The sequence below is a fragment of the Strix aluco genome, chromosome Z (assembly GCF_031877795.1).
Source record: "Strix aluco isolate bStrAlu1 chromosome Z, bStrAlu1.hap1, whole genome shotgun sequence".
NCBI classification, from domain to species: Eukaryota; Metazoa; Chordata; class Aves; order Strigiformes; family Strigidae; genus Strix; species Strix aluco.
The window spans coordinates 36,969,378-37,190,221 of record NC_133971.1 but is presented as its reverse complement, the minus strand read 5'-3'; the positions used below and the strand labels follow the sequence as shown (position 1 = coordinate 37,190,221).

The 220,844-nt window shown below is 40.7% G+C and overlaps 5 protein-coding genes and 1 non-coding gene across 26 annotated transcripts; 4 read left to right on the top strand and 2 right to left on the bottom strand.

Annotated features, from left to right (window-relative positions):
* Nucleotides 1-25,898: 25,898 nt before the first annotated feature.
* Nucleotides 25,899-47,355, bottom strand: ACER2 (alkaline ceramidase 2). 5 transcript variants are annotated; one of them, XM_074813782.1, is made up of 6 exons: nt 46,974-47,355; nt 40,638-40,752; nt 39,616-39,757; nt 36,932-37,069; nt 29,854-29,991; nt 25,899-29,203 (listed from the first exon to the last, which is right to left on the bottom strand). In XM_074813782.1, exons 1-6 carry the CDS (start codon nt 47,325-47,327, stop codon nt 29,017-29,019), a joined length of 1,074 nt encoding a protein of 357 aa, XP_074669883.1. In that variant the 5' UTR covers nt 47,328-47,355; the 3' UTR covers nt 25,899-29,016. The 5 variants fall into 5 exon arrangements, with proteins under 5 accessions (XP_074669883.1, XP_074669886.1, XP_074669887.1 ...); XM_074813785.1 differs by having other exon boundaries at nt 46,942-47,104; XM_074813786.1 differs by lacking the exon at nt 46,974-47,355 and adding an exon at nt 46,092-46,341.
* Nucleotides 47,246-53,045, top strand: RPS6 (ribosomal protein S6). The gene is made up of 6 exons (XM_074813787.1): nt 47,246-47,451; nt 48,266-48,397; nt 49,324-49,534; nt 49,955-50,101; nt 51,943-52,100; nt 52,903-53,045. Exons 1-6 carry the CDS (start codon nt 47,446-47,448, stop codon nt 52,996-52,998), a joined length of 750 nt encoding a protein of 249 aa, XP_074669888.1. The 5' UTR covers nt 47,246-47,445; the 3' UTR covers nt 52,999-53,045.
* Nucleotides 53,046-74,667: 21,622 nt separating this feature from the next.
* Nucleotides 74,668-146,736, bottom strand: DENND4C (DENN domain containing 4C). Of its 10 annotated transcripts, none has more exons than XM_074811639.1 (34): nt 146,025-146,079; nt 144,595-144,685; nt 127,372-127,400; nt 122,509-122,836; nt 115,937-116,189; nt 114,906-114,975; nt 113,528-113,697; nt 111,752-111,993; nt 110,848-110,914; nt 110,120-110,178; nt 108,563-108,707; nt 107,938-108,113; nt 102,645-102,745; nt 100,978-101,196; nt 99,880-100,025; nt 98,303-98,433; nt 97,344-97,476; nt 96,694-96,900; nt 95,906-96,034; nt 95,054-95,198; nt 94,583-94,729; nt 92,196-92,321; nt 91,256-91,396; nt 88,796-89,943; nt 87,019-87,268; nt 85,230-85,339; nt 84,204-84,379; nt 82,999-83,181; nt 81,242-81,431; nt 80,131-80,376; nt 78,793-78,910; nt 76,995-77,148; nt 75,840-75,904; nt 74,668-75,151 (listed from the first exon to the last, which is right to left on the bottom strand). In XM_074811639.1, the coding sequence occupies exons 4-34, from the start codon at nt 122,817-122,819 to the stop codon at nt 75,015-75,017; spliced, it is 5,895 nt and encodes a 1,964-aa protein (XP_074667740.1). In that variant the 5' UTR covers nt 122,820-122,836; nt 127,372-127,400; nt 144,595-144,685; nt 146,025-146,079; the 3' UTR covers nt 74,668-75,014. The 10 variants fall into 10 exon arrangements, with proteins under 10 accessions (XP_074667740.1, XP_074667736.1, XP_074667738.1 ...); XM_074811635.1 differs by lacking the exon at nt 144,595-144,685 and adding an exon at nt 145,165-145,287 and having other exon boundaries at nt 146,025-146,074; XM_074811637.1 differs by lacking the exons at nt 144,595-144,685; nt 146,025-146,079 and adding an exon at nt 146,496-146,736.
* Nucleotides 146,737-148,422: 1,686 nt separating this feature from the next.
* PLIN2 (perilipin 2) lies at nt 148,423-191,562 on the top strand. 5 transcript variants are annotated; one of them, XM_074811692.1, is made up of 12 exons: nt 148,423-148,512; nt 149,692-149,758; nt 173,580-173,656; nt 176,015-176,084; nt 179,614-179,670; nt 179,752-179,947; nt 180,621-180,703; nt 181,173-181,458; nt 181,778-181,962; nt 182,685-182,819; nt 183,524-183,814; nt 190,306-191,562. In XM_074811692.1, exons 5-12 carry the CDS (start codon nt 179,641-179,643, stop codon nt 190,438-190,440), a joined length of 1,341 nt encoding a protein of 446 aa, XP_074667793.1. In that variant the 5' UTR covers nt 148,423-148,512; nt 149,692-149,758; nt 173,580-173,656; nt 176,015-176,084; nt 179,614-179,640; the 3' UTR covers nt 190,441-191,562. The 5 variants fall into 5 exon arrangements, with proteins under 5 accessions (XP_074667793.1, XP_074667794.1, XP_074667796.1 ...); XM_074811693.1 differs by lacking the exons at nt 148,423-148,512; nt 149,692-149,758; nt 173,580-173,656; nt 176,015-176,084 and adding an exon at nt 176,770-176,788; XM_074811691.1 differs by lacking the exons at nt 148,423-148,512; nt 149,692-149,758; nt 173,580-173,656; nt 176,015-176,084 and adding an exon at nt 177,268-177,394.
* A 363-nt stretch (nt 191,563-191,925) lies between these two features.
* On the top strand, nt 191,926-216,488 carry HAUS6 (HAUS augmin like complex subunit 6). 4 transcript variants are annotated; one of them, XM_074812283.1, is made up of 17 exons: nt 191,926-192,189; nt 192,745-192,837; nt 193,556-193,634; nt 194,675-194,774; nt 195,342-195,489; nt 204,510-204,575; nt 204,691-204,751; nt 204,948-205,130; nt 205,761-205,942; nt 206,548-206,674; nt 207,267-207,360; nt 209,008-209,098; nt 210,482-210,545; nt 211,129-211,314; nt 212,129-212,264; nt 212,652-213,653; nt 215,551-216,488. In XM_074812283.1, exons 1-17 carry the CDS (start codon nt 192,095-192,097, stop codon nt 215,610-215,612), a joined length of 2,769 nt encoding a protein of 922 aa, XP_074668384.1. In that variant the 5' UTR covers nt 191,926-192,094; the 3' UTR covers nt 215,613-216,488. The 4 variants fall into 4 exon arrangements, with proteins under 4 accessions (XP_074668384.1, XP_074668383.1, XP_074668387.1 ...); XM_074812282.1 differs by having other exon boundaries at nt 191,927-192,189; nt 194,654-194,774; XM_074812286.1 differs by lacking the exons at nt 191,926-192,189; nt 194,675-194,774 and having other exon boundaries at nt 192,784-192,837.
* LOC141918913 (small Cajal body-specific RNA 8) lies at nt 210,243-210,372 on the top strand. Its single transcript, XR_012621830.1, has one exon.
* Nucleotides 216,489-220,844: the final 4,356 nt, after the last annotated feature.

Below are 220,844 nucleotides of genomic sequence, written 5' to 3'. Positions count from 1 at the left end.
AAAATTGCCAATAATGAACCAAACTTTACATCTTCACAAGTTATAAAAGGTTAGAATAGCTGTTATTACTTACTGTTTCTCCTGTAGTAGCCCCAGGAAGTCACCTTCCACAGTGAATCAAGACATTTTTTATGATGCATTGTGCCAACCCTAAAGGTGCGAGCTCAGGACAGAGATTCTTCATTTATCTTTAACCATACTAGAGCTTTAAAATTTTAGATTGGAAACAACAAAAGAACTTTGTAAATAGACTAAGAGTTGAGAACAGTGATTGTCCTGAAACATTCATGCCTGCCAAATGGGAAAAACAACAAGGTCAAGCAGATTCTACAAAAAGCAAAATTGGTGTATGCTGCAAGGCACATGGGGGATGCTTTGAAATTTAGGTTGGAGATAGAGAGTTTTAAAGAAAGACTGTGTTAGGCTTTATCTGAGAAGTGAACATTCATACACACACACATACACACACACACACACAGGCATTCACAGCTGTTTACTGATTGTGTGTTTTCTTACCCCACTGCTTGGTAACTTTTGAGCCCTGCCTCAACTTCAGTCACTTTTGAAAGTGAGTAGAGGATTTAAAAACCTTCATTACCACAGCAGGCCTTGATGGTATATGACTGGTGTGAGCAGGGGAAGGAGAAAAATATATTAAATATCCTCCTCAATTCTGTTTGGGAGAATGATGGCAAATTTCCTTGCCAACTGTTTCCCCTTCCACGAGCAAGTACTTTACTGCCTTGTCTGTAGTGTCTAAAAAACACAAACCTCTGTTCATTTACTATTACTTTTTCATTTACAAGTAGTTATATCTGGGGTGTTTATTGGCAGGAGGAAAGTGATGTGCGTTGTTAAAACTGAGTATTTAATCCCTCTCCTGGAAAGACTTCAGAGCTTCCCTTTAAAACAGGGAATTCCCTTTCTGTGAACACATCTGTCAGAGAAATAAATATTTGCGCCAGATACCTGCAAAGAATACAGAGAGATAGACTACAGATTATAGCCCTAAAGAGATGTTTTAATCATCCCTTCATCTCCTATTTGTGCAAATTTCCTCATCACAGTTTGGATAACATACATGTGTTCTGGGCAACGTTTTTTTGGGGCAGGGTGATGAGGTATCAGTGACTAGTCTGTACACCTACAGTATTGCCTCTGAGGCCTCAAACTCAAACCAAACCATTTGTTGCATGCTGAATACAAGGGTCATATGCAGAGAAATTACCAGCGTCCCCTAAATTGAAAAGCACCACATTGAATGTTTAAGCAACAGATTGACAGGGATCTTTGAATGAACAAGAGATGCCCTGCAAAGCATTGAGTTACCTGCAACCACTTTTCACCTGTCCACCAGCAATGAAGAGTAAATAACAGCCCTCCACTACAACTTTCCCCTAACTGCTGCCATAAATGTGTGAAACTGCAGGTGCTGGTTCTGTGTAATGAAGGATTGTCTGCAGCAGTGCTGGATGAGAGCCAAAGAGGAGGTCTGGCTTGCTGTCTAAGGCAGAGGAGGAAGTGGGTGTGAGGGTATGTTTCTGTGTACTGTCTTGCTAGGGAAAATATGCCACATCACTGGACCTTGAGTTTGATGTTGTATTCCAGAGAGAAGGGCAGGAAGGGAAGGCTTTGAAGAAAACTGATAAAAAAATTATCAGTTACAATTTCTGTCCAAAAGGACACATAATAGACTGCTTTCCTTCCTTTCTGTCTGCAGCCCAGCTTAACTGTATTGTAAAATGAAGGAATGGTTTTGTGCGCTGTTTCAATTCAGTGACAATGAAGAAAACACTGATTATCTCCCCCTTCCCCCCCTCCTTTTTTCCTATTATTGGCTAACTAGGATGAAGGAAAAGGGAAACTACTCCCACAATTTTCTAAGCCCCTGTGAAGACCTAGACCTACTCTCATCATCATGTACCGCCTGCCTGCCTTGATATTGCTGGTCAGAATTTTCCTCCCACAGCAATGACCAACTCTTGCTAATTTGGTACCTGCATTTTCCTAACTAAGAGATTGTAGCCTAATCCTTTGTAATTATGAAATACTGCTAGCCAAAACTAGCTCTAAAGAGCTTGACTTATGTATCTCACAACATGCAAGACGAAAGAAGAAAAATTAGTTTGGGTATTTGAAACATTCGCTCCTTCCAGGCTAACATACTGTATTGTTCAACATTTGTTCTTCTGTCAAAGGGTCAGTAAACCCATTTTCTCTTATATTTTATAGTCTATTTTTAAAAAATTATTTCCGAAAATCCAGTTTATTCCCCACTCAGAACAATGATTTTCAGCACAGTTCTTAACAAAAATTGACTGAAAAGCAGAAATTCCTTAAAGTTCATTATTGTTAATAAAGAGTTTTCCCTTCAAAAGAAGGTTCCTGGACAACTTCTCCCCACCACATCACCTGTCCTGCTAAAAACCTGTTTAAAACCTGCCAGGGTGTTGTCCTGAGAAGCATAGGAGCAAGCACGGCGGAGCCAAACCTGTCCTGTCCTCAGCCCTGTTTTTACTGCCCTGGGTCTCTCCACACTGCTGTCCTTTCTGCTCCCCACTCTGCCCAGCATCCAAAATAAATGTTGTCACAAGGGGTGCCCCAGCAAGTGGAGGCAGTCGATACCCAGAGTATGGAGAACTCACGCCTTTTTTACCCCTGTCACAAGCTGTTTGTAAACAAGAAACTGTTTGTAAAGAGGATGTCTCAAACAACTCAAGTGGGATGTCCTGTGGGGAAGAAGCAGAGCGAGCTCTGTGGAGGTGGGGCGGTGGGCCGTTTCTCTCCCCCTCCCTCCTGTGGTTGCCCAGAGACAGAACTTGCCTAACTGCACAGGTACAAGCCACAGAAAATTAGAACCTTCTGGAACAACCTATTGCATATGCGAAAGAAAGACTATATAAAGGCAATACCCCATGTGTGTCTTGGTCAACCCCCCACCTACAGACATGGACCAAGCTGGCTACTCTCTGGGATCCAAGGGTGGTGATTCTCCTTTTTCTATCCCCTCCTCCTCTCCTTTTCCTCTTTCTGCTCTCTCTCTTTCTTACATATATTCATGTGTATAAGTTCTGTAGGAATTGAATTGCCATTGGTTGATCATTGGTGAGTTATTAGTCATCGCCAAAGTGCCTTTATTCATTGTCCGGAGGGTCATCAGTTGATTGGTGCCCAATGGTCTCCATTAACTCACTGAAGTGGTCAGTTAATAAAGTGACCAGCACAATTGTTCCTCTGAGTCATTGTGGTGACTCAGCCCACCCTGTGGCTCTGCCAAGCAGAGATCTGCTCTTCCACCTGCACGCAGGCTCTCAGGGAATTCTGAAGGTTCACCCTCCTCGTAACCCACCATGTGGGATGAGACAACCCCTCATAAGGCTCAGGCTGTGGGAAGGACCCCCCATCTAGAAGTAAATCCATAGTCTTCGCTAAACGGTCTGAAACAGTCTTGGCATAACTCGGGTTCCCTGCAGTTTTGTTTTATTTATACCAGGGATTTTCACCCTTCTTCATCTTAATTAATATCTCAGTAGGCCACTTGTGCTTTTGTAATCTATCACACCCCTGAGAGAAATGTGGGTTTTGCTTACAGAAAAGAGCAGCATAAGGGACGGATGCTAAAGCAGTGTACCTTCAGGTATGTTGCAGGCACTGCCATCTTCCAGGTGAGGACGATTTGCCCCAGCTGGCAGCACAATTGGTGATACTTTTAGCTGTCTTTGGTATCACTTGGCAGCTGAAAGTACAGTGGTGAGGGTCAGCTCTTCAGGCACCACCAGGCATCATGGAAGGACCAGGGAACAACTGGCATAAGCAGGGCATCATCAGTTGTTTCTCAGCTGATGGAGCAGCTCATCCTGAGTACCATCACACAACACCTGCGGGACAACCAGATGATCAGGCCCAGTCAGCATGGGTTTATGAAAGGCAGGTCCTGCTTGACAAACACGATCTCCTTCTACGACAGGGCGACCTGCTTATTGGATGAGGGAAAGGCTGTGGGTGCTGTTTACCTTGACTTCAGTAAGGCCTTTGACACCATTTCCCACAGCATTCTCCTGGTGAAACTGCCTGCTTGTGGCTTGGATGGGCACACGCTTCGCTGGGTAAAAAACTGGCTGGATGGCCAGGCCCAAAGAGTTGTGGTGAATGGAGTTAAATCCAGTTGGCAGCCGATCATGAGTGGTGTCCCCCAGGGCTCAGTTTTGGGGCCACTCCTGTTTAACATCTTTATTGATGATCTAGACCAGGGGATCAAGTGCACCCTGTCCCAATCCAATGTCAGGGGAGGTTTCGATATGATCCCAAGTGCGAGATTAAGACACAAAGGAGGTCAAATGCCGTATACCCAAAACAGGTTATTATTATTAAAGAAAGTGAAGAGGGGTAGCGATAGGACAGAATGGAAGGAAATGATACAGAGAAATGATTACTTGTTTGAGACTTATTTACTTATAGCAAATTGCTTAGCAACTTATTTGCTTACTTATAGCAACTTATAGTATTACTTACAGTATTTTTGAATATTGCTAAGAATCCTGCTTGCCCAGACTGTTCTGTGGAATTTTACCAAGGACTACTGTGTCCATCAAAACAAAGCAGTTACTGTGAAAATCTACCAAGAACTGTAGTGTTCAGCGAAATATCATGTTTTTGTCCTTGAGGAACAGATGTGCTCTAACTAGTTGGGTCTTGGTAATGAGTAAAGATAGCCATATACGGATGGTAGAAGTTCCATTGGTTCTCTTAGATAAGGTAGAATGAATAAACTGGCTGAAAAACACTCTTGTTATTCAAGAAATTGGCCAAGAGAATCTGTGCATGCTCTGGGGAAAAGCACAAGGTGAGAAAGACTACAAGCCTTCCTCCCAAAGACCCTCAAAGACACCCCCCAGGAGGCAATGCGCAGGTGCAAAGAGAACATAAACTGCTGACACCAGCCTCTGGAACTAACCCAGCCTCACTCATGCATATGCATGTTTGTGTTATGTAATCCAATTAATATGTATATCCACACTCTATAAGTTTTTGGTAAAATGTGTGGTGGGTGTGCAAGCTTTGTGAAGAAACCCCCTTGCACCCCAGCGCCAGAGTAAACCTACCTGCTGTATAACTCAATTTGAGTTGTAGAGTCTGTTTCTGCAAGTCAGAAAAGACAGACATAAAGCAAGGATGCGGGATAGGGCTGCAAGAATAGTCACCACCATAGATCCAGCGGCGTCCCGTTGGTCCTCAGTCTTCAGTTCTTCGGTGGTGGGTGCACACGTATCTGGCTTGAATGGTAGATGCACACTGAGCAAAATTTTCTGCTGCCTTTTTAAGTTTATCGTATCCTCTGATTAGCATATCTGCCCACCTTTAGTTTTTTTTCTCTGGTCCCACAGGTGTTGTTGCATCTGGCTTCAGGGCAGGAACGTTTGCCTCTTGTCAGTTCATTTAGCAATGCAGGCATGGGGCCTGGCCTACACAGTAGAGCCACAGATGGCTACAGGATGGGGCCAACTCAGTACACCTCTGCCCCTTTGACTCTAAAGAGTCCGGACAATGCAACCACAAGGAAGTGGGGGGGTGCATCCTTCAATACACTCTTCCTTCTCTGGGAGACTTTCCACAGACCAGTTCACAGGCTGCAGCAGCTTCTCTTGGAGGTTTGCACAGACACAAGCAAGCTTTGAGACTGTCAAAGGACATTTCAGTCTCTCACACACCCTCAGTAAGTTTGCAGATGACACCAAGTTGGGTGGGAGTGTTGATCTGCTCGAGGGTAGGGAGGCTCTGCAGAGAGATCTGGACAGGCTGGAGCGATGGGCTAAGGCCAACTGTAGGAGTTTCACTAAGGCCAAATGCCGGGTGCTGCACTTGGGCCACAACAACCCCCAGCAACACTACAGGCTTGGGGAGGAGTGGCTGGAGAGCTGCCAATCAGAGAGGGACCTGGGGGTGTTGATTGACAGCCGGCTGAACATGAGCCAGCAGTGTGCCCAGGTGGCCAAGAAGGCCAATGGCATCCTGGCCAGTATCAGTAATAGCATGGCCAGCAGGGACAGGGAAGGGATCTTACGCCTGTACTTGGCACTGGTGAGGCCACACCTCAATTCCTGTGTTCAGTTTTGGGCCCCTCACTACAAAAAGGACATTGAATTACTCGAGCGTGTCTGGAGAAGGGCAACGAAGCTGGTGAAGGGTCTGGAGCACATGTCGTACGAGGAGCGGCTGAGGGAACTGGGGTTGTTTAGTCTGGAGAAGAGGAGGCTGAGGGGAGACCTCATCGCCCTCTACAGCTACCTGAAAGGAGGTTGCAGAGAGCTGGGGCTGAGTCTCTTTAACCAAGTAACAAGCGATAGAACAAGAGGGAATGGCCTCAAGTTGCACCAGGGAAGGTTTAGACTGGATATTAGGAAGTATTTCTTTCCAGAACGGGTTGTTAGGCGTTGGAATGGACTGCCCAGGGCAGTGGTGGTGTCCCCATCCCTGGAGGTGTTCAAGAGTCGGGTTGACATAGCGCTGAGGGATATGGTGTAGTTGAGAACGGTCAGTGTTAAGTTAATAGACTAGATAATCTTCAAGGTCTTTTCCAACCTAGATGATTCTGTGATTCTGTGATTCAGCGGGTTTGTGCCAAAGTCTGGATACCAACAGAAACGTTATTCACACGCATCTACTGCTTCACTTGCCCTGGTGATCTCTACCATTCCTGGCTTATAGAAAAAATTTTCTGGCACAAGGGTGCTTTAGCACCTTCTCCAGCTTGTCCAGAGCAGCTAATGTCACAGACCCCAACATGCAGGCCTTGTGAGGAGCCACTTCTGGGAAGAGGTAAAAAAATTAAAATCTGTCAGCCACCAGCTTTGCCACAAACTGCATCAGGAAGAGGTGGGCTCAGTGATCTCCCAGAGAGGCACTAGGCTTGGGAAGTGCCAAGGGAGGTAGGTGTACTGCAACACAAACAGGTTATGTCCTTAGTGAACAGAAGGCGGCTTATCTGGATTAATAACTGGTGCCAGCATGATTGCTGAAGCTCTCATTTTCTTGAAATTACATTGATACCAAAGTGTGGGGCAGCAAGTGTATTTGCAGACATTTAGAGGCAATCATCCCCGCTAACAAGGAGATAATAATAAAACCCCTAATGTAAGAGAGAGCAACGTACAGCCAAGGCAAGCACAGTAAGCAGGGTGGTACACCTCCTCATGTCCTTGTTCCAAATATATACTTCTCCTAGTGTTATGAAGGGAAGTTGCTACAAGTATACTTGAAATTGCTAATGTACAGGGACCTGTAAAACAAGACATTTAGTTTTAATGTTAGACATCACTTACGTTTTACTAGCTTTTATTTTTTCCTGTATTTTTTCCTGTATTTTACTGTAATGTATATAATTCCATTTATACTTTTTCCTAACTACCTTCTGTAGTCGTTACCCAGTTACCCACTTATAAGATGTTTTAAAACCTTTAACTCCTTGCCTAGTAAAGATAAGACAGACCTTGGACAGTCTGAAAAAATCCCCGGGTACATCCCTAATAGCAGGAACCTAAAGAAAACAAATGCCTAAGAAGACGCCAGTATCAAGATACGTGACTGAAAACTGGTCTAAACTAACGTCCTTAGAACAAACAGAAGCTGAAGGATGGATGAAGTAACTCTGTGACCATATATGGACACGAGAAACCTAAAGTTCACTAATGGACAGTGTGAGAAAGGCTGTGTGGACCCCTAAGGAGGGGAGAAGACCCTCACTCTATTTTTACTCCGCATGCTCAGACTATGTAAATGAATTCTGAGAATCCATTAGCATAAGACTGCCTTTTCTAAGAAATCCAATGCATATGTATGCTTTTTGTGTATATTAGTCAGAGAGTTTTGTTAGTAAGTGCGGCACTTGCGGTGGAGCATCCCCAGTGCTGCCCAGCACTTGGATAAAGAATACCTGCTTAATAGCTGTACTCAATTTTGACTGTTGATTGAAGCTCTTTGTTTCAGTTACAGCAGCTGTTCTCCCCAGTCAAAATCCCTGATGGCCTTCCCTGTGACAAAAGCATCATCCTCTGGGCTGATCTAAATTCTGCATGTTGCAGAATAAGTAAATAGAGTGCAGTAAATAATAAGTAAATAAGAGTGCAGTAAATACTGACTGCATCTGCCAATACAGGGTAGGTGCCTAAAAGCTTTAGGTTTCTCTAGGCTCCTGCAACTAGTCCCAGGCAAGTCAGTATCTGGTTTTACATGGATAGTGCCTTTCTTCATCAAGCACATAGGGAGTGGATTCTCACTTAGACTCACACAGGGTGAATTTCCTCAATCCCACCACACGTCTGTGAAGAGCTGTGAATGGTGTTTTCTTTCTACCCTGAGAATTCAACAGATTTCCTTGTCCTGTTCACTATGTGTCCTGATTGCATGACAAGTTATGGAGCATAGCCATCATTTCCTGAGGAAGAGATGATGAAGGTCTCTATGCACCAGGAGGACTCTGTGTGAAAGCACACATCTGCTCAGCATCCAGACCTACACAACCTGGCATGAGGCTGCATGAAGCCATTTGTCCAGACAGGTTGCATCTGAAGGCAGAGGCCATTCTGATTTTTCTCTGTGAACCACCAATGAGTCAGCAGCAGAGTGAAAAGGGCTTTTTTTGAGAATCTGAGAAGGGGATTATGTCTGCCTACACAGAGGTAGAAACAGCAAAGGGAGGAGGCTTAATGAACCTCTCTCTTTCCCCTGGGTTGGAGTCTTGTTTTAATATCAGTTAATATGCAGCTAATTTGAATGAACTAGTAATCAGTCAAATGAAGTCAAATCATATGAAGTCATCATCAATGTAGTCAAATTCATATAGGACAGGTCAATTTTCTAGCCAAAACTTTACTTCTTCCTGGACTTCTCTTTTGCTATGGGCAGAGTTTGTCTGGGAAGATAATATCTTTATTTGGCTCTGGAAAATTCTGTCTGACCAGAACTAGGAAAAATCGAGTGAGTGTAATTGAACTGGAATTTCCATTAAATTGGGAGACACCATATGGGCATGTTTGTTGCTAGGAAGGTATTCTCCGCATGCTAATGTGGAGGTATTTGCTGTGGGATAAGGTAAATGCAATCTACTTTGTGATAATAAAATTGCAAACAAAACTAGTGCCAAGGATCTTGGCTATTTGGAATATTTTAAATAGTGAAAATGTGTGTTTGTTTCTACCAAAATTACAAAATGGGTATTAAAAATATTTCTGTGCTTTATTGTATTTAGTGTCCTTCACTTGGAGTAAGCCTTGTCCTCATGTGATATAGGTATATTAAGAAAGTTAAGCATAACTGTAAAATAGTTAGCTATAGTAAACTTAAATTGTACTTTAAACTAAAATTCCTTTAAGCTGTAAAAGCAAGGCATCTCTGAGCTGTAAAAGCAAGTCATTTCTGAATTGTAAAACAAGGACAAAGGACTGGGGCCTCTGACACCTGGAGATGGAGGACACCTGCACCCCACCCCCCCGCCCCCGCAGACGAGGGACACCTGTGATTTGCAACCCAAAGGATGACTCCCCATTCAAGGATATGCATCACACATCAAACCGAGAACCAAGGAAGATGGCACCGATCAAGGATGCGCATCATATCACGTTTTGATAAGATGGAGGAAAGCATGACAATGTTGATAAGCGGATGACATCAATCTCAAGGATACACATCACGTCTCAGACAAGATGGAAGAGACTGTTAATACAGAAAATTCTAAGACTAATTACACATCATTATGAATATGTATGTTTGTATTGTAAGACCTCGTGGATATGTATGAGATACCTGCATTTAAGTCGGGGTTTCACTGGCTTAAGGTGTGCATATGTGGTGGAGAGATCCCCCATGCACCCAGTGCTGAAATAAAGAATGCCTGCTTTCTAACACTCTGACTTCTGAGTTTTAGAGAGTTCTTCTCCGACTGACTTTTACGGTATCACATGTAACAGTGTCCCTTTAATTTACTTCCTCTCCTATCCCTGTCTCCCATCATATAAATGAAATAGAACACCTGCAGTTATGGAATGTATGACAACTTGTTTCACACGCACTGCTGGTGACTTGCGGAAACACGACCCCACAACCTATAAGGTTATAAAGTAGGTATGTTTATTCAGCTCTGAGGCGCATGGGGGATCGCTCCACCACAAACGTGCGCACCTCTCATGGCACCTTGTCTTGGCTTTATGCTACAAAGCATCACATACTCATAATACGCCTATACATATGCATGACCTATCCCCGCTTCGTATTATAATGAGCCTGAAAGTCATTTTCATATGTTCCGCCCCGGTCTCCTCCTAGTCGAGTCTGCGCAGTGTGTCCTGGTGGTCGTGGGCTGGGGTCGCAGAGATGAAGTAGCTCCTCTTCCTCACTGTTGAACTTTTTACCTCCATTCCTTGCGCAGTCTCTATAGCCTCCTGGACTCAGGCCAGACCATAGGGTTGGTGTTGACCAGTTTTTAGGGCTGTCTTCCTATTCCATCAGGAAGCATTTCCTCACAGCTTCTATTAATCAAGATTTCTATATTGTTCTGCTCTCTGGCCCATCAACTATGATCTATTATCCTATTTAATCTTAGTTATCTTTTAATTAATGGGCCTCTAGCCCCTAGCCTGATCTCTAAGTCTTCCATCTTTATCTCTAAACTAAGTTATATCTTCATTTCTTAAGTGCCTAATTTCTATACCCTATTTTAATTTCCTAGCTCCCCATCTCACTGGAATACCCCTTGTGCTGCAGTTTTCAGGCATTCGGTGTTTATGCATTGCTTCTGAAAGGGCTCAAACCAGGGAATTTCTGATTAAGTCTAAATTGTGATGCATGAGAGTTTTGCTTCTTTTTGTTTCCCAAAAACTCCTCAACTGTTTTTCCTAGGACTCTTTGTCTGTCTAGACAAAAGTAAAACCCTCCCTATATAACTCACTGATAGCAGCCTTCAATGAGCACTTGGGCAAACTAAGATAAGGGGGAACTTGAACAAAAGGACACAGAGATACAGTCTAGGGAGGGTCATCTCGCCGATTTAGGAAGAAGACACCTGGACTTTACCTCACAGCACATGCTCCGGAAAGAGCAGACACCGTGAAGAAAACCACGTACTTCTTCCCTTGACCACCGAAGACCCTCATTCTATTTTTACTGCATGCTCAGACTATGTAAATGAATTCTGGGAACTCATTATCATAAGATGCCCCTTTCCAGGAAATCTAATGAATATGTATGATTTGTGTGTATGTAAACTGATGTCCCTTGCTAGTTTGTGGGAGCCCTTATGGTGGAGAATCCCCAGGGCGACACCAGCGCTGCTAAGAAAGAATACCTGCTTAACAGTTATATTGGATTCTGACTGTTGAGTGAATTTCGTCATTTCACTTCCCACGTATTACCTTCATCAGACTGCTGTAGACCTAAATGTTTTCCTGGTGTAACTGTATTGCTTACCTGTTTTTTTTTTAACTTGTGAGTAGTAGCACAGTGAATTCCCGAGGTTACAACTCCTCATCTGCTTTTGTCCTCCAGCCTGTGAAATGGGTAATCACTTGGTTTGTTCTACTGAAAGTCATCCTGCACAGGTGCTCATCTTTATGACTTGTGAGCATGTGCTTTAGGACAAAACCCTCATCTGGCATAAGATGTCCACTCTCTCTGGACTATGACAAGAAGATATACAGAAACCTGTGGGAGAGGAAAACTTAGTTCCCTTGCACTGGCAGGCTCTTACACCCTGCTAAGTGGGGTGTGGTAGCTAACACAGAAAGAAAATCTAGTAGAACCAACACATGTGTTTCCCATGTGCATTAGTAGGCTAAGGTAGTTTTTACACCTTAAAAATCAAATGCTGCTGGAAACCAGTGCATTTTCAGTGCAACGTATGCTAAATACCAGAGCTTCCTTTGTTAAAATGGGTTTGAGGTAGGTGATACCTCTTGACTACAGCATTCCTGCTTCTGACTTCTCTTTAATCTGATACCACACACTAGCATGCATTTCAGCTTTCTATTTACAGTAGCATGGGTGAGAACTCATGAGGAATTATGATCTCTCATCCCTGAGACACTACCCAAAGCAATACATTGTGCATTTCCATAACTGCCAGTCTTTTTACATGACTGTGTCTGAAGGAAGGTATTTCCGTTGTGAATAAACAATGTTTAGATGTTGAAGCTGAAAACGGCCTGTGAGTTCCCCTGACTGTGGGATGTTATCTGGGTCAAGGGCAATAGTGGGAATCATAGGATTCACAGCAGGGGGTAAAAAATGCCCCCTGATTAGCTGTATTTGCTTTACCTTCAGTGCCTTTGTCTGGAGGACAATGGGGGAAAGTTCAGACAGGAGACTTCAATGACAGGGTTTTCCAAAGTCCTCAGATCAAAGCCACAGACAGCACAGCTCTGCTGCTTGAGTGAAGATCACCCCTTAGTTACAGATGGAAGACTCAGGGAAAGAATACAAACGGGACAGAGATGTACAACAGGAAAGGAAGGAGAGACAGGGGACATTTCCATTTCTGCATGACACAGTCTCTTGTTCCCATCAGGTCTATAGTTTTTTATCCTCCTAAGCTGGTCTGCATTACTCCTACTGGACCCTGTATTCTCTTTAACTCTGTAGTGCAGCCTGAGTTAACTATCAAGTTAGCTTGTTTCACAGTCTAAACAGCCTCTAAAGGCCTGGTCTTGACCTCGGTGGTAGCAAAATCCGCGCTGGCTTCATATTGGTAGATGTAGTAGGTGCACGAAGAGTGAGTCTAAAGGAGTGATCTTGTGTCTTAGTTGTTGGACTGCTGCTTTCAGAGATTGGTTCAAGAGAACTGAAAGAAAGATAAATCCATTAGTGAAGACAAAAGATTAAAAACACACACAGATGACTACAATTTGTGCAGTAGTTCTTCATGAGCCAAAGGGCTGGGTAGACAGTACACTGAGTTCAAATTCATTATATTGTTGTAGGAAAAAAAAAAAAAGTGTGTTATGTGGAATGGTAATTGTTGATTTTAGACAACTACCTCAGTCTTGCAAGGTGTAGTGAAGAAACATCCTGATAATATGAAGTCTATTGCAGTCAAAATAATAGAAGATCGATAGCAAACATATTACCCAAATATCTCAGCTGTTCTTGTTGTCTTTAAAAATCTGACATGATTTCCATAGGAAACTGAAGGGAAGTTGCTACCAGTATACTTGAAATTGCTAATATAGGGACCTGTAAAATAAGACATTTAGTTTTAATGTTAGACATCACTTACGTTTTACTAGCTTTTATTTTTTCCTGTATTTTTTCCTGTATTTTACTGTAATGTATATAATTCCATTTATACTTTTTCCTAACTACCTTCTGTAGTCGTTACCCAGTTACCCACTTATAAGATGTTTTAAAACCTTTAACTCCTTGCCTAGTAAAGATAAGACAGACCTTGGACAGTCTGAAAAAATCCCCGGGTACATCCCTAATAGCAGGAACCTAGAGAAAACAAATGCCTAAGAAGATGCCAGTGTCAAGATACGTGACTGAAAACTGGTCTAAACTAACGTCCTTAGAACAAACAGAAGCTGAAGGATGGATGAAGTAACTCTGTGACCATATATGGACACGAGAAACCTAAAGTTCACTAATGGACAGTGTGAGAAAGGCTGTGTGGACCCCTAAGGAGGGGAGAAGACCCTCACTCTATTTTTACTCCGCATGCTCAGACTATGTAAATGAATTCTGAGAATCCATTAGCATAAGACTGCCTTTTCTAAGAAATCCAATGCATATGTATGCTTTTTGTGTATATTAGTCAGAGAGTTTTGTTAGTAAGTGCGGCACTTGCGGTGGAGTGATCCCCAGTGCTGCCCAGCGCTGCAAAAAAGAACACCTGCTTAACAGTTATACTCAATTCTGACTGTTGAGTGAAGCTCTTTGTTTCAAAACATGACAGGATGCCTGCCCCTGTACCTCTTCCTGTCAGGACTTTTTCTTGTATTTTACTCATTGGCTAGTGTCACTCAGATTTGACAGAAAGGCAAAGATCTCAAAGGCAATTAATTACCCCTGAGTTTCATTGAAGCAGCCACTTTAGTGCAGCAGAAATAGTTGCTATCAAGTGCCTCTGTTTAAAAAGAGGTGAATGACCTTCTGCACTATTAGGCATAGAGAAGCCGTGGGAGGGAGAGCCGGAGACCTTAGAAATACCTCAGTGACATTAAGTCTCTCAACTGCATGTAAGGCAGAGAACTGTAGTAAGCCCAACTTCATCAGTTTGTGGAGCTCTACATGTCCTTTGCTTTCCCTGGCTGGCTGGCTGGCTTTTATAGTGACTAAAGTCTCTTCTGTAGCAGCAGTCCTTCAAGTAGTGTGGGGGTTAGGAAAACTGTGGAGCATTGGAGGGTATGGGTCTGAAGACACAGGTTGCCCACTACAAGCTCCTGCCCAGAGTCGCCAGGCTGGGGCTGAGGCAAGCATTACCCCAGCGGCAGTGCCAGTCATGGGCAGACAGCACAGGGAGGAGGAGGACTGCTAGTTATACCAGGTGATCGTTCCCAGCAGGGCTAACAGTTTGGCAGTGCTAAGCATAAAATCAGTCTCCTGCGAGGAAGAACTATAAGAACTTCTGAACAACAAGAAAAAACTGAAAGGGCTCAAACCAATGAATTTCTGGTTAAGACTAAACTGTGATGCATGAAAGTTTTGCTTCTTTTTGTTTCCCAAGGACTCAACTGTTTTCCCTAGGCCTCTTTGTCTGTCTAAACAAAAGTAAAACGCTCCCTATATAACTCACTGATAGCAGACTCAAAGCCTTCAATGGACAGTTAGGCAAACTAAGATAAGGGGAACTCGAACAAAAGGACACAGAGATACAACAATCTAGGGAGGATGATCTCGCTGATTTAGGAAGAAGACACCTGGACTTTATTTCACAGGGCATGCTCTGGACACCGTGAAGAGAACCACGTATTTCTTCCCTCGACCAACTCTCACTCCATTTTTACTATACATGCTCAGACTATGTAAATGAATTTTGCGAACTCATTAGCATAAGACACCCCTTTCCAGGAAATCTAATGCATCAGAAATAGCATGGCCAGCAGGGACAGGGAAGGGATCTTGCCCCTGTACTTGGCACTGGTGAGGCCGCACCTCGATTCCTGTGTTCAGTTTTGGGCCCCTCACTACAAAAAGGACATTGAATGACTCAAGCATGTCCAGAGAAGGGCACAAAGCTGGTGAAGGGTCTGGAGCACATGTCGTACGAGGAGCGACCGAGGGAACTGGGGTTGTTTAGTCTGGAGAAGAGGAGGCTGAAGGGAGACCTCATCACCCTCTACAGCTGCCTGAAAGGAGGTTGCAGAGAGCTGGGGATGAGTCTCTTTAACGAAGTAACAAGCGATAGGACAAGAGGGAATGGCCTCAAGCTGCGCCAGGGAAGGTTTAGGCTAGATATTAGGAAGCATTTCTTTACAGAACGGATTGTTAGGTGTTGGAATGGGCTGCCCAGGGAGGTGGTGAAGTCTCCATCGTTGGAGGTGTTCAAGAGTCGGGTTGACATAGCGCTGAGGGATATGGTGTAGTTGGGAACTGTCAGTGCTAGGTTATCGGTTGGACTAGAGGATCTTCAAGGTCCTTTCCAACCTAGGTGATTCTGTGATTCTGAGATCACTTTCCATTAGGATGTGCATTCTTTCCTGTTAGTGTGGTTATTGCTACGTACAGTTTAAAGGTCAATCACACATTCCATCATGCCAGATCTGCATAAAAAAGGAACAAAGAGATGGCTCCTCACAGAGAGAGCCAGATGTGATCTCTCATGGAGCACCTAAGATGGCATTCAGCTGCAAACCTGTTTCCACAGTCCAGGGATTTTTGTCTATGTATTTTTTCACACTCTCAAGATGCTATCACCCACCCATTCAAGCTAAATGATAACAAAAAATGACAGTTCTTACTGCATTTCTGTCCCTTCCATTTTTGAAGGTGAGGTGAGGTACTAAATGGGCTGAAATTCTCAAGGTTGCATGTACTTCTTAAAGGCTGTTTAGGTCCAAGAAATAATATCACTAATGCAGCATATGGAGCCTTTTCTATGATATAATACTTTAATCTGCCACAAATTCCAGTCAGGGCTGGCAGGTGGAAGACTTTTGTGATTTTCCCCAGTCTGTCTTCCACTTTATGTTACATTCGCCATTGTCCTGCCTGTGCTATAGCCTTGATTGCTGCAGTGACCAGAAAGATACACAATTAATTGTATTACAAGTGCCATATCTAAGCTTCCCAAAAGGAAGTAGTAGTATTAACAGATAATACACTTCTCTAGTGGTAAATAAGCAAGAAATAAGATGTGGTTAATTAAAATTGTAAAAATTATTTGCTTATCTAAATGCTGAGGTTTATTAGAAAAAAATCTATAGAGCCTTACAGCAAAACCTAATCCTTGCATCTAATTACTGACCAGAACAAAACTTTCAGTTTTAAGTTATCTTAATTATTTTTCATTATTGTAGATAATTACCAGGTATAAAACAGCATGTTACAGTCTGAGGACTGACAGATCTTGAGTTGTATTCCTCCTTTCCCTTCCCTGCCCTCCCCCCTCCCCCCCTTATAAAAACAATGAATCCAAAGATTTAGCACTTGTAAAAAGGAACAAACCCTCACACTTTACAATTAAACACTGATGATCATAGCTGCAAGGTATATTTAAAGCCAGGCATTCATCACCGTCCAATGGAGGACTGGCCCTTCGTATAAATAACAGCAATGCATAGCATTAAGATAACATAGTCCTTAAGCAGAAGCTGATCCTTCTTGCAAGACATGTGACACCTTTCACTTCAGGCACAAGCAGAGCAATTCTTCTAGATAGGTCTTTATATTATGGCTTACAGTATAATTTCTATGCTTTGGATACTCAGGTCAGTATGTTAGTGTATATAGGTATTTCTACGCTGCTGAACACTGCAGCTACAAACTGCCACCAGTATTAGCAGGTTAGAAGGTATAGTGTAGCTCTCCTGTCTGTATTAGTTTTCAGTGCTGCAATCACCGGCAGTGGTTGCACAGACAGAAAATTAAAGATTGAATAACTGCTAACATAGGTACTAGCTTGAAAGCCAGGACACAGCAGTTTTATTTGCTGCAGAGAGCAAGAAAGAGAGGAAAAGAGGAGAAATTCAAAGAAATGTCGAATAGGACAACCCCACATCAGGGTAACAAACAAGCTAGATGACCAGCACGGGAAGATTTGAGAAAAAAACACCGAGCAACCAGGCCAAAGTACAAGCTTGTTGGGCCACAGGGTCTGATACAGAGAAATGATTACTTGTTTTGAGACTTATTTACTTATTTACTGAGAGAAACGCTCAGTTGCCAATTATCAACAGCTCAGACAGGATGCGGTGTGAAGCACTCTTTACTACAGACCGGGCGCCCCATCAGGTGGACGCACCTAACAGCCATCGTGCAATGGTTTATATCCCTTTTCCCCGACCGCGAGTTCCCTCCCCTGATTCCTCATTGGCTGAGTACTACAGGGTGTACAGACTTCCCGAACCGCCTACCGATACGCCCCTTCATGTATGTGTTCATACATCGCATGTTCATGGAAATGAACCTTGGCTTTCTCCAGGGCAGAGAAGTTAATATGCATGAGCTCATCACGCAAGTGTACTAAGACGGAAAAGTTCGAAGTTCTTTCGGTATCTGCATCCATCTAAAGCCAGTTCCAAGTACTGGGTCCTCACAGTTGACAAAAAGACCACTTGTCTTCTAGCCCTAGGCCAGGGATTTCAGTGGTTGTGAATTGCTCTCGTTGATTGCTTTGGTGAATCACTCCTGCCATTCCCATCAGGCTTATTATGCGAAAACAACATTCTTTCCCTTACATTTACTTATAGCAACTTATAGTATTACTTATAGTATTTTTGAATATTGCTAAGAATCTTGCTTGCCCAGACTGTTCTGTGGAATTTTACCAAGGACTACTGTGTCCATCAAAACAAAGCAGTTACTGTGAAAATCTACCAAGAACTGCAGTGTTCAGCGAAATATCATGTTTTTGTCCTTGAGGAACAGATGTGCTCTAACTAGTTGGGCCTCAGTAATGAGTAAAGATAGCCATATACGGATGGTAGAAGTTCCATTGGTTCCCTTAAATAAGATAGGATGAGTAAACTGGCTGAAAAACATTTTTGTTGTTCAAGAAATTGGCCAAGAGAGTCTGTGCATGCTCTGGGGAAAAAACAAGGTGAGGAGGACTGTGAGCCTTCCTCACCTCGCTGACCCCCAAAGATGACCCCCAGGAGGCAATGCACAGGTGCAAAGAGAACATAAACTGCTGACACCAGCCTCTAGAACTAACCCAGCCTCACTCATGCATATGTGTTTGTGTTATATAATCCAATTAATATGTATATCCACACTCTATAAGTTTTTGGTAAAATGTGCGGTGGGTGTGCAAGCTTTGTGGAGAAATCCCCTTGCACCCCGGCACCGGCATAAACATACCTGCTGTATAACTCAGTTCAAGTTGTAGAGTCTGTTTTCCGCAGGTCATGTCTCTGACTGCAAAACACTACAAGCACTCTCACCATCAGTTACAATACTGTAGAGTTTTTTCATTTCTTATGTATTTTCCTCCTTGCAGCACTTCTCCCTCTGCAGACAAGCTAAAACTTGGTACTGGCAACACACATCACAGTTCTTTTCCAGCACACTAACTTTCTTCCCTCCTGAGGCTAATTACTCCTTTCCCTCAGCGGAAATACACAGTGCTGTCCATCACAGTTCGGGAAGTCACACGAACACAGAGCATGAAGTAAGAAGCGAGCGTTTGTTAAACAGACAGCAGACGTAGCCTTCCTTTTGCTGGATGCCTCACATTGTGCTCTATAAGGCATTGCTCTGTGTTATTAAACCTCTTCCTCTCCCTTGTACCTGTGGAGAACACACATGCCACTTACCCAGTCTGCTCCTCATGATCTCAGCTGAGCAGACTTCCTGTGGTGGAAACCTGGTGCGAGGATCTTTACTTATATTTAAACCTTTTATAAATGCACCTTATTTTGACAAAGGCAGAACCCTACAGCGCGAAAAGAAACATGTATTTTCTGGGAATTGTCATCATGCTGCAGTTCAGAGACCTGGAGACCCTGGCCAGAGAGGACTTAATTCTCCTGAATGGATGAAGTACAGGTCACTCAAACTTCTTGAGGATCTGCCACAGTTCTGTGTATGGATCGTAGTATCTGGTTCCATAGAAATAACATGGACTGTTGACTTCTGGCTCAGAGGCGTAGCTCTTATTTCAAAGCAACGAATGGAGACATTGCATGTGTGTGTGAGCTAACACCAGAATGAAGTGTCACTTTTGTACAGTTTAAAATAGTTTGACACAAACTTTTTCACAATCTTGTGGAAAGACTCACAGTAACATATCTAGAGCCTGCGTGTCTTGCCTTCATACCTGGTCCTCAGATTTCTAATGCACAGGACAGTATCACAGAATTTGATGGGGATTTCCCTAATCACCTGTGAGCAGTGAGCCAGAGCCTTATTTGCAGGTAGCATATCAGCAAGACCCTGCAGGTATGGGATATGGTTAGAGTGGCATTTCAGGGAGTTTTCACAAACACATACATGAATTTGTCAGAGCAGTCCCATTGGTGATGCTTTTAAAGGCACTGGAGCCCTCTGCCTGATTACATGCCACCAGAGGCAGGATTTACATTGACCTTCAAAGGTGGAACAGTAGTTTAGCACGGACACAAAAATCAATTCAGCATATCTTCATAAGACTTCTGCTTCATGAAGAACCTTCAGCTTCAGAAAAACCGCAAGTTATGGTATTTGGAGATAGAGAGACTGGGACACAGTGTACTACCATTGCAAACAGATGCTGCAGATTTCTGACAGAATGCAGAAGTATTAAATCCAGAGCAAAGGGACAAAAAGCAGGTCAGGGCGGGTTATGATCCTGCTCATGGGTTTAACATTTCATTCTTCCAGTGGCCCTAATAACTGCCAAGAGTTTACAGAAACCAAGATAAACCATCCCATTTTATAAAACTGTCAAGGGCAGGTTCTGGAAATGAATTGCTTCAGTTTAAGTTTTGAATTAATCTACTCTTTACACCACTACCTCTTAATTTATTCCAAATACCATAAAGGGACTTCAAAGATAGTTGCCATTATGTCCTCCCTTTTTCTGGATCATGGCTCATTTAGATTACAAAAGTGGATTAGTAAAAGTCATGTTGTGATTGGACCTATCTGTTTTTACAGGAAGATGTAATAGGCATCACTAATTTAGTGAGTCCCTTCTGCCATATTTTTTGTTTTGTTTGGGGTTTGGTGTTTTTTAATGGCTTAATTCACCAGGTAAGGCTAAATTAGAATCTTCCCACACTTTGCCTGACCCATCCCTCTCACTGCAATTCATCGAGGTGGCAAATTACCCAACACATTACTCAGGGTGCTTCTGCACTGTTAAAGCTCTGGCCCAGCCAGAGGTGGGTGAGTGCAGGACCGGCAGGGAGGCCTTCCCCTACTGAATCTTTCTTCTTCATGCTGTACAAGTGTGCTGATACTGAAAGGCTTGCAGCCTGTTTGTTCACTGGACCCTTCTGCATGTGTGACTAGAACCAAGGGAATATGTAGATATTGGAGCGCTGGAAGTTTTGAAGAACAGGCTAGACAAAAATTTTCCAGGAATATTTTTGAAGGGCTGAGCCTGCTTTTGAGCTGCTGGTGGTTTAGATGACTTCTGAGAACCTCTCTAGCCCTATTTTGCTATGAATTCTTGAGAGCGGACTTTATACACTGCTTTTACTGTCTCGATCAACTTCCTTCCTTTTAGCAAAAGAGATTAACAATTAACAAAGATAGTCCAGGCACTGTGGTAAGCAAGATAGACCACATGACACCTCTGTGGAGATATTGCAGGTGTGCTGGTACAACATTGAAACATAGGCTTATCTGTTTGCTTAGGACACTGTGATCATGGCTCTGTGCACTGTCAGCTGAGGAGCAGACCACATCCCTGTAGACAGAAGTGAAAGGAGTGCATCACTCCAAAATGTTCATGTGGAGAATCACACTGCAGTGCTGGATGGCTTTCCACAACAACATAGGTCATCTTCCCTTCTCTGCAGTCCTCTTAGAATTTCCACTTTTCCCTTGAGGTTTTTCCCTTCACAGTTTCTCCCTAAGCAGCTGGCTGCTTATGACTTTTTCCCTCTTACCTACTAGTAAGGCTATCATTCATGGTCTGCTTCCCACTTCTCTCACGGACAGCTTAGCAGTTTCCTCTTGTCAGTGGAACATCTCCCCTGAACTGACAGTCACCTCCTCCACAACCTTTTTTTTTTTCCCTACAGATGTCTAGCAAGGCACTTGTTTTGCATCCCAGCTTTAAAGTCATTTCTTCAAGTAGTCACTAGTGTTAATAATGGGTATCACTTCTGTGCAAACACAGTATCCAGCTTTGTGCAGATTTTGCCCTCTTGTTCAGAGTTTAAATATGCACTTTTTTTTTTTCTTCTCAGAAAACAATTTCCTCCAGGCCATGTCACTCACTTGTCACTGTAAACTAGCATCTGCAAGGGCTTGTAGCTTCCTTTTTGTGGAGAATGAGCACCTGACACAATATGGATACAAATGATATATTTCAAAGTGAAGTCCTACAGCCAATAATGTAAATACTGAATCTATATAGTGTTTTAGAATAACCTTCATCTTTTTACATTAAATGTCCACTTTTTTTATCCTTTTCTTTTTGCTTTCATTTTGCACTTTTATAGTTACTGATTATGTGTATTTTAACACTTTAATTTTCCATGCCCTAACTGTATTGCACTGCTCTTTCTTGACCAAAATATGTTTTACATTTTATCCAGTCCCATGAAAGTAATTCAAAAAGAACTTCCAGACTCCTTAGATTCCTTGAACTCTTCATGTTCCCCGCCAATACCAAGGTTATACAGAACATGAGCATCAAAACTTGCTTAGAATTTTGTTCTCGTCTTTTTGAGTTGCAGATATTTTCCTCCTTTTTTAGTATTTATTAAGTTGATCACTTTGTAATTGTAAGAATGTTTAATATAGTCAACAAGACCAATTGAATATAAATTTTACAGGATTAACTGACTTAACAAAACAAAGGTGCTATATTTACTTTGGCATTGAGGTAGGAACCCTGACATAAACAAAGATATCTGGGATAACGGGAATATAGAACCACGGTACTTCTCAATGTTTTATAAGAAACTATGGAGGAGAATTAGAGTAACTCCTTGGATAAATTTTCAAAGGTAATTAGGACTGTTTCAGTAGACCATTCCAGACTTTGACAGAAGTAGGTGTAAAAGCCAACAAACTCAAAGAATGCTGTATGGACTCTTTGCTCACTGGTTATCTCTTTTTGTTTTGGTCAAGCATATGAAGAAGAAATGTGAATAGTTAATAGTGATGTAGAGAAATTGCAAATTTCAGAACTTTTTTTTCAAATTATAAAAACAATGCAGAGAAGTAAGATAGATACTTTAGAAATGAGTTTGCATTTTGACACTTTGAGTGCTTCAGAAGGATAAATCCTGTAACTCTAGTAGTCACAGACTGAATGAATTAATGCATGTGATAACATGACACATGCAGTTTGGTTTCTAAATTGGCATTCAAGTACACTGTGGTCAGTGACAAGCTGTTTCACATAGCATACTTTCTCTTACTGCTGAGTCTCTTGGGGCAAATTTTCACAAATTAAATTGTGATCCAGGGACCTGGGAAGCTTTGAGACTCCTGAAATGATTAGAATATTGAACAAAGGACTGTCATGTGTCCTCAGTAGGGGAAAGCCCCCTCAGTATGAGCACGTCCTGGCAGCTAATAAAAATGGTGACTAGGGACTAACTTCTTGCCAAAGCTAAGGTTCAGATACTACAGGGTCTGATACTACAGCAGTCATGTCACTCTTGGGCTTCTTAAGACAAATACATTCTATGTCAGCCCTACATCTGACAAATCAGCTACTGAAAGCTTAAAAGACATGGTATGCTTGAGGGTGACCAAAGGCAAGAAGATGTCAGTTTTTTTCTGCCTGTGCTTTGAGAAAGACAAGCTTTCGGCTGTCTCTATGTAGGCCTTTGCTTTGTTTTAACTAATTATTGCATCAGAAATTAAATGGTAAACTTTTAAAAGAAAGGTACTTATGTTGAAGAAAGTTGGACACAGTGTCTCTATAGGCAACTTTCTGCATGCTGACGGTAATAAAAGCAGCATGGAGAGAGTGAGTAGTCAGGATATGGGTTGGTATGGTGATTAAATATGTGTGCTCCACAGTATACACATCACTGAATTTTCTCTGGGTTCCATCTTTCTCCCCTCCCAGAGGTCAGCATTGTGGGTATTACTGGAAACTAATTTCCATTGTGATTTGCGAGAACTCTTAAGTTAGGAGAGTCCAGGAACACAAAGGTTTAGCCATGATAATGTTTATGGGAAATAAGCTGGGACACTGATAATTTACAAAGCCCAGTGTCTTTTGAGAGCACAGATGCTCCTATTTACAGTTGGTACTTCCCTGCCAGGGCAATCAGGCCAAGTCCTCATCTACAGCTCTGTTCACAATCCATTCTGTGTCCAGCCTGTGTGTGGAAGCATAGAGAGGAAAAAAATTCAGTGTCTGCGTCACCAGACTGCCACCAACTACCCCATGTCCCTGTCCCAAGGCAGGATCAGTTATGCCCATGACTTGTATAAATGCCTATAGCTTCTCCAACTGCTCCTTAAATACCTATCTCCATGAAGACATGGAGGTTCTAAGCCTCCATATTCACTCTACTCCTGAGCCCCCTGCACCTCATTTCTCCTCATGCCCTGTTTGAATCTGCACACTTCCTTCTACATACTTATATTCTGTTAATGCCTACCTCACACTGCTTTTTAAGGATGACTAAGCCTATCTCACCACAAGACCGATTTTTTTCCCAACTTCTGGTAATCCTCATTACTATCCTTCTCTGAAGGAAAGGATATCTTCCTGTCCTGCAGATCTTTTTTTTTTTTTTTTTTCAGTATAATGTTGTCTTTTTTCTTTTTAATGTGGTGATGTCTTATCCTACTATATTTGGTTATTGATCCACACTAACCCTTCAGTGCCTTGTATGAAGAACAGGTCCTTTCCTAGTTATTCTACATTCAGTATTGCAAATGATGCCTATATATGTGTAATACCTTGCTGTTACTCAATTTTGTTATTTTTTTCTACAATTCAGCAAGCTACCTTTGGGGTTTAGATTTGGTTTTCAACGTATTTGTGAACCTTCCCAGACTTTAGTTTATCAATACCTTCCATGGAGGCACTGCTGAACAATTAAAACAGGTGACCCAGGAGAGACTCCCGGCTGAACTCCACTTGACACCTTCTTCTGGTTTCATGATGTACCACCTAGAACAGCTCAGAAGCAGCTATCCAAACAACTTCACACTAATTCACAGAATTTTTATCAAACCCAGGTTTTCTAGCACTTTTATAATAATGTTCTCTTAGACAGTACTAGAAATCTTACCAGTGTCAAAATCTAACAGTATACTGTTTTCTCTATAGCCACAGGGACAGCAAATACCCTACTGTAGAAATTAGGTAGACACAACTCGCTCTTGACAAACTCCTACTCACCTCCTCATTATATGCTGAAAGTTTCAGGTTTTTATGGTTCCTGAGAGCGTGGGCAGAGAAGTCACCTCCTTCGAACTTCAGGCTTTCTCAGCTTGCACTGTGTTTAACTGAGAGCCAGGTGTGCATGGCAATACAAAATTTCTGACTGCCCCTCTTGGGGAAGTTTCTGCCTCATATGTCTGGAGAAAAAGGAAGGTTTGTGTTTTTTATAGCAAAGTAATTCCTCCATCTCTGGAACAGAAGCCTGTGAAATTCTTTCCATGTGTAACTGGCTCCTGATGCTGCAAGCTGGTACAAGCCACAATCAAGAACTTAAGCATTGCTTTGGTTTCCTTCCTGAGTAAGTTCTCTGTTGTTTTAACAGCATGATTCTTGAAACAGCTTGTCTCAGAGGCCTGGCTTCTCTACCTGACCATCTGTCTTGCACGGCTTCTGGGAAATTATCACTAAAGCTCTTGCCTCTGTCAGATGTGGTCAAAATAAGCCAGGAACTCTGAAGATATCAGAGAAATGAAGTGGTACAATGATGTTCCCCTTGTTTCCATGGGGAATGATGTCAATAATCTCCAGATAGAGCAGACTGAGTGACAGGATGATATATAAGCCAATCCACCAGCTGTTTCTGACATCTTGCCAACTACAGACATTAACTCCAAGTGAGTAACATTCTTGAATTATAGCTATGCTTTCACACAACAGTTATTTCAAGCCAAATCACATTGACTTATGGGGATCAGGAATGTCTCAAAGAAGGTCTTTTACATGGAGCAAGAGGAACTGTGGTCAAAGGGAAGTAGGAGAGGAGGAGCAGGTGCAAGACCACTATACAGCCATTATCTCCCTCCCTAATTTGGGAACATAGTCTTGGGTAATGAATACTGAAGATTCACACTGTTCTCCCAGAGGTACTCACTCTGACCCACTTTTATGGATTTGTGAACATACAGGCCACTCATTTTTAGCCATTTCTTGCTACTTGTCCTTGTTGATTCATGGCCTTGCAGTTTTCCAAGTATTTGCTCTACTTGCAAAAAATCAATTTGCTCAGCAAAGCAATCTCTATCTCATTAATTAATGGTCTTCTATCTAATGCAGTCTCCCTCCTGCTCTAAGAGTCAGAACTGCTGTTACCTGTGTGAGGGAGAAGTTATCCTTACTATACTTTAAGGCATTATACTGGCAGCTGCATTCTTCTTCACAAACACAATGTATGAAAAGGCAAACAATATTTATTCCAAATGCAATTTAATGTCGCAAAGTATTACATGCTTTCCACAAACATTCAGTATACAGACTTCAACAGAGATGGAAAAAAAAGCCCCAACACCACTCCTTACATACTATTTATTACTTAGTGACTGTGAATTGGGCAAGTGTTTGCCATCACTGAGAGCTAAACATTCTTTCTTAAATAACCTAAAGTTTAACATTCAAGGAATAATGGGTATCACACACCAATATACAGAATCTACATTATGTTCAACACACTATTGCATCCCACTAATTAAACTAAAATACTAATTGAACCTAAGGCTAGGAACCCACTCACTCCCTGCTGGCAAGGGAAGAAAGCATTCTGGGGCTTTAAAACCTGGGCGTGTATACATCACTTCATACTCCAACATAATACAGCCACTTGTGTGCATGTCTACTGATCTGTATGGTCAGGCCAGTGCACAAACCTCTCTGTATACCAATCACATACTTCTCTGGGTACTAATGTTACTGTGAACTGGAGCCTTAGTCCAAACAGCACTGTGGAAAGTTGTGAATCTGGTCAAAACTGCATGTTTCTACTTTTTCAAATAATTGCAGCTTTTGTGAGAAATTGTAAGTTAATGTTAACTTTATGTAAAGTGCAATAACTACATCTAAAAGTGGTGGGCTGCTGTTACAGTGGAATACTCCCAAACAGTTCTACAGTGGAGCTTTGAATATCACATAGTGATCTTTGTTCTCAGAATCTCCTATAAATAGTACAAAGGCTAGAGGTCAGTTAATAAAAATACAGATGATTCTTGACCTGTACCTGCATTCATTCACCTCTGCAACAGCTAAATGCACTACTGCCATTTTTTGAATTATAAAATTAATTCTTTGTGAGCAGACAGACTCTGCAGAACAGAAGACAGCAGTTGACAACAGGTTGATTAGATCCCTTTGAGTCTGAGGCTGCTTTCATACAAAATAGTAAGTAGGAAGGCTCCAGTCATTTTGAATAGTACATTAGGTCTGCAGTTACTAATTTCCCAAGCAATACTGAAAATAACTTATTTACTATAACATATAATTTAGAAAAAAAAAATACCAAAAATCTTACTCAAAATAGGGCCATGTCAGGCATCAGTAACCTTAGCTGGGTTCCAGCCAGCAAATCTATCTATATAAGGACCTAATCATATGACTTTTAATACCTGAGAAGTGTATGAAACTCAGCATTTCATAATTAGGGATAGAAGAAGGGAAAGAAAAAAGCAGCTGTGTTTCAAAGAGTAATGAACATTACTGTATGAATTTTTACAATCAAGTTTCATACAAAAATTTTATGACTGTGTGTCCAAAAAACACCTTTCTCTCAGACAAATCTACCAGCAAGTGGTATAAATCTGCATTGTTCCACTGGACAGATTTTGCTGCTTTTATGATCTGTCAGTCAATCCAACAGTAGGCTACTTATCTGCTTTGAAGTTGTCAAGAAGAAAGTCATATCTCCCACTTATAACTTTAAGTGTAACAGCATACACCTTAGCTCTTGTTTTCTAAGCATAAATTGGAATACAAAAGTTATCATCTGAATAGTTTTACTATGCTTGAAAGTTATTTCACCCCAAAGTTCTTGTTAAAACCCACTTTCCTAAAGGCAATATTGTATAGAGTACATTTTCACATTGATAAAAAACAAGTACAAGATAAGACTTCTTAGGAAAGCACAGAGGAAGTGGTATTTCCTGGTCTAATATTCAAAAAGGAAATATCACTTACGAATAAAGGTGTACATCCAAAGCCTTAATTCACTTACAGTTCTGATATTAGATGGAATGTAAGCAGACCCTATTTTCTCCAAGTCTGCAGGTACTGGCAGCTATAAATGCTAATATTTGAAAAACATGCCTGCACTCTGCATCATTTTTTAAATAGACCTAGCTAGCATAAATTGCTTGCAAGAACCATAGACATTCCTGAACCTCAGCCCCAAAGTACAACCTTAAAACTAAATGGATCTAGACATCCCTTATCTTTACAAAACAGCCTGAAAACAAACAGAAAATGTGAATCTACTGTTCTTTTGTACGAATGCAAGACTCACAGTCACATTTCATTGCTCACTGTCTTCAGCTTGGTTTTTCAGTGGTTATTTTTTTTTTTATGTATAACTAGCAGAGCACTGGACTATTGTTCGAGTCACTTTGCAATACATTGGTGAGAAAGTAACACTCAAATTACACGTACAGCTAGGCACATACAAGTTTCTACAGTTTAATCACACTGTCAATCCATGCTGACCTGAGGTCTTACTGAAGTTAATGCCTGCACTTCTGTGTGAGCTACAACACCAAATTCAAGACCAAACACATCTACAGAGGTAGAGAGAGATTTCTATGACATTTCTGTAAGAGGGAAATATGCAGCACACAAATGTCCACAGGTCAGTGGAAATACACAAAAATTCAAAACCCTTGAACTCCTATTTACTTTTAGGGACTGAATCTTCTATCAGCTATTCCCACATTTACACTAACTGCACTGATCCAGCTACCCGCTCACAAACACTTTGCACTGTCTCCTGTTGTTCTTGGGGAAGCAACCACATATCCCGTGATCCAGTGTGATGCACAGCCGGACTCCCTGTATTACACACCAGGCTGGGAGGAGCATGTACTTCGAGCACACTCTTGTGGCCACATGCAGCCACATCAACATGAGAGCTGAGAAGGCCATAGGATGGCACGTAGGCATCTTGGCCTGGCTTCTTTTGCAAAGGCCTTAAGCCAGAAGTTACAAAAGAAGTGAATCAAGCACCAGAGGTGACCTACTGCAGAAACATCATTCCTTGACACTGGTATTTGGAAAGAGCTTTTATCAAGAGAAATGCTACATTGAAAACACAGTGCACAACAGAGCCAACTAGAGAAGCTAGACCTTAGTGTTCCAGGGACTCCATCTTCCTGCTTTTTCTCTCCTCTCCAGAGAGGAGAAAAAACATACTTGCTTCCTCTTTCTATGATACCCGAAGTGCTGCATATCTTAGGAAAAAGATAAAATACAACCCTGTTCATTTATCATTATTTAAATACTGCCTGTGCTGAAATGTAAGTTGAAGCTCCATCCCCATTCCATGGCCAGCTTCATGTGATCTTCACAGGTGATTTCTTGTGTGCGCAGAGGAGGGTGACGTAGGGAACCCCAATGAACGCCCATCTTTCACTGGGCCAGAACTTTATGACAGGGCCCTGCTCAGGGATCTCAGATGCAGCATCAAAGTAAGCAAAGCAGACACAGCCCAGGTATGCCGCAAGGCAAATCAAAATGTGCCTGAGAACAGACCCCCGTCCCCACAAAAAAAGAAAAAATTAGTAACATGACTTCAGTAAAGCAATCAAATATATCACCATGCTTTAAAATCAGTCTGTCCTTCACCTTCTTCCCTTGAGTCCCCCAAGGGGTTGCTGTCTGCCCTTTGCATACAGGCAAAGAATACATAGAATAAGGAAAACTACAAAACCATAGCTTATTCTTGGTCTAAATTGGCTGCAGCTTTTTGGCCTCTCTGCACCTGACAGATTTGGCACCTCGAATAAGAGAGCGCAATTTTCTGGGTGATGAAAGAGAAAAGGCATCAATGACCTTCACTGCGCCCCCACTGCACCCTCAGTTATTAACAGTGGAAGTTTAAGCTTTCACAGTCACTGCTTCAAGTTGAGCAGTGTTGCGGGATTTTTAGTAACCAGTAGGGCAAAGAATTCAGTTACAATTAATGAATTTAGTGTCTGAAGAATCTCATCAGGCCAAAGAGACTCCTAAATCTGCCACTTTGGATAGCATGAGACTTGCTTTGGTCTTATAATCTTACAGTAATTCTATCTAGCAGTAACTAGAAATAGCCACCAAGCAGCACAGAAGGGCAATGTGGTGAAGATGTATCACATTTGAATCAAACTGTGGAGTTTACAGACAACACTTACCATACACAGTGCAAATAGGGGAAGTTAAATGAGGACCAGATCTCACAAAATGCTTTGTCACTGATCCAGCAGAAAAGTGCTAGCATCCACCAAAGACCTGAAAAGAGACCCAGTTTGTACACACGCAAGTTTTCACACCTGTGGAGGAAAACACAAAGAAATGGTTATAAAACAAAACAAAACGAAAAAATCTGCTTTGTAGTGGCAGCTTGATGCTTTTTGGCTGTATGTATTTTAAGGTAGGATTCATAGTGACAGGCACACATCTTTAAAATGGTTCCACCATAAACGTCTTTAACAGAGGAACTTTACTTACAGTAAATACGGCTCTGATGCAAGGCAGCAGTGAGGTGACAGAACAAGCCTTACAATCTGTAGCTGTATTTTGGGTATTGTCTTAAATACCAATGTGCAAATGGTGAGCAAACATCAAAGCATTCCTGTATCCATGGAAGGGTATCTCAGACAACGAGTGATTAGTTACTGGCTTGTAACAACCAGTCACACAGCAACTGCTCAGATTTGTTCGCATTTGTCACTATATAAAGACTGGTAGAAAAATGGAACTGGATGAAGTTTTTTTTAATTGGTTTGTTGATTTTTTTCCCCCCTACAAATTACTGTTACAATGTAAGAGTTCTAGAGAAATTCTAAGGTAGGAGCCTCTACCCAGAGGGCCCAAAGAAGCATGCTTTAGCAGGTGGCGTAGGCATCTACATCTCAGAATTCCTCATGCTGACTAAGCTGCAGTTCTCTCCCTCCACAAGAAATCTGACTTGTTCATATAGAGGTACACCAGAGAGAAAGAGAACACAAAACAGTTGCTGTGGTCACATGCAATGTGGTCTGCAGTTGACCATCACTGAATACAACAGCAGATGCCAGGATACTTGCAAAGCAATACCGGTGCTGCAGGTCTACTCAAAAGCTTACAATTTTATTTCTCTATATGATGCTTTGTTCTTTTCCACATCTTGGAACTATCCTAACAACTGTGCAGGTTTGTTCAGAACAGTAAAATCAGGAAAAAGGAGGCATCAATATAATCTTCAGGTCCCAAAATGCTATTAAAGTCAATTATCTGCTGTCTATCTACACTTGTTATTTTGGGGTTAGGCTTCTTGGTGCCAGTAGATGCAGCTCTGCTGTTACTGGAATCTATAAATCGAAGATAGACCGGGACGTGACCAGCCCTGTGTGGCCAAGGGAACATATGGCTCAGATGCCCTGCCTTCTGCAGGAACAAAGCTATGATTTGGGATTTCCCCCCATGTCTTTTTTTTGTTCTTGTTGTTGTTAAACTTTTGATGAACTTCCTAGGGATCTGAGAACTCTTCAGTGCTGTTGGACAATTCTTGTTTCAATGAACTGCTCTTCTTGGGTCAGTGATATGACCTCCCAAAGCATTTCCAAACGTACTAATCAGATGACAGAATAATTTGTTTAAAGTGACTTGTTTGAGCTACATCTCAAGAGTAAACCAATAAGCCAAATCTCTAGCCAGTATAACAAGCAATATTCAGCCTTCATCAGGGTTACCAGCCCCTGTTTTCTCCTTCTACATCCTTGAAGGTAACATGTCAATGCCAAGTGCCCCACAATCATTTTCTCTGTCCCAATGTCTTCAAGAGAGCCTCCTCTAATTCACACTCATCTTCTATGTCTTACACCTCTGTGAAAAAGTTGGAAAAATGCCTCCAGTTGAAAAAAATGCCTCCATTCCTCCTTCTCTCCAGCAGATCACCAGCCAGACTTTCTCTCTGCTCCAATCCAGCCACCCCAGTAGACTTGACACTGAATCACCAGTCATCTTCTACACAATTCTTGGGCTCATTCACTGCATCCGGAAGGTGAGCAATGCCTGGCAAACAGGTTCTTTAAAGGGGCACTTCACCCTGTGACACTCAGAAGAAATTAAAATGTGTATTCCTGGAGGAGGGAGCTAGAATAGGCAAACACATCTTTACTCTGTGCACTGCAGTAGTATTTACGGTCCCTGATCTTCTTTATATATGACTGTCCTTGACAACTAGCACAGTGCAGCACAGACCAAAAAAACTCATTGGTCCTTTCTGTCTTCCACACAAAATACCTGTCAGCCTAAAACCTGTTGTTCTCATCTGATACATTTACAGAGTTCTAATTTTTCCAACATTTACCTCTACTTGTCTCCATGGCCACACACAGCCTACAAGCCACAGGCTACCCTGCATTCACTGTCAGGGAAGTAGTAATGCCAGCTCTGCTCCCAAACTAAAATTTGTCACTCCCGCACGTGTGAGATGATCTCCAACCACTCGACAGAGGATGACTCCTGACTCTCTGTGGTAGAAAAGTAGAACTGCCACTGGTACTGGTGCTTTTGCTAAGGGAGCCTGGCTAAGCATTCAGAAGAATTAAAAACACAGAGTGCTCTCTCCAGGAACACTTTTCTGAATGAATTGCAGGAGTAGCAGTATACCTAGCTCTGGTGTATTGCAAACTAAAGAATTAATACAGTTTCCCTTGTAGGATTTTTTTTCACTCTTGAAATGCTATTTCAGTTGATATTTTAACAGACATTTGGGATTAAGAAACTCCTAAGGCTGAGCAGAAGGCACCTTTATAGCTACTGGATTAATGACAGAAAAGCTACCAACCGGCTAATCTTACTGACAGAGGATTTTCTCCAGTGTCCTTTGCACAAGTTGGCTTTAGGATCTGTCATTTCTTTTTTAAGACATCTATAAATAATGTTGCATTCAAAATCATCACACCTATCTTTATTATTCAAAAAAGTGCTTCAACTACCAGCTAAACTGTACTCTGCTCTACAGGAAAGGTATCACAATAGTAGTTTTCATAACAAAAACACCTACATGACTGCCACAAAAATTAATACTCCACATAGCATATAAACCAAAATGGCTTTTTTCCTTAGGCCTTATTCCTCCAATCCATTTGGCAAACCACCAACACAGAGTCAGAGGAGACAGGGCTTGCCCAAGGTGGCTGGCTTCACAATTGTCTGTGCTGCATACTGCAAAAAAACGCTTGTTTCTCTGAAATGGTGTCTTTACGTTTAAAGACACTACAAGGAAAAAAAAAAAAAAAAAAGAAAAGAAAGCGTAAGGAGATTTTTGAGTTGCCTATCAAGTTCCAGAGCCCAGCTACACAAATTCTTCCTTACACTCTTTTATGAGACACCCCAGTATGAAATACACTTAAGATTTGGCACAGTTTTATCAGTAAAACTATACTGGTAAATCCTCCTCATTTTGGAGGATTCATGCTTCTACCAAATGGCTAGACAGCATGCACCCCTTCATAAAAGAAGTGGGAAAATAATTATTGGTCAAAAACCACTGTTGTATTAAGCATACCAGTCTTAATTCTCTCCCACTAATGGTAAGGCAGATTTACAGTCTTCAGTGAGACACACAACTGTTCGTAAGAGCAACCTGCTAAACCATATACGTAAGCAGATACACGCATAGATCAATTTTGTACATTTGACAGATAAAACTAGACTGCGCAATGGGTACTTGTGCGTTCTGACAGAGGAAAGGGGGGCTGTGTTGAGCACATAGAGGCCTTCCTGGAAGGACATAAACAAACATACGCAACTGCATCCCATTTAAGGTAAGAGGCTTGGCCTCAAACACCCAGCACCTTCAGTCAGTGACCATGCCTGTCAATATCTGACTAGTTTAAATACCAAGAGGAGAGGACAATTAACATGCATGGTTCAGTGAGTTCAAGGTTGCAAAGTAAAACTGAAAGTTTATTTGAAGAAACTTTCCCCGTGCAAGATTAGCCATAGAAACGGTACAGATTGTAATGACAGGTTTGCTCAGTACCACTACTAGGTGCTGCAATTTATTTTTATAAACTTAAGACTAGATGCTGCAGGGTGTGCTGCAAAAAACTACTCTAAGGCAGAAAGAGTCAAGCACAATGAGGAGAGCACAGCCTACTGATCTGTAGCAATACTCCTGAGTTTTCTGTGATTGCCTGCAACAGAATCTTCAGTTCCTACAGTGACTGTGCTTCAGATGGGCTGAGGACACTCTTGCCTAGGAGACAGGAGACTGCAAAGTTTCCTACCTGCCACTGCCTTCACCATGATGAGATGTAGTGCAAATACCTCCTGGACACTGGTCATGGACATACATGGACCAACCCATTTATTTTATTTCTCAATAGACACGGGCACTGATCATTCAAACCACCACTAAAACAGAAGCTGTCAGCTGAGGGTCTAAAAGAGCTGTTCACGCTGCTATGTGCAGATTTGTTACATGCTCCTACCCTGCTCTAGTCTGAAAGAAATTGGACCCCACAAAGCTTGTACTTTCATTTTCACCTTTTGCCTATACAATGCCCAGTGTTCTCGGTTTAACGCAAACAGCAGTTACTTAAATATCAGAGTTTCTGCAAAGACTGGTGTGCCCCAGCCACTTGCTATCCAAGGGGCAGGACTGGTACACACTTCCAGCAGCTTTATCTTCCAATGTCATGGTACCCTCAACAAAACACACCAGCTTTTCTTCAAACCAGTACAAGTTGCTGGATGTTGATTAACTGCTTGATTCATTTTAACACAGGTATCTCCCTTTATACCCTAAGGAGTATTTAAAAATTCTAACTAGTTTAACCTTTTAGTCAAGGGAATAAGGGAACTGTGAGCAACCTGTGACAATGAAGCAGGGCTCACCCACAGCCAGATTTCTAGTAGGAGAATAAAATATGAACAGACAGACCTGAAGTTAGGGTAAGACTTCACTGCTCAAGGCTCAGATGTCAGCTGAGCAACAATATTCTAGCATCTAACTGCACATGAAGATAGTTACCTGCCTGATGACATCTCACTGAATCATACTAATTTGGTGATGTTATGATCTCAACAGTTATCTACCTTGGATCAGCAAACCAAAGGATTCACATCCACTTTCCTCCTGATACCATTCCCTAGAAGAGCTTTTTTTGTTTGTTTGTTTTAATAAAACACATGAAGGGATTTTTTTGGACAGAAATGAGAATAAAGTTTTATAATTTATTTCTCTTTTAAGGACAAGTATGCACTTAACTACCTTTTGCTCTTTTGATCATCTTCCATGCACAACACTTCCTAGCATACACTCTACCCTACCAGCTCCACATTTGAGAACATAATGATCTTTTGTGACAATATTATCTCCTCACCAAGGACAAATGAGAGGCAGAAAATTCTCATTTGAATACATGGTGGTTCTGATTCACCAGAATTCTGTACAAGATTGACATCAGCCTAGAACAGAAAAAACAACAGGGAGTTTTGGTCTAACACATTGCAAACTTCAGCACAGAACAAAAGAAACTACTCTGGAGGCTTTTCTCCTTCCTCCACCAAATACCTGTTTCACAGACAAATTTCCACTGCAGACCACCAGGACTGGGATGCATAGCTCCCTACTGACTGTGGTAGTAGAGAATTGGAGAATTGCAGGCATTTTAAAAAATGCTTAGATTATTTTTTCTCCTGCAAAAAGCAATGAGACTCCTCTCCTCTGGGTTTACAAGAATATATCTCATTTAAATATGCTAGGGATCAGCAAATAAAACCTTTGATTATTTGCCTTTTACACTTAGGAATTCATCAAAAAATGTCACAGGTATTACATCATCACAATGCACAATTAAGAGGGCCATATGTCACTTTAGGTTCCTTTTTAATCAGCAATTCAAAAGAAGGTTTATCGTGTCCTTAATTCTCTCAAAAAAAAAACCAGACAGGGAGACTCCACACATCTTAGTAAGATACAACCCTTCAGAAGGAGTTTTAAAAAGCAAGTATCTGTAGGCATACCAGTTCCTAGATTTGATGCAGTAGTATTCAAGCTTATGAGATACTAACTATTTGTCCTTTTGAGTTTCTCAGTAGCTCATGCCTGGAAAACTGATATGTAGAGAGTTCACATAAATTATTTAGTGCCACAACCAGATCTCCATTTGCCCTGTCAGTAGTTCCTTGGTGTTTTCATCAAAATGAGACACCTCCATCAACATTCTTCAACCACTGACCTACTTGTCTACAATTAATTTGTGTGCTGTTTCCTGCATTTCTTTGACCATAGAAATAAATGCTGCTAGCAGGATGTCTAATGAGAAGAGACTCATGAACACCTTTACAAAACATTTTTAGCAGGACCTTCCACTGTATGGAGAAGCAGTAGCAGAATAGGGTAAGGCAGCAAACAGGAGAATCTCTGTTCTATTACAGGAGCAGTCAGAATGCAGACATTTGGTCCTACTCTTGTTTCTGTCAATGGACGTTTACATATACAATATGTAAGAGCCATCATAAGCTGTAAAATCCTTCTCAGACGCTGGAGAAGAAGCAGTAAAGGACAAGTTTGCATGCTGGTACTCATCTGGTCCTTTTTGCAGCAAGTGAACAGATGCAGAAAAAAAAGTTCCCGGACAGCTGCTGGTATTGCTATCATGTTAGGACTCTTTAAAATGTTAAGGTCAGTGTCAAGTTCTTCTCTATTTGCATTCTGGTTTTATAGTTTCTAAGGTCCTGACTGATAGCTATCCTCCACAACCTAGTGATTAACCTTATCTTTGTCAACCTGACTCCATCATATTACCTATGTCAGAAGACAAAGTGGTGTAAGGCTCACAGTACAACTCGGAGAGCTGGAACATCTTCCACGCATGCTTGGGCCTTGCTTCACATTCCCTCTAGTACCCAGACTGTGATCATGCGATTACCTCACCCTTATGCAGACTACACAGCAGAAACGCTGTTAGTAGAGTGAAACCCTTGCCCTGATTCCACAATAAACAAACAAATTTGAGTTGGATCAGGTTGCAGCAAGAGATATGCTACAAGAAGACAGACAATATCTGACATAGTATAATGGCCTAGGAAAAAAAAAATCCTTGCCAAAAATGTATGAACAAGCAGAGCAAGTTTACACCAGACCTGTGCTTACATGCGGGAGTAGCATTGCTGATCTGCTGTCACAAGCACTGAAGCCAGATCTAGTGTATCGTCACATGGTGGCCTAAGGATCTCAGAAGGGAACGCTGCATTCAGGAGAAATGTACTCACCTCTTCAACTCAGCGATGAGCAAAGCTGTGCAGGGAACACCCAGAGTCATTAGTGAGATGTTGTTGATGGCAGGCTTAACAAAGGCGAGGCAGGTAGTAACTCCAGACAGGACACCCACAGCAGCTTTAAATCGGCTCCTGAATAGGTTTTTTGGAGGAGAGAAAAACTGCTTTTAATTCAAAACTTTTAATTACTAAAATGAGAAATCTTAAAATTATTTTAATAATGTAACAAAATTTAGGTTTCTCTAGGTGTGTTCAGGAAGTGCAATGACAATGTGTGTAAAATGGGTGTGGATCTTGCAGATTTGCGTATGCACACAGTTAATCATAAAAACACAAATCTTTGCTGGACTGTGGTCTTCTGAAGCAGCCATGTGGACATGTCCGTGCAGTCATGTATGTGTGTGCACACACACACTATTGACTGCTTGCAAAATCCAAAGGCCATACTCTGATCTTCTTCCTCTCACAATAAGTCCATCTCTGCACACAGCACTCTACTTCCTCAAAGCAGTGTTGTGTCATCATTCTTCATGCTTTTGACATGGGTTTTTAGGATATTTTGTTACTGTTAATGCCCCAACTTCTAGAGTCATGTTACAGGTCTGGTTTATTTTCCTTTAGCTCTTTTAAGCCGTTGATAGATACTGAAAACTATGAGGTAAGTAAGTACATTTCTTTTAACCAAATTCAACAGCACATGAGGGATTCCCACACTTTTTAAAGATTACAGTTTGGTATATTCTTATCTTAAATGAAATCACAGTTGGGCCCTATACAGACAGCCTGACAACTTTTGAATTAAAAATATGTTAGCTGTTGTTTAAACTTCAAGTTTGGACTTCAAACAACCCATTTCCAGTCTGTGGCAGGACTATGGAAGACAGAGAATCATCACATTGCCCATCAACTACTGGCCCATAGCTTTATAAAACTAGTTGCTCTCCAAAGATGGCTTTTCTGTCCTTAATTCTATGTCTGAAGTAGGGTCTCAGTATACTTGTGCAGCACCATTCCCTAGCCACAAGTGTCATCACCTTCACCTAGATCATTTCATCTGCTTTTTGTTTTAAAGTTTTTCTTTCTGCTGGAAGGCAACAAGTTACTTAAGTAGGAAGTTCTGATCTGATGCGATTTCCTTAATGTCTAAAGACACAACAAATCCAGAGTGCGATGCAGATGAAGAAAGTCAAGACCACAGCAGTGAGCATAGGATAGATATAATACTAGAGGATTAGCTAGGCAAAGCAAAAAAACAAAAATATAAACCAAACCTGTTCTGGGTTAGGGTTTGTTGCCCAGTATGTCTGTCTTCTGTACACTTCAGAAAGGCATCAAGACCTTAACACATAACTGCCCTGACAGATTCTCAGGAAGAAGTGTTCTGAGAAATTGAGGATAAGGGACATGCTTCACTTCATCTCAGTATTTTTATGAATCAGTTATAACCTGGGAGACTCTTATGTATTGTTTTAACACCAACTTCAGTAGAAACAGGATTTCTCCCCCCAAAAAGTGTTACAATTCCTTTTAAAAAGGATACAGTTTAACCTCTTGGCTCATAGTATGAACCTACCCAGCACCCTATCAGAAGATAGTGATAGATGATACGTAACAATTCCCTCAGTCTTCTGAGGAATAATTTACATGCAGTCACAGAAATTCTTCAAGACTCTGAACAATTCCTCATTGAATTAAAGGTCTAAAAGTCATGTCATTGACCAAAACACCCCAGTAAAACCTGTGTGCTTGTTAAGTTGACAGTGTCCTGTAATTGCAGTATGCAGAAGGGCTAAACTCACACCAACATGACAAAGCCATTAGACTGCATAGACTGTACAAGTAATTCAAGATACACTTTTCTCAGTGCAAGCTAGTGGTCGATCTAGGCACCAACCTTCTCTCCCCTCCCCCCACAGCAACTTCTACTCAGACACGTTAAAGAAAAAAAACCCAAAACCACAAAACCCAGATAGTAACAGTATAAAGCGGCAAGAGGCAGCAGCCTCAGCAATTTTCAGAGAGAAGAGCTTTGTGCTGCAATTCAAACCTCTCCATTATCTCAACTTTTTTGCTGCATAAAAGAGCAATATGTACAAAGATTACAGCACAATTTTTTTTAGGGGGGGACAAACCACAACCAGATTCTTTAAACCGGCTACAACACGCTTTTTTTAATCTTGCAAGTAAAAGAAAAAAAATCCTATTACAACAATAGGCTTCTAAAGAAACACTTTGCTTTTGAATACTCAAACACCATTCTTAACCACTACCTTAAATATTCAGATGAAAATTCAGCTGACTTTCATAGGTCCACTTGTATGTACCCTTTGGGATATACAAAAGGAAGAGGGAAAGAGGGTTTCTCTTACTTTAATTTAGCCCTAACTTACATAAACTACTCATGTAAAGGTCTCTCTAGAATCAACAAGAACAGGCACTTTCAGAAGCAAATCACCTCATCCTAAGATCTGAAGTTACAGGGCATAAACCCCATTATCAGCAACTGCAGACACAGGAATTCTGAGCAAAATGGGCTGAAATACAAGCAAGAAGAATGGAGTGAGAAAAGACAGCAGTGGAAGTGGTAAGGTTGGATGACTACTCAGTTTCATTATGTGCAGGTTTAGGTGTTAGCATAAGAAGTTTCAAGAAACATGAAAGTGTACATGTATGATTACCTGTCATTCCGAAAAATTCGGGGCAGGTATCTCCTAGGGAACCACATGGCAAGAGCACACATCAGGACCCAGAGAATAGCCAGCTCATCCAGCATCTGGCCCAAGAAACTGAGGGTGGCATGAAAGTAGACAGATCCAATTCCTGGAAGAATCAGTCAAAAGGCAACATGAATAGTTAGAGTACTGTATAGACCAAAACACACTGCTCAAGTTCACAACTTCATAGCATTTGGTCCTGAAAAGGTTTAAAAAAAACCCCCAGAAAACAAACTGTCAACTTTTCTAAGAAGGCAATCCAAATCATCAGTACCTCAATTATGAAGCAAACACACTGCAAAAGCAGCAGCTAAAGATGCCAGCTCCTACTAGAAAAGTAGATGTATGTGAAAAAACATCAGGTGGTAAAGGTAAATTCAAAACCAATTAAGAAATAAAAGCCAAATGCTGCTTCCAAATTTTCTCAGTAGCACAATGGGTAAGACAAAGATGAAAAGCAGCATCTGATGATGACTCCATGATACAGGTTTACAGATGGAAAGTGTCACACTGCTGCATAGGCCTCTGCCACACAGGGATCTGATTATTCATTTAAAAGTTCTCACTGCCTCCAGAAATGAAAAAGCTTAAGAATCCCATATCTATGAAATAGCTAAGCCTTTGGGCCTTATCACTACAATGCAAAACCTGCTATCCTCTTCAGCTCTGCTTTCAGCTCTCATTTAAGCAAAAACAACAGAGGAAGAAGGATCAGCACTGCTGTAGAGTAAGCTCAGACACAAACAAATTAAGTTATGCAAAGGAAAGATAAGAAGGGAACAGAACTAAGGTCAAAGTTCCCACCAACCTCTGCAAAACGCATTTTCCTTTCAGAAACTATGGTCACTTCAGCTTCAGGCAAGTACAAGCAAACCCCTCTGTAGACGTCAGGATTGCTTTATTTTGCAAAACAATCAAGAACAAGCAGGAAAAACTGATTTCCTCTCTCAGTTCATGCACGAGCAGGCAGAGACTAACCAACTTACCAACCACAACTAGCAGAGTCCATATTAAATATATTCCACTATTGAAGCAGGTTGCATATTGACGGAATAAGCACATACATATGGGTGGTAAAACAAAAAACAAGACGTTGCTTATCTAGGGAAAAAAAAAAAAAAAACAACACAGTATCACAAGGACAGAAAAGAAACAAACTTTAAATATTCATAGGCTGCCTAAGATATCTATAAAAACATTGCGTCATCCAGTGAAACCCCAATTCAACAAATTATGGCCCTCAGTTTCTGACAAAGCTGAGCTGCTTTTGCAAAGCATCAACTTGTTTTAACGTCATTAAACTAATAACAGCATAAAAACTTTAAGCAATGTCACATCTTTAAATTACCTTTCAAGTCTATTCCCAGAGGAATTTTATTGAGATTCTACAAATACTCAAGACGGTTGCAATTCAGTAAGTCTACAAGAGCAAGCAGCTGAGGAACAGGACACCCTGACAAGTGACCTGTCCTCTCAATGGCTGTCAAGCCTAGCATGGAAAAAGCACTCAAAGGGGTAGTCAAGCTTTGTGGAAGTCAAGTCACCGAGCAATAGCTATTGTCTGTGTCCTGGTTTCAGCTGGGATAGAGTTAATTTTTCTTCTTAGTAGCTTGAACAGTGCTGTGTTTTGGATTCAGTAAGGAATTTGGTATCAGAATGCTGATAACGCACTGATGTTTTCAGTTGTTGCTAAGAGATCAAGGACATTCCAACTCCTCACATCCTGCCCATGTGCAGGTGTACAAGAAGCTGGGAGAGGAGCATGGCCAGAGCACCGGACCCAAATTGGCCAATGAAATTTTTCATATCATGTAACATCATACTCAGTATATAGAGGAGGGTCAGCCAGGAAGGAGGGGTTTCTCTCTTGCTTCCGGGATCGCGTGTTCAGGATCTTGGCTTCTCCAGGATCGCCGGCCCGGAACAGGCTGGGGATCAGTCAGCAGGCGGTGAGCAATCACATTATGCATTACCCATTTCTACTTTCTATTAGTGTTATTATTGTTTTCTTTTATTTCTATTATTAAACTGTTTTTATCTCAACCTCTGAGTGTCTCTACCTTTACCCATCCAATTCTCCTCCTGATCCCCTTGGTTCAAGGTGGGTGAGTGAGCAGCTGCGTAGTGTTTGGCTGCCAGCCAGGTTTAACGGCGATAGCCCTTTTTGGCACACAACATGGGGCATGAAGGGTTGAGATAACGACAGAGCTGGTCAGTGTATTACAACATATTTGCTATAATCACTCATTATATTAGTTTAATAGTTGCTGGTCATAATGTTGGTTTGTTGTCTCTTAAAGTTGTGCTGCTCATTCTTAGTGTTGTGCTATGCAGAACCTCACTTGCCATATATAGTACATATGCTGCTGCTTATCACCCGTGGGAGGCAGATCAAGATTTTTGCTTTGCTGTACTATTTATGGCACAGTAAAGTTATCCGTCCTGAGACTAGTCCGGTATCTGTACTCAGCGCTGTTGTCACCTCTGTACTTTGAGGGTCATCCAGTGGAAAGGGTTAACAATTACACTCTTTAGGTTTTCTCCTCAGAGAGCCATTCCATGGGGGAGACACCTTCCTTCACCTTCCCCGTCTCCTCCAGGCTACTTAAAATAGCATTTGAGAATTTCAGAAATTTTGAATGTGCTTGGAACATTGACACTGGTTATCTTATTGCTAGGAGCCACCATGTTCCTGCATATGGTTCAGGCTTTGTTCAAGGTTAAGCAACTATTTAAGAGAATCACTCAGAGATCTATCCCAAGGCTGGAGAACTGCGAGTGGCAGGGGGTGTGGGATAGCATGGGCAAGTACTTAGGACAGTGAGCACCCCCAATATTTTGGAACTTCACCCCTAAACAAGTATAGAATCCTGAAAAACTAGTAAAATATTTGGAAAAAGTATGCTGTCACCCTGGCAATTTCAGACAGACCACACTCTTAGATGTATTGCAATTATTAACACTGCCCTTTCCATGCAAGTGAGGCACATATCCATTTGGTTCTGGTTTCAGAAAGTATGTTGCATGTGCAATTTTTTACATAATACACAACTGGCCTGCATGGTTTGATAATGTACAATTCAAATGCTGATACAGTTAAGATTAGTGCAAAAATTAATAACAGGAGTATAGAGAATTTCCTTTTGGATCTGCAAAAGGCAATGATTAAAAGTTATGGTTCTGGAAAGAAGGTAAGCAGCCCCTCAATAACAGTCCACCCTGTGGCTTCATACAATTCTGGACCTTTAGTTTTAAATTCCAGCTACTTAATTGTATGGAGGGAATATAAGAAATGGGCCACAGAGGGAATGCCAGAGGCTTGCTCAGGTCATGACCACATAACTTCACTCACATCTGGCCACAGTCCTGACAGGGGGTTTCCTGCAGTCCTACCAAAGCTCAAGTATTCTTTACTATCTGGTACACCTCCCAGACAGCAGCTGTAGTATTCAACCACCACAGCAACACTTACTGCACTACCTCTTCGTGAGGAGAAAGCAAATTTGGACTAGGTAGCTCTCAGTGAGTTCAGAGGGTTTGTGTCTTCTATATCCTGATCTGTGAGCATGCCACTCACATACACTAAAAGACTTCTGTAGTAAAAAATACATAGAGAGAGTACGAGCATTCTCTCACACTCTTAAGACTATTTGATAGCTTTTTAAAACTTTTATCTCCATGCCACTAGGGAACAAAAGAAGAGGAATAAAAACGTGGCAATTCCCTTTTTAAACTGAAATTTGACAAGAAATATGTATTATATGTACAATCGGATGTAACATACTGAACTTCAAAGTACTGACTTTACTAGCAACAGTAAAAAAAAGTTAATCTTTTCAGGTGTTTAAAACACAAGCAACAGGGGTTTTTGTAAGTATCTCTACACAGGGTAAATTCTTTTGGTGATGTGGAGGCATTTGTTTATGTTCTGGAGTAGTGTTACACTGCATTAGGACACATTATTTATTCATTTCAGAAGGAAAAAAAAAATAACCAAAACCAAACCCCCTGGTTTTCCTATAAGTATTCTTCCAATTTGCGTTACAAAGTGTTTTGTGGCCTCTTTACTGAAAGAGTGTAAGACTTGAACACAAAAATCACATCAGTCTAGCTCATGTATGTTTTAAAAAATTAGCCTGATCAATTTGTACAAAACCTCTGAACAGATATTCTCTTACTGATTGAATCCTGTTAAGCACTTCAGTTTGCTTTTTAACTAAACCATGTTAAATTTATGCATAACAGACAAAGATTAAGTCCCACCAGAATAAATACACAGTGTTTTAAAAACACGTTTCAGATAAGCTGTTCCAGTTTTGTGCTTACATGAATATTGCGTGAGATCTCAGCTACAACTCTGACCTCTGCTGTGACAGTTTAAAATACAGATTAGCAAGGTTTTAACCTACAGCTTAAAGACTTAGATGCCAGATTCAGGTCTGCTGAGGAGCCCTTCCTCAAATTTCAAGAGGGTTTGAGTCAGAGCCAGAGCTGAAGCATCTTAGAAGGAATAAAATTTAGACTCCACTTAAGGTGCCTGTTAGAGTAGGGTCAAATTACCCAGCTGTCCTGTGAGCATCTGGCTTTTTGGGGTCACAGTTGCACAACCCCGTCAATTCACTGCGAGTCACTGTCTTAATTTTCAGAAGTTGCTAACACAGAAGACAAACCCTTGCAATGACTTGTTACTGAAGAGAGGCTAAACATGACTACCCTCAATGTAGCCTCTTTCCTCCTCCCGTTTTGGTGTACAGCTGATTTGTACACAGCTGCCACAACACAGGGGGCTTCAGGGCAAACTTTTTGCTATGTCTCTCTGTTAACCTGCCTGGAACCTCAGTTATTCACCCAGACATAGCTGCAGCTCCTAGTATTTTGCAAGCTTCTGTATCACTGCTAATCAGCTCAGTACAGTCAGAAGGAACCCCTTGCATAGCTGGCTCCAGAACACACTTGCTGTCTTCAAGAAACTTGTTTATCCTGACCTTTTCCTCCCTTTGTTTTTGGTTCTTGCACAGTGACATCAGACACAAAGAAAGCAGTTTCCCACATACACCCTCAAAGTTCTCCAATGGCACAGACCAGCCACCACCCAGACGACTTTGGCAGCAAACTACAAGAAAAAACAACAGGTTAGCAATGTGCACCATGCACCATGGAATTACTTGCTCCATGTGTGCAGCACCCCCCGCAATACACACTCCAGTGAGTGAAGCCAGACACCTATTCCTTTCTTCCACTGAATCTTAGCACAGCTTGAAAGGGAAAGACAGCTCAGACAAGGAAGGAATTGGGGGGGGGCGGAGGGGGGGGGGGAAGACTACTTTTAAAGTACAAAAGAGGCAAAACGGAAGCCCCAGCTCCTCATTTGTGCACACACTACTTTCTACAGAACGGAAAATAGGGCATCCTGCAAGGTTCGCTCCTAGACACGTGTTTCTCCACGGAAAGGCAAACTACCAGAAAGCCTGATGCATTATCTCACCCTGGTGGATATATCTGTCACTGCAATTCTTTAAATCAACAGGATGTAAGGAGCACTGCTCCCCTTCCAAGATGCATGGTACAGGGCAGTCTGGCTCTGTTGCTGGGGCTATGTTTTCACAAGTGCTCTCCAGCAGCTGAGAGGTATTGGGATGGCGTGAGAAGTCTCGGGGTGAACCACGACTTACTGGACGGAAGCAGTAAGTACGTTAGTCCTCTTTCATCTCCTTCCTTTCTTCAGCTACTTTCTTAAACAGACATCTCTCCTCCCAAAAGTACATTGCTGACTTCACCCTGCAACCTCCAGGCAAATTGTCTGTGAAAGCTTTGCCTTCTTGGAGCCAAACCTATCTGGATGAAACTCAGTTCTGCCTCCAAACATTAAGATTTTTTTTTTGTTGATCTGTCACCGCCTCGCACGCTGTCAAGGGGCTGGCACCTGTGTAAAGGGGTACCGGACGCTGACAATCCAGCACCAAAAGTTCTGCACTCAGCCGCCACAAGGCTCGACGCGGGCAAGGAGGGGTCTGCTGCACACTGCTTACCGAACAGTTTGTCATCAGCCCTCTCTAAACCCTCTCTAAACGTTTTCTACCTACAGCACCAAACCGCTCATTTTCCCTTAATTTTAGGCGTACCAGGGACTGGAGAAGGAAGGAGTGGGCAGCGACAGAAAGGCATTCTACAATCCCACAACAACCTTGTACGAGAAGCCTCGGCAGGCAGCAGGCGCCCCCAGGGCTGCGGCGGGACCAGCCGCCCGCCGGCCGGCCGCCTCAGGCTCGTCCACCCGCCGCTCCGCAGCCCGGGCGGCCGCCGCGCACGGCCGCCGCCGGTCCCGACGCACGGAGAGCGCCCCGCCGAGCCCCTCGTCGGGACCGCGCCTCTTCACCGCCCCCCTGGCGCCGAGGCGGACGCCGCTCCGGCACCGCCGGGCAGCCGCCACCGCCACGCACCGTGTTGTAGAACTCGGCGATGGCGGGCATGATGGTGTAGTTGTCCTCGCACCAGTCCACCTCCGAGCTGCCGGCCCGCAGCTGGTCCCACCACAGCGGCGCGCCCATGTCGCCCGTCCGCCACTCCGGCCCGGCGGCGGCGGCGCTGCGGGGCGACCGTCCCGCCCTCCCCCGGCCGCCCGCCTCCCGCTGCGCCTCGGGCCTGCGTGAGGCGCGGAGCGGCTCTCCTGGCCCGGCGGGGGCGGCAGATGGCAGTGGCCGCATGTCCGCACAGCCCGGGCTGTCTTGCCCGGAGGGACCTCCGCCAGCCGGGCCGACCGATGCTCTTCTTCCCTGTTCCCCCGGCGGCTTTGAGGGCCGGCTCCCGCACACAGGTGGCCCACCTGCCACCCGCCCCCTCCCTCTTTCGTACACCTTAAAGGTTGTTACTCAAACAGTTTAATGGAAACAAGCGGCAGCTGATTACGTTCTGCTGTATGGAAGGCGACACGGACAGGGGAGTGCCGCCATCACCACCCCTGTGCCGAGCGACCAAGGTGTTTTCCCATAGGCAGGAAACAGATGTATCGGCGAAGAAGGCAGATGGGCCGGCATTCCACGCCCTGTGAAATGCAAGAGGCTAATGTGGGCTGCATTTTCACTTTGCTAAGCTTCTCCGGGGGCTTTCTCTCTCGAGAAGGGGTGCTTCCTGGCGACCTGCGCTCTCCACCCACCAGCCTAGCACCCCACAGGGTGCACCTCCTGTCCCACCCGTCCTGCCGCCGTCACGGGAAGCGCGTCCGGGCAGGAGCCGCTTGGGCTGCACCAACACCCGGTCTCCCCCAAAAACCATTGTGAGTACTGCACACACCGGTGACGTTTCCTGTTTCTACTTGTTCATACTTCCAGTTCCAGGGCAGACACACCAGCCCGGTCAGTCTCTGCGACTCTACTGTTGTCAGACCTTAAACCGAAGATCACTTTCTTATTGTCGGAGAAACTGGAAGGAACCGTTTTCCTGCCAGCGGCCGCCCTCGGCCTGACCCTCTGCGCGGGCGCCCGGCTCGTACGAGCAGAAAAGGCGTCCGGGCTGGCCACGGCTGCTACGTCAGCAGCAGCTGACACGCGGAGCAGCTGACAGCCTCGCGAGGCCGCTCTCCCCGGCCGCCCCGCAGGCGGCGAAGGGCGAAGCGCCCTGACGACGACCGTCAGGGCCGGTTCCGCCCCGCCCCCGGCCAGGGGAGTCCCGCTCGCCATTGGGCGGCCCCCGCCAGGCGGGGCGCGGGCCAGGCTGTTCTCGCGAGAGTTGGCGGGTGTATGTGTGGGCTCCGGGCGGAAGTGCGGCCCTTTCTCGCGGCGGTGCGGCTCAGTGAGGATGAAGGTCAGGCTGCGTGGGGCGCCGCGCTTGGGAGGGCTCGGGTACCCCCGCCTCAGATGGCTCCGGGGCCACTGGCGGGGCGCGATGGTCCCTGGTGGCGGGGCTGGAGCGCCGCTGTGGGGCGGATGGGAGCGGATTGTTAGCGAGGCGACATGGCGGCCGCGTGGGCCCCTTTTCCTTAGTGCGGCCTCTCTTGCCACTGGGCCGCGGAGCTCCGCGTTCCGGTAGCTTAGAAAGGGTCGCGTCTAAGCTTAGAAAGCTTCGCAGTGGGAGGTGTGTACTGTCGGTAGGGGGTCCTAGCAGGGAGGCACCGTGTAGGCTGGGGCTGGGCCAGAGCTGACATCAGGCTCTCGTCGAGGGGGAAGTGCTGGGAGGTGTCCCCGAGGCTCAGGGCTTTCCACCGGCCCCCAAGAAGCACGAGTAATCACCAGTGGCAGGTGTCACTCCCCTTAGGTTGCTTATGCAGTCTGTTAGTACAAGGTATGCTACGAAAAGCAGGGAACAGGTTTCTGGCGCCCTCACCTTGACTTGCCTGATTGCAGTCTGTCTGAAGATGATCAAGCACCCGCTGTAGTAAAGCCAGTTTTTTGTGTAACTGAATGAATAACACAGCCTGGTGTGGCCAAGGATGGACCTGCTGGCGTCTCTGAGCATGGTACTGACAAGTTATGGCTAGGAAGCATTCATGTAAGCAGATGAGGAATTTTAGCTTTGAAATTCTAAGATGAAACCAGCAGATAAATGATAATTTTCTGTCAAAATATCTCATGTGAAGTTGCAGCCAAATCTAATACTTCTTTTAAAAAAATCCTGTTAGCTGAACATCTCTTTCCCAGCCACTGGCTGCCAGAAACTCATTGAAGTGGATGATGAGCGCAAGCTGAGAACATTCTATGAGAAACGGATGGCCACAGAGGTCGCGGCTGATTCTCTTGGTGAGGAGTGGAAGGTAAGTGTAGAAGGATGTGTCAGAGCTGTATTCGAGGAGCTTAAATGACAAAATTTCTCCAGTATGCAGTCGTCACGTGAGTGCTTGTACGGTGTACATTTGGTGTGTATGTTGAAAGCTGCTCTTGCTGTGTATACTGAATGTGGTGATCAGACTAGCCTGTTCTGCTTTGATCTAAGTGCCTTTTTTTTCAAAGCCTTGTGTTCAGAGTTTCTTGTTGCTCTTTGCAGTAGTTTTTTGTTCTTCATTTGAGTGCCGTCTTGGTATTCAGGACAAGTTAAATCTGTACCATAAAGCTGCTGATCCCTTCTTTGCTGAACAAGTTCAAAATTGCCTTCCTTGTGTTTAAACTGCTGCCAGTGCATGAGGAAAAAGCATGTTGGGCCTGGTAGATGGACTTGGAATAGTTGTGTGTTATTAATACAGACAGCCCAGCTGTATTAGGGTAAGTTGATCTCTTCTGTTGTGACCACCACAAGGAAGGTAATAAGAACTTTACTGTTCTCTTCCTTTTTACCCTTGTATCCCTACTCCAAATGCTTTTGTGTTGTATGCAGATTCCAGTGTGTGATGATAACAGACTTTGGTTAGGTTTAGGTTTAAAGAAAAGCGAGACAAAAATGGACAAGATTGAGTCTGGTGTAGCTTAAAACTTCAAATGGATAGGCATTTTTGAATGTATATTTGAAGATAAGCAGAATAAATTCTGGTACGCAGAGATATTTTTCACATCTGTTAAGTAAAATTCCTGAACCATTGGAGTGGTGTTGGTTGAAGAAGTTGCTTGCATTGGCAGCAACAGTGACTTTTCCTGAGTCATGGCCACAGTGCCTGTTCTTTTGAATACTATGTTGTGATATCCGCCACTTGTCCTTGAAGTAATAGAGGCATGTGAGCAGCTAAAAAGTGTACTTCTCTCTTCGCAGGGCTATGTTGTCCGGATCAGTGGTGGCAATGACAAACAAGGTTTCCCCATGAAGCAAGGTGTCCTGACTCATGGACGTGTCCGCCTTCTGCTCAGCAAGGGCCACTCCTGCTATCGCCCCAGAAGAACTGGGGAGAGAAAACGCAAATCCGTTCGTGGTTGCATTGTTGATGCCAACTTGAGTGTTCTGAACTTGGTCATAGTCAAAAAGGGTAAGAGTCTGGATGAAGCAAGCAACAGAAGTAGGCACCTGGAAGGAGCCTGCTTGCTAGTGGCTGAGAAGTTCTGTAGAATGCAGATGGCGTCCCAGTTTAGAATGTGAATGTGTGTTGAAATTCCGTCTGAGCGTTACGTTCTTGTAACTTTAAAACTGGTCACTGAAACATTTCTGATCCTGACAGTAATCTGATCACATTCTGCATACACAGTATCATACACAAATGTATCAGTAATCTGATACACAGTCTGCAAAGTGTAGCTGGGGGTGGTGCTATTGACAGGTGAACCCCAAGGATTATCTAGTATTATCTTGAATTCTTACGCATTTTAAACTTATAATTGAAATTCACTAACAAAGCAGGTGTTCAGCAGATGCGCGATTAATTGGCATGTTTAAACTTATATTCTCAAAGGTGAAAAGGATATTCCTGGGCTGACGGACACAACTGTGCCACGTCGTCTTGGTCCCAAGAGGGCTAGCAGAATCCGCAAGCTGTTCAACCTGTCCAAGGAGGATGATGTTCGCCAGTACGTTGTGAGGAAACCCCTGAACAAAGAGGGTGAGAACCCAAATATAACAACTCTTTGGTTTCATGTAATTATCAGCAAACAGGTGTCAGCCTACCGCAGTGGATGAAGCATGCTATAGTAGCAGATCCAGGAGTTGGCTGTCATGGCATTTAAGCTTTGTCATCTATAACTTACAGATCAGAAGGAGAGGTTCTTGGTTGCCCCATTTCTTTTCCTCTCTGTTGCATTTAAGTTAATGAATTATCCGGTAAGAGATGAATCCCCTTGCGTTCTAGCCCGTCTTCAGAGATTAGAGGGGCTAGGGGTGGCTGGACTTACCTCTTAATAGGTATGCCAATTACGGCCGTGACTCCAGGCCTGACACCAGGTGCACAAACAGCCCGTATGCTGCAGGTCCGGTTGCATTCAAGAGAAGCAGTCAGGTTCATGAATAGTACCGTTTATTCTTATGCAACATCTACAGGTTCTCTGAGCTTGCCTACGATAAATGCACAAACTGCAGGTTGGCTACATGGCACGACACACAAAAAATGATTGCAGTCATGCACACTTAGCCGAGGGCCCAAATCTTACCAAAAGGCGTCCCTTCTGGGAGGGGTGAGGAGCACAGACCCATTGATCTGTCCCTCTGATTTGGTATCAGATTATCATCCCTCCAAGTTAGATACAAACTCGGGGTAGTGTATCGAAGTGTGTATGTGTGAGTGAGTGGGAGTGTGGTCAAGCCATTGTTTCTTGAGTAGTGACACAGCACATTCCTTGGTGCAAGATGGTTTTGTGGGAAAAGAGGAAGAATGAGAGATAAGGTCCACAGAGTTCTGCAAAACAGTCCTTGAGAGAAGGGGAAGAGAAGGAGATAAATCTGCGTAGTTGTGTCAGATGTTCCTTGAGAAAAGTAGAACGGGACTTGCTTTGCATTCCTCCTTGGTGCCATGGCAACACAAATCACTGGATCTCCATCCCGTGCTGTGTTTGTTCTGGGCACCACGTCTTAAGGAAATGTGTGTTGTGCAGTCTTCACTGTTTTGCTTTTCCCACACTTCGCACACCCTCTCTTCCCTTTCTATCTACTTTGGCACAGTTTGGTTTTAGATGTTTGATAGAATCTGAAGTAGTATTTACTAGTGGTTCTAAGAATAATCCAAAATAATTGTTAATAAAGTTAAATATGAGGTGGAGGAAAAAAGCAATATATAGAGAAGATACTAAGATTTTTTTCCCTATTGCTTATGGCAGTCCTTAAAATGAGCTTTTATTTGGAGGGCACTGTTTTGCAATTTTAGGTTCTTTGCATTTGATCAGGGAACAGAAAGGGTGAGGATTTTTAGCAAAAAGGACATGATAAAGTTTGGGCACGGTGAAAGCTTGTTGGGTAAAAGACCGCTATTTTCTGCATCGTAGGAACTATTCTGTCCGTTAGAGAACGTGATCCTGGTGGACATCAGACTGTTGCTTGTGACTGCTGAAGTAGAGTAGGATTGAGTAGCAGAATTTTACAGATGTATGTGGTGGTGTGTTTTGTTTGCTCGTTATGGGTCATGTAGATCTGTTTCTGTTTAAGACAGGCCTGCTGAGAAGCTAGGAATTTTCACAAGAATGTAGGGAGTTAGAGATGCATTACTTGCATTGCATTGCTGATAACAAATTGTGAGCAGTAAGACTATTGTGTTAATGGTACATCTCACAGTAATTGGTCCTTTTTTTTCCACAAAATCTCTCAAGACGTTGAACTTTGTAGGAGTTGCTGTAATGTGTAGTACACTAACGTTACTTTTAACAGTAAATGAAACTTACTCTTAAGTTTGCTAGATGAGCCTGAGCCTCTTTGGAAGATAACTGCTGCTTTTGCTGATTCATAATGCTTTTTTAGGCAAGAAACCCAGAACGAAGGCTCCTAAGATCCAGCGACTAGTGACTCCTCGAGTTCTGCAACATAAGCGCAGACGTATTGCTCTGAAGAAGCAGCGCACTCAAAAGAATAAGGAGGAAGCAGCAGAATATGCAAAGCTCTTGGCCAAGAGAATGAAGGTTTGTTTGCATTTATAGCTTGGCGGTATGGAACACCTCATACCGCAGAATCAAGGGATCTGATAAACATGACTGATACACTTAGAGCTGCTCTGTACTTAGCTCATTTTGAATAGAAATGTCTGAATGCAAGTATAAACATTGCCGGTTAAATATTTTTGTGAGCATATCTGTCCATTTTTGCCAGTCCTACAATAGTGGAACTTAACCAGACCAATTAATTTAACCGGGATCTGATCTTGAAGGAAGCAATGGTTACGGCCTGTAAAGCTTTGCAGTAACAATTTTAGTTCATATGAATTTTAGTTTAACTCAGATGGCCAAGTATTGAGTGACTATGTGGAGAAACAGGATCCAGCAGTTGACCTGGATGGAAGATAACTTGGCGAGAAGTTGTTTGAATGAGTTTGCTCTTGCAGCTAAAACAGCAGTGACTGCCAAAGCAATACTGTTGGAATATTTGGCACAATACTTGAGTGTTTCATGACTTCGAGGCAGAAACTGAGAGTAGATAGACTTCCAGGACGTTTTGAACTCTGCATTAGTATTTTTACTGTAATTTTGGAAGCTAGTCCGTATTGTTTAAAGACATGGGTCTGTACAGGTTTGGATACTTGTAGAATTCTTCTGATCTGTGAAGAAGGGAAACTGAGTTTTTCCTTTATTGACTTAAGGAATCAATTTTTTCTAGTAGCTTCCTTCAAGTTGCATTCTCCCTAGTTGGTTCCTTTGTAGATTTTTTTGAAGTGATTGATTTTTGTGTAACATCTCAGTACTCACTTCACACTGCTTTGCTTTTCAGGAAGCCAAGGAGAAACGCCAAGAGCAGATTGCAAAGAGACGCCGTCTTTCTTCATTGAGAGCTTCTACATCTAAGTCAGAGTCAAGTCAGAAGTAAAGATGTACGTCATACTAAAAATAAACCCTTTTTGTGGTTACCTTTCAGTATGAGACATTCCAGTGCATATTGTTGCTGGCCATCTCTTAAATAGTAGTCTAGACTAACTGCATCACGCAGACCAAACTGGAACCACAACCCTTGGTCTTGATTCGGTTCTCTTTTGAGAACTTGTAATACATGTAAATTGGAACTTAAGTTACAGGATAGTGTTTCCAGATGAGGAATCATGTCACTTGTGTTTGATACTGAGTGTAAGATTGGTAAAAGGTAAAACCTTCAGCTGATTCTGGGCAGAAGTGCAATTAAGTCAGTCACTGAAACAGGCTCCCCAGGGAAGTGGTCATAGCACCAAGCCTGTCATAGTTCAAGGAGTGCCTGGACGATGCTCTTAGTCACACGCCTTAGTTTTAGGTAGTCCTGTGAGGAGCAGGGAGTTGGGCTCAGTGATCCTTATCAGTCCTTTCCAACTTGAGACATTCTATGATTCTGTATTTCAGCATTCTGTTCTTGAAATTGGTACTGAATACTGAGCATGAGTAAGCCAGCATTAAAAGGTTTCACTTAGAAATTTCACTCAAGGATAAAAAAAAAAGTAATCAGGATCCACCTCGGTTTTTATTGAGATAGGTGCTTCTATTTGCAGTATAAAAACTTAAATACATGAAGCTTTCTCACAACCTTAGAAGTTATGAAGCTTTTTTTTCTCTTTCCTGTGTGCGTGGCAAGGCTCTTTAAGTCAGGGCCCCACCTGACTGTCTAGAAGGAGTTTTTTAATAGATCAAATGTGAAATCTGGCCTGTAGAAACTAATTGGCTGTAGAACACATGAATTGCTGGCAGTAGATTATGGGCACAGAAGGATCAAATTGCCATCCTTGGAACTTTTGGTTTGTATTAGGGTGAAGGGATAGTGATCTCTGACAATAGTAGAATTTGCCATGAAGCATGTGTGTGTGGCAGAAGCCTCAGAGCAAGAGGATTGGCTGAAGCAGTTACTCCAAGCTGTTCTTCGCAGCTTGACTGTTCAGGTAGAATAATAATAATAGACTATTGTTGAATAACAACTATATAATTAGAAAAGGCAAAGAGTAGTTAAGCATGAGTTAAATAAGAATGCTCACTAGTTTTACAAAATTTTAAGAGGGTACCATTTTTATATGATGAACTACGTACATTGGTGTAATTTTTTTTAATGGAGGCCATATTCGAGATACACAGTTTCAATTTAAACGAGGTTCTTTTAGTAGTGAGATTAGTCATAGTCGTATAGGCCCTGTAAAGCTTGAGCTTTGCTAAAATAAGAGTACCTTTCACAAATCCACTTGGAATGTAATGGTAGTCTCTGAGCTGTAACACCCTATAGGCAGAAAATAGGGATAAATCTGTATATTGTCTAGCAGTCAAACATGTGAAGGCTGTTGATCACCACCCTCTTGAGTGCAGTCTGAGAGACAATTTCCTGCCCATCTTGCAGACCACCCATCCAGTCTGTTGGCAGTTTGTCTAGGAGGAGGCTGTGGGAAAAGAGAAGGCAGAAGCCCAGGGAAGAGGGAGAGCCTCAAGTCGCCTCCCCCCTGAGCGGGAAAAGTGAGCTGCTGCGAACGAGGGCAGCAGGGATTCAGAGTGGGCACAGACTGGAGTGACGACACCCCACGCCCTCATGTACAAGAGCAGCCCCCAGGGAGCGCGAGCGACCAGGGGGGGTGAACAGGGCGTGGCGCGTCAGGAGGGTGAGTTTGCGTGGCAGTTTGCACAGGCAGGGCAAGCGGACGGGGCATGGTCCATCTCCAGGGTCTAGAACTTCTCAGAGCTAGTTTCATCTTATCGTCCTCCACCAGTGGACTGAACCATGGTCTCATGTCAAAACCACCACCAGAAAGAACGTGGCAACCCAGACGGAGCTGCCATGCAAACATGCAGCGGTCCAGGTCCCGGGCTGCAGGGCGTGCCTGAGCCCATCAATCCTGTGGGAGGGCAGCAGTGACAGCACCTGTGTGCACTGCGATCAGCTGGGTGACCTGCTCAGCCTGGTGGAAGAACCCAGAGAAGAGGTCGAGAGATTAAGAAGTATTAGGGAGTGTGAAAGGGAAATTGATTGGTGGAGTAGCACCTTAGCACCCCTAAAGCAACAGGAGCAAATGGAGGCTACAAACAAGGCAGGCGATCCCTCATCCTCTTGCTACCAGGCAGAAGGAGGGGACCTAAGAGATGGGGGAGGCTGGAAACAGGTCCCTGCTCAGGGAGGCAGGAAAATCCTCTCCCAACCTCCCTCACCCTCCATGGTGTCCCTTCACAATAGATTTGGGGCCCTGGAACTTTTGAATAAAGAAGAGAAGGAGGAAGAAAATGAGACAAACAAGGAGGAAGACCAAGGTCTCCAAGGCTGGGTCGTTCTACACCGGGTATTAAAACCAGTTGTAGTGGGTGACTCCATTCTGAGGGGTACTGAAGGCCCCATGCGCAGACCAGACCCCCTTCATAGGGAAGTCTGCTGCCTCCCTGGGGCCGTGTCAAGGACCACATGGCAAAACTCTCCGCTCTAGTGAGACCCAAGGACTACTACCCTCTCTTGGTTTTTCAGGTAGGTAGCGATGATATTACTAGGAGAAGTCCTAAAGCAATGAAGAGAGATTTCAGGGCCTTGGGGAAACTGATTAAGGGGTCGGGGGCACAAATTGTGTTCTCCTCCATCCCTTCAGTTGCGGGGATGTGTGGTGGTTTAGCCCTTGCCGGGGTCTGAGACCACGCGGCCACTACCCCTCCCCCACAAAGGGAGTGAAATACAAAGCCCCAAGACTGAGATAAGGAAAGGTTTAATACAACAGAGCAACAGCAACACAACAAACAGCAACAATAACAGTGATAACAATGAACAGAGCAAAGTATATCTACCAATACAGCAGTGAGAGGACCAGATGTATAAAACCATGCGCCCCATGCTCCCGTGCCAGGATGTGATGTCTGCATGGTATCTGAATAACCTGGCTAGAGCTCCCCCCGCCACTGCTGGGGAAACTTAACCCTATCCTGGTTAAACCAGGACATAATCCACCCCTTTATTCTATACCATGTGCGTCACATCCAGCTGCCACTTAGCAATTAGCACTGACAAAGAAAAAAATAACAAAAGCACAGTATAACGGTGTGTTTTCACCCACAATCAAGTCCCCTTGTGGCACGCATCAGACCTCTCCATCCTTCTGCATCACCCACCAGGTGCACCCAGGTCCTTGAGCAAAAAAAATCCCGTGGATGGGTTTGCCTTTGCCCGGCGCAGGACTAACCCAGACCATTTTCCCCAGCAGGTCCCTCCTGCGCACCACAGGGACTTTATCCCCATCTACAACACGTGGAAGTTTTGACTGAGCCGGGCCAGCTCGATTGGCAGATCCTCTTGTGTTCACTAACCAAGTGGCCTTTGTCAGATGTGTGTCCCAGTGTTTGAAGGTTCCACCCCCCCATTGCTCTCAATGTAGTTTTTAACAGTCCATTGTAGCGCTCGATCTTCCCAGAGGCTGGTGTGTGGTAGGGGATGTGGTAGACCCACTCGATGCCGTGTTCTTCTGCCCAGGCATCTATGAGGTTATTTCAGAAATGAGTCCCATTGTCCGACTCAATTCTCTCTGGGGTGCCGTGTTGCCACAGGACTCGGTCTTCAAGGCCCAGGATGGTATTTCGGGCGGTGGCGTGGGACACTGGATAAGTTTCGAGCCACCCAGTGGTTGCTTCCACCATTGTGAGCACGTGGCGCTTGCCTCGGCGGGTCTGTGGCAGTGTGATGTAGTCGATCTGCCAGGCCTCTCCATATCTGTATTTCATTCATTGATCTCCATTCCGCTGGGGCTTCACCCATTTGGCTTGTTTGATTGCAGCACACGTCTCACATCCTTGGATGATCTCTGCGATGGTGTCAATGGTGAGGTCCACCCCTCGATCTTGAGCCCACCTGTATGTTGCATCCCTGCCTTGGTGGCCCAAGGTCTCATGAGCCCACCGGGCTATGAACAGTTCACCTTTACACTGCCAGTCCAAGTCCACCCAAGCCACTTCGATCTTAGCAGCCTGGTCCGCCTGCTGGTTGTGTTGATGTTCATCAGTGGCCCGACTCTTGCGCACCTTCACAACGAGGTTCTCCACCTGGGCTGCAATGTCCTGCCATACTTCAGCGGCCCGGACTGGTCTGCCCTTGCATTGCCAGTTGCTCTATTTCCATTGCTGCAACCACATCCACAGGGCACTTGCCATCACCCACGAGTCAGTGTAGGTATAGAGCCTCGGCCACTTTTCTTGCTCAGCAATCTCCAAAGCCAATTGGGTGGCTTTCACCTCTGCGAACTGGCTCGATTCACCTTGTCCCTCAACAGCTTCAGTGGTTTCTCGTGTGGGATGCCACACCGCAGCCTTCCATTGTCGATGTTTTCCCACAATGCGACAAGACCCATCAGTGAACAGGGCATATCGCTTCTCCTCCTCTGGCAGCTCATTATATGGTGGGGCCTCCTCAGCACATTTCACCTCCTGTTCTGGTGACATCCCAGAACCTTTGCTCTTCGGCCAGTTTATGATCACTTCCACCAATCCTGGGCGGTCAAGGTTCCCTATTCGAGCCTGTTGTGTTATCAACGCAACCCATTTACTCCACGTGGCATCTGTTGCATGATGGGTGGAGGGAGCCTTTACTTTGAACATCCATCCCAGCACCGGCAGTTGGGGTGCAAGGAGGAGCTGTGTCTGAGTGCCGACCACTTCTGAGGCAGCTCGAATTCCTTCATATGCTGCCAGTATCTCCTTCTCAGTCAGGGTATAGTTAGCTTCAGAGCCTTTGTATCCCTGGCTCCAAAAGCCTAGAGGTTGGCCTCGGGATTCCCCATGTGCTCTCTGCCAAAGGCTCCAGGAAGGGCCATTCTCCCCGGCTGCAGTGTAGAGCACGTTCTTAATCTCCTGCCCTGTCCGGACTGGCCCGAGGGCCACTGCCTGGGTAATCTCCTGCTTAATTTATTCAAAGGCTTGTTGTTGCTCAGGGCCCCATTCAAAATCGTTCTTCTTGTGGTAGAGAGGGCTCACAATCAGGCTGTAGTTTGGGATGTGCATCCTCCAGAACCCCACAGCGCCCAGGAAAGACTGAGTCTCCTTTTTAGTGGTTGGTGGGGCCATGGCTGTTATCTTGTTTATCACCTCCATTGGGATGTGGCGACGCCCATCTTGCCATTTTATTCCTAGGAACTGAATCTCCCTTCCAGGCCCCTTAACTTTCTGTCGCTTGATGGCAAAACCAGCCTTCAGAAGGATTTCAATTACCTTCTTTCCTTTCTCAAAGACTTCCTCAGCTGTGTCCCCCCATACAATGATATCATCAATGAACTGCAGGTGTTCTGGAGCCCCACCTTTCTGCAGTGCAGTATGGACCAGTCTATGGCAAATGTTGGAGCTGTGTTTCCACCCCTGGGGCAATCGATTCCAGGTGTACTGGGTACCCCTCCAAGTGAACACAAACTGTGGCCTGCACTCTGGTGCTATTGGGATGGAGAAGAACGCGTTAGCGATGTCAATCGTGGCGTACCACTTGGCTGCCTTCGACTCCAGCTCATACTGGAGCTCTAGCATGTCCGGCACTGCAGCACTCATCGCTGGCGTAACTTCATTCAGGCCACGGTAGTCCACGGTCAGTCTCCATTCGCCATTAGACTTTCTCACTGGCTGTATAGGGCTGTTGAAAGGTGACTGAGTCTTGATGATCACCTTCTGGCTTTCTAGTCGACAGATCAGCTGATGGATGGGGACCAGGGAATCTCGGTTAGTGCAGTACTGCCACCGGTGCACCGTCTTGGTGGCAATTGGCACTCGCTGCTCTTCAACCTCAAGCAACCCCACCACCGAGGGGTCCTCTGAGAGGCCGGGTAAGGTGGACAATTGCTCAACCTCCTCCAGGGCAGCTATACCAAAGGCCCACCGGTACCCTTTTGGGTCTTTAAAGTACCCTCTCCTGAGGTAATCTATACCTAGGATGCACGGGGCATCTGGGCCAGGCACAATGGGGTGCTTATGCCAGTCCTTCCCAGTTAAGCTTACTTCAGCTTCTAATAGGGTCAGCTGTTGGGACCCCCCTGTCACTCCGGAGATACAGATGGGTTCAACCCCACTGTGGCTTGATGGCATCAGGGTGCACTGTGTGCCAGTGTCTACCAAGGCCTTAGATTCTTGTGGTTCTGATGTGCCAGGCCATCGGATCCACACCTTTCAGTAAATCCGATTATCCCTTTCCTCCACCTGGCTGGAGGCAGGGCCCCTCTAATCCTGCTCACCATCACTCACTTGATCTAAGAGTGACTCCTGCAAGAATGACTTCCTGGTCCCCTCAAGAGGGTCAAGCATACTGTTGGCCATTCTATTCTGTCTGGGGGATTTCCAACTGGACACTGGAGCTGCGTCTCTCTTGGAAGACTCCCCTTTCATGGTGGTCTTCCCTTTCAGTTGCTGTACTCGTGCAGCTAGGGCGGGAGTGGGCTGTCCATGCCACCTTCTCATGTTTTCCCCATGGCCGTGGAGGAAAAACCACAGGGTGCCCCGTGGTGTGTGTCTTGCACTGCCCTTCTCTTGGGTGGGGAAGCGCCTGCTTCTAATAGCTGAGACATCGGCCTGTGCAGGTGGAACATGGGACATGTCCTGTTCCACTTTCTGGAGCCTCTGAGACAGTTTCTCTACAGCTGAAACCAAAGCATGTTGGGAGGAAGGGAGACTTCCCTCATATTGCCGGACCTGGATAATCACTTCATCCACTGTCTGAGTCTGGGTGTCTCACCACCAGGATGCTACTGCTAATGCTTTGGAATGTGCCTCTGGTCCACTTCGCAGGAACTTCTGCCACATCAACTGTGTGCAAGGGGCCTGATCTGGATCCACTGGTGACCGCTCATCATTCAGATCACCATAAACCATTTCAAACACAGCCAGTTCCCTGAGGTTCTGAATGCCTTTTCTCCATGTCGGTCCACTTGCCTAACCGACACAGACCATCATCCTTGTAGGGGTACCTCTCCCTCACAGCGAGCAGGAGTCGCCTCCAAAGGCTGAGGGTTTGAGCCTGTTTCCCTATTGCCTTGTCAATACCAGCCTGCTTGGCTAAAGGTCCCAGCTGCTTGGCCTCTCTCCCCTCCAGTTCCAAACCAGCAGCTCCACTATCCCAGCACCGGAGCAGCCAGGTGCAAATTTGCTTGCCTGGAAGGCGGCCGAAATCCTTCCGCATATCTCGCAACTCACTCAGGGATAGAGATCGGATGGTTACCTCCGGCTCTTCCTCCTGCTCTCATGATGGGCCTGGTTCATTATCACCCTGTACACTGCGAGGGGATTTTTTGGTATATTTGGTTTTCCGTATCGGGGCGACTGATGGGGGCACTGCCTGTCCCCCTGGCCCAGTTGCTGTACCAGTAAGTTCACTTTCAGATCCTGCAGCCCTTTCTCCCCCTTGAGGGCAGTGATCAGTGTTAAGGGCGATGCGGTAAGCATGGGCAAGCCCCCAGCACATCGCAGCGAGTTGTGTCTCCTGGGGTTTGTCAGATTGGCAGCACACCTTTTCCAAATACTCCAACAGTTTATCAGGACTCTGCACTTGTTCAGGAGTGAAATCCCAAAGCACTGGGGGTGACCACTGGCTCAGGCACTTGCCCATCTTTTCCCACACACCTTGCCACTCATAACTATCTGCCCCCGGGGCAGGTTTCCGGGTGGTGCCATTATTGGAGAAATACTGCATGGCCCAAAACAAGATCTGGCAGACATTCAGAAAGCACAGAGCCGCAAGCACACTGGCCTGGATGCTCCAGGGATAGCTGAAACTCTCAAAAACCGAGAGAATCTCTTCCCCTGGCTCACCCATAGAGGGAGTAAGACCCCTAACAAAAGCCCAGGCAGCAAACAGGTATCGGTGCACCCCCACAAGCAGCGAAACGAGCCCATTATAAGCAGACAGTAACCAGTAGAGCAGAACAAGACCCTTGATACATTTTTCACCGAGAACAAACACCAGCACTGGGAACACACAGTGAATGTAAGGATTAATCCAGCCCCACCATGCAAGCAAATTGGCCAGCATTGTAAACGCTTCTTATCACACAAATGCAAATAAAAACAGAAAAATTACACCTAACAGATAGCTCTAACACACCTTCTCCTTTTGTCCTTATCTCAGTCTTCTCCAGCCCCATGTTGGGCACCAAAGTTGTGGTGGTTTAGCCCCTGCCGGGGTCTGAGATCACGCGGCCGCTGCCCCTCCCCCACAAAGGGAGTGAAATACAAAGCCCCGAGACTGAGATAAGGAAAGGTTTAATACAACAGAGCAACAGCAACACAACAAACAGCAACAATAAGAATAACAGTGATAACAATGAACAGAGCAAAGTATATCTACCAATACAGCAGTGAGAGGACCAGATGTATAAAACCACGCGCCCCATGCTCCCGTGCCAGGATGTGACGCGCCAGGATGTGACATCTGCATGGTATCTGAATAACCCAGCTAGAGCTCCCCCCGCCACTGCTGGGGAAACTTAACCCTATCCTGGTTAAACCAGGACAGGATGGATGAAGAACACTGGAGAAGTCAACAGATGAACTTGTGGCTCCAAGACTGGTGTTACCGTCAGGGCTTTGGATTTTTCAATCATGGGTTGGTATACAGGGCACCAGACCTTTTGGCATTGGATGGGATGCACCTGTCCGAGAGGGGGAAGAGGATCTTGGGGCAGGAGTTAGCTGGGCTCATTGACAGAGCTTTAAACTAGATTTGAAGGGGGCAAAACATCAGCCCATCTGAAGTGCATCTATACCAATGCACACAGCATGGGTAACAAACAGGAGGAGCTTGAAGCCATGATGAAACAGGAAAATTATGATGTGGCTATTATAGAAACATGGTGGGATGTCTCCCATGACTGGAGTGTGCTGACTGATGGCTACAAGCTCTTTAGGAGGGACAGGCAAGGAAGGAGAGGTGGTGGGGTGGCGCTGTATGTTAGGGACTCTTACGATTGCTTTGAATACAAGTGCAGTGAAGACAGGGTGGAGTGTCTGTGTGTTAGAATCAGGGGGAAGGCCAACAGGGCAGATGTTGTAGTAGGAGTCTACTATAGGCCACCCACCCAAGACACAGAGGTGGATGAAATATTCTATAGGTATTTAGGAGAAATCTCACGATCGGTTGACCTTGTTCTTGTGGGAGACTTTAACTTCCCAGACATCTGCTGGGAATACAACACAACAGAGCGGGACCAGTCCCGGAGATTCCTGGAATGTGTGAGAGAGAACTTCCTGACACAGCTGGTGAGAGAACCAACCAGAGAAGGTGCCCTGCTGGATCTCCTCTTTCTGATCAGAGAAGGGCTGGTGGATGATGTGGCAGTTGAAGGCCGACTAGGGCACAGCGAACATGAAATTAAATAGAGTTCTCTGTTCTTAGAGAGGCCAGGAGAGGGCTAAGCAGAACTGACATCCTGGACTTCCAAAGGGCTGACTTTGTCTTGTTTGGGCACCTGCTTGACAGGATCCCTTGGTAGACAATCCTGAAGGGTATAGGGGTGCAGGAAGGCTGGGCACTCTTTAAGAAGGAAGTGTTAATGGCACAGGAGCAGGCTGTCCCCAGGTGCTGTAAGAGAAGCCGGCGACAGAGAAGACCACCCTGACTGAACAGGGAGCGTTGGCTGCAACTCAGGGAGAAAAGGAGAGTTTATGGGCTTTGGAAGAAGGGGCTAGTGACTCACAATGATTACAAAGATGCTGTGAGGCTATGCAGGGTGGAAATCAGGAGGTCTAAAGCCCAGCTAGAAATTAATCTGGCTTCAGCAATCAAGGACAACAAATATTTCTATAAGTATGTGAGCAGCAAAAGAAAGACCAGGGAAAGTATCCATCCCCTGCTAGATGCAGGAGAAAACATGGTAACAAGTGATGAGGAAAAGGCTGAGGTGCTTAATGCCTTCTTTGCCTCAGTCTTTAATAACAAGACTAGTTGTACTGAGGGAATCCAGCCTCCTCAGCCAGAGGACAGAGACTGGGAGAACGACCCCCCTGCAATCCAGGAGGAGATAGTCAGTGACATACTGCATCACATAGACATACACAAGTCTATGGGACCGGATGGGATACACCCGAGGGTGCTGAAGGAGCTGGCTGGGGTGCTCGCCAAGCCACTTTCCATCATTTACCAGCAGTCCTGGCTGACCAGGAGGTCCCAACTGATTGGAAATCAGCCAATGTGATGCCCATCTATAAGAAGGGTCAGAAGGATGATCCGGGAAATTACAGGCCTGTCAGCTTGACTTCGGTGCCCAGGAAGCTGATGAAGCAGCTCATCCTGAGTACCATCACATAACACATGCGGGACAACCAGATGATCAGGCCCAGTCAGCATGGGTTTATGAAAGGCAGGTCCTGCTTGACAAACCCGATCTCCTTCTATGACAGGGCGACCTGCTTATTGGATGAGGGAAAGGCTGTGGATGTTGCCTACCTTGACTTCAGTGAGGCCTTTGACACCGTTTCCCACAGCATTCTCCTGGTGAAACTGACTGGTTGAGGCTTGGATGATCGCACGCTTTGCTGGGTAAAAAACTGGCTGGATGGCCGGGCCCAAAGAGTTGTGGTGAACGGAGTTAAATCCGGTTGGCAGCCGATCACGAGTGGTGTCCCCCAGGGCTCGGTTTTGGGGCCACTCCTGTTTAACATCTTTATTGATGATCTAGACCAGGGAATCGAGTGCAGCCTCAGTAAGTTTGCAGATGACACCAAGTTGGGTGGGAGTGTTGATCTGCTCGAGGGTAGGGAGGCTCTGCAGAGAGATCTGGACAGGCTGGAGCGATGGGCTAAGGCCAACTGTAGGAGTTTCAATAAGGCCAAATGCCGGGTGCTGCACTTGGGCCACAACAACCCCCAGCAGCGCTACAGGCTTGGGGAGGAGTGGCTGGAGAGCTGCCAGTCAGAGAGGGACCTGGGGGTGTTGATTGACAGCCGGCTGAACATGAGCCAGCAGTGTGCCCAGGTGGCCAAGAAGGCCAATGGCATCATGGCTTGTATCAGCAATAGCGTGGCCAGCAGGGACAGGGAAGTGATCTTGCCCCTGTACTTGGCACTGGTGAGGCCGCACCTCGATTCCTGTGTTCAGTTTTGGGCCCCTCACTACAAAAAGACATTGAATTACTCGAGCGTGTCCAGAGAAGGGCAACGAAGCTGGTGAAGGGTCTGGAGCACATGTCGTACGAGGAGCGGCTGAGGGAACTGGGTTGTTTAGTTTGGAGAAGAGGAGGCTGAGGGGAGACCTCATCGCCCTCTAGAACTACCTGAAAGGAGGTTGCAGAGAGCTGGGGATGAGTCTCTTTAACCAAGTAACAAGCGATAGGACAAGAGGGAATGGCCTCAAGTTGCACCAGGGAAGGTTTAGACTGGATATTAGGAAGCATTTCTTTACAGAACGGGTTGGTAGGCATTGGATTCAGCTGCCCAGGGAGGTGGTGGAGTCCCCATCCCTGGAGGTGTTTAAGAGTCGGGTTGACTTAGCACTGAGGGATATGGTGTAGTTGGGAACTGTTAATATTGGGTTGATGGTTGGACTGGATGACCTTCAAGGTCCTTTCCAACCTAGACAATTCTGTGATGTGAAATGCTTTGCTGAAGTCCAACTAAACAAGACTTGCTGCTCTGCCTCTTGGCAGATGTTATTTTGTTGTAGCAGGTGATCAAGTTAGTCTGGTGTGATTTACCTTTGGTAAATCCATACTGGATTTTCCCAGTCACCTGCTTTCACCATGGCTTTGGGTCATGGATGAATCAAATACCCAGCTTGGCAGAGGCTGATGAGGTAGTGCTCTCCCTCTCTGCTCCTGTGCACTTTCCGGCTTCACTATAGTAGGATCTGCAATAAAACTTGGAAAGGCCAGCAGCTGCAGAAGTCTCTTAACACCTTAACAGCAGTTCAAAACATATGATGAAAATGTAGTGACAAATGCTATCTGGGAGCAGCAGCTTTTCCTGGGTTTAGCAGCAGATTTTGGCAGGATTTCTGCTCTTCAAGGGCAGAAGGGCTTGAAGCTCAGCTGCAAGCTTGGACACCTTAAGCTTCAGGGCAAGTAATGGTGACTCTAGACACAACCTGATAGGTTGCTATTTCATCTCCACAGCCCAGGGAAACATAATACACATAACATTGACATATGTAATCAGTTTTAACTGGTGAGGTTTGAATTCAACAGCATGACTACAGAAAAAAATGCGGAAAAAATGCCAAAGGGAAACACCTTGAGGAAACCTAAACAAAAATGGCAGAACATCCTGCTAAACTACTCTGGTAACCAGGTGAAGCCAGCCTCTGTTCCTCCCATCAGTTTCTGGCTGCCACCCATCCCCACAGCCAGTGAGACTGGTAGACAACTCTGGAAGCCTGTAGTGCAAACCCCTGCTGAAGCAGAGGTCCAGTCAGGTCTGAGCATTTTTTAAAGGACTGTGGTGCTTTGACCTTGGCTAAATGCCAGGTACCCACCAAGTCGCTCTATCACTTCCCCCCCTTCCTCCTTTTTTCTCAACAGGGCAAAGAGGGGAAAGAAAATAAGATACGAAAAAAAACCCCAACCCTTGTGGGTAAAACAAAAGCAGTTTTAATATAAGCAAAGCGAAGCAAAAGTCCATGCGCGGAAGCAAAAAAAGAAAACAGATTTATTCTCTACTTCCCATGAACAGGCGATGTCGGGCCTTCTCAGGAAGCAGGGCTCCAATACGCGTAGTGGTTGCCTCGGAGGACCAAGGGTGACCCCACCCCCTTCCTCCTTTCTCCCAGCTTTATGACTGAGCAGATGTCATATGGTCTGGAATATCCCTTTGGTCAGTTCGGGTCAGCTGTCCTGGTTGTGTCCCCTCACAAGATCTTGCCCACCCCGTCCCACTGTGGGGGGGGAATGTGGGAAAGAGCCTTGGTGCTGTGTAAGCACTACTCAGCAGTAGCCACAACACCAGTGTGCTATCAACACCCTGCCAGCTCCCAACATCAAACACAGCACCATGAGGGCTGCTATAGGGGAAAACCAATTTCAGCTCAGCCAGACCCAGTACAGTCTCCACCCCTTATGCCATACCATTTATGTCATGCCCAGGTCCCACATAACACTCATTTATTCATTCCATAAGCTTTCTTCACTTCTCCAGATGTTCAGTGACTTGGCTCCCATCTGTCAAGATGGATGTTTGAGACAGAAGCAGTATGTTTGACTTTGGACTCCAGCACCGGCTAGGTTTGGGTCATCATTGCACGTATCTGGTTCACTCTTCATCGTTCCTACTTCCCTGGGGAGTTGTCCATAAGATCTTCCTTGAAAGGATATCTTGCTCTAACACTTGAAAGGAGCCGTCTCCACAGACTCCAGGCAACCTGTTTCAGTGTTTCACCACCCTCACTGTTAAAGCATTTAAGTGGATTCTCCTGTGCCCTATTCCCCACCTGCCCCATCAGGTATTAAGACACATGGATGAGATTCTCCCCCCTGCCCCCATGCTTTCTCGAGGCTGAACAGTGCCAGCTTTGTCAGCCTCCCCTTGTGTGACATGCTCCAAACCCTTCATCCCCTTTGTGGCCTTTCACTAGAGTCCTTACAGGATGTCCACGTCTCTCTCGTAGTCAGCCAGACTTGGACGTAACACCCAGACATGTCTCACTAGCACTGAGGGGAAAGATGCACTTACTGGCAATGCTCTGCCGAGTTCAGGATGCTGTCGGCTCCCTTTGTTGTGAGGGCACTTTGCTGGCTCATGGTCAGGTTTGTGTCCACCGGGAACCCTAGATCTTCCTGCCCAGCTGCTCTCCAGCTGTCTGTCCCCAGCCTGCACTGATGTGTGTTGGGTTTGTGTGGAAGGGGCTAGAGGTGGCCCCCTGTGAGAAGCTTCTTAAGCTCCCCCGGCTCCAAGGCCGAGCCAATTAGTGACAGTGACCACATCTCTGAGATAATGTATTTAAGAAGGGGAACCCAGGAGGAGGAGCTGGAGTTGTGAGGAGTTACGAGGAGGACACCCTTGCAAATACCAAGGTCAGTGGGAAAGGAAGGGGGGAAGTTTTGCTGAAGCAGAGACCCTCCTACAGCCCATGGTGAGAGGGCAGGCTGTCCCCCTGCCACCCATGGAGGTCACTGGTGGAGTAGATGCCCCCCTGGAGGACCCCACACTGGAGCAGGTGGCTGCACGCAAAGGCAGCCGGGACTCCGTGGGAAGAAGCCCCCACTGTTGTAGTTTGGCACTGGGAGGACTGCAACACACAGGGGGGATTCCATGCTGGTGCAGTTCAGGAAGAGCTGCAGCCCATGGGAAGGGCCCATGTCAGAGAAAGTTCATGGAGGACTGTCTCTCATGAGAGGGATGGCATACTGGAGCAGGGGAGATAGAAAAATCAGGAGAAAAACTAAGCCCTGGAAGAAGGGAGGGGGAAGGTGTTTTAACTTAAGACATGGTAATGCTTCTTTCTCACTGTCCTACTCTGTTTGATTGTTAAGTGATGCTGTTTAAATTAAATTGATGTTTTTCTTCCCCTAAAGAGTTTGTCTTTTGCCCACGACCATAATGCGTAAGTCATCCCTCTCTGTCCTTATCCTGATTCCTGAGCCTTTTGTTTTCATTTTTCTCCTTCCCATTCCTGAGGGGGAAGGAGACTAATCACCCTCTGGGCTCAAGCCACGACACTGCCATACATGAGGGAGTTTGAAAGATACTTACTTGTGAAGGCTTGAAACACTTGACAATAACTGGCAGTTTCTAACACTTAAATTTCACCCCAGCCTCACTCCTTTCCCTGCCTCCCCACTGTATTTGAAAAAAAAATAAATCTGGAAACTGCATGTAAATGTCCAAGGATGTTGTGAGGCAGGAGGTCCACTAATGTCTTTTGCAAGCTAGGATACATCACTGAAAGCATCGTTCTGTGCTGCCATTACAAAGCCACTGAGAAACCAGAACTTCCATGAAGTGTTCTGCCAAATACAGCCACCAACCTGTTCCCACCCACTGACTGATGATGCATTGCCTGTTCAGCAGAGAGAAGTAGCTCTATCATCAGGAAGCCAGAGTCTATGACTTGTCTGCAAACGTCATGGATTCAGCCTCCCTGAGTCTGTTTTTCAATTCTTCTTACCTCTATTAATCCCCATGCCTTGCTAAAAGTGCCACAAAGCCATCCTCTCTCATGAGCCAAATCTTCACAAGTGAATCTCATCTCTTCTCTTCCTCTCCCCCTGCCCCAACTGCTCTCTCACTCTCTCCCACCATTCAGAAGTCACTGAGGTACTGTGAAACAATTCCCAAAAGAGGCAGTCCAAAGTGTCTGCTTTTGCCCAACTGTAAGGTGTACTTGCATTTAAGATTAAATTCTGTCAAGCAGCTAAGCTCCAATGGCAAAAAAAGCTGAACAACTGAAATTTTTACACAGGATGCATACATATTTTATTTTGGGAAATACATTAAAAATTGTTTCTTATTCTAGAATATCTATACAGAATTCAGAATATGCAGAGTGCCCTTTTAAACTCAAGAAACATGTCAAATGTACAAAAACATTACAGAGAAACACTTGTTAATCAAAGCACAGTAAATGGATGCCATTTTTCAACAGTTCAAAACAGTCTCTAAACCAGTGCAAATTTTACTGCATTAAAGAAAACTTCCCAGCTCACTTAATAAATTCATAATTTATTCACACTACATCCTTTCATCCTCATTACAATAGTTTACTTTAAGCTCCTAAAAGGAGTTTAATGTGCTTCTAAAAATGGCAAACAATCCCTTTTATTTGCACCACTGATTGATGCAGACTGAAAGAACAAATAAAAATCCCATCCGTTACTCTCCTTGTATGCATCACAATATACAGCACAGTAGAACACAGAACTAGAGTCCAATTCAACCATTCAGTTTCAAGACTTAGAAGCTACAAGGGGGTGTGTGTGTGTTTTAATTTTAAAAAAGTCCATGATGAAAAGCTGATATACAGAAGGCACCTTAAAGTTTTTTTAGTTAAAAAACCTTTGCTGAAAATGTAGTTATATGAATAAGATGACCTGCTTACCATTTAATGAAATAAAGTTATCTGCATTGAAATAATTGTTGAATAAAGAGTTTTAAAAAGAGAAAACTACTGAGTGGATTCTTCAGTTACTTACATTTTAACAATTTGTTTTAAAAATATAATTTCTATGATCTAATTTAATATACATTTTGAAAATATCCCCTATGTTGCAGTTATTCAAGGAAAGCAGTAAACTCAATGAAAGGTATATTCTTCTAGCTGCAGCAATACAAAAAGCCATTAATTCACAGTTAAAATGGAATAAAGTTACTCATTCACAAGTGCAATGTAGCTTGAGCTTAACCAATGTGAAATTCCACTAGGAACAAGATTAAGTGACTTGCAAAACAAATACATTTAATTTGAAACACATATACTAAATAAAATATTTTCCATTAAAAATTCTATTGTCTAAACTTGAGTTATATAAAATGTGAAGGCAGGATATGACTGTAAGTAACATACAGATGCTTCTAGTAACACGTAAAAGCTGGTACCTATTACTATGCCAATACTGCAGCCACATCAGTGTCCTATACCTATGGGGTTTTGAAAGTTGTGTCTTGGTAGTGTGCCAGACTATAAATCATAAAGAAAACCACTTAAGAATCCCAATTTTAAACCTTTAAGATCCCATTTGTTGTTTTAATTCTACAAAAAATAGCTATTTTGATATGAGCACACAAACTACATGTAACTCTTTTCATAGCTGGGTGAAAGGTGCAAGATAGTATCTTCTCAGCATAACTGACTGAAGTTTGACATCCTTAGGGCAACAATTCCAGGAATCTTCTCCCTAGTAACTGTTATGCCAACACAAACTTTCTAAGTTCTTGAGCTTACCTGAAATTCATTAACAATTTGCATCCACGTATGTAATCAGTTTGGTTTACACCTTCACTCTGTGCACACATTGCAGGTTTTGAAGTTAATACTGATCTGTAATCATTTTCTTCACATTTATATGTGAGAATTGTAAAATATACACAGAAGAGCCATCCTCCTGAACACTGGCTGCTAAGCTACTAGAAAAAATATCTGGAGGCATGAGTTTGTTTTGAAAATGAGCAAAATGCTACCTTTTCTGCTTACACTGAGAGGAAAACAGTACCAAGATCAAGCTTATCCACAGCCTTCCTTCACAACACTTTGTCCAGCTCATTCATGCATTATGGATGCAGATAAATTTGGATTACTAGGAGTGGGGTGTCAAATTAGAAGCATTTGTAGGTAACTAAGTCATTCCTATGTAGCGAAAGAAGTTCATGTTGTTACTAACTTGCAGAGAACTTATTATGCCTTTAGTGCCCAATTTTCAGAAAGACAAAAATGTTTACAATGCACTCACAAAAAACTTCTGAAGACTTTTCCCTGTTTATTTTTGGCCAGATTGTCAACCATGCAAGTATTGAGCCATGCTAAGCTATTTTATGTCATGCCCTTTTCTTATGCATGCTCACAGCATCCAAATTAGGGATACCTACATCTCAGAAAGTTTGTGTAGGAAAACCTGCAGTCTCTACCTGCTTGTAGGACAAGACCTATAAGTCAAAGGAAGAACAGGAAGTGCCATCATGCATTTGAAAGGAGAGAAAGCAACTAGGAAAAAACCACTCAGTTCTTAATTCCTTTCAAATTTTTGTGAACTTTTTTTTTCCCCAAAAAAAGCATCCTCTTAGATGAAAACTTAATAAACAAATTTCATTAAGAAATCTCCTTTTTCATTTGAACTGTGCATTTCTTTCAAGAAGCAGCTGATTAGTTAGCTATTAAAAACTAGGCATTAAAAAATCCAAATTAAAAAGATGAAGCACTTAATTTTGTCATTCTATATTGAAGAATTAATTTCAGTAAGCAGATTCAAGATTTCAAGTAATTACATGCAGGATTTCTACCACTCTGAAATCCAGGTATATACAACAGGAAAATAAGTTAGTTTGTAGTAGTGTACAGGCAATATGCAGGAGCAAATTAAAGCAGGTTCAATCCTGCAGCTGTCCTTTTCCCTTTAGGCTTTAGGATCTTTTTTGTTTAGTGTATATACCTGGGTAAAGTCTAACATTTAGCACTAGATGCTGTGACACAATCTGCTTTGCTGTTTCTACAACACTACTGCCTGATTAATCTACATTTTTGGTAAAAGTTTGGAAGGTTGTTTAGAAATGACAGTGATCTGCTTACAGAATTTAGTTTATAATATCATTTACAATGGTTTAAAACAATTTGGATGTCACCAATTATCTAAAACAGCACTAACTGGACAGATTTTCTTTGTAATTTAATGAGCTGAGAGAATTTAAGAATATCCAAAACTTGATTTCTTGCAAGTTGCATCACATATTCATATGGTTTGTCCATTTAAGACTCAAAAATTGTCTTTGTATAGCTGTATATTTAAGATCATTATAGAATTACACAGGAAAATTTGCTGTTTTGATTTGTAGAAGTATTAAGTTGTTTGGACGAATGCTTCAGAAAGACTTTTACTTTAAAAGGATGGAACTGCGCATGTCAATTATATAATAGGAGAAGAGAGAGAAGTATGAAGAACCAAGCTCTACTCTTCCATTGTGATGTAGGTCAGATATCTGCAAGCAACCATGCATAACCCCAAAGGAAAAAGAATGAAAAAAAGTGTCAATGTGTGCTTTCTTACTTTCAATTCTTGAGCAAGCACAGTTATTTTCTTCAGGAGAGAATCTGTCCAGGTAATATCCCCATATTAACTAAGGATCAGCACTCTTAGACAAAATACAAAGGATCACTCTACGATGCAAAGGTATTTTGTCACAAATAGTGCAAATCCTGTTTTAGCCTCATGAAAAAACAAAAGTTGGTTTTGTTGTTTCATGTAGAAGCTGTTCCAGACAGATATTCATCCCTCATCATTTTCAAGAGCGAAAATTTTTAAGAAAAAGTAGTATGAAGTAAATACATTCATACTCAGATGCGACTATAGTTTTAGCTATGCTCCTTTAACATGCTACAAATCTTACTCTTTTTTCTCTAGAAATAATTCCATCAGAAAAGCCACACGATTAAATTTCAGCAAAAAAACTGGAACAATTCTTATCATATTCCTCAAGTAACAAACATTTAAACTGTTGACCAGTATTCAGGCTCTTCTTGCCAAGAAGGCTATGACTACTGTAGTCAGTTAGGTACGTGAGGTGAGGAAGCCTTTTATCTACTAGAAGCAATCCAAAAGACGGATTCATCTTTTCAGATCATACACTTGAGCACTTCATTTGTGCTAATATACACCTTGAAGATGACATTTATAATACATTTTAATTGAAATATTGAATTTGGACTATCAGTGCAAAATAATTAACCCACAGGATAGAGTGAAACCATGGGAGAGAGTGATAAAGAACTCAAGGAAAAGACATTTTTTAAGCCTACATGTGTACAGTATAAAGCATATTTTTTTCAGACAGTATATGTTTGATGAACCTTGTATGTATACTAAAACTATTTAAGCTTCCTATCTAATCTTTAGAAAGCCATCCATTTCTGAGCTGCTTAGTGTAGAAGCCTATCATTCTTTGGGAGAAAACAGCAGTCCATTTACAGGATCTTTAATTTGTCAGATACAGAATACAGGAAAACTGAGAGTAAGTTTCTAGTTTTTACAACTATAGACATACATTATGTACTGTGGAGTATGTAACGGAATACCGTGTTCAGCTCTGGGCCGCTCAACATAAGGACATGGACCTGCTTGAGTGGGTCCAGAGGAGGGACATGAAGACAATCGGGGGGCTGGAGCACCTCCCTTATGGGGACACGCTGAGAGAGTTGGGGTTGTTCAGCCTAGAGAAGAGAAGGCTCTGGGGAGACCTTATAGTGGCCATCCATGACTTAAAGGGGGCTACAGGAAAGATGGGGAGGGACTCTAAGGCCTTTGATACCATTTCCCACAGCATTCTCCTGGTGAAACTGACTGCTTGCTGCTTGGATGGGCAGAAGCTTTGCTGGGTAAAAAACTGGCTGGATGGCCGGGCCCAAAGAGTTGTGGTGAACGGAGTTAAATCCAGTTGGCAGCCGATCACGAGTGGTGTCCCCCAGGGCTCGGTTTTGGGGCCACTCCTGTTTAACATCTTTATTGATGATCTAGACGAGGGGATCGAGTGCACCCTCAGTAAGTTTGCAGATGACACCAAGTTGGGTGGGAGTGTTGATCTGCTCGAGGGTAGGGAGGCTCTGCAGAGAGATCTGGACAGGCTGGAGCGATGGGCTAAGGCCAACTGTAGGAGTTTCAATAAGGCCAAATGCCGGGTGCTGCACTTGGGCCACAACAACCCCCAGCAGCGCTACAGGCTTGGGGAGGAGTGGCTGGAGAGCTGCCAGTCAGAGAGGGACCTGGGGGTGTTGATTGACAGCTGGCTGAACACAAGCCAGCAGTGTGCCCAGGTGGCCAAGAAGGCCAATGGCATCCTGGCTTGCATCAGCAATAGCATGGCCAGCAGGGACAGGGAAGTGATCTTGCCCCTGTACTTGGCACTGGTGAGGCCGCACCTCGATGACTGTGTTCAGTTTTGGGCCCCTCCTACAAAAAGGACATTGAATCACTCGAGCGTGTCCAGAGAAGGGCAACGAAGCTGGTGAAGGGTCTGGAGCACAGGTCGTGCGAGGAGCGGCTGAGGGAACTGGGGTTGTTTAGCCTGAAGAAGAGGAGGCTGAGGGGAGACCTCATTGCCCTCTACAGCTACTTGAAAGGAGGTTGCAGAGAGCTGGGGATGAGTCTCTTTAACCAAGTAACAAGCGATAGGACAATAGGGAATGGCCTCCGGTTGCACCAGGGAAGGTTTAGACTGAATATTAGGAAGCATTTCTTTACAGAACGGATTGTTAGGCATTGGATTCAGCTGCCCAGGGAGGTGGTGGAGTCCCCATCCCTGGAGGTGTTTAAGAGTCGGGTCGACATAGCGCTGAGGGATATGGTGTAGTTGGGAACTGTCAGTGTCAGGTTAATGGTTGGACTAGATGACCTTCAAGGTCTTTTCCAACCTAGACGATTCTGTGATTCTTTATCAGGGACTGTAGGGATAGGACAAGGGGTAACGGTTTTAAACTGAAAGAAGGGAGATTCAGAGGAGATATAAGGAATCAATTCTTTCCTGTGAAGGTGGTGAGGCACTAGAATAGAGAAGATGCCCAGAGAAGTTGTGGCTGCCCCCTCCCTGGCAGTGTTCAAGGCCGGGCTGGATGGGGCTTTGAGCAACCTGGTCTAGTGGAAGGTGTCCCTGCCCATGGCAGGGGGTTGGAACAAGATGGTCTTTAAGGTCCGTTCCAAACCAAACCATCCTATGATTCTATGATTATGAAAAGGTGATTGAAATATAATTTAGAACACTGATTGGGACAAGGGTAGCAATTTTAGGTACTGTGATCCGACAAAAGCAACTGCATTGCAACTTCCAATCCAAGGACTCAAATATTTACATTCATACATACATACTGCACACCAATAAAAAGATCCTCTTTAGGTAAAGGTTATTTAAAGAAATAGTGAAGAATCTAAGTATTCTGTGGAAGGAAAGGTATTTCATTAAAATACACAATACTGGTGGCCCTTAATAAAGTCACCAACTATAGGCTGCTGTTTAATTATCACCTTTTTGAACAACTTGACATTGTGGGGGAAAGATTTGAGGAAGGAAAAGAAGTATATACAGGAAAAAAAAAGCAGAACCATTACTGAAACTAACTCACCCTATTAATACAGTTTTAAAACATTTTAACATAAGTTTACACAGTGTCTCATGAGATGAAAGACAAGAATATATGTTGTAGCTCAATGAAATTGCTTTGACAAATTGCTTGGTTACCACCTTTTGGGATTCAAAGTGTATATATCACCATGCTTCTGGTTTGTTCACCTCTACTGTTGTCTCACTGAAGTTGAGCGTGTGTCTTCCTCATTTTTATATTAAAGGTGCTCCAAAGCACTTCCTACAACACTCAACCCTGCTGCTTGGTGGAGCATCTATTTTCTGCATCTTTTCAAGAACATCCTTTGGTAGATTTTTATGTGCAAGTCTGTATTCACTATCAAAGACCTCTGAAATAGAAAAAGCATAGTTGAAGTTATTTAAGAAACCCTGTTCAGTGCCTATTACTGCTCCTATAAAATACTTTTGGTGACTTTTACATAATAACAAATTAATTAACTAGCCGCTGATTTTTTTTTTTCAGAATGCATCTTCTCAGAGAACCTGAGCAGCATCTTCATGCTGGAGCATCACAACACATCACAGTGGATGTCCATTACTTCTATCACAGTTCAGTCTGCCTGTTCCCAGGGTATTTCTCCTGTCACATCCCACAAGGGAGTCCCTTTGCTTGCATAGTACCAAACAGAAGTCAGGATAAAGGAGATCAGGAAGGGATGGGCAATCATGTGGCTAGATGACATAGGTCTAATAGGTGGGTCAGAGAAAGATGGGCAAGACTGGGAACAAGTTTTCAGACATGAGGAATTAAAGCTTCAACCTAATGAACTTTGTTTAAAATAACTGATTACTAGTTTCAAACAAAGTCAAAATTAATGGCCCCATCTGAATTACATTTTCATAAATGCAAGACCTACTTGAAGAGTGACAGTACAGTAGTTTTCATGAAAACACAGTAATTGAAAAGTTACTTAGAAACTCACGGATGAAAAGTCAATTTTATACACTAGTTTTCATATGAAGTATTTGTATATTCCATACACAGGCACTATGCATTTCACAGTATTCTTTACTTACCAATATCAATGTTCTCTCTTCCAAGAGACACCAGAGACAGGAAAAGAATTTCTCTGTAAAAACTCCTAGGAAATATTTTGAAGGGCAAGTCAATGAAAGCACTAACTATAAGTTTAGAAAGTCAATGTTGAAGATGCTGATCTTCCATTATGTAGTTTCTGCAAGTGTTCTGTTAATCTTGATTGTGAAGAAAGTGACCAATCTACATGATTACTAGTTTAAGGTTTTCTCATGCCTGAATGTTTTTCCTTAACACATGAAATTATATTATCGCCAAATCCCAGCAGTTACATTTTCTATGAAAAACTGCTCTGCCAAACATGCCATAAAACCAAGAAATATAAAATTAAGCACCATTTACTTATTAACTCATTCCTGCCTGAGGGTAAAGTACAGGGAGCAGGCTTATTTCAGATCACCCATACTTTATATTTTGTTTCAGAGTGTCATGATCTATCTCAGAAGTGGGTATCACTAAACAATTAGATATTAATTTTTTTCCTTGTGGAACTTACAAAGATTCTTCTCTAGGCAGATTAGTTGTTGTTTCTTTTTAGTAACTACAAACCACAGAAGCAAAGATGACTCAGCATTATAGACTTCAAATACGTTTTGTGTTTGTGCTGTAATTTACTTCAGAGGCTGTGCTTTTGTACGAAGCCCTCTTTGAACTTTAGTGCAGATGTCAAAATGTACCATACAACTGTTATTTATATGTCTCCCTTTGTTTGTGAATCATGCTGTATCCAGCATTTTCTTAGCCAGTACTCCAAATTGGTAGAATTTCAACAGATAAAACTAGGTAATGTGAAGAATATTGCAGACACTGCAACAGATGCTGCACATTTATCAATTTTCTAGATCGGGAGCAACACCAAAATCTGCATAGTCAATATCTGCATTTTTCTTATTCATTTGTAAAATGTCCATTTTGATTAAAGAATTACATTTATCCATTTGAACTGGATGAATTATGGACGTGGCTACAGAATGCATCTGTTTGTAAGCATGGGCATAAACAAATATACATGGTGTTTGGTGGACACAAATGAAACTGAACATTCCCAAGAGGTCCGTATGGAATTGTCATTATGAAGTGTAAACAGTCTAATGTTGTTTGAGTGGGAAGAAAGTAAGAAGAGATTATCCCTTTACCTCTGTCGTTTCACATCTGGCTTAACTTTCTGTAGAAGGAGGTTGATTGGTTTAACAACGTTATTGTGTTGAATACTTAGTTTGATGTTCTCCAACAAAGTGTTTGTTGCCTGCTGATCTTCTGTCACTGTGGAGGGTTTCTTTTCAGAAGAATCTAGGAAACGCAACAGTACAGATTATTTTTTTCTCTTTAATAAGCAGAAGGTATTTCAGAAAGTGAGATGGATATACAGAACCCCTACTCAATCTACAGAAATTTGTTACAATGGAAAGGCTTTGTCTGCTTATAGTCTTTACTCCACCATGAAAGTAACAGGATGCATCAAGTATCCATGTGCAAGAGCTCCCACATGACAAAGAAATACAAGAGACTGAAGAGTATCCAGCATCAGATATTGCCTGTGATGGTTTGTTAGCTCAGATTTATTGCTGTACTTAAATTTCAAAAATTAAGTTCACTCCATGAAGGTTATTTTTACACAAAGGAAAATAAATAAAACAGAAGAAAACAGTCACATTTTTTTTATCAACGAAACTTTTCTTATCAAAGCCCTTCTTAAAAGCCACCTACAGTTCATTGATAACTTTGGGCTACATATTGAAATACATAATGCACAGTTGCGTCAAACAGGAAGGAAAATTATCAAGCCATTTACCATCATGATTTCTTGCTTACATTGCCACTTCCAGAATAACACTGAACTATTATTCTCTGGAAAACAGTGACTCATGAAGGAATAATAAGTCCATTTACTGGCAAAAAAATAAGGCTAGAGATTAGGCAGCAAGCACATGGTGTGTAAATGAAAGGTAGACTAAGGCTAGTAATCATAATCACACTCACCTAATGTTTTCATAAAATTGACATATATGATGGGTTACTCTACAGCAGAGTCAGAAAGGTTTTCCAAATACTTTCTGACACTGCTGTAGAGTCGATCTACAATACTACTATTTTTCTCCCACATTCAAAATAGGCCTTTTGCTTCTTTATGTACATAAATAGATATATTTATGCATCTTCATTCATGTCTGAATGCTCTGGGGATGCTTTCCATGTACTATGCTCAAATCAATATGCTTTTCTAGAAGCTGACGGAAACACTACATACTATTCTGTGATCAACTGTAATTTTCTGATCAGTCTGTTTATTTTTGGGACACTTTTCAACACATCCTTTTTTCTTCCTTAGAACCACAATTAGCATGCTACATAGTTTTTAGCACAGTTTTTACAAGTTAAAACACAGGCTGAGAAGTTTGGGTCAACAAAGGGTTTTTTGCTGATCAGAAGTAATGAAATCCTTCCTTCCTTCCAAATTAAGTTATGGTAGACAAAGTCTTGCTTAGATCTTACTTTTTGACAGTCAAGTAGGCTGCCAAATGTACATATTAATAGAAGTTGTGACCTTTCATTCATTTACAGAAACACAAGATACTTTTTTGCAATACAGTCTTCTTTTTCATGCCTGCAGAGATATAACCAGATAATGCAGTGAAACAGTCAAATTAGGTGAAGCTTACTTAGCACCACATCTAGAGCAAATCCTCCCACCCTGTTTGTAAGTGTATGACCTATAAACAACAGATAACATGTCTTTTCACACAGATCAGTAAGATATTTTCACAAATAACTTGACACTGCAACTATGTTAAGTACCTAAGGGGTTGCAGATGCTTCACACACTAAAAAAGCTTTCCACCCTGATGGGTTGTGTACACCTCAAACACTACAAAACAACTGCTTATTTCCATAGCCTCTACTCCCTCTGCTTTCTGTAACGTTTGTTTTACTTACTGAGATTTCTCCAAGATATATACAGGGGCTCCCCTGGCTCTTGGTGGAGGTTGATATTGTCCCACAGAAGATGGATGTATACTAGCTTGCTATCTTGAGCAAGAGATGTCAAAGGAAGCTGAAAAGCATGAGGAAAGGGAAAAAGATTTAAAAACACCAGTACAGTCTTGCTGTTTAAAAAATGGCTCTTTTACTCATTTTGCAAACAGAAAAAGGTTTACTTTATTTATCTTGAATCCAACAAACAGGAACAGTTGATGTCTTCTAGAGGAAACTGCACTCAACCAGGGCAAAGTCGCAAGTAACTGCAACATTTAATTGCCTTTTCTAGTTTAGCCTAATGTATGAAGACCATTCAATTTTTTACAGATATCTGAAGAAAATATTTATGAGTAGGTACCCAAAAATATTTTTTGCGCATGAAACACGTTACTTGATTTGTACTACTTATCATGCCATACCTTAGTATTTTCTGACCTGATTAAGATCTGTTATGCTTGGCTATGCTTTCCATCAAGCAGAAAGAAAGCAAGAAAAATTTACCACTACTGTGTCATAAAGTAGCAATCAGAAGATATTATGTCCCACCTTGTGGTTTTCCCGGCTAATCCACTGTATTTTTGCAATAAGCTTTAGATTTCATTAGTATTGGTTTTCAACTACATTTCTTGGAAAATTCTTCTTGCTTCTAGGTGGGTTTTTTGTTTTTTTCTTTTTAAATTGAGGGAGATAATTTTAAAATTAAGTGTATACAAGTAGATAGGAAAACACTACTTTTTCACATGCATCATCTACAAATACATATTGAATTTGGTACTTACATATACAAAACATATTAAAAAAAAAAATCTGCTCCTTAAAAATGGGAAAACCAAAATACTCAAAAGATAGCATCCATTTTATGTTCTTTTGTTTCATTCATATTGTAATGAAACTCAGTGGAGTTTGAATAGCAAAAACTGATAGTGGAAAAGAACAATAAATATTGACCAATAACTTAAAAGGTTTATATACTGAAGGTATGTGACTCACACTACGTGGATTACATTGTATTGCAATTTGTGAGTTCTACACAGACGCATCTTGTTTTCTTCTATGTATAGCCTTCTCTTTAATCAATCTTAACTCTCCAGCTTTTTAAAAGAGAACAGCTTAACTGAAATTTGAATTCAGTTTTCACTCATCTTCCTTCAAGATTCCTTGCGGAAAACAAACCTACCTACTTGTATTATAAATAACAGGAAACTAGATTCAAGCTACTCAGAAATTACCCACTTTTTTTGAAACAAATTTGGCTTACTCTAATATCTGCAGTTCTAATATGAGGAAGTCGCTTACCTGCACTCCATCATTACAGTGTTCTGATGTTAGAATGAGTCCAGGTAAGTTGCTAGGTAGATCCAACCGTCGGAAATACCAAACTAGGTTCCAGAAAATTATGGGGTGTTGATTGATGAATTTGGATGTATGAATTACTTGTTCTCCTTCATTTTCCAACAGTGATTCAAGCTCCTTACGCAGTACCAAAGGGCTCAAGTAGGGTACAGATACAGGGAGAGGGTTAGGTCTTTGTATTAAAGGATCCTAAAAACAAAACACCACACAAAAAAGAAAAACTGTTTTTTTTACAAAATCAAAGATTTTTCTTCCAGAAAGACTCTTTAGGATTACTTGCAGTTTCTTTTGATATTTGGAAGAAGCTTCTGGAAGTACTGAACACACAATAACTTTAACAGCATCAGTAGTTTTGACTGTCCAGGTGTTTCTTAATCACCTAAGCTCTCTGTTAGGTGAAAAAGAGAAAATGCTAATTTGTTACAACTTGTTCCTGACTGAGCAGTTTCAAGCTAAGCTGATACCAAGCAAGTGGCGATGGAGATTGCAAAAAAATGTCAGTAGTTACATCAGTTGTGGAACTGAATCATGAGTTCACATGTTAAGACAGTTTCTTGCCAATAAAAAGCACCAGGAGAGAGGAGAAACACTTTGTTTCACATACAAGAATAATGTAATAGTCTCAATACTGGCTCTTACCTTCTACCATTCCCTCTACAGGTAAGCCTAATAGAATATAGAGGAAGAGTGTAAGTGAATGTGTAGAAAAGGAACAAACTTTCACTCTTGCAACAGTGTGTTGTTTGTATTATTGTGTTTAGTCTGCTGTAGAAGTCGGGTTATTTTTAAAACAATCTTCCAGTTTTAGAAAGACAAAGTCTAGCTTTATTCTGCTAGAGAGAACATTTCAAATCAAGCAGCACTGTTTGTACAATGTGCTGAAAAAGCAATTTTAGATTAACTGAAGATTTTTTTTGTTATAAGAACATGAAAATATGCTTGGCCACTCCCATCCCCCAAATGGACAAGAATACTAGTAGTAGAATGTCATTCATTCTAAGTTCATTACATTCAGTATTTTGCTGTCAACTGAATGATCAGCTTCTAGACTTACCACAACTTCTTGCAAACTATTTGGAAGACTAACTGTTGAAATGCCATGAGACGGTCTCTGGGAAAGATCAATGTTTTGCAGTGGACCTCCAACACTGTGGCTCCGAGTCAAGGACACTCCCCTTTTTGGTGGATTACTGGCAGATGTCTTCATGGTTCTGGGATCTTTACTCTGTTCTTCTGCCACATCACTGTTTGGATTTTAGAAGAGAATATGCTAATATGAAACTATTCAGCATTCTTATTGTAGCAGAAAGGAAGCAGAGAAAGGCTGCCAAGTATGTATCCCAAATCAAGTTTCTCTATTAATAAGGAATTGTATTTGCCCAGTTAGTTCCTCAGTTTATGGAAAATATATTGACTTTCAGCACAGTATAACCATCCCTCAATAAAAGCAGCTAGGTACAACCTGAGACATGAAGCTGAGAGCACTGTAGCTCTGCATAGGTACCATTGCTCTGATACAGCTTTACCTTGCTTAGAAAAAAGTAGCAATGTACCGTTTTGTCAATACACAAAGATCATATTGTTCTCATTATGCTCATTTTTATTCCCTCTTCCCTTTATGTATACTTTCTCTAAATGTCACAAGCAGAGCAAAAATGTTATAGAAAACCATTTATAAGTTGCATGCCAAAATAACTGCAAAAATAAAATTGTGTCAAACTCATCCAACAAGACAATTTAAGCAAACTCCTATTACAGGCTCATCAAATTTAATCCATACAATAAGCCATTTGCAGATCTGGGAATATTCATTTTGTGCCCCTTATAACTAAAACAATGGATAAAAACAATTCAACTCCAATACAGAAGCAAAAAACATCAAGTGAAATAGAAAGTGTCTGCTTCCAAGTAATTCACAAAGAGAAGGAAGAGATTAATTTAGAGGTGACCTTCACTCCTAAATTTGACTTTATTTAAAAATATGAGACATCAACGTTAACAGATTAACATAAGCAGTATCACCTTTCATTTTTAGAGTATTAAGACTAACTATTATCACATTGATTTAAATTGTGTCAGACTAACTAGTCTGACACAGGCATTAGCTCATTAGCTCACAGGCACTGATACTCAGGAATTCCAAACTGAATAATGATTAAAAAAACCCCAAACATTACAACAAAATGTCAACAAATCCCAGCAAAAGGGTCACAATTCATAACTGCACTATTTCAGTTCTTCCCTCTTCCAACATGACACCTTCTTCTTACTGCTTCTTTCCTCAAACCATTTGAAAAGTGATACCGAGTTCTTCTGAGCTTATATCAGTATTACTTGTCATAGAATGCATGCTCAGCACAAGTGTTGAGTGTTCCAAGAGCTTTCTCTCAAAAAAGAGTTCCAGCAAATGGACTTATTTTCCCCCATAATGCAGTGTCCTTCTTGTTAAATTCTAAACACAAGGAAAGGAGAAGTAATGCTTAAATTTCTGTGTGTCTTTTGAAAGGTGAGTGTTCTAACAATACTGAGTAGAAGTTGTACCTATTACTCAATAACGGATGGACCTGAAGATTTATTTCTGTAGTTGTATCTCTAAACCCCACTCATTTAGTGGAACCAGCTTACTTCAAATTGACAAAAGCACACTAAAAAATGTGCAAAAAGAATGAGAGAAAACAGACAATTGTCAAGTTACAATTGTACTTCTCCACCATATTTCGTACATAAGCCAACCTTCACTTTAGAAGTAGAGGAGAAATACTGGAAGCATTGATACATTTCTGACAGAACTAACAACACTGTTTTACCTACCTCTGCTCAGGTGCAGAGCTACTTTCTTCAGCTATGGTGTGGCTGGACTGTGGGTGATCTGAAAAACTGATCAAGTCAGCAACAGCTGGACTGGACAAGAGTTTCTGCTCCAAGGGATCCATGGTTAATGGAAGGGTACCACTCTGTACACTATCTCCTGAGGTACTTTGCTTCAGGAAAAAGCTAAGTTACAACATGAGTGAGAAGGGAGAGAAATACAAAGGTTAAGATGTAAGCATAAAGTAATCAAAAGTTATTATTTTCTATATTTACTTTCAAAAAGTAGCAAAAATAAGGAAACAACATTAAAAAGCTTGACAAAACGACACAAACTTCATCCTACTCTCCCCACTCTAACTTCTATAGGCAGAGTAAACGAACACAAAGAGATTTGATCTGCAAAATAAGAAATCCTACGCTGGCCAATTAGGTCATTACAAGTGACCTTAGTTTGTCATGGTTCCCAGTCAGCAACAATGTATCGATAGCTGACAGATCACTGAAAATGGTTGTCATTGTAATGCGATATTACAGACTAGAAGACCATATACCATTATAGGCACAAGGTAACAGGAACATGTCTTGCTTTGCTAAGGTTTTTTAAGTACACATTCTACAGATGTTCAGTTTCAGCATTAGAGAACACTAATGGAAGTTCTGTTTCTCAGCAATAACCACTACAGTGAGAATCCATTTTAAGGTAACTTAAAATAAGTTCCAGACTTCACAGTGCAATTAAAAGAGGCAAAAATATTAAGTGGAGAAGGTTAAACTGGAGAGCTACTGGAGAAACAACAAGTTAGAGGATCTGTAACTAAAACCTGTTAGTAAATCTGATTTGGGAGAAATTCTATGCTGACAGATTTTAAAACTGCTTCACATGCTTTTAAAAAGTTCATGATCCATTTACGTTGTTTTAGAAGCTATGCAAAATGAAAACAGACTTATGCCTTCTGTACAGTTATGCTTACAAAGAAAATATGGAAAGAAAAAGTAGTAAAAAGGCAACCAGTTCTTTCCTTTGTGGTTGTTTTATAATGAAACTCAATAGTTATAATTTCCTTCAGTACAATCATGACTATCAAATATTCTTGTGAACATCTAGACAAAAATACTGGGAGATATAGCTTAAGATCCTTTTGTGAAAAAATATAACCATGTACAACTGCAAAGGCAGAAGGAGATTATCTATAAAACCCACTAACCTTGCAGAGCCGCGTAGGTCTTTAAATTCAACATTAAGTAAAGGTAGGAAGGTACTTTTACAGAATGGACAGGTAGTGTTCAAGTTTGAATCATCTGCTGTCCATCCAGCCATAATTTCTTCATCATAAACCAAAGCACCACAAGCTCTACATTGAGAGCAGCTTGACATCAGTACCTAGAACAGCAAAGAACGAATATTACCCGTCTTGTTTCACAGTTCTTTTATAATTTGCTTTATAGGCTTACTATCCACAAGAGTTCAATAGGTATCAGAATGCCAGCTGGGAGGCAAGAATTCATCCTGGCCTGGTGAGGAGCCTGGGGGTGGACAAGAGGTTGGGATGGTACACAGCCAGGACAGCTGACCAAAGAGATATTACATAATGTTACACTCAGCAATAAAATTGGGTGTGAGGAGGGGATTTTTTTCCAAGGCAGCTGTTGCTTGGGGTGTCATTGTGCTGACCGATTGCCTTTGAATCAGCTGGTTTTTGTTGTTCCCTCTCTTGTTTTGTTTTTCTTTTTCCCCCCAATTCACTTATTAAACTGTCTTTACCCTGATGTTCAAGCTTTTTCTCTAGCTTCTGCACTTCCAATTCTCTCCCCCATCCTGATGAGGGGGGAGTAAGCAAGTGCCTGGGTGAGGGCTTAGCTGCTAGCTCTGGTCAAGCCACCACAATTATTTAGTAACAACACATAATTTTCATAAAGGGAAAAAACACACAAAAAATCTTGAAAGGAAAAAAAAAAATCTTGTTTCCTCTCTAATTTCTGTCTCACTTCAAGTTTTCACCCTTCCCTCAATTGTTTCTTCTCTCAAGATAAGAGAGATACATAAAAACATTTAACATACTTTTTAGAAGCTACTGTCACGCCCTGGGTAAAAGTATCAAGCACCTTTGCAGTAGAAACATGGAAAAAAAATTGTGTTGGAAAATCCAACTACAGTCCAACTAAACAGGTCATTAATGAAACCAGTAATATTGAATAATCACATTTTTCATCTACGAGCTTATTTATCTTACCTCCATTGCATAGTTCTGGAAAATGCTGGATAAACTAGTGTTATACGAAGAGCTGTGCTCTGACTTCTCAGAATCTAGAGCTTTCATACTTCTTGGGAATGAAACTTCACCTATACAGAAAGAGATTTTTGGGTCTTGCGTTCAAGGGAAGAGTAATTTATCCATTCCCAAAGAAAATAATTTTCTGTTCAACCAAGACAGAAAATTATACCAGATGACCTCCAAAAATATGTGTAGCTCTAACTTCACTGATATTATAATGTAGATAAATGTAGTTTTTGTGATTAACATTTCAAAGTCATTTTTGTCTAACATAATATATCACAGACTGGTAAAAGAACAAAAAGCATCAGTAAATAAAATCTGAAAATACAAAGAAAGGATAAAGAATGGCAAAGAGCAGTAAGATTGCTCAATATATAGATATACTCTAAAAAGTTGTTCAAGATTTCTTGAATGATACATCCATATGTAAATAGCAAACAGAAGGACAGTACCAGACAAGACACATGATACCAAAGATGCAATTACTGCGCTTAAGTTTTCCCTGACTAACATTGCAGTAAAACAAATAATCTTTCTTTGGTAAGGCTGGGTTTTAGGGTTATGAGCTTTGCCCAGGAGAAGAGGAAAAGGAGTTGGAATGAATTTACCAGAAGGAAATGGTTGGAATCAGTTTTAGGAAGCAAAACTATTAGGATTACTTCCTCTGACAAGCCCAGTCAACCTTTCCTATTTAAAAAAATCACTACCAGAGTCCCCTTGTCATAAAGAAGGTTCCTCTGCTTCTTCAGCTAAAGTTTATGTTTGTGAACAATTTTTATGTATCCTCTTGATGGATGCCACTCTTTACAGTTAGTTTTTATAACTCTCCTAACTAACTGGAACTAGAAGATAATCCATCAAGATTTTGCTAGACAGGGCCAGTTTACGTCCAAGTCCACAAAGCAGTTAGTTCTTCCTCTCTTGATGCAGGTGGCTTTACAGTATTTGCATCATTAAAATACTGCAAAGAGAGCTAATCCAACCTCCCAGCTGGTTCAGCAACACATCTTTTTCTCAAAATAAGAATCAAATCTAATTGAATCAAATATGAACTGAAAATGATTAGATTTACTTCTTCCAGTTTTAGAACTGGGTGGGGAGGACAATTTAGCAATAGCCCTATATTCATCAATTATTTACTTCCACAATTTCAAATCAAATATGCATCCAATGCCTCCTAATACACAGTGAAGCTGACGTATTTTTTGTGTGTGTTTCTCTGGGTTTTTTCGTGGGCTTGGGGCAGTGATGTTGGTTTTGTTTGTTTGTTTTTGGTTTGGTTCCCTCCCTCTCCGCCCCCCCCCCCCCCCAAAAAAAAAAGACCTGCGTCTGTTAGTTATGCAACTATTTGCAGTCCTTGAACACTGCTCTGCTTTTCCATATTCATATTTCAAGAACTCTCAGGGTATTATGACTTTACATCAATGAGCAGGTGTTACTGGCTGTAACTAGTTAGGAATCTTCCTATCACATATACAAAGGAAGTATTTTTACAGTTTAATCCCTGCATTTTATATCAACTTCTTATACATTCAACAAAGAGAGAAATGTTAGTTGTTTGCTACTGCAAGAGAGGAGTATAGAACAGAGTACAAATTTGCTTGTACTTATTTTAAGGGCTTGTAATAATTTCAGATTAACATAACTTCCACTGTTATGAATGATTTCCCACATAATAGTTTTCCCTGTTTGTTATATTATAAACAAGTTATGAGGGGGAAGCAAAAAAAAAAAATCATCTCACCTGCACTGTAATGCTGTCTTCCTGCATCTCCACTGCTACTGCTACTGCCAAGACTAGTAGTGCTTTGTGCAAGGTCATTCGTAATTAGCCCTGGGACTCCAGTTCTTGATGACAGATTATCTCCTAAAATATTATCTTTGAAACCAGCAGGGAAGTTAAAGTCTGGTTGATTGTTTTCTTCCTTTAATACAAGAAGAAAATAAGCATTTTTGAGTATTTCCAGATCCATTATTTGACTTCCATCTTCATCCTAACAAATAAATAATTAAAATAGGAGATTAAGATAAAATCCTGATGCAAAAAATTTTTAGATGTTAAGATAAATCTAAGTAACCCCAAAAAGGACAGATATTGGACAAACCAGAAGGATACTGGAAAAATAAAAGGCTTTAGCAGTGAAAATACTTAGCTGAGGATCAAACCGAGTGACAAAGCAACAGGGATATAAACTTCTTCATTACAGGAGAGACAGGAAAAATGATGCAGAAATTGTGATTTGACAGACATTACACAAAATGAAGGAATTAGCAGAAAAAAGGTCCGAGTTAAAATCGTATTTTCAGAATTGAAGATAGGAATGAAACATACCAGCTAAAACGATGCAGCAATAACACAGTCACTAAGACACAGGATGCAACAAAGTATAATAATTAGGATACTAAAAAGGTAAGTTGCAGAAATAAAAGAGGAGAGAATGAAAAGATCCTTGAAGGAAACTAAAATAAGTCATGTTAAGGGGATTATGGTGTGACATTAAACAAAATTTTACAGAATAGGTCAGTATAATAGAAAGTCATACAGGAAATCCTAGGTCACAGGAAAAAAACTCAGGAAAGAAAGCAAACCAGTGAGTTTTCATTGTCACAGGCAAAATCTGGTTAAAAAAAAAGAAAACAAAGTTTTTTTACTTAATAGAACCCTATTAAGGACCCTATTAGTAACATCAGTTAAATTTGTTCCATGTAGAAATAAAGCCAGACAGCTATCTTCCCCTTTCCCACCTTTTATGGAGGTTGGGGAAAGGAGGGATAATTTGTAAGAGGAAACAAGAAGCTATCTTAACAGCCTGAAGATGGGTGACAAAAGACCCTTAAAGCCAAACACCAGGTCAAGGGGTTAACTAAATCAAGCAGAAGCCTTTCTAAGAGAGAAAAATAAGTTTGGAGGCACAATAACAAGGTGTATGGAAAGGAGAAAGTTATAAATATTCATCCCTCCATCTCCTCTTTCATTCATGTCATTATACTCTGAAATATTTTACTCTGAAAAAGACTTTGTTAATCAAGTGTACTCACAAAAGAACCATAACATTCAGTTTCCAAATTCTTGATGAGTGAATTTGCTAGCTCTAAGGCTGTCCTCTACTACTCGCAACTTTAACCCTCACCAACCTGACTTCTCAGGTTTGTGATTTGTTTTCACAACCTTTATTTTTTAGAATAAGACAGGTAGTATGATATCATTCAGGATGACATAATTTTGTTCTTACTAGGGTTACTTGGTGCAGTTTCTTTAAATATAAATAGATAAATAAATGGGGGAGAATGTTGAGAACAAAAAGTCAAAGTTAAGTTTACTGCAGCAAGACCATTTAATTTGCTTTCATCTGAAAAGTTTTTTAATGACAGAGGAAAACTCCATCATACATAAAATACAACTTTTATAGCTAATTAATTCAATACTTAATAAAACACACCACCTCATGAAGAAATCTTCTGGACACAGAAGTTACCCCTAACTTAGTCTCCCCAAATTTTTCATATTGAAAAACACTTGCCTCATCATCTGAGTAACTATATGCTGAAGTTACAACTCCCCACATCTTACTGGCCACATTGGCAGCCTGCTTCATGCCTGATTTCAGAACATCCATTTTTGGTCCAGACAGTATATTGTCTAACTTCAGACTGGATAAAGTTGTTACGACGGATCCTAATGAGCCATGTGGAGAAGAACGACCCAGTCCTGTCAAAGATGAAGACCGCTCCTTTTGAACTCGTGGATGGGTTTGTTGCTTTGGTCGTCCAGTGAATGTTTTGGATCTGGAGACAGAAGGACTTCTCCGATTTTCATAAGACTTGGGGGATGGCAGGATGGGATCCAAAGGCAGGCTTGACCTCCTTTCTTGTGAGTGACTAAGTGTTCCAGAGGCTTCTGGTTCCCTATCTGGCTTGTGCAGTTCCATGCTGGGAAACTTACTACCCAATGGGTTCTTCAGATTCATGTAACTCTCTATTTCATCTGCCAAATTACGTGCTGCAACTGGTGACACTACCTTTTCCTCAGGTTCTGGATGCCTTGGTTGTGTGCTGTCAGTAGCCAGCAAAGATAAAGGGTCCAAGCCTACTTCAACATCTTCCCTTTCAATAGGCTTAACCACTCCATAAAAGCTATTCCTTTTAGCAGTTCCATCTCTGGATTCTAGTTTCTGGTTTCTGGACTCAGCTGACTGTCCAAGGTTCATGTCTTCCACTCTGGTCACGTTCTCATCTCTTCCATTCTCAAGATGCTCCTGCCCTTCCCCAGGTTCTTCCAGCACTGGTGAAGACCTATGCTCCAATTCCCAATCAATCTCAGTCACACAACTCCACGTGCCAGTTATGCCAGACACCTGCTGGTCAGCGATACTTTCAAAGCTGTGGGATTTATTCATATGACAGGGTGAAGTTTTGGCCCCAGATAAAGCTGCTGTTAGGATCTTGGCATCTGCTCCCATCATTATTGCTATTTCTTTAGAATGCAAGTCCAAGCTGCCTTTTTTCAGCAGCATTCCTGCTCTGCTTTCACTGCTGAAACTGCAGCTTCTCTCTGAAAACAGTTTCTGCCTCTTCTGTCCTTTTTCACTTGTTTTGTTAGGAGAAACATCACCAAAGACTACATCTTCAACTGAATCCTGAGTTACGAACAGTGGGCTAGAACCAGTCTCTAAAAGAGAAAAGCATTAATATGGTATCCATAGCCACAAAAAATGTTTATTTCCAGAAAGCATGTGAAATCTCCTTATCTTCTTACCAGTGAGAAGACCATGAGCACCACAATCTTAAGTTATCCATTAAGAAGTTACACTGTTATTAACAAGTTATTTTACTGGCTGCAAAGGCATCCTGTAGATCAAAAGTCATCTACTCTTTGACTCCTTGAGGTCAAAGCCTTTTTTATGGCTTCTACCTCATTTCCTTTTGCCAACACCTAGCAGGAAAGTAGGTACTATATTCATGAATTGAAAATATTTCATGAATCGAAAGTACAATTATAAGCAAAGATCGCACTATGTTCTTTTCCAGAGCTATATTCACAGATCTATATATCAAACTCCACAGTTCGGTTTGGTTCTGAAAAAAACCCCACAAACCGCCAACTATCATGTGTGTCTGCACAACACAGAAGCATTACTTCATTTATGACACAGTCATATTTAGAAAATATTTAGTATGTGGAAGATCTAAACTGGTCTTATAAGTATTCCCATTTCCTCAGGGGAATTGGGAATATTTATTGCCTAAAAAGCTGTGTTAGCTAGGCAAAAACCTCCATAAGTACAGGAATTCTAAAACATTAGGATCCCAACAGAGGATCCAATGTACCATTTCCACTGCTGAAGGATGTCTGAGTCTCACATTGATGGTACTTCTTGACCAGTCATCACCTCTCATAACTGCCAAAAAGGTTCTGGGCAACTTCTTGCCTGACAGTCAATTCTTTGCTGTCAAGCTACACTGAAGTTGGACTACATTGCCTTAGTCAAGGACAGGCACAAAAGCAGAAAAAATCCATGAGCCCCAAGATTTGGCCTTTGTATATCCATAAGCGTTCATCATAAAGCTGCAGATGTGTAAATAGATTTTGTATGGCGCAAAGACAACACACATTGTTCCCAGGTTATACACTGGCAATGTAAGCCACAGGAATAGAGACTTGTCGAAGGTCAGCAAGGTTTAGGTGACAAAATCAAGAATAGAGACCCTAATCCTCTTTGTTTTCTAGAACGTTACTGAAACACTCTCAGTGCGGGACAGGGAAAAATCCTGATTTCAGTCTACTCAACAGTGATTTTCAACCTCAGAATCCACAGGTCTCTTTTAAGTCACCTGCAAAGGATAATGGTGGAAAGCAAATGTGTGAGACATCTGCATCTCAAATACAAGTTTTGCTTATTTTCATAGCATGAAGACTATTGCAAAACAGTATAGCACAACAAAATCAAGACTTTAGCAAGCTGTTCCATCCAGTGACTCACCACCACTGCTTTTCCTTCCACTGCTATCAAAAATGCCAGATGGAACTTTCACAATACTGTTACCCCAAGCAGGTGGGTCTGCTGGACTACGAGTTTCTATATTCAGCTGTTGCTTTTCATTAGATTTTTCAGTACAAACTTCTAGAAAAAAGAGAACGTGAACTTTAGTTAATTTAACTAAATTATTTCATTTGCACTGTTACGGAAAACAAACTCAAACGCTTTTCCCTTATGTAATTACAATCTAAAGAATCAGTCCTACTAGGTACTGAGCATTTCCTGGAAATAATAGCCAGACAGATGACAGTAGACAGTATTATGCAGAGAGCGCTTAGCTGTTCACAAGGTTAAAACAAATGCCAATTTCTTCCCTTGATATTTTTTTAACTAACCAAAGTAGAGCAGGAACAGCAGTTCTCAGATTTACATGCAGGGCTACTCGTCTAATGACAGCTTTGGAAGCCACAAGTCCCATTAAGGATGTAGTAACACAGATATGAAACAGATTCAGCAATGAGAAAGACAAAATACAGAAAAACTAAGGGCAAAATCTGGATAGAAGACAGGAGATGACCATGTTTTCTATAGTTGGGAAGAGGTGGTAGGAAAAAGTACTGCCTTTTATTAGGTCAACTGGTACAGCTGAAAAAATGGTCAAGTTTTCAAATATATAAATGAGAGGAATGGAATCCAAAATACTGTGTGCCCCAGAACTTGTCCAATTTTTCCATGTTAAACTAGTCTAATGAAAGGCTATTTCTACCTATATGTATTCCACTGCTAATATCTAGGGCACAGAAGTAGTACACCAGATTTCATACAATCATATTTTGACCTTGGCAACATTATGAATTCAATACATTAAGTATCTGTGGTAGTCTAATCCATGAAGAAGATGTATTACAAAAAACCTTCATCAATGTAAACATGCATACTTAACCTCCTATTAGGTCTTCAGCTTTAGAAGAAATATCTTTCTCTACTTGTGTTTCAGCTGCATGAAGACTATCCCCATCATCTCTTAAAAGTTCATCTTTGGATCCATAGCCCTGGTCTGACTGACCACCTGTTTGAAGGAATACAAACATATGCCTCAGATTTGTTTTTCTTTCCTAAATTTATTTTTCAATATGAAAATAAAAGAACTGAAAATTAATTTGTTTCACATTTTGTTTCAACAGAGGAGTTCATATTAAGACCACCAAAATGCTCAATCTGTGCACAGACAGATGTATAATTGGTGATCGTGACAGCACAGATAATTAGGCTACACAATCCAAATTTACTTTTCTAATTATTACATTAAATACAAGTTATTCCCCCAGGAACACTATAGTGACTAATTATTTTTAATGCATTGTATGTCCTTTCATTCCTTTCCCTTCTCATTAGCATAAAATATTTAATTGCTGGGCAAACTAAATTCTCAAATGCGTCTACAAAAGAAATTTAGACAAGCACAACAGTAATTGAGCAAGCTTCTAACAATGAATACATCCCAGAACTGTACCATAAACTGTACTACATCTTTGTGCTATAGTGCAAAGTATAAAATGTAATAGAAAAAAAGTAAAAATCTAAACATTTAAAAAAGACTGCTCCCCCACAATACCAGTTAAACTTGACAGCTGTAACTCATTCTTAATAAATAGTTTACAGTAGTGCAAAAAGTCTGCCACAGGAAACAATCCAGAAAGATACTCTTTTCTTTGTTATTTTTATCTGAAGTGCTGTTGCATATGCAAAAATACAAAAATATTATATGGAACATATCCCACAGCAACATGTTAAACAGAATTATTTAAATGCCTTAGAGTACCTATTAGAATACATGACAATATTTAAAAAGATCACAGTGTAAGTAAGTTACTGAGTGTGAAAGGTATTAGGAAGCTCCATAAAACTTGAGTGACAGACTTAATTTATCTACAGTATATATTACTGTTGTTTATTTTACCAACAAAGAGTAAACATGTAAAAAAGAATGACATTTAAAAGTTTGAGTAGCCATTATTTATTCCATTTGGCTTCTATATTAAAAACCTTTTCTGCAGAAAAGTAAGTTCTGACATTCTTCGGTCCTTATTTTCTCTCTATCATCATTTCAATAATGTTAGTATCCCTGCTTTGCACAGAAGTGAAAACACCCTATCAGTAAATGGGTGAATTACCTTCAGAAGTAACATTCAAGGGTAGAAATAATGCACGCGTGCATCCAAGGCTTCACACCATATAAGTCTGCACCCCACACCATGATAGCCAAGGACAAATGCGGCACCCAAGAGACAGCAAAGAGCAAAAAGCAGAGTAACAAAGAGCAGAGAGAAGGGAAGTTCAGTAATCTAGGCAGGCATATCAGATGAAGCACAGGAATCAAGACTCAAAAGTTCTCTTTACAGAAGGGCTCAAGGTATTAAAAACACAGAGTGTGAAAGAACTGTTTGTACATTAAGTTTTGAAGTACACACGAAAAGGAAGTTTAGTTGAGACTGTGCACAGGTAGGATGTAATCAGTACTAAAGCAAATATGAAGAACCATGAATTTTGTCTTGCCATCTCAAGCGATTAACTTCCTGTGCACTCCCTTCCTATGCACTTCTTTTACTCCAGTTTGTCTGGAAGAGTGCACACCACATTTAAGGCAGGACTTTTTCTCCACCTTATCACCTGTCTTTCCACTCCCAGGGTGTCTCATAAAGACTGTATGACTGTATGAATTTCTATTTTTATCTCCAAGTCTAGCAACTTAAGAAACAAGAAGCAAGAACTTAAGCAACTTAAGAAGCTTGAATTATGGCCTTAAAAAGCATAGTTTACTATAATCAAACATAACATACTAATTCCAGGAATGCTAATTAGGCCTTTCTGGATTACCATCAAGGAGCAACATTTTAATTGAAGTGTTAGCTTCTAATCACCTCAGCAACTTTCACTCCTTTCCTTTAATGCAGGGAAAAGGTTTTACTCACGCAGACTATCATTTCTATGAATACATGACAATATGCAAAAATTGACCACTCACATGTCAGAGGCTTCATACCTCTTCTGAAGCTTAGCACAAAAGCAAGGTTCATGAGACCACAGCAAGACATTTATTTTAACATAGGAGTACTTCTGCTACAGTTCACTCTAACCTAAAGAAACTGTGGTAAAGGAGTAATATTCAACAACAGTGGTGTTGTTCTTCTTCACATAGTTTAACTTCATGCTTCATTCCCTACAGCTCAAGAGGGGAAGGTGGTGGTTGTGGAGGGGAAATCAACAGGTGACTAGAAAATTTAACCTTTTGGGGGACTGTTAGTAGTGAAACCCAGCAGAATCTAGTACCTGTGCTAGAGTGATTATCAATGGAATCAAGCCTGACTAAGTCACTGACGAAGAGAGTGTGCTCCCCACTGTTAGCATCATTAGAACTATCCACGCTACCATGGCTCACCATGTCCCCATCACTTCCACCCGTGGTACTCCGCAGAGCTAAAGACATGAATGAGAGCTGGTTAGTAAGAGAGGATTTAACTTTTCAGTTTTTTAAAAAAAATCTAACCTCTTCAGACAACAGTAAATACTTTTGCTTGCACATATAAGAATATGAAATTCTAGTAGCAGAATTTAATCAATTCTTCAGTGTGCAAAAACCATTCTAAGACTGTTTCAAGCATCAAGTTGGCAATTAACCATTTTTATACACTTAAGGAAAGATTTTCCACTTGTAAAAGCCACAATGTTAGCTGCAGTCCCTCACAAAACATGTCATGCTCTTGTTCAGCAGAAATAAAACCATTTCAGCTAACTTATTACCTGATATCACAGGTACTCGTGGGTTCTGCGCTGATTTCTTTAAGCACTGCCTAAATTGTGCTGTGCCACGAACTACATTTCGTACCTTTGTCCACAGGAATATGCCACTGCGGTTACTGCTAGGCCAAGGAGACTCTAAAACCGCCTACATAAAGAGACATTGCAATAACAAAAACAGTAAGAAAGTTACACTAAGAAACAGTGCAGTGAGAAGCTTTTCCTTCCATACTCAAGGCATTTCCTGTCCCTCATGTGAAGGACAAATATTTGAGTTTTTATGAGCTATTCCCTTTTATGAGTGGTTCCCTTTTATCCCACAGCTCTGGATACAATAGCTGAGTAACAATGAACAACAGATCAAGATTTCTTTAAGTAAACAAGTGGGTTTTGTTCTTATTTACATACTTAGGTAACAACAGATCAGTTTAGCACTTCCTTTCCTATCACTTTCCATAGTTTCTTATATTACTGGAGCTTGGAAGCAAGAAAAAGAGGGGGAGGTTACTTCAACTAGTCTAATTCCAGCCTTGATCCATCTTGGATCCTGCTACCTTAAAGGATACACCCAGGAACAGATTTGACATGGAAGCACTAGACAGGTTCCAAAACTTGGAAATGGAAACACTATAAATGTGTAGTTCAACAGAATTTTTGGTTAGCTTAACAGTGTAAAATCATAGTGTAGGTCCAGTTAACTGTAAGTATGTTCAAAATGCACTACTCGCCCAACAGAATCAGCAAATCCAAGTGAAGAGTTGTAAGTAACAGTCTTCAAAACATGCTACAGGACAAGAGGAGTGACAACAGCAAGACAGACATTGGTCCAGTATCCCTTGTCAAGACTTCTCTTACCTTATTGTAATAACCATAGGTGATGGCATTTGGCTGTATTCCAGCATTTTTCATTTCAAAGAGGACTCTCACAGCCTGAACTGGCTGACCCCACTGTCCACAGAGCTGCATTACAACTCTGTAGCAGACCTGACAAGATACAGAAATGCATAAATGGACTGATGACAAGGATTTTGAAACAGTTCAAGCTCTTCCTCGATTTCCAACTTTTACACATGTAAAAGAGAAAGCCATGTGAGAGCAGCTACTCAGTACGTAACACTCAACAGCCAGAAGAGGGAGCAAAAATTAAAAAGGAAACCACACGAGCTGAAATGACATCAGCAGTCACATTGTTGAGAATGCTGATTTTTTTTCCACTTAGCTCTTCTGTTTGTGAAATAAAGAGGGGAAGGAAATGCCCATGCAAAAACCAGGATAACTTGCTATTGTGTGCCTGTGGATCTACTGAAAGAATGGTATGCTGCACACAAACCTATTATTCCTTCAGTTCAGTGAGGCTGCAAAGCATTAATTCAAAGTGCATTTTAAAAACAGGGACATTCAAGGACTTCCTTCTTGAAGAAATCTGGGAATAGCCACACGAAGTAGGAGTACTTGACCCAGCTGACACTATGCTGATGATGAAAAAGGAAATGAACTTCCAGTTGCCCTAGATCATTTTAAGGTGGCTTTAAAACAGGTTAAACTGTAAACATGCTTAACCTGGTGGTGGTGGTGAAACACACTATATTTGCACCTTGTCTTCTATTCCATGTTTATGGTAACATTTTTTTATTTGCACTTACCTCATCTAGTGGTTCCACATCAGTTTTCCTCATTTTAATTAGAACATCGGATGCCTGCTGCAGTGCTTTCACCTTAGGATGTGCAACTCTGATGTAGGCTGGCAGACAAATAAACCATAGGCTGTAACTATGACTGAAGAGACACTTAGCCCACTGTGGGGGGCTTACGTAATACTTCTTGGCTAATTTATGGGCTGTTTTTATCTCCTGTAAGAGAGAAACAAAACACAAAAGCAGACAAACATGTAACATCCTGAATCTAGAAGACATTACTAAGTCAGATAGTGGCTTCTTAAAAGTAAGCATTTAATAATAATGGACAAATATTCAACTAAAGCTCTCTTCTGCAATGAAAAACCAGCATCAGAATTAATCCTCTTTTTTCTTTCTTCCCCATTCAACCATTATTTTTAATTTCCTTTTGTTTTATATTACAGTTTGAGGCTTAAAAATGGGTTTGACAATAAACTCAGATGCTAATTTGTTTATTTGTTGCCTTCTGTTTCTTTCACAAGTGTATATTCTCAATGGTTACAAAGGCCTCACCTGTAACAACATTAACTTATAGTATAAATAGGTAGCGGCAATTTTACAAAAAAGCCTCTTATCTTTCAGTATTCACACAGTGATTACAGTAAGACTCATCTGACCTGTTTTGTCCTCTTTGCCATGAGTGCTGGACTACTGGAAATGCTGCTCCCAGCTGGGTGTCTGCTGAAGGAGAGTTTGAGCTCCTGTGGCCTGTCAAAGAGCTTGAAATCTAGTCGTGGGAAGTTTTTATAGCTATATAGACAATTAAAAAAACAGAAAACAAAAGCTTTTCACTACCTGCTGATAGCAGGAAAGCTGTACAAAGACAACCTGCGTGCAAAGAACTGACAAGAACCAGGGGCAAAAAAAAAAAAAAAAAATAAAAAAGAAAGAAGACAGCAAGATCCTTTTAGTCTTATTCACAAAGATATCACAAGATGCCTTGGACATTAAATCTCCACTGATAATGGAAACAAGAACCAGACTACCATCCATATGATGAAGGTCAGGTAAGCATAGATGATGATTAACAAGTACAACAGTTGGAAACAGAACCTTTGTTACCTCCAAGAAAGAGAGGAAGAAAAAAAATCATACCCAGAGTGTCTGAAACTCCACACTTCCTGCACAGGGCTGAAAAACACTGAATGAAAGAAGTCTGAAAACTGGAGTGGGTGTTTTGTTCTTTTGGTTCATCAGCTGCAGATCAACACTAGTGTGCAGATCCATTACCCACCCCCCGTCATCTCCACTGTGAAACAAAGTGCACTGCAATTGCTACAAAATACACATGGCTCAAACAGGAAGAAAGACACTGAATACATGTAGAAAAGTATTACTATAAAGTTGGCAAGAAGTTACTGAAAAATTAAAACCAAAATCCACATGCCCTGAAACATACACACACACAAAAAACATCGACTTCTAGAGCTTCAGAATCCTACCAGAATCTGAGAGTTTATATCTTGTTAAAGATTATTCTGAACATTAAGGCAAGTCTTGCACCAAGACAGAACATCTGGCCTGCTTAACATCATAAGCATTCTAGTTTCACTACATTTGGCTGTTTAACTTGTACCTGTATTTTGGCACTCGGTCCTGTCCATCATCAGCAGGAGGTTCTGGTGGCATTATGAACACTGTGTGTTCACTTTTTTGTGACTCATCAAGCTCAATTAACCGTGTATCTTCAACGGAATCTACATCAACCTAAGAATGACAGTTTATATTCTAAGTACAGAGTTTGGCTTTGGGATAAAATGTCCTTTTTAACACTAACTATGTAAGTATATGTAAAAATATATTTAATACATACTCTATTTGATTATATATATAATATATAAAAGAAATTATATTTGTTCTAATTACTCAAATATCAAGTCCACAGCCTTTTCTTTCACAATCAGATATCCCTAAACATTTTGAAGGACAAAGTACTTTCTCTTGTTTTTCTGTTCCTTTATCCAGAAAGAGCTGGGGGATGTGGGGGCAGGCGGGTGTGGGGTGGGGGAGAAAAATAGAGTTTCTTCTCAACTCAAAAAAATCCAAATTAATAATTCTATTAAAGCTGTGTCATTTACTGAAATATTAAATACAAACCACTAAATTTTCATATTACTGTAAAGCAATTAATCTCTTTTTCAAATACTTCCTTTCCTGAAAGTAAGAAAATGCAGTAATCAGCATGCTTTCAATTTGTTGACATTATCTACTAAGTACAAAATCCTAGATCTATTCAACTAAAATGCTTTCATTTAGTTTAATTGAAAGAAACTGCTGTTTTGCAGATATTTCCAATATGACAATTTAAATATGCAACACATTAATAACATGCAATAATATCAAATTCTTAACAGTATTAGATGAAGTATACTCTAGATGCCTAACCCATACTCAGCAGAAAAAAAAAATAAAGGCAAAAAAGTTTTAAACACTTATTTTGTGGTCTGTTTACAAGTGTTAATTTGACCGGAATCAATATTGAATCAAAGGCTTATTCTATAAGAACTTTGTATGAAAATGAAGGTTCTGTCCAGAAGGAATCATATATATACACCTTTAAAAAATACATATAATTCCCTAGTTCCTAACTTTTATATTGTGAACTTGGAATTTTACAGATGAAGCTATAAACTCAATAACCCATCTAGACCAGAACCGCGCTGAAGAGACTGTTTCAAAAAACAAGAATGGGTTACAGCAATCTTTCTCATATAAAATACAGGCGACGAAAGGGAATCTTACCTACATAAATCAGTTTTGACCACAAGTGGAGCACTAGGCATGTTTTTGTGTTTTAAGTTTAAATTGTGTGAAAAAGAGACACAACGCAGATGACCACTGGTAGATAATGTGATTAACATTTAAAGGGAAGACATGGATGGCATTGTGGTAAAGTGTCATCTACTGTTATTCCTCACCCTGTCTTATAGCTTGAGATACTACAGGGATTTAATGAAAGTTTCCTGCATCAGTACGGAAAATGATGGCCATGCAAGAAGATGAAGCAAGAAAAATGACTCAGCAAAAACACCAAGAATTCCAATCCCTCAAAACACTTGCTACAGAGGGTATCCACCTTTACAAATAAAAACCAGGACAGTAACACAAAATTAACAGAACCATATAATTTAACAGTATTGCTAGATTTTTCACCTTTTCTATGCAGTCATCAAAAAATGCCAAGCCAGTATCCTTGTCACTCACAAAACTGCATTCTTCAATAAAGCGGCTGAATATCTGTGTTTTGGTGAGATGCGTGTAGAACTTTGTATAGGCACGGTCTCTGCTTTTTAAAAATCCTGGTTATAAAAAGGAACACACAACTAAATAGCAGTTATGAGCTCCGTAAGAAATTAATATATAAAGTGTCAACATACAATATTTAAAGTACTAATACATGAAGTATTTGCTTTATCAATAAAAAAAACTACTTATCACTACTTGCATTTGGAAGATTAAAATAACAGCTTTTTTTAATAATTATTTTTCACTATAGTTAACAATACTTGGGAAGCAATCATCCCCATGTAATCAGCCCACTGTTTGTTGACTTTGTGTGCAAGAAAAAGGAGATAACAACCTTGTACAAAAGCAAAAGTATCTTAACAGTTAAAACAATACTAAAACAAAAATTATGTTATCCTAACAGGTGATGAAAATATTTAAGACTTTCCAAACCTTTGACTAAAAATCTGTCAAATCTCTCTTCCAGTAATTAAAACAAAAATCAACACCCCCCCACAAAAAAAGCCCCAAAACGCCACCACCACCACATACAAAACAAAACATGTGACATTCAACTCATAAGCAGAGCTGAAAAGTTAAGGTGATGAGAAAAGTAAGATGACCTTTGCTGACTATTGTTTCGTTATGTTTCTGATCTCTGTCCTATTCTCTATTATCTTCCCATTTATATCAAGAACATTACTCTGTTCTTCACTACTGGGTTCCTGGCATTTTTGGTCTGTACAAATGGAGAAATACTCTTTCATTACCAAGAGCTGCCCTCACAGAATATACCACACACAGAGGGCATCACGCTACTGAAAGACAACTTTTCTAATACCAGAACCATTGCAGAACTGCAGTTCTATGCGCATGTATCTGTGTTATAATCAACTCCAAATAGTTTCACTTTATACAATTGCAATTTTAAATATTGCTAATTGACCTTTTGAAGTTAAGGAGCTCCTCAACCCTAAAGTTGTAACAGCGCCAATGCTATCAGCAGCTAGTTTGCCTCACCCTCACCTTGATGATCAAACAAGGAATCAGCAGCAGTTGCTTTATTTGAAGGCGCCTGTGTGATTGGCTTAAGGAATGTTCTGTAACCCTTTAAAATAGATGCCATGAAACGGAGAAAAGCTTCCTGGATCTCCATCTCAAGTTCTATCATCTTCTTCTGCCAGGAGAAATCTGCCTCAATAGGAGTCATCTCCACTGCAGAGCCTTCTTGAGTTTTCCTGTGAACTAGCAATGAATAAGACACACAATCCTACATTAAAATGCAGTGCATTCAAACAGGTAACTCTTGCAAGATGCTGAAGATGGATTTTTCTTTTTTCTACTTGCCCCTATTCAAAAGTGACAAACACTAGAAATCCTGTGATTATTTTCCATTTGATCTGGCTCATACAAAAGGCAGGTTACCTCAAGAGTTGATTATGTGTTTTTCTAACTCATCCCACCCTCTGGGACATGAAACAAGGAGGATCTCAGGTGAGTTAATGTTACCACACATACAACTGAATGTAGTCTTTCAGTAATATATCAACACAAAGGACCATGTTTTCCCTGTTCTGAAGATTACACACCTGGAAAGAAAGGGTCTAAAACTATTTTTCCAATCAAAATTCTAACATTTGACTGTACCAAAGGGTAGAAACAACTAGATGACATTCAGAGTTTACTCTTGCACTCTTAAAAAAACAGCAGGTACTGCTGAAAATTATAGTTACATGCTTTTTATTATTACAAAAGTATCAGTTATCATAATATAAATATTTATATGTAAATATAAACAACATATCTATTATAATATAGCCAAAATAGAAAAACCAGCCATCTAGAAAGACCACTGGTTCTGCTCAACGTAAAATTAAGTAGTTCTACATTAGGTGACTGCATGACATACCCTGCTGATAAAACCAAAAGAAAAGTTGAGGTTTTCTAACAGATGAAGTAAAGGCTATCTGCAAAAAGAAAAAAATTACAGAAAATCGAGGCAAGAACACCTTCCTCTTAATTAGTGCACTTTTCTGTTTCTGTACCTTACAGAGCTTGTGTATCTTGTATAACTGTGAGTTCTCCATAATGATACAACCTAACATACTCTGAATCAGTGTACCTTGAAGAGCTACAGTCATAAAGAAGCAATAACTGAAAACTGTTAGGTCAGCTACAACTTTGCTCTTACCTGTGCAAGTCAATAGGCTGAAGACAGCTTTTTCTTTTTCTTTTGACAAAATACTTTGTCAAAATTTACCTAATCGATTTTTTTTGTAGAAAAGTCTTTATCTGAGATACTCAGCAGCAGTATCTGCACAATAACTGAGATATTCAACATTATTTTACTCATATTGCCATTTCCTCTATTATTTTTATCAGAACTCTGAATATTGTTTTAGGTCGAGATCCAAATATGTTTTAGCTGAATCTCTGTTTAAATATGATTTAATCATGAGGAAAGACTAAAAAAAAAAGCTCCAATTTTAGGAAGTCATAGCAAAGAAAGTAAGTCTAAAAAAAAAATTCACACCACATATGATAGAAGGAAGTCTTTACATTTATAAACTAATTATAATTTAAGACTTATAGGTGTGTATCAGAAAATTTAGTAGTTTTCTTTGAATAATTACTTTTCTTGCTTTAGGCAGTTTTTGTTCTTACCCCTTCCCATTTTATTTTATATATTTCACCTGCTGCCAGCTGTGGGTGCAGTTTCTTTAAGGTGCTGAGCAGACTTTTACACGGCTTCTTAGGAATCTGCTTCCAGTTGGTGCTCTTCTTATCATCTGATCTGAAACACGGGGGAGGGAAAATGGGATATATAAAATACAGACCATATAAAAAAGAACAGCTTCCACAGCCCTAAGTTGCTTCATTTTCAGAATGTAACTAAAAAAATAAAGTATTTTGAAATCTTGTCACTGTCCCTATTTGCATAAAACACAAAAATGGAAGTGATGTAACTCAGAATTTCATTTCCTCAGCTATAAATAAAGCTATGAGTAGAGTTTTCTCCAGTCTGTATGGAGAATGTGCATTAAGATTTGATTTAGACTTTTTAGTTGGAAGTTTCACTTAGCTGATTTTCCTTTCACAATTTTTATCAGTCTTGCTAATATAATGTAAGCATACTAATCTGTATGTGATTACTATGCAAAATCTATACTATCATAAACCTGCCATACTGCTTCTGATACAGATAAAGGCAGTTCAAAATACAGCATGAACTCGCTATTGCAAAATGCAGGAAGACCAGTCTGGTAGCTTTATGGTCATATGGAACACTGTAACATGTCTACGGCAACTCAGTTCCAGCTTCAGCCACAGGCTAGCAGGGACTAGGAGGACTGGGAATTCAGTTCACAGTTTGAAAACTATGTGGTTGATTAAGCAATGGAGTAAATTGGCCCCAAGAGATGCTCATCTTTGTTAGAAGGACAATGGGTATAATGCCAGATCTTGTTTAAGCTGTCAGATATAAAGACAGAGAGAATAGGGAGTACAGAATCACAGAATCATGCAGGTTGGAAAAGACCCTCGGGATCATCGAGTCCAACCATCAGCCCTACTCTACAAGTTCTCCCCTACACCATATCCCCCAGCATCTCATCTCAACGACCCTTAAACACATCCAGGGATGGTGACTCCACAACCTCCCTGGGCAGCCTATTCCACTGTCTGACCACTCTTTCTGTGAAAATTTTTTTCCTAATGACCAGTCTAAACCTCCCCTGTTGCAGTTTAAAGCCATTCCCTCTTGTTCTGTCGCTAATTACCTGTGAGAAGAGACCAGCACCAACCTCTCTACAATGTCCTTTCAGGTAGGTGTAGAAAGTGATGAGGTCTCCCCTCAGCCTTCTCTTCCTCAAGCTAAACAGTCCCAGCTCCTTCAATCGCTCCTCATAGGATTTGTTCTCCAGGCCCTTCACCAGCTTCGTTGCCCTCCTCTGCACTCGCTCCAGCACCTCGATATCTCTCTTGTATTGAGGTGCCCAAAACTGGACACAATACTCCAGGTGTGGCCTCACCAGTGCAGAGTACAGGGGGACTATCACCTCCCTACTTCTGCTGGTCACACTATTTCTAATACAAGCCAGGATGCCGTTGGCTTTCTTGGCCACCTGGGCACACTGCCGGCTCATGTTCAGCAGTTTGTCAGTTAGAACCCCCAGATCCTTCTCTTCCACACAGCTCTCCAGCCACACCTCCCCAAGCCTGTAGCCATGCAGGGGGTTGTTATGGCCCAAGTGCAGGACCTGGCACTTGGCCTTGTTGAAGCTCATCTCGTTGACGTTGGCCCACCGATCCAATCTATCCAAGTCTCTCTGTAGAGCCTCCCTATCCTCATGCAGATTGACACTCTCGCTTAACTCGGTGTCATCTGCGAATTTACTGATGATACACTCTACGTCCTCATCAAGATCATCAATAAAGATGTTGAACAGAAATGGTCCCAACACCAAGCCCTGAGGAACACCACTTGTGACCGGCCACCAGCTGGATTTAGCTGCATTGACCACCACTCTCTGGGACCGTCCATCCAGCCAGTGCTTGACCCAGCAGACCGTTCACTCATCCAGGCCATGGGCAGCCAGTTTTCCTATGAGAATTCTATGGGGAACTGTGACGAATGCTTTTCGAAAATCCAGGTAGACAATATCCACAGCTTTTCCCTCGTCCAACAGTCGGCTCATCTTGTCACAGAAGGAGATCAGGTTTGTCAGGCAGGACCTGCCTTTCATAAACCCATGCTGACTAGGCCTGATCCCCTGATTGTCCATTATATGACTTGTAATGGCACTCGAGATGACCTGCACCATGACCTTCCCTGGTACTGAGGTCAGACTGACAGGTCTATAGCTTCCTGGATCCTCCTTTCTGCCTTTCTTGTAGATGGGTGTCACATTTTCCAGTCCACATATAGTGGACTCCAGTCCAATGGGACCTCCCCAGTTAGCCATGACTTCAGGTAGATCATGGAAAGCGGCTTGGCGAGCACATCTGCCAACTCTTTCAGCACCCTTGGGTGTAACCCATCTGGTCCCACAGACTTGTGTGCATCCAAGTGGTGTAGCAGGTCTCTGACCACTTCCTCCTTAATTGTGATGACCTCATCCTGCTTCCCCTCCGCATCTCCCAGCTCATGAGGCTGGGTGTCCAGGGAACAGCCAGTTCCACTGCTAAAGACTGAGGCAAAGTAGGCGTTGGGCAGCACCTCAGCCTTTTCCTCATCCTTTGTCACCATGTTTCTCTCTGCATCCAATAAAGGAGGGAGATTTTCCCTAATCCTCCTTTTGCTGTTAATGAATTTATAGAAACATTTTTTATTATCCTTAACAGCTGTAGCCAGGTTGAGCTCTAGCTGCACTTTGGGTCTCCTAATGTTCTCCCTGCATAGCTTGTCAGTAAATCCTGAGAACTCCCATGCCTCTTTCTGGTAGAAGGCTGGGGAGAATTGCTGTAATACGGAGTACAACAAACCTTGTGGTCACAAGACCTAATCAGTTATTACTATCTGAGCTGATGCTGTCACCACTTGTTTTGCACTTTGCACCAGTGAAATGTTTGTTCAATTATTATTTGCTCAATTGGCATTGACACAGAACTATCTTAGGAAGGAAACCAAAGTTTCAGGAGTCAAAGAAAAAATGCATGCTTATGGATGCCTTTGCCCATTTTTTTCCCCACCATGACATGCTTATAAACTATGTAAGTGGTACTGTTCCAAAAAAGGAGAAAAATCCTGCTATAAAAATAAAACAAACTCTCAAAGCTTTGCCCTAATAAGGCTATTCCTTTAACCAGCTTTCAATGTTACTTTCACAGAGATAGCCAAAAACATCCATAAAAAGGCATTAAGGAAGATGCTGAATGAATAAAAGGCCTTCAGTATTTTCTGGCAGTAAATAAAGATTCAGTCTACCATAAGGAAGATAGCAGCAAAGTTGCTCTAAAAAGACACTAGACAGACAGACTAACGTAGTAAAAAAATACTGAATTTTTCAATGTTATTCTTCTATTACACAGTCTTTCAAAGTTAGCAACGGTGCTGTTAAATGCTTTTACACCTCAAAAAAAACCCCAGAGATTTGCCACAGAAATAAAGAGGGGCAGAAACAGACATGGATTAAATAAAATGGAACATTAATCTTTACTCTCTAATAGTGTAGTATTTTAGAATTCTGAATGATCTTCAATACAAAGTGATTTACAGAGATTTGGTTTTCCCTAAACATCTCCAAAACTGAAAAATGTCCTCATTTCCAGGTTAAAAAAAATTTGTAATGCAGGTACCAACCTCTCACATATACCCAAGTCAAATGTTACACATGTCAAATTCATCTGGAAGTCAAGTAAGTGGTACATATGAGATATATGCAAAATGGACACCAAAAAAGAAAAAGATCAGCTAACTATTGAAAGAGAAATGGACCTTTAAGACAGTAAAAGAAAAGGTGCAACAATCTTTCCAGTTGAGTGCTTCATAAGAGGTCAGCCACTGGCAGATTTTTAGTTCAGTAATCAATTCAAGTAAGGTTGGTACTTGGTCTTTCTAGCAGTCATCCCAACAGAATCCTGACATCCTTATCTCCCTGCTAAATTCCCTGTTTCTATCTCCTTCATTTTTCTGCAACCCAGTCTTTAACTTCCATTCTACTTATGAACAAAAACATTCAGGTTGCAGTATCTTCATATAGGTTTGCAACATTCAGGTTGCAAATATCTTCATATAAACAAGTTATCTTCCTTGAGTTTCTTTAATACATTCTTCTTTCACAACACCTATTATAATTATTCTTTTGGTGGCATAATACTTTGATATACAGTGATGAAAATGCTTTTTGCAGTGGTTTTAATGGGGACCTAGGGGAAGGAGAAAAAAACAAAAAATAAACAATCTGCTCCATTGCTTACTATTTCCTTTGATGCTACTAGTAAAACAAAGCATTTCAGTAATATAAAGGAAACATTTGCTTCAGTAGAGGAAGGGTCTTTTGACACAATGAAAATCAAGAAAGCATTCAACTGATCCATAAATCTAATGACTAATTCTAACTCAAATTAGTAAAAACAAAAGGGTTAAAAAGTGACGAGGTAAAACTATTTTCACACCGAAAGATGTCCACTTTATTTAGTGATGTTCACCCTCATCTTGAACTAGCTTAAATGCCTTTTTGTATTTATGATCTAATTAATTTAAAATGGAAGGGTAATTAGTAAGTTACTGAATTAAATACCTGAAGCAACTGAATTTTTCTGTTATTTCTATTCTCATTTAGATATATTACAAGAAAACAGAAGAGTTACTCAATTAGCCTCTCCTCAAGAAGCTGCAAAGAAACTGTTCATGCAACACTTTCAATTTAAGAAAAGCATTAAAAACCTAGCAATTAAGAGAAATATTTTAGATTAAATGTAGTCAAGACACCAAATTTTGCTTGATATCACCAAAAATTTGGCCCTTGTAACTGGAGAACAATTTATTAACACTAACATAAAGTGCCCCAAGTGCAAGACAGCATCAAAACCTGTCATGAATGGTCCCAAAGCACTCATGTTCATAGCAACAGTCACTGAACACAGGCAAACCAAATTCAAAACTGGTAGGTCAAGGTGAAAATGTAAGAAATGGTGGGGCAGGAAAAAAAAAAACAAACAACACTCTTCTTCCTCTTTTCTAGCTTTTGTCCCATTTCCTAATAAGCAGTACTAGAAATAGAAAAACAAACAAGAACACATTACCATTGTTACTAAATTTATAGCAACATCTGCATCACATTTTTATAGGCAGCGCCAAGTGTTGACCCTTGACTTGGGAAGTTTTAATTTGCTATGAAGCATTAGTAATGAGAAAAAAAACAGAGGACACTAAGGTATGAACCATACTAGATAAAACAGTGTTAGTTAGTATTAATTTTATCTCCTGAGCATCTCAGCAATCTCTCCACCTACAGATAAATGTAAAAACTCCATAGAACTTACATGTATACCATGTTTGTGTCTAAGTCAATGCACACAATATCCTGTGGTGGATCGTACAGATCAAAGTATCGTGAATCAACTCCAACAATAAATGGAACAGGTGCACTGAGTACGGTGGCCAGAGACAAAGGACAGAGGGGGATATATGGACATTGCCACTGAAATGGAAATATCATCTGAAGGAAAAAATAAAGGAAATGAGCACATTAAAACAAGACAACAGATACTGAACAATAAAAGCCAAGAAGTTACATGCAGCAAGTTGAAATTAAATTGCTAAAAGGCTTGCAACACTGTCAGAAAGAAGTCTATCTGTAATATAATAATAGTTTAATAATATAATAATTTAATATAAATTATATATAATAATAATTTAATGTTATAATAATAAAATCTTACCTGTAAATAAGTTTGACCACTTATTTGCAGTATATCTCTTAGTTATCTATGCAAAAATGTTTATCATTCTGATAGTTATAAGACATGCTAGGGCACCTTAACTAAATGTATTGCTGGGAAAAATTATCATTTAGTGCATCAATAATTTTAACTTAAAAATGCCTTGTAACAACTGTGGAGTTTGTACTGATTTCTCTCACTGCTGTACAGAACACTTTGTACTTACAGCTACCACAGCTTCAGCAACTCCTGTCAACACAGCTGGTCTAAGAGAATGGAGGAGGATCTTGCCTTCTAGTAATACGAAGAGTAACAGAGTGGCACAGTTTTCTGGTCCAAGATTCATGAGCAGAGTGCTAAAGTTTGCTCCACTAAGGTGTGGGTAGGAAGGGAGAAGGAGAATAAGATGTTACAGGATTAAAAAAAAAGTCACTACTATCAAACTTCTGACAACTGTTTTAGTCCAACTAGTTCAATGGTGCTAATATCACTACACATCAAATATCTACCTCTCTACCTAATAGCTTGAGGTCATAGCTATATGAGACTTGTACCACCATAAAGAAACCTAAATTTAAATTCCTTTGCTAAAGAAACATATGCTATACCACGCTACTGCTGAGTTTGTGTTGTTTATGGCACTCTCTCTCATATATGCACAGACATCTTGTCTTTCACAGAATCGTCTAGGTTGGAAAAGACCTTGAAGATCATCCAGTCCAACCATTAACTTAATAACAGTAAACCAGATCTAACTGGTTAACAACTAATCCAAGCACAAGTAACACCAGTTGTTTCACGTGATGGGTTACCTTAGGCAAAAATCATGAACTAGAGTATCCATTTGATCTTAGAATCACAGTATCAAATTGTAATAGTAGTCAAGTAAAATCAATCTATTACTCTGATAGTAACACGCCTTTAGTTTCTAGAGCTTAGACTCTGTTTCATTTGTTTGGACTGTACACACTTAGGAATTGTAATGATACCTGTAAGAGCACAGGGGATGTAAAATCTGTCCTTAGAAAGTGCTTACATGTTACTTTTCAGTTTGATGGCTGGTCGTAATTTTTCACTTAAGAGACTGTATAATAGATGGGATTAAACATAGGATTCTGCTGCACACAAAATATTTATGATAATGGCGGGGGGGGGGGGGGGGGGATTAAAAAAGTAAGAATATTTTAACTTAAAAACAAACCAAAAATCAGCAAAACCATGCAAACAAAAGCCCATGTCACAGTTACAGAGAGCTCCAGCCCAGAAGATGTAGGCAGTATCCACAGAGACTGCATCAACCTTCAAGCAACAAATACAAATTTTTAGGTATAATTTTGAATTTCAAAAATGTTTGCACACTTATGCGTTGACTGAATTCACACAACTGCTTGTCATAAACGTCTCTCTTGGATCCAAAAAGGGGAAAAAAACAAGGTAACAAACAGTCTATCTATATTATTAAAAAAAAATTTGCTTACTACACAGGTTCTGAAAATAGAAGATATTAAAATACTTGTTTTCTCCTCACAGCCTGCTGCTTCTTTCTTTGGAGTTCCTACAACAGTCTGGCAATTCATCTTTATTTCAAGATAATTTGTGATATTATTCTTCTACAAGGGACAGGCCTATGTCAAAAAGACAACACTGTATAATATTATAAATGTGTACTGAGCTTTCTGTTTATAAGATCTAAATATTGCAGCAATGTTTGGCTTCTTTCTTTCATTCCTATTTGCCTCTGAACTTTTCAAGTTGCAGACATTTAAAGCATTAATAATGATACCTTAATGGCAATGGTGTAGAAACTGGCTGAGACAATATTAATGCATCATGGGCAGAAAGCTGAAACACATAAAGTAGTATGTGATTGATATGGACAACTCCAAAGTTAATACACTATAAGACTCCAGTATAAATGTATATCCACAGTCTCATAAACTGCCTGGCAGACAGTCACAATGTCATGCAAGAGTCACAAATCAGAGACAATCTCTGGGACTTGTGTTCACTAGGTCAACAGAGCCTGTATTAGTCACTGAAACAATTCTCAGAAGTTATAGGAAACTACCTATGACTCAGTGTTGAACATGTAAGTGCTGCTAGGTGATTAAACAGAGAAACACAAGAGACAGTGCCCTGGGGGACTAACCTTTGACCCACAGTACTGGGTAGACAAGTGAGAGAAAGACAGAAAACCACCCCATCAATGAGGTAATGCAAATGGTGCCTATAAAATGAAAGGGTAATATATGGCAGAAATTTCAAAAGTGCAAGTAGGACGCTGCTGCCACCCACACCACTTGAAGTCTGAAATAGTTTCCTTTGCTAAGTTACCCCAGGTTTATACCAATGAGAGAGAAATCCAACCCATCCATCTCCTCCCCTCTCCCTTCCAGCAGATGGGTATTCAAAGCTGAGTAAAAAGCCTAAAGGAAGAAACCAGGCTTTCAAAAGCAAGAAAGAGGGTTTGCCATTATTGTAACTAAAAATGGAAGCAAACGCTTTGCTTACCTGAACAAGAATTCTTGGCCTTTGTGGTGAAGGGAAAGGTATATTGTGCATAAAATGGGATATGTGCCTGAAAAAAAGACAAGATGTTAGAAAACCAGCACCAGGGACTAATCAGGGACTGAACACAATGTTAATCATGTTTTGGAATTACTATGGTACCATATTTTTAAAACGGCTGTTAAGATTTACTTACTGTCTTGATAAGTTTAAGAGCCTATTTATGCAAACTGCAACAAAGAAGCTCCATTCACCTACATTCCATGCGTGAAAATTAATACTGGCAGCCTCAGATATGTATGCAAAAGATAGAAACACAGGGGCATTTAGGCAAGCCATTTAAAATCCCAGGCAGCCTAACCCCATTTGACAGAGTTTCTAATGAGTCTTAACTAAGATAAACTGTATACTTCACTGTCAGACATCTAACACAGTTTTGAAGGTAACATATTTGAGCAATCTTTTAGGACCATGAAAACCATCCTCTGCAGAGTTTAAACACACACAATGTGCACTAGCTGCAGTGCTTGACAACAGACACAAGATATTAATTGTTAATACACAGAGTCCCTGAGCTTGTATCTATTAATAAAATGCAGGACGGCAAACCTTAGCGTATATCTTATAGCTCAGTCATTTTGTGTATTTGATGTAGTTAAGAGAAAGGTAAACAGGCTTGACATACTGTAACAGAAAAGCCACAGTAAAATCCAGTTTACTTTCCCGACACTGCAAGAGCCATTACCCTTAAACAGAAGCAGCAACAATTTGTATCAGTACAACATAAGCTACACAGTGCAAGCAAGAGGATGAAGCAAATGTAGCAACTGAGACATGTATAAATCACATGACTTCTTGAGCTGATATAATTACTTTCCCACAATACCTTGAAAAATGTTTTACATACTTTTCAATGGGAAGAGGATGAGGTCCAGAGACAGAGAGTTTGTAGATGAACATAAGAAATTTTCTAAATGCTTCAAAGAAAGGCCAGTGTGAGAGAAGGCAGATGCATTTGTTGGAATTGATGGACTTGGAAGTAACCACTTTCCTCTCTACAGCTGTCAGGAGACCCAGCTGCAATTGTTGTTTTTCTGTTAGCAGCTCCCGGGGATAAGGCTCATAAAACTGAATAGCAGCACCATAAACCTAAAAGATTAAGAAAAACACCTGAGCGGACCCACAATTTAACAGGAGATTCAGTTAGAACTGTTGAAGCATCCTTTTGTCTTTAGCGTTTGCTATAGTGTTTTTTCTGGTAGCTTGTGAAATGACTTTTCGTTTATGTAACATACACAAAATATCCTTATAAATGAAATGCTTTGGATTCTTGTGCCTCTCTTCCTCTTTTTCACTACACTTTCTTCAACCAGCCGTTCATGGTAAACTGACGGAATCAAATCGCATGCTGTGACAAAACCCTATCCATTAACTGTTATGGTCAAAAAAACCCAAACCCTCATGAAATGCTTGTGTTCAGTAAATTCCCCTATCATTACCACACTAAATAAAATTATTTTAGCTTTGACATCACTTTTCTTAATCTAAACAGCTACCAACCTTTTCTAATATTCCTTCCCTTTTTGTCAGAGTTTCTTAATTAACTGAATTATTCTGGCAAGCTTAGCAAAAGGAGAACAGGGAAAGATGGATACCACAGTATACATTCGATCTGAGAAAAATACTGCCAGCTACTTCATTCCTCCTTGCAAAAGCAATATTAATAAAAGACTTTTTTGTTATTTGGATATGGAGAAGTAAGTTTCCCTTATAGGGGACTGAGGCAGAGTGGAAGTTGAGCTGATATCACTAATAGAGCCAAACTGCTGTTTATTAATCACAGAGAGCTAATCACACATTGCAGTCACTTATTCCCTTGTGCAGTTCACATGCACACACATGGACACAGTTGGCAAACTGAAGCAACAGCTGGGAGACCAACCCCAAACAAGGGCTGCCTTGCTTCACCAGGTCTACCCGTAATCCTAGAGCCTCTGTCTGCGTACAGCAGACACTGCCTTCTCGCATGGGCTGAGTCATGCAACACATTTTTAGTGCCAGTGTGTGCTGGTGGCCTTATACAGATTCAGCAGATGGCTGGTGTTTTGAATCTATCACTTCATGTGAATTCAACAAGATCAGTGGTCTCAGGAGCTCATCAGTTCTTCAGAGCCTTTCACATGCTACTACTCAGCACATACTTTTCCTCTCCCTGCCCTGCTGTTTCCTGGTAACTGCTTTCCTATTCATGCACACAGATACCTACAGAGCCCAATTACACAAATGCATACAGAAGTGGCTTTTAAGGTAACCACAGGAAAACTGTAACTTAAACATTGCTAACACATGTGGTAAGTGAACAGCTCTTCAACATGCAGCCTATACGTCCATTCCCAGAAACTTCTTACTTGAAAGAACAGGGAAATCCATGTGCTGTGAGTTTTGGTTTTGTTAAGTATATGGTTCTGCTTACATGGGACTGAACAGCACATACTCTTCCAGCTATTTCCTGGTTTGGTTTACTTCCATCACATACAAACACTTAAGAAAAACAATTTTATAAGGGAAGTATTTAACAAGTTATTTTGTAGTATTTCTCAAATACAGAAGAAACAATGCCTATTTATCTCCATAGAAGCCATATGAACTAAAAGCAAAAACTAGTCACAGTTCAGAGCCATACCTTTTCTGCAGAAGAGCAGGTCAGTACAAATGTTGAGAACACTGGTAGTGGATATTTGGTTTGAGGGTCCCAGCACTCAATAGTAGCTCCCATAGGAAGGCAGAAGAGAGGAACAGATTCCGACAGTGGGAATGACTCATAGTTCTCTTGAGGATATCTGAATATTAAGCCTTCAGAATGGGAGAAGGAAAAGTAAGCACATTTGGTTGCCATCCCTAAATAATGTAAGCAATATATTTTCCACAATGTACAGCAAAGTCTGGTTATCTGGACTTTATAACTGAAGAGTACATCTGCAGAAGAAGAAAGCCTCTCATCTGAAAGTAAGACTAAGTCACACAAGTAACAATAATTTTAAAATTGTGTATGAATACTGAAGCACTCCCTTTTGGTAACTGTTCAAAAAAGAGTACATAGTAAAAACTAATTTACTTTAAACCAGTTGGGAATTACCTGTGCTATTTAAATGTGCCATTGGAACAGGCTTTCCTACAAAGAATTCTTATGAAGAAAGTGATAACTTATCTACTGTAAAACCAGCAGCAGTACTCCATTGAAAATAGTATAAACTAGCTGACTGTCCACATTTTCTGCTCATCAGTCAATATGTTCAATGTAAACAAATTGTTTATTCAGTTTTAGCATTTCTTTACTACTGCTGTTCATCTAGCTTATTTTATGGTACAGGGACTTCCTTATCTATGCTTTACATTTCTACTTGGTAGTTTACTCCTTTCAAAGAAACTTGGTGCACTTAGTGCTCAGGAGAAACTCTTTTGAAAATTTTTTTTGACTTCTTCAGAAAAAAGATAATAATCTGTATCAATGCATTAAAAAAACTTGTAAAAACCAGACTTAAAAGACTTTTTGTCATTTATTGTTCATAATATTTTTCACTCTCCTCAAATAAGAAACAAGTGAATAGTTGTGGAACTGAAGGGAAGAAACACATTTAATTTTCAAATTAAATGGAAGATATTGCATTAACTCTGAAACAAAAAGAAATGAGTAAGGTTAAATGGAATTTTTAATTACTCCTTCTCCATCACCACGAACACAAGAAATGTGAAGTGTTTTATTACACCTGAAATCCTTGCTAAGCTTTCCACTGAAGCTCCTAAGATACCAAACCTGTCATGATAAGAACTAAATTAATACAGAACAATGCTATTTCTATTAATGCTTTTTTTTTTCTTCCTTCCTGCAAAAAAGCAAGGAGAGCACAGAAAGATCAGAGGAGTTGATTTCAACTGACATACTCTGGGAACAGAATTCTGACAGATAGCACTTAAGCTTTTAAAATTATTATTTGATTTCAACAAGGCATTTGAATCCTTCTGTTAGCATGTTTAGACAGTCTGCTTCTAAATTTACTTACCAGCTTTATATGCTAAGGAGTTAGAAGCTGGCACAGACTTCTTGTAACAAAGGTATACACTGGAACCCCACTGGAAGATACAAGTTTCATCTTAGAACCAGCAGAAATGACAACAAGCAGCAGAGAAATCAAGTGTAAGCATTTGAATACACTCCCACTTACAAGCAAAGCAGACATTTAAATAAAAAGCGTTACAGAATAAAATGACTGGCTGGCTGTTGAGTGCATGCAAATCACGAAACCAAGAATTCATCCTTCTCACATTTTTTAGAGATTATAGGATTTAAATAAAATAATCATACCACCAGACCACTCTGACTTATTCCAACAGAAGAATAGGGAAAAGTGAAGCAAATCATTTGCACTTTCACATTTTCTTGGTTATTTAAAAAAGGAGACTCTTATGGGAACCTCATCAGTGGAAGTGAAATTCAAAACATCACCTGAAGCTTTTATCATACTGCCATAAACTGGTAATTTACACACTGGTTTTGCAGTTTGTCTAAATACACTCTACCATTTGGAAAAAAGTCACTTATTTCAGCCTGAGTAAACTAAATGCAAAACAGACTAAACAAAAGTGAACTGATTGAAAAAAAGGTGCATGAAGAAACTGTAAGCAGTAATTATCATTCTTAAATGCCTTAGTAATTAGGGATTATTAATAAACACAAAAAAAGCATTTGTGATTCATCCTGAGTGTCAGCATCACCAAGAGGTGGTGGTGGGGGAAGAATAATACTGAAAAAAAAAAAAAATTTCATTGCACTACTGCTAAATAACACCTAGACATGAATATGCAAACTGAGTTAGTGAGTAATCAGTATGAAGTAATTCCTAACATGAAAGGAAATCAGAGCAACAAAACCTACAAGACTGAAGTCTCACATGTGGTATACAGAATGAAAAAATGATAATGCAGTGATAGAACACAATTATAACAGTGCTAAGAAGAGTTCAAAGAGCTACTCCTGTGGATCTGTTTGTTGGGTTTAAAAATAAAAAAGAGGCTCAAGCTTTTAAATACTTACCATACCACAATTTAAATTCTTATCAACTTTGCAGAATGTATGAGGAGGGGTTTCTCCTTTGCTAGTAACGATAACACAGATATCCGTAACTGCCAATGAATTCTGAGGTCGTATGGGAGGAGCCCTTCGATATGTGATAAAGATCCGTTGAGAAGAAGCTGAACTGTTGTTAACATTAGCACAACGACCATAAGGAGTAGCTTGAATCACCTCGCAGCCTGAAATGATACGTTCCTTCCCCTCATATAGAACTCTGCAGATAGGAAGGAAACAAAATATTATGCACGTTCAAATATATATTAACTTGCTCAGACAAATCCATTAGCACCCTATGTCATCATTGCAACATTCTAATGTGCATTTTACACATTGTCTTTCATCACATGCAATTTGAGGCAAAGAAATTATTCAGAAATATTTAAATATTATAAGAAATCTCTGTAGGAACAAATCATAGTTACGGAAAAATAAGATCAAGCCACACTGAAAAGGATTTAGTTATAGAATTAGTAGGAATGCTGCACTGTCAATGAAAATTAAATACAAAGGAAGCTCTAAATTGCTTGCACAAATGATACCTGATAATTTCTTAGAAATTATTTCCATCACTAAGACGTCTGGGAAGTCATTTTGAGGTTGCTTTTTATTTTAAAAAAAAAGGAATGTTGTTGGAAAAGAACAACAAAAGACAGAAGTTTGCTTCCTAGATATACTTTTACAGAATTACAGTATTTTACAGAATTTACAGCAATTATTTACTTTCATAGTTTGAATAACATTCCTTAAGGGAAGAGGTGGGGAGGGAGGATGAACTAATACTCCATTCCACAGAAAAGGAAGAAATAGTAACTACAGTTGACTGTACTCCTAAGCTGTACAGCAACATCCACATGGTAGCTGTTTTTTTAGCCAGATTACTAGTTTAGATCACCATATTCTTAGCAAAAAAAGAAAGATCCTTCACAGCAGCTAAATGAGCTAAAACTTCACACTCCAATCTTTCCCAAACATAAAGCTATTAGGAAGTCACCATGAGAAGAAATGTGGAAGTCAAACCATACCTCACTGTATATTTCTAACGTACAGATGCTATGATAGGGCATTTCTCCATTTACTTGATTCTCTGCAGCATGTACAGAGTACTTGCCACCTTCATCTATCTTTACAACACATGGCAAGATTTAGGATAAAGGTAACACATTAAAACTTTGTATTTTGTGACCTGCAACTTCCCGCATGCAGTCCATCACAACTGTACTTTAAAATATAACAAGGCACTGTATTTTATAATGCCCCAAAATAGCCTTGGTTAAATGTTTGACAGACTACAGCAAGTATGTATTTGAAAACTTCAAAAAGTCACATGTATAACCTAAAAAAAAAAAGTATTTTTCCTTATCCAACAATTCTCAGAACTTTCAAAAAAATATAACATTAAACTTCTCAAATTACTTAAATATTACTGTCCATCTTTAAATTGGAATATGCAAGTATTACTGTTTATTCTGATTCCACCAAACATGTATCTTGTCATAGTATAAAGGATATACATGAACTACAGTCCTAGAATACTTTAATAAAGGAAAGAAATAACATGAGTTGGGAGTATATTGATGTAGTTACCAGGCTGCCATATAAATTTATTTAGCTAGTTCATGGAGGAAAATATTCTTGCTTTCAATAATGGCTTCAGTTATAAAGAGTCTGATCATCACACTTCTGCTACATTTAAAACAATGTGTAATCTCAGGCACAAAACACACCTAATACCTGTGTTTCCAAGTTGCAACATTAATTTTAATATACTACCTACTGGTTCAAGATACGTATAGAGAAAGTCCATGCTATTCAAATTACTTCTAAACTAATTGTCTGAAATAACATTTGTTTTGCTCTTTTTATTGGGTTACCTACTTCATAAAGTTAAAACCAAACAAACAAAACACAAAACCAACAACTACAATGGCAGCAGCTCTCAGGCCACCTTCGTTGTGCATAAAGGGTTTACATGAACTCTTTACATCACTGCTTTACATTAATCAGAAGAGAATATTAACAGAGCAGTCTCCGATGGAAGTTTCAGTTCTGTTTTATTTCAATTTCATGTATTTTAAATAAAATCCAGGAATTTAAAGCTATTCCAGAAACATTTGTCAGCTGACAGCTTTTGAGAAGGAAAACCATATTAATCAGACAATTTCAGCAGTTCAATTTAATGGGTTTACAAATATTCTCAGGAAGATACTTAAAGACTGAAGGACTTCTCAGTTGTGTAAATATTTTTAAGAGATATTCTTAGTATTCAAGACTGTAACAGTGGGGTCACCTCCCCATCAAAGGCAAAAAGAAAATGAAAGCAACTCTCACCCCTACATATATACCAGCAGATGTATTATTAAAACCACACCATTTCCTGACCTCATGCATAGTATTGAATCTAAGAAAACAGAAGAAAATCACCATCCATGGATCACTCAAGTTAAAGAATGATTGCAATGATTTAGACAAAAACATTCAGAAGTGATGCATGAAATATTTAACATGACACCCTGTATATATGAAGTCCTCCCTGAGAGAATAAGTTTACTCCTACTTGTTTCAACTTCCCAGTGTCTGCCTTCAATTAATTAGTACTGATCAGGGTAAGAATTGTTTTCTGCTTCTATGAGCTTACACTTTGGCCTCAATCTTAAGTACACCTTATTTGCTACATTATTCTATCAACTTCAATAAGGTTTCATTTCAAGCAAAATGTAGCCTACAGTTTCCTCTAGATGTTAGGTCCTTTGTTTGTAAGAAAGATCGAAAAATCTTCTTACCTCTTTGTAAGGCTGTTTTCACATTGTACATGGAAGTTCTCTCATGATTGGTTTTACTAATTTAAAGGTATACTTCAGTACATCAGATAACAGAGTTTAGAAAAGAAAAGTACTACCTTCTTGCAGCTGTTGAGTTAAAAGCCTGAAATCACAGAAAACCTTGCTTCTGGAAAACTAGTTCAAAATAGGTGGCCTGTTGCAAATTGCATCGTGTGGAGCTCTTCAGCTTGACTTCTCCAGGTTCAACCACATTTCTGCCTCTCACAGACCTTATGCAAAATAACTCCTTATAATAACTCTTCCTATCTCATTTAAGAGAAGGCATTATGTAAGTATTGAATAATAAAGGAACTAAAATAAGTATTCTAGGCAGCAGGAGGGTCAGAGGAGAAGCGTTGGGTCAAGCAGAGAGAAAAGACTAACTTTTATTTCTACTGCCATCATTATTATTGTCTAAATATACTAGGGATTAGTTTCATCATTATTATCCTAACCTGTTCCAAACACCCAACTGCAGTTGTCATCCTGGTGGGATTTAAGGAAAATGGAAGATGCTGGCTGCTAAGAAAATCTTCCAGTTTCTATTATGCTTCTTGAAACTTGAGTTCATTTTAATTTTTCAAATACATCTCTAGTAAAGAAAAACATTTGTTCAATTGATACTCCTGAAGATATTTTAAGAAACCAGGTATGCAGAATGAGATGGGTCCTTAGCACAGAACCACTAACCAAACTACAGTTTCCCATATTATTTAAGAAAAAAAAAGCTCAGTATTTCTTTACTTACACAATGAAAATTACCTAACTTTTGCATTACTCAAGTAATACAAGAACCTCAGCTTCAGACAAGATGTCTGATATTCTTTCCTTGGTCATTTCTACAGGAAGTGTTACAAACTGCAAAACCACTTACACTTAAAAAGCATTTGTCTGTCAGGTTTTTTTCTTTAAGAAACAAGCACTAGAGCTCTCCCATATTCCTAACTCAAGTGTAAAACATAGAGAGGTGAGATCTTGTTTCAAAGCCTCACTGCACTTCAACCAAAACAAATCTCCAATCTCACTTCTTACCTATTTCTGGAACATCAGCAAAAATATTGGTTAGTAAAGCAACACAATGACTAGTAGCTGAATTATTTATGGACATATAAGTTTAAGATACTAAATTTTACAGCTATATGTAGGAAAATGACTTTAGAGGTCTCTTGTCCTAGGATCAAACCTTTATTCTTCCAACTAAAAACAACCACAACAAATGCAACATCCAGAAGCACATCACATGGCCTAACTATACATATGTGAGCATCTGGAGCAGGAAGTCACTGTAGCAGCTTACAGACACCTCAATTTAAGAACCAGTGGAAGAATAGGAAAGAAAGAGGATGGAGAACACAGAAATACGGAACACAAAGACAATGGCAGGGAATCTATAGAGTGTACCCTTACCTACTGCTTACCCCAAACTGCATTTGTTTAATTTTCCCTAAAAGTAGCCCTGGAAGAAACAGACATATTTATGAAGAATCATCTGAATGTTCAGACTACAAGACAACTCAACTTTACACACATATTAACAACCTTGACACAAGACTACAGATTTGACCCTTTCAAGGGATATACTCTACCTATTAAGTCCACTCAGCATGCCAACTTACTTAACAGATATTTAAGGTTTAAAGATTAAATGTTCTTTCACACTTGGTTCTTTAATTAAGAGTTGAGAACAGCATAAATTAGCCTTCAGACTGCACACACATCTCTTGTCCAAGCTCCACTTTCAGTTGAACACATTAAAATTCACACACACGCACCAAAAAAAAAAAAAAAAAAAAAAAAAAAGAGACACTCGTTCTAACCATCCCTTGCACGTAGTTGCAAAACAGCAGGAACAGCAGGGGGAAAACATTCATATGCATCATTGCTCAGACAGAAAAGCCTGCCATGATTTGTTAGGTGTGACACGCTAACTAAATCTGTGTAAAACAAAATATAGAATAAATACTATTTGCCAAATACCACAGTTTTCCACCAATGGTTTTAAAAAGTGTCTCTGTTACTGAAGCCCTTAGCCAGTATTTGCCTATTTTGCTTATCAGGTATTCCCTATGAAATCTACCCAAGCATTCAAGTTCCTAAAGTTGTGGGAGACATAAAAATAAACATGTGCTTGCAGTCTCTTCCATAAAGACACACGTTGAAGACTGACCATTTAGGTATCCCTTTGAGGAATCACTCCCTCTAGGAATTCTTCCTTCTGCTAACTTACTGAAGTTTGACATAGCATTAAAGGAATAACTTCATACAGCAATTCTACAGAGTCAAATACTATTGCAACAGTTATCTCATCTTGCAGTGTCACACACATGGGAAAAGACTTTTAAAATCACAGTTTCACTTAAGACTATTAGATGATTGAGGTGAACTGGAATTAGAATACATCAGGTTAATTATGCAACTTGAACTATAATCCTTAGAGTAGAGATCTTGCCATGTAACTGATTTCCTTACTAAAATTTCACTATCAGTTTCTTCCTGACTGGACTCTACTTGTCAGCTGGCACTCAAACTGCAGGTAAAAGCAAAGTATGCATACATTGTGTCTGATGTGATTAAACTTATAAATGAAATTAACTAAACTTATTATAGCTTACATATAAATGTGGGGTTTTTTTACTTTACTCTTTATTTAATAAATAAGGAAAACACACACATATTCCTTATTTGGCCATCGTTGTAACACTTCCCCCCCCACCATGCTCCATTTTCTCTCTCTCATTACATTCCCAGTAATTTTTCAATGTTCTTATCCAAACCAGAGTAGAAGTGCTATACAGAGGAATTTAGACAATACTGAAGTGCTGTATGAGTTATTACGGATTAAGCACTACCTCAATATGCTAGTAGCACAGACTATAATATTCACCACCTCGAGATCTTGGGGGATTTTGTGATCTTGGTCCTGAACACTTACATTAAACTCAGTATTCTATAAGTAATAAAATTAATTCAGACCTTCCCTGCCAGGTTCCCCTCTGCATTTATTAAGCATTGAACTTAAAGCACTGGCTATATCTAAGGTTTTCAAACACAGTACTAGTAACTCTTTACGAACTTACCCCTCAAACATCAAAAGTGTGGTTTTTGAAATCAAGCATGATTAGTGTTACCAAGAGACTACATAATCTAGTTTTTTCAGCCAATTGTGTCAGAACCTGTAAGCAACAGCATAAATACTCTGATCTGACAGTAAGGTAGGCTATAAGATTCTAGGTAGGTGGGTAATTTTAAGATCTTTGTTTCAGTGTCCTACCAATTTTAAGTGGTATCTTCTACCTTAAGCATTAAAGTGAATTCCACAAAGTGATAATTTTTGTCTTCTGAAGTCATGACTTTCAGATTAAGTATGTTATATTTCTGGATTTGCACTATACCATTTTGATAAATTAATTTTGTACTACTCTCTCACCTTTCATAAAACTGCAGCACAGAACTTTGTTTCTCATGTTTGATTCGCTCTCTCTCATCTTTATAAGTTTAAACACCACCATCCATTTTAAAAAGGCAAGCTCAGTAAAGACTGACACTTTTTTCAACTTATTTCAGAAAGAAAATACTACACAGACACAATAAGCAATACAGATTCAAAGACAGTATATTCTGAAACATTTTGTCACATCTGTTTTCACCATCATCTGTGAAGAGTAAGATTTGATCATTACTGAAGGAGGAACTGAATTGTTACAGAAATCTCACCCGATGTCAGTAAGGGGTGGTTTGTCCCGGCCTCTCTTGTAGCAAAGAAAAAGTTCAGGACTCTTTAGACTTCCATAGTTTAAGTTGGCTTGAAGGGCTGTAGGGGTGGCTTCAACACAGGTGTATCCCTCTGGCACAGTTTCACCAGCTGATTTAATTATCACAGCAATGTCAGTAATTGGAGCCTTTGGACCAGTTGACTTTGTTTCATGTCGGCTTATTTCTTGGTCCAGAAGGGTTGCAGTATCTGTATCAGTGAGCCCCGCCACTACAAAATAGTCAGCCACTCGTGGACCTTTGTCTTCTATCATGGTTATGTCAGTAATTCCTGGGAAAAATAAAGAGAGATAAATCAAACACTCTGCTTTCAAGCTAAACCCCTTCCCTAAACAAGTATGACAATTTAAAAACTTTAAATAATTTTTTGCAAATAAAAAAATTCCTAGAGATTTCATGAAAATTCTAGGGAAACTCTAAAACAAACTCTGATTTCTGCTGCTCAGGAAGGTAGTATGGTTAATAACTGGCTAGTACCATAACAGTCATGTCTTAGCACAAGGAAGTTTAAATGAGATAAAGAACTCAAAGCTCCTAACATGGCAGCTACACAGAAAATTGCTTTGCATTAGCTATCAGACCATGCAAGGTCCTTGAGGGCTGTAAATTAATGCAGGTACCCCTAAGTAAAAGCATATCTATTTTCCTGCCATTACTTAGTGAGTAATTTGACTACAGAATCATGCTGCTCTTTTCTTTCTTTGAGGGAGAGAACAATTCCAACTATAGGTTCACTGGTTTATCTTCTGCATGTTTCATACATTTTGTTTCATAATCTAGACCTAACAATGTAGTCTTGAGACATCCAGCTGTAACATTTGGAAGTCATTTACAAAAATCACACATCCAAACCCACATTTCATCAGCTGATCAGGCAGTACACATCACTGCTCAGCTGCACATTCCAGACCTGGAAAGAGTTGTTCTCCCAATGCCAGCAATGTTCACTAAGCATATGATTTTAAAGCACTGAAATGCAAGTTTCTATTAAGAGCAAAACTAGCTGACAGACTACGCTCAAAAACCACAAGTACAATTTCAAGTACCTGATCTCATGAAATATCTCCTTCTAAAAGTTCAGTGAGAAATATTTAAAAAGTAGTTGCTAAACAATAAACTTGAATACTATTATACCCCTTCAGGGAGTTAGGGACAGCCTTTTAGATCCCCATGTTTCCATCACGAGATTTCCGTGGATCCCATCTAGAAAGCTAACCAAGAATGAAAGTCTGGTTCCTATCTTTAAAAACAAGACTGTCACAGCTGCCAAGGTCCCACCTACCAAGGACCACGGTGGTCCATGAGTATTACCAAATAGTACGTGCAACAAAATTGAAAAGTTTCTTGTATTTAGAATTCCCTAGTCTGATAACTGCAGAAACACTGGCCTGTGCTAAGAGAAAGGTGTTTTGGCAGAGACAGTATAATCCTGTTCCCTTCAACCCAGTTTCTCCTCCTGTTCTTACTCTGCTTTTTCTTACTGAAATCATAATGAAAAGGTCTTTTCCATCCTCACAGTTTACAAGACTTCTAAAACTTGTTATCAAAAGTGTTCTGAGCACTCAGCTGAAAGAAAAAAATCAGTTATTCATCCTGCACGCTTACTAAGAAATCTTAGCATAAGATTATACAACTTAGGTGGCAACCACTATATTGCAAGATACTGTAGCATGAGAGTAAAGTAAGGAGGGAAAGGGAAGTAACTTTCATGTAAACATGTAGTACCTCTATGCTCCAACTAACTCCATTTTTTATTTTCTAACACTGAAATGACAACTTTTCAAATCCTTTCAAACCTGAAAGATGAATACCTACACCCTTTAAAAGACTCTTCTTCAATATTTTTCCACAATCCTTTCACAGCATCACTTCAGTGTTCTCTAAACAATGGCTAACAGCTTTTGTAGGGCAATCCATAAACAGAGATCCTGGGAAGAGACACTGAAGTTTTTGACTCCCCTGAAAAAGGGAAAGCCATAGGACAGCTATTCACATGACTGAGTTTTCAGGCCTAAAATATATGGATGTATCAACAGGAACAATAAAAGGTTTATCCAATTTGTCAGGTGTTCAGTGCCTAGGTCTCCTGACGAACAAGAAAATTACTCCAAAGCCATTGCTGTTTGTGAAGCTTCTGAATCACTTTCAATTACAGAACTTGCAGCAGTTTACCCTTTCTGCTGCCATAAACAACATGAGATTAGTGATAAAGCCTTCACAGGTAAGCAAGTCAGTGTGAAATGCAGGGGTAATGGCTTCAACTTAATCTCATATAAATTGGTACTTTCATTAAAAGGTGCCTCCTCACGCTGCCACTGCTCATTCCCACCTTCACTTTTGTCCAAAACTATATTTGTGCAATCATGTAACGAACTGGAAAAAGGAATTGTTCTGGCTGCATGTTAACCTGGCAAAGATTGTTTAGTGTTCAACCAGAGCACTCACTGTGTCAGCACAAAAGCAGCTGCAGTATGACCCTTTCAGTGGCAGCACTGACTTGCATTGGACTGTGAAGTCTAAGATATTTCAGTTTGCCTCTTAGATGCTTGGATTTTTTCACAGAATTATAAAAATAAATAAATAAACAAAAAAACCCTCCCTGCTCCCCTTAAAAGAAAGGGAAGTCCTGAATCAGAATGTCTTGTAAAGCACTGTTTGCACTTGACATACGTGAAACCAAATTATTGGAACAAGCTGCTAAAAATAGCAAAATGGTTGGCATCTGTGGTGTGTTGACCTTGGCTGATGCCAGGTACCCACCAAAGCCATTCTATCAGTCTCCCTCCTCAACTGGACAGGGGAGAGAGAATACAACAAAAGGCTTGTGGGTGGAGATAAGGACAGAGATCATTCACCAATTACTGTCATGGGCAAAACACACACAGCTTGGGAAAAGTAACAATTTATTGCCAATCAAATCAGAGTAGGGTAATAAGAAATAAAACAAATCCTAAAACCACCTTTCCCCTACCCCTCCCTTCTTTCCAGGCTCAACTTCACTCCTGACTTCTCTACCTCCTCCCCCACAGTGGTGCATGGGGACAAGGAATGGGGGTTGCAGTCAGTTCATCACCCATTGTCTCTGCTGCTCCTTCCCTCCACACGCTCTTTCCCTGCTCCAGCATGGGGTCCCTCCCACAGAGACAGTCCTCCACAAACTTCTCCAATGTGAGTCCTTCCCACAGGCTGCAGTTCTTCATGAACTGCTCCAGTGTGGGTCCTTTCCACGGAGTGCAGTCCTTCAGGCACAGACTGCTCCAGTGTGGGTCCCTCATGGGGTCACAAGTCCTGCCAGCAAACCTGCTCCAGCATGGGCTCCTCTCTCCATGGGTCCACAGGTCCTGCAGGAGCCTGCTCCAGCATGGGCTCTCCACAGGGTCACAGCCTCCCTCGGGCAAGTCCACTTGCTCCAGTGTTGGATCCTTCACAGGTTGCAGGTGGCTATCTGCTCCACCATCAACCTCCCATGGGCTGCTGGGGCATCTCTGCTCTGGCACCTGGAACACCTCCTCCCCCTCCTCCTTCACTGACCTTGGTGTCTGCAGGGTTAGTTCTCTCACATATTCTCACTCTTCTCTCTGGTTGCAATTGCTCTCCCCATTTTTCTTCCCCTTTCTTAATAATGTTATCACAGAGGTGCTACCATCATCGCTGATTGGCTCAGCTTTGGCCAGCAGTGGGTCTGACTTGGAGCTGGCTGGCACTGGCTCTATCAGAAGCTTCTAGGAGCTTCTCACAGAAGCCACCCCTTTAGCCCCCCACTACCAAAACCTTGCCACTCAAACCCAATACAGCATCATTTTGTTTAAAAAAACCCAAAATCTTTGTTAAATGATCCAGTCTTTTATTACCTGCTACATGTTCACACAGTTCAATATCATGGTCACTCAACACAGTATTAAAATCGTCACCCACATTTACTTTTAGCACACTGAGCAGGAAATAAAACAGTAACAATAACAGAATACAATGTCAAAAATCTCACAGTTTGTATTTTTAATCACAGCTGTGGTTCCTGCAATCGCACTAATGTTATCCCCAAATGTTTTTTAAAGTCAAAATTCAGCTTTCCTGGGTAAACAGAAGGAGAAAAATTTAAAAGGACCTAAAAAATTAAATACTAAGATTTGGAAGGTTAGAACACAAATGAAGATCATTAATTCCCAAATTTTTTACCAGTGGGATCAGTAAAACTGTAGCAACTGGTTACTTGGGAGCCTACACTTACATCTATGATTTTATATTTCTCTCTTAGCCATGGCTGTTTTACTTCACAGAAACTCTGTGTAATATGTGGCAGGCAAAAGTCAGAGTCACCAGACAATTCAGCTGAGAAACCTGGCACACAAGCCCCATGTCAGCCAACATTTAGCAAGTTTTTCAAAATGTTCCGAGTCTCTCAAAACAGTTCCCTTCTTTTTCCGCAAGAATAAGAGAAGTAAGGTTTCAAGTAAGCACTACAACTCAGCTCTTCAAGTATTCTCCAATTTCAGAAAGATTTAAAGCAACAGAATCTCTCAAAAAGAGGTCTTGAAGTAATAGGTCTTAATTAAGTCATGGTTATCTTCTTTAAAACAACAGCTCTTCTAAGAGACCTTCTATCATAAGTTTTATCACAGCAACTTTCCCCACGATAATTTCAAGAGATACTGTCCTCTCTCAGTTTTCTATGAGTAGTTTCTGTACATCACAAGACTAATAGGAAAACTTAGCATTTAGAAAATATTGGGATTTTTATTGTAACACCCCATTCCCTTTTGGGAAAAAACCCAAATACAAAAAAATTCTAAAAATAAAAACCATTACCTTGGTGTTGGATGATGAAAATGCAGGATCTGTTGAAAAAAAGCCAACATATAAGTCCCATGAAAGATTTTTTTTTTAAAGTCTACAAAGATACTTCAGTTTTAAGTCAAACAAACTGAAAACAAAAATTGGGAATTCTGTTTAAAGAACATGAGCAATACTGTTTGAGGAATTACAGATCTCCAAGTCCATCTGGATCCAGAGGGGCTATGGAGAAATTATTTAAGAGAAGTCAGTTTTCCAATTAATTCCTTCATAGGCCACCCTAGGAAAATTAGCTACGAGCAGTTTAGCGGCATAATTATTTTTTAAGAAAAAAAAGTCTTCAGAATAAGAGATGTACTTTTAAAATCCCCAAGCTTTTCTAAAAGGAATTCCCACTGAAAGTAATTAGTTTTGTAGAAGAAAACCAAAACCAGCCTGCACAGACAACACTTAAAGGCACTCAGTACGACTAGTCTAAGTCAAGAGATCCATATTTAGCAAAAATATGTATGAGAAAAAAAAATAAAATCTTTTCACTGCTAAACATCAGAAATATGGCAGTGTTCTCCTCTCCCCAAGTTCATTTAAAGTTTACTTCTCAAAAACCCTTTCTCAGAACAATGTGATTTTACATTTCTTCCATAATGTTCTATAAAAGATATAGTAACTCAACTATTAGCTTCATATAGGCCATAGCATTTTCTTAAGGAGAGATTTCATAGTGAAATTGCTTTAGGGAAAAGGTTTCCATTCTAAAGATCATTTTTATGAGTTTTGAACAGTTATGAAAAAAATACTATATTATTAGAAATTGCTTCAGTTTATTGACTGATGTCTAAAACACCAGTGAGTTTTCTTTCAAGATAGCTAGACTGCAATTTCCTCTTATTTACAGTTACCTGAACCACAACAAAGAGTTGTTCTTGCAGAGATACAAAAATTTGTGAGAACAAGTTATAAGCGGCAACAATGAAGTAAAGATGACAATGTATTTTATTTGTATTTTATTTCATCACTATGTTGCTTTTATCACATAATTACAAGCTTTTCAATTCCAAAATGGAGATCACTAATTTAAAGTTCTCAGTCTTCATTCACAGAGATTGCCACAGCTGAGGACTCCTATTCTTTAGATATAAAAAAAAGTTTTCTTCTGTGTTGCCTGCAAAACACAGAAAAAGGAGACTTCTCTAACACATACTCATTTGTGGAAGTCTGCTTCAGCTACAGCCACAGCTATTTTCCCAAGACTTCTCCATTTAAATTCATTTCTGACATCATTTGCTTTGCCACTGCAGCAGCTGTTTGTAATCAAGTAACATTTGCTTAGAAGTCTTCATAACCTAAGTACAGTGAGCAGTACTTCATTTCTCAAGTGTGGAATTACAGAAAAGTGCTTGTCTGCTCACCTGAAGTAAAGACATAGATGCAGCAGAAAGGAATACCAGCAAAATTAGTATGCTAAAAACCTTCATATCCTAGAAATTTTCATTCATTTTCTAATACTATGAAATGTTAGAAAGTTGCTATGAGAAAACATGCATGACATGCAAATTTTTAAATCTTTTTGGGAAGTCAGAGAGTAAGATTTCAGCCTTTCAGTGTTTTATTTGAAGATAGTATTAATTTAAAGAAAAATCTGTTCTGAAAATAATTTCTGAGATGCAAGGTCACCTCCTTTTGAAAGTCTCTTGGAAATGACCCTAGGACGATGATCTGGCAGGCAGCATGTACAGTGTTAAAAGTTTTCAAGTAATTCAGAGAGCATTTTAAACACACTTTGGACACTAGCATAACTATTATGCCAAATAATGTTGTGCAGAGCAGAGTCTAACATGCAGTGCAGAGTCTAACATGTTACTCCAAGCACCGTCCCCTTTTTGGCCTATCAACAGAACTTTTGTAGCCATCTTATTTTCAGGACCAAACTGCTATCACTACACAACACTGTCTCAATACCACGTGGGCCTGCCTTGTTGAACCAAAGAAACTTGGGCACTTGTGAAGCAATCTTGAGTGCACAGTTTAGACCTGGTCAAAAAAATAGTGAAGAAAATAAAACATTCCATAGGAAAGTACCTTCCAGGAACTTTCATCCTAGTAGAGACAAGAGGTCATTTTCACAGAAGAGCTTTTCATTAATTAGTCTTTCATTCCTAAAAAGTCATGGCATAATTTATGCTATCTCCCTTTGAAGCCGTGATAAAATGACAGAAGTCCAGAATTCTAAGTACAGGTCTGTCCTAATCCTAAAAATATCTTAAGTGTCAAATAATCCTCTAAAATTAGACTGTAAAGCCAGCATAAGTCCAGAAACAAACGGTACGTGTAAATGCAGTTTTTAGCAAGTGGGCATAAGACAAAAGGAAACATAAGCTTTATAAAACTGCATAAAGCAACAACCAAAAGGAAATGTTTTGTCACAAACGCCAATCTGATAATTTGCATACAGATGCCATAAGTACACCTGACACTACTAAGGAGAATCTGTTCTTGGAAACCTGTGTGTACGAACTCACTCCAGAGTAAGAATAACCACCCATAGAGTGGGTTCAGAGGTAGTTGTTTGTAAGGCCTATGTGCAGGCAAATCCTTGAGTAATTGCTTGGTCCTTTCAACTTCTGGAAAGAAGTGGCACAAATGCTGGTATGTCAATGCACACAAAGAATAAAATAAATTTATGTTAAGTGTGTGTGGATATCAAAGGTTTTTTCAGTTCACTCCTAACTGGAGTGCTGATTTAAAAAAAAAAAAAAAAAAAAAAAATCAGCATAAGGCTCAGGAGGTCAACTAGCATAACTTAACCTGGAAAAATCAAGTTGGTCTTAAAAGCCTCTTATTTCCTCATCTCTGAGCACTCTACTACCTGCAGATAAAACTCACTATATACTATACACAAGTTGAATGTCAAAAGTTCTTCTCAAGTTTATTTTTTACATAGAAAAAGTCTATGAAATAGACTTGAACTTTGTTTACAGAAATCTCACTAGTTTCAAAATTCTGCTCTAAGAAAGTGTCCACTAGAAAGAAATTAAATCAGATCAGTAAAAGTCAAGCATCAGGGAGATAGCAGCCAGTTTTACAGAGAAAACACAATCTTCCTGCAACTGAAGAAACAGACACTGCAATAAGTAGCAATACAGTAACTGTATTATCTTATATGGTGCTCCCTTGAAAAAGTAGATGGCTTTGTAATATTTTATAAGACAGACCAACTCTTTCTTATAATCAGTGACCACTTCCTTCACTATCCACACGAAGACTAAGAACTGAGATATTCTTGACCTTAAATCACAAATAAAAATAAAGCTGTAAAGAACTTTTTCAGCCTATTTTCAAGACAATCAAAATCCAGAAATCTATTTAACTGAAAATACTGGTGAATTGATGGTCAAAGAACTTAAATTATAAACATATTTTTGCAAGTGATTAATGGCTAACACATGACTTTGCAATTTATTAAACTCACTTGCATCTTCTTTCAGACACTGATAGCCCAAAAACTACAATGTGTGGGAACAACTACTTACAAAGTACTTGCCATGTGGAAGCCTACTGCAAGCACACACAGATGACTGAAGACAAGATGGGATACTTTCCTCATAACTGATAATGGTTTTGTAACCCAACTGCATAGGAAATAAGTTTTATTCCAGACTGAAGAATAACTTTGGCAATTTTTGTGCACTGTGCTTGAAACACCTAGTTTGTAAACAGACTACACAGTTAAGATTTTTAAGCAAGGTGGATGTTAAACACAACTCAAGACTTCTACACAAACGCTTGGTTTTGCAAGTGAATTATACCACGCTATTGGAAGTAAAGAAGTTAGAAGAAAAAGGTAAATGCATTCTGCTCTGAGATTTATTCCTAAAATAAACTAGCCTAAAGATCAGGGAAGATACCGGATTTGCTAAACTAATTTAAAAGACAAAGAATCTACTGGATGGATACAAGACAGTGTGTCAGGAGGTCGTTTGCTACACTTGGAATATGTACTGTCTACATTCTGAGTAAGAGAGAAGCATTACTATGTTTTTCAACCATTGTGCTAGGAAAAATTTTATAAACAACACAAGAACTACCACAGGCATCTCACTCCCCAATACACAGCTTAATAAGCTATGTGACCAAGTCCTTATATGTGCAACTTCTCCATTAATTCTAATGAACTAATTAGAAGAGAGAAAGGGTAGGCAAAAATTGTTTACCTTTCTGAAAATTCAGAAAGAAACTTTTCTTGCTGCCATAGAGAAGGGAGAGATCTGATTCTATATTCATACAGACCATTCTTTTACCTTGTGCTGAGATTAAGTAACATTATTGGTGAAGGGATGGGAAGAACAATTTGTTTCCCCTTTGTATAAGAGAATCTTCATTGATGCTTGTTAAATCTTAATTTTATACCACAGCAACCAGTGCAGAACTTATTTTAATGAGTGACTTTGGAAATGTTCCTGATTCACATCAAAAGCATTTTTTGTAACATGCATACACATTAGTTAAAATAAGTAACCAGCAAGACAGCATATTTCTTGAGATAAAGCAGTATAAACTGAAAATGGAAAAACATTAAAACAAGATTTGTAAATGCCTTCAAAGACGTGTTTTAAGAAGTTAAATCACTGTCATACACAGCAAAGAGATACAGCTAGGTTGTATCAAGCCTTCAGCTTGGCCCCCTTCTTTCTGCACACATTTCAAATATCAAAATCACAGACCTGTTTGGGTTGGAAGGCACATTTAAAGATCATCTAGCTCCAACTCTCCTGCCATGGGCAGGGACACCTTCCTCTAAATCAGGTTGCTCAAAGCCCCGTCCAACCTGGCATCCATAATTTCTCTGGGTACTCTGTTCCAGTGCCTCATCACCCTCACCATAATAGATGTCTTTCTTATGTCCAATCTAAACCTACCCTCCTTCATTTTAAAACTGTTGTCCCTTATCCCGTCAGTACAGGCCTTGGTAAAAAATATCTCTAAGCAGTATTTCGCAACAGTGGTAAAGATAAACGCATGACAAAGTTGTGAAAAAACTGATGACACTGATTAAAACAGACAATTTTTTGCAGAAACAGGTGATCTTAAATCAGAAAAATAAAGCTTAGTCACTTGTGACAGAAGGTAGAACCTGAAGGCCTGACTGTAGCAAGTTCGACAGTGAGGATTCGGATACTTAAAAAGAGTTTTGTCTCTAGGACTGTTTATAAAAAAATCAAATCTAAATATAAACGTTAAAGGACTGAAACTACTATTGAATATAACGGTTAGTACTAAACTATGAATGCTATTTTTTAAAACTTCGCATTAGTGGAAATGCATCAACAACAGTGCTTTCTTCAGGTTTTGGGGGTTTTTTAAACTATTTCCTAGTTGTATTCCAAAGCAACAGAAAGAACACAGTGAAGGTGGTTCTCAATGTTAACTGTATTCAATAAATCAGAATGATTGCTTTTGTTCTAATTGCCTCAAAATTTGTTTTTGTTTAACCAGATTCCAAGACGTCAAAGCTAATACTTGAAGTCACTTTGGAAAGCAATTAGCAATGTAATCATGGACAGTATTTGGCAACAGAAACTTTAGACTGTTTTTTTTAAACACAAAATATGGATATGACTCTAGCACACATACATACCCACATAGGCTTAAATGTAAGCAGCATATGCAAAGACAGTCACCAATATTACCATTTAACAACCAGAACATACTGGAGTATACACACAGCATTGCCAAAGAGCTTGTACTCTCATCGCTTGTCCATTCCAGCATATCTTCACTATTATTGCTCACATTGGTATGCTTGTCCATACAACAATCACTTTTAAGCAAGTCTATTTCTACTCAGATAAATGTGCAACTCCAGCTTATGCATTTCAGTTTGGTGCATGTGGGACAGCAGAAATAAGACCTTGCATATGCATCACAGATGATTTAAAATTACTGCAGAATGGAACATTATAAACTAGACTATTCAACAATGTTAAATGAGTTCAGATGAAGCAAGGAGGTTATCAAACACGCAACACGTAGGGAAGTTACATGGACATGTCTATATATGAATTCTATGAACATTTTATTCTGTGTAAGAATATACCGTGATTATTTGCACGTATATGCCACACACATGTCACAACAAAAGCCAAGGTAAAGCAACATGACTTCAAGCATACCATTAGCACTGAACAGGATTAAAACAGAAAAAAGATGTAGTCCACTGATTATTAGCCACAGACAGCCAGTTAGAAGAAAAAAGAATTTCTGGATATGCATTTGAAGACTTTCTTTTTTGGAATGCGTATCACCTTGTCATAAATTATTAAATGAAACAAGAGTTAGTCACTTCACTAAATCACACAAGTATTAGAAAAACTAGAGTTGCAAAAAAAAACTTCAGAGACACACAATGCTCACCTTCTACCTGTCTTAACACAAGCAGCTGTGGAACAAGAATGGTTGGATGTCACTGTTGACTGGGTCTGAACATGCACATATGCAAATACAGCACCATTCCTCTGTAGCAGTTTTCAAGTAAACATTTGAGAATGTAATGATTGCGCAATTGAAATAGGTTACAAGCTACAAACTGATTATCTTATTGAGGGCTATAACATTGTGAAAAATGAACTTAAAGACAAGGTGAAAGATAAAAGGAAAGACTTGCCAATTTTTAATGACGTATTCCTATAGGACGGCTTTTAACAGTTAACTGAACTTCATCCAGAAAACAAGTTGTATCAAGGGCAGGGACTGCAAATAATCTAAACTGGCTTTTTGAGTCAGATAGCTAAATTGTTGCAAATTTGCACATATTCAAAGAAAAAATGTTGACTCTACTAGCTGTTTGTGTACCAGACTGTTTTCTGACAGCATCTGAACACTAAAATCAGGCGTAAAATGAATGTAATCAGCTTGGTGGGAAAGTTTTCTAAAGCTTTCCAAATACATCAGGGCACTACCATAGGAAAGGAGCAGAAATATATCAAATCACCTCAGGTAAGAAATTCCTATGGAAGCAAAGATACCAAGTCTAGAAACAATTCAGTGAAACAGTTGCCCTTTTTTTTCCCCCACCTGTACAAAAAACAGTTCTTAGAGCAGAGTTCTGCAAACTCTGAATGTTTGAGAATGAAATCACTTCTGCTTCAAACTCCTGAAATGTCAAACACAGCTCTACAGTTAATGCTGAAAAACAAAATGTATTTTATAAATTCATTAAATAAAAAAAATCTTAACATCAAATCAGCAGACATACTTAAAACCCAAAGACCAAAGGCTAAAACACTACAGGTGGGAAATGAAAATATCTTTTTTCACACTTTTAACTGTAACTTCTACAATGGGTAAAGACATCCATAACTCTTTAAAACTCGACTAAGACAGTTACTTGGTATCTCTCTTCGGGGATTTGTTACTGACAGTTTCATGAGAGCCACTACAAACAAACCATTCATATAATGGGAAACAGTTCTCTTCCAACGTAGTTTTTCTTTTCAATTTCAAACTGTGGCTTTGAAATTACAGTAATAGTGAACTTCATATGAAAAAGAAACAATGAGGAAATTAACTGACTTTTGCAAATCCAGTATTGTAATAAGTGATAATTACATACCAATAATTCTCTGTGTAAGGCATATACAATTCGCCACTTAAGCATCAATTTTGTTACTGAGAAGTCTTTCAGACCTGTTTTAGAAACAAACATTTCAAAATAATTTTGCCCTTAAAATATATTATTGTTCTCCATTACTCTGAATTTTCTTTGCATTTTCTATGTTTTCCTGTCTTATATACAATTCCTTGGATTGCCAGGGCAAGATTTATCAAAGGAAGGGAGGAAACTAGTCACAAATTTTCAGCTTTATATTTAATAAATTGGAATTATTCAGGTGAGACATAAAAGCAAACTACTAACGATTTAAGATTCTGTCTTAGGAAGCAAAACTATGCTTTTAGTCTGATTTTCTTCTGACTGTCACCAAACCAGTTACCACTACTACAAAACAGTGGGGCAATGATGCTATGATATAAATGCTTGTATCAAACATAACAAAGCTTTCAAAAGCAAAGTTTTGCAATACAATTTGAACAGCTATTTATGAATTATAAATGACTGAAAATATCACTAGGTTAATGGACCCTGTGATCCAGTATGCTCAGGAGTATGAAAATACCCCTCAGAAAAACCCTAAGTGGAGAAAAAAAGAAAAGAGGGGAAAAAAAAAAAAAAAAGAAGAACCATGACTCCAGACTATCCAAACTATCGATGCCATATTCAACAGTTCAAGTTTTCCTATCATACAGTAAATTCAAGTTGCCCAACTGTATAAAAACTGGAGTGGTTACAGACATGTGAGGTGGAAAAACAAATTCTGAAGTGACCTACAGAGTCTAGAGGAGAAGCAGCTGGAATCAATGAAGGCAAGTTTGGTATCAGTAAATCAAGTTCTATTGCCAAGGACAGAAAACAGAAATGGAAAAGATGTGAGAAGGGAAGAATGATAATCAGCAAGCAATCCAGCTACACTCATTTAATAAACCAGTTCAATCTTGTTTCATCAGTGTTGTACACAAACAGAAGATGGCAACTACTCCAGAGGCTGTAAAGAAAATAGTCCAAGAGAGAAAATTTAATAATAATAATCGTTCTTAGAGCAAGGGAAGTACTTTATAAAACGCACTTACTGCCCCAGTTGCAAGCTTTAAAGGTTAGCCATGCTCAGTATTATGTAATGAGTGAAACATCTGCAGCCCTGGGAACACTCTTTGTTAGAGAACTCTTTCTGTAATTGGAAACTCCGTTGGAACAAAGTCAAATAAAGTAGCCTGAAACAAAAATAGTGAAGAAAAAGTCAAGAAACAACAGTCCAGTGGTTAAGTCCCTTCTGGGAACTCAAATCTCCTAGATTGCTTTTCATAGTTTTTTGGTGCCCTTTTTTTGGCTGGGGTAAGGCCAGACTACGTTTTGGTTTTGACAAGTCAAAGGAGAGAAGAAAAGATGTTCTGTTTCAAACCCACCTAAGAGGTTACTCAAAGTAAGCTGTAAGAGTTTGAGATATTCTCTTCCTTGTTGCACTCTCTACTAAGCATTGAAATAGTTAAGTATTAGCACTGAAATTATTTTGCCAGAATCTCCAGTGACAGAGATTTGCCAGATCACAGGATCATGCTTTCATTTCATTTTTGTTAGCTGCCTACAATGCAATCAGCTATATGTTGCTTGAAATTATCTCCTAAGGGCTCCACAAATCCAGAGTGGAAAACGCATTTGCTGTTTTTAAGGAACATGACTTTCCTCATTTTTATTGTTCAGGAAAAAAAAATGCTGGAGGAAGACATCATTTTTCTCTCTAGGTCTCTCCACAGACAGCTTTATCACATTAAACACAGGCTGCTTCATCAACACTTCCAGAGCCTCAGAGCCTATCCCCACCTCACTGAACACCTTTCCTGGCTACCAACAGATGACTCCCATTTCTGGTTGGCTTATGACAACAGCCTTAAATCACTCAGTTTCATGTCAGCATTTTCATTCTTTCTTTGCTGTTTTTCAAGCTTGGCAGCAGCTTATTAACACTTCATAAGACTGTCTTTTAATCCTTTTGCCAACTCCTCACTAAGAAACTCTCTTTTGCCAAGATGGCTTAAAAAACTCCAAACCACACACTTGACAGCAGTTAGAACATTCATGCTTTTGGTCTTACGCTGCAACAGCAAGAATCTTACAGAAAGAACTGTCTTTTTGGTCCTTATGCTGCAACAGGCATACCACAATCTTGATCTGCTGCACATTTTGCAGTGAGGGTTTGCACTAGCACAGCTGCAGCAAATGCAGAGCGTGTAGGCTAGGCCTCCAAATAACCCCTCTACATCACTCACTTCACAGGTCACCTCACAATGAAGTTACTACAAACATAAATTACATGCAAAAAGCTTAGGCAGGAGATGATTCCTGAAAACTTATGCCCTCAACTTTCATAAGTGTTTTCTGTATTGCCATATGTTTTAGCAAAACTTTCTTAAAACAAGCTCTTTGCTTTGTATCTAAGTTCCTCTTCCCATTCCTAGATAAAGGCTAATAGAGAAATGGATCACAGCAATGTAAGAAAGTGCATTAACTGTCAACAATTGCATCCCATGTTTCTTCTAATTTATTTTATTCACAAGAGGACCCATGCAACCACACTCCAGTCCGGTCACAACTCCAAAAGCCAGAACAAAATGGACCAAAACCACCTAAAGGGTAGTGAAGCTATCTTAATATTACAAGTACCAAAACGGAAAAGCATTCACAAATAAAAGTCATCAAGTGGACTGTGTATCTGCGAAAGTATACAAAGTGATTCAAACTCTTCATTATGACTACAACTCTTGCTCCAGAATAAACATAAAAATATTGCTTAAGTTTGTACTGACAAAGTTAATTTTTATCCACAAACAAGAAAATGTTGTCAGTCTGGAAAATCTGACTTGTATTTCCTTGTTTCTTTTCTATTAAACTTTTCAGTCACTTCACACGCAACCAGAACATCTGATTTTTGCACAGAAACTCATCACAAAATCAAGAAATCTTTCTTCCCTATAAATTCTGCAATATGTGTAACAAAACTTAAGCTTCCACCCCTTAAAAGCCCTTGGTTATCAACCCTTGCTTCTTGCTGTGCTCACTTATATTCCTGAGTATGTATATGTACACATCCTTGAATATGTATATATTCAGGAGAACTGAGTATCTGAACCTGTTAACGTCCATATTTCAGTCTTCTGAATGCACGTCAAATGTGAGATTATTAGAATATTAAAATGTTGTGTAGTATATGAACTTCTGAAAAAAATAATCACAAAAGATAATTTATTAGAAAGATACTATCTACACAGAAAAATGTATCAATAAATACTTTCCTCAAACACTAAAAAGAGCTGTCAAAGGATAGCAAGCCTGAGATTCTCTGTCATCAAACCTTATCACTCACCAGATGGCAAGTAAATCTGAAGTTTGACATTACACATATTTTGATCCTTCTCATAATATAATGAATTTAACACTCAAAACACCTATACTGTATTACTCAACACACTGGTGGAGTTCTCAGGCAAATTACAGGAAAATTGATTTTCTGGGATGAACTATACGGATTTTAAACAGTAAATGAAGTGCTTAAGTCAGATATCACTAAGAGCATGCCTGCTTAGTTACAATACAGAGAGAAGGGAAGAAAAAGTTATATTTAAAAATTCAGCCAACATTACTAGTAGCTTCCAACATACTTGCTTGAAAATCTGGAGAAATACCCCTTCAGAGCCTAAAACTTACCTGTGGTAGGATTCTGAAAGAAAATTTAAGTATTAAGTCATCATCTCTCTCGTGCAAAGAGAAAGCAATGCAAGAAGTAATGTCAACTTACTGTTTAATAATTGCTGTGCCCTTCATGTTAATATTATTACCCTTTACTATTTGCAACATCCATTTCTGTCATAATTTAACACATGCACTTGTCTTCATATTTAAAATACTCTTCACGTGTGTTTTTATGTATTTTTTTGATACATACTGGCTTTATTGATTTAGTAATACATTAGAAATGAAAAATATGGTTTCCTAAAGCAGGCTATTACTATTGTGGACATAATTCACGATTGTTAGCATTCCTATTTCCAATTTAACCATCTAGATTAATTCAATTTACCTAGTGGACTGATCTCAGCTTTTTCCGAATTGTTTGGAATTCAAACAGACATCTTTCCCAAGATTTGTTCCCACACAACTTACACAACAGCAGAGTCCGTCACTCTACCCAATGCTCAGTTGCTGTGGCATACACAAAATGTTTGAGACCCCTACATTCATTTCTCCGCACAGGGTGGAGTGAAATTCACAGTTTTTCCCTTTGCAAAAAAGCATGCCAGCCCTCACAATCTGCTCCCAAGTATACAGTTGTGAAACATCCTCATTCTCCTCCACTGATATGGCTCCACTGTACACTTTAACATATTACCAGCACTGGGAAGAGGCAGGTGGGACAACAGTTACACAGTCAGAGGATTTACCTGAGAGGTGGGCTACTAGCATTTCAGTTCCTGTTCAAAAGAAAGGGCATCACACAGTCCTCTCTAACACAGTTTTAACGCTTTACACTTTTTTTTTTTCTTCCTCTCTTCTCCCTCCATCATTTTTTAGCAGGTCTGGGGCAGCACCAATACTCCATCGAGACAAAAAGAGTAGGGATACAAATGAAGTGATATAAAATAGTTTTGCACTTACCAGCCTGGACAACTCAAATGCAAAGTATTTCAATTCAGACATGCAATCCAGCAAGCATACCAGTTAAGGATGAGAGTTTTAAAAAGGTACAAGAGACAATTAGGCACTTGAGGCTCAAAGCACTTTCCCTTCTCAGATTTGTCCATCTGCCACCTATTAATATAGCTAGGAAAACAGTTTAAAGTTAGAGGAGTTACTTATTAGATAAGATTTTTTTATTTCTCCAGCAGAATCAGTTAGATCAAAGAGACTAAGGAGAAGTTTTGAGATTAACAGTGCATACACTGTACATTTGAATCTCAGAAGAAAGAAGAAAAGCTATAAATGCCTTTGTGCAGGATTTGTTCTGTTTTCTTTAAAATAAACTGAAATGTCATATTAGTCATTACATTCACGGTGAATGAGTCATCATAACCCAAAAGAATTTAAGGCTTTCCCATGTAATTATCTTACAAGAAGATGCCTACAAAAAAAGTTCAAAGCTGAAACGCAACAAAGTATACACATCAGAGTTTGAAATGACACTGCCTTTTAAGAAAGCATGGGTCATATACTGTCCCTTTTTCCAAAGGTACACTTTCTATTTGGTCTACCCAACCCTGAACAACATACTCCTCCTTTTATTATGTATAATGTAGGTTTTGGTTTATTCCTAGAAGAATAACTGTACCAGCATAGCCAAGAGTGCACAAAAGAATTCTGCTCTTCAGAGACATACAGGTAACTCTGGTATAAGCCTCTCTACAAGTACACCACCACCAGCAACACCAATTTTTCATTTGCAAAGTCTGTTCTGGTTATGACTTGTGATTTCCTTATACTTCAGTACAACTTCAAGTTTGCCTACATAGTTTGATAGTATTGGAAAACTTTTGTTACACGGGTAAAGTATAAGCATATCACTAAACATAAACAGACCTATACAGGGACAATTATTACTTAAAGCCTAAGGCATAACTGAAAGAAAAAAAAAAAAAGAGAGAAAAAAAGATAAGAAGGATGCATACCCATGGTCATGCAAGAATTTAAGGTCAGAATAAAGTCTTTCACTGATGCTTCTAACTGCAAGAATTCACTTTAAGTAAAGTAAACATCGTACAGGAGACATGCAGACTTGCTTTTTTGTTTTCATCACAACTTTGAGAAAACAGTAACATGGTTATGTAGTTAGGAAGTTTTCTTTCATGTCCTGCTTATCCTTTAATATTCAGAACTGAAAACAAACCTGGATGTGACCAATAAGAGGTGCACTGCTTCCACCCATTAACAAACCACATGTATACATGACAGTAGTTCATGACTTAAGAAAGTTTACAAGAAAATGACTCATGCTCTTCCTTCTGCTGCCAGATGCAAATTTTATTCGTAGATGTTTGTGGGACCTAGTTGGAAAACTAAACTTAACCTCGTATGGTTAGCGCTCCTAGGTTCCTTCTACAGGACGTGAAAGAAGAGCTTCAAATGATAATTGAGGGCACCTAAAGTCTGGCTTTCACTGGGAACTACTCCCTAAAAAGTGGTGGACAACAGCAGAAGTAGTGAGCTGGGAAAGATGGGTATCCCTAGGCTAAAATTAACTTCTGTCAATATCCCACTTCAGTCACATCTCTGGTGGTTTCATAAGCTTAACAGGTACAAGACACATATGTTTTACATATATTAAACATTTCTCAGGCCATCCACATCCTTGAAAGTATTTCCTCTGGCAAACACACAGCTTATTTATTATGATTTGTTTTAAGAAAATCTGCAAAAGATATTGTCTATGACTTAAAAAAAAAAGAATACCTCAGTGTATTTAAGTTCATATTACTTTCAAACATAATTTTCTGCCGCTTACACCTAGATACCCAGCAGTTTATATTCTCATTAGGGTCATTCATTACCTAGGGTCATATCATACTTAAAATGTTACTGGGAGAACTCAAGCATCAAGAAAACAACGAATGCATAGGTACAAATGACTTCCTAGTTCAGGTGAACTGCTGCTGTTACCTCCAAGGACGGCTGGCTGATCAACTGTTGAGAACTGGCCACACCAGTATTCGTATTTTGCCATAGTTTCATTCAATGGTTAGAATACCTGACTCAATAACCTGCTGCTGTGACTCAGCAGTTTACCTTATTTTTCCTTTCTATAACTTTCCCTTAGACAGAGACGGATATCCTGTAGAAGTTTCAGGGCTTAACTATACAGCTTTAGATGCCTTGATTTCTTGCTTTTCCTGAAACATTAATTAAGTGCTAGAACTTCTTTTCCTTCATACACTGCTCCTACGTAGCTGCTCTCTAGTTGTGGTTCTCTTTCTCCTAACTTCAACCACACTTTTATCCCTTCTTAAAGCAGAAAGATATGCTTTGCACGTTATATAGACATGGCTGGAGGATATTTTACTTGCAAGACTTCTACCTATGTCAGGTTTCTTATCTGGGCGAGAGTATAGTTTCTTCCCCAGAGAATAATAAAGAAGGCTGGAGCCATGTTATGTGACACCAGGAATAGCAGCATTGGGTTGCCCAACAGGGGAAGGAAACAAAAAAAAAAAAAGGAAAAAAAAATAAGTCTTGCTTTCACCGGTCTCACAATGCCTCAACATTAAAGACTTGAAAGGAGAAGAGAAGCACAGAAGAACATATCAGTGGCTAGACTTAGTTTAAGCATTACTGATCAAAGACTGTAATTAATTATAAAGGCAAAGCTATCACTGAAATGTGTAGGTTCAGAGAGAAAGCAAAAACAGGGGGCTCTCTGCCTCTCTGGTGAAAAATGGCTAAAGTTTCATAGTACAGCTGCAACTCATTCATAACTGGAAAACACTTTCATTTCAAGAGGAAGAAAGCTTCTACTACTTTGGAGACTTCTAATTGTAAACTCAGCTTTTGCTGCCAGAACTGAACAACTTAATTTGCAAGTCAATCCCTGATTTACACTATTTTTAACATCTTTTAGACAGAGAAACACAGGCTCTTGGTCGATGCTTGAAAAGCATCAAGTCTCCTTAGAGAGATTTTTGAGAGTAAAGGAAGTGTCACAAAATGTTAAGATGAAAGCAGAAAAAGGCAAAACTGGCTCACTGCATTTAACTGAAACAAAGCAAATGGAACGATTAATGACATGCAAGCCAACCTGTAAGCAAGAAGTCATGGGTACGTTTTTACTGTTCTCTGTATCAACTTTGAATTTGCTGTTCTTCAAAAAAAAAAAAAAGTGAAAACAGAGTCACATGCATAAACAGAGAACATCATTACAATCTTTGCTATTCTGAAAACTGTTTTCAAGTTTCCTGTCTGCCAAAGCAAACACTAAACATCAGGACCAAATTTTAGATTTATAATCTAAAAGAGTCTGTAAGCAGAAACAAAGGACTAGAGAGAGATACTAACCGAGACAAAACTTTCTGCTCTATTCCAGCTTGGAATGCATAACAAGTGTAACTGTATTCCTGAAACTTTAGATAACTAAGTCTGTATGCGCATATTTTGTGACAGATGCAGTCGCAAGGATAACTGAACATCAACAGTCACGCTCTACTAGAACCTATTGCGTAGTCCAGAAACAGTCTTGAACTAACCCAGTTCATTTGCACTAAAGTCAGAGTTGTGAGCCTCTATCTCCACAAACCTGCAGAAAGCAAGCACTCATTAGGATAATACACATGGAGTATTTCCAGCACCACTACTTTTTGATGCAATGGGAAAGAAGCAGCATCACATTTCTGCATAGGCAAGAGCAACAATTTTGAGAGGGATGATCTCTGTAGCACAACAGAGGCTCAAAAGTAGATCAAAAATCCAAAGGCTTCTGTTTACAGTCTGAAGCACTGCAGGAAGAAAGCAGGTCTCATGCTGCACAGTGCAGCAAACTGATTCTCATTTTACAAATTTGGATAAGCAGTAATGGACAACTATCTGGCAAGGCACATGGGAAGCAATTTAGTAACTATGACTCTGATCCCCACGAACTGTTTTAGAGGTCACCTCCACCAAGATCTTCAGTATCTTGAATATCACTCAAGAAAGCAGCATGCTGAAGGTGGTTAATCCATGCCTTGGGACGACTAGCAAGCACAGGAAAAAAAGTTCTACCACATAGACTTCTACAGTGCAAACTACCTTTAAACAAAAATATGCCAGATTTAGAGGTTGCAGGTGCTTTTTATTGTTATTTCAGTCAGAAAGCTAAGTCAGAAAAGGAGACATTGCTACATGAAACCAGCAAGACCACCACCAAACATACTGGTCTTTACACATACTGCTCTATGCCTGTGGCTGCCACTGAAATTTATGTGAAAGCTTAATATGACATCTGATACCACATTAACAGTCAAAAGACTACCTTACAACTTTGGCAATATACCCTTCCCATCTCATTCTCTGGAGGCTTTTTTCCTATAGTATTTTTAAGCAAACCCAGACATGTGCATCAAGGCTAACACTGGAACTTATTTGTCCTTAAAGCATATTGAGGTGGAATTCCAAATTCAATTCTCCACTCGTCAAAGACAGACCTAAGAAAGAACCAAGCTTAAAAAGATACCATTTCAAACACTGTATTTCAACTGTAGGTAGCACTGCTACTCCAAATGAGGATTCATACATGCTGAGTCAGAGGAATGTTATCCACACCACCATTTGGATATCCCAATTTTGCTCAAGTTGGATGGTTTTCATTCAAAAAAATACAAAAGTTGATCAGAAAGAAATCCCACATAACATCTTCAGACAAGAAAACAAACATGTAAGTCGTGGCTCAAGATTTCAGTTTTTACTCTGGTCTAGAGACTGCAAGCTTAATCTAAGAAGGAACAGCCAAATACAACATTATACTTATCCGTAACTATTTAAGAAAATGCCCATCTTAATTTATAAAATAATTTTTCTTAAAAATCAAGTTCTGTGATTTTAGCAGTAATGTCTATGTGTGCTAGTAATCATGTCAACATAGAAGTCAGAAGTCATGTAAGCATACCAATACTTACATTTCTGATTTCTGTTGAACTCTTTCATTGCACTACTCAAGACAGGATACATTATTAGTATTTCATATCCACTGGAACAGTAAAAACCAGCCTGTCAGACAATTATTTTAAAAAAATCTTAAGAAAGACTTACAGTCGCATTTATAATAAAAGCATTCTCAAGCTATCTAACAGCTTTGATTTTTTTTTAGTTTATGCCCTTTATGCCAAGCATTTGAAATATGTATGCTAGTCTGGTTAGTCACTAAAGCTCAGTCATGACTGCTTTTCACAAAAAAATAAAAATATTTTCATTTTCCAAACAGGTATGAATTATTTTGCATTCCATCATTATTTTTTTCCCCAAGAACACAGAGAACATTTACTGCCTTAACTTCTAACATGTTACCTTAAAAAGACTGGTGCAAAAACTTCTACTAACTTTGTGGTTAATCTGTAGTAACTAAAGTAACTAAAAGCAAATAATTTTCTTTTCACTAACATGTCCATGTACAGGCTCAAATTTATATTGGTTAGAAACATCATAATAAGCCAAGAAAATACTACAGAAGTCACACTAACACAGCTTACCGAAAAAAAGAAAGATCAAGTCCTGTTTGTTTACAAGGTAAGCTCTCCTGCAGATCTAAAAGTTTAGCCACAGGCATTAAGTTTGAAATTAGCACAACAATCCACGTTTGCAATATGCTTGATCTAACAGCAGAAGAGAAAATGGTATTAAAAAGGTTGGTATGGAACAGGCATTTAATTCAGATTAAAATAATTTTGTTCAGTTTTTGCATCCTTACCGATACTGCAACACCAACAATATGTTAAGTAGTGCTCCAACATCTCGGAAGATCATGTTTGGCATTAACAGCACAGTTAATCAGCTTACATCACATTTAAAGTTCTGACAGCTTCTTATAGAAAATGTTTTTTCCCTATTTGACATACTAAGGCCCCAGCATATCACCGAAGCCTGCTGCTACACAGATTGTCTGGTCATGCAGCAAAGAGACATGAGACACCCCCAGATACAGTACAGGTTGATTAAAAGTTATGGGTCTAGTTTTCTGTGTTTGTTTTTTTTTTTAAATATGCAGACCTAAACAGTAAGTTTTATAACACCTTACTGACAGGATCAGCTTCCAAAGCATAGCATGACTATTAGCAATGGTGCCTTTTATCACCGGGCTGCAGGGCGAGGAGGGACGACCCCTGCTATTCAAAAATCCTTCTAACAGCCATGACACCGCTGTTCACGACCTCCATTTCGGCTCAGATGAAAGTTAGGCACAGCGCGCTGAGCGCCGGGGGCCGCCCGGGCGCTGCCCAGCGCCTCGCCTCGCCTCCGTCTCCCGCAAGGGTTAAAGCCTAGGGGCGGAGCCGCAGCATGGAAAGAGAGAGAAAAATGGAGAAATAAAGGAGGGAGCTGCCCGACGACTCACCTGCAGCGCTCGTCACCTGCGCCTCCCGCCGCCGCGGCAGGCCCAGCGCCGCCCGGAGAGCCGGGCGTTCCCCGAGGAACGGCCGCGGCGGGCGGGGGCGGGGACTTTAACGATAATCATGATAAGAATTAAAATAAAAAAGCCCAGAAGGCCAGCACCGCGCGGTGCAGGGTAAGGGCCAGCCCCAGCGCGGAAGCTGTGCTGGGGGAGGGGAGGAAGGAGCCCTTCCCAGGGACCGGCTCCGTGCCAGGGGAACACCCCGAACCTCCCTCCCTCTCCGGCGAGGAGGAAAGTTTCTTCCTGCGGAGGGGGAAGGGGAAGGAGCCGGGGGAGAGGGGTCCCCTGCCGGAGTGCCGGCCTCCTTGCCGCGCCCCGAGGAGGGGGTGGTGGAAGGCGGCTGAAGCGCCAGGTCCAGCGCCTGTCCTGTCAGGGCCCTCCCTCCTTCCCTGCCTGCCTCCCGCAGCAGCTCACCTGCCGCTGGCTTGCCCGCCGACAGCCGCCACCGGGCGCCCCTCGTCCGCCCCAACGGTCGCGGCGCTCCCGGTCCGGAGCTTCTCCCCGCACCCGCCGCCTCCTCAGGAGCCGCTGGACCCGCCGCCGCTCCCGTTTAGGGAGGAAGCGGCCACCATGTTCCTTTCTCCCCCGCAAACGCCTACAGGCGGGTCCAGGGCCCGCCCCGAAAGGAGGCGGCAGCGGCAGGGAAGGGAAGAGAAGAGAAGGGAAAGGAGGGAGGGGGGAAAGGAGGGAGGGAGGGAGGGAGGGAGGGAAAGAAGCCGCCGCGCAGCGCGCCTGGAGTCGCAGCGGCGGCCAGGGGGCGCCCGCGGGCGGCGGCCGCCGGGAACCGTCGGGTTGCGGCGGGAGGAGCCTGGCTCTCGGCCGCGGCCGGCCTGCCTGCCTGCCTGCCTGCCTGGGCCCCGCGGCGGGGAGGCGGAGGGTGTGCGTGAGGGAGAGGGGGCTGCGCGGGGGGGCCCTCTAGGCAGGCAGCATGCGGGGGTTAAGGACCTGTGTTGTGCCGTCCCCGCAGACGCCGGCCTGTGCCACGGCTGAGGCTTCTGTGAGGTGTTGGTTTGTACCAGGAAAAAAAAAAAATGTCCGAAAGGGATCTCGGCGGGTCGTTTCAGCCGTCTGCCTAGACAAGGCTGCTCACTTCGTAGGTGGTTCTCGTTACCCGAATGTGACGGCACATTTTCTGTAAGGTGGGAAGCTGTGGTGGTATAGACAGGCTCAGAGGGTCGTGCCTGTGCCCTGGGGAGGCAGGGAATGCATTTCATGGAAGTTGTAAGGGAGCAGTTGTGTCAGTTGAACGTGTTAAATCCATGGAGCCTGATGGGATTCATCCCAGAGTACTGGAGGAGGTAGCAGATGTTACAGCAGGAGCCCTCTTGATCACCTACCAAAGGTACCAAAGGAGGTCGCTGCTGACTGGAAGCTAGCCAGTGTTATTCCAATTTACCAGAAGGGCATAAGGGAAGACCCAGGGAACTGCAGACCTGTTGGTCTAACTGTAGTACCTGGAAAAATTAAGGAAAAGATCCTACTGGGTGCTACAGGAAGTCATTTCAAGGACAGTGCAGTCATCAGGCATGGTCAGCATGGGTTCACAAAGGGAAAGCCCCATCTAATTAATGTGATACCCTTCTACCATAAGGTCACTCACCTAGTAGGGGAACGGAAGGCAGTGGATGTAGTTTTTGTGGATTTTAGTAAGGCTTTTGATACTGTCCCTCACAGCATCCTTCTGGACAAGTAGTCCAACTGGGAGATGAGTCTTCTGCAGTTGTCACTGTGTTACGAGATCAAAACCTAAGTTAGACGGGCTCTTCTTGGTGGAAAGGTCTTCATAAATACCATCAGGGGAGCAGAAGGATCCTTTTCTTTATAGTCTTTAATGAATTAATATATGCTGCTTAAAATACTGGCCTAAATTCTTGAATACTTTGAAATTACTTATTTAAAAAAATCAAGTCATTTCTATCTTCTCTGCATAAAACATGATAGGATTTTTGAAATGGTTATCTTCCTGAGGCTTTCTCTGTTTATTTTTCTGGAAACATTGTGTTCCCTTTGCCTTTAAAAGCTTTCCATTACAGTCTCTCTGTGACCAGCTTAGAAGATAATGGGTCTTAGAACTGTTTTCAAAATGCTTGTGGTTCCCTCTAGTATTATTTCTTATATGAGTCCTCAGCAGTTGAAAAAGAGAGGTTACTCTTGCTAAAAATGAGTGAGCATGGCACCTCTTGGTTTTGGCAACCCACAGAAATTAGAGTTGTAAATAAGCACAAGATTCTTCCAATGTGTGTTTCTGCTAGGACTCTCTGTTCTCTGGTCTTCGCTGTTAGCTTTTGCTTTGTCTTTTTAGCATGTTCCTGGGTTTGCTGTTACACAACAGCCACTTCTCTGTACTCAACTGAATGTTCTGTATGCTGCTGAGTGTCAAACCTGATCGCTCAGCCTGCACGAATAGAAACACAAAAAGACAAGTCACTTTGTAAGTACAGTCAGCTTTGTGATTTATGTGATTTTTGATCTACCTTAATTGCTGAGATACTTGATCCTATCCTAATAGAAATCTCTCTGAACACAAATTTGGTTTTAAACTTTGGGCCAGTTTATGCTGACTCACTCTGTCCCTCACAATATCTAATCTGACTGATGACCTGTATGTACTTACCTCAGCCTGTCTGTGTTTAGTAACATAACCTCATTTTTAATTTTCTTTTCAAGAAAACTCATTTCGTGTAACCAGTTCAGTACACAGACCCTGAAATTCTCCTTAAGTCTTTACTGTTTTTCTTATAATAGCCATCATGGATAACTATTTTTGTTCCATTGAGACTTCTGTAATACAATAATGACAGCAAAATGACTATGAATTTGATTTGGTTTCACTTTCTCTTGTAATCACATTATATAATGTGTGCAACATACATAAAATAACAGTGAAGGTACGGAGAATATCATAGTGATTTGTATTAAACCAAAGATGTTGATAGTCTGGGGCAGAAATGGTTATCAACTGTGGGGAATACTGGGTTGCCAAGATATCTATTAAAAGTTTATACTGAAAAGGGCAGTGTTCGAGAAAACAGTTACATAGTTTCGTTTAGAGATGCTATGATTTCAACAACACAGTGAAAGTATCTCAAGGAGGTGTCTTACAAGGAGACTAAAAGATTGTGACTTGCTCAGTTTATCAAAAGATCTGAGTTGACTTGATTAGAATAAATAAGTACTTTCACAAAGAGTAAATAAGACTTTTTAATTCACAGAAAAACAACAAGAAATAATGGCTGGAATATAATGCTATAAAAACTCAGATTTGAAATAAGACATAGTTCCTTACCATGTAATAATAACTGATAGAACCCACTGAAAAATGGTAGATATTTAATTTCTGGCTCCTTTTCTGGGAAACACTGTTTACTCCTGTGTAGTCTAAAGAAGGCAATATGAGCTACTGATTTTTCTTGGCTTCGACATCTATGATTAGCTCCTAACATTAGGTCATTTATTTTAAAAAATAGAGCTTTTCATTGGTCCTGTGCACACTGACTGGAAGTGCGTAACAGTGAGCAAAATTAGTTTGTTATTTTATCTATCCTTTACAGAAAGATAAAACATAGATGCAGAAAGCTTTGTCAATATTAATTGTATGTTCCTTGTTAAGTCTCACAGATACTGCTAGAAATGGACATGCTCCTAGAAAACTGAAAAAAACACAAAAGGAAATGGAGGCAAGTACACATAAACATTATCATTATATTGCTACTTTAATTTAAGAATTAGAGGAGCAACAATTCTTACACTATGAAAGTGCAAAATGCTTTCTGAGAAGGGAGCGAGAGGTGGCTGGGGACTCGAGCTGTTGTGAGGGTCTTCAATTATGAACCCAGGTGTCTGGGAGCTGCATGGCATCAGTTACTCCTCAGTGGGAGTGGGGGGTTTCTCCCTGAATGTTAACCACAGGCCTCTGCTGCTTGAGTGTAGCTTTCTCACTACTTTTCTGTCCTCTGTCTCTACCCCTCCATCTCAGTGACAGCCATGTGTCCTCAGCCATCCCACTCTGTGAGGATACATATGGGGGGGAAAGCTTCCTATTAAGCAGTTGTCATGCTAAGATTCTTGGCTACATACTAATGAAGACTAATTCTGGTATATCTGTAGAGACAGATATCTTAATGCAGTCTGAGACCCATTAACTCATGTTGTGATTCCAAAAACAGTTCAAGCCAATGCAGGAGGCCTCTATCACATCCCAGTGCCTAGTTCTTAGTTCTCTTCTTACCTCTTTTATGCTGGCAAGACAGTTTGTGTTCCTGTGGAGTGAATAAACCCAGGCAACTAACATATTTAAAAAAAAAAAAAAAAGCACAGGTTTAGTTTTCTTGTGGCTTCACAAATACTTTTGCTAGCAAAAGAAAGGCATCAGCAAAGGCATTCCTTTCCCAAGCTAGTCAGTCAGCTTAAGGAGTCCTTCAGAAAGTACCTCTGAAAAGCAATTGCATACTCATAGCAGGTCTTGTTACTATGGAAGCAGATAAGTACTGTTGGAGTTGTGGGACAGCAGGTTGAGCTGTCTCATCCAGACAGTTCAGGCTTCTATCAAAAAATTTAACAATTTACATTTAGGGTAAGTGAACTTAGCAACTAAGTGGATTTAGAAGTGAAGTCCACTGTTATGATTTTAATCCTGAAGCACCTACCTGGGACCCTTCCCTCAAGGGGAAAAATAATCACTTGGTGCAAATAATGGAGTTGGGTCCTGTGTTCCCAAGCATATATAAATACAGCAGATGGGGGTATATGTGTGTGTTGTTTTTTTCTTTTTTTCCTTTCACAGTTCCTTTCTCATTTACTAAGTGCTTTACAGGGAAAAAGGTGGGAAAGTCAGATGTGAGAATAGACTGGGTGCAGAGGCTGGTTTGTATGTAGAAATGGAATATTTGATCCTGTTGGAGAGTCCTACAGAAGTGATTCTCTCAGGGCTTCAGAGGTAAACAGCTAGATAAGTGCCACCTTTTATCTTCTCAGCTAATGGTGTTTTCCTTTAAACACAAAAGACTGCAGCATTCCCAGAGGCCTCTCTGTTCAAGTTTTGTACCTCCTGCTTGAAAAAGCTGGGAGGAATGACCTTGTAACATATTTCTGGCATCAGGTGAGTGAGTAATGAGGCAGGATATCTCCCTACCCAATGTTTATGTCATTGGCTCTGGAGTGAGTTAGCCTTTCATCTTTCCGAAGTAAACAAATAGAGTTCTCTGCAGTTTACCATGGGTGGTGGTTTCAGTCATGACCTTAGAAGTTTGTGTTCTCTTTGCTCCATGGATTTCTCCTTGCTCTTTTCAGAAGCATAACTGCTCATTGTGCTTTTTTGCTGAATCTTTGCTACAGTTTTCCACTTCTTTCCTGATTTTGTTACTTATCACATAACTAAGAGACAGCCTAGGTATATGATCAAATTAGTGCTATTTGGCAGTGAAATGTCCAGATATGTTCCAGATCTGTGCTGTTCATTTATACCTTTTCAAAGAAACAGCAAAAGGTAGTAGGCAGAGCATATCACAAAGGCACAATAAATGCATACAGCCACTGTATTTCTACTTACTCCCCTGGGGTTTTGAACTAGCTTGCATAAATTCATTAATCTCTATGCTAATCAGAACATTGTAAAAATAATATTTTCTGTAACATTGTGAGATATCAGGATAAAAATACATCAAAAGTGCAAAGTATTGTTATAATTTTACATTACTGTTGACTAACTAGAAAACTTAGGACTCAAATAGAAAAACATTTCTCTGCTAAAACAGTGTTTTCAGACTTCATCTAACTGTCATGTGGGTTTATACATGAGACATTGCAAACCCCTGCAAAGACTTTGTTTCAATCTGAGGTAATCCAAACCCATACAAACAACAGATTTTCCTTGAATTTTCCAAAAGCAAATGTTATTTTACAAATAAAATGAGTAACAGCATGAATAAATGTATGGTTAGCACTGGGTGAAATACACTGATATGAATTGGTTCAGAAATAGTTCCCTGCTACGTTAGTCAGCCTTGCTTATGTGTTGCCTAAGCACAACAGGCTTAGAGTAACTAGATTTAACTGAGAGCATGGACTGATGTCACATGCTGTATGACATTTGGTGGATATATATCTTCTAAGGTACTTATTGCAGTACAATAATATTCATGTTTTTTAATGTATGTGTGACGAGAACTCAAACTTTATATAAATCTAGTATTCTTTGAACTTCCAAAACATGAAAGGTATAAACCCTTGATTGTACATTCATTTTTGTTATTCTGAGTATATTTTAAATGATGGAGTGATTAATATTTGATAAAGACCTTTATATGTTCGTAATTGGATACTGTTGTACACCAGCAGAAGCTGTTACTTTGGTGTTTTATATTACAAGCATATATGGACAGTTTAATACGTGTATAGCAATCTTAACCAATTTCAGAATAGCTCTGTACTGTAGCTTGAAGTCTAAACTTACTTATTCGTACACTAAAATATGTACGTCTCCAAAATAGTAAGTTTTCTTATTTGCAAAACTCTAGAAATAGAAAGGCTCCTTCTACTGTTAAAAGAGATGTGAAGGAGCTTTAGTGTGATTAGAATCTGGATCACTAAGTATCTTAATGAGAAACTGGTATTGTATATTGCATATTTTCATGTATTTCATTATGAGTTTACTGTTTTTCTTTTAAACACCTACAAACTTTTGCAGAACAGCCTATCTTTAAAGTGATGCTAATGACAATGCATTGTAACAAAAAGTTAGTTGGACTAGCTGTGTTTTAGGTACAGCAAGCTTTCTTCTCAATTCTGAACAAACTAAGAATTTTTAAAACATTATTTTCTACATTTTTCTGACTTAATAAAAGTATTTCTGTTAGCACATATTAATGTATTTGTAGGGTTTTCTCATTCTTCTTGTCTATCTAATGCTGTTTTTCTCATCTTGTTGGGTTTTTTTTCTATTTTTAAATAGAAAGTGCACATAAATTCCCAAGGAAAGAAAGTAGCGGTATTTGCAGTTAGAATTAACATTAAGACATAATCCTATTTAACAGAATAGGGTATAAAATGATTTTTGAAGTATCTTGTGGTATGTTACTAGTTGTTTTTGATACTCTCTTATTAGCAGAGCAAAAGCAATCTTAATTGTGTCACCTATGTTCATCTCCCATCAAATTACCAAGGAGGGAAACATGGAGACGTTACCTGCTTTTGCATACAGTCTGGAACAGAATTGCCTCTCCCTGGAGCTAATGACTAAACAAGTCAGATCACATTTTAGCTGTATTCAGGTCCTTCATAGAAAATTTGTAACCAAATCTCCCCATTTTTGGTGCTTTAGTATCTAGAGCCACAGGCACATTACAAGATGGAACTTACTGTAATACTAAAACGTTTTCCATACAGATCTACCACTATTGAAGGTACTCTATGTATCTTGGTAAAGATATAGTGCATATGGATTCAGATATTATATATGTGAGAACAGCATTATTTTTTGGAAAAGGACAAAGTATAAGAATCCAGCTTGTGCAACCCTTGGTACCTTCCCATTGTTTTTCTCAAAACTTAAAAGAAAGATGTTTTTCATTACATGCATTGGTGTAAATACAGTATTTGTGCATATATACATAAAAAAAAGATTCTCAACATGTCAGTGACTTGGCTTGATGGTCTATGCTCCAAGTTCATGCCTGGTGAAAACAAACCCCTGCAAGTACCTAATGAATTAGTACATATATTACTGAGTGACATGCGTGAAGGACTTTATCTAGAGAATGCATGTTACACAGGTAACTTGTACAATATGGAACAAAGCTTCAGCAAATAGAACAACCAGATCTGTATCAATGCAAGTTCATGTAGTTCCCTCGAGTGCTATCAATCTTTGCCCACTAAGGATCTTTCCTATTGTTTAGCATGCAAATGCACTAACAGTCAGCATGCCCTAGTCTTTGGAAACTGCCATGCTAAACGTTGATACAGCTCCAAGGATAGCAAATGTCCATTAGCTTTGGTTGTATGAGGTAAAGGTGCTGGTGCTTCTTGGTTATTCTTGCTGTAAGTCCTACTCATAATGTTATTTTGATATAATGATGTCTATTGCTTTGATGCACCCTATTCACTTGTGTCTTCAAATAGTGATTACATAGCAAATAGGAGGCGGACAGGAAAATCTTTTCTGACCATTAGGTGGAGCTAAAAATTCTGTAAATGGGAAAGTTCATTTCTTTCAATCAAGTTATCCCTGCTTCTATTTGGTTTTGATGTGCTTTCAGTTTCCCCTGAGAGTGTGGCCTTTTTATATAAGCTGCTCTCACGAAACTTCAGACACTAAAATCATGTCTGAAAATATTTTCATAAGCTGAAAATATATTCATAAGATCAGCCACAAAATTGTAAGAGTGAAGGCTTCTCTAATTATGGATGTCATCAAGCTTAATATTCTACAGAACATGGAATGTGTATTACAGTGTTTTAAGACTTTGTGCGAATCCTTACGACCATCGTGTTTTATAAAAGGAGTGTAACACAGGGGCAAAGATGATTTAAGCATGTTTGTACAGTAGTGAAATCCCCAAAATCAGTGTGTTTATATTAAGTTAAATGAATGTTCAAGCGCTTTACTGGATTGCATCTTATGTATTCTTCATATATCTGGATTGCTGCACTAAAATATCTGTTGAGATAAACCTGCTTATCACATGGACCTTAATACCTATCTACCTACCTACCTTTTGATGTTGATATTTAAGTGAAAACAGGCTAAAATTGATGATCTGGGAGGTCTTGACACTTGAAATGAATTTATATGTGTCGTGTCTTGTTGATGTTGCATTGACAGTGTTATTGCACACAGATACAGTTAAAATAGCAGGCTGTAATTTGAAATGTGAATGTCCTAGTTATATTTGTAATTCACAGAATCTGCAACTGTACTGAAGCAGGGGAGGAAGGGGACAATTTTGCAGTTTATAGGATTTATTCTTCCATGTGGTGGTGAGAGGAAGCACAACAAATACTAAATGTGTTAGCAGTAGTGTGATTTTTGTAGAAGAAGGGAAAATATTTCAAATTATAGCTACTGCTTACAAAACTCTGTAAATATGTTTGTGGTTATTATACATAGACAAAGATGCTGTTTAAGTTTCTATTTGGTTCATATTCCATGGAGATAATCTGAAGAATTCTTGGTGATTGCCTCCCACCATCCTTCATGCTATAGCCTTTTGTATATGTCCTGAGATTTTGTTAGTGATGTGTGTGGCATTCGTAAGAAGGTATTTAAAACTGTGTTTGTCTAAACTTTCATTTCTGTTGTGACACATGCTACTTTCCATATATGACATACAAATGTAGAAGCCAGCATTCTTTTAATATGTTTAATTCATGTCTTTTGTTTAAAAAAGCCTGTAAACTGTACGCCATAAAATATAGTCAAATTGGCAACATGATACCGGCAAGGCAGAAGCAAATCTTCCAACTGGTTTTATTAAGGAGAAAACTGTACTTTATGAAAAAACAGTATTTCTGTCAAATAACTCATTATTCTGTGGTATTTGAGGGACAGAAATTGTAAACCATCATTTGCTGTAGTAGTGCCTAATGCTGTTTTTACTGAGATGATAATTACCATCTCCACTGGTTGTCACTGTTTTGGAGTCTCATTCAGAGAATATTTTCTCCTGAAGTGAAACTGTCCTGGTTAGTTGTCTCAGTCCATTGCAGGCTTTTACCCTCTAGATAAGAGTCTCTTCCTGTCCCTTGGCACAGTGAAATCTAGTCTGTTTGAGGAGTCTTGAAAAGTCAGGATGAAATTCATGTAGTTTAGGTTGATGTTGCTTGCCCTCCAAGAATGGGATATCATAGTAGCCATGTGACTAGAGTTGGCCATCCTTAGTATTTTGTAGGAGTAACAAAGATTCTTAGAAGAGAGCAAGTAAATAGCTACCCAGGGAAGGACAGAAATTTTTTAGAATTAGTATGGTTAGTTAATCTTAACTGCTTAGCACATCCATAGCAATACTAATGTAACGAGAATTAACTTTTCCCTTCAACAATTATTTGTGCTGAACTGGGCAGCACTTTTGTCATGCTAGTATGGTTAAAGGTTTCATATATGTCTTATGCAACATGGTATGCTTATTTCTGAATAATTTCTTCTTGAACCACTGTTTCGCTGTACAGATAATTTTTATGCTGATATATGTGGAATTGCACAACAAAACTGTTACTTTCATGTGCAACTTTGATCAGACTCCTGATAGTGACAGGCTTTATGCTGTGTGTTCTCTAGACTTTAACCAAAGGGTAATGTACTAGAATTACTGGTAATGCCAGCTGTGTCATACCATAACACCAGGACAGGTCTAGGGAAGCATTTTTCAATCAAAAATTCCCTTAGAATTGCAAGTAAAGAAAGATAGATATACCTGTTCTTAGAAAAATGTGAAGGATACCACTGCAACCATGTGGATTCTGTGTTATTTACTCAGTCTGCAAAGGAACTTTTAAGCACTGCTGTCTGCAACAGCATTCTCTCTAGAATTTTGAGGGCAAAATTGACTATTTGGTTTTGGTTTGTTTCATTAGTCTTGTATGGGCTACCCAATAATTTTTGAATATGATAGATTAAATGAACATAAACATGAGAGCTGCCTGAATACGAGCCGGCAGCATGTCCAGGCGGCCAAGAAGGCCAATAGCATTCTGGCTCGTATCAGAAATAGTGTGGCCAGCAGGACTGGGGAAGTGATTGTCTCCCTGTACTCGGCACTGGCGAGGCCGCACCTTGAATACCGTATTCAGTTTGGGGCCCCTCGCTATGAGAAAGACACTGAGGTGCTGGAGCGCATCCAGAGAAGAGCAACAAGGCTGGTGAAGGGTCTAGAGAACAGGTCCTGTGAGGATCAGCTGAGGGATTGTTTGGTTGTTCAGTCTGGAGAAAAGGAGGCTCAGGGGAGACCTTATCGCTCTCCACAGCTACCTGGAAGGAGGTTGTAGCGAGGTGGGTGTCAGTCTCTCCTCCCAAGTACCAAGTGATAGGACGAGAGGAAATGGCCTCAAGTTGTGCCAGGGGAGGTTTAAATGGGGTATTAGGAAAAAAATTTTCACCAGAAGTGTTGTCAATCATTGGAACAGGCTGCCCAAGGAGATGGTTGAGTCACCATCTCTGGAGGTATTTAAAAGCCCTGTGGGTGTGACACTTAGGGATGTGGTTTAGTGGTGCACTTGGCAGCGTTAGGTTCATGGTTGGACTCAATCTTAAGGGTCTTTTCCAACATCAATGATTCTATGAATTTTATTTTGCAAGGCAGGTTCAGGATCAGTCAGGTACAAATCCAGGCAGAAGACACTTATATCATTCCTTGATTAGGTAAGGATCAAAAGCAAGAAATTGCACTTAAATCTAGTTCCTGAGCCAGCTGGTGAATGGGTGCAGGCCCCAGAGGATGCTTCTCACAGCTCTTTTTCCCAACAGCTGTTCTAACAATAGTCTCATCCAAGGTTGCACAGTTGCATTGATTAGACCAGATCTTGAACAAAGACAGCTAAACACCTAGTTCACTGGGGAAAGAGGTTTCAGAAGAAAAACATGAAGAATTATTATTATAGGGCTGGTGAGTGCAATTAAAGCCTGTTTTTGTACTCATGTTCCTGATGTATATTTCATATACATATATACCAGTCTTGCCACTAATCAAGAAATAATTGCAGCATACTGAAATCATTGCCCCTGTTATGTAACTCTGTGTACAGTACTGACATTAATCTTGTGTATAATGTATCTTTTCTATGTAGACCCAAATATTGCACTTCATCTGACTCATGAGTTATGCTGTTGACTCCCCAAAAGCTTTGCTGAACTAGATCCACAGGCTTTTTGGAGCTTGTTTAATTTGTTATCTTGAAATTTTAAAGGCAAACATTATTGCTGAAATTCAATGAGTGCTCTAAGCTGAGTCAGACTAGTACTGCCACACAAAAAGGTGGATATCCCTATTTTTATGCTCTGCAGCTTGCTTCTGTCCCAGCTGCCTTAATCTTTAGTGTCAGCACAGGTCTTCATATAGGTCATGACAATTTTAACCTGACAGTAATGTTTAATTTAGGAACATGATAATTAATTCTGCAAATTAATTAACCAAGCAGCTGTCCAGATTGTTCTGCCAGTCTAAAAGAGTAGGCTAGTGCAGAGGTAGAGACAGCAACAAAAAGACAATGCCAGGGAGAAGGCAGGACTATCGCTTTTAATGGACATGCCAACTCAGATCTTTTTTGTTTACTTTCAGAACTCCAGGGTGCATGCTCTTAAATGTACACATCAAGGCTGTGCTGCTATATAGAGATCTCAACAGGCTGGAGAAAAGGGCTGATAAGAACCTCATGAAGTTCAACAAAGGGACGTGCCAAGCTCTGTGCCTGGGAATAACCCTATGCACCATCACATGCTGGGGAGCAACCAGCTGAAGAGCAGCTTAGAGAAAAAGCCCTGGGGGTCTAGGTAGACACCAAGCTATTATTTTGATTGTTGTTATAAAATCGTGTAGGATTTGCAAGATGGTATCAAGATGATACCTATAAACTACCAGAAGATTAGTTTGCTACTATGTGTATCTAAGATGTCAGTAAAGAGAAATAGGAAATAAGTTTTCCTAAATAAATAATTGAAATTATTCTTTAAATCATACAGCTGTGCAGAAGGAACTTTTACACAAAAGTCCAAAGAAATAATAAACATAAGAGCTTCTGAGCATGTAGAGCATATGTATGAGCATATTGTATGAGGTACCTATCATTCTAAGAAGTGGGTGATATACATCTGAAAATTGACTACCATTCACGATACTGTACCTCTCTTCTTACCTAAAAAGAAACACTAGTTTTGTAGAAACTGTCAAGACTTCTGAATAGTTATTTTATGAATAGTTCATTTCACTATGGAGCATTAAATGTGGTCTAGCCATGATACAGCTACAACTTTCCACACTTCACTGATACTGATAAGCAATATGTGAATATGCAAAGAATTCTAGTACCACACGGGTGGAGCTAAAACTTAGATGCTGTTATGAAACAATTAAAATAGATTCCTACACAATAACGTGAAAGAACAAGAAAATAAATTTAGCATTATAAGTTATTTATGTACTTTGAAGCTTTGTGAGAAAAGCTAGGAAGTCAACAGTATCAGAAGAAAAATGTTGAAAAGCTGCTAACACCATAGTTTCTAAGAAGGAAGAAAATTAGTAGGCTTATGAATTGTTTACTTACTCGCTGTAACAGTCCATAGGTCATGTCTACTCATTTTTCATTCAAATACAGGCTGCACTAGAGTTTGCCTGGAAGCCAATAGACTCGAGCAATTTGAGTAAGTTCATAAGGGTTGTCTTTTGAGAAAGGGATGTGAAAGTGAGCATGAAAGTTAAGTCATTCTACAAAAGCAAATACAAGACTGTGAGACTGTTTCACCCTGGGGGAACAGAGCCTTTGCATCAAAAGTATTAAATTATGTGTACTTTAATGGTTTAAAATGACGTCTCAGCTTACGAATACCAGCCATTTTACAGCACAACGCTTTTTTTAAATGTTTTGATTCAGATCTAAACAAAACATTATCTGCCATTAACCTAGAAAATACAATCTTTTTCCTCAGAATAACTGTCATACAAGAGTGGCCTCCAAATCCTGAGACATTCATGCAATACCTGTTGGAATCTCTGCCTGCTCCTTGAGGGATGTTAGACAGATAACTTGGAGTATAATCCAAAGATGAGTGAAGTTAAGAATTTTGGCAAGAACAAGTTTTTAATCTCTTTTTGACTGTTAGAAGTGGGGTGGCTGTTTAAGAAAAAATGTTCTTCTACTCCTAATTAGGTACCTATATCCTTTATCAATTATTGCTGCAAAATCATTCTGAGTATAGTTGTTACTTAGTTTTATTAGCATAATTTCCATGAGAATGTTTGGTGCTCCAAATAGTGTATACTACATTTTGAGAAGACCCTTGTGGGTTTGGACAGTTAATGTTTTTTCTTCAGAATGACATTTACAGATGTCACTGTTAGTGGTTCTAAAATGTGAAAGTTCTTATGAAACAATAGCATGGAGCTGGGTTTTTTTGCTTCGCTTTTCTTAGTTGCAGTTGTTCTGAGAAATATTACATGCCTGTAAAGGAAGTCATGATGATTGTTTTCTACCAGAAGCTCCATTAATCTTCCAGCTTTATCAGAAAGAGAGCTTTATAAGTAGGTCCCACTGAAGGGATTTAGCAACAAATGAAGTACTGATATTAATTATTTAGTGGAATAAATTATTGTATTTCTGCTACCTGACTAGTTCTGCCCTTAATATTTGTATAAATGTAGTTACTGATCAGAGAGCTGATCAGGTAAAAAAGGATGAAGAAGAAGATACCCTAATTTGTGTATCTGTTTCATTACTTTTAAAATCAAGGGCGTTGGTTTTCATACAAAAGACTAGGAAAATACAAAAAGAAAAAAAGATAAACTAGGGGAAAGGTCAAAGATGAAGTATGAGGCGGTTCCGGTAAATATATATAGCATTCTGGCAGTGTTTGCCTGACACATCCTTCTGTATTACAGAATAGGGGGAAAATAGCGTCTGCTGACTTCACTCAGGAAGCTTGTTGTCTGCTGACTCACTGACTCACTATTAACTTCACATCCAGAAAAAGTGGTTCCTCAGGAGAAGAGGACTTCAGTTCTGAGAAAAGTCAGGGAAAAAAACCTGAGTTTTAAGGTGTAAACAGTAGTAGAGAAATGGGTTTTAACTTTACATGATATGCAGTCTTTTTTTTTTTTTTTTATGGCAGTTTAGCTCAAACAGGAATATTGACTGAGCTAAAAGCGTACTTGCAATAAAACCTGATTGTCACAAAAATAAGAAAAGCCAGGGAAACCCAGGTTTTTATTAGGGGTCAGGAAGAAAAACTAGTGATATTCTTATAAGTAATGGTTAAGGTAGGTTCCACCTGCTTAAGGTACTAAGGGGGGATGCCTCTCAGTAGTTTGCAGATGCTCAGAAAACAGGTCTTCAGAAAGTAATCGCTCTGGGATCCTCTCCTTGCTGGGGTAGGAAGGACATGGATATTCAAATGGATCTGTGTGCACCTGTGGGCTCAGTGCCTGCTTGCTGGGATTTGCATGAAAAGTCACTTGCAGAGGATTCTGGGTGTTCATTCTTATGTGACGTTACCAGCAATTTCATCAATTAAATAATTGTTACTGGACATCTGCCTTAATTCTTGTTTGAAATCTTAATGCTATTTACTTACCAAGCAACTAATCTAGGATGAATTTCTGAATCTATTGGCCTAACTTCTTTAAGAAAGAGACATGCTGTTACCTCTTTTTCACTAGCATGTGGTAACTTTGAGCATTCCCTTCTGCTTCCCTTCTGTATCATCCTGCTGCTTTTAAGCTTCAGTATAGAAACGGTAAGTATCTGGTAGAAGGAGGAAAGAGCCAAAGAAGGCTGGAAGGAGCAAGAAGTTGGTTTGACAGACCATGAGAAGGGTTCCCAGGTCTTGAATTAGTTTTTTTCTCCTCTCAGCAGCTGTTGGTTACTGGGGCTATGAAATATACTTGCTTTAAGGGCCCTAAGACCATCCCTTCTCCTGGAGGATTGGCTGCCTGTGCTCAGGGCCAATTTAGTACAGTTGAGGACTGTCCCCTCACTCTGGTGACCTTGGAGAGATCCCTGCCAGACACATCCCTTCCAGACAGCACTGCAGGAAGTCTTCAGTTTCCCGTGGGAACTGATCTAAGGTGCTGCTGTAGTTCCTGGATCCCGCCTGAGCTACAGCTGTCACTGCATCGCAACCCTGCCTTTGACTGGCCATTGGCCTGCTAATCTGGGCCCAGACCCTGACCCACAGGATGATGTCCCAGCCTGACCTTGGACCTTCCTCATCACTATGGGCCTGCCTGGCAATCACATGTTACCCTCAGAGGGCCTGATCCTAACTCTGAATTGCTGACTTGCATTTCTGGCTCCGACTTGACTCTGGCTGCCATTTATGGTGTTGTCGTTTAACCCCATTGAGCGGCTCAGTCCCACACAGCCATTTGCTCACTCCCCTCCAGTGGCATGAGGGAGAGAATCAGCAGGGTAAAAGTGAGAAAATTCATGGGTTAAGATAAAGACAGTTTAAAGCAAAAGCTGGGTGTGAAAGGAAACCCAAAAATTAATTAATTCATTACTTTCTATGGGCAGGCAGCCGTTTCCAGGAAAGCAGGGCTTCATCACACATAATGGTTACTTGGGAAGACAAACACCACTTGGGCCACAACAACCCCATGCATGGCTACAGGCTTGGGGAAGTGTGGCTGGAGCTGTCTGGAAGAAAAGGATCTGGGGGTTCTAATTGACAAACAGCTGAACATGAGCCAGCAGCGTGCCTGGGTGGCCAAGAAAGCCAACGGCATCCTGGCTTGTATTAGAAATAGTGTGACCAGCAGAAGTAGGGAGGTGATAGTCCCCCTGTACTCTGCACTGGTGAGGCCACACCTGGAGTACTGTGTCCAGTTTTGGGCACCTCAATACAAGAGAGATATCGAGGTGCTGGAGCGAGTGCAGAGGAGGGCAATGAAGCTGGTGAAGGGCCTGGAGAACAAATCCTATGAGGAGAGATTGAAGGAGCTGGGACTGTTTAGCTTGAGGAAGAGAAGGCTGAGGGGAGACCTCATCACTCTCTACAACTACCTGAAAGGACATTGTGGAGAGGTTGGTGTTGGTCTCTTCTCACAGGTAATTAGTGACAGAACAAGAGGGAATGGCTTTAAACTGCAACAGGGGAGGTTTAGACTGGACATTAGGAAAAAAATTTTCACAGAAAGAGTGGTCAGATAGTGGAATAGGCTGCCTAGGGAGGTGGTGGAGTCACCATCCCTGGATGTGTTTAAGGATTGTTTAGATGAGATGCTGGGGGATATGGTGTAGGGGAGAACTTTGTAGAGTAGGGCTGATGGTTGGACTCGATGATCCCGAGGGTCTTTTCCAACCTGCATGATTCTGTGATTCCTAAAGTACCCCCTTCCTCCTTCTTCCCCCAGCTTTTATTGCTGAGTGTGATGTCATATGGTCTGGGATATCCCTTTAGTCAGCTGGGGTCAGCTGTCCCAGCTGTGTCCCCTCCCAACTTCTTGCCCACCCCCAGCCTACTTGCTGGTGGGGTGAGAAACAGAAAAGGCCTTGATGCTGTATAAGCACTGCTCATCAATAACTAAAACTTTGGTGTGCTATCAATGCTGTTTTGGTCACAAATCCAAGACATAGCACCACAGAGCTGCTATAAAGAAAATTAACTCTATCCCAGCCAAAGCCAGTACACCTGAGCAGGTCCTACTCATCTTGCTCAGAGGCTGTGAGACAGCCTGGTCAGGTCTGTGGCTGGCAAGCTTTTGGGGTCTCCCTCAGCTCCCAGCTCCCATCCCTTAGGGAGTAGCCAGCCTGTGCTTCATGGTGATAGTTAGCTCAGGCCTTCCTGAGTTCTCAGCCCAGACAGCCAAACCTCTGGGAGGAGGGGTGCACTCACAGTACTTACTTTTATTAAGGGATAATACTTTTCTGCTATCTTGCTTCACAGGATAAAGGATTAAACAGAGTTCTTGCTAATTTTGTATATATTAGTATACATACATGCATAAAGATTTGACATTTATTTTGGTGTTTGAAGCACTCATACTGCTAGGTATCATGGGAGAAAATAGCACCTTTGAACATGCCTAACAGAGTCAGAACAATCAACAGTGACTGACTGTCCAGACCCAGAAAATCAGGAGCTTAGAAACCAGAATTAAGTCTGCTTATAGAAAACTGCTGACCAAAGAGGGGAGATACACCAGTCTGTAACAGGTGCACATGATGCATATGCCTTCCAGGAGTATATCTGGAGCTACAAACAAAATCCCACTGCAGCTTCAGCTAGAGTTGATACACTCCCCAAAAGAGACTGATGGCCGTGGGCATTCCATTACATCCTTCCCTTTGGTAGTCAAGCAGCTCTGTTCCTTACATGATCCATTATATGACTGGCATACGCCGTTCCAACAATTGAACTTTGTTCTTGTTCTGTACATGTAATTCAAGCTGGTTTTACCTTTGACCTGAAACCTCTTATGAGCACAATTTCACTGGCTTACTCTAGAGTTTATCATAGGCTCATAGGCTATTGTTTATCTGGTTACAGAACAGGGCTTTACAAGCAGAATATCAGGGTACTATGTGAAGTCTATATTCAAACTGTTTCAAAGTGAAATCCTAGGAAAGACTACTCGCATACAAAACTTTACGTTGGTGACAATGTAATTTTACCAAGTTTTGCTCTATGATGATATTACTGCATGATTACAGCGTTGCAGAAGGGAGACACAACTTTTTGTTTCACCAATGCTGATGGAACAGATTGTTGTCCTTTGCTAAGGGTTACCGGAGTTTCAGATCTAGCAATTGAGCTGCTTGTATGAATTATTCATTCATTAACCCACATGAGGCAACGTGAGATGAGTTAACAATGTTATCTAAGCTATCCGAAATAGTCAAGTTTATTTTCATGGACAGGGGTTGGGGAGTATTACACAATTTGCTCATTTGGCAGATCTGAGAGGGCATTGACATCTGACGTGGCATGGAACAGTAGACAGCTGGGAACAGGTTAGGGTAGCAATCTCTTCTAAATTTCTTTGTATCGTTTTGTCGTTGCATTTAATGTGTTTTCAGGGGCATCAGAGAAATATGATCTTGGTGGTTTCATTGACTAAGATGCCTTTCAGGTCCCCTTTAGGGAATTTTGTACAGGTTTCAGAATACTGGGTCGTAATATCCTGAAATAAATGTGGTTGCTCCCCTCCATAACAAATGGGGGATTAAGAAAGTTGATTGATTAACTATATGTGATACAAGTGGATACATTAAGATGGGTAATTACTAAGCTATCAAAAAAACCCTGTGAAGGTTCATGACCAATGGAATCCTGCCCTGGTGGTATACACTGCCTAGATGATGGAATAATAGCAAGGCATGGGGGAAAGAAGACCAGTTTCTTTAAACCTTCAAAATACACTTAACAAAATATAGCAAAAGAGCTGAACTTCCTTCACTTTCAGAAACTCAGCTAAGCTTATACTATTTTTTATTCTGTTGTAAATTCTTCTCCTTCTGGACTCCATTTCAGTTGCTGTTACAGACTTGGACTGTCATGGACTTGGTGATGTTTGTACTCCTGTTGCTTTAAGTGGAAACATGAGCTGGCAAGGAACAACCTTCTGTTTCTGTCTGTTTTACTAGCTTTTCTTGAACTTTGGGGGATAGAACATTGAGAAACATCCTTCCACAGCCTAATGTATGTTGCTTGTTGTCTGCCTTGAACCTGTCTAAGCAAGCTGAGCTGATTTTGCCAGAAGTAAATTAAGAAACACTCCCAGAAAGTCCTTTGCCAATAAATCTAAGGAAAAAAGTAACTTCATACAACAAAGGGAAGACAAGCAGCTTGGGAAAATAACCTCTTCCACTTGCAAAGGTGGATCTGGAAGAGAAGATGCTGGCTAAAGTCTTTTAGCTTTCTCTTAAAAAAAAAAAAAATTCTTAAATTAGTCTACTGAATGTACAATCAGTGAAGGTATAGGTTTTACACAAGCTAACAAATTAAGTATCAGGCTTCCCACGCTGTCCCACTGGTATGAAACCTACATTTTTCCTTCATTAGCATTCATTTTTAGTTAGTTAGTTCAGAGGAAGAATACTTTCTTGTTCAGATTAAGAAAACTTTGCTCCCTCCTGTAGCAAAGACAAAGCTATAGATTAGATACAGATGCCTCTAAACTCGTAGAAGCTTTTCCACTGATTTCAGTAGGCATTGATGCAACTCCTAAGCATGGAGTTATTGTTATAGATGAAATAAGGCTTCTTGTGAAACGTTAAGAAACAAAATGTAAACTCAGGCATGACCAATAAGTCAAAAATCAATTTTGTGTACAAAGCTGTGTAACTCATCACCCACCAATATAGAAGTCCTTTATGCAGAATCACTATGGTTCTAATGCCCAGAATAGCAACATTTCAGAGCATATACAGATACTGTTAAGTCTGCCTGAAGGCTATCCAGGATGTCTTTGCATTTGTGTTTGATAGAATGACTGTGGCAGCATCATTCACAAGCATTTTGAAGTACTTAAAAGTTGAACAATACATTATTCAAGCTCAGAGATGAAACAGGCACTCTTCTGCAATTTACTAGCCCTTCTCAACCCCACAAGAGCAGATGTTTGGATTGTATTATGTGGGAAAAACTTCAATCAAAGAGAAGTTTAGGATTTGGGGACTATTAAATCCTGGATTAAAATATTGAACTGGGATTTAAAATCATTGCCAAAACAGCTGTTGTTTACTGTCCCTTAACAAACCAGACAACTTGAGAAAAACATTTTTTAACAAGCAGTCCAGTATTCCTGTGAAAGATACTTCAGGCAGCCCTAAGTTTGTACTCCAGCTGCACTCTTATATCCCTTGGCAGCCTGTGTGCTCTGTTCTTTATGCAAACCTGTTACTCCTAATTCACATAGCCAGGAAGTACCATGGGAGAAAAGGGAATCACCATGAATGAGCCTTACAGTACTTAAACAGATCAGTTTACAATAAATGTGAGTCACTCTTGGATGAATCCTGTTTCTCCAGTCAGAAGAACTTGTTGATGAGTTGCCTGTCGTCGGTAAGCCTAAGGTTCAGCCCTGTTGGCTCTCAGTTGTCCAGTTGTCCCCTTACTCCTCTTCAGTTTTTCAATCACTCCTGTTCCATCTGAGATGCTATCAAAGACAAGAATCTGGTTTATAAAGTCCTTTTTTCTTTGACTGCTTGGTGCTCCTGAGCCTCCGCTATGAATTTGTTGGACGGATGATCAAAACTTCCCCAGAGACTGAAGGTCACTGAGTGCATCTCATATTTATTTATTAATAACAAAGTGAACTGAACATTTTTATTTTACAGTTGGGAAAATTAAAGCACTAAGAACTAGAACTCAGCTTGTAAGGCAGCTTGATACTGAATGTATGACTCAGGCATGCCTTTCAGATGTGTTGAGTATTCAGGAACTCCAGTTAGAGCTGAGGAACAGTTTGCCTTTGTGCAAATTCGTGTTAGCTACCTGCCCGGACTTTCTGATTTGAAAAAGGACAACACTACATTATAAAGCATGGTAGAATATTAATCTAAACCAGTTACATTAGCATTATTGGTTTATTAAGTTGACTTTACTGCTGATTTTGGCAAGGAGCTCTGTTTCTGAATATGAGAAAAACATTCAGAAGTAAACAACCAGTTAAACCTCACAGTATCCCTGTGAAACATTTCTAGAGAAGATACGGAGAGATGAAGTAACTAGTTCCAAATTCTGTAAGTTAGGGTAGATCAACGCAGATAGACAGCCTTATGCTCCAGTCTGACTGAGACACAAGCATCTGCAGTGTGGAAGCCATGTAACACTGTTAATGAAATGGGATGCCTAAGCTGGGCCTCTCAGTGCTCTGCCTTTCAATGGAGCTGAAGAGTTTGAGAGGAGTGGCGTGCTAACATAGTGATAAAAATTCCTGGATCATGAGTTTTGTGTTTAGCCTGTATGAGATCTAGGGTAGGCCCTCTGCATTAGCAGTGGATTTCAAACTTTGATATGCTGATTTTCACTCCCCTATATCACTGACCAAAATACATCATCCTGCATGCACATGGAATAATTCTGGCATCTTATGCCCACTCTGCATAGTACAGTTCAGCAAGCACCTAATAGCTTGTTTTATTATTATTGTTACTATTTTATTTTATTTATTAAACTGTCCTTATATCAACCCACAAATTTTACTTTTTTTTCGATTCTCCTCCCCATCCCACTGGGAAAGAGTGGAGTAAGCGAGCAGCTGTGTGGTGCTTAGTTGCTGGCTGGGGTTAAACCATGACAATGGGAATACTCTGGCAAAGGAGCTACCTTTGAGGAAGAGTGGCTGATTGGGTTTCTGTGGAACACCTTTCTCCTAGGATCCTGAGAGATTGTTTAAGCCTTTTCTTAAAATTATCATCTTCATCCAGTTAATGTTTTTTTTAGTATTTAATCCTTTACGTATAAGAGACCTCTGGCAATTTTCTTCTCTCATAAGAAAAATAGGATCAAATAGCATTCTTTGTTATTGAGGGAAAACAAGAAGCTGTGAAAAGAAAATACTGTTCATATATGGTATCAGCCAACAATCAATCCATCTTTCCTTACAGGTCTTTCCTTCACATGTGCATGGGGCTTGCAAGTTAATGTGACAGACGTGGCCAAATCCCATCTATGTCAATACCAAGACAGAGTACCCAATCTTGCTTCATTGTTTGCTTTGGAATACACAGTCAGGATTCAGCATAGCAATAATGGGACCGGGATCTGACTATAACAAAAGCTTTTCATCATAACTTAAAAACCAGGCTGTACAATGGTGATAAATAAGAAGACTACAGCCAGAGAGACTGATTTAACCTTTTTTAGGATTGCCTGTGAGAAACTTATTTATGCTGTATTCCCGTATGCTATATATATAGGTATAGATGTATTCTAGAAAGCTAAGTAAATACACAGCACTCATATAGACAATACTTTTTATGGTCAAGTTTAGTATTTCTTTTTTTAAAAAGTGATCTGAAATCCTCTCTGAAAGATTCTATTAGCATGTAATATAAACTCCTAAGGGCAGTAGAGAGAGCTAAATCGGTGAAGAGATTCTCCTTGAATGTGTTCAGTCTTTTGTTGAACTTGAGGAGGTTGCAGAAGAAGGTGCAGAAGGCGGCATAGAAGGCACAGCCACAAAGACCTTCCCATCATTTTTTTATTTCAGGATAGCTGACTCATTGGTATGATTTCAAACTATGGAAGTGTTTTTGTTAGTGAATGTTTGGGTACTACTTGTCAGATCAACACTGTTAAATATTTTATTGCTCAGTGAAGCAATGTGGGTTTTGGTGGAATTCAGTTCTCCTTTCACTATAGCCAGTGATCTGCTGTATGACTTCAAATATGTTACTTCTGCTTTCCATCTCTTGTAAACAATAACAACCTTTTTCATTCCTGCATCCTGCCCATCTCTATGTGTGTTACATAGCTTTGCACCTTCTTAAGCACTGTGGTCCTAGAGAATAGTAACATTGCAGTGCTACTGAACAACAAAAAATTATTTTCTTTTAAGAAATAGAGTAGATAATGTAATGAGTAATCTAAATCACACCTCATCATGTTACAAAGGTCAAGAGTTACATGATTAATAGCAACACGTCTTATGGAAAACCGCAGTAACTCATGGCACAATTATGAAGGGCATCTGAATGTTACTCTGTCTGAAGTATTATGTTACATTGACAGTTGTACTCTTGAAACAAGGAAATATGCTGCACTATAGATAACTTGAAATATGAAGGAAAGCATCAGATTTCAAAATGGACTTGGCTTATTGGAGATATTGAAGATATGGTCTACATAAAAAGATGGGATGAAATTTACTGAAATTGAACGCAGGATGTTGTCTGATATCGAAATACCCATGCAGGCACTGGACAATGAACAGTTTGTCAGGCAGGAGTTCTTCAGGGAAGACTGAGAATTATAAAAGATTGCAGGCTAGCTCTATGTAGTCAACAATGCTTTAATAATAGGGAAGAAGCCAATATTGTAGTGAGATCCTGGTAATATGAATTGACTAGGAGGGTTTCAGTTTGAGCACAGTGCTTCTACTTGAGAAAGAGCTGAGATAATTGATGAGAATGAGTAACATTCAGGCTAACAAATGTGACCAACAAAGAAGGGCTGGATGAACTAAGTTCTTCAATGTAGAGAACAGAAGAGGAATACTTGATTTCTGCCTTTGCAGAGGACAGAAGAGCCACCAGTGTGCTCAAAATGCATTGGGAAAGACTCAGCATAAACATTAGGGAAACCTTATAAATGGTAGGGCACAGATTGCCTGTGTGTGATGTGAAACTTTCATTGTCAGAGGGTCTTAATACCAAGTTGAACAGATTTTTGTCAGACAGGGGAGTGAAATAATGATCTATTAATGTGTCTTCTAGCACTCTCTTTCTAGGATGTCATCTTATCAGCTGATCTAGAATCATTACCATCACCTAGAAAGTATGTGGAGGAAAATATACAAATCTCTGCATCCACAGGACTTCTTAAGGGTGCAAACTGCAACTTTATGTCAGGGCCATAAGTGCACTTATAAGCCTTAATTGCCTTAATTGGTCTCACCAGGGACCATCATCCATGCACCCTCTGCCCATCGCCCAGGAGTCCCATTTAAGTCCAGGCTGAGCATCCCATCCTAGCCTGAGCTGTGTTGTACGTGTACCCTTCTTCATTCCTGTCTCCTTTTGTGCCTGAATTGTTTGGATTTCCTGACTTCATCTAGAACCTGATTCATTACTTTGCCTTATGTGATGATTACTAGACTTGATGGGACCTGTTATAATCACCAACCTGACTGAACCTGACCCTGCTTGGGTACCCTGTTCGGACAGACCCTGTGGGACTGTACTCTGTCACTGAGGGCACAGCCTATGCTGGGATCATCCTTGACTCATGGCTTTTTTTCCCTTAAAGAGTAGTCTGACTCCTTTTGATCCCTGACACTTAAAGCCATTGCCTTCAGATACATCCTAGTTCTCCACCAAAGTAATTCCTACCAATACCAAAATAAAATTCAATAGACCAATAACCACACTTAATAAATTATTGTTCCGATTTATTAAAATTTCTCAGTGTTGCTTTTAGATAATACAAGCTTCATCAACATGAGGAGTTTTGTGCCACTTATTGAGCAAACATGAAGGTTGTGTTACTGGTGTTCCACTATTACACCATTTTTCTGTCAGACCACCAGTTGACAAGTAAACAACCATGCAGAAACAGATTTTTCTTGTCTGTCTGTTGTCTAGAATGTACTAATTTTTGAGAACACATCTCTAGCAGAGCAATTGCCAATATTAAATTTTTCTTTAACCTTATCCTTCCAAAACTCACAGATGTCTACTGAAACAGCAGTGCACTCTTAAAAATAACATCCACATTAGAATGTCTTGAAAACAATCAATAGTGTTCTCTGGTTATATGATAAATTTTGACTGAGAAGATCACCTTACATACAGGCAATGATGGTATTCATGGGCACAGCATACAGAGTAAAACAAAGACATTGTGGTGAAGTAGAAATGAGTGAAGCTATTGGAGTAGCTTAACAGGCTGATAATATCATCAGCACAATCCATTTAATGTGTTGTACCCAGTGTTCCTATGGCATCAGTCAAATGCAAATGGTAACTACTATTCTATGCAGCTTAGTAAATATATCACGCTTTTATTGTCTAGGAAGAAGTCTGTGGTTTAGGTCTACTGTTATAAATGAAAAAATCCTGACTAAATTCCCTGAAAATGAAATAATATGAAACTCACCAGGCTAATACTGAAAGGACTGTCTTCAAGGGACTCTTTGTATGCATCATGTTGAGAATTCTGGAATGTCATGGTTATCACTGATGATAACTATGAACTTCTACAGCACTAACATTGATGGAACAGCATTACATTCTTAAAGAGGAATAAGCTATAATTTTATACAAATACACAGAAACATTTCTGGAATGCCAGTTTCTTAAGAAAGGTGCAAAGCAGTCTGAAAACTGACAGCTTGGATTTTTTCAGTAGCACAGACTTAGCAGTACTAACAATAATTCCCTCCTCTGTGCCCTCTTCTAAGCACGTGTGCTACATGTGAAGAAGGCATGTCCTTGTCAGAAGTGCTTAAGAACAAAATTCTCTGGCCTTTGGTTAGAGGAATGGTTTCTGTTGCAGCTGTAAATTATTACTTCAGATATGTCCCTATAGACACCTCAGTTGGTGGCTTATGGTTACATGTTTCTGCTCTCAGTTTCATTGAATATGATATTGCCATAGTTTAAATCCTTGTAATTTGCTGTCCTTTATCCCTTAGCAATAACAGATCTATTCCTTAATTCTAGAACAGGGCCTGGATATTTTTGTCCTGTGTTTGTGTTGTATCTACCATAACAAAATCCTCACCCATAACTGCATCTCCTGGGTGTTAATGCAATACAATTAAACAATTATGGGATCATGTTACCATCAATACAAAACTTGCTGTATTGTTTAACTGATGGTACCTAGATGATTGCCAAATACCTAGGATATTAATTTTTCTTTCTGCTGGTTTGCCATTATGAAGTAATTTGTCTTTTAAAACACACTGCCTTATTGGTAGCTTCAGTCATGGCCTCACCTAGTGTAAACTAGACTATGTAAAGCCTGAAAACTACAGGGCTGTATGTGGGCTGATGGGAGTTATAACATATATGTCATATGAGACATGAAGGCCTGCTGTGATCTTTCTGAAGGTGCTGCATGTTACCATAACAACATGTTGCTGCCTAGCCTTCTGAGGACATCTGGCAGGTTTATAGACAACAGTAGCTGAATGAATAAAAATTTCCTGTGCAATATGTACATATGTGTAATTGACTCCCTGTCCCTCTCAAGCCAGCATCAGTCTGTCCCCTTCCCTCCTCTTCTGTCTTAATTAAACATGTCACATCTGTTGTGAGGGTGGTTCATACTACATGGGCAATAGTTATCTGTCTGCCTGTAACTGACAATACTTTTGCTTGCCTTTGCCTTTCTTCAAGTGTTAAGAGAACTACCTTTCACTCAATTCCTATCTTTTCAATCAGATGTTGGGTTAACTCAGTTACAGCCAAAGAGATAAAAGGTAATGATCTTTGGATAGCTAACAAAAGGTAAAACACGCTGGAAGATAAGTACATGGAGCATGTTATAGAGAAAATCTGCAGATCATGCTGCTCAGAAACAAAAAGGTGGGAGTGTTTTCCTTTTGGGCAGAGCAGAATAAGGATGCTATTCTTTGTAAAGACAATTAGTGTAGACTCACAAAAGGAGGATCATGCCTCACAAATCTGATATCCTGTCCTGGAGAGGGAAAAAACAAGTGAGTCACAGGAGGAAAACTATTGACAGGATTAACCAAGACCAGGGGGAAGCCTTCCATACAGGAACATACAAAAGGCTTAACCCCCAAACCAAGAAGGTAGGTAGACACATTAAGTGGATAAGGAGTTAGTTACAAGTCCAAAGACAGAATGGTGCAAGGCAGGATTACAAAGCCTAGAAATGGATTACTGTGGGATTGGAAAGGGGTAAAGTGAGAAAGCTGAGGGAAGATAGCCTTGACAGTGGTGTTATTTCACAGGTAACTTTCTCAGGGTGTCCAGCACAAGTCTGTTGATTCCCAGTTCAGTAGAATCACTTGCATCTCACATGACAAAGCAACTTTTATAAACATGGAAAAGAAAAATGTGCTTTGAATATTAGAAATCTTTAAGGCCAGAGGAACTGTTATAATCGATTGACTTGATTGTTTATGTTATGGACCCTGAACCATCTCTCTTCCACAGCTCTGAACACCTTCTTTTTCTTTGTGTCCCTACGGCAATCCTGACTGCTGAGAACTACTGCAGTGCTGATGCCACTGGTAAGAACTTGAGACACAGAAGGCATGTCAAAGTTTTCTTGTGCTTCTAGCTCACTCCAGACAGCTTCAAACTGTGGCTGGAGGCAGTCCTTTAAAGCCTGCCAGTTTCCTAAGGCTGTGACTGGACATGCCTTCTTGACAATTCCAAAGGGCTACCCTTCTAAGCTCTGTGTTTTGCAGGACAAGAGCATGGATAGTTTCTCCTAACAGGGTTAAGAGTATGTCACCACTTCACTGCTTTGCTAAGTAAAGACACTGGTTAGCTATCTTGATGTGGAAACATGCCTACTTTTAAATAATATCTTTAATCTGTTGGGAGAGCTGTTACTCCCCCATTTTTGACTCCCCAGGATATCCCTCATCCACTGGCTATGAGGCCAGGTGAAGACCCTTGTATCCAATTTTGCCAGTACAGTAGCACTCTAGCTGTCAGTTGGTTCTGGCTCAGCATATTAGACTACACCTGTAGCTAATGGAATAGTATCAGCCCACTCGGGTGCCTACAGACATAATCACTGCTCTCCCCTTTGGCCTTTCTGCCACCTTGTTAATGAAGAGCTGATACCCTGGTCTCATGAGGTTCACAGCTGAAGTGAAAATACCTGCAACCAGCTTGATGGCACTGACAGGGCTTACCGGCCCTGACCAGCCTCCCCCAGGGCCTCCTCCACCCTGCCATGTCAGCTGCCGGGGCTGTCAGCCCCTGCCCTGGTGATGCCACAGCAGGGCCAGTCTCCATCTCCTATTAGTCCTGCTGGGCCCAGGGCTGATGTCCCAGCCTGGCCTTGGCCCGTCCCAGTCCCCACCAGGTTCCCAATCCCTGGGGCTACTGCCCACACCAGCTGCCCTGATAGTGGCTGGGGTGGTGGGACCCTGGCCCAGCCCTGCTGCCCCCACGGGAGCTCTCGGCTGCCAGGAAGCCACCAGCCCACACTGGGTCCTGATGCTGCAGCAAGAGGAGCACAGCTCCTCCTCTTCACTGTACTAAGGTTGTAAGAAAAGCTGGAGGATCTGAATTCTATCTACTGCTGCTATCTCTGGCAGAGCTATGTTACAAAGCTTGTGAGGCTGAAACCTGAGCTATTCCCTACCTATCATGGAGGATATTACAATGAGTTTGAAAAGCATGCACCAGAAGATAGTTTATTGTCTGATGCATAATTTCATACCTTTTGATTTTTTTTCTGAAGTTAAGGATAGGTAGGTTGACTTGTGTTCTAAATGTTAATTAAATGTACTTAGATGGATGAATGTGCTAATACGTTACTCAGATTGAAAGAATTAAACTTCTTTCATTAGATGCATTATGTGACTTTAAACATCTGCCTTTGCTCCATGGAAGAGAATGGTAGGGTATACTATTATTGCCTTCCTCTTTTAGCAATGGCTGGTGTGGCATGCTTTTGTGTTATCTGTTGCTACTGCTTTACTTGATGCTGTCCTGCCTTCCTCTTCTTCAGTCTTGACTGGGACCACACCTCTCTTTTAAGATACTTGAGGAATCTGGTCCATCCAAGAAGTAAAACATACCCCCACTCCACCCCTGTCTTTTCCCCTGCCTTGTTACCGAGACAAGGTTCTCAAGAGGCAAGTTCCTAGTTTTTCAGAACTTTGTATTAGCCCCTCTGAGTTAACCAAATACAGAAGGGGACCTTGTTGTGAAGAAAAACATGTCCAGAATCTCAATTTTTAGCCTGCCAAGGACTGTTGAGGGATTAATACTATCTCTAATTATTGCATTCTGGCAGAGCGTGTCCCTGGGCTGCGTGAGTCGTAGGTGTTCCTCTACTACAAATAATGGTGATACATATTATTAATTAAAATCCCCAGAATACTATAGAATTTCCAGTACAGACACTGGGCACAGACAACTGTGGTTGTCATGGGCAAATTGAATGTTTTACACTTGAGAAGCCACATGACTGTGAGAAACAAACTGAGGTCTCAGATAAACAACAAGGTAAGGAAAACAGTGGAGTGCCTGTGAAGTGTTTGGTATGCATCCTAATGGAAGCATAATAAAGCTGTTCAGAGAAGTGAAAATTCCTGGTTTATTCCAGAATAGTCTTCTCTCTGTTCTGCTCTGGAACAAGGTAAAGTGATTTCTTTACAGAAGCAAACTGATCAACCATTCTGGGAGAGGTCATCTTGAAACAGGGTGGGAAAAAATGACGCCCTCTCCCCCACCCCAGGAAGAGAGTGTTCTGTGGGAGTAAGGGTTAGAATCTCCCTAGCAGTAAGCAAAGGACATTTCATAATACTGTAACATGTGAATATACATGATAAGTAAATGATAAGAATAAATGGCTTGTATATTTTGTTACCAAGGCTTTGCAAGATGTCTTCTCTTCCTTATAGGTAGACCTCAGACTCTTCTTGGTGCTCAGTCCAAGGAAGAAAGGTGCCTTCTTCCCCTGTCCTGGGGCAGGTAATATTTCTTACTGTACTGCTCTGTGTTGGTGGAATTTGTTATCCTGTCGCACTTATTGAGCAGAAAAAGAAGTCTATTTGTTTTAAACAGTAGATGTTAAAGTAGAATCTGTATGGCCAACTTTTGTTTAGGGAACAGAAACAGCATAAAGGAGTCTTTGTACTACGTGGCTTAGAGATAAGGTGGCTTGTTGCCAGTTTTAACCATTAAAACAATTAAAAGTTTTCTGGGAAAGAGGTTAGAATTTCCTTTAGGAAAGATACTTGTGTAGAAATGACTGGCCCAAGTAAAATTTGTTTGTACATGTTTGTATCACATGATTACCCTTTGAGGCCTGAATCTTTCTTGTCAAGCTGTTCTCTTCCGACACCCTGTCACTACAACAACCTGCATCCAACTTTAATTGTAGTACGTATCTGGACCTTTGCCCACAACTGTTTTTCCCCGCTGGTTTGATATCCCTGTGACATGCATCTCACTTATGTTAAAAGTGAAGTGCACCTTTGGAGTTATGAAAGTTACAGCATACCAAACATGTATAAATCTGCCGGATGATTATCTGCAAGCATGCTGAACTGAATCCATGGTGCTGTATGAGAAGACTGGAGGCTCATCTGACTTTTCGGGCAGAAGCTCACTTAGGGACTGGCAGCTGCGTTGTGGTCTCGGAGTCAGTTGACCCTGGCTTCAGTTTACCCCAGGTGAGGCAAGTGCTGTTTAAGAGGTGCTGGGTGAAATAAGAGAGGTGATTTAAGTTAAGACCAACACAGCCAGATCTCTTGCCTCGTTTTTTTCCCCACCTAGATGAGCTGAAAGATTTGCATGAGAAGAGAGATAGTGTTCTGTTTGTAACCTATCTGTTCCTGGCTAGGCCACTTGTGGGCCTACGTACCTGTACCTCGTCTGAAAGCCTGGATCAGCCACTCCTGTGGGCCTAGTCTTTGTATTAAAGTACTCAGAGCTGGTCTTCTGAAAGATCAGTTCAACAAGAGTTTCCTTTACTAAGTTTCTTTTTCTGGATGAGGCTCTACCCTCCTTCGACAGAGGCTTGACCAGCACTGGGGAACGTACGTCACTAGGTCCGGTCCGGTCCCGTCCCGTCCCGTCCCGTCCCGTCCCTTCCCTGCCCAGCCCCCGCCCCCCCGCGGGCCGCCCGCGCCTAACGGCGGCGGTGGGGGTGACTCCCCGTCCTCTCGCGAGAGAAGCGGGCGGCGCGCGGCCGGCGACGGCCGCTCGCTATAAATAGCGAGGCGAGGCGGGGCTTCTGCAGGCAGCGGCGGCAGCGGCAGTTCTTCTTCGCTCTCCGGGTGAGTACGACTGCCCGCGGCGCTCCGGCCCGGCCGGCTCCCGTCGGCCGCGGGGGTGAGCGGGGCGGCGTGGAGCGCTCGGCGGGGCTGTCTCCGTAGTACGTTGGAGCCTGCCGGCGGAGCGGGCCTACGCTGCGGCTCCCTCTGCGGCTCGCCCCCGCTGCCTCCGTCATTGCCCCTGCGGTCCCTCCGCCCCCAATCCCGGTGTATTTCGGTAGTCTGTTTAAGGCGCTCCCGGGGCCAGGAAGCCCCGAGATACTTCTCGCCCCCAGGAGAGGTACTGGACTGCCCCATCCCTGAAGAGGTCCGTGGTGGCACCTGAAAACTGCGGCTCCTTCCTCCCTTGGGCACCGCGGTTAGCTGGGGCAAGCTCCTTGGCTCTTCTGCATGGCTCATCGTGCTGCTTTCTGGTCTTTAACTTCTTTCCATAGCGAGGGGGGGAAAGTAGAAATGAAATTCGTGACTTAATTCAGGATCTTTTGCTGTCTCCGAAATACGCTTTTGTACCATGAGCTTTGATTCAGGCGTCTCACTCACCTGCTCCAGCTGAAGTGGATCTGACTTTTGCCAGAGCTGAAACTACCCAGGGGATCTTTGAAACTGTGCAAGATCCTAGCTATCTTCCCTGTCTTTAAGAGCCGGAATAAGTTTACAGACTAACTCTTCTATTTTAGTGACTAAAATTCAAATCAATGCCGCGTGTGGCTGGATCTTTTGGGACACACTACAAATACTGAATAATCGTTAAAATAAGGGCCCTTCTTCCTTCAGAGGCCAGATTCTGTGCTATTAGCCTCTTCTTTCCTAGAGCATGCTTTGCAGTTCAAAGTGAAATTCAGTTGTACTCTAATCTGACTTGTAATGCTATGTGAGAAACATAATATGTTTCTGGGAGTATTTCAATACTTCATGGAAGGAAAACTTCTCTGTTACTGCTGTAACCCTTGTCTATTACCTGCTTGTATGTTCTATGTACAGTTGCTAATCTCATTACAGGCATTATCTTATGGCATGTGTGTGTTAATATGTGCAAATATGCCTGTAAAACGTTAACAGCATGCCTTTGTCCTTGTTCCCCTTTATGTAATGGGGAAAAGTTTTACTTGACCCCAGGCAGAATATTAACACACTCCTTTTATATTGTAATATGTACAAGAAAGAAAACTGCTATTGGCTCTTTGACAAACCTAGCAGAAAGCCTTGAAAACCATAGTCCTTTTGAGGACTGACTTTTAGCTTGTCTTTCTGTTGCTTTCATTTATGCAGGTTCTTCTGGAACTTAGGTGTCATAAAACTATCAATGCAAAAAGTGGTTCTTGCAGACTTCGTTCAGCCTGCATGTATGCATAGGCTCACAGTGCACTTCTGTATGTTCTCCTTATGTGGTACTGCAATACTCCTGCTTTTATAGGGTTCATATGGGGAGAGCTGTTAATATTTTTTCCCTGTGGGAATACATGTTGGAAAGTAGAGTAGCATAGGCTTGTTGAATGACTGGTGTCTGCTGCCTGTTTCAGTGTGGGATGGGTAATAATTAAGTCTAAATTAGCATAAAGGAGAGTTGTTTTCTGCAGTGGAAAAGTTCTATGCTTTATGTGTTACAGGAATACTAACTTCTGAGCAGGGGGAGCCCTACATGGGCATCAGGCATGGCTCTAGAGATAATGAACTCCATGAGCTAAGGTTACTGGAAATGAATACTTCAGTCTTCCATGTGTTTTCAAGATCTGGACAGCAATGATAACTCAAGTTTTCAAACTTGACTCCCTTATGCTAACAGATCTAATCTGATTAAAGATATCATTGGTGGAGTCTTCATCTGACTTGGACATCCTAAACTAGTTTTAGCGACTCGTTGGCTGGTGTTTCTTTGTCCTGAGACTCAACAGATAAGCCTAAGTGTGTCTATTTCTTGTAGAGAAACAAATTAATCTACCAGCCAGTAACTCTTTGGTAAATCTGCAATGAACTGCTGTGCCTCAAAGCCTGTCTCTTGCATGTGCCCTACTTGTGTTACCTAAACTAAACAAAGTAATTAGGAAACAAAGTTTTGGATTTCTGAATTGTTACAATGAAAGGTAGTTCCTGTATGCAAGAATGTGAACATCCTAATCCGCTTGACCAGTGGGGTTGATTACAAAAGGGTTGTTGGTTTCAAAGTCTTGTGGTTAGATGAAGTGTTATGAGGATGCCGTAACTCAGATACTCTTCTTTCACAGGTTGTGTAAGATTCAAGACCTGGAAAAATGGCATTGGCAGCAACTGATCCACACCAGGTATGTATGAGTTAGCCCCATAGTTTTTTATGTATAGTTCAGAAAAATAGGAGTCAACTAATCTCTTTCTCTTTTAAACAGAACATTGTATCGAGGGTTGTCAACCTTCCCTTGGTGAGCTCCACCTATGATATGGTGTCCACAGCTTACATCACCACAAAGGATAACCATCCTTATCTGAAGTCAGTGTGTGAGATGGCAGAGAAAGGAGTGAAGACACTTACTTCGGTAGCCATGACAAGTGCTATGCCTATCATCCAGAAACTGGAACCACAAAGTAAGGCAAAGATGGAGCTGTTGATAACTTTTAATTCAAGTGATTGCTTTGTATATCCAGATGCACTTACAGTTTAGCATGGTCATGCTGGTCTGGCATGCTGTTTCAGGTAGCTGACTTAACCTGTTGCCTAGCTTGTTGAGTAACTGATTACAGATGGGTATGATTAAAAAAAAAACAAAACTCCAGAGTCAAAGCAGTTTCCAGCTTTTGTAATACTAAACTGACACTGACTCCTTGATATGTGAGATGGTTACGTAGTCTCTTGCTCAACACCTTCCTTACCTTTCACCTGGTTTCAAAATCTACTTTTGTACTTTCACTGAGAACAACTTGTGATTAAATTTGGCAGCTGTGTCACAAGGCTGTTGTAACCAGGAGCCTGATTTCACAAAGTGGCAGAAGGCCAAGTGCTTCAGCATGTTCTAACAGTTGCTTGTAAAGTATCAAATGGATTTTCCCTGCCTGCAAGCGTGCTTTTTTGCTGACACTGTAAACCTGCCTTTTTCTTGGGCTTTGCTGCCTCAAATCTCACTAAAAACGGGAGGAAACTACTTGAAGAGCTTTGTTGCATGAGCTCTGTTTCAAGAGGAATTCTCAATTGGAGTTACTTATACTAAGAAAAAAAAAAACCCCAAAACATTAAAACCAACTATTGTAATTTCTTTTATAGTTGTAGTTGCCAACAACTATGCATGTATAGGTCTAGACAAAATTGAAGAGAGACTGCCTATACTGAATCAACCCACTGACAAGGTAAGTTCTTTCCATATATATATATGCTAAGCACAACTATACACCCTTCCTCTTTTCTATTATCACTAAAAATACAGGGAGACAGATTTCAATAAGCCACACCTGAAGCACATCTTAGGAGCAATGAGGAAGGAAAAGGTGTTTAAGCCTCTTTTTTCTTTAAATTTGCCCACCATTTGACACTTCTCTTTATAGCTGCTGTTCACTGGTGGGTATCTTTTTTTAAAATTGGAGTCCTTGTCTCTTTACTGCTAAGTGTGAAGCAAGTAGTGCCTGAATTATATTCACTCAGGTGCTTTGAGACGAAGGCTGTGTGGCAGTCATATTTTGTTTTGTCTTGTACATATGTTTTCAAGGCAGAATTTCTCCTAGATAGCCAATACTTGTACAAGCTTTAGCATAAACTTATATTGCCTTGATTATGTAGGTCTTGCTGGAAAATAGTGAATCATCCTATTTCCTCTGGCAGGTTGTTGCCAATGCCAAGGACGTAGTTGTTGGAGCCAGAGAAGCTGTAACAACCACTGTGACTGGTGCCAAGGAAACTGTTGCTCACACAATCACTGGAGTTGTGGGCAAAACTAAAGAAGCAGTGCAAGACAGTGTAGAAATGACCAAGTCAGTTGTCAATGGCAGCATTAACACTGTCCTGGGAAGTCGTGTGGTGCAAATGGTGAGCAGTGGAGTTGACAGTGCTCTCACTAAATCGGAGACCCTTGTAGACCAGTACCTCCCACTTACAGAAGCAGAACTAGGTAAGACCAATTCAAGGTTTGATTTTGTTGGAATACTTGTATTGGAGAGAAGCAAGCAATCATCCATTTATTACTTAATCATAGTGGGGAAGGGGCACATGTTTCTCAAACTGCCTTTTGCCTTGCTGGTTGTAATAGCATCTTCACAGGGAAGCAGATTAAAGTAAGGATTTCCATGTGTGGTGGTCTATCAAACTACCCTGGTGCTAAAGGACTACTAAACAAGTGCAGTATTCAGCTGTTACTAACCAAATCAAATCGCCTCAGACCGCTTAAGTTTTCTTTCAGTGGTCAATTTGCTTCCTTTCTACATATCTAGAGAAAGAAGCTGCAAAAGTTGAAGGTTTTGAAGTTGGAGTTCAAAAGCCAAGCTACTACGTTAGACTAGGATCTCTGTCTTCAAAGGTCCGCACACGTGCCTACCAACAAGCCTTAAACAAAGTTAGAGATGCTAAACAGAAAAGCCAGGAGACAATCTTTCAGCTCCACCACACTGTTAGTCTGGTAAGTTTAAGCTTTTACCTGAGGTATAAAAAGCAAATGTTGACATGGTTTTAGAGTGCAGAAAACAGCAAAAAGAGACTTAGGAAAACTGGAATTGCACTCTCAGACTAAATGCATTTTCTAAATATAAAGCATTTCCTATTCAGAGCTTTTCACCACCATTCAGAAGAGGTTCTAAATCAGGCTGAGCCGTAAACTAACCAGCAATTGCTTGTAATTTTAAGCAATGCAGAAATAGAAGTGACATGCTTAAAATTATATTCCTCATTTGGAGTGCTGGGTTTGACACAGACTTCATTCAGTGAAGAAAGTGTCTTGCAATTCAGAAACACTTCAGTCCTTTAAGTCTTTTTTTTGTTAATAAAATGTTGGGTTCTTTATGGGCTTGCTGTTCTTGCTGTAGGTATCTCTGAGCATTTCTGGGTACTTCAGTAGTCTTATCTTTACAACATACCTTTTACATACAGGACAAACTGCATAAAGAGTCATGGCCTTCTGTACACTTTCAAATCCTTATATAGGATGCTATTGGGGGAGAGAGAAATAGTTGATGCAGAGGAATACACTACATATCTCGAAACTGCTTCCAGTTTTCTCCTCTTTGAGAAAGAACACAATCTTATATTCCCCAAAGGCTTTTATGCTGAACTTTTAAAGGAGGTTACAAAGCAGGTAAGGTAGGTAGCTCTAATGGAACTGTTTGTTATTTGGCTGTATTTCAGATTGAGTATGCCAGAAAGAACATGAATAGTGCCAATCGGAAACTTCTTGATGCTCAGGAAAAGCTTTATCAATCCTGGGTAGAATGGAAGAAAAATACAGGCCAAAATGTTGGTGATGAACCACATAGCGCTGAGGTAAATAGGTGTAAATGTAAACCAGAAATAAATGAATTGTATACTGTCAAGGTAGTGACAAACTACCAGTGCCCAAAGTGCATGGCATCTTAACAGCACAGCATCTTATGTGCAATTGTGGAATCTGAATGCTGAAGCTCAGGGCAGCTGACTACTATGAAAAGTAGGGGACACCCAAACAAATGAGCCTACTTCCTGCAAATGCTCTGGGGTTCATTCTCCTTTCATGAGAATGCTTATGCTGTTTAGCATGTGAACCTGTGTTGGGATATCCATATCTAGATCAGCTAGGACTCCCTTACCTGATATGGCCAGGCTAGAAATAACAATTATAACAATTTGTCAACATAAAGCAGTCTTAGGCACAGACTCACTGAATCTTATATGTAGCTTTAAACAGTGGTCCAATGATTAGAATGTACTTACCTGCTGTGACTTGTTATGCAGAGTTGAAACAAGAGCTTGCTTATCTGTTGCTGGGTAGATGCTACCAATGTTTCTGTTCCACAAAGTACTTGAGCATTGAAGAAATATCAAGTACTTTCAAGTCGCTGACTCTTCAGACTTAGGACCTGTTTTGTTATCTGCTATAGCTTTATTTTACTTACATCCCATTTATTTTGCTTCTTTATGTATCTTGAGCAACATAAAGCTGCTACAGTCATGAAAAGATACTAATATGCTGTTATACTTTTTGTTTCCAGCACATTGAGTCAAGAACTCTAGCTATTGCACGGAGCCTCACTCAGCAACTTCAGACCACCTGCCTCACACTGGTCTCAAGCCTACAGGGGCTGCCACAGAATGTGCAGGATCAGGTTTACAGTGTTGGGTCAATGGCAGGTGATGTCTACCAGAGCTTTTGGTCAGCATCCTCCTTCCAAGAGTTATCAGACAGCTTTCTTACCACTAGCAAAGGACAGCTGAAGAAAATGAAGGAGTCTCTGGATGATGTGATGGATTATCTTGTTAACAACACACCGCTCAACTGGCTGGTAGGTCCCTTTTACCCACAACTGCCTGGCATTCAGCATGCTGAGAGCAAAGGTGAAGGGGAGGAAAAGTCCAGCCAGAAAGACAAACAGCCTGAACACACTGATGAATAAACTGCATAGCATGCATGTATTCTGCTGACTGACCAAACAAGTGGCCTTAGCAAGTGTAGCTGTCAAAAGTCTTGGAGCAAAATCCATAAACAAAGAAGTGGGGGAATGATACAAAGGAAGGACGTTCTCACACATGGGCTGTATTGTTCTGTGTAGTTAAGCCACTCTAAAAATTCAGACTGTCTTGAGTGCCTAAATATTGACAGCTTACAGTTGTCAAGATACCTTGTTTGTTTGTCAAGAAACCTCACCAAGCTTATTAATGGTATTAATACCATTTAGTCTAAGAAACCTACCATAGCTAAAAGCATTTGATTTGTTGCTTAATCTGTACCAGAATGATGTAAAAGCCTTACATACTACAAAATGCATTTAAAAGCCCTACAGGCTAGCTAGGTACGCTTAAATTCCATGTTGGCTGCAGAATCATGCATTTGATTATTACGGATCTGACTGTTTCAAATTCTACTGCTACACAATTCATGACAAAAGTTTTGTGAGTGCAGAATTCCAAAGCTGAAAGTGGGGTTTCTGAACGAGTCAGCTGGAGTTGCTTAAATGCTGTGACAGTGTTAACTATATAATCTTAAGTATTGTATAACACAATAACATGACCACAGAATCATAGAATATCTCAAGTTGGAAGGGACCCATAAGGATCATCAAGTCCAACTCCCTGCTCCTCGCAGGACTGCTTAAAACTAAACCACATGACTCAGAGCATTGTCCAGATACTCCTTGAACTCTTGACAGGCTTGGTGCCACGACCACTTCCCTAGGTAGCCTGTTCCAGTGAATGACCAAATCATTATCCATATTTTTTTTTTAATATGCAGTGTAGAGACAAGATTCATGCTGTTTGTACTGAGGTGCCTGTGTTGTGTGGGTTGTTGGTTTTTTTGTAGCCATCGTTTTGTAATTCATTTTGTATGTTAGTAATAAATGCTTCAGTAGCCAAAGTCTGTCTCCATTTCAGTGGTGTTTAAAACAAATGTAACTTGCTGTTCTGTGAATCCTTCAAACTGGGTCCAGCAGAAAGCAAGCTTGAAATGCAAATGAAGTAGACATGCATTAAAAAATGTATTTGTGTATGTATAGATAGGTAAGATACAGCTGCAGCATTTCCTTCTTCCCTTTTGAGTTTCTGTGCATTCTTCCACCCAGTCTTAGCTTTACTGCTGCTTTTTTGGTGCTTACTGTTGCCTGCCTTTAACGATAACCTAAGCTCTGAGCTGATCGATGTTCCAATATTGAGAAGGATATGGACAAAAATACCCCTGTCCTGCCTTTGCAGTAGGTGTTCTGTGTGCATGAGGCTGTCAGCTACCTGCTGGCTCCCTATAAACAGTATATACTTCTTTAGCTGCAAACACCAGTTTTAACCTGTTTATTTACCCTCCTTTGAACTTGAGTGACTAATGTACATTAACACTCAGCTATGTGGGTAGAATTGTTCCTCAGTAAATCCTGTGAACCCTTCCCCTGGAACAGAATTACAGTCAGTAAGAAATAAGCTCTCTTGGTGTAGGGCTGTCCAGGTAAGTTTTGTGTCTGTGTTCTCAACACGTGTCCTGTGCAACTTAGAGTTGCAGTCATTTTGTTTAGCAGTGCTGGCCACCATTTTCAAAGAGGTCACCAGACAGCATGAAGCAAAATGAAGTTCAAAGGAAGCTTGTCACCTAGTGACACAGTGCTACATGGAACAATACTTCCATCTGGTACAATGTGGGCACTAAAGCAAATTACATGTTGTCTAGCCCTCTTCTAATGTGAGAGGGCTTGCTTAGTTGTTAAGCCAGGGTTGGTCTAGAACTGTTAGGAAGACTGTTCTAAGCACAATATTAAACAAAATTGTAACAAGGGATTACAGATGAAGATTCTGTAACTTCTAGCTTTAAAAACTTGCCTTTTTTGTAAGGGGGCTGTTTAACATGAAATTAACATGAGATGATGAGAGATTCTTTTCCACCCAGGACCGGAGTTAAGACTTCTGGAATTCTGTCAGCAATTCATTTAGTTTACTTTAAATATTAAATGAGTCCAGCCAGAGAATATCCCTTATCTCCACTTGTAATAAAATTTGTAAATTGCATCTACGGTTGTTGGGTGCTCAGGAACACAATGGGACTAGGAACAGGTCTGGGAGCACCTGGCAGTTCAAAGGGAATTCCCATTCTTATGTGCATTTTAAAATCTGAAGGCTGTGGTCCTTTATTCTGAGGTGATCAATCAAATAAGATATTCAAACTTCACTGTCTTTTGAGGACAGAAATAAATAGTACCATCTAGTATTAATGTAAGAGCAATACATCTTTCTGTTCAGCCTTGTTGCACTACTGTTTCATACTCTTTTAGATGGCTGTCTAGCTTTACTAAATGTCAGCAAGCAGATGAGGTAGAGAGCAAGGAAAAATGTTACCAGCCTAGACCTTCAAATCATTTCTCCCTTACCATGCACTGTTGAGTGGCTCCTCTGTAGAAGTTACTTTGACTTCTGACAGTTGACCTACAACTGGTGGCTGCAGAGGAATGCCTGGTTAAATGCTTACCTATGCTTGGACTAATAGCCTGTTACACCAAAATGCTGTATGCAGGTTCTTGTATCATGCTATTGTGGTGTGTGGTTGTTTTGTTGGATCTTGCCCCGCCCCCCCCCCCCCCCCAAAAGTGTATAAGTTTCTATCCACACCCCCAGTAGAATTAGGAACCCTTCCCTGGAGGAAAATAGGGCTGAATAACAGCAAATCAGTATGTTCCTGATTCATTATATTGAATAAAAGTCTCTGGATTGAAATTATTAGACCCTCCTAATAAGGACAGCACTGAATGTTTAAACTGAATTGCAACTGTAGCTTGCATGGGTATCTTTTTGCTGGTAATGTCCCTAGGCTGTATTCTAATTATAAGTCTACAGACAAAATTTGGTATTTTTCTCTAGCATAGTTAAGAGTGAGTGACTATTAAAATGCCCACTGGAGACAAGAATGATGAGACCTTCCAAAGCCATCTTTGGGTTTTTTGCCACAGTGGACTGACGCTGAAGTGCATGCTAATAACTGCTGAAAACTCTCAAATAGGAGGAAAACCTAAGATATTAATAGAGCAGAACCTGTTCATAAATTTTTATTGCCACCTTGTTTATCTGTAATTGCACGTATTGCACAGCTCAGCTATACTGCCAGAAACTTACTTGCTTTTAGTCCAAAACCACTTTTGGGATATAGCTTGGGCTAGAAAGCTGTGAATTCTCTGGAACCTTTTAAAAAAGATAGACCAGATATGCTGAAAATTATAGGAAATACGTATTTGCAGCAAGGCAGATAAAATAGATGAAATGGAACAGCGTTAAAGGCTGCTAGTCACACAAAAGCTGGGATGGTAAAGGTTAGAATACTAACAAAGTAATAATCCCTGGTAAGGTTATTTAGGGTTTATTTACAATGCAGAAAATGATTGTTTCTCTCTAAGAGACCACTCAAAAATCATTCATGCTAGCTGAAACTTCCTCTTTCCAGGCTCGTTTAACAGACAACTACTATTCTATCATTGCCAATAATACTTTGCTATGAAAGTTTTAAATATAAGCATTCATAAATAGCTCCATATGGTATAAAAGTTTTGCAAACATATTTATAGCAGCATACACATTGGTCAAACACAAATTACAAGGTTTGTATATGGATTGGAGCTGCACAGATATAGCTAGTTTGTCTCAAACAAAGAAAGGTGGAAACCTTTTGAAATCTGTCCCATTTCTTAAGATGACTTTTTTGAAATAATCTTTTCCAAACTGCAACTTAGAGTAATACTAATAGCAAGTAAAATAGGTGGAAGGATTTGGAAACAACTGATAAATTATTTTTATTTAAAAAGAAAACCCCAAAACCTACAAAAACCACCCAAAAACTTACCTAAGCCACTAATTAAAAAGAGAAAATGGAACCTAAATTATTTTTAAAGCATGATCTGTTGGTCATTTCCATGATCAGAAAGTCTTACATGAAACAGCTTGCTGGAGGTATTGTGCACAGTGTTTTCTTAAATATATTTATTTTCATACTAAGATGGAAATCTTATTTCTTTTGGATAATACAGTCTCTGATGACTAAAAATAAGTGCTTGTTCTGAAAGGGCATAAAATAAGAACCATCTCTCAAATTGCTAGTGGTTCAATTCTGTAAATATATTAAGTAAGAAAAAATTGATTAATTTAAAGTTGTTAGGATCAGCATTAACATTTGTATATGAAGACAGCAAAACACTGAAGTGTGTTTTGCACTATTCCATGCAAGGATTTTGCAAGTCTTGCACTATTCTCTGTAAATGATCTAACTGCATCTTACAGAAAAATGGCACGAAGAAGAGTCATACCTGGCCTTATTCTTTGTTGCAAGAACTGACTTTCTGCTTTGTTTCAACTTCCTATCAACTGTGAAAAGTGATATGGAAGTGAAGGTCCTTTACCTAATCAAGCCCATAATACCAAGGGCTTTGCGTTGTTTTCATTAGACGGGTGCAGATGTCAGAATATGCTATTCTACTACCATTTAGAACGTTCAAAACAGATAAATCATACAGACATCAAGCTTGTTTTACTCTGATGCTGACAGATAAACTCCAATTTGAAATTCTTTCATGACTATTAACATATTACTAGTACGTTAAAGGAGTCAGCTGCTTATAATGTGCACACTGAGGAGATGAAGAAAGCACAAACTTAAATTTGAGTGATTATCCTGTGGTCAGTAAAAACAACATGGATATAAGTAATAAAAGTGTCTTCAACCTAGGATATGTGAAAATTATCACTGGTCAGACACAGTTACTAAACATCGTTGTGTACCCTGCTCAGTGTAAATACAGAATAAAACAACTTGTTTAAACCATCTGTTTGGGCACATTTTTAAATGAGTTTGCATATGGACTACTTGGCCTTGGTCTTGTTAAGATATCCCCATTTGTACTGCAGTGTGAAATACAGGGTCATATGCTGATAATGGGAAAACTTGTTGATTTCTCTAAGTGCAGTAATTAGAGTTTTAGGTAAACTGACATATGCAGAAAGATGCAAGATAATTCTTGCTGGTAGAAAGATGTGTTCCCCCCATTCCTAGTGCTTTTTGATTTTTTAGGAGACAAAGATGACTGATGTCATTTTGATCAAGCTTAGTTTCTTAAAGCAGTCTATGCATTTCACTGTATTCACACTAGTGCCTGGTAAGTGACATGCTGCTTAAATTCTGAAGCTCAATATTTTAATATTTTCAAGTCCCTGGTGCCCTATGGCTACCTACTCTAAGGAACTGGGTGATTCACGTTCAGTGCTTCAGTGTTATCTACAACCTGATCACTGAAACAGTAAACCCTCTGAGGTGTTCTTTGTTCTTCTGACATGTCTTCATAGCAAGCAAAGAAAGCATAGGTTTGTCTTGCATGCTATCTTTCATAGAAGTAAGTCATAAGCAAGGTGTTTTGCAGTTAGGGAGCGGATTAAAACTGTTTCTTCAGTCAGCACTGAGCTTAAGTTACACAAATGCTTAGAAGCCTCTTCAAACTGCTGCTTCTTTGTACATGCAGAACCAAAGTCCTGTCAGCACACAGCAGTCATTACGTGCTGATACTGTGCCTGACTCCATCACTAACATTAAAGCTAACCATGCAACAAACTGTAGGTATAAGTATTTTTCATTTGGGGCAAAAAACTTTAGTTTACGAGTGAATTGCTTAATTATATCCCATTTTTCAGAAATGCCTAAGTAATCTAAGTCCTACTAAGGGACTTAAGGGTTGGGACTTAAGCTCCTAAGTGTCTTAGCCAACATTTTTAGAAGTGTAACATCCATGTGTCCACTAATGTCTCTGGCAATTCCTGAAACCTGGTGCTGCTTAACAGTACAGAATACTATACATGCAGTTAAAAGAGGCCAAAGTGGGACTGTAGTTCCAGATTATTGATGATTTGATGTGGTAGGGAAAGGTTTGATGTGGAGAGCAGGCAGAGCAATACAGAGCAGTCCATATCAAGCTCTTCAGGGCTCTTCTTCCTTTGTATAGCCCACTGCTCCCAAGGAAAGAAGAAAGGCAAAATAAGTTAAAAAACTCTTCAGTCACTGGTTTCACTAAACATGCTCCATCTCTACTTTGTTCCATCTCTACTATGAAATCCTGTTTTCTAAGCAACGGATCAACATTTTGCATAGTATTTGGTCTGTCTTAATGTTATGTGTTTCATATGTGGCTGAGCATATTTCACTCTGTATTCAGTATTTTGGGTCTGATTTCTAGAGATGCTGAGCACCTTTGTCTCCTGACTTCAGTGAGGAGTACTGGCACAAATTTAGTTTTACTTTTAAATTGATTGAAATTTCATTCCTATGCAGGTTCCAGATTTCACTATCACAGACCTGTCTTCAGAGTCAGATGATATCCCAGACATTCTGGATTTGGATGAAGATGACCAACAAGACTTTACACGCACAAATGGCCCTTACACTACAGGGCAAAGAGCTGACTAAAAAGAAGCATAAAAATGTCTTTTTGATACAATGTACTTTTACCGTGTTTAACGTAGATTTCTCCTTTTTAAAGATGAATCTGCCTAGTTTAGGGATTATGGGGATTTTTTTTTTTTTTAATCATTACTGTTTCATTTAGCTGCATCAAGATTATGATTTTTTTTTCCACCCAAGGAATGTTTGCTAATTAATTCATTAGCACAAATGTCAAGCTCCCATTCTACAAGCCAGGTATAGCCTAACCAGTGTATCCAGCTGATCTCATCTTTGTTAATGATTTGTTCTCTTGCTGGCAGCAGCCATGAGAGCACTGCAATGCTTTGCATAAAGGGCTGCCAACAAAAGGGAGTTGATGAGGATTTGACCACAGAATTCCCCCCTTCAGTCTACATGAAACGCACTTCTGCTTCTACCTCTTTGCTGCTGGAAGGTGTAAAAGACTTTGTCTCAGATGCTCTCAGGTTCTTTTTGTTAGGCTTTTCACCTACTGAGCTTAGAAGCTTAGAGCTTCCCTTTGGTAGAGTGCTTTAGGCACAGGGCTTCCTTACTCTCTACATGCCTTCTGTTTCCAAAAATTTTGGCGAAGCTCTCAGTTGCGGGGCCTGAGACTAGAGCAAGGTAAATGCTTAAAAAGTAAGGTTTTCCAGGAATAAGGATGACAGTTATAAAAGAAAGGGAAAGAGACTGTAAAAAGCAAGGGAAAATGGAGGGCACAAAATAAAACTGCAAAAGAAAGGGAACTGAAGGTAGGGACACTTCTGGTGACAGTGATGATCTTTTTATGTTAAATAAAATTTCAATCCACTACTTGCTAAAGAATGTTGAATCTGCATTTGCTTGCACACGGTGACTTCTGTAGGAGTTGAGATGAACGGAAACCGGTCTGGAAGCAGGCTTGTTGCATTAATTTCGAGGATCAGGCAGAACTCCCCACGCAGAGATCTCCTCGATGTTGCCGGTATGGCTGCAGCAAGTCCGGAGATGTTGCACTGCCGCGGAAACATTACTCGGCCGTCGGTGTGGCCGTGAGGCAGCACATCTGCTCTCCTGTCGTGTAACACTTTGTTGTTGTGAAAAACTTTTTAGTCACTAAAATGCCTTGGAATAAAAGTTTGAACTACACAGCCTGCTGCCGGTGCGAGTTTTACTTGGTTTTCGCGTTGAATGTTGTAATCTAATCGCAAATTAATTTAGATTGGAAGGGCCCTATGGAGGCCGGCTAGTCCGACCGCTGCCCAAAGCGCGACGCCCTCTACGATCAACTCACGCTGCTCGGGGCCTCCTCGGGGCGGCTCTGGAGCGACCAGACGGGATGGCCCCGCCGCCGCCGCCGCTCGCCCCTGGCGGCCCGGCCTCCGCGGCAGCCCCCTCCCCCCCGCGGCGGTCTATCGGCCGGGCGCTGCCGGTCGGCCGGGCGCTGGTCGCGCAGGCGCGAGGCCCCCTGCTCACGCTTGCCTTTCGCGACTTCGCGTCTGGGCCGGGGGGGCGGTGGAAGTCTCGCGGCGTTAGGCTCGGGTGTGGGCGGGCGCGCGCGCGCGGGAGATTTTAGCGGGCGGGGGAAGATGGCGGCGGCCGCTCTTACGGGGCTGTTCGGTGGCCATTAGCGGCCGCAGTCCTTCGCGCCAGTTCTTCTGCTCTCCTCTGCGCACGCACTATGGACGTCGAGTGGGAGAAGGACCATCTCTGGCTCTACGTGCTGGCCCTGGGCTTCGACCCGGAGGCTGACGACAGCGGCTTGGGTCTGGCAGCGTAAGTGCAAGGGAGAGACGGGGAAGGAGGAGAAGGTGGAGGGGGGTGGCCCATTTGCGACCGCCGGCTCCCGAACGGCGCCCTGGGTTCCGCCCGGGAGCGCAGGCCTCAAGAGGAGGCGTGGGGGATGATCTCGCCGTGGCCGCCGAGGGGCCTGGTGGTGCCCTTGGCGATGCGTAACACAGAGGAAACGCCTGAATTTCTGTGGTGATCTGCACTACCTGTGCCTGAGTAAAGGAAACCCAGATACAGTAATGACTCCTGCTCTCCGGTGGATGCATCTGCACAGTCGTATGGAGAAAGTGAGCCGATTGGCTTTGTACCTCTTGGTTTGAAAAGTTCTTTGAGAGAAAATGCTCTCACTGAAATTATTTCAACTTTCTTAAATAGGCTGGAGGATGTATATTTTTAACTGTGCAGAAATAAAGCATCCAATATATAACTTGTAGCACTTTAATATAAAGTAGTATTTTGTAATCTTAAGCGAACAGTAAAAACGCTATGTTAATTCGGCGTCCTAACTACTTCTCATGTAGCTCTTTATTTGCATATTAGGAACATGTGTGGTTACCCAAACAGCAGTGCACTTCCTGTCATTGCCCTCTTCTTGGCTGGTAAGCTGGATGAGTCCTGTGCAGAAGAATATGGGTAAGTATTTGGCTTGTGAGGCTACTGCTGTCCACGTAATCAAGAACATAATTTATGCAGTTGCTGAAAGGGGGAAAAAAAGTGGTCTGTTGGGGAATGCTGGGGAAGAAGAACATACAGTCAGAGAATTAGTTTCCTTCTGATCACAACTCTGTAATGTGTCAGAAACCTTGCCTTAATTAAAGCTGTTTCTGGTAGTATCTGTAATTTGCTGAGTTTGGTAAAAACTTTAATAACTGCAAAGTAATCTACTTTTCCCGTGCATTTCTCAGACCAAACAGTGAGTAACATTTCCCAGTTATGAATTGCTGCCAGGATCTTCAACATGGCATGAACTCCATCTTCCTTAATGTTTTTCCTCGTAGAGCTGAGCTATTTTAGCTTACACATCAAATGTCTGGAGGAAGATGAGTGATGTGAAAATTGTCAGCATTCTGACCCCTTTTTTTTTACCTCTTCCCTTTTCCTGAGTTAAAAAGAGCTGCAAACAAATCTCTCTCAAATAGTCTGTAATTAACTTACTATGGCAAGAAAACAAGCTACTCTTGGTCTAGGCTATATTGCCTCATTTTTTGGCTCCACCAGGAGGCATCACTAAGAAATCTTTGTCTTTAGTCTTGTTCTTATAATGGCTAATTAGGTAACTGAATATTTGAATGTGTTTTGAAATGGCTTTCTTTTTTTTTCTTCTTTTTCCCTATGCTTTTTAAATGGAAAGAGACACTGGCTTTCCAGTAGAAAAACACACAGATCCTGCATTTAGGAAGCAGTGCTGTATACGGCTAAACAATATTACAGTGAGTATTATGGAGAGTGGAAATTGATGCTCTACTGGTTTCTGTGACTTCATTCTTTTTTTGAGAGAATATATACTTTTAAAAAGGAGTTTTAAATAAGGTTGCTTTACAAAAGAATTCAGTTTTACCTTGTGTCTTATTTCACATATTTTATCTTAAGACTTCTTTGAGGATAAAATTGTGGCATGGTGGAATTTAGGTGACAGAGACTTAATCTTGGTTCTTAAAACTGCTGTGGCTTGCTTCTGGATAATGGGATTTGGTTAAACAAGTCTTGAGGGTTCCTCAGCTTTGGATAAGAATAATTATCTTCAGCCTGAGAGGTGTTTGCTTAAGTTGCCGTGAAGGTGTTTATTATTGTGAAAATGGTTTCAGATGCATCAAAAACTTTAACATAAGTCTCCCCTTATATATGGGGAAAGGGACTAAAGTTTAAGGTGAATTTTCTAAAGGAAAAGAGGCAAACCAAAATTGATTGTTCCAGGTATCATTGGTTATTATGTTATCTTCTCATGCTGCCTTTGTTTTCATGATAGTTCTAGAAATCAGGTCTTTATGTACTGGAACACTTTCATTTTTTTAGTACTAATGGCTAGGGTGAAAGCCAACAATTCGGTATCTCTGAGTAAGATAAAAGCAGAACAAAGTACGCTGATTAATGACTTCAGTAGAAAATATGAAGAAAAACCCTTAATATATTTTCAAAGGTAGGGATTACCAGTTAGGAGTGAGGAGGGCAGAGATTTCTAACATTCACCCATCACTGATGTCAGTCTTTAAGTTGAAACTGTCTTTTGCATACAGAACTAGGGATGGTGTAGGGAACATTCAAAAAGTTGTAGTCTCTTTTGCTCACTAGAGTAGACATCAGCTGTGGTGGCAAAGTACTTTAGCTTTGCATCAGGCTTGCTAGCAAGTAGACTGCAGTGTTTTAGTACTCAGATAAATGTTTGATGGCTGTTGTTTAAGCTTTATTTCTTAGATCAGTTTTGTGTTTAAAACCAGTTTAACTTTTCTAGAATGAACGCTGTCTTCCTCAGATTACACCTGCATTTGTTTCTTCTGGTCCTAAATTTATTCACCCATTGTATTTGTTTGCAAGACATATAATGGTTGAGGACATGAAGCTGAACTCTGTAGGTAAGCTGTAATGGAACAATAAAAATGCTTCATTTGTCATGTTTGACAGTGAATCTGTCAAGTCTTTAATATATGCCAAAGCTCTAAGTAGTTCTGAGTTAATTGCTCAGTTCAAAATCTTTCACAGGGTTCTCTGCACTTGCATAGAGCTACTGCTGGTAGAACAAGGTAGATTGTTTTGCTTTTTATGGCTTTATGGGTCTTGCTCCAAGGTTAATCTGTGTAATGCTGTACACCGTTACCCACACAAACAATGGTTTGATTCAAAAGTATTGGACCACTATACTATACTATTTCTCACAGCTTGAGGAATTCCAAAGGCTTAGAACTGTATGTTCTGGGCATCTTGTATTGTTTTGGTGACCCTAAAGAACAGAGGAAGGGGAGTGAGAGTGGGGGAATGAAAATATATACAACAGCAAGAGCTGGCAAAAAAGACAGTGCACTGCATACTCTTTTTCAGTCCAGGTAAAATGAGCGTCTTGATTTGTGATTCTTTCAACTCAGATTTGGAAGCTGTCTATTTGCTAAGTGAATGATGTAATTCAAACATTAACTTTCATTTAGGCACTGATATACCTTTTGCTGAAGCTGTAGAGTTGATACCTGAGGATGTGTACATGGCAAATGCAAGATGTAGAGTCGCATACAATAAACTTCTGCAAATTTTTCAAAAGGAAGATTTTATTATTCAGGAATATGAGAGAAAAGCAGAGTAAGTAACGCATTTAAAGAAATGAAGTATTTTCATAAAAGCTGACTTTTGCATGTGTGTTTTTAAAAGGCTTTGACGAGGCCACGTCTGCTTTATATCATGAGTTCTGTTGAACTTCTCCGCATTTTTTTCCCCCTTTACCTCCTTTAATTGATGGTTTGTGGGGTTGTCATGGTTTAGCCCCAGCTAACAGCTAAGCACCAGGCAGCTACTCACACACACCTCCCCCCTCCCAGTGGGATCGGGAGGATAATCGGGGGAAAGAAAAGTAAAACTCATGGGTTGAGATAAGAACGGTTTATAAATAAAATAACAGTAATAAAATATAATAATTGTAGTGAAAAGGAATATAATAAAAAGAAGAGAGAAATAAAGCATAAGACAAGTGATGCACAGTGCAGTTGCTCACCACCCACTGACCGACACCCCAGCAGTGATCCAATCCCCCAGCCAACTCCCCCCCAGTTTATATACCGAGCATGACATCCTATGGTATGGAATATCCCTGTGGCTAGTTTGGATCTGTTGTGCTGGCCATGCTCCCTCCCAGCATCTTGTGTATGCCCAGCCTTTGTGCAAGTGGAGTGATGCGAGAAGCAGAAGAGGACATGACTCTGTATAAGCACTGCTCAGCAGTAATGAAAACATCTTTGTATTATCGACACTGTTCTCATACTAAACTCATAATACAGCACTGTACCAGCTACTATAAAGAAAATTAACTCTATCCCAGCTGAAAGCAGGACAGTGGTCTTTTGTGAAGCATAGTAGTCTAAAGAAATTGGTTCTTCAGTTAGGAGATGCTATGGTTGCTTGGGCATTAAAAACAATCAGGGAATTCTACATGTATAGTAGCACTATGATTTCTTAACATTTGAAGGGTCATATCTTGGAATCTAACTGTCGGTATGAAACACTGGGCCTGTGCTTAATCACTGTGGGACGTGTTTTATTTACATAATCCTTAATTATTTAACCAAAATTATGCTATTTATTCAGGTATATAGAAAACATTGCCAGTTTGAGAAGCAAAAATAACGAACTTTCTGTGCAGGCACAGAGTTATATATCAGTGGAATATACAGATTTTGAGTGGGATAGTTTACATGACTGGAGCACTGTTATGGACAGTTGCAAGCTGATTAGTAAGTGGCAGAAAAGCAGGAGGAGTTAAACTGTATGTAAAAGAGCAGTTTCACTGCAGGTAGCATAGCTCTGTACAAGAGGACTGGTCTGTTTCATGCCTTTGCATCAAGACTGGAGAGTTTAGCATCAAGGGAGAGAGACCTCAAAGTGCATGTTTGGTATACACCTCTTCCTCTATACAAGGGAAGGTATATGAAGCCTTCTTCAGACAAATTAAACACACCTCAGACCTGTAGGTCTTGATTCTTATAGAGGTCTTCAGCTTACAGTGGTGTATTGGCAAGCTGGGAAACAAATGCGTTGAGGATGACTTAGTAATGCGGTCACTGATGTGCTGGTGCTCTTCTGAACTCACTGCTTACAAGTAAGAGAGGCTTTTCTGGAGACGTAACTGCCAACAGGAGCCTTATAGTCACTGCAGCCAAGACTGTAGAACTTAAGATCCTAAGGAACATGAGGAATCACAGAATAATCTTGGTTGGAAAAGACCTTGTAGATCATCCAGTCCAACCATTAACCTAACCCTGACAGTTCCCAACTACACCATATCCCTCAGCGCTATGTCAACCTGACTCTTAAACGCCTCCAGGGATGGGGACTCCACCACTGCCCTGGGCAGCCCATTCCAACACCTAACCACCTGTTCTGTGAAGAAATGCTTCCGAATATCTAGTCTAAACCTTCCCTGGTGCAACTTGAGGCCATTACCTCTTCTATCGCTTATTACTTGGTTAAAGAGGTTACTCCTTTCAGGTAGCTGTAGAGGGCGATGAGGTCTCCCCTCAGCCTCCTCTTCTCCAGACTAAACAACCCCAGTTCCCTCAGCCGCTCCTCATAAGACCTGGGCTCCAGACCCTGCACCAGCTTTGTTGCCCTTCTCTGGACACGCTTGAGTCATTCAATGTCCTTTTTGTAGTGAGGGGCCCAAAACTGAACACAGGAATCGAGGTGCGGCCTCACCAGTGCCGAGTACAGGGGCAGGATCACTTCCCTGTCCCTGCTGGCCACGCTATTGCTGATACAAGCCAGGATGCCATTGGCCTTCTTGGCCACCTGGGCACACTGCTGGCTCATGTTCAGCCGGCTGTCAATCAACACCCCCAGGTCCCTCTCTGACTGGCAGCTCTCCAGCCACTCCTCCCCAAGCCTGTAGCGCTGCTGGGGGTTGTTGTGGCCCAAGTGCAGCACCCGGCATTTGGCCTTATTGAAACTCCTCCAGTTGGCCTTAGCCCATCGCTCCAGCCTGTCCAGGTCTCTCTGCAGAGCCTCCCTACCCTCGAGTAGATCGACACTCCCACCCAACTTGGTGTGTCATCTGCAAACTTACTGAGGGTGCGCTCGATCCCCTCGTTTAGATCATCAATAAAGATGTTAAACAGGAGTGGCCCCAAAACCGAGCCCTGGGGGACACCACTCGTGACCAGCTGCCGACCGGATTTAACTCCGTTCACCACAACTCTTTGGGCCTGGCCATCCAGACAGTTTTTTACCCAGCAAAGCATGTGCCCATCCAAGCAGCAAGCAGTCAGTTTTGCCAGGAGAATGCTGTGGGAAACGGTGTCAAAGGCCTTACTGAAGTCAAGGTAGACAACATCCACAGCCTTTCTCTCATCCAATAAGCAGGTCGCCCTGTCGTAGAAGGAGATCAGGTTTGTCAAGGAGGACCTGCCTTTCATAAACCCATGCTGACTGGGCCTGATCATCTGGTTGTCCCGCATGTGTTGTGTGATGGTCCTCAGGATGAGCTGCTCCATCAGTTTCCCGGGTACTGAAGTCAAGCTGACAGGCCTGCAATTTCCCGGATCATCCTTCCAACCCTTCTTATAGATGGGCGTCACATTGGCCGATTTCCAATCTGTTGGGACCTGCCCGATCAGCCAGGACTGCTGGTAAATGATGGAAAGCGGCTTGGCGAGCACCCCAGCCAGCTCCTTCAGCACCCTCGGGTGTATCCCATCCGGTCCCATAGACTTGTGTATGTCTATGTGATGCAGTAGATCACTGACTATCTCCTCCTGGATTGCGGGGGAGTCGTTCTCCCAGTCTCTGTCCTCTGGCTGAGGAGGCTGGATTCCCTCAGTACAACTAGTCTTGTTATTAAAGACTGAGGCAAAGAAGGCATTAAGCACCTCAGCCTTTTCCTCATCACTTGTTACCATGTTTCCTCCTGCGTCTAGCAGGGGATGGAGGCTCTCCCTGGTCTTTCTTTTGCTGCTCACATACTTATAGAAACATTTCTTGTTATCCTTGATTGCTGAAACCAGATTAATTTCTAGCTGGGCTTTAGCCCTCCTGATTTCCACCCTGCATAGCCTCACAGCATCTTTGTAATCACTGTGAGTGGCTAGCCCCTTCTTCCAAAGGCCGTAAACTCTCCTTTTCTCCCTGAGTTGCAGCCAACGCTCCCTGTTCAGTCAGGGTGGTCTTCTCTGTTGCCGGCTTCTCTTACAGCACCTGGGGACAGCCTGCTCCTGTGCCATTAACACTTCCTTCTTAAAGAGTGCCCAGCCTTCCTGCACCCCTATACCCTTCAGGACCGTCTCCCAAGGGATCCTGTCAAGCAGGTGCCTAAACAAGACAAAGTCAGCCCTTTGGAAGTCCAGGATGGCAGTTCTGCTTAGCCCTCTCCTGGCCTCTCTAAGAATAGAGAACTCTCTTATTTCATGATTGCTGTGCCCTAGTCATCCTCCAACCGCCACATCATCCACCAGCCCTTCTCTGTTCAGAAAGAGGAGATCCAGCAGGGCACCTTCTCTGGTTGGTTCTTTCACCAGCTGCCGTCAGGAAGTTGTCTGCCACACATTCCAGGAATCTCCAGGACTGGTCCCGCTCTGCTGTGTTGTATTTCCAGCAGATATCTGGGAAGTTAAAGTCTCCCACAAGAACAAGGGCAAGCGATCGTGAGATTTTCCCTAAATGCCTATAGAATATTTCATCCACCTCTCTATCCTGGGTGGGTGGCCTGTAGTACACTCCTACTACAACATCTGCCCTGTTGGCCTTCCCCCTGATTCTAACACAAAGACACTCCATCCTGTCTTCACTACACTTGTATTCAAAGCAATCGCCTGTCCTTCCTTGCCTGTCCCTCCTAAAGAGCTTGTAGCCATCAGTCAGCACACTCCAGTCATGGGAGACATCCCACCATGTTTCTGTAATAGCCGCAACATCATAATTTTCCTGTTTCATCATGGCTTCAAGCTCCTCCTGTTTGTTACCCATGCTGTGTGCATTGGTATAGATGCACTTCAGATGGGCTGATGTTTTGCCCCCTTCCCCCTTCAAATCTAGTTTAAAGCTCTGTCAATGAGCCCAGCTAACTCCTGCCCCAAGATCCTTTTTCCCCTCTGGGACAGGTGCATCCCATCCAATGCCAAAATGTCTGGCGTTCTGTATACTAACCCATGATTGAAAAATCTGAAGCCGTGACGGTAACACCAGTCTTGGAGCCACAAGCTCATGTGTTGAATTCTGTATTCTTCATCCATCCCCACAACTGAAGGGATGGAGAACACAATTTGTGCCCCCGACCCCTTAATCAGTTTCCCCAAGGCCCTGAAATCTCTCTTCATTGCTTTAGGACTTCTCCTGGTAATATCGTCGCCACCTACCTGAAAAACCAAGAGAAGGGTAGTAGTCGTTAGGTCTCACTAGAGTTTTGCCATGAGGTCCTTGACCCGAGCCCCAGGGAGGCAGCAGACTTCCCTGTAAAGTCGGTCTGGTCTGCGTATTGGGCCTTTGACACCCCTCAGAATGGAGTCACCCCCTACAATGACTTTTCTGGGGTTCTTTTTAGAACTGGTTTTAATATCTGGTCTAGAACAGCCCGGCCTTGGTGGACCTTGGTCTTCCTCCTTGTTTGTCTCATTTTCTTCCTCCTTCTCTTCTTCATTCAAAAGTTCCAGGACCCCAAATCTATTGTGAAGGGACACCATGGAGGGTGAGGGAGGTCGGGAGATGATTTTCCTGCCTCCTTGAGCAGGGACCTGTTTCCAGCCTCCCCCATCTCTTAGGTCCCCTCCTTCTGCCTGGCAGCAAGAGGATGAGGGATCGCCTGCCTTGTTTGTAGCCTCCATTTGCTCCTGTTGCTTTAGGGGTGCTAAGGTGCTACTCCACCAATAAATTTACCTTTTGCACTCCCTAATACTTCTTAATCTTTCAACCTCTTCTCTGAGTTCCGCCAGCAGGCTGAGCAGGTCACCCAGCTGATCACAGCGCACACAGGAAGGCAAGTTCTTTGCATCAATCTCCTGGGTAAGGTCAGTAGCCTAGTCTTTGCGCTAAGAAGCAATGATGAAGGAAGCCACAAACCAATAATAGTAGAAGAGGTTCAGGTGTACAAACTGGACAAACATAAACCTTTGCTACCTGATGGAATGCATCCAAGGGTGCAGAGATACTTACCTAACATTTCAAAACTGGTCTGTCATCATTGGAAAGATTGAAGGCTAGCTGAAGGAATGAACCCAAAGGGTGTTAGTGCCTCAAAATCTAACTGGTAGCTGATCATGAGTGGAGTTCATATGGGGTTGATACTGGGTCTTATACTGTTCCTTGTCTTCATAAGGGATATGGGTGACTGGATTGAATGTAAAACCACCAAATTTGCAGATAATGCCAGACTGTTAAGAAAGGTAGATATACTGGAATGAATTACACAGATCTTGCTGGGTTTAGAGACTTGCCCAACAGGAGTTGTGTGTGGTTTAACAAAGATCAATGTGAAGTCCTGCAGCTGGGATGCAACAGCCCCAACAGCAGCACAGGCTTGTGGATAGTTAGCTGGGAGCAGCACTGGTAAGGAGAGAGTAGTCTTGGGGCACAGGCTGAGCACAAGTCAGCACTGTGCCCTGGTAGCCAAGAAGATGAACAGTTTCCTAGGCTGTATGAAAAGGACCACAGCCAGCAGATCAGGAGATGAATTTCCCTCTACCTGACAATTCGATGGACACACCTGGAATAGTTTTGGTCCCCCCAGTTGAGAGAGATGGAAAGATGGGAGAGATTGTAGCAGAGGACCACAATGATGAGAGGATTGGAGAACTTAACACATACAAGATAAAACTGTAGAAGTTGGGTTTGTTTAGCCTGAGGAAGACAAAGCTCAGGGGGTTTAATCACAGTCTTCCACTATCTAAAAAGTAGTTGTAGAGGTATTCTCTTCACAAAGATATATGGTGACAGGACAAGAGGCAACAAGCCCAAGGTGCTTAAGGGAAAACTACATCTGGATTAAAAAAAAAAAATCTCGTGAGAATAATTAAACACGAATAGGTTGCTGAGAAGAGTGATGGAATCTCCCTTGCTTGGCTTGACAGGACCATGAGTAACATAATTGAAGTAATGTCATTTTAAAAAGGGAAATAAAAAGGACCCAAGGAACTACGGGCCTGTCAGTCTCACCTCAGTGCCTGATAAGATCATGGAGTGGATCGTCCTGGAAACTATGCTAGGGCACATGGAAAATAAGGAGGTGATTGGTTGTGGGGACGAAATCCCGTGCAGGCCACAGGAGACAAGACCACAGACAATCAATATGATTGGAAGTCAAGCTCAAAGCTTTATTAGCAAACAAGCCCTTATATACTCTTGTGCCTTCTAAGAATAGCAGTAAGCCTTTGTATATTGTTGTGCATTCTAAAAGTAGCTCCCCTCGGTACTTTCCACAAACACTGCTACCCGCACATAGCCAGTAGATAAGTTCCTGCTTTTGCAATTCCAAAAGGTCCCTTCTGTATCAGTTTCTTCCTTAACGAGCACATTCTTTTCTTCTGGCCTTCTTGTAACTATTTCTTGTTTTCAGACACCATTAATCTTCTGACCCGAGTGCTGGTTGTACTTTTCCATTGTCAGTGTGGGCGGAAAGTTCAGTAAGCCAGCTTGCACACCCACAATTGGTGACAGCCAACATGGCTTCACTAAGGGCAGATTGTGCTTGACAAATTTGGTGGCCTTCTACGACAGGGTTACAGTGCTGGTGGATAGGGGAAGAGCAACTGATGTCCTCTACCTGGACTTGTGCAAAGCATTTGACGCTGTCCTGCACAACATCCTTGTCTCTAAATTGGAGAGATGTAGATTTGATGGATGGACCACTCAGTTGATAAGGAATTGGCTGGATGGTCACACTCAAAGAGCTGAAGTCAGTGGCTTGATGTTCAAGTGGAGAGCAGTGACAAGTGGTGTTCCTTAGGGGTTGGTGGTGGAACCAGCACTGTTTATCATCTTTCTTGGTTTCATGGACAGTGGGATTGAGTGCACCCTCTGCAAGTTTGCCGACAACAGCAAGCTGTGTGGTGTGGTAGACAAGCTGGAGGGAAGGGATGTGGCATCCAGAGGGACCTGGACAGGCTGGAGAGGTGGGCCCATGCAAACTTCATGAAGTTCAACAAGGCCAAGTGCAAGGTCCTGCACATGGGTCAAGGCAGTTTCATGCACAAATACAGGCTGGGCAATGAGTGGATTGAGAGCAACACTGCGGAGAAGGACTTTGGGATGGAAAACTGACTATGAACCGTCAATGTGAGCTCACAGCCCAGAAAGCCAACCATATCCTGGGCTGCATCAAGAGAATTGTGGCCAGCAGGTTGAGGGAGGGTATTCTCTCCCTCTACTCTGCTCTTATGAGACCCCACCTGCAGTACCATGTCCAGCTCTGGGGCCCCTGGCGTAAGAAGGACATAGACCTGCTCGAGTGGGTCCACAGGAGGGCTGTGAAGATGATCGGGGGGCTGGAGCACCTCCCTCATGAGGACAGACTGAGAGAGTTGGGGTTGTTCAGCCTAGAGAAGAGAAGGCTCGGGGAGACCTATAAGCAGCTTTCCAGGACATAAAGTGGGCTTACAGGAAGGATGGTGAGGGACTCTTTTATCAGGGAGTGTAGTGACAGGGCAAGGGATAACAGTTTTAAACTGAAAGAGGGTAGATTCAGAAGAGATACAAAGAAGAAATTCTTTCCTGTGAGGGTGGTGAGACAGTGGAACAGATTGCCCAGAGAGGTTTTGGCTGCCCCCTCCCTGGCAGTGTTCAAGGCCAGGTTGGACGGGGCTTTGAGCAACCTGGTCTAGTGGAAGGTGTCCCTGCCCATGGCAGGGGGTTGGAACTAGATGATCTTTAAGGTCCCTTCCAACCCAAACCATTCCATGATACTCTATCGTATAAGGCTCTGCTTTCAATGGAAGGCTCAACAATGTAATTTCCAGAGGTTGTCTTCTAAAGTTCCCTAATTCCTAATAATTGCATCTCCTGTCACCCTGCTTGGGAAGTGTTAGTGCTCTTGCTTGCCTTGTGAGTGGTACCCTTCAAAAATGCAATTCTCTATAGTTTATTCATTCTCAACAAGGCATCAGAACTCTGAAGATTCTTTAGATTTCAGCCTCATTCAAGCACACAGTGTTTCTGAACATCAGGCTACTGTCTTTAAGTGCTTAAAAACTTAATAAAAGCACTTTGGCTTTGGCAAAAGCACTTTGGTCATCCAGCTTCCTGTACTCCAGTATTCTGTTCTGTGTTTTTTTGAAACTAAGGGATTTGGTACTGTCCAGTTGCTGAATATATTTGAAGGTTTATATTGATATTGGACCTTTCTAGTAACTTTGTTATTCTTCTTGGATCTAATAAAAGCTGTTCCATTGCAGTAGAATAACTGACAGCTAAATTGCTTAATTTACAGGTAACCTTAGTGGCTTTCCTGGCTGTCTTTCTGCACAAAGTCATGGTGAGACAGTCAAGGATAAGTTTCTTTTACATTGTTCCAAAACTGCCTCAGTATGTAGATTTGAAATGAATGAGCATATTGGTGATTGTTATGAATTCTGAGAAGAAACTTGGATTTTTTAAAAAATCTGTGGTGTAATTGTTAACTTTTTTCCTAGGCTATTAATTGAAGAAATAAACCAGATAAAGTCTGAATATGCAGTCCTGCAGATGAAGTCTTGCAAGTAAGTGTTTTTCCTTGTAACTAAGTTAGCATATATAAAATTGATTTCTTAATCAATTTTATGAAATATGAACTGTAATTTCATTGTAGTCCACTTGAACTTTTGTTTTGCATAGTGCATATGGGATGAAACAAAATGACCAAACCAAAAATGGTGAAACTGAAAGAATTCAAAAGGTGAGCATTTTTTTTTTTTGCTGTGACAGCCTACTCTGTTAGATTTCTGCAACACTTACTCAGATACTGTTATTTCCACTTGTCTGCCTGTGATTATGCTAACCCCTTCATATGCCTTTGTGCTGTTTTGATACTTTGTCATCATAGTTATTATGGCAAACATTTTAACATAGCATTTTTGTCCTTGTCTATTAAGGTCCGCAGTATGTGGACACTTACAATGGAAATGCTTACATCTCTCAAAAAGGAAAAGGAAGTTGTGGATTCTGTACTTGGTGTACTTGAAGGTTCTGTTGGTCAGTGCATTTTAGATGGAACTAACGTTGTTTTCAGTGTTCCACAGCTGTTGGCTTGCAGGCTTGAAAGTGACATGCTCCAAGTAAGTAATTTTAGTCCTTGCTAAACTGTATTGGTTTTTTAGTCCCCAGGGGTGTAATAAGATACCTTTAAAAAAAACCTCAAACCAGACTTCACAGGTGATAAGAGATGATTGCTCAAGGATGGAGAAAATATGTCTAATATGTATGTAAAAGTTTGTTGTGATTATGCTGCTGTTTTGTATTGGTTATGTTTCAACCATTAACTTTCTAAGTTCAGTAACTGCATTGGTAAGTCTGCCTGATCGGTACTTGATTTTTTTGTTGTTTAGATATTAAAACTAGGTTGACCAGTTTAACTATTGCTTTAATTAATGGGCTTTTGTTTCCACTGTGTAATATATGGTGCTGTTTAGGCCTGCCACATCTATTGGGGGAGTGGGTAAACAATACCTCGTTAGTTGAAGTTTTGTTAGTTTATATTGCTTTATAGGCTGCTTTCAAGCAGCTGATTCTAGAAAACAAACCTGATGCTTAAATCTAGAGTGTGTTTTTTTAAAAATTAAACTGTCAGGAACTGAATCAAAATACAAAGTGGAACTTTGTATCCCTGCTCTGATTACAGAAGACATAACTTTGTGATACTGATGATGTTCATGAATTCTTTTTGTTCTTGCTTGCTATGCTTCAAGCCTTGTACAGGAAATGTATATGAAGCTGAAAAACTGAATTTCTTAACAGTCATTCAGTTATTAAATGAAGCCCTGAGGACATTGAGAGATGAACATCGTCAATTTGAATTAAACCTACATGAGGTCGTTGAGAATAGTATTAAGCCCTTCAATGAGTTACTACAGCATTTGGAAGCAAAGAGGTAATTGTCTGTAAATTTTCTCTGGTTCCTTGTTCTTTAGACTAAGATTCATGTCTTCCTACCTTGGAGTCTTTTCTAAAATAATACCATTTGTAGCGAGAACATGTTGGTTCAATCTTTTTCCTTTGCCACTGGGAAATGCACATTTGTCTTAATCATCTATATAACTTTTAACTGAGATTCTTCTCTAGGTAACTTCAGCTTTTTGCCCTTACTTCATTAATATTTTAGGCTTTTTTTCCTGGGGACCTTATTTGCTAGATCATCTGATTTTTTTTTTTCTTGTTATGGTAATCAGTTCTGGGATTTTAAAACTATCTGAAACTGGCTTAGGGAAAGTTTAAGTGTGCATCTCATTGTGTGTATGTGTTTTAATATAGTTCTTCCAGTTCTACTAGTAAGAAACACGAAGACTACCTAGCAGCTGCTTTTTAGGTTGTGAAATTCAGTTAGTTCTTAGTGAATGCAGAAATGCATGAATAAGTTGGTACATATAAAAGATTTTTCAGGCAAAGGGGAACACATAATACCATCTATGCAGATGTTGTTATCTCCACCAACAGAAGGGTTATGTTCATTTTTCATTTTTCATACTCATGTTACAGCCTAAAACCAGAGGAACATCACTGTGTGTCAAGTGGATCTATTTCTAGAAAACAGGAAGACTGGGAAGTGAAGTGGAAAAGCTTTCTTGGCCTGTGTCCTTTTAATTTAATCTTAGATCAGAATCCAGTAAGTAGTGTTCAATTTATCTGATTCTAGGGAAGATAAAAGGATGAAGTTGAGAGAGGTTTTATATCCAAGCTGGTGTGTTCTGTTGCAACACTTAAGCTTTATATGTGAGATTAGGGAATCAGGTAGCACAATATAGCAGAAATTGCTTTTTGTAGTCTTTCTTCAAGAAGATACATTTGACTTAATGGCAACTAGTGTCTTCGTTTGAGGTGATGGGTTATGGAACCATCTTGTCAAGACAGTATATCAGCATAAGAGCAAGCTGATTGGTTTTGATTTTGTCCGTATCCATCCCCCTGTGGAAATTGCGCTTTCATGTGCTGTCAGCTGAACATCTTCTGAGTTCTGTTTTTCCCTTTTAAAGTGATCTGCTTGATGAATGAACCATAACTTTCATTCTGACACTCACATTGATACAGGAATCTGAGGTTTATACCCTTGTTTAACTACCCAGCAGAGAGAGGACAAGTTTCACGTTGAGTCGAACAGCTGTTTTGCAGAAAAGCTGTTGTAAATAATTGTCTGTTAATTGCTGTTCATATGCAGATTTTTTTTCAGCCTGCTTGTGTAACTTTTTTTCTTTTGAAAGGAACTGCATTTGTCTGCTTCGCCACCCCTTTCTTTTAATCTTGCAGAAGAAGACGAGGATGGTGTCCCTTGCCAACATGTAGTATCAGTTTCAGGTGGGTGAGCAGAAGCTGCTTCTTCTTCTCCCTGTGCCACAATTTTTAAAAGATACTTAGAGTTGAACCCTGCTTGCATTTGCAAGTATCTTTGATAGTCTCTGATAATCTGGTTCTGAATTGACTCCTTGCCATAATTGCCTTACATTTTTCAGCCTTCTTGTATCTCAGAAATTCTGTAAAGCTTTTGATATGGCAAAAAAACAATGCTGGAGCTGTTTGGTATTTTGTTGATCTTGCACAAAGAGTGTTGAGAGAGATTTCCATGTACAAAATTTCATTCATGGGTTCTAGAGAATACATACACTCTTAACAGTAACAGTTGCTTCAGGCTGGAAGAGTAATAGAAAAGAGAAAGAAGAGAAAACTTTTCCCATTGACCAGCTGGGAAAAGAAATTGAAGGTGTGCTTCCAGGTAAGCATCTTTCCACGGTGCATTCTGAAATTCTTACTTCACAGTAAGTGTGCCATTTGATCAGGACCTTACTTGATTTCTGTGTTGGTTGCTTTCAGTCATTAGGTTAACAGTGCTGATCAGAACTCACTTTGATCAGACATAGATGTTGCACATGCTAATTGCTGAGCTGGTTGTGTTATACTGGGTAGTGCTTATTGACAAAGTGTTGACTGTGCCTAGAATAGAGTTTTAAATTAGAAACTACAAAGCAAGGGTGGAAAAGGAGGGTGAAGACTACTTGAATCGTGTCATTTGCAGTCCTGTTTAGGAAAAATTTCAAGGTGCAAAGCAATAGGGAGAAGATCCTTTTGGTTATAAAGGTGAAAGCACTGCTCCAGTGGTCTTGAGGGTATGTAGATATCAGGCTAGAAACTGCAAAGGAAAAGCTACAGGACTGAAAATGGAAGGTAATTTGCCTTAAAAATTCCAAAGATTAAAGCGCTGTGCAATAATGCTGTGAGCTTCTGGTAATACTAGATTAGTTTGAGACAAACTGAGGTCTGTGCTGTTCTCTCTACTCTGTGGTTAAGATGCTTGGTCTGAGAATCCAGCCACTAACAAAAGTAATATTATGCCTTAACATGCTAAGGTTTTAAAAAAAAAAAAGTTAAGCTCACCTAACTTCTTGAAGTGAGCTTGGATTTTGGAGGTGATGTTGAGGTGAATACAAAAGGAAATGCCATTAATATTTGCAGAAGCTGAAATTTAGGGTTAGTAGAGAACTACTGAGGTTAAACTTTGGCTGTTTATCCAAATGATGTGCCAAAATTGATATTTATTGTTCTAGAGAGTCCTGAGCTGAAGTACGTGGATCTCTGATAATGTGCAAAACATTTCCTTTACAGTGTGCCTTGCCTTGCTTGGACTCAGGTGGCCTTGATCAGACAGATGAGTATGTCCATAGACATGTTTATTGAATAGTGCAGGTGATGATGGTGGGGAAAACGGTGGAGTTTTGCTTTGTGTATAACACAAATAGGTGCTGGGTGCTAGTGACGTCTGTGGCTGCAGGTGGTACCTGAGCAAAAATATTGATTCCACTGCTTATATATTAATATATTTTTCTTGAAGTGTTCATAAAGTGCATCCTGTGAATAGTCTACAGAAGTGGTCTGAGTCACTTGTGTCACCTGGGAAGCCAGAGCAGAAAAAATGGAAGCAATAACAAAATTCTTGACTTGCTTTTCTAGATTCTTGTGACTCTATTCATGAAGGATGTTATGCGCAAGGTGGTGGGGCATTGGAAACTCTGATGGATAAGTCAACACCACCATCAAGATGGTAGGATGTTAATGAGAAGTTGATAAAAAAACAGTGGAAAAAATAGAAATGTACTTGTTGGAGTTGAATATATTGCATCTCCTGATCCTTAGTGGAATATTTCCGTAGCCCACTCCTTACATGTCAAATCCACCTGATTTAGCAAGATAGTCCTAAAGTAACTGCTTCTTTTTCCAGCTGGTGAATGATTGATTAACTGGTTGCTGCTGAATAGGATGTGCATCAGTGAAGTTGCAAGTTTTTTATGTCACTTTTTAACTATATTCTTTATAGCTTTAAGAGGTGGGTAGAGAAAACAGAGAATTCTGTTTCTCAGATTGGGTTGATGTAGGCATATATGTTCAGTATAGCCTGAGAGTAAAAGAACAGACACAGGAGCCCTTCTTTTGTGTTTGAAAAAAACTAACTAAAGCTGAACCAAAACAAAAACCCTTGACTCCCAAGCAGAATTACTGTGCTAAACCTTCTCAACAAGGCTTTTCTCATGAATCTTCTAAAATCACTTTGTTCTGTAACTTCTCTTACTGCAGTTCCAGGAAATTACAGAACACAAAACAATGGTATTCTAAGAAGTTTTGGCCTGTTTGTCCTTTACTCAGTCCAGGAAGGTTTCATGACCTTTGAGTAACACTGTATCCTACAGATACTTGAGAATGGCCCACTAGGAGAGAAAGGGGGTTAGCAAAGAAAGGCTATCCTATATTTAGGCATTAGTAGGTGTAGTTGCATGTAAGTCTCAATGATGGTCCAAGTAGTTAACAGCTAGAGCACAGATTTCTCTCAGTGACTTCATACAGCATGGATTTCTCTCTGCTTCTGATTCTAAAGACAGGTAACAGCAAATACTAACATTTTAATGTGTGTTCTTCCTGATGAGTGAGGACTACCTTACATTTTAGAGAGCTATGCAGCTAGCACTACACTCATCCGAAGTGAAAAGACTGATGGTTTTGGTAGCCAGGTGATTATTAAATATCAGTAGGTTCATATAGGAACAGACCTGTGGATGCCAGAGGCAATTCAGAGGAAGAATATCTAGAGAAGTTTTCTTTGATTGCACAACACAGAAGACTTGTTTACAAAATGTATCACAAAATCCCTTCTTTTTGGTATTCAGTGGAAAAGTTTCATAATTTATTAATTTTGGGAGGCTGATACACAACTAGGGCTAAATCTGCTCTAACTGTCACATGTTCTCCCTATAGTAAAATTGCCTTCTGATGACCGGGACGAATTGAGGGAAATCGTAACGGACAGATACGGGGCACACATATGTAATTGCCTTGTGCTAAGACTTGCATGCCACTTATTTAATTTGTCTCTAAATTTTTTTAAATCTTTTTTTTTTTTTTTACCCCCTCCTCTCCCTCATCCTCCCTCAAGGATCTCTTTAGAGCCTTTGGAGTTGTCAGAAGCATCTGAAAACAGAGATGTGTTAATTGAAAAGGTGGTTCTTTATTAATTTCCTACCCGTCAAGGATATTTGTTTTTTACATTGATTGAAGCCTAGACATAGTATTTGGGGGGGGAGGGTTGTGGGGGTTTTTGTTTGTTGGGTGGTTTTGGTTTTTTTTTTAAGTAGTAATTTTACAGATCTGAGTCAGGAAAGGACTTGTACCTGACTTCCAGTACAACATACAGTGTATCACTGCTTCCCTGCTTGCTGAAGCAGTCTTTCTGGTGTAAGCAGTGGTGAGACTTTGATGTTTCTTTAAGTTGTGTGTGAACTTAAGGGTTATAATGGGGCCTAAAAGCAACTTGGATGTAGAGTTGGTTGTTGCACAATTGTTCACTGTAGTGTGTTCAAGATAGTTGCAGATGAGTCATCTGTGTTCTGTGCAACACCTTATCCTAGCCACTACTTATGTTCTACTTTTGTAAAATAGATTGTAAAATAGAATTTAAGACAAATATTTTTATTGACTAAACACTAAAGCCGTTGCTGTTCAGAATTTGTACGGCAGTTTCTTCATCCTAATTTTCTGGCACTTGAGTTTAAAACTTCTAATACTGCCTGTGTATTCCTCTAGAACTTGCATATTGAAACTTGCAAGGGGGAAAAAGAGCCTGTGCGTCCAAAGATCTTAAAAAATGGAAAGAATGAATCTGCCATTTCAGAAATGCGGGAGAATGCAGGTGATCATGTTATCCAGACAGAGTCTCCTGTCAAAAAAGAAGACCCTTTCAAGAAAGCCGAAGATGAACTGGCAGAAGAGGTTAGGAAAAGTTATTTTAATTTTTTTTTGTTTTTTAAATAAATGGTTATTAAATTCAGAAAACAAATTACTAATTACATTGTAAAATGCCTCTTGTAATCTGCATACTTCAACAGTTGCTTTTTTCTGCTAGATGGTAATCAGTGTCACTAAGTTTTAGGGGTGACTGCCCAGTTAAGTACACCCTGAAAGCATGGAGCTTGTGGGGTTATAAATCATGGTGAGGTGAATATATGCATGGTGAACCATTGCATATATTAAGAATTCAACAGTCCTTTTTGTTTCTGAAGTTATGCAGGTTAAATATTTAACAGGGACTTGAGAATTTTAAGCAGAAATTTAAGTATTTCCTCTTTTAGGTATTTTATTTAAGATTTAACTGAGGAATTCTTTTACAAGAGTTACTGTAAAATGTGCCCCATCTTGATTTGGAAAGTAAATTGCATCTTTCACTGAAATGGTAGTTATTTTTCATCTGCTAAAATGTTTTACTTGTATAAATAGCTCTAGTCTGTATGCTTATGCAGTTCTTGACTAGCATCTTAAATATATTCTATTTGAGCACAATTTCATAGTTTAAAGATGGATTCATAAAGGAACTTAGAATTTAATTCTGATTTCAGTCCCCTGTCTTCATTTTGTGTAGTAGAACACTGGTCATGGTGAGCCTAAGTAGTAAATAGCAGAAGAGTCAGGAGATGCCAGGCTTTTCAGATCATTTGGAGAATGGGATCTATATCGAGCCATAACTGACAGAGATAAAGCAGTTATAATTTTGCTTTCTCAGGATTTGCCCTTCTCTAACATCTTACAGGTTGCAAAAACAGTGATATCTGGGTCACCTCAGAGTGGTGAAGGAAAAGGAATGGCATTGGACGATCTCATTAGCTCAGTGGCTTTTAACCCATTTTTAACAAGAAACCAAATTCCTCGAACTCCAGAAAATCTGCGTAAGTCTAAAACTGTGTTTTTATAATACTTATTGATTAGAAATGTGATTAGTTCATTGACATTGTACATGTCACACAACAAGGAAAAGATAATTATTTCAGTGAAGCTGCAAGTTGTTCTAATGTCTCACTCTGTAACATAACATAGTGAGCCTAATAAGATGTAGGCCTAATAAGCTGTGAATACTGTTAATTTGATTTAAAATAGATTTTTTTTTTCCTGTGTAGAATCCCCTTTGTATTGAGGAAGAAAACTAAGCATAAACAATGTAAAGCAGCTATGCATCTTCCTTCTTGGATTGCTTAGGTTACTGAAGGGACAGAAGAAAAATGTATTGATTGAGTGTATGAAAGTACTAAAATTTTACCATGTTTTGTTCCATTTAGTTACTGAAATTAGAAGCTCATGGAGAAAAGCTATTCAGACTGAGGGCTCGTCAGACATAGAGCTGGCCCCAAGTGAAGTAATGATAGGAGCTCCAATGGATGCTAGACCTATAATGCAGAAGGTGACAGACTCTAGATTTGTGTGCACTAGCCCTGACTTTGATCCTCCCTTGTCAGAAGGGGAGTCCCAGTTGAGTTCTGTAGAATTTGGACCTCAAGAGCAGATGGGGATAAGTCATGTCTTTGAGTCTTCAGCTTCGGAAACATCTGGAATGCAAGAAAGTGAGAGAACTAAAGCACAAGAATTAAAATACGTTGTTTTGAACAGAAGTTCTGTAGACGATCCAGAAGAACAGACTCTTCAATATGTAGAGAAGAGCATGAATACTCCAGATATTTGTTCAGAAAACAATAGCAGAACAAATGTTCTACCTTCAGACCACTTTCAGGGTTCTATAATGAATAGTATGCAGCATTGGAATGTATCTCCATTGTTAAGTTCTACCAGTCCTGAAGCTGGCCAGTTGGGTATATTGGATGAGACACTTCCAGAAGAACTTGGTAACTTCGATCCCAACAAATCTGCAAACTCAGAGCTTGATTTTGATGTAATAGACAGCACGTACCTAGCAGGTGGTTCAGAAAATAAGGGGGATATTCAAAAATCAAAGCTAGATCTACAGTCCCCGTTCAACACATATGAAGTGCTGAAAAAGTCTGCATCTAGAAGTGAAGAAGAGCTGCATCAAACAGGTAATGGAGGTGAATCTGTAAGTTGTAGATCAGACCTAAGCCTTGCACGAGAAAAAAGAGAAAAAGGTGAATTTTACAGTCCTTCAGAACTCTTCTCATTGGATGAAGAATTTACCAAAACGCCATCGCCACAATCTCATAATGAAAGAAAATATTCCCTTTCATCTTTACTGGTATCCTGTCAACATCTGGAGGAAATGGCATCAACGGTAAACGAAATCCCACCGGACTTAATACATAAATTGAAGGGTAAGTGTCCATGTACTTTAGCCACAAGATTTTGTCCATTCTGCTGTGGGGTGTAGTACCATATATAACCTACTGTGAATAGCTGAACCATGCTGTGGAAGTGTATGGAGGCAGATTATTTGTATGTTTATTCCTTACGGGAGATGAGACATAAAAGCAAAGGAAACATGCTTCCTTTAGTTGTACCACCATCTTGCAAGTAGGAGGAAAGATGTTCATCTGAGGTAATCTGCAGCTATTTAAAAAAAAAAAGCCTTAAAGTGCATTAGCAACGGAGTAATCTGAGTTAAATTTTGAGAATTCACAGTTAGTTTGAAGTAGTGTGTTTATTGTAAACAAATTTGGCTGTTTAGAAATGTGTTTTAGGTAGTTGGAACTTTTGTGAGTTCAATCAGATGTTCATAGTCTGTAATACTTTATTAATATACTTTTTATTATGAAATAGCCTGCATTCCAGCCTGCCTGCCCTCTCACCCCATTTCCAACAGAAGTGTCAACTTTCTTTAACCAGTAGTGCAGTGTTTAGATACATGTGAGGTCAATTTTTGAAATGCATTAATAAAAATGAGCCAGTAATGATTATACAGAAGACTCACCAAAAGAGATGGTATTTAATGGAGTACTAGGAATTTATCACAACAAGCTAGTCTCAAGGAGTAGTGAGATTTATACTTTGTGCTAAGGCTTCCTGCAATTTAGCTTTTGCTTAAAAGTGTGGCTGTACTGATAGCAGATGATTTTACCTTATGTTGTGGTTTGAGCCCAGAGGGCAACTGAGCACCACACAGCTGCTCACTCACCCCTTCTGCCTGAGGAGTGGAAAGGAGAAAATAAGGCAAAAGGCTGGAGAATTAAGATAAGGACAAGGAAGGATGACTCACCCGTTATGGTTATGGGCAAAAGACACTCATTAGGGGAAGAAAAAGGACATCAATTTAATTCAAACACTAACAACAACACTTAACAGACAGAATAGGACAGTGAGAAGCATTAGCACATCTTAAAAACACCTTCCCCCCACCCCTCCCTTTTTCCTGGGCTCAGCTTTGCTCCCATTTTCTCCACCTCCTCCCCACCAATGGTGCAGAGGGCAGGTAATGGGGCATGTGGTTAGTCCTGCCACTTCTTCCTCAGAAGTTGGGAGAGGACTCCTCACATTCTTCCCCTGCTCCAGTGTGGGGTCCCTGTCATGGGAGACAGTCCTCCGTGAACTTTCTCTGACGTAAGTCCTTCCCATGTGCTGCAGTGCTTCCCATGCTGCTCTGGTGTGGGTCCCTCCCATATGCTGCAGTCCTTCCAGTGCCAAACTACAACAGTGGGGGCTTTTTCCCACAGAGTCCCAGCCTTCTTTGGGTGCAGCAACCTGCTCCAGTGTGGGGTCCTCCAGGGGCTGCAGGTGGGCATCTGCTCCACTGGTGACCTCCATGGGTGGCAGGGGGACAGCCTGCCCTCTCACCATGAGCTGCAGGGGGGTCTCTGCTCCGGCGCACCTACCTCCAGCTTTCTTCTCCTTTCTACCACTGACGTTGGTGTTTGCAGAGGTGTTCTCACAACTCATCCTCACAACTCCAAGTCCTCCTCACAGGTTCCCCTTATTAAGTATGTTATCTCAGAGTCGCAGCCACTGTCGCTAATTGGCCCAGCCTTGGTGCAAAGGCAGGTCTGACTTGAAGCCAGCGGAGCTTTGAGAAGCTTCTAATACAGGGGCCACTGCTGTAGCCCCTGCCCCGCTACCAAAAACCCCCACCACACACAAAAACCCAGCACATCTTACTTGGAACAGTTACCAAAATTGGAAGTACCATTTCATATATGCTTTTGTAAGTGGTTTTGGAGCAGTATTTATGTCAATTAATTGAATATTATAGAATGCTAACTAACTCTCTTTTGCTTCCAGAGAAAGATAAGTTGAATGAGAAGCCAAGAAGTAAGGAGCAGCCATCAGGACCAAATTTGTAAAGCAGAAACACAATTGTATGTGTACAGTTATGGTTCACTTCAGCATGTAGTATCTTGTCCAAGCACTGTCTAGATGAAGAAGTTGCACTCCTTTCTATTTTTTGCAGAGATTGTATTACAGTCTCCTTGTTTAGGAGTGTGTTGCCTGCTCTGGTTCTTCCAATTTCGTGTAATCCATACTAGCATTCTATGTACAGCCTATCTTATTTACAGAACTATGTATTTGTTCTTAAGCGTGTTCTGAAAAACAGCAAATGTAGGTGGCATAATCCTAGAAAATGGAAAAACAAAGTCTCAGGTGAGAAATAGTGAAATCTTTGGTGTCTCTACCTTGCCCCTGATTTCCAACATCCCCCCCCCCCCAAAAAAAAAAAAAAACAACCCACCCAAATTTTACTTGGTGGTCTACATTCACTGGATTCTTCTCTATTTTTGAGACTTCTGGTCAATATTGCCATCAGTTCTACCAGTTGATAGAGTCTGCTCTGTTTTTGTAAACTTCCACTGAAGTGCCTGTTTTGTTAGGCATTTTACTGAATAAACATATTACACTGAACTTGCAAAATTTTATGACTTGTAGTACCATTAATGCCATTTTATTTTCACATAGTTGATACACGTTCATGACATTGTGATATAAGTAACTGATAATACAGCTTGTGGTGGGGTGGGAATGTAAAAGTTGGGGTTCCAGCAGATAAACTTCTTATTGTAAAAGTACTGATTGGTGTGTTTACAGAGTTTTGAAGCATTGCTAAAAAAAGGTGCTTTTCTGTTCTGGTGTATCTCCTTTCTTTCAAAACAGTTGCAAATAAGTTTTAAGAAGAATCTTCACCTGTATTTGACATCTTCCTTATAAAGCAGAATTTGACAAGCTTTATGATTTATGTGTCTGATTGTGAAAGCTATAATGTGGCTGCTAACACGTTAACAGCTAATAGGGAAGTGCTTCTTAATAGCCCATTTACATGTTGATCTAATCTTGGTCAAACAGCTAGAGAATTGAAAGGCCTGACCTGGAACAGCCCTGACTGTGTTCCTTGCAGACCTGGGCTCTAGAGCTTGGTGCTGGTGACTTCACAAAGGTTCCCCAGGTGACTGTCAAGGCTTTCATGCTGTGGTCAGAAGGGGCTTGAAAACAGGACTGCAGAGCTCTGGTTGCGATGCCACCAGAGGAACCTGGGCATGCTGCTCCAGAGAAGGGGCCTTTCAGCTCAGATGTGTAGTGCAGTCTGTACCAGTGTTGTGTGCTCTGTCCCTGCTTCTGGAGTTTCCTAGATCTGACGTAATTGTCTCCAGGGACTGCTGCTGAAGAGTGTTTTTATTTGTTTGTTTTGGGTTTTTTTTGTTGTGCTGGGAAAGACCTGATCCGTAACTGTTTTACTTAGCAAACATGTCTCCTATGTTGCCTGTGCCTTTGCATGCAGTTCCATCCTTGAAGAAGTGCATTTGTCAGCTGTGCTCCTGTGGGTATGTAAAAGGCTGGGGGAAGGAGCTTGGAGTGGTGGTTACTTGGCCAGAATGCTGCACTGTTATTCACTGCTATAAGTTGCATATGAAAAATTATAAATAAGGGTATCTCAGAGCATTTTCAAAGCTTTAAAGCAGGAAGCATTATTCCCCCATTCTGCCTATTCAACAGCGTGGTTCTTGTTTTTGTCATAGAAGTGAACAAATGGCAGGAAGGCTTCCGTTTTTCTTAGTAGGTGGATTACATCTCTAAGAGGAGAGCTTTCCACTCTTAGGCCACAAACTTGCCTTCGAATGGGTATTACTGGCTTTGAGTCTGTTTTAATGTCATACAAAGTAATTCTTTGTAAACATGCAAATTCTGGAAAAGATACAGGGGTAGAGCTTTACACAGTGGGAGAGCAACTGAAATACTGGGATTCATTAGTGGCTTTGTTAGTGTTAGTCTTGTGAATGTATGCAAACTTTTCTTGAAAGCAATGATTAGCTTTAGGCCCTTTGGCATAATAACATTCTCCAGTATTTGCAGGTTAAGAATAAAATTATTTGGGGAAAAAATATATTTCTGACTCATTCAGATTACATGCCTTTGTTTGTTTTAGAGCTACTAAATAATTAAGAAGAGAGTTTAAAAGTACAAAATTCCCACCCAGAGTTTATATTAGGCTGGTATGCATTGTTGTTACTCATCATGAGTATCAAGTGCACGTACTCCAAAAAGAACCAGAAGAAATGTTGTATTTTTGAGTACTTTTATCAAACTCTTATTTGTAAGGTACAAGTGTATCTGGTCCCTTCATTCCTCATTCTCTGTGTACGGTTCCTTTTTTTTTATTCAGTATTTATATTTAACTGGGGAAATGTGTTCCAGAGGGAAGTAACAGTGATTTGATTATTGTGTTAGAGGACTGTGCTATCAAGGACCTAAACATGTAGCACTGGAATCTAGATTCAGAAGGATTCTCTGGTTCTAACCAAGTAATGTACTGAAGTATAGGTCTGTCTTTGAGGTTTGCAGTAATCTTTCAGATGGTAGATTAGCTACTAGGGTAGCTAAAATGTAAGGATGTGGTAATACCTTGATCATTGCCTGTCTTAAGAAAAATTAAACTTGATTTTGGGTTGCTACTACATTGACAGTTCTGGATTAAGGGACAGCTAAGAATTTTGAGTTTCCTGTGAAGATTTGGCCTCAAATTCCAAGTAATATATATAAAAGCAGAAATTATATACCTGTGCACCTTAGGGGTCTTTACTACTTGCAGGTAAGTGCCACACTATGGTTTTTTTGTTATAAGTAGTAGCTCACCTGTCCACTGGTTTGTGGTGGATACTTAGGAAATTTTGGTTAGGCTTATATTAGAAGGCCATCATAGTATGTTGAACTTTAGGGTAAAATCCTCTTGTAGAGCAGTGATTTACTGATTAGTTAGGGGGAGTTGGGAGAACAGCAGAACATTAGCAGCTACAAATAACAATTATATTTCTATTTTTCCGTGACTTCTTTAAAACCGGGTGTTTGCTGAATAGGAATACAGTATTCATAGTGTACAGTGTTAAATGTCCAAGATACTTGTACTGAAATACGATTCAGAAGTACTTGCCCATTAAGGTTGGGAAATTACTTTTTTCATTAACTTCCTAATGAGAAGATCTTCTATTTAACTTCCTAAGAATAGGGAGTTTGAGCTTCTGAAGTTAGGTGCACTAGATTATCATTAGCTGACGTACACAGTGCAAATACCTCACTTCCCTCTCCATAGGAGAATATACCATAAGTTAGTGCAGCACTGCAGAGCAGTCAATATTTTGCAGTTTAGCTTTGCCCAACCTTACCAGGTGAGTTCCAAAAGGACAGGTTTATGAACTCCTGTACTCCTTGGTCTCTTTTTTTACTTTGGAAGATATATTAGCATTCTTTTCTTACCAAAGCATATACACATTGTTCATAAAGGTATGATGAAGTATCTGGAATCTTTCCTCCAAGTAAAATATCAAGTAGTACAGTGTTTGGTAATAGCAAATAATGTGTAGCTATAACAAAACATATTGATTGCTGTAACTTTTGCAGGATAACAGATAACTGTTTGCAGTCTGTCCTGTATATGCTCTGTCCGTACTGAACATACATCAGTCTATTTTTATTGAAAAGTGAAGCTAAAAGAACATATAATTGACTGTCACTAGTTCGCTGAGCATCGAAAAATTCACATACAGTTCTGTCCCTGGATTTCTGCAAGTAATGGCTGAAACAGTCTCAATTACAAGACTTAATGAACAACTAGTCCCCTCTGTTAGTTGTGTAACTGCTGCTTTTAGAATTGTTCATTGTGGCCAGTAGTAGCACTAGCTGAGAGATAAAATTTCTGCTTTGTGTTTGGAATGGCCATGAATAGAATACATGTGTTAATCCTGCATAAAGGTAGAAAGATGTGGTTTTATTGAATCATTTATGCTTCCTGTACTGTCTGTGGTTGTGTGGTTTGAGAAAATACTTCGGTTTTAATCAGCTGGGAGAGGTAGGAGAAGTAGAGGCTTCTAGTAGAGGAGAAGATGTTAGGGAAGGACTCTTTTGACCTAGCCGTTCTAGCTAAAATACTACAAGAAACAATGACCAGGCCACTGGGTGTGGGTCCCATGTGAGAGCTACAAATTTTCTACTGATTCCAGGATGTTCAGTGCTCAGTACTTCTCAGTATGGATGTTTATTTCACAAATACTAAATGGTAAGTGACATTTATGGATGTGTCTGTATATATGCATGTATGGAGAGATACAGAAATACATGTATCATCATTCCTTATGGGGCAAATTCACACCAAGTTTCATTCATGGATGGTGTGTGTGTGAGATGATGGTCAGAGGATCAGGGTAAGAATTCTCAGTGTATTAGGCCAGCAGTGCAAGCTGGCTTTTTGTAACAATACCTGTACAGTGAGAAGGTGTTTGACATGATGGATAAGTTGATAGCCATGTTTTCTTATTTCCCTTCCGACAGTTTGTTTGGATCTACTGACTGAAGTCTCTTAAATTAAGAATGTGTGAGAACAAGAGCAACTGCAGGCAAGGATTTACTTCCTTTCTTGCTCCTGCATCTTGTGCAAAACTCATTTATGCACAGAAGTAACATTGAACCTTGTGTAATTTCATAAGCGCACAGCTGAGGTTCTCATAATACCTTGCACAAGGGATGAGCAGTCTTCCACAGTGTGATGAGGACAGTTGAATAGAAGGAAGTAGATTTTTGTGGTGTATTTGAGATACATGTTGAAGTGAACGTACGCTTTTGCCTAATAGCTTATAGCTTTCATTGTTTTGCATGTAGAAGAGTGTATATTCATCTTCAGTATAACTACAGAGGTTTCTCAGAAGTGAGCTGGTAAATTATCTAAGGTACTTGGTAGCTTAACATGAAACATTTTTTTTTCTTTTTTAGTGGAGACTGGGAGAAGATAGGATGAGTAGGAACTTGAAAGGATATGAGTGCTCCAGTTTGAGTTCAGCCACAGAGTCCTTTAGCAAGCCTGAATTACATTTATGGCTTGATAGTTCTGGTTCAGTCTTCTGTGTTTCATCATTTGGAAACGCATTTGCAGAAATTACTCTATTGGCAGAACATTGCATGAGAGCTCTATCTTACTATCTGCAGTGCTTAACAACTTCAGCTGTGCTAACTTAAGTGCGGCACCATTTGGAGGTAGTTCTGCCATATGAGAGTATTTTTCGGACCATCCTACATTGTGATACCTACCTATGCTCTAT

Excerpts from the sequence above, each read along its gene's own strand:
- ACER2 (XM_074813782.1), bottom strand. The coding sequence starts at position 47,327 with ATGGCGAGCGGGACTCCCCTGGCCGGGGGCGGGGCGGAACCGGCCCTG. Across the intron at positions 39,758-40,637 it reads GACTCTGCTAGTTGTGGTTG|GAATTGGATCTGTCTACTTT; the intron begins GTAAGTTGGTTA and ends TGATTCTTCCAG. Across the intron at positions 29,992-36,931 it reads CTCATCGCTGAGTTGAAGAG|GTGTGAAAACTTGCGTGTGT; the intron begins GTGAGTACATTT and ends TTTCCTCCACAG.
- RPS6 (XM_074813787.1), top strand. Across the intron at positions 48,398-49,323 it reads CTCTTGGTGAGGAGTGGAAG|GGCTATGTTGTCCGGATCAG; the intron begins GTAAGTGTAGAA and ends CTCTCTTCGCAG. Across the intron at positions 50,102-51,942 it reads GAAACCCCTGAACAAAGAGG|GCAAGAAACCCAGAACGAAG; the intron begins GTGAGAACCCAA and ends ATGCTTTTTTAG.
- DENND4C (XM_074811635.1), bottom strand. The coding sequence starts at position 145,241 with ATGCCTGTGGCTAAACTTTTAGATCTGCAGGAGAGCTTACCTTGTAAA. Across the intron at positions 114,976-115,936 it reads AGAATTTAAATTGTGGTATG|TGGGGTTCCAGTGTATACCT; the intron begins GTAAGTATTTAA and ends TGTATCTTCCAG. Across the intron at positions 96,901-97,343 it reads TGGCAAAGAGGACAAAACAG|GAGATAAAAACAGCCCATAA; the intron begins GTCAGATGAGTC and ends TCTCTCTTACAG.
- PLIN2 (XM_074811692.1), top strand. The coding sequence starts at position 179,641 with ATGGCATTGGCAGCAACTGATCCACACCAG. Across the intron at positions 179,671-179,751 it reads CAGCAACTGATCCACACCAG|AACATTGTATCGAGGGTTGT; the intron begins GTATGTATGAGT and ends TCTTTTAAACAG. Across the intron at positions 181,963-182,684 it reads TCCACCACACTGTTAGTCTG|ATTGAGTATGCCAGAAAGAA; the intron begins GTAAGTTTAAGC and ends GCTGTATTTCAG.
- HAUS6 (XM_074812282.1), top strand. The coding sequence starts at position 192,095 with ATGGACGTCGAGTGGGAGAAGGACCATCTCTGGCTCTACGTGCTGGCC. Across the intron at positions 205,131-205,760 it reads TTGAAAGTGACATGCTCCAA|CCTTGTACAGGAAATGTATA; the intron begins GTAAGTAATTTT and ends CTATGCTTCAAG. Across the intron at positions 212,265-212,651 it reads TCGAACTCCAGAAAATCTGC|TTACTGAAATTAGAAGCTCA; the intron begins GTAAGTCTAAAA and ends TGTTCCATTTAG.